Source organism: Chroicocephalus ridibundus, chromosome 1 (assembly GCF_963924245.1).
Source record: "Chroicocephalus ridibundus chromosome 1, bChrRid1.1, whole genome shotgun sequence".
NCBI classification, from domain to species: Eukaryota; Metazoa; Chordata; class Aves; order Charadriiformes; family Laridae; genus Chroicocephalus; species Chroicocephalus ridibundus.
Genome location: NC_086284.1, coordinates 203,785,747 through 204,039,168, shown reverse-complemented (window position 1 = coordinate 204,039,168; position 253,422 = coordinate 203,785,747). Strand labels below are relative to the sequence as shown.

At 41.7% G+C, this 253,422-nt stretch overlaps 3 protein-coding genes across 8 annotated transcripts; all 3 read left to right on the top strand.

Moving 5' to 3' along the window:
* Nucleotides 1-661: 661 nt before the first annotated feature.
* ABCD2 (ATP binding cassette subfamily D member 2) lies at nucleotides 662-48,201 on the top strand. Its single transcript, XM_063323406.1, has 10 exons — nucleotides 662-2,167; nucleotides 3,526-3,706; nucleotides 7,707-7,828; nucleotides 10,767-10,935; nucleotides 13,862-13,956; nucleotides 15,308-15,453; nucleotides 32,971-33,116; nucleotides 40,236-40,320; nucleotides 41,021-41,146; nucleotides 43,763-48,201. The coding sequence occupies exons 1-10, from the start codon at nucleotides 1,235-1,237 to the stop codon at nucleotides 43,971-43,973; spliced, it is 2,214 nt and encodes a 737-aa protein (XP_063179476.1). The 5' UTR covers nucleotides 662-1,234; the 3' UTR covers nucleotides 43,974-48,201.
* Nucleotides 48,202-73,293: 25,092 nt separating this feature from the next.
* KIF21A (kinesin family member 21A) lies at nucleotides 73,294-164,955 on the top strand. Of its 6 annotated transcripts, XM_063323405.1 has the most exons (37): nucleotides 73,294-73,695; nucleotides 102,745-102,967; nucleotides 104,318-104,500; nucleotides 107,906-108,055; nucleotides 108,776-108,910; nucleotides 112,032-112,199; nucleotides 114,059-114,174; nucleotides 118,516-118,711; nucleotides 119,538-119,727; nucleotides 120,453-120,516; nucleotides 121,303-121,506; nucleotides 124,933-124,971; nucleotides 127,405-127,489; nucleotides 127,710-127,827; nucleotides 129,099-129,287; nucleotides 130,187-130,386; nucleotides 130,789-130,896; nucleotides 131,369-131,437; nucleotides 131,548-131,759; nucleotides 132,533-132,686; nucleotides 133,070-133,270; nucleotides 134,596-134,697; nucleotides 136,516-136,681; nucleotides 137,200-137,220; nucleotides 141,230-141,290; nucleotides 141,511-141,565; nucleotides 142,947-143,164; nucleotides 147,155-147,265; nucleotides 147,835-147,963; nucleotides 149,575-149,613; nucleotides 151,630-151,766; nucleotides 153,773-153,953; nucleotides 154,283-154,447; nucleotides 155,524-155,641; nucleotides 158,256-158,426; nucleotides 161,454-161,653; nucleotides 163,673-164,955. In XM_063323405.1, exons 1-37 carry the CDS (start codon nucleotides 73,652-73,654, stop codon nucleotides 163,764-163,766), a joined length of 5,016 nt encoding a protein of 1,671 aa, XP_063179475.1. In that variant the 5' UTR covers nucleotides 73,294-73,651; the 3' UTR covers nucleotides 163,767-164,955. The 6 variants fall into 6 exon arrangements, with proteins under 6 accessions (XP_063179475.1, XP_063179470.1, XP_063179472.1 ...); XM_063323400.1 differs by lacking the exon at nucleotides 147,835-147,963 and having other exon boundaries at nucleotides 73,295-73,695; XM_063323402.1 differs by lacking the exons at nucleotides 124,933-124,971; nucleotides 147,835-147,963 and having other exon boundaries at nucleotides 73,295-73,695.
* LOC134511940 (sucrase-isomaltase, intestinal-like) lies at nucleotides 163,768-226,974 on the top strand. Its single transcript, XM_063326785.1, has 23 exons — nucleotides 163,768-163,837; nucleotides 169,772-170,000; nucleotides 170,470-170,572; nucleotides 170,662-170,807; nucleotides 180,736-180,904; nucleotides 181,586-181,682; nucleotides 182,769-182,881; nucleotides 190,809-190,934; nucleotides 191,977-192,108; nucleotides 198,053-198,163; nucleotides 198,275-198,391; nucleotides 198,475-198,559; nucleotides 202,419-202,536; nucleotides 205,795-205,963; nucleotides 206,487-206,603; nucleotides 209,297-209,445; nucleotides 213,444-213,528; nucleotides 216,217-216,273; nucleotides 217,997-218,127; nucleotides 218,954-219,042; nucleotides 219,432-219,481; nucleotides 223,842-224,000; nucleotides 226,861-226,974. Exons 1-23 carry the CDS (start codon nucleotides 163,768-163,770, stop codon nucleotides 226,918-226,920), a joined length of 2,682 nt encoding a protein of 893 aa, XP_063182855.1. The 3' UTR covers nucleotides 226,921-226,974.
* Nucleotides 226,975-253,422: the final 26,448 nt, after the last annotated feature.

Genomic DNA, 253,422 nt, shown 5'->3' with positions numbered 1-253,422 from the left:
TATGCCGAGTTACAGCGAGGTAGGTGGCCTCCCCTTCCATTTCTAGGGGAAGGCCGTAGATCTGTAATCTGTAAATGCCCAATAACACATTTTTTTCAAATTTGCTTTTACGCACACATCCTAAACTAACGCTTTGCCGTATACCAGCTGATGCGGTGACCTTACTTCATTTTCAAGCGTGAAAGGACCCAAAGTATTTTTTAAGCATTCTGATCCTCCCCCTGCAATTTCAAACACGATACCTTTTGCAAACAAGTGAGGAAGTAGGAATAAGAAATTAGGCAGAGAGAAAAACAAAGCAACAACTGCCTTTGCTGCTAATTCCTCTGTGCGAATTCACCCTGCTTTTGCTGCAGGGACAGTGTGAATCGCTCGGGGTTGTTTTTGTCCCATAACACTGTAACAGCACGACACCGGTTTCCTTTCGACGAGAGGACAGGAAATTAATTACGCCTATTTTGAAAGCTCTGCCCGCGGAGACGCCGCGCCGCCCGGGTGCCCCCTCCTCCGGCCAGGCTTCCCAGCCCGGGCCGCCCCGCAGCCACCGGCCGATCGCTGCCCTCGCCCGCCGCTCGCCCGGCACCAGCTGTCCGCCTCCCCCCCGTCGCCACGTTACCGCGCCGGGGGAGGGCTGAGGCGGGCGCCGGAGCTACCGCACGGCGCGAGGGCGCCCCGCCGCCGTCGCCCCCGCCGCCGTCGTCCCCGCCCTGCTCCCCCCCGCGGCGCCGGCGGGGCCGTGGCCGGAGGCGGTGCCTGCTCCGCAGGGCAGGCGGAAGGAAAGGGCTGGCGGCAGCCTGAGGCACTACCGGGCGGCGCTCCGGGGGCCCGCGGCGCAGGCAGGGCCGAGCTCCGGCGGAATCAACGGTGCGGCCGGGGACGAGCTCCTGGGGGACCCGCTGTCAACCCGGTACCGAGAGGGACAAGCGCCGCCGGGGTGCGGGGGAGCCGTGCGGGAGCCGGGCCGCTGCCGGTGCCGCCCCGCTCCGCGCAGCCAATGGTGGTCGGCGGGGCGGGCTGCGCGGCGCCGGGCTGCGTTGTGCAACGCGCCGGGCTTTGAAGGCGACCATCGCCCCCGGGAGGCCCGGCTCATTCGGCATCTGTCACCGCAGGGCGGCCGGCGGGCAGCCGGGGCCGCCGGCGGGCCGATGAAGACCCGGCGGGGCCGACCTTCCTGCCGGCCATGAGCCGCCCCTGCTAAGGACCGGCGCGACGCGGTGCCTGCGGCCGGGGGAGGATGACCCACATGCTGCATGCGGCGGCCCGGCGGGTGCAATGGAGCCGGGCGAGCGCGGCGAAGAGGGCTGCCTGCCTGCTGGCCGCGGCGTACGGGCTCAAAATCCTCTACCCCATCATCCGCCGGCGCATGAAGCGGGGCTGCAAAGGCGGCTCGCAGGATGCCGGCCGGGATGAGGGGGGCCGGGGGGAGCCGCACCGCCCCGGCAGCCGGGGCAGAGCCTCCCCCGCCGTCAACGCCGAATTTTTCAAGCAGCTGCTGGAACTTCGTAAGCTGTTCTTTCCGAAGCTGGTGAGCGCTGAGCTGGGCTTGCTCTGCCTACACTCCGTCGCTCTGGTTTCCAGGACCTTCCTCTCCATCTATGTGGCCGCCCTCGATGGTAAGATTGTGAAAAGCATTGTGGAAAAAAAGCCCAGGAGCTTTGTCTTCAAATTAATCAAATGGCTGATGATTGCAATCCCGGCCACTTTCGTGAACAGCACCATACGGTACCTGGAGTGCAAGCTGGCCCTCGCCTTCCGCACGCGCCTGGTGTATCACGCCTATGAGACCTACTTTGCCAACCAGACTTACTACAGAGTGATCAGCATGGATGGGCGGCTGGCCAACCCTGACCAGTCCCTCACCGAGGACATCATGATGTTCTCACAGTCCGTGGCGCATCTCTACTCCAACCTCACCAAGCCCATCCTGGATGTCATGCTCACCTCCTACACCCTCATCCGCACGGCGCGGTCCCGAGGGGCTAACCCGATTGGGCCCACGCTCCTGGCCGGGCTCGTCGTCTACGCTACGGCCCGCGTACTCAAAGCCTGCTCGCCCAAGTTCGGCAAGCTGGTGGCTGAGGAGGCGCACAAGAAGGGCTATCTGCGCTTCATGCATTCACGCATCATTGCCAACGTGGAAGAGATCGCCTTTTACCGAGGGCACAAGGTAAGGAGGAGGGAAATCGGAGGGTTGTTGGGGTTGCTCCTGCAGTGCCGGAGCTGACCTGCGCTTCCCCTGCTGCCCTCCCCGAGCACTTTGGGCCCCTCTGACATTTAAACCTGTTTACAGCTAGCACTTCCCGTTTCCTAGGAAAATGCAGTCTCACAGGCGGTATCAGGAGGGAGCGGACCTTAGTTCCCTTGTGCTCTGACAATGTTCCTGTTTTGCAGCTGGATCCTATGCTTTTCTAGAAAGCTAATCTCTGTTTTTCCCCCACCCAGTCCATTCTGCTTAACTTTTCCAGGCTTTTTTTTTTTTTTTTTCCCCTGTTTATGAACTACCAGATGTAATGCTGCAGAAATAGCAACCAGGGCACAGCAGAAAGTCTAGGGGAAAACTCTGTGATAGCACAGAGAGCACTACAACATTTGACACTCTTTTACATAGCTAAGCAAAGATGTAGTCATCAGAGTCTTAAAATAGCTTAAGTACAGTAGTTCAGCAGTCACAGTTACATAAACTAATGTCTTGTTTTAAAGCCACCTTATTAAGGAGCTCTTCATATTTTTATTAGGAGTGGATTTTGGCTGTAACACCTTTCTAACACGGTTTGGAAAAAAAAGTTGTTTTATGTAAGCTGAAAATGAAAGCTGGAAACCAGCCTGAAGTATTACTCGTTCAGTCCAAGCAATGATTATATAATGTAAATGGTTTATTTTGATAGAAGCAATCATTCTCAAAAGCTGCCTATGCTAATGTTTGAAGTGCAGCTAAATTAAACAGTTCTTCAATTCCCACATATATTGGCTTGAACTGAATGCATTGTATCATATATGCAACTGTCAACTTGTTGTACCTCTTGGGATAGTTCTCTCTTTCTCCAGACTGCTTGCAAAACCAAGCAGCATTGCATTTCAAGGATTAGCTCTGCAACTTTAAGTCATTGGAGATAATTGATCCCCAAATGCTTTCCAATACGGGGAGTTTCGTTGCTGTGAAATTCTACAGCTGCAGCTTCATTAAAAGGATGTGCAATCAATCTTATTTTGGTTGTTAGAATCAGCTGTTGTGACTGCCTTGTATGTTGTTCTTGTATATATCAGAGATCTTAAAAAAGCTGAAAACCTGCCAATGTGCTATCGAGAGATGGTGGTGTAAATAAGAACCAGGTCCACTGACTTCCATAAAGCTGTGCACTTTTGCTGTGAGACTGCAGCACTGTGAAAATAAAGTGCCACGCAGCAGATGTGACTCAGAAGTCACAGCTCTGGGTACCTGATTATTTCGCGACTGTACGTGAATGTATCTTGTATGACATGTGCATCTTTGTTGTGTTGTAATAATGTTTTATTTTTTAACTGTAGGTAGAAATGAAACAACTGCAAAAAAGCTACAAGGCTTTGGCAGATCAAATGAATCTCATCTTGTCCAAACGTTTATGGTACATCATGATAGAGCAGTTCCTGATGAAGTATGTCTGGAGTAGCTGTGGTATGATTATGGTCGCTGTGCCCATCATCACCGCAACAGGATTTGCAGATGGCGGTAATACCATTTTTTACTTAATTTCTAAATGTTTCTTTAAAGTTACCTCCTCAAAAACTGTACTTCCCACGGATGCCATTCATATTTATTATTCACAGCCTTTATTACAACATCTGTGTCTTGTGTGTGATTTTGAAGCACAGCACGTCATCTGAGGAAAGAGCAACGCAAAAGATCCAACTTTGAACATAAGCTTGATAAGCAGCATGAATTCAGGACTTAGAGGATTGTTGTGTCACATGAGATTATAATGATAATTACACTCCTTATTTGCTAGCCACCGTTGGGATGGCATGCTGATTTTTGCAGCATCTCCTACTACTTTACAAAATAATACTATTAACTTCCCTATAGTGCTTATCTTCTCCTTCTACGAATCATCGTGTAATTATAGATAATTATTCTCTTATGTGTTGACCTGTTAGGAGCTGCTGTTTTTCCCTGACTCTCTGGGAGAAAAGAAAGTGAAATTCAGATTCCAAGCTTGGATAGTGTAATTTTTGACATCCTATCACAACTTTCCAGGAAGTGAAACGAGACACAAGTAGTGTTGTTATTGCAGATGCAATTAAAAAAAAACAAAACCAAAAAAAAACCAAAAAAAAAGAGCAGAAAGAAAGGTAATTAAGAAAGGATAGTGAAAGGCAAGTGGGGAAGTTTGTCTCAACAGGCTTCCTTAATGCGCAATTAGAACCATAGAATATATTACAAATTCCATAGGATTCTTTAAAGCGCAGATCCTAGAGTGTCTGCAGAAGGATCAGTTCTAACTTGGGGACATTTAATCAGAAATGACTGAACTATTTTCCTTGCAGGTCTTGGTAGTTATATTCCAAACAAGCTTTGTTTGACCTGTAGGATGACTTTGTTGCCCCCACATGGTTTAGTTTCCTTGCAATTGTGTTGGCACATGGCTGGGTGTTCAGCTGTCTGAGCTGCTGCCCATCACAGGGCCCAGGAGGGCACTATATCAGGACCCTGGCTCCTATCCTGGTAACAGCTTCAAAAATATCGTGAGGTCCTATTCCAAACAGAAGAGTTTGTACAAAACCATTTCACCTTGCAATGAAGGCTATCAGCACAACAGACGAAGTAATGAGTCTGCTATGACAGGAATGAGTACAGTCAAGAAACAGTTCATTTAACCACACACTGTAAGTATCTCCGTGTTATTACAGCATGAATATAAAAAAGACTCATATTCATGTTAAACCATATAACATTCCTGTTACTCATGAGTCTTCTTTTGATAAATACTTTTCAAATGTGGGAGAAAAGAAAGATGCAGCAATGGCTCATGTTGAAAAGCAGAAGAATATCTGCCACCAGCAACATAAAAAGTTAAAGCATAAGGCTTATTATGGAGAGCTGAGGCATATCATGATGATGGATCGCAAACAGAATTCTGACAAATCAACACTGTCAAGACCGGTTCAAAGTGTAACAGGTATTCAAAGAATCAAGCAGACCTGAATTTACCGTCAATCTGCTTGGGAAAACTGCTTTGTCCCTCAGCAGGTCAGATGCAAGTGTATTGATATCTGAAGTAAAAGACAGTGGATTTATTACTTTAGGATAAATCACCAGAATCAGGGATATGCAAAAAAACTGGTATCATGACCAGACCCAAGACTAAAGGTGTAAAGCAGTAGATTTTGTACACTTCTTGAGGGACACACACACAAAAAAAAAAATAAAAAAAAAATCCTGCAATAAAAAGGAAAACGCATCTATGACGGTGTTATTTCTGATTGAAATTTGCTAATTCTTTTACATATTTCAGGGAAGAAATTAACTGGCACAGCCAAGATTCACATTTGATAACATTTCTTGTTCTTTTTGTATTAAATGTTTGGTGTTCCAAATGTGATGTCTCTCATCAGCCTGTGGAAAGTGACTATTTTTGGAAGCAAGACTTTGATTTCTCTATGCACAGTGAACACTTATCTTTGTTTATAAACCAAGTATGACTATCAATTACATAAATGAAGATGAAAAGGGAAATGTTAGATTCTGTAGGAAACAGAGACGGCCTGTCTGCCCTGTTACAACGCACCCCTTCTTCAAACTCAGGAGGCCAGCCATATGAAAAACGTTTTGGACAAAAAGTTCAAGAAAAGTAATCTTGGTGGATAAGGCATGTAATAGAAGAGCTGATGTTTTGGAACAGTGAAATTCTCGTAAATTTTATATAATTTTATTTTTTCAAATACTCCTAAAATCGCCAATGCAGTGGTTTGTGGAGCCTTGCTAGATGAGCTAGCTTGGGCGCTGGAAGCAGCCCTCAGTCAATTCTGCATTTACATCCAGGAGGAATGCTGCATTAGTATAGTTAAACCGTACCTGATTCCTAAATGATTTAATTGTGGTGGTCCTACGTAGCACGGGCTGCATGTTTGAACATGTATCTCAAATTTGTACCTGTATCTCAGTTAATGAAAATTGTGAGAAGAAACATCTGAGGCCAGAAAGAGTAACGTATATATATATGCAAAATTATGATGCAAGAATTTAAAAAATTTTTTTCCTAAATTACCCATAGCGTAATTCAGTGATTCAGATGTAATTATGTAGGGATTCCTTTATGGATATGTAAATGAAAACAAAATAACATTTGGATTTAACTAATAAAGACAGACAGATACATGTGTCTTTGGTACTGCATGTAGATTTCTAGAAACCAGAGTTCTAGAATCTGATCTTGTCAGGGAGGTGAGACAGTTACTCACCAAGTTAAAAAAATACTGTTTGCTATACTCTTGCATTGTTTGACTTAGCCCATAACATTTATAGTCACATTAAACCTGCAGGGAATTCCTCCTAGATTTTTCTTGACTATCAGCACTGTGCAAACATCAAGAGGACGTTAATAACAGTTGCTAATACGGGAGTTGCCACGCTGGATACGCCTATTACCGTGCCACACCTGGTGCCTAGCAGCAGCTTAGCTTAAGAAAGAAACTTTAAAAAAACTTTACAAACTTCAGAAAAAAAAATAATATCCAGACCTCATTCTGCAACAGACTTAAGCAATATGTAAATATATATATATAAAGTTATGTGATGCGGAAAACCCTTGAGACCTTTAATTCTAAATCTTGTATGTGAAAAATCTTTGAGTGGTTTACTCCACATTGTTGTCGTCTTTTTTGTGGATGCAACTACTAACGCTGAAACAACGTTCAGTCTTAAAATATTCAGCCACTTCTTTTTAAATCTTGATTCCTTCAAGAAGTAAATGTTGCAAGGTGGCTATGCCATATAAATCTGTACGTCACATGGTAGCAAGAGTATATGTAGATATGTTCAATGTAAACATACTTATTTCTCACATATCTTCCATAATTTCTGCTGCTGTTTTCTCCTTGCCTGTTGCTGCTGACATGTTCTTATGAGCAAGAGTTTTCTTGCTAATTGGATGCAGTGTCATAAACAAAGCATCACAACTTTGTTCTGGGGTTAGATGAAGAGAGAAACTGTGTTGTGAAAGAGGTATCCTACTTAAGCCGTGCCTTTGGTAATAAAAGAGCTTATTGCTTTCTTACAGAAATATAATCATCTTGCCAAATTTCCATCAATATGACTATTTCCTTTTACATGAAGTTAGTGAATAAGTAAAGCTTCAATAATTGCTAAAGTAGTAAAAATGCTATTAAAAATCTGTTTCAGATCATTGCTTAGGTTTCACTTTTTCTTATTTTGAAATAATTAGATTGAATAATGATATATTAAAAGGAAAATTATCTATGTAGACAAATAGTATAAAAGAATACGATGTTTTGCATAAGAAGATGAAATCCATACACTCCCACTTATTCCTTGTTACCAAGCTATCTATGCTAGTTACATTCACCAGTTCTTCTTGAAAGACTGTCTTTGTAGCGTTAACTTTTTCTTAATTTAAAAGCTGCTCTATAATGGCTCACATTCTAATCGTAATTTAATTTGTAGAGATAATTTTCAGAAGAATGTTTTAACAGAAACCTTTTTTTACTTTTAGAATTGGAAGATGGCCAGAAACAGGCAATGGTTAGTGAAAGAACAGAAGCTTTTACTACATCGCGAAACTTGCTGATCTCTGGAGCAGATGCTATTGAAAGGATTATGTCTTCGTACAAAGAGGTACTGTACGTCTGTCATACACAAAACAGAAGAGGAAAAAAAAGTAAAACAGAATTTACATTTACTATAAAATGTTTAAAAAAGTGCATTTTTAAAGGAAAATTCTATTGCAACTAAATCCATGGAGATCTTTGAACTGATAGTTTGGTCTTTAGAGTTAAGTCCGCAGAGTCTAAAGTGCACAGTTGCCAGTATGGTGCAGCATGTAAATGTAATTTTTAATACCTGTGTTCAGGTGCCATCAGAGAGCAATAGAAGCTCCTGGAATGTAAGCGAAAAACGTTCAAATTCCTCCTCTGTTTGGAGTACAAACTTGAATTCAAGCTGGCTGCCTCCAATGTATTGGTACTCTTCTGTTGGAAGTGTCGTGTTTTGCATGAAACACAAAGAGAACTGAATACTTATTTCCTGGCCACCTAAAACTGTAGGGCTATTTTCAGTATCCTGTAAACCTGCTAAATTGTAAGTAATTTTGCAAAGTAGGGAAATTTTAGCAGGAAAAAATCCACCTTGGGATAGCAGATTGTCTAGAGGTGCAGGGTGTTCGTCTGGGAGATCAGAAATGTTGTTTCAGGTCCTTACCCAAGTTCCAGTAAAGTTGGGCTTTCACTTGTGGTTGCTCTTGGGGGTTTCTCTAGGTGCTGGCTGTTAAGTAAAAGAAAAGTGAGGCAACGCTGTTATTCTCCTCAAGGTTTCCTTCTGCATGTTGGTTCTGCATTTGTTTAATTGGTTTTTGCTCGTCCCTTTGTTGAGGACCCCTTTTCCCAGTGCAGTGCTAGGAGGCACGCATTAGCTAGGCAGCTAGTCGAAGACTATGGATTCCTTACTTGGAATTCAGCCATAATAGCTACAGCTTTGTAAACTGCAGGGGGAAGGGTACTTTGGCACCTTCAGATATGGACCCTGACAAAGCCAGAGTCTGTGCTTTTTTCAGAAGGGGTCTTCTAATGGACTGTGATTTTGACCTATGCTCCTTTCGCTGTTCCCCTGCTTAGCCTCTGCTCTAAAGATACTGCCAGAAAACCTGATGTAATTTCTCTTTTATTTTCAGCATTTAAGCCATTTATATAATGTACATGGGGACTTATAAACATTGTGGCTTTATCTTTTGGAAACAAAAATACTCACAAAGTAGTAGGAACAACTGAACAAGCTCACTTTGTTTATGACACGGTAAGATTTTAATCCAGACAGCATGAGATCAAAGACCAGTTCTATAAATTTCCATCTTAATTTTACATTCATACTTCTCTTCAAGAGACACTGTGGTACTTTAACCACAGTGTCATTCCCATTTCGTGATTCAGGCAGTTTCCAAGGGACAATTCACTTCAAGTGGTAGTGAAGTTCCAGTTCTTGCCCACCTGATCCACCAAGGCATCCTCCTTCCAGTCAGTGTAATTCAGAGTGCAGATGAGGTGGGCTCAACTTTTCTTTGCAGGTCAATAGTTTAGATGGTAGCATTTCATGTTTTGACAAAGCAAGTTTGTAGGGTCATGGTTTAAAAACTTACTACAAGTTATGTTTCTTCTGGGGCACAGTTGATACGAGTTCCATTGATCACGTGCAGGATTCTCTCTGTCAGATGCCACTGACGACGCTGTACGGAGCACTCAGTCCTGGCACGAGCTCCCGCTGAAATTGCTAGAAAGACTCCGGTGTGGAGAATGACGTTACAGGTCCCATGTGTTACCTACTGCCTCAAGTGCTGCTAGACCAATACTTTTCACAGCTGTTAATGCAATTACCAGTAGTGCAAAAGAATGTACAGCTGGTGGAGTTGAAACATCGAGTGTTTACTCTTTTTAAATTGAGGTTTTTGGGATGTTGTATACTTGTCAACCTCCAGTGGAGCGATGGCTGTGTGGCCAGAACTAGCACTCACTTCTGAATCTGGCACAAATAGTGAAATTTATAGAGGATTTTGTATTGAAATTATGTACGCCATAGCAGGTGAACTCAGTCATGGGGTGTATGTATTTAGCCACAGTAAGCTAATGATTTTATAATCTCAGACTCATTTTCTTGCTATTCTTGTCTTGCTCTCTGCAATTAGTATAAAAATTCATCCTTTGAAAACCTGCTAATAGTACATTTATAATAAGATGTCTGGGTTTTATTCTTTGCTGCCAGCAGATGAAGGCAGTTCTTTGGGAGCTCTTGGTGATGTTGCTGCCCACGAATAGGAAGTTATCAAGTCCAGAGATCTGTGGTTTCTGTCTTCACCAGGCGGAAATTGTGACAAAAGGACCAAAAAAAAAAGGAGAAAGCCTTTTAAGAGACCTCACTATCTTAAAAAATGCTTGCTTCTAATCCAAGGTCTCAGATTTAGCTCTCTTACTCTAGCATGCAGTTGACAGAAGAGTAATTTCTTTTTTGTAGCTTATTTTAGATTAGGATGCGCTGGTGCTGCCTGTTTGACGCAGAAAAGCACACCTTTCCCACAGGAGGTTTTCGGGAATACAGGGAAGTAAACATAAATAATTACAGATGCCAGTTTTTCTCACTTCTGTGGACCTTTATTTTGCTGGCAAATGCGGAGATTTTGTTTTGCTCTTGTATGATAGGCTCTCTATTTTCAGATATGCTAATAGCTATTCTCTGCTGGTTGAAGGCTACTGATCCACGGAAAGCACGGTCCCTGCAACCTCCTCATTTATTGGAGCTATCGTAGCTTACATTGGCTGAAAGCTGTCCCCCTCCAACCAGTTCTGTCTGCTGGCTGGTAGGAGCTGTGGGTGGCATAAGGGTTAGCACAAAATCTCAAGGAATGAAAATTGATAGGCGTTGAAAGACGCATCATTGATCTTTCCGGAGTAATAATTGAGAAGCACTGTCTCAGAATAACCGGGAATGTTTTTTCGTGAATCTTTGGCCAAACTTTTCATTTATAGAATATGTGAAGTATAACTGAAATGAGGCATTTGTTGTTTCTCAGGTTACTGAGCTAGCAGGCTACACCGCCCGTGTCTACAACATGTTTTCAGTCTTTGACGAGGTGAAGAGAGGCATCTACAAAAGAACTGCTGTTATTCAAGGGTCTGAAAACAACAGCAAGAATGAAGATAAAGCAGAATTACACAACGATGGGCCTTTAGAAATCAAAGGTAATTAATACATATTTGTATGTATTTCCCTGTGTGTGGGACTGGTGCAGTGGGACAGGTGGTGAACAGAGGTTTTGTTTCTACAACAAATCAGCCTCTCAGCCTTGATACCCCGGAGACCATGTTGCCTTCCATTTTAACCTCCTGCTATTTTGTAACTCTGTGCTTATGCAGCGCTTTTCTAATACACAAAATGGCTCAAATGTTTTCTGTGAAAACTTTCAATGAAAAAGGCGTTTCAACTAAACTATTATTGGTGGCGATGGTATTATTCTTATATGGACAGTGCCTGCTTTCCTCTGGCACTTAATTTTTTTCAGAAAACTGAGACTGTAACTTTTTCATCTTCAAACACTACGTTATTTTGTTTGGGGTAGGAGGGAAAGACAGATTGGCTCTGTAGTTTTTGATGAAAATACCACTTTGTTTTCAGTGACTAAAAATCAGGCTGTGCTCATTTGTTCATAATTTAGTGGGAATTTTCAACTGAAAATGGGCTGGCAACTTTACCTTTCCCCTCACCTCCCAGATGGTCTGATCAATATATACCGTATCCCTCCTGTCCTATCCTGTGTCTTTCTGGTGCCACTATCTTTCTGTCTCCACCCTTCCCAAAACATTTTCTGTGTACATCCATTTCTTACCGTGCTCCATTATGCGACACCTCTCTCTTCCTCTGGTGTCCAGCCTCTCTCTGAGGTACTTAAAGGCATCTTTTGCAATGCGCTTTTCCCAATTTTCCCAATAGACCCCTTCTGCTTCTCCCCTCTGTGGTGTTGAAAAGCCTCCTTCCCTCCCTTTGAAAACTTGAACCTCAGTAGAGTTGAAGGCACCACAGTGCTCTTTATGAAATAACTTCTTTCAGCAATTTCAGCAGTGCTGCCCTTTGGCATGGATTTCTTAAAAGTCCTCTGACAAGGTTCTTCATAACGAAGTCTGATGCGGTGTGGTGGATAGCTGTGGAAATAGACGATGTCTTAATCTTGTAGATCTTGGTAATATTTGGCCGATGTTAAAAGAAATGGCATTTTATAATTGTTACATTTTGCCATGTACAAGAGAACAGGTTTGTAGTTCCTGGAGCAACAAAGTAATTTGGGGGCCCTTTGTAGATAACTCTGTTTTAAAACCAAAACCAAATACAGTTCAGGTATGCAAGCACGCTGCTCGTGTTCCCTTTTGGTCTAGTATGCTTGTATCTCGCTCCTTTCTTCTCTGCAGCCTTTTCCCAAGATTTGATTCCACTACAGTCACACATTTCATCCAGCCTGAATTCCTCCTAAGTCGCGATGACTGGGGTTCGCTCCTGAGCGGTTGTAGGGTCTCAGAGGCAGCTAGCCAATACCAAGCATTGTGCACGAGGACTTAAGGAGAATTTAGGCCAGATGAATCTAGGCCACAGGCTCCACACTTTTTATGACAAGTCCCATTGTAATACTGTTTTTCCGTCTTTCTTTTGGTCTTGATACTTCAAAAATCCCTGTGGAGTGGATTTGTATGTGGATAAAAGTACACGTGCTCACATATGTATATGTGTCTGCATTGTTAGAAAAGAAATATCTTAACATTTAGCTTCCCCAAAGGCATTTTCAACACATACTACTTATTTCCTTTTAAGTCATCAAATATAAGTTTAAGTAACTATGGGATGCCTGTGCTGTGCCTTGCATTTACTGTTGTCAATAAGAAAATTGTGAAAATATGAAGAATATTTGAAAATTTTTAACAGATAGTAATATTGTTATCTATGCAGTGTATCTAATAATTCAGAATTTTAAAGTTGAAATATATTTTTATACATCTTGTACAAATACTGTCAAATTATCTTTCTGGTTACACATAAAAAGGCTTTTAAAGCACCCTAAAGTTGCAATCAAACACTGCAAAGTTAGGAAATGAGAATTAAGTTTACTTAATACTTGCTTAGCTTACTATTTTAACTAGAATTTCTCCGGTGTATCCAAGTGCATCAAAAACATGAATGAATTTTGCAGAATTTGCTGAAGATCATGAAGGATGATTTTCTGTGGTGACATTTCTATGTTCAGATTAGTGTAAATTATAAAATAAGCCCTTCTAATACACAGAGAAGTCGCTTTCCCTTGCATCTTCTCTGTAAAGAAAATTTCTGATGTTTGTCCAGAAACCCAGCTGTTAGGGTTGTGTTAGAGAAGCCCATTAACAGGCAACTGAGAAGTTAGGGTTGTTTTCATTTTTTCACTGTTTTCAGAAGAATTTATTTCTAAGTCCTTATGTCACAGAGTATCCAAATGTCCAGTTGAGATTGTATATTTAAATTTGCCAGAAATCCAAATAGTAAGTGTAGCTCCTGAAGTGAAATACATTATATGGGTTTCCACAAATACTTACAAGACACACTTACAGTGTCTATGGCTTCAAAAAGAGATGGAAGCAAGCCATTAAATGTTTTCTGCTTTGCTGTCATTGCTGGAGGAGACTGAAGTGGGCTCAGAGTTTCAGAGCTGGTTGTGAAAGTAGATTCCATTTTCTAATGAAGTCCTCAAGAGAAGGTAAACTGGTCTGCCTGTGGCTAAGGCGGTCCTTGGACTTTTTTACTGGTTGGTATTTAGAACCTATTTAAAACTAAATAAAGTAAATACAGGTAGGATGTGAATAAACATGTCTTTATAGTGTGTTATATATTTATGATGCATATTGGGCATTACATTTATGATCAGATTTGGGATTCATTGCACACTCTTGGCTACTGCTGACAGTGTCTTTCTGACTAAGTAAGATTTATTATCCAGATTTTCCACTAGGGGAACCTGCAGCACATAAAAGAGTTATTTGAAACTCGTCAATTTATATTTCTCAACTGTACACAGACACTGTCACATATCATTGCGTAATGGAAGGTTTCACAAACTCTAATTATTATCTTTCTTTCTTTGTTTGTTTCTAGGGAAAGTTATTGATGTTGATCATGGAATTATTTGTGAAAATGTTCCTATTATTACTCCGAACGGCGATGTGGTGGTTTCCAGACTAAACTTCCAAGTAAGATGATATGCAAGAATCTTCTGATTGTTGCCATCACATTAACATAAACAGCACAGAATTCATGTACCTTATGTTAAGTACTTGGAGGAACATATGGATAAAAGGGGAAGTCCAGAAAGGTAGGCATAGTAGCTCAATAGAGGCAGACATCTGTAGTTTATCCTGCTCAAAGAAAGAGAAGAGAGGATTTCTGGTGCTGTTGCCAGGTGAAAAACCGACCTGAGATTTTCAAAGGTGTATATGGGAGTCTGCATCCATCTTTACGTAATTGCATTGAAATTGGGATGCTTTGCTCACATAGGCTCCTTTAAAAGTCTGAGTTCACAGCAACAGTGAAAAAACTGAGTCTGTAGCTTCGCTTGACCACCACAAAGAGCAGTACTAATAGTTGACAGCATAGTTCACAAGTCCAGCCATGGAGTCTTTACTCCGTAAGAACTTGTATTGTTTTTACCAGATACCACTCGGTACCTGCTCACAATTTTAGTGGAAGACCATTATTGAATTACTGCCATATATATCCTGATCTCATGTTCCAGTGCAGATGTTATTATTTTAAAAAACAGTTGAAGTTATCAGAACACTAACATGAATCATTCCAGCAGGTCCTTTAATTTAGCTAAAGCAGAATGTTCTTCTTGCCACCTCTGTTGGTATAGGAATTAGCAGCTAGGAGGACAGGGACCTAGCTGTGGCAAAACTTGCAACGGCTTCAGTGTAGGAATTTCACATTTGTAAAATTACAACTTTATGGTCAAGGAGACAGTTATATTCATCCATTTGGCTCAAGAGACAAAACCAAAATAAAAAATAGTTAATGTACTTATGTAAAGTGCAAACAATGACATTGTGATTATGCATAAATATACACTCATATATACACAGGGTAATATTCAAATGAATAAAAACAAGTGCATCACAGCCAAAATAATGCTGGTAATTAAGCAGGAAAGGCCAATGTGAAGTAAATTTTCCAAATAATTTGATCAGGCTCACATAGCTTAAATTGATATCACTGGTGGGCATAGCACTTCTCTCTATGCTGTTACCACCTTTGGACCTAATTTGCATGAGAATAATTGATTCTGACTGTGCTATATTGACATTATGATATATTCAGTGTAGTTCATAGAAATAGTCAGACATAGAAATTATTTTCATTATTTCAGTCCACTTAATGTATCCATGCCATTGTTTCCAGAGCAGTTGCATAAATATGTGCAGGTAATTAATGAAACGGCTTGATAATTTGGTATAAATGCTCACCTAACTGCCTGTAGGGGTCTTAGACTGTCTTCTGCCATATATACTGCGTAGTAACATCTTTGCATTTTCATTGCTATTGTAGGTCCAGGAGGGGATGAATCTTTTAATCACTGGACCCAATGGCTGTGGAAAGAGTTCGCTCTTCAGAATTTTAAGTGGTTTGTGGCCCGTGTATGAAGGAGTTCTCTACAAACCCCCTCCGCAGCACATGTTTTATATACCACAAAGGTATGGTTTTTGCTCAAGGTGATACTTTTTTTCTGGTTACATGAATTTTCACCCTGCTCCTCTCATTTTCAATCTGTGATATGTGCAGCCAAGTTAAAAGGTGGTAAGCACAACCTCAGCTGTGTGGAGAGTGCTAAAAAAGAAGATTCCTTCTTGTTGGTGATGCAAATCTTCAGTCATTGGAAAGGGCTCACATGCACTTGTGACGGAGCCTATGCTCCCCCGATGGCTAAAGTCCCGAAGGACTCGGATGATGGGAACAGGCTAGAATCGGAAAGAAATTTGAAATAGACCTAATAGATCTTAATTCTAATTTCACTTTAAAACCAAAGATCAAAACAAGTAAGAGTGTTTTGGTTCCTAAATGTTAAATTGCTCAAAATAATTTTCAAAACTTCAACTTGTACACTACAAAACCAGAATCTAATCCAATATTAACTGCAAATTTCCTTTTTTATAATATGTGCTTATTTCACTAAGGGAAACATGACTCTTCTGTGCTTCATTTGTATTCTGCCTTGCTGTTGGACTCTCAGAACATAATTTAATGCAATTGATTCTAGAATATCTCCTTAGAGACTTCTAACTAGGTTGTTTCGCAAAAGCAAAATCAAACACTGAGAATCTTCGATTGTTTTCTGTAGTTCATTTCTTCCCATGGGCAAAAGTAGTATTCATGGTACAGTTTGTAGTCTTGTTTAAAAAGTAGAAGCTATTAAGCGGAATGGAAAATATTAACTGATGAGTAGATTTTCCTTGCTGCGGGTGCAGGTAATAAGGAACATTTATCTATAATTTTTCAAATATACGTACAATTTATTGCTAGCCACTGTCATTTTTCTGAACCACTTGAGGGTTTAATTCAAGAATTTGGAGCAAAATGCTTTGTTCAATGTTTTTCCAAACGATATTTCAGTATTCACATTGTGCGGGACATTCTTAAAACCATTTTTATTCTTAGGCAGAACAAAAGCTATTCTGAATTTTTTTCTTGCAGAAAATCTTGAGTTTCAGCCACTTCTGTCCTCTGTGTGATCCCAGCCCCTTCTCAAATCAGTATCAGAGGCTGGCTTGCCTACAGCCCTTCCCCTTTACTTACGTCCCCTTTATTCTGTGAAGGCAAACAGATTTACATTGCATTCAGGCAGATTTGCCAAGGTGCTGGTTGAGGGGATTGAATGACATCTGCTGGGTTTTCATTTCTGTAAACATGAATCTTTGTTAGCTGTTTCCCCTAAGTTTTCAGAGCTGGGGGAGCTTGTCCATCAGACCTCTTCTTTGGAACATTTCAGAACTTTTGGTCAGAAACTAATACTCAACCAGCGTCTTTGCAGCCCTCGGTGACCAAAGCCATGTAGGGACTGGCATATCATCTTTGCAGTGTACCCTGAAGGTATCACTCATATGCAGTCCATCCTAGTAGCATCCCCCAGGAGAAAGGGTGCTGCTGTGATGTCTTCAGAACGCCTAAGTGACATTGCCGTGGCTCGGCTCTGTGTGACCTCTGCCCTCCTGGAGGGTTTATTAGGCACAACAGGGGTATTCCCTTCCCAAGGACAGAGCAGTGTCTGGGTAAATGGGGCAACAGTGAGTGACAGAAAGGGCTCTTCTGCAAAAGTGCTACACCTTCATTGTGTCTGAAGATTTTGAAGTTGACTTTGGGGGACAGTTCAGCTGTGTCAGTATGGGTTCTGTAGCCTCAGAATTGTGGCCTCTTGTATTTGGAAAGGGACTGTGAAACTAAGTCTTGTAGGGATTTGTGGGTGAATGTGGCCGAAGGGGTTGGTCTAGGACAGCAATCAATCAGATTTATTTGTTAGGATGTCCTTGAGGATCCTGAGTTGCCTTTTTGCCCAATGTATTCTTTGGCTTACTGAGTCTTAGATGAATATCTGAGAGACTAAGAATGACTTGAAGGATATTCAGTTTTAAATGGAAGTTTGTAAATTTCTGGACCAGACTTGCAACCAATCTGCTGGATTTTTAGGGCTTTTGTCTGGATTGCCTTATGTGGTCCAGGCATTTTTTTTCTGCCTGTATTCCAATTCTGAGTGTTTTAACAGTTCGTTTATTTATGTCCTAAATAAATTACACATTCAGTTCGGGTTTTTTGTCTGTCACTGGATCTAAATACATTTAGAATTTCTGTAGTGGTTTGTAAATTGTTCTGAAGTCCCGAAATTAAAGCAGCTTGTTTTGGAGGGTCCTGCGTGTAAATTGCTGCTTGGTCAGGATTACCTTCTGTTTGTTTATTTTTATTAGACATAATTCTAAAATTGCAGACTGGAAAAGATAGTGCCCTGCCTACATTTGATCATGTATAGATTTCAGCATAACTTTAGGGAAAATTTATGTTCTGAACTAAGAGGATTTGGGAGGTGGTAGGACAGTATCACCTGGATTAAACCTGCCTCAGTCTTTCATTTGGTGGGTGGGTAAAAACTGTGGTGTAGTAGAAGGCTCTTGAATTGTGGATGAATGGTGGATGTCTGTCAGAGCAGTGAATTAGAATGACATCATTGTGTTTAAGTGTATATATTATGTTTCTGGTCTAAGAACATGGGAGATGGTTCTCCAGGAGTGGACATAGTTACCACTGAGCCTGGTAAGAGCTTACTCCTGCATCCCTGTGGCTGAATTTAATTCTGCATGAGCCCTCTGAGTCAAATATAGGAACCTCATCTGCACACCATGGATGGTGGAGAATACATTGACTACTAAGTAACAAAATACTCCACCGTAAATAGAACCTCACTGAAAAGATTATTTTTTCATCTCTGTTTGTAACATTCCAGCATCGTATTCCAGATCTGCGTGGGAAATCATGTGTCTTTGCTGAGTTCAAAAGCTACACACAAAAGTATGATTTATTAAAAAGTGAATTATCTCATTGTATACTCCAAATTTCATCAGCACTGCAAACACTTTGTAGTTAGCTTTACTTAGCAGTATGTAGACTTTAAAGATTCCCTATCTTTTTATCTTTTTAGATTGCTTAGCATCATTATACTGCCTTTTTTATATTTTACCTCTGTGAATCATTGTGAGATATTTTTTTCTCCCCTTATATAGGGCCAGGCCATGCAGAATTTGTCCTTAATCAGTCACAGTTGTGGTGGATGCTGGTGGGACAAACTGCTCTTTTGAGGGGCAGGGAGGGAGAAGCCCGGGGATTTCTGTGAGTGTGGCTCTGCCACAGTCTGTGACAGGCCTGTAAAAGAGGAGGGTGGGCAGAAGAGAGGGAGGCTTTAAGAGGATTTAAGCAGTCCAGCATCATATTGGTGCTTGTTTTCAGAACAGAAAGCAGCTTGTTTTCAAGGATGGATCAGTGCTCAACAAGTTGTCACTTGTCATTGGAGCCTCAGTAACTGGCAGCGTGTGTGCTCTTACCCCTTCTACTTCTCTATCCCTTTTGCAAAGTAAAATTCGTGTTAACCACTTCTTTGCATTCTTCTTTTAATTAACTGGTCAAAAAGGTATCATGAATGGAAAATTAAATGCTTGTGGGTGCTCTACTTGATAAGGAACCATGTTTCAAATCAGAATTCAGAAACATCATTTTAAATACTAAATAATTAACAAGAATATGTAGTGGGTAGCATGAGTACCAGTGCTAAAGATATGACCACAAGATGTATATGTAGCACTTAGGGAATTAAAGAAGCAGTCAATACTTTCATAGCATATCAGCAGCGTATCTGAAGATAGCCTGATTTCTCTGGACTGTGCCCTGTTCCTACTCTGTTGGTCTTAAACGTGGGAGGGGACTCCATCTCTGTGGAATTGGTGAGCTCTAGCATACAATTCATCCTAACATTTACTGCAGCTCTTCTTGCCCTCCAGCTAAAAGTCTCAGCTTTTTCAGTTGTAAGGAAACACAGATTCTGCACGTGTTGGCACTTATTTCCTTAGTTCTCCCTCGTTTGATATAAAGGCCAGTAGAATTGCACACCTTCATACTTGCAGGTTACGTTGACAACACCACAGGAATATTCCTCAATGTCTCCGCACTGTAAAGCTGCAGTAAAGCTGTGATCACCACTGGGCTATTGATAAAAAATATTAGTCATTTTCTGCCAGCTGTGTCTTATTGTCATATTTGTGTGGAGGAATGTCTCATGCAGTCTCTGTTGGTTCCATAACCATCTATCACGACTCTCAAGTCTTCCTAGCACAGCGCATATCTAAAACGTCCATCAGCATTTTCTCTGTCTTTTTTGAGGACTGATTCACATTCGCAGAGTTTGGAGTAATTTTTAATCCACTGTACTTCTTTCTCCTGGTCCATTGTTACTGTTCTTCCTCTCCAGTTTGCTTCTACTGCGATTTGGTTATTTTTGTGAGAGGGGCGTAGCATGCATAGTTTTTCTGTAATTCTGTGTGCCATTCTAGTATAAGGCCAACCCTAACACTTTCTCAGTGGTCACAGTGATGGTCCAGTTCTGTATTCTCTCTCTCTTTCTATTGCTCATTCAAGTAGATCTCTTTTCTTTCCTTCAACACCAGGCTTGTCAGATGCTAAGATGGAGGCAACCAAAGATGCACTAGTGTCAACTTTTGTTTGTTCTTCATCATTTAAGATTTATATACCTATGTCTTGCTGACTTCTCATTAATACTAGGACAGTATGGAACATAACAGTTGAAAGGTTTATCTGGCCCTCCTAAGCTGTTTGTTTTTGCATGTGTCTGCTCTATTTCTGGTATTTTATCTGGGTTTCCTTTACAAGTCGTTTTCTGTCTGGTGTTTTTCCTTCTGTATTCTAAAAATATCCTTGGCTACTAAACAAAACTCTATCAGCTCTGAAGATATATTTCCTCTCCTTAGCTCTAATAAGTAATCCAAATGTCTGATTTGATTTGCCTCAAGTAGTCCAAGGTTATTCATCATGGGGATGAAACCAAGCAAGTTCTAAATGGTGTAAATAATAAAGTGATAAAATGAAAGTAATTTTTATGTTATAAGCACATGACACTTTGGAGATTATGGTGTTATTCAAATGTTATCTTAAGCGTTTGAGGTAGGTAGTAGTGGCCACTGTCATTAAAATGACAATTCTTGATTACCTAAACAATTTAATGTTGCAAAATTGTTGTGTTCACTGTCAGATACCCTATATTACGTATGAAAGTATGTGCTTATGTAGTGTCCATATATACGGCTCTTCTGTATTAGACTACTTTCTCGTTAGCACGTGGTCTGTTAGAGAAGTAGCCCAAGTGAAGTGCTGTGCAAATATGCCTATGCGAGTTCTGTTGCTTCATCTCACTTAGATTGGCTCAGATGTCTCTGTGCTGTGTTGTATTTTGCACATCCTAGTTTCTTGTCGTCTCACACTGCTCTGTCTTTAACTATGATCCCTTTAGTCGGGTCAGCTGTACTCTGACTGCACATGCCGACACCACACTAGCGTTTGTCATTGCCCTTCAGCATATTGCTGGTAGTACACCACCACATTGATTTGTTCCTCCAGCCATCCATTCATGTCATGCTATATAGATATCTACTCCCTTGCATACTGCATCTGTTTGTCGTACTTGCTGTTATCAAGTTCATGGTACTCCTTTTAAATACGTTTATTTCCAAAATTCAGCGTTTATCTGAGAAATGAGAAAAAAGGTCTGTGGTAGATAGCATTGACATGAAACATAGCATACTACAGTTGTGTGTACTATTTTGATGTAGGTTTGCATTAACAAACTGGCTGCTGCTTTGTATCTTCTTTTTTCTTTTTTGACATGAATTCTATGATTCTATGAGTCAATTCAAGACAGGTTAATTGAGTATTCTACTGTTCATTAAAAAGTGTGGCCTTGCATCTGAGGGCACTATTAGGCTATCCCCTCAGCCAGGGCACAGCTTTTCCCATTCCATCTTACTGGGGCTTGTATAGAAATGCTTGCACTTCTCCTTCCTGACTGAAGTCCTGTCTTGTCTCACCTAGAACAGAGAAGTTCTTGTCTTGCTGCCTTGTAAGTTAGCTGAAGCTCTGCCTGCCAGGATCGCTGGGAGACCTCTCTGTTTCCACTGAAGGCTCACTCACAGCTGTAAAGTTTGAAGGTTTTTAATTAGGTCTATGTGCTGACTGATCACAAGTAATAACAGTACCTTTTGGTAGCACATTGTGAACAAGATTTACCTACGCTGATAGTCAGAGGTGGAAAATGGCTTTATGGATTAGCTGCTACTCCCTCTCAAGCCATGCAAGGTGCCTTCCTTACCGGCCAGACACATGAGTCAGCTAATTAAAGCACAGCTTACAAGTCTTTTCTGTTATTAGGCAAAGAGTTGCAGAAATCCCAGACTGAAGGCTTTAGTCATCTTGCTGCATTGAGGTTTAGTTTAGATTTGAAATGTATTTACATAAATCCAACACTGGTCTTAAAGGCTGCAGCTGAACTGATGCTTGTGAAGGACTTCAGCATGCTCTAAGGTTTTGGTCCCTCAGTCCCTTCAGACTGGGGGCCTGTCTGCAGCAAGCTGTGGCTATGGGAGGTACCAAGAGGACTAAATGTGGGTGAGGAATTGAGTTGAGTTGATACATACTCAACTTTTACTACATACGGAGACTAATGCATTTCCTAGTGGGCATTTTTCTGAAGCACAGAAGCCAGTACCACGCAGGATACAAATGAAAACCCTTGTTGTCAATTCTGAATCTCCAGGGAAACCCAGGCTTGATTTGATACTGACATTTCAGTATTGTCTCTTACCTGCTGGTGGACTTTTCGGTTGAAGCACCTTCTATTATTACTGCCTTCTGTATAGGTGAATGCGGAGATTTTATTCTCCAGACTCATGGAGATGGCTCACTTAAAGCACAATGCGGTCACTTAACTCAGTGCAAGCCAAGCCCCTTTTATTTGTGATCCATAAAAGAACTTCAACATTCAGAAGATTAAGGTCCATTCAGTAACTCATTGCATTCCTACCAAGTCACAGATACACAGAGGTATAATGTTAAAGTGCTGTCAGCTGCACGGCTGATTAAATACCATGATACGTATGCAACTAAAAGGTGAAATCGATTCTCGTAATCAAAGCGGCATCCATCCTATTTTGAGTATTGCTTCAGTACTACGCACAGAAATCTTGTTTTGGCTCCTGCATAAAAGTGGGTGTTACTAATATGGAGAACTTCCTCCATTTTCATTCTTTTGAGATGTTTTCCTCAATGTTACAGAAGAGCTAAGTTTTTGTCTGTGAGTATGCCCAGTTGCAGGAATATTTCTACTAAGATCTCTGGCAATCAGTTGCTCTGTGTTTCAGAGTGTATTTTGGACACCATGTTCTTGCCAGCATGAGCTTGCAACGCTTCTGCCCTCCACTTGCTTCTTTTGACAGGATTTTTAATATCAAAAGTCCTCATTCAGCACTGATAAGTATGTGTTGCCTGTACCACCTTTCCAGGCATCCATGTTTGTGCCAGGCTCTTTCTGGAACTTCATTAAAATGCTGGGAAAACTAGGCTTTGAAATTTTAAGTACATTGTCAGATTAAACTTGACAAATATTTTACTAAACAGATTATAAGAACTGAGACGTGGCTGGTATTTATAGGATCCATCCAGAAAAGCAACCAATGATCTATTTAACCTGTGCTAGGTTCATTTTACTCAAAGAGCTCGTTTGCCTTTAAATTTTAGTTTTGACAGCAGTGCCAGGGGAACAGATTCACCTACAGGTTAACTGAGATCGCTGTGTAACTTAGCAGTGGTATGGACAAACTTGCATGTTAGGGAGTAATCTGGTGGTTGCATGGACATGACCTAGTTTCTGCAGAGAAGTCCAATTACTATGTCCAGCTTGAGCAGTTACCTCCAGCTTAATGCCCTGTATTGCGACTGTGCAACAAAGGATCTTTGGCAGATGAGCAGAAGGGCAAATGTTTACTATTTCAATAATATTTTACCTAGGAATGTCAAAAAGCATGCTTCAAATGCCTTATGCGTATCAAATGATGAGAAGCAACTTGACTACGTAACACTGGGAAGCACTGGGAAAAATAAACTACAAAACCTGCCTGGCATAAAAAGCTTGATATGAAAAGACTGAAAGGATGCTGGCTTTTGTGAGGGGAGGATAACTGAAAGCTCTAATAACAACTGTATCATCTTCCCTGGGAAGAAGTCTTTTCTCCTCCTTCTTACTACAGTTTTCAATCAGCAGCTCTCATTACAGTGCCCTATGCTTTTAAATATCCACATAGTAGACATAGCCAAGACCTCCCTCTTGAGGTGAGGGTGGTAGACCTTCCCATGCACTCTGGCTCTGCCTTTTGCCAGCCCCTGTATCCTGGGCTCCAGAATTGTGTCCCAGCTCCACAGTAAATGGGACCTTCTGTCCCTCCTCCAGCTTACTGTGGTTTCCAAGGTAAATGTAAGTTATATTCAGCGTGGTGATTCTCTTCTGCATTTCTTGGAGACAATGCAGTATTCACTAGTAACTACCCACCTTCCAGAGAGAAGACTTTTAGCTATTTTTGTATACAAGTATTCATCCCCACTGTCAACTCATGCACCAAAGGTAGAATTTTTCTATATTCATTTATGCAGCTAAAAGTTAGACATCCTTGTGTGAGCTTTGTGAGTGAACTGTCTGCCTCCGGAGGACCGCTCACTGTTGCACTGCACCAATGAAGGTGTTCGTTGTTGATCTCACTAAGAAAGGTACTTGAACTCTGTAATGCATTAATTAAAATTCCTGTTATTAGAGATAAGGAATGAGCTGATAGCATAGATAGTCACAAACTCACAGAATGGTTGAGGTTGGAAGGGACCTCTGGAGGTCATCTAGTCCAACCCCTGTGCTCAAGCAGGGCCACCTAGAGCTGTTTGCCCTGGACCACGTCCAGAGGGCTTTTGAATATCTCCAAGGACGGAGACTCCACAACCTCTCTGGGCAACTTGTTCCAGTGCTTGATCACCCTCCCAGTGAAAAATTGTTTCTTGAGGCTCAGATGGCATCTCCTGTGTTTCAGTCTGTGCCCATTGGCTCTGATCCTGTCACTGGGTACCACTGAGAAGAGCCTGGCTCCACTGTCTTTGCACCCTCCCTTCAGGTATTTATGTACATTGATGAGATGGCCCTGGGCCTTCTCTTCTCCAAGCCGAACAGTCCCAGCTCTCTCAGCCTTTCCTGACAGGAGAGATTCTCTGGTGTTTGTGGCACTTACATCCCATCAGATGCTAGGAAACCAGCCTTGCGCAGCATCAGATGGACATCAGCATGGCATGCTGCACTGATCCCATCTGTGCTAAGGTTCATTGACATTATGGTCTTTATCACTCTGACAGGATTTTCTTAGAAGTAAACAATTCCATTTATCATTTCTACTGTCACGCAAAAGGATGTTAGCATGAGAACATGCTGCTTCACTTCAAGATAAAGACAAGGACACACAGGTGGCATAATTGCCGATGCCAAGTGGGAGCTGCCTGCAGGCTCCTCCGTTATGATTAGCCAGCAAAGTTTATCCTGCAGCCCAGTCATAAGTGCAGCACAGCACAGGTCTGAAGGCCAATTTATGTGGGCAGCACAGCCTAACATGGTGCAGCAAAGCCCTGTGTCAACTGTTATGTGGATCACTAACTCCTCAATGCGCAATGGCCTTCCAGTTCAGACCACTGCTGCTGTTCATCCCGTGTCTTGGGACAAACATCTAGGACACATGAGACCTACTGGAGGTACCAGTTCACTAGAGGACTCCACTGACTACAAAGAGAGCCTGGGGTGACTAACTGTGACTTGGATAGGTAACTTTTAGGTGAGATAAGTCTCTTCTGGAAATAATGCTGAGTAGCCCCCAGAACACTGGATTTTCAGTTCTTTGGTTTTGAGTCATTAATTATCCCATGGTCTCACGGGAGCATGTAGCAGGTGGGTTTCTTTCTGCAGTTCAGGATGTGTGCACTAGTCTAGCTTAGATGGGAGCATGTTTTTCCCAAGAGGAAAGGCTTTTCCAGACTTGTTTGTCTGCCTAGCATTTGGCATTAATTACACCCTATCAATTTCAGTTTCTGCTAGAGATTACTACAGCTCCCTTGTGGCCACTTCAGGTACCTATAACACTTATAAAATGGCTGTGATAATGTCCCATGTATCTATATTCATGGTGCATCTCTATTCTGCGCTCTCATGTCCTGTCTTGTGTAACGCAAAGTGTTTCACAGAGGATTAGAGAGTGGACTCAATGCAATGTGACTTCCCACATGTTGGCAGGGCGTCTTACTGGTGACACACTATTGCTCCAGTATTATTTGCATATTCATATCGTAGTGCTGCCATGGACAAGTAAGCGTTTTAGAAGCCTAGAGGAAAAGCAGCCTCTGCTCTAGAGGCTTCATTGTCTACACTTCCGCTTCTCTGTGAAGTAAGGTGTCATTTCTCATCTGCAAAAACATGGATAATTTGGGATCTTCCTAAAAGAGGGAAACTGCCTTGCTGACTGTGTTACGTTTCTGCGATAAAAATCAGAAACACCTCTTAGGCTGTGGTATGCCTGGTGGGACTGGCAGACTAGACTATTGTCCAGAACAGCTCATTGTTTTTTCTTCAATTAATTGATCTTCATTATCATCCATCCAAATAATCCTTTTATTGTCAGGACTGCCAGAGGTATGAAAAGACTGGGCCTGCAAAAATTAGATGTTAAGAAAAGAAGAGTATTTTTCCTTCATTTCTCTGGCTGGTTTGATTCATTGCAGGAGATACAATTATTTCAGGTTGCATTAGCTGCTCTTATTTTGGAGAAATTGGGTTTTGTTTTTAATTATACATGTATTCTTGTGTTCTTTCTGTTGTCTCTGCCTATCACTAGATACAAATAGACTGAACTGGATAATTTTGTGAATTGTTCACCTTAAACTTTTATGCCATCTGACCAGTTCTAGTTATATTGTAAGTGATCTTGGTTAAGGTGAATAAGTAAATCATGAGATGAGGTAAAACATGAGATGAGGTGATACCTGAGCATTAATAGCACTTTAAATTAAAGGCTTCTTTCAACTTTGTGGTTATTTTTTTCCAGATTATTTTCTGCATATATGCAGAGACGTGCATAGCTTCTTTGCAAAGAAAGCTTAGTGTGATTAGTGTGATTTTTTTTTCAGCCTTTGATATCAGGTCCTAATTATATGCATTGGGAATTCAGTCTTTCATACTGGGCATTTCATTTCCTGTTAACTATGTTAATGGCTATAAGCTGGTTACATTCCACTCTGGTAACTGATCTATCTGAAATATTTAGAGGATGTTCACGGCTACTTCTGTATGAGTGGAGACGAGAGTTCAGTGTAGGGTATTTTAAAGAGAGATCGATTATTTATATCTTTAGAAGGGCTGCTGAAACTTTAGCTGGTCCTAAAATCCCTTGAACTACATACAATGCAATAAACTGAGCCTGTTGCTTTTTTATCATTTTGCTAAATATTATTTTATTTGAAAGGAATTCATTCACATTCATTCAAGACATATTATTTTCTCAAAGCTGTAGTGATGGTGCCATCATTAGGTTTTTGCTGTTTATTTTATTAATGTCATCAAAGAACTGTTAGGAATCAAGATTGCTTTACTTAGTGGAGGTTGGCATTTCTTGAACATCACTGTTGATCAAGCTTTGCTGCTGTTGAAAACTGTGGAGTTTTTACAATTGACCTAAAAGAGGAGCATGGCAAGAGCTGGAGTTCTGAGATGATTCCAGCTGAGGTATTACAGCACCTAAAAATTAGAATCTTGGCACCAGCAAGGTGATGGAAATTTCTAAATATAGGTGGATTCCCTAGATAGTTGGGCAAAGATTTAGGGCTTTTGGAAAATTATCCAAAAAACTTGTATGGTAGGTAAAGGGAGCCACCTAGAGTTAATCCGTAGGAATCTCTAAATATAAATATGTGTCGGAACTCCGCCCTCTTACTGAAGTTTAGGAGCAAAACTGAGAGCTAAATGTTAACCCCCTTTATCTTTATTAAGCCCTCTCCTGAAAGCAGGCACCTAAATAAGATTAGAACCCCCTTTAACATGTTTTTAAAATGCTACTGAAGGATTAAGATACTTACTGCATTTTATATTAGAGAGCATTAGGAAAAAAAGGAATAACATAAATAATATATGCCACAAGGATGGGTACAAGTCTCTCTCCTTCCAGTTGAGAAATCTGACTGGTATAGTGTATAATTGGGCTCTTTCCAATAACTCTGTCTTCAGACACGTGATTCCTGCCTCTTAGCAGTAGTTTCCTTGCTTCAGTGGGAAGATTAGAAGGTGCCCTCCCTTTGACTCCTCTTTAGTCTGGACTCTAGCCTAGAAAAATGAGAATCTGATGCCCTGCAAGCTGAGAAGAACTTAGTCTGAACCCAGTTCTTGGAAGAGATTTCCTAACCATTAGCCTGTCATACACCTCCTCATCTTGCATCTCTAGTAGCTGTAGTGTTTTGTGCTGGACTTCAAACTCTTGCTTTCATATTCCGTGCTGTACTGGATCTTCTGGGGAATTAGACAGCATTTGGGCACACCTGTAGACATGAGCTGTGCCCTTAGCTTTCTAGCCTGGAGATCTTCCGTGCAAGCACCGACTCCCAAGTTTCCTAGGAAGATACCTCGGTGATTGGAGCTTAGGCTCTGGTATCATCTTATTGAATAGAGGTGCCTAAATTTGGAATACGTTTTATTTTAGATGTTAAAATAAGCACTCTGGATTGCACTTGGAAACCATCCCAATATCTTCTGAAAATTGAAGCTGCAATTTGTCTGAAATGGTGAATCCCAGGTGTCATGTTCCCCTTTCTCTCTCCTGTTTAGGTACATTAGAGAGGCATCTTGTCAGCCAGACACAGAAACTTAAAAGATGGGTCAGTCAAGAGTTTATAGTTGCATTACACATAATTTTCTAGAAGATAAAGCTTTTCCCACATAACTTTGCATATTTGTGAGAATAATAGTGCTGTAATAAGGGCAAACATACTTGGACAGCAAATGGCAAGTCAGGTCCTGATTGCCCAGTCGGGGGCATGCATATGGGTTCCAGAATCACATGCCACATGTTTTTAGACTTCCATGGAGGAAGTGTTAATCATAAGCTGTGCCAAGGAAGGTGAGGTGAGCTTTAGACTGTACCTAGAAGCATTTCCTTGGGCACTTACGTTGGACTAATATCATAGAATCATAGAATTGCTGAGGTTGGAAGGGACCTTTAAGATCATCAAGCCCAACCATTAACCTACCCTGACAAAAACCACTTCTAAACCATGTCCTTTAACTGCTGATGCCAGCCACTTAATTAAGATGTACTTTTGATCCCTTTCGTATTCCAGGGTGCTTATAATTAAGATTCTGACCATTCAGGTTGCTTTATAGAGTCTCAAAGTGCGTATTGATCAGTTGCTATAATTCTTTAAAATAGTATGGGTGTCCGAACAGGTTATCAGTTCTGCCAGCACTTCCATGCCAGTTTACTTTGCATGGAAGATGGAAACTTTGAATACATTTGGGAAGTATTTGTAAACATTTCAAGTGGATATGGCTTGTTCTGATTTTGGAACAGAAATTTCTTGACATCTAAGCAAGTAATCTTGCTTAACTTGCTACACAAAAGACTGAAGCCCTCTGCTCTTCAAGACATCAATGAGTTAATAGATGATAGTACTGCCTGGGTACAGTGTGCAGTTTTAATCTAACATCCCTTTTCATTATACTTCCCTCTTTAAGCCTAACAGCTGCTACAGGTAAGTCCTCTTTTTGGAAAGGCAAGTGACTGGTATGTTCTCCAATATGTTTTGTAGGGCCTGCCCCCCTTCTCCCTCCCCAAAGCTAACAGCAATAAAGAGACCATCTCATCAGCAACACTTGCCCTTCCTCCCCATATGATTTCTCTACTATTTAGCCAACATTGTATACAATGCCATGTGTCAATAGGGCACTGGGGAATTGTCCATACCACAGGCTTCAGGCTGCAGCACATCTTGGTATCATCTTTCTTTAAAGCCTGCACTGCAAGGGGGAAGCTGTAAGCGTTAGGGATGATGGCTGGTTACACCAGAAGGAAGTTACAACTGTGCAAAGTGAAGCACAAAGTGCAGCAAACAGAAATTGGTGGTGCAATAAAACCATCAAACTGACTGAAAAAAGATCAGTTTATGAGAACTGAAAAGTGTCTCTTCCAATAAATGCCTTGAAATTCTAGAAAACCAGGCAAGAATCAGTAAGTTTTCTTAGCTTTCTGGAGGTTTGATACCAAACCTTTAAAAAAAGATTACTGATCTTAAATCCTGTCTCTCAGAAACAGTGTAAGAATCTTTTTTTCAGAGAGCAGAGAAAGAAAGAAAGAAAACAATTGCAGAGCTATTACCATCAAAGACATGACCTCCACATGGCAGAGGAGTTGCTTTTGGAATCCATAATAGTGCTTTCTTTGAGACTGGAACCCAGACACTCTGACTGAAAGGAAAAACTCCATCAGAAATCAATTAAGTCCAGTTAAACTCGAGTATTACTTCAGGATAAAAAGACTGGGTTTTTTTTTTTGAACTTCTAAAAATTTAATGAAAACAGTATTTTAACAAGGAGCTTACTTGCAAAGCCAAAATTTCACTGTTGCTGTATCCAGTTATCCATAATTCTTATTATTTAATGTCTAGCTATCGTACATATGTAACCTCGATTACAGTAACAGGTTTTAGTGTGTTCGGCTTTGTGGCACCCGTGGTATGTAAGGAGGTTATTGTCTTCAAGTTACGGATAGAGAAATCTGGTTTAGCATGAGATTATGAGAGTATAAGTTAGATGAGATCTCATCTAACTTTAGCACTTTAGAAGTTAGTTATCTAAGTTAGTTGTCTGGTCTCTGTCCCCCATTGAGGGAGAAGACACTCCAGGAGACAATCAATCCCCGCCCTAAAATAAATAGGCTAAACCAGCCACGGAGGTGCCTCTTTGTGTTGTCAAGAGTTAGAGCCCCAAACGAGACATGTCATGCCAGTTAAGATGAAGCGTCCCCTCAGGGACATGAGTGGGATGGGGGAAGCAGAATGTGCTCTCCCACCTCCAGGGACAGACCCATAACCATAAACCGTTCTTCCTCTCTGCTAGTTAGTCAGTAATTGATGGGGTTTGCTATTCCACTGCAGGCTCAGCTTTTCCTTAATTTTTACAAACTAGGCGGGGAGAGGCGTGCTTGGTAGTAGTGGTGTGTTTAAATTGGAGGCCACAGTGAAAATCCAGTTGTACCAGGAAGCGGTGCTGGTGACTCAATAAACAGCATGGCAATAAGTGTCCTGGCGCGGTGCTTTTGAGCATTGCCTTCCCAGTTGTGCTGTAGGTTAAATCTCAGAGCTGCTAGTCATTACAGGATCATACTTCACAAGAGCAAAGTACTAAACCTCAGACAAATTATATGACAGGTAACTCTGTCCTCCTTGCCCTTACCTGCAGCTTCACCTAAATTACACAGCCTCATGCACAACCTGATCTCAACTTTTCTGAGCCCAGGTGGAGTTGCTGTCTTCTGTCCCAGAGATAGCTGCAGTCTGGAGCAGGTGAAGGGAGCTAAGTATGCAAGAAGTAAAGCCCTTTGGGATTTTAGATGGAGATGTAATATATCATTATTTCATGAAGTTACATAACTTTTAGAGTTGAGATTTTGCAATATCCCCATTAATGTAAATGGTTCACTGCACTTGACGCTCATGTTCCTGCAGCAGCCCGGAGCAGCACTCTTCCCACAATAAGCACAAAGCAGAACAACAAGCAAAGAGGAGCAGCAATGCTTGTATTTGACTTGCGGTTCTGGTTTTGCTTCATCTGGGTGCCTGCCCACAGCAGGGAGATGACCAAATATTTGTGAGCAGTTCAGATCCCCTGCCCTTCCCACCCTCACCCAGCTGGTGGTGAAAGTAGTTTAACTATGGGCAAGTACAGGCCGTTCACCATGGATGTCTGCAGCGCTAAAACCAGTGCAGCTTATGCCAGCTTAAATGTGACTTTCAGTTCACGTTGCTGCTTTACATCTGTAATTCTACATTTGTTGCATTATGAATCCTTTCAAATTACTCTGTGGTGTATTTTAGGGACTCAGAATAACAATGGGTAGATCCACCCCTTCTGCAGAGACACAGCCAAGGGAAGGGAAGAAATCTAAGGTATTACACACCTCTGTCAGGGAAAGCCTCAAATGCATGGCTGAGACCTCCTCACCATGCAGGTCCAGAGCTCTTCAGGGAAGAAAACTGACCCCTCGTCAATGTGCTGTGAAGCTGTTGGAAGCAGTTCTCCGTGGCAAGAGCAAGCTGCCTGGAAACCTCCTCATTGCTGGCCCAATTTTAACTGCTCCTCTCTGTCATCATCCCCTGGCACCACAGCTTTAATAAGACTAGTATTGTTTTGGCAGATGAACCCAGAGGGAGTTAGTGTAACTCTTGGCACAGAAAGCTGACTGTTCTTCAGCTCTGTCCTTTCCCTCCAAACTCATAATCTCACAGATCATTCCCGGGGTGTTTCCAGCTTCCAAGGGCTATCAGCAGTGTCTGTGGGACAGGATGGATATTTGTTCTTCACAAGAAATCCTTGGAACAAGAGCAGCAAAAGAGATGGTCAAATACATGTGTCTTAGATTGCCTTGGCTATCCCAGCCTGAGTGGCCTGGTATCTTTTAGGGAGCTGTAAAACCGTCCTTTGAGCTGAGTTTGTTTAGAGACTAGGAGGATTTTTGAGGCCTGTGCTGTACCAAAGGCTGGGCGCAGCATATGACATTGTGGAAACTGTCCATAGCCATTCCAGGGACAGGGCCATGATTGAGGACTCTGGCTCCAAAGCAGAGACAGCTTGTTTTAGTAAGACAGATGGTATTACCTGGTCTGGGAACATGGTGATTCAGAAGCTGCTTCACATACAGCTCAGCCTTGTGTTTGGCAGAGGTAGGCTGATGCTGGGAGGTTTAAGCTGATCAACTTCTCTAATGTATGCCTTTTTGCAATTCAGAGTCTTACACTGGCTTCTAGAGCCAGCTCAGTGACGCCCTGGCCCGGTTGTGCAGTTCAGAATAGCTCTGTGCAAAGGAGGCTTTCCATGCTCCCCTGCCTGACCTGGGTGTCTCCTGCTGCACCATGGAAGTCTTTCACAGTTTGAGCAACAACGTTTTTGTTACAATTCTCTTTTAACATGTGTCTGTTTAATTCAATTTCTACATCTGTAAGCGTACCAGACCTTGAATATGGCGTAGAGTTTCCCTGATTCCAAGTGAAAGCATTCAGAGTGGGCTATGAAGTGGATGTTTATTCTGCCTGATCTGTCATTTTGTTTTCATGCTAATACTACCCCTGTTGCTATGCTGTAATCAGCTGTTATGGAAACAATACATTGTCCCTAGGGTAAGTTTAGAAAAGCATTCACCCACAACGCACCCACAGATAAATCCAATTTTAGCAACATGGTGTTTAGAGCATTATACTATGCTCATGGAGCATCAGCAAGATGCGCTCGCTTGCAGCCAGCTCCAGATTACCAGTTTCTCTGTATTGTTTCTCAGGCCCTACATGTCCATTGGAACTCTACGCGATCAAGTCATCTATCCAGACTCAGTGGAGGACATGCACGAGAAAGGCTACCAAGATCAGGATTTGGAGTGTATCCTGCATATGGTTCATCTGTACCACATAGTTCAAAGAGAAGGAGGTAAATTGCACATTTTTGGAAAAAGCTTTACAAAATCCATTCCTCGTTTATGTGTCTTAGTGTGACTGAACTTTACTTACTGAACTGGCAAAACTGGATCCAGACTTTTTGTGGTTGTGGGAGCTGCACAACCACATGGTTGTCGCTCCTGATGCTAATGGAGGGAGAAGAGCTAAGTGCTCCTCTCCTCCCCAGTGAATCCATGCCCAAGCTGAACATCCTTGTTCTCTTGTAATGGCCAGTCTTTTCATGGTATTGTGAGATCAGTGACCTTCTTTCATTTTCTTAGAAAATGTGACCTGATTTAAAACCTTGTAATATCACTAACTACAAAAACTCAAAAGCATGCGAGTGAAAGGAGAGTCAGGTCTGCTTTTACCTCCCTGGTTTGTGTGATCAGCAGGACTATGGGCCATAGGAAAGAGTGTCTGATAGTACAGCACCAGGGTGAACAAGTTAAAAATAACCAAACGACACTGGCTGGCAGTAGGGTGTTGCCATCTACCACTTACTGTTTAAGTTGCCATGTGTTCTCAGCGTTGTTTGTCCTAAGAGTAGGGGACAGTGTAAATACGCTGGCATAATAAATGTCAAGATGTTAAGGGCTTCTTTTGTGTCTTAAGGAACTGGAGCATTTCATGGCTTTTTTTTTTTTTGGCATAGCAATAATTTTCATCCTTTCATTCCCACCAGCCAGTAATCTCTGGTTTGAATTTCCTCCCCATCATTATGCTTTTAAAACAGACATAGGACAAAGTTGGTAACATTTAGAGAGAACAAGTTGGATCTTCAAACCCCTCTAAGGAGCTGATGTCGGGAGTGCTGGATGTACCCTGCCTCTTTCTGCCAGCTGTCAGTGCTCCTTTTTGAGAGGGTACTTGGAGTCCATTAACTTGTAATGGGCGCGCTTGATGTTTCTCCGGATCATTCTGACAATAAAGAGTAGTTCTTCAGTCATTGGGAATCCCAAGGCAACGTCTCAGTTCCCATTCCTGGATGGCAGCCTGTTGCTCTGTTCAAAAGGCAGAAAGTGTGTCAGTATGCATGGACACTCATCTGGTGTCTTCTCCGCACATTTTAGCCTGGGGAGTTGTAATCATGTACAGCAGCAATTGTATACCTACAGATTCATAATATTATTCAGATCTGATATTATGACACAAGGATTGAAAAAGTGGGCAGAGCGCTAAACTCAGTGATCGAAATAATTGCAGACTCCTCTACTCCCTACACTGATATTATAACTATTCCTGTTAGTATTCCTGAGTCACTTCACTGGGTGCCCAGATTGCAGAAGACTACGCAGATGTGTTGGAATGGGGAGCTGGAAAAGGAGGAGCAGTTAAACTGTCAGTGGCAAGAAGCCACTGTGGAGTGTGCATTCGTGGCGTGCTGGTACTTGTAGATGTACTGAGCAACACATGACCCTCAACACATGGCCAAAACCATATCCCCAGCAGCCCCTGAATGCACGTTGTTGTGGTTTATAACCCTGCAGCTGGAGCATGATGATGGAGCAGTTACTGCGCTCCACGCACGAGGTGCCGTTGGCTTGGGTCAGTGTTCTGTATTGCCAAACTGAAAACCCAGGTTTGGATCTGTCTCGCTCTACTTTCTGTGCCAAAGGACAGTAGTCCCTTTTTACTGCCGACCCCATTCTTGCTCTTCTGCCTGTCAGTCTGTGCGTGTGAGACACACACAATCTATAAAAAAGCATAGAGGATGCTGTTAACGTTCACTGCTGCACTATTGAAACTCCACTCAGGATAAGGGCACACTGTGCAAAAGTCCGCACAAACGTTTTAAAAAAAGTGTCCTAGGTACTTTGCAATCTAAAATGACAGAATTGGGCAAAGCCGGAAAATGGGGAGAGATTACCACATACCAGGAAGTTTTTAGGACCATAATACACTTACTTGTTCCCTTTTCTCCTTGAGCATTTGCAGGAAACAAGTACCAAGGTAGGAGCAAAGAGGAAATCCGTGACATGTGATTTGACGCGTTACATGGATTTCATATACTTACATATTCTTTAGAGCTCCCTCAGTCTAGGACAAAGACTCATATTCTGGTTTTTGAACCAGAAAGCCAGAGAAATATGTCTTGAAAGTGAACAATTGAATTTTTTGTTTATGCATAGCTGAATGAGTTTTTTTATTCCAATTTTTATTTTATTCTTTTACTTAAAATCTGATGTTTAAACTAAAATGCTTTCTATTAAAAATAGAACTTTTTTTCTTTGCAAAGTAACAAAAAATCCCGTATAAAGCTTGTAGAACGAGGGATTTGTCCCAAACTGTCTTTTTCCTTTTTGCAAACTGCTTTGATGGTTGACAAACACTGGCATTTTCCAATAGAAAAAAGTTTTCCTGAAGAATTCCTATTAAGTTTCTAATTACATATTATATGCACTTTTTGAAAATGTACTACATCTGAAAAAAAATCAATGAAACCATGTTTAGTTATTCAGATTCTTGTGGATATACGGGACATGTCCATGCTATTTTGAACCGTCCATTCTAAGAATGTAGCTAACTATCTGTCCATCATCAAGTTATAGAAATCTCATATAATTCTTCAATATTTTTTTCTGTAGATCCTCTTCTCCTTCAGAGCCTTACCTCTCTTCTCCTTTCACCTATCCCCTGCAGTATTAAGCCTCTGCCAGACAGCAGGCTCCTTAGGGCATGACCCTGTTGTGCTTTAATTGACCATGAATGTCACACGTGTATAATATGATGCTTTGCAGTTTTGTGTTCTGCTCCCTGTGGGCAGTTATGAAAGAGGCAGATGGAGCCAGGAGTGTGCAACTCTGACTCAATTTATTTGTCCTGGTGTACCTTTATTGTCTTTAGATGAATTACTTCCACATTGCATCAATACGTGGGTCACCAGATTCCCAGTGTAAAGTAGCCAACAAGAGCCTGGAATTGTTCTTGTTGCTGTCAATGGCAGAAATTCCTCTCTTTTTCTAGGAATAAGGTTTGGTCCAGTTAGAAGTAAATAGAATGGTTACAAGAATAAGTAGCCCAGTTTGGCATTTAGCATCTGTGTTACCCTCATGAAACTTTTTTCAGTCGGTAGAACCAGAATACATCAAACCCACCAAAATCACCAAAATAACATCTCCCTCCCTCCCCACCACCACCATTCCAGATGTCCCTGAGCCCAAGCCCTGGAAGAACCCATTGCAATGGCTGTTGACCGTAGCCCCCTTGCTGCTAGGGACAGAATTTCCTTCCCACTGAGGCCCACACAGATGTTTTTCTCACCTGCTGGATATTAGAGGGATGCCATTTTATTACTTGCCTTTATATTATCAATAAGGTGCCCCCATCAACACCTGCAAAGTTGCTAGCTGTACCAAAACAATAATTTCATACAAAATGAGGATAGCAAAGAAGGTTGCATGCAGCATGGGTGGTGAAAAGGCATGTCCAGAAATCATGGGTAATCGCGTGGACATGTGCAGTGGATATAGATAAAGTGGTTCCTTTTTGACCTGCTTTGAAGATCTGCGTATATTTAGCAAGTGCCAGTGGTGACATGGCCTTAGGCTGCCAATAGCCTGTCACATGAGGGGAGCCGTGAGTACGTGTAGCAGCACGCTGGATGCGTGACCGGGCCTGTCAGGTTGGGGCTGGTGACATTACTGAACAAGTTCAACCTGTTTAGGGTTTCTCAGCACCCCAGATTATAATTATTCTTCATTATTTTGCACGTTTGTCAGATCTTTGGGTCTTGTCCAGGGAACCTTTGTGCTAGGCCATGTATAAACACAGAGACAAAAACATTTCCTCTTTCCGAGATTTTTTCATCTGATCATTTTAGCTCTGGATTTGCTTTTGTTGCTGGTACCAGCAGGAACTCTGGAGTGCTCTGGCGGCTTTTCCAGTGGCTCTGAAATCCAGAGACACAAATCCCTGCAGTGTCACGCTGAGCTGGGGCTCACACCATCAAAGAGGTGGTCTCTTTGTTCTTTCCCCAGCTAAGGCTTGCTCTTGCATATTCATCCTGCACAGCGCCCGGGCTCTCTTCCATTTTGACAACCGCCTGGGGACATACGCTGTGCAGGAGGCCTCCATGTTCAAAAACTCATCGGGGTGGATGCTCTGGCTGTAGTTTGCTGCAGCAGCCTTTCACACTTCGCAGTAACTGTAACGCTCCAGTCCATGTCTGATGAGGTGCATTGGAATGTAGATCTGGAAAAGGAATTTTTAAATGTACATTTTTATGGCAGCTGGGTGCTTTGTCTTGCATGTAAATCTGAGGATTCACAGGGATGAAGGATACACGGCACTACAGACCCCAGATATAACACTTTTTTGTTGCCAAATTTAGATTGCTTTTTCCTTCAGAAAATTGAGGTAAAAAGGAATTATAAAAGAAGCCGTGCGAGAAAATGAAATGCTGCTAGCGTAAGGCTATCACTAGTTTCTGCTGACAGCTCTGTGTATTTCTACCGCTGTTGCTCTGCCCCAGCACATTACACATGCTCTTTGTCTTACTGGTTGCAAAAGGCGTTTCTGTGCCATCCTGTGTTCATCACATTTGTATCACACCGTGTGCAATCAAAGGCTACATGTAACAAGAAGCTGGGCAAGGAATATGGACTCTGAAACCCAGGATTATGTTTGTACGTACTGTTTCATGGACAAGCATTTTCATTTCTTCATCTGTAAAGTGGATGTAGCTGCGGGTGACGTAAGCCACTGACTTGGCTGATATTTTCAGAACAATAATGACCTTCAGTGACCTGCGTCGTGTCAGCAGGAAGAAAAGAGAAACAAGTAGGTGCATTATTCTTAATGCGCAGCAGGGAGTCAGTTTATTGTGAGTTACAGTGCCTAAGTGTTCAGGGGAAATTGTTCAGACATTAGAAAATAGTTTTTAAAAGGGGTAATATTAAAATGGATCCTTCCTTATCTGTTGTTTGAGACATTCCAAGTGGCAAACAGGAGAGTTCAGGGAGGGAGCTAGGCAGGAGAAGACAAGACACACTTCTAATATTCAGTTAGAATGTAGGCTGAAGTGACCACAGAGATGACTACTGTATCCTGGTAAATGGAGGCTGTATCTTATACCTTTAAGGAAAATAATAGAATGATTTTGCTGACAAGATGATGCTTCTTCTTGAACTTCCTTCCTTGTCTTTTAATAAGTGTTTATAAACCAGCTCATCTGGAAGCAACTGTATGAACACAGGCACTGCTTCTGCAGGCACACGTGCACACACAAACCCACACACCCCCCAGCTCAGATCTAGATCCCGGGAGCTTGTCTATATTCTCAGCTTAAAAATAATAGAATATAAGCAGTAGCCTGAACATTGTCTTCAGAAGCATAGTTGTTTCTGTGGCTTTCATGAAGGACTATTCCCATCCCTTGCACCTGGAACCCTTTGCCAAAAAGGAGCGCTCCAGGCATTTTTACAGTCTTTTTTGGAAGCTGAAGGTGTTGGTGGAACAGCACTCCAGCTCTTTGGGTGGTCCCAGCACTGGGACTGCTCAGCAGCAGCAGCCTCTGTGTGTGTACTCCCTTTACCAGAGTTCATTCAAAGGATGATGATTCCGTTAATCATTACACAACTCTGTCTTTGCTAGGAGCCCGCTGATAGAAAGCACTGTGTGTGCCCCTGGGGAGGTGGTGTGTGCCCATTGTGATCCTTAAACAAGAATGGAAGGAAACAAAGGAAAAACGATAGGATCACTAAAGGTGATATATTTCTGGTGCGTGCATGCCTGGTTTTTCAATCTAGCCATATACACATATATTAAAAAAACATTATATTACATTTTACAATTTTACAGAGAGAAAATTCTTGGAATTCACTCACTAGCGTTATCAAATGACTGTTTTCAGTCACACAACCTCTCACCAGATGCTTCACTGAGGTTTTTTTCAGACCTAGCGAGCCCTGGTGTGGCACCAAGTACGGGCAGAGCACTCCCCAGCCTCCTGCACTGCCAGAAGCCCCACTTATCTCACCTTTGGTCAGGTATCGGAAATGACACAGCCCACCCTCCTTGCTTGACCATGTTTATAGTCTTTCTGGCACATGTTTGTTTGCAGTTGGGCAGTGGTAGAAAAGGGGTTTTGGTTGTGTTTTTAATTTTTTTATTTACGTTGCTGGGGCTGATTTGGAAAAATGTTCTCTTCCTCACTGGGCCCCGCTCCAGCCGCCTGTCTCATGAATAGATGATCTAGTGAGACAAATGTCTTAACAGATTTTCTCTGCATCCACACTCTCCCTTTTCAAAACTCATCTATTTTCCTGTTCTATGCCTCTGGATTGTTTGATTGAAAACTTATTTTCAGCAGGGTAATTTGGTATTTGAAGTTTTTCATCAGTGGGAATGAATCATGCCAGAGTACTCACAGAAACACCAGTCCGCCGAGAGCGCAGATAAAATGCATCATGCTCCTATTGCCTGTACTTGAAAGTGATGAAGAAAGAAATCAGTTAGAGGCCATGCAGAATATTAAAGAAAGAAACGCAGTGTTATAACAGTTCTGGGTCATTTCTAAATACAAGGGTAGAGAGAGGTTTGTAGAGAAAACCCTCCTGTCTGTATGCAGTTTTGTATGATGTCAGCTGCTTGTCTGAGTCCACAGAACGCATCCCTGCGTCTGCATCAGTGTTTCTCTTGAGTTTGCTGGCAGTTGTTCTTTGCCTACAGTAGTGAGTGGAGTCCAGCACTGCTCTTTATGTTTTTTACACTTCATTTCTTTGAATTTGTTTTTAAATTTCCACTCACGCCTTTCAAGAAGGAGTAGCAAGTTGTTCTGTAAAACAAACATGACAGAAAAAAATGATTAGTTACAGAGGTAAAAGAGTTTTTTCCAAAGATATGGTAAGTGAAGTTTTTTGACAAGACCTACATGACCAAGAAGGTTAAATTCCACTTTCAAAATAGACATTGGGGCATTTTTCCAACTGGGTACCAGTGGAAAGACATTGAGGTATTTCAGAAGATGTGATCCAGAACCCTGAGCTGTCTCTTCTGCAATGGAAATACTCTTTATGATTTTGGTTGCAGATTGCAGAGAAGAGTGAAGATGCATTTTCTTCATAAGTTTACATTGTCCTGACATGTTTTGTTTGCATTTTTTAAAAAGGCTGGGATGCCGTCATGGATTGGAAAGATGTCTTATCAGGAGGAGAAAAACAAAGGATGGGCATGGCTCGGATGTTTTACCATAAGTAAGCATTTTTATTTGTTCTCTAAGTAGCATCTGAAAATGAGGAAGAGTTTTGGAGGCTTGCTGTAATAGTTTGAGCAGTAGTAGACTATAATCTCCATGCAATATGCAATACTGCTAGAGGGTTGCATAGGACCGCAGACCTTGTCATTTATTCATACAAGCTCTGCTTCTTACTTAAGCTTTGCATTTGGCAACATAGCATTACATTTTCCAGATGTTCCTTTCTTTAACATCTCAGGCACAAGCATGTTCCCTGCATCTGTCCTACAAATTTTGCTGTTGCAAGAGGCTGTTGCAGAGGCTATGGGAGTTTAAAAGCCAAGCTCCAAAACTTCTTGGGTTTGGAGACTGCAAGCGCTGCAAAGGCAGCCCTGTCCACGCACAGCAGTGGATAAAAGTTTCTGAGTTGGCTGTGACTATCGCATGACTTGATGACAGGACAGAATAAAACTAGGGCAAACTAGAACGTAGATGTTAGATCACCGTGTACTCAGATGGACCAGGAAATAAACCCCATTTTTCCTGGAAGCTTGGTCTGCACCTGAATAATGCATGGAAACTTGATGTTGTTGCTAGCCAGCTTCCAGCTGTAGATGAGAAATTGCACTCTCCTTTCTGTTGTTCTTTCAATTAAACGTTGTACATGGGAATACTGTCCAAAACATAGAAGAGTAATGTTCTTTATCTGCTTTTGAAAGGCCAAAATATGCATTGCTGGATGAATGCACAAGTGCTGTAAGCATTGATGTTGAAGGAAAGATATTCCAAGCTGCAAAAGCTGCTGGGATATCCCTGCTTTCTATAACACACCGACCTTCTCTTTGGTAAGTATGTTCAAGGGTTTGTAATGGTGCTTGCTTTTAGCTTTCTGACAGGCAGTGGATTGGCCTTTGTTCTTTGTACTAGGGCAGTTGTTTAATCAATATCTACTGCACTTTCTAAGATAACTTGTCTACAATAATAGCAGTGTAAATGCATTTAGCATTGATTTTCTTTCATTCTTTGACACGTATTTATTCCTCCCTCTTATTTTTTTAAATGTGTTTCAGTTATTAACTATTAATAGCAACATGCAGGTATCTAAGAGGCAATTAATTAGCCCACCACACCACAGCCACAACAGATATCACCAGATTATTGTGTAAAGGTGACAAGATACAAGACCTGTCCTGGGGAAGTTTACCAGTGCTTGAGAGAAGATGGGAAATATGGCAAGTCGTTAAACTAGTCTTTGTTCTTCCATAGGAATAATACATCTGCTGTTTTAACTCCAGTTGTGCCCTCTGTCTGCAGGGTTCACAGGCTTTCAAAATTTAATAGTCTATTAAAAAAAGAAATATTGTAATTCTGAGAAACATCATTTGAATGAGGGATCACTAAGTATGGAAAAGTCCCTCAAAGGAAGCAAATGTAGTTGCTGAATACATAAAACAATGAAATACTTTAAAGGGCAAAAGGAGATCAAGAAGATGTAAGCTGACATTAGCAGAGAGCGTTTGTTCTGAACTCCTTGATCTCTAATGTCAGATTGTTTGCTTTTTTTAAACTGATGACAAAAAATCCATTAGCGGTCTGTGGCCTCAAATGAAATAAATTGTATTGGTGTCTGCTTCTCTGAAAGTGAACGGCTTCCCCAGCATTCCTCCTTCCTCTGTGGAGACCATGACAGTGGAAATGGCTGTCGTTGGATCAGGACCTAAATATTACGAAAACACATGCGTTCTGTTAGGAAAAAAATGTCACATAGACATTTGGTTTTAAAATAATTTAAATTACACTTAAAAAGAAAAGTAGTATTTAAATTTTTCAAAGTTTGGCATCATTTTGAAACCATTGCTCAAGAAAACAAGTATTTGAGAGCATCTTGCCTATAAATAATGGTGATACAGAGGGAAGTTCTGCAAAATAACTTGTGAGAAAGATCTTGTGAGTTCAGACTCCTATAGACATTTCTTGTTTCCTAGTACTAGTGCTATTCAGGAGGGTTTGGGATTGTTCTTGTAACCTCCACATTATTACTGAAATTATCAGAAGTCTGGTGATTTTGGGGGTTCTGGAGAAGTAAACAGAAGTGCTGAGTATTCAGAAATAAGCATCAAATGCCATTAACTTAAGGACGCTTCTGCAGGAACTGCACTGCCTAGACAAAAACCGGGTTCACATGCTGCTTTCTCCTCCTGAAGATTATACCAGGGAATATTTGCTCTTTTAATCAAAATATTGGCTACTTTCCTAGACCATAAACATTGGACATCTCAGTCAGCTATCTTAGCTTCCTGATTTTTTTCAGCTTTTGGTGGGGGGAAAATAGAGGGATAGGTTAAGCATTTGGTGTCACAAAGAATAATAGCAAGTGGTGAATGTAAGCCTGGAGCTGAATCTCTTTTGAGTCCCATGTCATAAGCTATTGAGTTGACTAAACTGTCACATTCCCTGGATGGGATTTATAATCACTGTTTAATGATGTGTCTCATCTTCTATAATTTATAGTGATAAATTACACAGTCATACCAGCAGCTCTGAGGGAACTCTCTGCTCTTCCTCTTGCACCTCCTGATAAATGTCTTGTCAGGTCTTGACAAACTCCGCATGTACACCTTTGAATATTTTTGGTGCACACACCCTGAAACTCACTGAAAGATCTGTGACTCCGACACAAACTTTTTTATTTTGACCCCTTGCAAACTGAACCGTGTTTTAGGACTGGAGGTTTCTTTAGATGGAGGGGAACATCCCCTCATTAGATGGAGGGGAACAAACTGAGACGTAACTCAAACAACCTAGAGCTCTATCGGTAGCATTAGGTGCACCGTGCTTGCCTGAATGTATTTTCTGCTAGGGAGGTAAAACATCTCTCGGAAAGTGAGGTAAATAAAATAAACCGGGATGACCATTCCTGGGGGAGAAGGGAGCCTTGCCTGCAGCTGCTCTTCAAGCTCCTGGAGAAAAAGGAGTCTGCTGGAGTTGCAGTGAAGGCAGCTGCAGCCACAGACAATGTTTCTAAGAGGGAGACCACCACCTTGGCCAGGGACAGCAGATGATGAGGGGACCCTCCACAGCCCTGCTGCCTGCTCCTGCCAGCATCAACACGGGTGAAGGCCACGGTGAGCCTGGCTGTGTGGGCTGCTCGAGGCAATGACTGCCCCAGGTGAGGAGCCCACATGGGTGCTGCTAGCTTACAGCTGGCACCTCGCGGCTGAGTTCCACTGGATGGCCTAGGGAGGTCCTGGTGACAGGCTTTGAAATACCCAAATCCCATACAAAAGAGTGTCCTGGGATTATGGGTCACTGAAAAAAAGTCTTACCTGGTGATCCAAAACTGGACAACTCTCAACTTCCTGAAAGGCACCGTTGAAAAGAGACACACACATCCAAATTCGTGTGCAAAAATGAACCATCTGTTCCCTGAGCCATTACTAATGTTTTAATTTCTGCTGCAGGAAGTACCACAGTCACTTGCTGCAGTTTGACGGACAAGGTGGCTGGCGTTTCGAGCAGTTGGACACCGCTACCCGTTTATCGCTGAGTGAGGAAAAACAGAGACTGGAATCCCAACTTGCAGGAATTCCTAAAATGCAACAGAGACTGAATGAACTGTGTAAAATTTTGGGAGAAGACTCAGTGCTTAAAACAATGGACAAAGAGGAATAAATAATTTATGTTTTATGTTTTTAAAAGTATTTTTTTAGTTAAAAGCATTACGAATTCAGCCATTATCCTTTGCATGCATTGTGATAGAGGCTTAGAGCATAGAGAAACACAGCCAGCAGAAAATAATGCTCTGAATGCTATGTAAGACTTTAGCGTTTTAGTATTAAGGAAGAAAGTGGTTGAACTGTGAAGAAAATAAGCAAGTGCACAGAGTGTAAGATTAGTCGTTGCAGCTTATGTTAATTCCTAGTGAAAGCCCGATTCACTGCAAAAAACTACCAACACACTTAGGTTTTGTAGGTGAATTTTTGCCTGAGACTTGGCCTGCAGAATGCGTTCTTGTACCAGGTCACTGGGTGCGTATGATATGCCTGCTACGCAGAGCAAACCTGGCATGAAACTCAGGCATGGAGCACGGCAGAGGCAGCATCTGGGTGAGTATGCAGATGCATGCAAAACTCTCATTTGGGTATAAGAAACATTCTTTCAGCCCGTGTAAAACCTGTTCTACTACTGAATCGCGTATGCACCTTTACCTGCACTTCCGTAGGAAATAACGTAACAGGCTGACCAGAAGGCAGCTGTCTGAGCAACCCACTGCCCTCGTGACAGAGAAGCAGGGATAGAGCTAAATATGTAATATACTTGTGCTGTGCTTTATGCCATTATACATAGCTTCAGAGGCTCTTTGCCCTTCATGATACATTGGTTCCTTTGGGAGATTATTTTCGTCCCCTATTTAGTAACCTCTGGTGGCGGGGGATGGAGCACTGGGCCTGGCATCGAGTGATTTAGTTTTCACTTGACTGAGTCGTTCATCTGCTCCATAGGTCTGATGCGGCCGGCGTCCTTCTCTAACCCAGTTCCTCTGCTGCTAAAATCACAATATAGACACTTGTTTGTTCCATGAGACACTTTGTGACGGGAGGGACTGTAGGAGAGGAAAATGTCAGTTTCTAACAGTACACTGAATTCTCAGGCATGGCTGTCCTGCCAATTAAAATGCTCAGCACTTACTAAGGTCTGTGAAAAGTTAAGAGCATTCTGTAACCACTAATTAATATGCCTGCCATACTTCTGTAGAGTGGCTGAACACTGCCCTCCCTGTGAGCAAACGCACCAGTTAACAGCTTTGCTTTCAGATGCGCTCACTGGTTGTCCCGTCTCCTTTTCAGTTCAGTAGGAACCTGGTCCCCAGTCAGTCAGAAGATGCTTTGAACAGAAACCCCTGCAACAGTGCTGGCCTGAGTGCCTTGCTGGAGGCAAACCCCAGTGAATTAAAAATAAAGATGGGAATGAACTTAAGAGCTCCTGATCTGCTCTCTCTGACTGCAAGCGCATGGCAAATGGGCAGCTCGGGAGTGAAGATCAGGATGGGTAAGAGGTTTTGCAGATGGGTAAATGAGCCTTAGCCGAGATGTAGCAATCCTGAAGTTTTATGGTTCTTTTTTTTCCAAGAAGAAGTGTGATTCCTTAGAAGATTTCTGTCTGGTGTGCTTAGTCTGAGAGCGGCAATGCATAAGCTGCTAAGAACTGTTAAGAGAGGAGAAATATTTTGGGGGTATTTGCCGAGCTGAGAATGTTTGAGCACCCTGAAGTTAATATAAACCGTTTCCTTTTTCTGATCGCTTCGAGAACAAGGGGAACGTGAATTAACTCCGTCTGCCAAATCCCAGTCCAGCACACTAACCATTGGCCCATCTTCCTTCTCACTGTGTGCTCCTCCTGCTGCCCAGTGTGGCACTTGCACCAGAAAATGGAATAAGTCTGCTCCCGGTCCTGCTCCTCCAGTGTCTGTGGCTTGAATGTAACCCTGTAACTTGTCCTGGTGACAACATTTTGTTCCTCTCATTAGTTTTCTCTGCAGAGTCCCCTGGGACATCTCACTGACACAGAAAGGAACGCTCTTAGGAGCCTTTGAAAGGCATGAGAAATTAAGGTTCAAGATAATAAGATGTTTTGTTGTAAAGTGCAGACGGGGGGTCACTGCTGTGGTGGATGACATGTGTGTGCATTTTAATTTGCAAGTGTCTGTGCTTGTCCCTCTCCCTGAAGGCTAGCTTTCCTTCTTCTCATCTTCAAAGAAAAAATCAGAACAGCTAAGGAAAAAAAGAAGTCAGCCAAGAATCTGTTCTCGGTGAGCGTAAATGAGATGACTGATGATTTAAAAGCCTTGCACATTTCTGAGTTATGTTTCTCTAAGATGGTGATGAATCAGGCACGCACCATATGCGTGCTCTTGTCCCAGCTGCAACGTATCCTTCTCCTAGCGCAAAGCAGCCACAAAGACACCTTTCCACCTTTCCCGAGGCAGGAGCTGAGGTGGAGGAAGCAGCGCTATGGTTCTCCACCCCTCCGTTAAGCACTTTACCATGTGGCCGGGAGCTAAACCAGGGTTGTCCAGTCCCTGAGCAAGGAGGACACTGCAAAGTGCTGAACAATTGGCCCAATTCAGCAGAGCTCCAGGGATGGCCCTGCATGCTCCCAGCCTCCCACCGGAGCTCTCCCATGGTGCTTGGCTTGCTGGGAGCCATTATGGGCAAGTGCAGCGCCTGCAATCTGCTGTACGGCCTCGCAGCGATCCAAGCTGGGCATCCCTCACGGCACAACAGAAACACGTCTTCTAAGGAAACCATGTTTAGAAGAAGAACATTTGTTTACTGTTTTTTTTAAATGAGATTATGCATAAAACATACAAAAGATATGTAAATTACTGATGAAATTTTAATGAAAACGGAAGTCACACCAGGATCAATGCAACAGTATTTTCCTTGAAGTTTGATATGTATTTCTTGGATCCAGTAATAGATTTAACCATTCCCATTCAGTAATGTAGCGTAAAATATCCTAACATCTCACTCAGCTATTTATGTTCTTGTAGGCATGACAAGAACGTTAGAGGCTGGTTTAATAAGAAACCCTTCTCTAAATAGGAACTTTCTGAGTAATACTGAGCCATTTTTAGAAGGATTTTTTCTACCAGTGGCTTATTATTTTTAAAGTTGGTTTTGCGGCTGGAAGAGAAGCTGCCCTGGAGATTTTCTTTCTGAGTTGTTCCAAGGGCTAACTGAGATGGGAATCTTTGGTTTGTTGCAGGAGAGTTTTACCTCTGGTGTAATACAGGGCATAAGCCAGCTCATTTTGTGCTGCTTCAGATCCAGACGGGAAAGCCAGAGCAGAGGCGCACGCTCCCTGCTCAGGGAATAGTTCAGGGAGACGCTGTTCTGGAGCCGAGGTGTGGGGAGCACGTGGCCCTTGCAGTGCGAGAGGGTCAGAGCGGGGCAGGATGCCGTGGTGGAATCCTTTTTCGTGGTGCAATGAGAGCCGCTCATCGATGTTCATTCCCTTTTTGGCGTTCAGGAGCTGTGGCTCACCCGGGAGGTGAGGAGGTGGCTTTTCGGCCTTCCTTCTGCCGGTGGTATCTAGCTGGAGATGGCCAGAGCCAGCTCGTTGTGTCACAGCATCTGTGCGTTCGGGGCTGGATGCGGCAAAGCCTCCTGTGAGCACCCTCTCCCTCCCCCAGGGCTCAGGGCAGGCTGGACTTGCCTGCGGCTGCGTCCTGGAGTACAGATCCTGAGCAGAATTCATACCAGTCTCAGGCATGGTGTAACTGGGCAGTAAAAATGTGAAGTATCCACATCAGTCCATTCAGATAATGCTGGGATTTTTTGCGAGTCTTCAGAATGGGAGGGAACATTTTTTGCGCATGGGATTTCAGTATTTTAACCTAGGAGGAGTTTGTTTTTCACTTAGTTTTGGGACCAGACTCATTCCTGTCTTAGACTTGGAAGCCCTCCTTCTGCAGGGGTAGAAGCCCCCCCGTATCTTGTAAAGGAGTTTTTTGAAGCCAGTGGGATTTGTATTTGAGTGAGGAATGAAGGCCTGGGTATTCAATGGCATATTTTAGGCAAAATTGCAATAAAAATTATATCCTAAAGCAAATGAACACATCTACAATCCCCTCAACATGTCTGAATGACGATAATGCATGTCAAAGTCAAGTTTACGAGCCTGCGATCAGAGATTTCAATCGTATATAGAATGAAATCCCCCTACTGAGCTGGTCATGAAGCTTGAGAGAACTGAACTGCTAATTGAATGTGTCTTTGTTTTGTTTATGTTTGATATTAATGCCTTTTAAGAGCAGACAATTTATAAAGCAATAAATTATGCTTTACAGTTGTAATTTATTCCAACCTCAAATAAAACATGTTGCATTTACTTTGAATTTCCAGTGTTCCTTATGAATCATTCACAAAGCAGTCGGGACCTGCCTGCGTGTGCGCTGGGAGCCCCTTCCCATCCCTTGTTTCTGGGATGGGGTAGGAAAGCTTGGGGTGGATGTTGCGTCTTTGTGAGTTAAAACAAGTGTCTCATTCCTAGATCGGGCTGGCGTCAAAGGCTGCCGGGAGGTTTCTCGTGTCTCGCGCCCATCCACTTCAGCAGGGACCTGATTCGTGACAGGAAGGTGACAAAAGCTGCCACCACTCGCGGGGGGAGCTCTGCAGGGAGGCTGGCACCGAGCTGTGCGCCAGCGGACCGTGTCAGGAGCGCAAGATCAGGTGGCCTCAGCAGCGTCACTCCCAGAGGTTGTTGTTATGGTCGTCGTAAGATAATGTTATGCATAAAGCATCAATGTCTCAAATGTTGGCCTGGAAAAGGAGAGGGTTATTTTCTTAGGGATTAAGATAAAAGCTACAGTCTCTTTATCTCTTCAGACTACCAAGCTATGAGGACATAGGTTGACTCCTCAGCACCCAGAGCTCGCTTGTGTCTAGCACCTTCCCAGCTGCGTGACAGGGGACAGTGAGGTACCTTGTGGTGGTACAGGACCTGGATGATGCAGTTGAGGAGCCCATGGTGGTGGTGGTCACTTGAGAACTGGGTCCTTATGGGTGACTGAAGGCCTGTCCTTCATGCCACCCTTCCAGCTACTCAGAGGGAGAGCACTGACAGAGAGCAAAGTCCAGGATATGAGTCATGAGGAATGCATTTCTGGGGGTCTCTGGACCACATCGGGGCTTGTGCATCCAAGCAGGAGGAGACAGGGTGTTTTGTAGTGGGGGGGTGAGCCGAGAGCTGCAAAGTTCAAAGTTGCGCTTGAGTGTCACTTTTTTCGGTAAGACATGCTTTAGTGTCTGCTCTTTGGAGAGCATTCCTGCTTTCTGATCAGGCCACCGGAAGACTGGCGCCATGTGTTTGCTGTGAAGTGCTGGAGCCATGAGCCTCTGCCCAAGGGTTAAATGTTCCCAGAAGAGATGGGACAGCAAGGTTCGTATCACAGGAGCAAAATGCACTCCGGAAATATTCAGAGCAGAGGTGTTCAAAGGTTTCCCACAGCTGAAATTTTCTGGTAAGTGGGGAATATCTGGAAGAACACCTCACGCTGTCTCTCTATGGCTTTATTTCTGATTCTGGTTCATTCTGCAGCACCTGCTTTGTATTTTTTAAATTAGCATCTTTAACCTCATGTAAATGAGGCCATCTACAAGAGGGTAACAGTGGCATATTAAAAATAATGCATCCATCCAGTGCAAGTTTGATGTGTACGAACAATCTGTTTTTAAACAGATAATTAAAAAAGGGAGGAAGAGGTCGCGGTGGTGGCTGATGCAGGGCTGAGGAGCCAGCTGGGTCCTGGGGCTGAGCCCCCAGTGAGAAACCAGGCTGGGATGGGGGGGTGGGAAAAACCACTCCAAGAGAGCCCATAGGAGAAGCTGTGTGTTGGAAAAAGGGAATAATGAAACCTGTCTTGGATGTAAAATAATTATGCAATAGCACATTACTTTTCTTCTGTTGTCATCAAACATATAGAGACAAGCTGGCCCTGACACAGCATATGTAGGATGACACAAACAACAGAAGAAACAAAAATGTTCATTTATTGATTAATTTTAGCATGAAAATTGTCAAACACATTATTTAGATTGAAAAGTCTTTGACACTGAGTTTGTGTTTTTTGTGCTTCAGAGACACATTTCAAATAGATCAGATTCATGATGCTTTTCATAAAGACTTGGGCCTTTGGGAAGCAGAAATTATTTTCGCCATGAACGATAAGCAAGTTATTGAAGCAAATCCAACCTACTTAATACTGAAAACAAACAAAAAAAATGCACTGATTCTCTAATAGTCTTGTCCTCTGTATCTCAGTTCAAATGGTTTTCTCCTCAGTTATAGCACACTGTGCTACAAATACATGAAGTTTATTAGAGATTTCTCTCTCAGTTGGTGTTTCCTGTGCCGGTGTGTTTGGAGAGCATTATCATTACTAGACGGGTTGCACCAAGTCTTCCTTCCCACCCTTCTAGCCGGCTTTCTGTCCCCGCTGGGGTTGGTGCAGGGCTGAGACATGGGTGCTGTTCCCTCCTCCCTGGGAAATGTACGGCACAAACGTGCGTGTGAGCAGGAGAAGTCCCCGAGCATCCCAGGGCCAAACCCTGCGAATGGTTTTTTTGTAGGCAGTCAGCAAACACCTTTAGGAAAAGTCTTAAGAAATAATATCCACACAACTAAAATGACCAGTAGCTAACAAGGCTCTAATGAAGTGTGCTGCAGTGCAACAGCCAGTAGTGATAAAGCTGGGCTTTGCGAGGTGGGTGCTCACAGTAACCACGCATTCTTGCACCGAGCAGACATGTCCCAGTACCGGTTTATACCTGCAATGCCAGGGTGGTTTAAAAATTATACAGCTCAGACTTATGAAAGCCCAATAATCCTCTTTTAACCCTAGCGAGTGGTCATCGGAAGCACACAATTGCTTTTCATAACGTCCCTTGGAGTATTTCTAGGTAACCCATAAATATAATAAATTCTTAAATAATGACACGCCGTGCTGAGCTCTGCTATTCAACCAAAGATCCCTTTATATCCAGCGTGAAATGGCAGCCACAGAAGTAAAATTATGAGAATGCCCATTTCCTTCCTAGTGCAAAAAGAGCATACAAGGAGGTGCGGGCTCTTGCTAGCCTATTTTTATACTGTAATCACGTTACGGGGAATTCAACCCCCGTCTAATCGCTAATCTTCACTTATGTCTGTGCCATATGGCTCGTTGCTGAGCATCAGAGGATGAGGGCTCTGTTTGTTAGGCTCTTCTTGGTTACATTATTATGGGTGAAAAGAAAAGAGCGATTAATGCATTTCATGCCAAGATGAAAGCAGAGGCAAAGTATGCCGGCCCGGGAGAACGACTGCGCTTCTTTTGTACGGACTTACTTCCAGGGACGTCTGAAGGGAGGTTCAGTTCCACTTTCAAGTCATGGGCTGCAAACGGCTTGTCTGAGAGAGGTTTTAATTAACAACCAGGAAAACAACCACACCAGTGGCATCATCAGTTTTAAAGGTATTAAAAAATGTCTGCTAGGTGTTCCCTTAATCAATCTGATCTGGCTTTGTCAATCTCCCGTGACCCGCTCGCCCCGCTCCAACGCTGGGCTGCTCCATGAGGATGAAGCCGTGCTGGTGAGGGCTGTGTTCCGGAGCGCCTGCTCCTTCACCCCGCCGGGTGCCTCTGGGAAACCCGAGGCTATTGCACCAGCATGGGCTTTCCAAACCCCTTCCCCTCCAACCAAAGGTTATTTCCCAAAAACCAATCTATCTTCTCACTCCCCTGGCTTTAACTCCTGTCCTGCCCGTCAGTTTCCAGCGGGGGCTGGAGTTCTCAGGGGCTCCTTAAAGACACACCGGATCAGATGGGCCAAAGCCTGCTCTTACCTAGGATATAGTTCAGGGGTGTGTCAGCAAATACCTGCCTGGCCTGCCATGAAGTGTAAGGCCGTGTTCAAAGCGTTTTGGTTTGGTTTGTTAAAGCCATACTTGAAGATGTGTGTTTACTTTGCTAATTCAGAGCCTTAAGCTGCTGCAAAAGACATCAATGAGATGCAGGAGCTGGAAGTAGACAAATTCAGGCTTGAACGAAGCCAGGACAGGTTTTGCTTCTGATGGGTGCTGGGTGCTCCACCAGAAAGTGCCTGTGTGGCACAGGGCGTTGGTCGATGGCATCTATGGCTTGTGTTAGGCGGTGCCAAAACAGCCCCTCCTGGCCGACGGGTAATTATGAAACGGGAACTCCAGTGCTGCTGGAGTCCACAGGGCTGCAGCACCCTGCGCTTCCACGTGCAGCTCCGCCGGCGTGCTGAGAAAAACTACCTGCGAGTTTCGGAGGAAAGGACTGAAGACCTGGAGCCAGGAAGGACGAGTCTCTCCAGCGCTTTTCCTGCATTTGTAGGTGGGCAATGTCAGGCAGACCCAAGCTGCCCTGCCCTGGCTCTTGTGAAAGCACGTTTAGCCAGCATTGCCCGCCTCGAAAAGGCACTTCTTTGTGGAGAAGCTGCCCGGCATTATCCAGTGCCGGGCTGAACACCACACTGGGCTGCCTCCGGAGAGAGAGAGCAGGGTCCTGCCGTGCCAGCCTGGAGCATGGGCAGAAGACCTCTGCTGTCTGCATCCACCTGCCCAAACAGGTCTTAAACTGGCCATAATCTGTGTTTGTGCTCTAATCCCGTCTGACTGTCGTGATCTTTTCAAGTGTTTTGGATTTCTTGTGGGTGGAGGCGGAAGAGGCACGGCCGCACGCTCTCCCGAAGAATGAGGCATGTGTGAACAGAAACTATTTGCTTTGTTGCACTTGAAGCTGTGTCCTCATCCACAGTGAGCTCAGGTAGGGGTGAGAACACAGCTCTGCCACGTGCCATGGAGACCTTACAGTCTTAGAGGTTCACATCTACAAATGCACTTCATCAGCATGCAGGAATACTGAGAGCTGGGAGAGCTCTTCATCACCTATGTCTCGCTTCATTTTCCTCAATCAGTTTCTCCCGCCGTTGGCTGAGCACCAGATTCAGGCACAAATACACGAGGTTTTTTGCAGTTTTTACAGACTCAGATTTCCTGTTCCACATGTAATGCTAAGCCTCGGGAATCCCCTTTGGAAAGTGCTGCTAACCCTGCGGTCTGGTGGGCTTCTGACAGGAAAGGAAGGTGACGCCGAGTTGAACACCACGTTGAGTAGTGCGGCTGCATTTATTGGCAGCGAAACGCAGGGCATGTCAGGGAATCTAAACAAAACAAATGTTTGGTCCGTGAAGCTTAGAGTCACCAGGCTGCTCTAGCTGTTCTTAAAAGGTTTCCTTAATGACACTGATTAGATTATTAGAGAGGAACTTGCAAGAACCCACATTGCTGCTGAGTTTGCAGACTCATATCAGCGTAGCATTGCCAAGGTTTGCTCCCTTCGCAGGACAGCTGGGGTAATTTTACTGGCAAGCATCTCCTGTAAAGATTATTGACAGTGCGTGTGTTCTCACGATGGCATGTGCAACTCCTTTTGCTATTGGCAGGCTAAGAAATTGCCATTACTTTCAGGCACAGCACATGAAATAGTGACTGCATTCATGACCCTTAACGTTATGAAGGCACTTAAGGGTTTATTTTGCATGAATATAATTTTAAGGTGCTCAGCAGCTCTTGGAAATGACTGACTATGCAATACACCGTGGAATATATCATCGGTGAGAGCTGAAATAAAAATTACACGCAGATCCTAAATTCCTTCCCAAATTCTTTTCCCCATTGTTTGCATGCTGCGTTACTTAATTACAGGAGATCTGCATCCTGATCAGCGCTGCTTTGGGCAGGGCTCAGTAACCACGGCATTTCCCAAGACTTTCATGACTTTATCTCTGCCAGGCTGACGTTCTACTAGCCAAATGCTCGTCTGCCACACTTAAGAAGCCTTCAGTGAAGGTGATGTAAGCTTTGCAGGTGTAGATGAAAGCTGAATTGAATTTGGCCTTTAGTTACGCCTTGCTATATAGGACTGACGTGACTGATAAGCTGAGGGGGAAAAATATTGGGGAAAAAAATGAAACACAACTAAATTTCCTTCTAGTTAATTCCAGCGTTCTAACTGGTGCTGTCTGCCTTCACAGAAACCAGCTGCGGAAGGCTGGGAAGCGCTCTCACGTTGCCTGGGGCATAGCTTTGATCAAACAACCTCAGCTTGCCTCTCACAAAGCTTCCCTCACGCACCTGATATGGGATCCTGCCTGAGATAATGAATCATGGAGCATTTAAAAGAAATTAAAGGATTCACGTCAAACTCTGCCTCTAATCCGCACTAGCACCTTGATCACTCCTGCCGAGCGCAGCGCGTCAGGGCAGCAGCAGCAGCAGCGCCGGGCACTCGCTGGTGGGACGAGCACCCGCAGGTGCAGGTCACTGCCCTCTGAGAGGCAGAATGGGTATTTCAGGGTGCACTGCTCCCTCTGGCTCGTGAGATCATTTGAAGGGGTAGGAAGAGAGCTAAAATGAATTTTTAAACAGCCTGACTGGAGGGCAAAAATCATCTTAATTAAATCTCATTTTACTCTTCCTCTGATCCAGCAGGCAGGTGGTGCTTCCCTCCTGCACTTTGAGGAGGTGAGCCCAGAGAGGCTTCCAGGAAAAGCAGACCTGAGATGGTCAGAACTCACTTTCAGACAGGTTTCCACTGCAGGGATCACTGACACTGCCTGTCTGTCCATGGGCCGGAGAATTTGAAGACAGACAGGATTTTGTCACTGTTAGGTTGATGATTGGACCCAATGATCTGAAAGGTCCCTTCCAACCTAGGCAATTCTATAATTCTATGATTAGAGGGACACGCTCCCAACCCTATCCTTCTGTGGTGAAATAAGGGGGTCAGAACTTTTGGAAAATTTTAGTTTTTTTTCCCCTTGTGCTTGTGCTTCTATTTATCCACGAGTTTTGAGCACAATTGCTTACATGCTAGGTTGGCTTTCTTGAGAGAAGGTGCTGGGCCAAGTCCCCGGGACAGGGGGCTGCCACACAACGCTGGCAGAACCTGGCTGGCAAACACACCCACAGCACCGCTTTGCTTTTGGCTTTGCCTCCGGTTCATATTTTCAGGCTTTACGCTCTGGCCGTGAAGTTAGAAACAGGTTGCTTTTATATATTCCATTTTTCTAAAAAGGTTGTGGCCTTCTCCTCTTTATTTAGCTCCACAGAACTGGAATTCCAGGGGGGTCGGGGAGCGGGGGTGGAATCTAACTGTTAGGAGATTTGCAATAAAAAAAAGGGAGAACTGGCTTTGCTGAGAAAACAGCTTAGTCCCTGTGGCCCCTTTCAGCTTAAATGTTTGTTCTGTATTGCAAACACAGCTGCCAGCCTGCCTTCCCCAGAGGCCACGTCCTCCTGGCCCCAGCAGAGGCCAGCAGCAATAGAGGGGTGTCCTTCTGCAGGGCTTCTGGGCGAGGAAACCTTGCCAATGCACCCTGCCATGGCGGAAACGGCTGGGAAAGGAGGAATACATTCGTCCCTGCCTCACACTGATGAGGTGAGGTCAAAGGCTCGGGGGCTGAAAGGGCAGCTGCACATCAGAGGAGGGAAAAGCGAGTGATGGGACAGAGGAAAGGGAAAGCCGGGGCGGAGGGAAGCCAGGGAATGCTTCCCCTCTGGGGGCAGCAGCAACTTTCTTTTGAAGACCAAAAGCAGCGCATCTTTGAAGTTTGTTTCAAGCTGCGTACGTAAGAGCTCTGGGGGTGTTCCCATGACAGAGATGCCTGGCAGTAGTGCCAAGGATTGTGCAAGGGCTGCCATGAAGTCAACCAAGAACGAGAGCAAGGAGCCGCTCCCCAGCTAGAGCAGAGGGGTGGGACTGCCAGCCAGGGACCCACTCCCTAACCCACCGCAAGGGTGAGGAGGAGCAGCTGGAAAACCACTCCTCCCACTGCGGAGAGACCTCATTCCGACCCCGAGAGAACCTGCCCACAGCCAGGGGAGTTGCTGGAGGGACCTCATTCCCACCCCAAGAGAGCCTGCCCACAGCCAGGGGAGTTGCTGCCCATCTCTAGCAAATCGTTAGAGCCAGGCTGACTTCAAGCCCCTGGACCACAGGATGTTAGCCGGCATTGTTAGGGGCCAAAGATAGTTTAAAAGCTGCTTTTTTAACCCAATTGTAGAACATTTTTAAACCCCTGGTCCTTATGGGACACCAGCTGCTTTCAGGAACCTCTGTCCACTTGCACCCATGACCACAGGAATGCCCTTCTGGCATGCTATGGTTTCTCTACCCGGACACCAACACTTCCAGCATCCTCCTGTCATGCTAGAAGACACTCATCCCAGGCCACCCACCTCGGTCCAGTGATGCGTGATGAGCATGTAGGGCACAGGAACAGACTGCAAGGGCCACCTAATGCTTTGCGTGGGACATATGCTGACAGGAGTACCCACTGCAGCCAGCTCCCCATCGCCCTGAGGAGGGGACTCTGTCCCCAGAGTAGGAGAATAGCCAGACTGTGTGGCTGTTGTGTGGGTGAGACACAAAACTGTGTGAAGGCTGTTGGTGGATCCCCAACCCGCTCTCGTGGATGTGAAATTACTCTTTATTTCCACCGTAATCAAGATTTTTGAGATTTATTGTTATGCCTCATGCAGATGCAACACCATTCAATGTTGCCAGCACTGAGTTACACCCACGTACATCTTTAGGTATGTATGTCCCCTGGGGATTATCAAACGTGTGTCCTGAATGAGATGGCAAGACTGGAATGTTCCTAAACTGCTGCTTGCTGCAGCCTGGGAAATAGGTGGGTAAAGTTCTATGGTGTTTATGCCTTTTTGGCACAGTCTTCCCTCTGCCAGGGACAGTAGACACTGCCTTGACATGGCTGTCAAGGCACGACACATATATTGCGTAAATAAACATGGAAAACATGTTTTCTGAGGAGCACTGCTGCACGTGCCGTAGCCAGACGGACCTAGGAGTTACAGAACGTGACAAAATGTTTCCTTGCCTGTTCTTACTGAGGGATATTTCAGGACCGTTTCCCTGGCGATTCAAAACCTGTTTCTTCACGCTTCAAAACTAGGTGCTACTTGCTGGGGACGACTTGCACAATCCGTTTCCAATGACAGAGTTCAAACATTTCTGATACTGACATGAAGAAGAACGAAGCAAGGTTTCACGTTTGCTAACGCCACACCTCAAGCAGCTTTGCTTAAAAATAGTGATATTTTTGCAAAACAGCAAATATTGGATTGCTATCTTAGTGTTTCTGGTTGCTGAGCCTTTAGGATGTGGCTAATCTAAATTTTCCTATTTTCTTTGCAAATATGACTGCTGGATACTTTCTTGTTAATCCGGAAAGATTTTACTCTTGCATAATTATTGGTGTGCAGGAGCTCGGGCTTTATGGAAAGCATCAAATCTTTTAAATTCTTGATAAAATTACAGGAACTGGCAAAAATGATGTTTTATAAAACAAACAAATCTTTTGCCTTTATCTATGTCATCTAACAAAACAAAACTTTTTTTTTTTCTTCTGTGTGTTTACTTTTGAACTGAGTCAAGCCTGGAAAATTTCAATCCTCCCAGAAAAGATTTCACAAGATTTTATTAGTAACTAAAAAGGGGTTTGTATAGTACACAAATCATAGTATTTGCCACCCAAAAATCAATTTATAAAACATGCTGGGTAACAGAAGATAGCTCAGCATGTGGCCAATGACAGTACCACAGGTTAAAGTTCAGATTAATTTGAAATAACAAGATCCACAGGTTAAAAGAAATACTGTTAGTAATAGATCAGTTAGAAAATATACAGGAAGGCCTGTATAATTAAGGACAATTGATTGAGCATTCTAGAGAAATATATGTAGTTATGCTGAAGACTGAACAGCGAATTAGATGGTGGTGGATACTAGTGTGTATTAGTATGTAGCTGGATTCTGGGTCTACAGACCTCAGGCACAATTAATTTATTACTCTTGTTGCCTCCCAACTCTGGGGTTAGAGGGAAAAGGCAGCACAAAGGCTTTTGATGCAAATCCTGTCTTTCTAATGAAATGACTGCCCACGTAGGCTGCCTGGGCCAGGCGAGGCAGGAATTGCTTCTGAAGTTAAAAGCAGTATTATGTCAATTCCTTTGGTTTCTATTCAACTTCAGACCAGACTTTCCATGGATCTCAAGAGGGTTTGCTGGGTGAATGAGCTGCTGCACTGAATTTAATCTGTGTCTGAGTGGTTTAGATTTAATTTCAAAGGCAGTTTGGAAGCTGAATGGTCAGGTGGACAATCAAGTAAAAATTTGCCTATAGGAGAAGTTTCCTATAATCCTGGTCTTCACTACGTGGCTTGGAGTTTGCTATGTGAAGGGTTTATTTATCATTGTTAATTATCACTTTTCATTGCAAAGTACAGGCCAGTAGCACCACTCAGATGCTTGTACGACTGAGGAGCACCTTGCACAAGGACACAGAAAGATCTTGGTCTCTTCTGAATGTCACTGGGGGTTTTGGTCTGACGGTACCTCGTGGCAGGGAGTTTCACAGTTCAGTTGGAACTACATGCACATCATGCACTTCAGCTTGAACAAAAAGGAAACAGAGGAAAGACTTTGTCCCACAGTTCATCAAGCAGTAAAATGTGGTCACTGTTTCACCAGGTAAATAGGCTAATGCAGAGCATAAAAAAATAACTTAAGGTCTTCAATCTGGAAACCTCAACTCGAGTAGTGAAAGGTATTGGGGTTGAAATGAGTCTGGAAATCCTCTGTATACAGCCCCGGGCCTTCTGCATGTCCTGCCCCCACCTACCGCCCGAGCTAGCCGCTGCATAGGTCGCAGGCTGCGTTTACTGCATTTTGCTTTGTCAGCGAGGAGCACAAATAGTAACGGTCACAAGTTCTCAGACAAATTTCCAAACCACTGCTGTATCAATCTAACTGGGAAATTAGAGTGAGCGTCTGTGCAGAAATAAGTAAATAGGAAGACTAAGTATCAGCATATATTCCCTATATATTTTGGTCCTGTGCCTATAATGATAACGAGTTACCTCTTACTTTGGCATGAGCAGCAGCACTGATTTCCAGTCAGGTGAGCTCACTCTACCAGCATGATTAGCTCTTTGCTTTAGTTTTTGATAGCATCATCATTTAAAAATCACCTTGCATGTTGTAGCCTTAAGGATGCCTTCATGAAAGACTTCTGTAAGAGAATAATACAAGGGCTAAACTGAAATACGGTGATGGCTCAAAATCTGCAAGATGGGTACTTTTCCCTGCCCAAACATGAAAAGAATAATTTATTAGATGTTTGCTAAAAATGATTGACAGTGAATATCTGTGCCTGCATTAATAATAATTCTAACTTGTGAGCCTTAATGTTTCTATGTTTGCTGTAAAGAGGGGCTATGGTTAGTTAATCCAAGGGCTATGGAGGGCACTATCAAATGTTGCAGGAGGTGCAATATGTGACTTTTTAAAGTTTTAAACCAAAACAGTTTTCCGCACAGGCCTCCCACACCATGGGTTTGGAAGCTGTGCTTGGGAAACAGCACCTTGCAAGCCATTGCTCAAGCCAATGAGAACCAGCTTGTTCAAGGTGTGCCTCATACACACCCTGTTCTGCTATATAATTCATGGTAATTATATGCTCACTGAAAACACAGAACAAAACCATAACTAGGAAAAAATAGACAGTCTGGGGAAAAAAATCTTTGGTCTGTAATAGTTTTTAAATAGAGCATTTGTTTGCTCCTGCAAAAACTATGGTTAAAGCACAGCTGGACTCCTGTTTCTTGCCTGCAACTAGCCTTATCCTTGCTCAGCTTTCCCAAGAGTGGGCACAGTGTCAAGGTGTGGGAGAAGAAAAAGGTCTCCCAGGGAAACCTAACCCTCCCAAACTGGCACTAACACAGCTGGATTTTTGAATAGGTGGGGGGTGGCTTCCCTAGACCCTGGCAACGTCTCTGGTTTGACGCGTGGAACAAGCAGGTGAAGGAGGCTTGAACAGCTGCCAGGCAGAGCGGAGCGGGGCTCACTCTCTCCTGGCACTGGTGTGAAGGGAGACCAGCACCATTCTGTTTGAAGGGTAGGGTTGGTGACTCCTGCTTCCTTTTAAAACAAGAAGCCAAGGTGCCAGATTGGGGAGGGCAGAGCAGCGGGGCCTTAGTGCCAGCAGGAATCTTACCTGCTGCTGGGTGCCATCAACGTGTGGCTGCACACTCTCCTCCTTGCATGAGGCCATAAACCTGACCTTTATGTAGTTGCCAGAGCCTCTTATTGCTCATAGATTAGTCACAGCAAAGTTTAAATTTGCTTTGAATTGCTGGGTTTGGTTTTGGTTCTCAGGAGTTTGTTTGTTTCCTAAGGAGAAAAAGCATGGACTCATAACTCTCCCAGTTAGAAGTACACAGGCTATTTAATTTAATGTAGTTGCAATACCGTATTTTTAACAATTAGTCCCTACTAATTAGTTAATTACACTGTCACTAGTGTAGCTATGAATAGATGTTAAATTCTATTGCTCCGTGCGGTGACAGAATTAAACCCACGTGCAATGAGATAACACTCCCTACAGACTCTCCCACATTCCCCACAGTTGCTACTACAGAAAAGATGCAAAAACAAAGCCAGCCTTTTCCAAAGTATTTTATCTCATGACATCATTTTGAAATTATACCCTTAAAAGAGCCCAAATGACACCCACTGGTGACCCACGGTAATCAGTGCAGCCTCAGCCACTGAGGTGGGTGTTTCTTGGGCACTCTGGGGCTGGGTTGTACCTTCAGCAGTGCCCCAGCCCAGCTGGGGATGCTCAGCTCTGCACAGCTCCTGGATCCCTGCACTATCAGCTCTTGGGAACCCCTTTGCATATCTTGTGTGTGCCTGTGGAGGGAGTGGGGCGTCCTTGGGAATATGGTACATCATACCAGGCTGGTGGTTCCCATGAACCAGAAACCGATGCACACAGCTGCAGGCATCAGGCCTATGTATGGATGCTCAGTTGAACATGTATCCATGTGCTATTATGTTTTTATTGCAGAGCTGTGGAGTCTTGATATAACGAGTGCGTCCTTCATATGATAGTACACATATATCTTCAAGAGCCTGGGAGGGTAAAGCCCCTTAGAATCACAGAATCATAGAATGTGTTGGGTTGGAAGCGACACTAAAAGGTGATCTAGTCCAACCCCCCTGCAGTAAGCAGGGACATCTTCAACTAGATCAGATTGCTCAGAGCCTCATCAAGCAATTTGATGTAGTTCACCTGCTGAGGTCCGTAGATGGTGCAGATGAGACTTTAATCCCAAGATCCAGAGAACAGAAGCTGTACGGTGGTTTTACTTCTCCACCACAAAGCGACTGAGACCTGCCCAGTAGGATGGGGAACCAACATGGTTACAGACGTCCTGAATCAGGCTTTTTTGTCAGCCCCCATGTTGGTGTCCCATGGAGCCCTAGCAGGAGGTGGGCATGGCCCTGCCATGTCTCTGGCAGAGATGAGCACCAGCAGCGCCCCGACCGCAGCCTCGGCAGCTACACTGATAACGGTCTGCACCCCTGTAGCTTTTAGGGGGAATTAGAGCCCTGCAGCCACGTGGCCTTCGAAATGTTAATGCACACCAACCACATATCGCACACAGGCACCGTGGTTATTTTGTAAGTACCCAGACTTTCTACCACTGTTATTCAGTGACTTGTGCGTATATTCACACATATATATATATATACTCATACACAAGTTCTGCTGTCTTTTCTTGATAAAGGCCATATATCTGCAAGAATAAATCAAGATCTCACTTGCTAAAAAAACCCACAACCAACCAAACCCAAATAACAAAACATCCCTATAAAGAAAAACATCCAAAACAAGTCACCTGACAATATTCCAACTAAGAAATGGTCATAAGAGGGTGGCAATATTTGCAACAGTGAAGCTACAGATACAGTATGGCAGAAACAGCTGCAGGTAACCCAGAACATTTCAGTTGAAGAACATTCTTTGTGAAGACTGCCTGACAGGGTAAAAATGTAGGAGGATTATAAAGGACAGAAATAAGAAGTTCTATGGACTAAACTACATTTTGCAAATCAGAGGATGTGGAAGGAATTTGAATAGCTGAGTTTCATCGTCTCCCAGTTCAAATGAGTGGTGCAATACTGAATAATTTCAAGGGGAGAAGAAATAATTCTATTATAAGTGAAATTTAATCTAGCCATGGTAGCATGGTGTCACTGAAGATCACTCAGGAAACTCACAAATCTGAATGGAGTAAGATATTCAAATGACATTTTACTATAGACATTTTTATGTAAATTAACCCACATGACCAATGCTACATGTATCTTCAAGTCTGGAGCTATTTAAATAATACATACAGATAGCTGATGCAGAATCATTCTAAGTTGATTTACCTGTTTCTTCCCTTCTTTTGAAATGTTAATTACATTGTGACAGAAATCTTGATGCTGTGAGACAAAGTGGAAGGTTTTCAAGACCAAAAATATGAACAATAAAATTATGTGGATTAATGATCAAAAGAAAACAAAGCCAACAGTAGTGGATTTTAACCGTAAATGCTGAAAAATAATTAAGGTTGCATGTGATCTATCTTTATGATAATGAAGGCAACTCTTATGGAAAGCAATGTTTTCTTTGAAGACCTCCCTCCTTAAAAAAAAAACCAAACAACGAACAAACCAAACCAAACCAAATCCCAAAACTACAGGCAAACAAACAAAATAGCGTACAGGTTTGGCATTTGTAAGAAAGGCTTGAAAATTTGTTGTGAGTGTAGAATCAAAAGGGAGAAGCAATGAATCCCCCTGTTTTTAAAAGTGCAAGTATTTGGAGTTTGGTCTTCTGGTTTCTTAAGCCTGTCCTGTAAGTGTTCATTAATTTTCACTCCAGTGGAAGCAGTGAGGCTTATCTGTGAAGCACATAACTCCACTGGGTGAGCAAGGAGAGTAGAATCTGGCCCGAATGAATCAGACAAATAACCATAATTATGTTAACTAGGTGCCTAAGGCATTCCCTTAGCGTGCACAAAACTCAGAGAGATGCTGAGCTCTCAATGAACCAGCTACTCTTATCGGGAGCTGGGATGCTCCTTCCTGCTAAGGATTAATTCCTCCGTGGCTGGATAAACGGTGGGAAAACACTAAAATCAAGACATGCAGAAGACAGAGCATATGGAGACACCTCAGCATCAACAAATAGCGCTCAGCACTAGGTGGTGCTCTTTTCTCTACTAAATGACTATTCAACAGTTGTGAGAAGGATGGGCTTTTTTCCCCACACTGTGCCCCATTTGCTACAGTAGGACTTCACTCAAAGAACAGAAAACCCATACGCAAAAATGTAAAGCAAACCAGAATGCTCTCCTGTGTTGATTAGTCATCACCTGAAAGCCCAGAGATATATATTGGGTCATGCAGTCCATTTCTGTGCATGCTCACTGCCATTGCTCCTCGTCCTTTTTTTCCCAGTGTCCCAGTGGTGAGGGATTTCTTAGTTCCCCGGAGAGATTCTCTTGGATCCGTATATAGGACACTGTAATGAAATTTATTCCTGGGACCCTCTATGCTCCCTTTACTTTTGTATTGTGTTCCACCCTAAGTCATTCTTTGTTCATTCCCTCCATACATTTCTGTTCTTTGATTTTGTGCTCTGTGGCTATTATTTAGTCAGGAATACATATATATATATACACACACATATATATGTAAAATAAGTTATTTTAAGTCTTTTCTCTTTTATATCAGCCTGTCAGTCATTACAGGTCTTCCTCGTTCCTGTTATTTTCCTATAAACAGCCTAAAATTCATCAACGCTTTTAGTAGCAGAGCTTCATAAGAATTTTTGCTGAGATCTATGTTTTCCATGAAAAGCCAGGCAATGGGATAATAACTTTAATAATTATGAAAAGATCTAGGAGAATCTCCTGATACAGAATGACTCAATGATAACAAGTGGTAACTGAAATTCAGAGCAGAAAGACAGAGGAGAAAATGGTCTTTCATTTCATGGAGGATAAAAAAAAATGAAATTTCATTATTACCGTCCAGGAAGAAGATGTTAGACAGTGGATAACAAATGGCAGCTCAGTGCCTGTCAAGCAGACAAACACAGTTTCAGGACTTACTTGGAAAAGAGCTAGGAAAAACAGAGAACATCCTTGTGCTGGGTTAAGAATCCATGGTGCAGCCTAATCTTGAGTGCAGCTCACAGTCCGCTGCCTGATCTCAGATAAGTTGTACAGAGCTGGAAGAGGTCCAGAGAAGGCAGAAGTGCTCAGAAATGGTTTGAGGAAAAATCAAATTGAGTTAGAGCCTTCAGTTGGAAAAAGAGACAGCTGCAAAGTCGTGTCTAGTTTGATGCCCACTCTCCCTTTCCATGTCACCACTGAAAGTAAAGACTATCTGTTTTCGTGCACTTTTTAGAGAGTGAGCCCTTTTGGTGCTATGCCAAACAATTATCAGACTCATACTGTATTAACAGAATCTTCAGTCTTCTTCCATCTATATTTTTCTGTGCCTCAGTGAATGGTTTGTAAAAGCCAGTTCCTTTTTGCTCTTTATAACTCCCTTCCCAGTCCACCATGCTCATTTCTGGCCCCTTTGGTGAAAGCAGCATCACTTAGGACTTCACCCGTCAGAACAGAAGAAACTCCCTGCTGGGTCAGACCAACAGTCGCAAACGCTATGGCTGCCCAACGCTGGTGATGGCACTGGTGTGGGTGCTGGCCGTGTGCCCTGATCAAGCCACAAGTTTTGAAGACCCCAGCAGACCTTGCAAGGAACCCCAGGCTCCAAGCACAACCTTACCTGAGACAGGGCAGGCAAATCCAGAGAGCAAAGCCTAAAGAGTGACAATGTCGGAGATGCTGTTTGGGCACAGCACGTGTACCCGGCCTCTTCCTCTGGTCCAGTCTCCTAAGATCACAGTCATTGGAACTGCTTGTTCCTTTCATTATCTGTTAATAGAGGCATTGTTCACAAATCTTGTCTAATCCTTTTTTATGCCTGCTAATAGCTTGCTTTCCCAACCTCCTGTGGCAATGAATTCTGGAAGTTCATTACCCGCTGTGCATAGAAGTGCTCTTTCATTTCAGGAGCAAACTATATCTACACTCCCCATCCCTAAATCCAAATTTACATAAGATTCAGCCTGTCAGTGTTCTGAGTATTATCCTTTGGCTTAAGTATTCCCAAGCAATACATACACAATGAGTGGTATGAAAACAGCTTCAAGTAAATACTCAGGAAAACAACGCTCATTTTGTTGCATTTTTCTGGGGGAAGGTGAGGAATGGTCGTTTAGCCATGGCTGCTACCCAGACAAGTGAACGCCTCTTCTCCGCCTACGTGTAGCCCAGCACAGACCTGGAAGCACGTGTTTTCTCGTGGGAAGGGGAGGCAAGGCTTGCAGCCCGCCACAGAGCTTGGCCCAGCGGCCCTGGCTGCTGCTGCCATGGTACAGCACATGGTACAGTAGTGGTCCTGCTGCAAGCCCTGTTTGGGAACTCCTGCTTCTCACATCTCCTGCCTCCTTATATCACCGTTCCTACTACACTTTTTATTTCATGAGTCCCTGCGACGGTGCCAAGCCAGGCTGCACACACATAGACAGTAAAGCAACTCGCGCCATGCTTAATCTACAGCTGTCATCCCTTAATTTATAAATTCCATGATGCTATCAAAATAAAGACTCTCAGTTTTTTTTCTTGCAAGACCTATTCTTTATCCGCCCAACCCTCTGTTGTGTTGTGAGGTGACTCTCCACCCACTCGCTCTTCCCCAAGCTCCCGTGCTGCCTGTGGCTTGTGGTCCCAGTATTGTTTAGGTAATTAGTCATGTCTTCACCCACCTTCCATCCTTGTTTTTTTTGTTATTACTATTTATTGTTTTTATTGCGGTAATGCCTAAGGACACCAATTAGGAAATAGGACTTCATCGTAAAAAACTGTACAACAAGCTCTAACCCAAAGAACTCACAATCTGGGGCTTAGGTACACTGTGGCTAGGGAGTACGTACACAAGTGGGAGGAAGCCTGGGAGAATAACACAGGAGGACAAGGTGTTTACACAATCATGAAACTGGTCACTGACAATCTCTACTAATAGTCATTAGCGGGCTCTGCAGGGAAACAGAAAATTTCCTGGCCTCATTGGAACTGATTTCATCTGTGTATTTTACCAGAGATGGAGAACTTAAATTTCATTTCATCTGGAATGTGCTTGGGTTTTGATGCTTGTTGTTTAAATACGTAAACTCATTTGCTTCTATCTTATCTAGGGCAGATTGGCAAGGCTGCTCAGAGGAGGCTGCCCTGCGACTGCTAATGCTGTGCTCACCGTACAAACACAGGACTCCTATCATTCAGTATCTTCCACAAGGCTGAACCAAAAATTGAAAGGATGGTGCTGATAGGGGAAGGGTGAAGGACAGAGGAAGGATGAGGATACTATTGGGAGGGACATTATGAAAAAACCCATCATGTTGGGTAACTGTATCCTTAAGGCAAAATTTGTGTTGTGCAACTGCGACACGTTCAAGTCTGAACAGCTGGTTCTGGTGAGAGGCAGCAGAAATGGATTTCCCGTGCAGCTTTTGTATTAATAATTCATCTCATTAAGGTGTGGTCTAATAGTGTTTGCACAGGCACAGGAGTCAGGCCTAATACTGGTTCTGACAACCATTTCTTCTACGGGCATCTGCAATTCTCATGTCCTCCTTGCCTCAATTTCCCCATACGAGAAAGGGGAGGAGCCATACTTGCTTTGGTTCAGATCTGTAAAACAGTTGGCCTACTACTCTGTTCCTTTGGAGATATTTTGTAGTCTTTTGCAACAGCATGAAGAAAGCATAGCGTTCAGTCATCCTGATCTAGTAGCATTTTGGGTTTATTTCGAGGTGTTAGTGGATCAGGCCCAAGGATCCTGTTTAGAAGCTCAAGTTTCTGACCCACAGGATGCAGTCCCTTGCAAAAGACTGCAGGACCTGTCTACACCTCCGGAGACATTTAATAACCTAAAGCCACTATAAGGTCTCATCCTGCTAAGACTTGAGTTATTTTCTTCTTCATACTGTGCTAGATTTGAATAGTGTTATCATAAATGATTAAACTAAGTTACATTATTGTAAAGACTACTTTCTGATCCCTTTTCCCCCTCATCTCCATTATTTATACTCTTCCTGTAATACCTGAAGGGACTTCCAGTTGCCAGGGTGAATTTGGAAGATTTTACTGCAAAACAGCTGATTGCAACTTTCAGTTTACCGACAAATTCTTAAAACATGGTGACTTAAAAGGCATGTTCATCCTTAGTGTATAACCGCTGAGTTGAGTCACGAGTCTCTGAAGATGCTGCAGGGGAGGTTTTCCCCCGAGATGTACTTTACCCTGTTCTCTTTCTTGTGTTTTCTTCTAGTCTAGCAGCGTCGGTTTAGTGGGGATCTGATGTATGTGTCTTGCATGGGATATAATACAACATGCATATTTATATCAAAAAATTTATCCTGATATAATCATCTTAGTGTAGACAGCAGTTATAGTAGTACAAATTACAGCAGTGCTCAGGCCCAGAAGAAAGATAAATAAGTGTACGGGTATAAGCACATTTTTGCCATGTAACACAAACACTCTGAGCTGCCAGGAGCAGAGGAAAACTGTACTGCTTTGTTGACAGTGATATAGTTCACACAGTACAATTTTTGTGTGTAAAAAGCAGTAATACATAAAGAAATTCTTTCTTTCTTCACCAAGTGTAGTGTTGGAGCTAGCAGCTCTATTCCCATTGAATCGTCTACTCAGCTCTAGATACGATCCCTTAATGATGTGTTTCCTTCCATTATATTTTCTCCTTTCGTTCATCTTTTTGGAAGATGGATAGAAAAAACCCATGTTCTTTCTTCTTGCTTCGGAGGTGCCTGATGCTGCTTTTCCTCTTGTGCTGACTGGCTCCAGAAACAGCCCTGCAGAGCCGCTGCTTGTATCTGCCTCCAGAGATCCCTCTTCCTCCTCTACCCTGATGTTTCTGGTTTCTCTACCATCTTCTTTCAGTCATCTGTTTCCTTGTCTTATCTTGTGTTATTCTGATTATATAAACGTCAACTTGCACTCCTTTCTTCCTTCTCAACTTTGAAATTACCTTCCCCCATCCTGTCACGACCCAAGTGATAATTTCCTTCAGCAGCCTGCTTTCTTTTCCACTGTTATTGGAAGCAAAGGCTCCCCTGTTGTACATTTTAGCTTGCCAGTTTAGAGTGGCTTAACACTTTTCTTTCCTCATTGTTATTTAATCAAAAGTCTCAGGGAGTGATGGGAAGAAAATGGAAAGCATTTGAAATGTCTTTTATGAGCCTGACTGCTTTCCAAGACCCTGCAGTTCGAAGTGAGAAGCCAGTCAGAGAAGAAAAAAACTACTTCTAGAAAGTCCTTGAAAACCAAGATGTAACAGTTTTTAAGTTTAGTTTAGTTTGTAGCAAAGATCTTTCAAAAAATTACTATGGAAAAGCCTAAGGTTCCTGTAAGCCCAAGAAAATGCAAACAGAAGTTTCACTTTGCCAAGTAGGAATCTGGAAGCACTGTGTGTGTTAATGTTGAAGAGTTTAGTGTTTATTAGATAAAATGGAGTGATTATTGCTGATGAATGAATGTTGCTGACTTCATTTCCAGCAGCAACAGCTCATGAAACCTAGTTCCATAGGAGTCCAGTTCCTGTGTCAGAAGATACTGGAATACAAGCAGTTATTGGGTCACGCAGACCATGGAATTATGACAGACCGGACAAGGAGAAAACTAGAGAGAAAAATCTGTGATCACTTATATGAGACAAAATCTCTACATTTTTCAAACTACCATATGAATGAAAAAGATAAAAATTTTGCTCATTAGAATGTATATATTATATCATATTTGCATATACTTTTAGTCTTCATGGTGCGTCGTTCCAAAATCACTGAATAAATTGTGGCTTGAATGTGGCCAAAAAGAATTTACTTAACGTATACGTTCAAGAAACAATAGTCATTAATGAGATGATATACTAGCTGTTTATTTGGTGCGTGTGAATTTGATAAAACAGCATGAATTATGCAGATGATGAGATTTAATGACCTTCAGAAGAAGGCATCAACACAGCTCTTCCATAGAGCTTGAACATTTCGTGTTCCGCTGTCTGTATCTGAAAGAATATCTGCCTTCCAAAATAAACACTTTGTCAAGTGTTTAACTTGACAAAACCTACTAATTTTGCTTGAAGCCTTCTACCAGTCATGGTGCAATTGGTCTAATTGATACAGATTAATCAGAAATTAGTGATTACATATATTATTGCATGTCTCAATAAAACAGTGTCACTTCAACTACTCAGCAGAAAAAGCACTAGAGAACGTCACGACTGTATAATGAATGTCAGGCTGTTACCTGATAAGGTTATGTACAGTGAAATCTTAAATAAAAGACTGTTATCAAACCGTTATGCAATAGACCCTCATGGTTAGGAATTGTCTCAGTGTCAGTATCTTCTAACACTGTTCTGTAATTTCCATCAATAGAATCTCTTCTCTGGACTAAATGATATTTTCAGCAGGTCAAAGAAATAGGCAACCTTAGCATGGCCCTAACTAACAAGTTGAACCTTTGATTAAATTGGCTTATTTAGCACTGGTAAATTATCACTGTTAAAAAATTTGAAGTAGTCCATTTTAATTAACATTTCAAAATCAATTGGTACAGCATCCGTGTGGCCTAAACAACCTGTCTGCAAACATACGTAGGTCAAAATGCAGGGCTCAGAGTCTCCTCCTGAGTGGACTCAGCATGGCTCATTCAGGCTGTGTATAGCTCAGTGATTTTAAGCAGCTTCTGATGCTAAAAGGAACTCTGCAGGCAGCTTCACCATCTGTGCAGGGTGTGCATGTGTGTGTGCGTGTGTGTCAGTCACCCTTCCAAACGCAGGTCTTTGTTTGGTTGCCCCCGTGGATGAAGCTCATGGTGCTGAGTCATATGGCAGGAGAATGGAGCAGGTGAAAGCAGGACAGCCATCACCCGGGACGGCTGCCAGGGAGGGATGTTCCTAGCGGTCCTCCTCTAAGCACCCAGCAGGGACTAGAGCTGGGAACTCCTTTCCTGCTCCCAAGCCTTGCAGTTTGTCCCCGCTCTGGGAACCTCTGACATTGGTCAGGGGTGACCAGAGGTGGCCGGTAGCTGTGGTGTTGGAACCACAGGAAAGAGGGTGTGCTCTACTGCAGGTCCTACCTGTAGGCACACTGACTGTGGAGCATGAGGAGGGGGGGCCTTCTGGGAAACCTCATTCATTAGCTGTGAGATTGGACAAATCTGTAAATGTTACAATACAGCTTTATTAAAGATAAACAAGACATTGGCAATATGGTTAAGTACTTAGACAATGGAAGAAAGGGAGTGATTGTGCCCTCATTTATTCAAGTTAATCCTTCAATGAGATGAATAGGATGCTGGAGAGCAGAGGTCAACCACATTATATGAAATGAAAAGCAGAAGAATTGATTTAAGTTTCCTGGGGCAGCCAAGTTAATAGTATAGCAGACTGCTTGTTTACATTGGATGAGTTGGGAAAAACCCAAATAAAATGGTTTATTTTAACAAAAGGATTGTATGGTTTCTGGAAATGGGGAACACAGAGAATAATCTGCCATTAAAGAAACAGGACCTGCGTCTTTTTCCTGTTTTACATCTGAATGGTCACAAATCAGCCAATTTGCATGAAACATGGCAAGAAGCTACATGTAACTTGCTATATCAATTTCAGAGGAGTCTGGCACTGGAGTGAAATATTTAAGGTAGAAAATACATGTGTAATACTGTAGGATTGAAATACCCATAAATTAGAAGATAATAGTTTTGTTATACACCAAAATTTATGACTTCCTGTTTAATCCCAATATGGATAACAAATCTTTGTCATTAAGGTCCCAAAGCGGTAAATACCAACCCATCCATATACTTAACGTTAAGCTCAGGAGGACTGAGTCTGCCAGAGTTTTTAATCTGCTACCTTCGTTTTCAATGTGGGAGAGAGAGGACTGGATGTGGTCAGGCTGAGGCAAATGTCACAGGGCACACGAGGGGGACTAGAAAAGAAATGGCTCTGGCAAGATCTAGGGTACGGTACTGGGTCTGAGCAGCTGGGACTGAGAAAGTCACAGGCAGCTCCTGCGGCTGCTGCTCCCCGCTGGGTTTTCAACACGGCAGTGAACCGGAGGCACTGACTTGGCAGGATTTTATACGCATGCTCGGGGTGATGTGGATGAGCTTTGCTGCACTGAGGCCTTCCCAGCAAAAGATGCTGCACGAAAACAAACCCAGGCGGATATTGGCAAGCTACAAACAGGGCTTGAGTGCGCTTGTTACATTAACCTTGTAGCTGTGTCAGCTGAAAAAATGCATTGAATACTTTTGGATAAGAAAGTATCAAAGTTACTAAAGCTATTACAGAGGAAACATAGTGACCTTCCCTTTTCCCTATTTGCTTAAGCTTTTTTGTTACCTTGATTTGGAAATCTAGTGTAAATAACTTCTGCTGACCTAATTATGCTGTAGGATTCCACTCATTGTGCATAGGCTGCAGGTATTTTTAAATAGCTCAGTACGATACAGACAGATGTACAACACAGTCATGAGTGTTCAGTCTCCACTAATGGGAAACACCCTAACCATGAGCCTTCTATCCCTTTCATTTTGAGGCTCTTTTGTATGAATGCCAACACAGTTCACCTGCAGGAGGGATTTTTTTGTTTTGTTTTTTGTTTGGTTTTTTTTTTTTTTTTTTTTTTTTAAGTCTGCTATCTTGCCCATTCTATAATATATTGGGAAAAAAAAGGAGAAGCAAAGCATCTGGCCTATGGCATTAAATAGAGAATCATGAACCTGGAAGCCCAGGGAAGCGTAGGCTTTGTTTTGTTTGCACCAGATTCCCTTGGTGGCTTCAGACTGAACTATCTGTGTCTCCATTTTTCTGCCTTTCAGATAAATATTGTCTCAGTATACCTCAGTGATATGCTAGGTAGCTTAAGTCCCCCATACTTTCAAATGCTGTCGGAGATTCGTATGGTGGTGCTGTGTAATTCAGAAGAAAGCAGAAGACCATCACTCTGTATAGCAACTTCCATGTGGGCCATTTTCCAGAAACAATCCAATTTCTAAATGTATAGAGACAAACAGAAAAGATAGAAAAAATAACTATGAGGAACACGCAGAGCAACAATAATACAGCTGATTTCTTCTGAGAAGGAGGGACTTGCCTTTTGAGAGAGCCAGGACATGGCTAGAGCCCCATCCCACCGGCAGACCTCACCTGCCCGTCTCTGACAGAGGTTGGAGCCTGGGCATAAACAGCCTTCACTATCAGAAGCAAAACAACTTGAACTGCGAGGTTTTTAGCATATCATTACAAATTCAAACCCGGGCTTATTCTGATGGAAAATTTTCCTTAGGAATGTGAATTGTTTTGGGAAAAATAACCGGGCTTGTTTCCTGGCAGGGATGCTATTTGCATCAAAAATTAATGTCATCCACCCACTCAGTTTCCAACCTAAAACCAGGCATTTCATTAGTGAAGTGAGAACAGCGATGCCTGGCTGGAGCAGCTAGGGCAAGCAAACCTGCCGAGCACAGGCAGAAACATGGGAGAGCGGCGTGCTCCCGCAGGCAGGAGGGTCGTGAGGACTACACAGCGCCCGGTGAGGAATGAGGAGGAAGGAGGACATCGCATTCCTGCTTGGAAGAGGGAAGCAGGTGGAAAAAAACCATCCCTGAGAGGGGATTAGGCTCCTCTTTCCCAGCAGGGAGGCCTCGAGAGCTGTGTCCAGAGCCCTCGTGTGAGGCCGTGCACGTGCGTGTGCAAGAGGCACCATGCGTGTTGATAGCGTGAGTGGAGAGCTGTGGGGGGACAAGCGGTGCCTGCGGGCATGCAAGTGTCCTGCTCGCGTGCTTCTGGGGACGAGACACCTGTGAGCCATGGGCCATGAGTCTGTGCCCATGGCTGTGCGGGGCTGTGCATGAGGGAAGAGCTGTGCGTGGAGGGCGAGTGCCACACGCGTGTGTGGAAAGGCGTGTGCCAGGAGAGTGTGCAAGAGGTGTGGGGGGAGAGGGGGATGTATGTGTGGAGAGGAGAATGTGGAGGGGGGTGTGTGTGTGTGGAGAGGGGCTTGTGTGTGAGGAGAGGTGTGCGGTTGTGCGAGGAGAGAGGTGTGCGAGGGGTTTGTGTGTGTGGAGACAAGCGTATTGGACAGGGGGGGCGTGTGCAGTGCCCTGCGTGCAGGGCCGTGTGTGTGTGTGGAGCCGAGTGTGCAGGGCCGTGTGTGTGTGCAGAGCCCGGTGTTCAGGGCCGGGTGTGTGCAGGGCCCGGTGTGCAGGGCCGTGCCGGTGTCCGTGTGCCCGCTGTGAGGGGAGCGCCGTGAGGCGCCCTCCCCGCCTCTCGCCGTGCCCGCGCCGCCGCCGGCGGCCGCCCGGGGCGGGGTCTGCTGACGCATTGCGGCTGGAGCGGGCCGGGGCGGGCCGGAGCCGGACCCCGGCGGGGCGCGGGGCTGGTGCCCGGGGCCCGTCTCTCCGCCCGCCGGCGGGCTGACTGACAGCGCTCCCCGCCCAGAGACTGGGAGGGCCGGAGCGGGGCGGGGGGTAGGAGGAGGAGCGGCGCGAACCGCCCTGCGCTGCCGCAGCTCCTACCTATTCATTCAGGCACCTAAAATGGCTGGAGAGAGGAGGCGGCGGAGCAGGAGGAGGAGGTGAGGGGAGAGCCGCCGCAAGTGCCCTCACCTCCTCACCGGCCGGCCCCTCCTCGGCCCGGCGGCGCCCCCCGCTCCCGGCGAGGCCGGCGGCCGCCCCTCGCCTGCCCCCCGGCACCATGTCGGCCGGCCAGGACGAGAGCTCGGTGCGGGTGGCGGTCAGGTAAGCGGCGGCGCCGCCTCTCCTGGGGGGGCCGGGGAGCGGGCGGCGGGGGGGAGCGCTCCCGGCGGGCCCTCAGCACACGGGTGACCGCGGCCGTGCCCGCGGGGACGCCAGCCCCCCACCCGCGGGGACAGGGGCAGGAGCGAGGGACATCTTCCCCGCAGGATGAGTGTGTCGCCTCGGCTCCTGCCGAGCCTCTTTTTCCTTGCAGCAGTTGGAAATAGCCAAAGGAGTGTGTGTGTGGGGGGAACACAAAACACCACACCAAACCCTTTCTGAGGTCTTTTTCAGTCATTTCTCTCTAATTTTCAGCAATGACTCTAAAAATATTCCGACTAATTATAGCCCGGTGCTGCAAGTGCTTACTCATGGCAGCAGAGCAGTCCCTTGACGGTGGCGATGCCGTCCGCATCACGGAGCTGTGCGAGAGTGGACCCTGGCAGACTGATATTTTTAGAAGGGTAAAGGCTTTTATCCCGTGGAGGCTGTGTCTGACCTTACACACCGGCAGCGATGGGCTTCCATGAGGCTGCTCACAGTGAATTAGACGAGGTATCTGTAAAAGTCATAATGGGAGTGGAGCCTGTATCATTTTAAAACATCAGCTAATTCAAATTACTTTTTTTTAATCAGAGATAAAAATCTCTTGTTCATCAGTGAACTCTTGGCGCTTCATGGTATTCTATGTGAAGATACTATTTTATTGTTTGAAGAACTTCCAGATTAGCCCACGGATGCCTTAATTTTCAAGATGTCTTTATGTGATTCAAACATGAGGAGAAAAAAAAAATACATATATATACACGTACGTGTATGCGTATATATATGCATGTATATATGTACATACATGTCAGTATTTGAGTTTTGGTTGTGATACTGAATGACGATTTATTTCTTTCCTTTATAGTAAGAATTATATTATATGCTGATGCACTTAGAGCATTATGCCACAAGAAATCAGACTTTAGGGGAAGGTCTGTACCTACCAATGAATCCTTGGAACCACTACATACATCTCACCTTGCTATATAATTCAAAGGTTGTGCAGGAAAACAAAGAAGGTGAATCGTTTTTTCTCTGAAGGGTGTAGGAATAAGTGATGTTACTGCATGCTCTTGTTGGTATGTGCGTGTGGGGGGAACGGTTCAATAACATTTTCAGTAAACAGAGAAACACCGCCCCTGCATGATAACATGGGGTGTATGCTGCAGTTGTTCATCAAAGTCTGCTTGCCGATTGCAGTAGCATTTTCTATAGGGAGAGATGCTTTTGTGAGTGTTGTTATCTGTCAAAGCATTTCTCACATAAAGTACAGGGAGGTATTATTCCAAAGCATAATTAGGCTGTATTTTAAAAAAGGAAAATATGAGATAGGTGTGATCCTAAAAATAGGGCGTGTTACAGGTTTACAGACTGCTCTGTCATTTGAAGAAAATATTAAATATGTTCTGAGCCAAAAAAAATAGTGATGTAGAAGTTCATTTACAAATACAGAGGTTTGTCGCAGCTAGGAATTAAATAAAACCTACTGGTGCAAATATGTTTATAGTTGTAGGTGTGTGATAAATAGATTAGAGATAATACATGGCAAAGGGTTTGTAAAAGTGAATTAAAATCACGCAGCTGTGGCTCTTGAAAACAAATCCCTAATGTTACGAGGCATATTTCTGCAATATAATTGTCTAACTAACATCTTATGTCTGACTGCAGTTCACTAGTAATGAAGAATTGTATATTTTCAGTTCACTAGTAATGAAGAATTGCATCTTTTCTCCTGTCTTTTTCCTTTTGGCAGACTAACTATTCATGTACAAGATTTCTCCCTCTCTGCTTAGCAATCATGAACAAAATCATGCACAACTATTTTTTTTTTTTCCACCAGTAGTTCTTTGTAGATGGTTTTCTATTATTTCTGGTTATGTATTTTGCACAGTCCTATAATTCAACTGGTCTTGCAACTCGCTGTGTATCAGCGCCATGCTGTACTGTGCATTATGAATATTATGTTCTGTTTCCTTGTTGATTTTGTTTTTCAGTTCGTTTGGGTAACTAGAGCTTAGCTCAACGATGATCTCCAACAACTAATTCATCACAGCAGTGTTTTTGTCTGTATGTTTCCCGACTAAAGCTTGCTCTACAGCAGGACCAGCTTTTAGTTTGCAACCCCAGTGGTAGTAACTGAAGTAAGATACTACAAAGGCATATTGCAACTGAACTTACTGCAAAACTGAATGTGCTTAGACTTTAAACATAGTTTCTAGGATAGACATCACTGAAATTGTTTAGCAAATTATTTTTTTCAGAACCTGGTTATCTCACCTAATTGTATACAACAGGATTCAAAAATACTTCATTCTTTCCAATTAGCACCACCTTTAAGCTATCATCTTGTATGCTAATTGCTCCCCATTTTCTTTAGTGTAATAATGGGTTTGTGAGCAATGAGCTAAATACTCTGGTTTAGTGAAGCATGAAAGCTGAAAATAGTTTGGCAGATAATCCAGTTGCTAATGTTAAATTCCCCAATTAAGAAAAAAATTCTCTGTTGTCAGCCACCACTGAAAAAAGACTTGTGGACTTAGAATTTTGATGATGGTGTGCAACTTCAACAAAGAGGTTTGCTCTCTGTGTGACTTTGTATAGTGTCTGTTTTCAGATGAATCCAGATGGCCCCCATGATAGTTATTTAATCAAATGGATGGTTTTTCTTTTATTTGTGGAAAAACTACATTTTTTTTTTTTGTAAATCTGAAATTGCCGTCTTGCTTTTGTAAACATCTTTTCAGCATATGAAAACTAGCTTTTCCTGAGGAGTCTGTGGAACGATATAGACTTCATAGTTCATGTTTCTGGAACAAAGACCACAAAAAGGATATAGATTATAGTTCCTAATTCTTGTGTTTCTTGCTGCTTTAGTGGTGTCTACAGCCAAAATACAACGTGTAGGCTTCCTGCATGCTGGGTAGATGAAATTCTTGCCTAAGATTGAGATACTGACACAGTGTTAGTATTGTGTTTGAGAGTCATTGTATGAGCTACCCAGGGCCTGGATAGGGTCACTGCACTAAGTGCCCATAACCGTTAGGTCAGAGCTACGCTTACTTTTACCAACCAGACCTGAGCTGTATCACAGGAACTGAAATAGCTCCAACTGGAGAGGTAACAGTTAGTGCCTGTCCTCCCTTTGTATGGATTGGAGCTGTGGTGTTAGGACATCCTAGCAGTGATGATCTAATATGACCAGAAAGTTTAACTTACGTCCTTTCTGTTTTTTTTTTTTTTTTGATATGTGCTAAACCAGGTAACTCTTAGAGACCAATAATGTTTGGATAGAGCTCACCAGAAAGCTTTGCATGGAGGACTACTATCTGATAAAGCATGGGAGGATGTCTGTTATTTGGATCCTGTTATGGAGAAGACATAACAAAGTAGAATGCTGAAGTAAATATCTACGTTCTAGTCCTCCAAAGGAGGAAGGTGGATATTGCTACCTTCCTCCTCACATGCATAGAGGCTGTGGGATCCAGCCACCCAGCTCTTCCCTGAATCATCTAAAAAGTTTCCTTCTTGTACTTACCCTGGATGTCTGCAATACATTGTGACACTGCTTTACAAAGGTGAAATGTTGATGTTTGGCAAGAATGGAAATTATGTGTGCAAAATGTAATGGATCTACCAGGATCCATTTCTAATAACAGTGGGAGTAGTAAGTGGAGATGATGAATTAAAACATCCCAGCTTCTGTTTCTGGTATTCCAAAAGGGAGATAAAGTACTCTAGAAGAACGGATTGATTACTAAATCAATTTAGGAACAGAGATTTTAGCAACTAATCAAGCTGCTTGTGGCATGAAATCAGAATACAGTGTTAACTTTTGATAATGCAAAGGGGATATGTCCATCCCTTGTAACGTTAGCCTTCTACTGCAAAGGTTCGTTGTGGGAACACTGGGTTTCTTCTTTTTGTACTGCCAGTTCTTGAGCTATGTGACCAGTTGTATGTCTTCTGCATTATTTTTTTCCTTTGCTAGCTTCTATGTGTTTTTTCTCACCACACAGAATTTGCTGTTTGTTTGTTGTTGTTGTGCCTCTGTCTACCCTTTCATCTTTTGCATTCCTTTTTTTCAGCCTTTTTTTTTTTTCCTCTAATAGCTTTTACACTGAAGTTGTTCTTCTCTGTGCTAGATCCAGCTACTGTAAAATGCATTAGGAAAGAAGCATCTGAGTGGAAGGAACCTGTTCTTGATAGGTGTGTTTTGAAGCACTTTGGTGGCTGTTGAAATCTATTTTCTTTCTTGGGCTGCTGTTCTACAAACACTTACAGCTGTGTTTTAGGCTTCCTACCATGAATAGATCCTCAAATGTCAGATGAATGGCCATGTATGCTGTGGTATATATCATAAGCTCTGGAGGGCAGAGGTGCTCATTTCGTGCTTCCCATACAGTGCTAAGCATTCTCATAAATCATTCTGTAACTAGATAAGCAACAGCAATAGATTACAGTACTACCCACTGGCTCCTTAAAACAAACTAAAGTTTTCCTTTTACTAGACAATAGTTATTACCTACCTGTAATCTTATGAAGCTGTGAAAATTTTTTGGGGAAAATGTCTCAAAGTAACTGTATTCATGAAGTTCAGCAGTCTACCAGTAGCAAGTATGCCCCAACAAAGATGAAAAAAATTGTTCAACGGTACTATGTAGTAATTTTTGGGGATCATTTTAGGTGTTGGAAAATACCTCTTTTGGAGAGAGAGCCTGTTAGTGGAAAGCTACCAAAGAGATCTTGTTTTTGGAAAGCTTATGTTACATATCTTTTGTTGGTTTTGATGTTTCTTTTTGCTCCCCGATTTAAACATTCCTTTGTCCTTCCCTGAAACTTTACTCTACCCCATTCACATGTTTTGCATTTTAGCTGGAAAAAAAAAGACACGACACCATCTGCTGCTGAATTAATTCAGGTTTCATCATATCTGACTTGATCATCCGTAACTGATATTGCTTGGGGCAGGCTGAAAGCTCTGATCTTGCTTTCTAGGAAATAAACTTCCCTTTCCACCACTCATGCGATGTAAACGCAAACTCATTCTTTGAGGGAGGGGAAAGAAATCCTAGTCGGTCGTTTCCCTTGATGTCATGTATTCCTTGCCAAAAGATGGATATGTCTTGAATTTAAGAAGAAAAAGCAATGAGTGTTGCGATAAGTGGTCTGTTCATGCTTGTGCATGAATTATATTTCTAACCTGGTATTTCCCAAAGTTTGTGGAAGACTTGTGAATTTACTTTACTTTGAAAATCCATTGAGTTAGTTGCCAATTTCCATTTAATAATGTTTTCTCTACTACTCATGCTCAGTGGAGAGTTAGGTTTTATATTGTTGGCCTAGATATTCCTTTATTACTGAACTCAAGGCTTCACATTTCCAGTTTTTCTGTGTGACTTCTGTAAGTTCTTCTATAGTATCTGAATGGCGCTTGAGATCAAGGGAATCTTGCTCCCTCCCTCTGTTTTCCCTTTATTTGCTTTAAGCGTTTTATAGATCGCCCTTGCTGCCCACTCAGAGATGGCTGCTGGAATTCTTACTTTCATGTTCTGTTGCCTGATTACTGCTGGGGAAATAAAGACATTTTAGGTGTGTGGGGTTTTTTTTTTTTTTTTTCTGCTGGAGCAGAGAATTTTTTGTTGTGCTATTATTATTCCTGTGTAAAACACTTGCAAGAAGTTAAAAGTATCAGTTGTGCTGGTGAACAAGAAAGTTTAATTAGAAATCAAACCAGATCTGAACAAGTTCAACAAGAGTAACTACATGAGCTGTGCCTTTTTCTTGTGCCCTCTTTCTCTTCTCCTCTATAATTATTTTAAGGTTTTGTTCATTTTCTTCCCATCCTGCCTCCCTTTTTGTAACTCTCCATGTTTTTTTCCACTCTTCCCTGATGAAACTTTTCTGGAATAAATGTGTCTGCTCCAGTGTGACTAAAGAGAGAAATGCAGCCTGATTTTTTTTTTTCAAACATGTTTTCTTGTTTGATGTCTTTACCATAGCAACAAGATGCAAATGGAGAACAGTGAAAGGATTTTGAGGTCAGAGTCACAGTGAGCTTGATGCATAGAAAAGTTCTATTCAATATGTATTTTAAAATGTGAAAAACTGCTGATTCAGAGCTAACAACTGATGAGCATAAAACTTTTCCTGGATAGACTCTGTATGTAAATAAGGAGTGAGGAGGGTGTACCATCTGGTCCTTTATTTTTGTTAGTATCCTCAACAGATCTGGTAAAGTTGGCCACTGCTGGAATAATTAATTTTTGTTTAAAGAAACTTTTTTTTTTTTTTAATCAGCTGACAACTGCTGGGCTTGCTGTTTAGGACAATGGTCCCTTTAAGTGTCTTTAGGTCTCTAAGTCTACCTAACAAAAATGAGTGACACATCCCTTGAGCCCGTTTACTGTGGAGTTTCAACCCAGAAAGCTGAGAGCAACAAAACCTTAGTAAAGGGTTATGATATTATTGCTCTACTATACACAGCAATTCACGTGAATTCAAGTTGAATAGTGCATTTCCATTGTTGGATTTAAAAATGGATTAAAGGATTTGTTGTCTCGCTAATTTTTGGTGAATCGCTGGTGGTTCTTGCATTCGTGCTGTCACAGGAACTCTGCATACATCAGTTGGTTAGCAAATACCTAACTTTTTGCAGGATGTTTTAGATTTAATGTAGTTTCTCCATGCTCGCTCTTAAGTACTCAAGGTTCCTTGAAATGCTTTCTCTTGTACACTGTAGCTGTGAATGATGTTTATTTATGTTCAACATAATTGATCCTTTAAATATATGACTAAAACATGATTCTCAAGGTGGATAAGAGTTAAAGGACTGTAGCATGCTATAGCATGGCGGTTCAGCTACTACAGCTGAACACATGGAAGGTGCGGTAGGCTAATAGCACTGGACAGAAAATGTTTCTCTTCTGTGAAATGTCTCATATGGAAGAGTTTGATCAGTCTTCTCTGCTTACCTGGTTTAATCTCATTAGGGGATCTTGAATAACGGTCTTTCCACATCTTAGGTCAATGCTCCAACCACTTGTTTATTGTCTTTGTTTAAGCCTGTGTATTTTTTCATTATTTTCATTAACTATTTTTTTCTTCCTGTTTCTAACCATGGTAGTTGTCTTTTGCGTAATACTACTAAAACAAAGTTAAGGGAGCATCTTAAGCTGAAAAGCTATATATCTGTGGAGTATTAATATCGGTCAAGAGATTATATTGAAGTATGTGACTTTCTAGCAATGTTGATCAAAAGGTTATGCAAGTCATCAGTAATAGTTTAAAACATAAGAGTATCCTCTAGAAATACATTGCAAATAGTGAAATATAGTCTCACCTAATTCTGGGGTCACTAGCAAGCCTGATAAGAAATGCCCCATGTACAGTATAACCCTTAGTATCGTATAGAATGTAGGAACCCAGATAAGCCACTTTCTTTGAAGCATTTGGTACCACATTGCCTGTGAGACTGCATCTTCTTGGAATATAGTGATAGGAAGGTAGGCAGAATTAAATAAGATGCCTGTTTATATAACTTATTCAAAATATTGAAAATGAAGATGTTACTTAAATTAACTTTGTTTTTCAAAGCCGGTGGTAACTCTTAGCACACAGGTTGTTGGACATTTCTTCCCTTTAGCGTGGGAATAATTGGGAGATGAGTCCTGAGACCTTTTGTGTCACTCTGAGTAGCTCATTGTCCCAAAATCTGCGAGTTGCTAATCTCTCACTCAGTAGTATTGATTAAATATATTTACCAACTGCAGCAGTGCTTCTATCTTAGTTTGTGCATGATTCTGTCATAGGACAGAATCTCCATGTCCCCATCTCCACCCTTATGAGGATATGAGAGGGCTATGAGTGTAGGTAGTGAATCTTTTGTCTTTTTTTAATATTGTTTTCCTGTTCTTCCCTCCCCATGTTCCACTGGCACTTTGTGTATTACCATCTCAGAATTATGTCATAAGCTCCTCAGGCCAAAGATGTAGCTTCAAAGTTCAATAAACGCTTCTGGTGTGATATAGACAATACATGACATAGTATCATGAAAAAAGCAACTGCTACTAAAACACCTGAGTTTTTGTAGTTTACCTTCTATGAAAAATATTACAATTACAAATTCTGTTTTGCTAAAGCATGTGTATGCCTTTGTTTCTCCCTTCCCTCACCATTTGTTTCTGTGTGAGGAGAAAAAAAATGATGCCTGTACCAGACACTTTGATCTGTAGGATATAGCTGAGTACTCATTATTTTATTTTTTTTACCTGCTAAGCAAACCATACATTGCTTCAGTTTTCACTCTACATAAATTGTCCAGGTAAGGTTTGTTTCGTTCCCTGGTCTCAAATGCATTCCTTTTGAATTCTGGTCTTTAATTTTATGAAATCATTATACTTAGGCTCTGGCTCTGTAATGTGATGACTTAGAATTTTTATTTTTTATGTTTTTAGGACATCTTATCTATACACATTACTCTGCAGACTAGGGATATTGATACCATCTAAATATCTCCTGTATCTTCTTTTCTAAGTTAAAATTATATTGTGTGTATGAATAACTGGTATATTTGGGAAAGGTTGATTTGTTTTGTGAGCAAACTATTTGAAACATTAAAGACTAGAAAAATATTTTTATATTGGGTTAAGGGGGAGTAAATAGCTGAATATATATTTTCTAGACATGATAGAAAAGAGAAGGATTCCACTTTTAACAGCATTTGAAGAGGTAGTAGGTCAGAGAAAAGGCCACCTGTTCAATCTATACCACTTAGAGCACGGCTTACGCTTCTGTCTAATCTAATCAGTCAGCCTATCACTCAGAAACAATAAAACTGCCATTTTGATCTTCGCTAGCAGAACTTTTGAGTTCAGCAAAAGTGGATTGGTGTTTAGTGAGCTCTAAAAATGAGATCTGAGATAGGGCTGAACTGGTATTGACAGGCAAATTATTCGACAATTAAACATCAGTATAATTAAATGTCACTTTTTTTCTTTTGTACTCCCAAAAGCTTCAAACTTCTGGGTTTTGTTTGGGTGGGTGGTGGTGGTTGTTGTTGTTTTATGGGTGGGGTGTTTTTTTGTTGTTTTCTTTCTTTCTTTTTCTTCCCCACACACTCCCCAAGTGATATACGTTGGCTAGTCACCTAGTTAACCCACAGTCTTGACTCCGCATTTTAAAGTGTAGCGGTAGATATATTTCATTATCGTTGTTAGCAAAGCTTTTGAGGAACAGATGGACTTTTCATTGTTCTCTAAATGTCAACAAGTAAAGCCCTGGTAGGCCCTAAAGAGGAAGAACCATTGCACAGCTTGAGGGCTTCAGATGGAAGTGCTTTGTTCTGTGCTTGCAGCCCTGAAAGCAGGGCTGGCCTGTGCCAGGCCAATGCTTCTGTTGATTTTTTTTTTTAACACTCATGACTGCTGGATGCTGAGATCTTTCTTTGGGAAGAGAGGGCTTACATAAAATGGTGTTGGCCTACATCTTGGATGATACTTGACTGAACATCGGGGCCAGTGTGCTCTCTGCTGTTACTGTAGGGAAGAATTCAAGTGATTAGGAATAATGCGTAAAAATTAAGCATGAATCAGTAGCGTTGTATTGTGGCAGAAGAAGAAAATTAGTGTATATAGAAATTGGAGGTTTTATGTAAGGTGCAAAGTAATCCGTACCCTTTGTTCAATACTGCTGGTGTATTGGCTCATGTCTAGTGTTAGGGTCTGGGTGCTGCATTTCAAGAAAAATGTGGACTAACTGTGGCGAATTGAAAAGAGAAGGGAAATGACTCTTTGTCTAGAAAACATGACCAGTTCCATGGTGTGAGGTATCAGGAATGAAGATTGCCAAGAGACATGTCTTGAAATGCTTAGAGTCAAATACAAATACAAAAGTAGAAGGGAGTAAATTGTTCTTCATGTTCAAGGTGAAGTGGATAAATTACACTTTCATGTAGTTAGTGGCTTAAATTACAGTAAGAAAAGTAAAAGATAGGAAGAAAATATTTTTCTGTTGTAAGGATGGATGGCCTGGAACAATTTGTCTGTGGAGGCGTGGAATTGCCCATATAGGAGACTCTTATAAACAATTCAAGCTGATAACTGCCAGGTACTTCTTGGACGTAGTTGGTATTACCTTGTTCCAGAAGAGTGGGTGAATAAACTCTACTATCTTTCCAACTCTCTTTCATCCCATTTGCCTGTAATTCTGTGAAGCTGCATGTTGAGTGCCAGGACCTGAATTCAGCACAGTTGAATGATCCCATTCAGATGTCAGAATATGTTTACAGGAGTGTGAAAATGCCCATATGGACAGTAAAGCCTTACAGATTTGGAAGGGTAAGCTTAGACTAATTCAAGTTTGAAGAGATCTCAGGAGGTCATCTGATCCAACCTCCCACTCAAAGTAGGGTCAAAACTAAATTCAGGCAAGGTTGCTCTAGCAAGTTAGATCTTGGAAAAACCCTGGAGGGTGGAGAGTCCTCAATCTCTCTGGACAACCAATACTTGACTGTCTTAATGGGCAAAACTTTTTCCTTATGCCAAGTTGGGAAGTCTCTTGCTTGCAGTGGTTTGTGACTACTGCCTCTTGTCCTCCTGATTTAAGCCTCAGTAAGGAGTCTGGGTCTGCTGTCTTGGTAATCTTTTGTATTGGAAGAGAGCAGGCAGGGCCTAAAAGCCAGGAAGATGTTGAAGAGGTCTGTGCCTATGATCTGTTGGGAAGAGTGAGGTATGGCGGACAGCTTCAGCAAAGGGGGTGCAGCCTCTTCTCCTGATGAGTTCTGAATATGAAAGAGCGGGTTCTTGGTGGACTGACAGCTATCCAGTGGTGCTGGTGATATGGCTGGTATTAGGAGGCAATGCACTGTAAGCATGTAGTACTGGAAGCTTTTGTTTGTTTGCATGGTTTCTATATTCTTTCTGTTCTAAAGTCTATTCTTCCCCCTCATCCAACCCTTCCCTACCTGTCTTGAAGACTATTTCATAGTACACGCGATATTGCTGCTGTGAAGGCATTTGGAGTGCGATTCAGTCTGCTTTCCTCTTCTCCCAGCAGGAATGTCTGGAGGTCAACTTCTGCCTGCATTTTCTCTGCCACAGTTTAAGCTCACTTACTGCTTTGGCCAAGCTGACTAGTGAGAATAATTAACCTCCAGCACTGTTTAATGTTTCTGTGCTTTTCAGATATTCATGCTCTCCTCAGCTACCTCATAGAATAGTCGTGTCTGTTTCCCTGTTCCCCCTGGACAGTTCATGTTTCAGTCTTTCAGTTCTTTTGGCTTGTTCAAACAATACCTTCTGTAAGTCCGAAAGAAATGCAGACAAGTGTCAGTGGTTTATCACATGAAGCACATGATAATCTTGTGAATACAACCCAAAGCACCAGTTACTTACCTTGGAACAGTTTCTTATGACTTCTTAGAAATGAATTATTATTTGTATTATTAGTTTTTGTCTTGTCTATTGAAAAATGGATTTAAAAGTTGTATTTTCTTTCTTTGGGTTTGTGCGTACATATAATGTGTGTGGAGCACTGGGCAAAGTTAACATTCAGCTTGGTTTGTATTGTTGGACGTCTGCCTAGTATCCATGTAAGAGTTTTCTGGTTGAAGTTCAATCTGTTTAAAACGTAGGAATTTATTGGTAGACTGAGGAAAGTACTTTTGATTTCTCAGATTGCAGCTAGGAAATGCTACTGACTTCCAAGTTTTATCAGAAATGCCAAGGAAATTTGACTAATTGTAGTCTAGCCGAACAACTGGCTGCTTTTTTATAAGTGTATTCTGTTGTTTATGCATGCATTTTTCATCTTAAGATTGAACTTCTTTAGGGCAAGGCTACATGTCTAATCAAGGAATATCCAGTGGGGCAGAACACTTGCAATGTACTGCGCTGTTTTAGAGAAAACTGTTCTTCTATTTTGTTGTCGTCTTGGTATAGAGGGGGATGGTCACTCCAGCACAGCAATGTGTGTGAGAGGTCCTCTCCTTTGCTCAGAAGTTACATGAATTGGCATTGTGTTATTTTTCCATTCTGAAAATAAAAAAAATAAATGTTAGGATCCTGACTGTTAACCCTCTTTCTCTTCACAGTAACAACAGTGCTACAATTTTAATTTAGTGTATTAATGCATTAAATGTTGTAGTGATAGTAACTGTATTTCAAATACTAAATTTATAAACTTGTTTTTCTTGAGTCATATGCTGGTTTTTGTGGGGTGTAGTGTTTTTGGTTTGGTTCTTCCTTGTCAGCTAATAATGCTTTGGCCATGTAGTCGTCTTGCATCTTTGCAAGATCTGGCTCCAGCTTCTGAATGTCAGGTGCCTCAGAATGGCTCTGGAGGGGGCATTCAAATACTCAAACCCAGTCTGTTTAATGCATGATTTTAAGTTATGTTGTAACCCAGGATTTCAGGTATTAATGCATTCAACACGTTGTAAGACCTTTTCCCTCTGAGTCATTTTACTTTTAAAGTGCAATATATAAATTTAGATTATTGAGGTTTATTTTTCTTATCTCTTTGTCCTTTGAGGCTGAAAGCTCCATCTCTGGAGATCTTAAACATAGATGGGGGAAACATCAGAAGGAAAACTGCTAGGCTAAAACCAAAGACATGGATCTACTAATGTGTGAGCACTAGTGTTGGTTGACGTAAAGTGATACTGGATGGATAATTTATAAGGTACCGCTGGGAGAGATAGTTGAAAGAGACCCTTGTATTTAAGGGGCTGCAGCCATTACCAGTTCTGGGAGTTCTCTGGGTATGCTACTACCTGTTGAGATGGGCGATGCCATATACCCTATGTACACCAGTGTCCCCACTTCCGTATGCCAGCATGAGCAAATCTCTGGCTAGGAGATGCTGGCCATCTCGCTTCTGAAGTTGGAAATACTTAAATAATCTGTGTGGCTTGTTTTAGGTTTTTTTTCTTCACCACAGGGCAAAGCTACAAAATCTTGGACATCTGCTGCTGTTTATAGCATCAGCTCTGGTATTGGAGTATTAATGATCCCCTCTTCTGAGTATTTGTTCAGTATTTAATGTGCTGGGGATACTCCTATTGCTTATTGTTCTAGATGTGATTGGAGCACGAAGGTAGGGGATATCTTTAGTTGCTTTGCAAATAGCTGAAAAGTTTTGTTCCCAAAGGAAATGGACTTCCAAAGCTCTCCCTTTCTTCCCGACAGCCAGGTAGGAACGGCAAGAGGGTGTAGAGCCAGGGACTTTTCAGTTTTTCAGTGAAGTTTGAAAGGTTCAAGGACAGCTAGAGATCTTTTACTTTCTTCTAATCCCCAAATCTTTCTGGATGTCCTTATTATGTGCTACTATGTACTGGAGTTGTGCAGCTCAGTGTGCTTGTGACTGATGCAAAAATCTCAGGAGAGCTACAGATCCCACGAGGGCTTCTCTTATGTGGGGGGTAGGCTTTTGTTTTTTAAAAAGGAAAACCAATTTTTTTTACATTTTCTTTTGGTCAGGTTTGTCTGAGTCCTGGTCTATTTTGTTTCCTTTAAATTGTTAGCTAAGGTAGGTGACAAAGGACTTAAAATATCTTTTTTTTTTTTTTTTTTAAAAAAACAAACAAACCCCAAACATTGTTCCAGGAAGAATTGCTAGAGGTACCAATGCTGGCATTCCTGCTGTGACAGCAGGTTTTAGGTGGAGCGTCACTGCTGTACTATTTTGTAACTGCTGAGTCTTTGTGTTGCTCCATTTTCGCTGCCTTTGCAAGACCCCCCGGCCAGCACTGCTGCTGTAGATTAGAGGTCAACAATCTAAATGTGCTGCTTTGCAATGGCTGCCTGGGAAGACAGGGTTGAAGTCCTTTCACTCTGAACTGAAAACTGTTTGTGATACCTCCAGATTAGGATGATGATGGGTTGTATAGAAAAGACACAAGCAGTTGTGTACATTTTTGATCCATTTTGATGCTGATAATCTTAACTGACATATAGTGCAACACCAGTCCAATGGATTTGATTGAGAATCCAATTATGTGTTTAGTTAAAACCATGATTGTAAGTGAAGTGCAACCAGTCCTGACCTCAAACTGCAAGAGGCAGGGAAATCCTCTCCTTTCATTCGTTCCAGGTAATCCTGCTCCCTGAACTGAATCTGTCGCCCACTTATGGTTTGAATTAGTCCTGTTCCCATTCTTCAGCCACTGGTTCATATTCGAGTGGTCTAGAAATGGTTAACTCTGGTAAGTATGGTTGGGAAATAAGCTATTTGTAGTTTCCTATGGGCCCTACTAATTATTCATGTGATGAGGCTTACATAAGGGCTGCATTGCAGTTGCACTTCATTTGATGACAGAGTTCTGTATTTCTGTGTAAACAAAAGTCAAGTGATAAGGCATGGGCAAGCAAAGTCTATAGTTGAAACCAGGGGGAAAACAATCTTTTCTGGGAGGATCTTAAGGTGGCACTATCTGCTTAACTGTCATGTTTCTTTTAAAAAAGAAAAAACCCTGACAGTATTTTAGTCAAAAAAGTAAACTTCTCTTTTTTTCAGAACTGAAAGAGCCTTCATTGCTAACATTGTTCCTTGCTTTAGCATTTCTTCACATTCAGTGGTGAAAATCAGTTAAATAGTACAATTAAAATTTTGTGTACCATGAGTTATGAAAATGTTAAAATTTAAAATGGTGCAGAATTTTTTTCTCTTTAGCTTTGATACTGAAATTGTAAAAGGAGACTGTCATGGAAGAATTAGATGTACCTGCTTTAGAGAAAACTGGAAATTCTAGAAAACATAAATAGTATTGATCTACTAACACCCTTATAAGACCTTCCTTAATACTTCTGGGCAATTTGTGTATAACACCAGTTAACCTAAGAAGTTTTGTGTAAATATTCAACTTTTCTTTCTACATCCCTGTCACCTTAGCTGGAATATACAGCCTTCTACCTCTTCTCCCCACCCCCCAAATGTTGTTTGTAGTGTTAAAGGAAATTATTTCAGGTGGAAACAAGGTTGGCCAAAACACTAGAGCTTTGTTATTGTTTATTGCTGTATGATTTTTTTTCTTTTTTGGCTTTTTTTTTTTCTTTGTGGTTTAGTGTGAAAGCAGTGGTAGTATGTGGTTGAAGCTGAGTGCAGCAATGGAGTGAAAGTCATACATAGGTGTGGGAGCAGCTGCCTGATTCATAGCAGTTGGCGATGTGAAGTTTGTAGCTTGTGTCTTCTGACTTTTTGGTGCTGGTGAGGAAACAGTCTGAAACAGCTTTAAAGTTTTAGATTTATTAAAAGCTACAGACAGATGTATCTATGTATTAATGTATGACCCTTTATGAAAGCTTTATATGAGCCTTAGCATAAGACCCTCCTTGGCCTTTAGGCTCTACCCATATGCCATTACTGCATTATTTTGTGTGAACTCATAGTTTTCCATTTCCTGGCAAAGTTTTTTGTTAGCTTAGGTGTTGATCCTGGAAAACCTTGTGTACGCCTCCCTTCATGCACTGTCCTGTTAGGTCTCATTTAAGCCAAAGGAACTCTTACCTTGTCTGATGTTAAGTGCTCACAGGAATTAGGTATTTGATCACAAGTCTTGTGGCAGGGACTGTAGCCATCTCGGTTGGTTTTACTGTAGTCCTGATATGTAAACAGCTACTGTAAGCTTAAATTCTGAGGCAATTTGAAACAGTTTATTTTATGTAAGAATACTTGTTTTGAAAGCATCTGTGCTACCTCCAGTGCACAAGGGACTATGAACTCTTATGCAGGCAAACCACAAGTGGTTTGCATTGATGATTTCCGAGAGCAGCTGCAAAATGCCCGATAGAAAAGCGTTACGTGCCAAGAAGAGCTGATTTAATTCAGTCAAGACAAAGAAATGAGTTTTGACCCTGAAGAGGCTTGTCAGGACAAACTTTTCTTTCTGTCCCCAAGGAGCTGCAGCCAAGCGTTCAGCAGACAGAGATGGTCCCAGGATCAGGTGTTGCTGCTTTGTGTGCACTGGAGCCGCGGGAGGCTGGCAGAGCAGTGCCCAGCAGCTGCACGCAGAAGAGGATTGTTCCAGAAATGGAGGAAGAGCCTCCCATGCATCTAACGTAAAATTGAGAGAACGGCTTTTAATCTGTGTGAAGTACCTTGTGGCATCATTTATCTTTTTTTTTTTTTTTATGAAGTGACTTTGCTTTAATAGTTTTGGAGTTCTGGTTGGACTTGTAATCTAATCAGGGAACCTGAGCCCTAATGAAAAATTAAGCCTACAGCCAGAATGGGAAGCAGAAAGTACTTAGCCTCGATGTTACAATGGCATAAATGTTAGTTGTTTAAAGCAGATACAAATAGCAAGGAAGTAGCCAGTTCTTGCTAGATTTTATTCACAGTGTGTATGTCATGAGTTAACTATGCAGTTGAGTTGTGGACCTGTCAGTTTATATTGTGGTGCATTACCAGAGTACACTCCTTTCATGGACGTGCTCTGTCCTGGAGCTAAAATTTTGCTGTAATGGTGTTGCCAGTATTATTTTTATTAGTGGTAATTCCAAACTGTATGCTTGCTAGTGGGCTGAGGTCTGTATGCTAGTAGCAATTAAAACAGGAGAATGATTGTATTTCCACAATGATTTCCGCACTGAATTTGCTCAGCGTAGGCTACGAGGACTTTCTACCTGCCTGGAGTGGAAGTTCAACTGTTAGACAATCAGACAGTCTTTTCTATTTTATATGTTATCAAAGGTCAAGAATATGAAATTAGCCCATGCTTTCCTGATCAGGTAGCAGGAACAGCACTTTCTGTTAGATTAAAATATCCAGTGATATGTTGGATGTTATAGTCAATAAGTTATTTGTATAGTTTTAACTGTTAATGGAGAACTAGTAGAAGTAATATTGAAGAACCATATCTTAAACTTTAGTCAGGTGATAAGCCTCAGTCAACATAGAGGATGTTCTTTTCTACTGGCAATGGGGAAATTTAATACCCTAGGCAATGGGGAAGAAGCAAGAGTGGCTGCAGCTTTTTGCCCAATATAATTATCTTTGCCCAAATCAAACAAGAAGTTAAAGTATTCCAAGTATTCATGTATTTACTAAAATATGAAAATATTTAGTAAGTTTCTGGTTTATCATCCAGAAATTTATTTTCCATGCAGTATCCACATTTAGACACAGCTCTTCATTTTAATCAAATTCTCAACTTTCTGCCAGAACTGTTTTATTAAAAAAGCTTTTGATCTTGATGGTTTCTTGTCTGTCTTCAGGGTAATACATCTGAGTGTGTGCTACAAGTGTTTTCTTCTGTGAGAACTTAAGGTACATAAATGTAGAGAATTGGATTTGTCTGAGGAGCTACTACCCTGCACTTCTGTAATCCCATGTATCCATTGTCTTGTAACTTCTTCTGCATTACTTACTTCCCTCAGACTGGAGAAAAGGCTGAGGATGTGAAGTGGTGGCAGCTTGGCCCTTGGTGCAGGTGTCACTGCAGTGCAGAGCTCTCTTCCTGCTAGCCTTGGGATGTGAGGTTGTGTGTGGAAACTGGCTTTCCTGTGAAGTTCCAGATTCCAGTGGATTTTTTGCAGAGACGGTGTTGAGCAAGGCCCTGATAGTCTTCACAGCTGTACCAACTGCACTAGTCAGCTGTGACCAGTCCCTTTCTTTTCACTTCTTTTGTTATTTAAGCTCCAATTATTTCAGCTTTCCACTGGTATTTACATGTAAATGCTAAATATTCTTGCATTAACAGAAACATTTCCTTTTTTTTTTTTTATTCCTGTCCTATCTCCACCACACCTGAAAACTGGATTGCAGTTAGCAGAAGAAAAGATTATGGCTGGTAGATAACCCAAGCTTTGCACCTGGTTGAAACCTCATGGAGACTGTTGTTTGAATTAGTACCAAGAGACTTGCAACCATCTCAACTGTTGGGGGGCTTGGAGAATGGAGGGGGGGAGTTTGAGGACTGTCAGTTTATATTTGCCTAATGCCTGCTTGCAACAAAAGAGCATCCAGCATAGTACCGAGCAATCAATTTGGAGTATGACTCAGTGTGGGGAAAAATGCTACCTACTGAATTTCTAGCATAGTTTCCTGAATTGCCCTGACTTTTAACTAACTTTTTGGAGGCCTTCTTTTAAAGCACTATCTGAAGCCAACAAAGAGCAGCGAGGTGATCAGGTCTTCATAGGGCAGCTGAATACAGTGTCACTGCATAGGAACAGAAGGATGGAAAAACTGATCTTTAATTTTTAATGCTGTTGCTGCTATTGTGGGTGTCTTTGCAACCTTACAAATAGGATGAAGAGACATGAAGGAAAGAATTACACTTGGGGATTGACATTCAGACTTATAAAAATGTGTAGCTGAACCAGAAGGACTGAAGAAGGTAGATAATGTTGTTCCTTTCTGGTTTGCAAGTCTTAAAACAGATAGTACTAAATAAAGCAAGTGGGTGATTTCCCTTACTGCACAGCTAGGATTTACCAGCTCAGAGCTTTCAGTCACTGCCTGAACAGTCTACCTTCTGTTTTGAAACAGAGCAATGTCTGTTCAGTAGAAACAGTCAACAATAAATACGAAGAAATTTTCTGTAGTTTGCTTTGGAACTTTGTGGATCGGGTGTTATGGATACAACACTTTTTTTCCTTTTCTTTTATTTTTTTTTTTTTTACAAGGAGTGGCAGAAAAGTCATACAGTGGTTTTTGTTCCAAGAATGTTGCACTGAAGATTAACAGTGAAGGCACTATTCAGAGCAGATTACTGAACGGTTGTTTTTAGCTGTCTTGTCCCATTGTGAAGCGTCTAGTTGTTATTTTAGTAGTGTTAGCTAAACAGTCATTTCAGTAATGATTAATGACAACTTGTAATTTTCTCTTAACTGACCTGATCCTCCTTTTATTTTGTGTGTTATTTAACTGTAGTTACTTGGGAAATGGCTTGTAGCTTTAGCTATAAAAAGTATGTCAGTAACTTTGTGTTTTAGTTAAATGAAGTTGGTGAAATGTAATTCTTGGACCCGTGGCTCATAAGTGTAAAGTAACCAACTGCCCTAGACTTAAGAATATAGAACTGGAAAGATAAATTCTGCGTATGGAGGGGAAACAAATGAAAACAAATTTCAGAGCTACAGTAGTCTTGGCATGAATGTGTAGTGATTTCAGGATTGTATCTCCAAGGGCTTGGAGAATAAGTGTATGTGTGTGGGTAGGTGGATGTGTGAGTGTTTGTGAAAGGAAGGGGAAGTCTGGGTAAGGGAGGCAATAATTAAGAGTTCTTCTTTGCTGCAAACATAGGAAACCCTTTTAAATTTATTTAAAAATAACAGAGTACATCTTAAAAATTAGGCTGTTCTGAAGAAGTGGTGAACTTCTAGAATAGGCATATATTTAACTGTTAAGAGGAAGAAATTGGATGAAACCTAGTGTTGCCATGACTGAAAGGTTTTTGGTCATCTGGATAATCTTGCATTACATCAGTTTTTCTCTCCTATTCAAAAAATTGTTTTCCTGTAGTGAATAAACATCATTTTGTTTGCTTGTTTCTGAATAGACTTGTGGTACTTATTCTTGATTTCCCTAAAGGTACTGGTAACTTGGAATGTGAGGAAGTTCTGGAATGTATGTACTTATTCTTAAAATATTTCACTTAAAAGAAAAATATTTCATACAATTAAAGTTATTCCTTTGACTTTACAGGTAAAGCATATTCTTTCGTGGGGGTATGCAGAAATACTGTCATTGCTCTGCAAGTAGAAGTGTTCAGCTTTTGAAAGAGAAAGCCACTGTCAATTCTGTGCCTTTAATTGAAAATACTACGTGGGCATCATTCGTTGGTGTACTGTGATGCCGTTGGCAATGTTTCTGAAACCAGCTGTCTCACAAAACTGGGTTTTTTTTTTTAGTAGAGTTTGACTCTTGTAACTATATAGTAGTTACAAACGCGCTTTTTATGAAGAGTTGACACCACCTGCGTTTTTGTTGAGTGGCATACTTCTTACATCTTGGTGTGTTTGGATGTCTTAAGCTGATTGCACCCTGGTTTACAAAAGGTATCCAGATTACCCCCAAATCCCTGAACTCTAAATGTGACTGAGTTTAGGCTTGCAGGTGCCCAGATTGTTTTGTGGGTATTTTTTTTTCTTTGGTGTGTTGTGTTTTTTTTTTTTTTAAATTCCTTACCATTTTCCCCTTTACACCTAAATAAATGTTATTCTGTAACTTGGTAAAGCAGCAGTGACTGCAGTATTTTGAGGGGTTGGAGAGCTCATGTTCACCACATTACTTTTGACGGTACTGTTCTATCTCAGCTGAATTCTTGCACTCTAAAATTTCTGGAAACAAAAGGTCTCTAAAATACTGGCAGCACTTGTCATCATGACTCATTACTGGGATGCTGAGCTGTGCACTCTTCAACAAGCTTTCCTTGAATTCTCTTTTGATTAGGTTTTTTTCATCTTAAGTTACGTATAATGACATTTGTTTAGTAGATTTAATCTCTGTTAAGCGTTCAGTCATATAGCAGAAAGATGCTACAGAAAGTGTATTCCTTTTCCTGATACTGCCCTAATCGCATAATTAATACCAGGGGCTGGTAAGCTTTACCAGTGGCATGACTCAGCCACTCCTTACAGCTACAAGCTCCAGAGCAGGAATGATGAGAGCTGTTAATTTAGGTGTTAAAACTACATTTTGGAGGAAAAAACACCATAATTTGCAAAGGAAGTATAGGGTGCCATGCTCTTTCTTTTGTATATCGAATTGCTTTCTTTATGAATCCTTATCCACAGATAAGCTCGATTGCCCAGTTGTCCTCCTTGTATCCATCACGAATGCAGTAGTTGTAGTCACTAGTTTGGGGATGCAGCAAAAGACCTTTCTTTCCTCTGGAATTTGTCACCTCTCTGTTCTTTTAAGCACTTGTTCATGCTCCCTAATAAGGAAAGACAGCCTCTCCAGGCTAATTAGCTACACGGAGATCAGGTGTCTGTAGTCCCTTTCAGCACTGGAGCATGCTTGATCCATGATTGCTGGGACCAAGGTCTCTATTCTGCAACTTTATTGCATGATACAGATGTGCTCGCATTCCCGCATGGTATGAAATTAATTTTGAGCTTTAGTTTTATGAAGGCCTAACTCCTTGTTTCATTTCTTGTTAATACACTGTAAATACTTCAAGTCTTAATAAATTAATCTTTGCTGCATTTGCTTAGATCTCATTTTCTCTGAGATACCGTGTTATTATTTCTCTTCTGGCTTTCTGACAATGGTGAGACGTAACACTAAATGTTCACAAAAAAACCCAAGGCAAGTAGCACAATTTAAAAAAAAATCTGTTTGCCTTAGAAAATGTTGTTTCCAATATCAGTTTAGTTCTAATCAAATTGCACTTGAATTTGGAGGGGTGCCAGTTCTGTGCTTGGCAGGCACGTGGAAGCTTGTGGTAGTGCTGCTTTTCTATTGCAGCTGACCTTGTCTTGAACTAGAAATAATCAAGGCCTGTACAAATCCTGCAACACAGTCCCCCTTCTCTCTCTCTGTCTCTCTCAAGAGTCAAATTGTTCTCGAAAGCTGTGGATTTCTTCACTCACTAGAGAGTAAATTAGTCCAGGAGAAATCACAAGAAGGAGGTTTGGATGAAAGCATTCATTCACGTTATAAGGAAAGATGTTGGAGGTTTACTAGATGTACTGGAGGGTGTGTTAGCTCTTCTCCGGGAGGGGGGGACGGGGAAGGGAGCCTGCGGGGCGGTAGGTCTGCGTGAGGGCAGGCTTGGGCCTTTCCCCTCCCCGTGTTTTCTTTTCTTGGCAAAAGCACAGGACTGTGCGTGTCAGTGTGAGGGTGCCATCTGCGCTGCACAGCCTGCTAGGCTGTTACAGAATTGCACAAGAATTAGTCTGGAATCATACTGCTAAACTGTTTTCTGGCTAGCTGTGGTGGCTGCCCGGAGACGCAGCTATTGTACGGTGCGTCAGGGAGCGAGTGGAGGCCGCAGCCTGCGAAACCGCCTCGGCCTGGCACTGCGGATGTAATCCCCAGCAGGAACGGCTAATGGGTAGATGAGCTGATCAGACTCAAGCTGCTGAAAAGGGTAATTGTTTTATGAAATTAAATTAGTGTTTAAAAATAATAATAATAATATTTTAAAAAGTAGCTGTAGAGATTGCGTGTAGAGGAGGAGAACGGGACAAATCTAGTTACAGCAGTGATATATTTCCTCAGCCTTAATTTAATTCCAGTTTTTTGTTTGCTGCCTACTTGTTATGTGCAAACTGGAAGTGACAGTCTGCAGCACTGAAACAAAGTATTCTGCACGTGTATTTTTGAATAGGATTTTTTTGTTTGCTTGCAGTAAAATAAGTTAGCTACTGCAAATGTAACATCTTGGAGCCATTTGGTAACTTAGTGGCTGATTTTGCTGGGTGTTTTAAGCTAAGGGCTTAGTGGTCACGTTTAATAGCTAGACATGAATTGAAGTGGAGCTGATACCTTTTTATCAGTGTCTTAATAGGACTTTGGAGTAAAATCTGGACCACATAGATGCCGCTCTAGCGTCTGCCACAGTCTTTAATACACTTTTAAGTCCAAGAGCTATCCAGGAAGTTTTATTTCTGTTTTTTTTTTTTTGCCAGACTTGCATCGAGATATCTACTTGAAGTGCCTGAAAGTTTCCTGGTGTCTCAAGGCAAGCATTGATACACGTTCAAAACACCTGCCTCACTTGTACTTGCCTGGGGAGCTGGGGCGAGTTAAGGGCGAGTAACTCCTGGACTCTGCCTGGTTTCTGTGGGCTCCGGGCACACACAGCACCTGCTGGCAGCGCTGAGCTCAGTCTAGACCGTGGCAGCTATGGCAACTTTGGAGAAACATTGATGGGAGCGGTGCCCAAGTCTTGCATAAGAGTGATTGAGTTACAGTGGCAGGGAGCTGGTGCTTGTGTCCCTGGCTGGGTGACTGGCATGCCCCCCTGCCTCTCACAGGTGAAGCAGGTTCTCGGTGTGGGAGCTGAGCCATGGCGGGAGGAAAGGCTCGGCAATGGGCTGGGTGGCCAATTGCCACAGCTCGGCTGCTGAGCCGTGTCTCATATAATTGCTATAACTTACTATCTGCAATTGCTAGTCCTTTTTATGTCTTAATACCAGTATGTATAATTGTAGTCATTGATATCACTAATATGAAATTGTATCATTAACTGATATCACCGAATACTAATGATTCAAGCATCCATAAACAGAGTTAGTCTTTCTGCAGAAGTGGCATTGTCACAAAGGTACTCTGGATTTGTCCTGCACTTCATTTGCTTTTATTTTTAAGGATGTCTTTTATTCCATTATTTTTTCAGTCGTTGAGGTATTTTATGAAGGCTTCTTCCTTCTGCCGTTGAAGGCCATCAAGGGCTACTGATAGTATGGTATATTTATGGCTTGTTCAGAGACAACTGCCTAGCTGGCACTTAAACAGAAAAGCAGGAGACAAATCATCTGGACTTTACCTGTGTTTTACTGTAACAGTGTAGGGGGTTGTTTTGATGCTAACGTTGTGGAGAGATCGCTATGCGGTATAACTTGTAGGCATTGGGTTTGAATTTAATCTGTAAATGGGTTCACTCTGAAGTGGAGTTAAAAAAAAAATCATTGTGATGTTTCTTCAGAAGGAGTTGCGTTGGAAGGTGAGTTATTGACTTTTATGCTTTTTGTTATGAGAAGTTGGGTTGTGTGTGTTTCTAGAGTTACAAAGGCAGGGTAAAAGCATACTAAAACAATTCTCAGACTTTTCATACTTGTTTCTCTGGCCACCAAAAACAGCACTGGAAATGCTGAGAAGGACATTACAGAACACATCTACACTAAAGGTTACTGAATGATAACCCAACAAATATAAGCATTTTTTTACCTGTAGGCGTTATTTAGCACCACAGACTATGTTGCCACAGGCAGCAGAGGTGCAGGGGCCATTGTGCCGAGACGTGCCAGCACCAGAACAGAAACTCTTAATGACTGATGGTTGCTGGCATGAGCAGAAAGACTTGTTCCTGTGTCCTTATTGCTGTGTTAAAAAGAGGTAGACCTGGCATTTGTCATATATGAGCCTTTTTTGTATTCTTAAACCTCACTGAGAGGTAGAGAGTTAATATACCGATCAGCTATTTCAGATGAATGCATTCAGATGCTACATTTGTGGTCTCCTTTGGACGTGCTGATAACCAAGCATGCTTCCAATGTGTGCTAGCAAAAAGACTGAAAGGTTTATGCAAGCAGAAGTACTCATTGTCTGTTGGATGAAATCTGTTCAGCTTTCTTTACTCCCTCCTTGTTGTGAAGGAGTATGCGTAATGGAAGTGGTTTGAGGAGTGTAAATGTAATGGAATAGAAAGGAGAGGGAATCATGATGCCAAAGTAATGGCAGGAAGTTTTATTCTGGTTTTGGAGAGCTTTTGTTTGTTTGTTTCACAGTTTATATTGCCTGCTACAACTCATTAAATGTTTTATTAGGTGCTCTTGGATTTAATGTTTTGTATACCCACATGTGAAACTTAATTGTGTGAAATTTAATAGGCTTAGTGTAGTGAGAGGAGTATTGGATAGTCTTGGGTTTACAGGTCAACTTGTTTCCTGCTCAGCACTGCATGTGGTTTGAGTGATGTTTGAATTTATGCTTTTCTGAGCAAGGTGAACGCAGTCCTTTTCCCACAGCAGAGTTTAATGAAAAAGAACTTTACATGGGGCTTCATTGTCATGTTTTCTTCTTTTCAATGCTCAGCTTCTGGCTAGTTACTGCTAATCTGTTTTGTTTCATTTTTTTCCATAAAACAAGAATAATTTGATGCTTTCTGCTTTCTAGGTTGCTCTTAGAAGTTCTTGTTTGCTTATTGCTATTCTGTGCGGGTGCTGAGAAGGTACATGGTAAATGTCCTGATTACTCTTTTTTAGAGTAATATTTGCAATACTTCACATGCAAAACAAAAAAATCACTGGTCTCATTTTGTTTAGTATATGAAATGAGATTAAGGGATGGCTTGATCATAGATGTGTGGAGACTCTGAGGGAAAATTAGATAAAGTGGAGGTTCTTAATGAATGGAGAGAGATAAAATTATTCAGTAGCTGAAAGGGGATGTGTGTGTGTATGTATATCTATCTATACCCTTATATATCTATATATATCTAGATAATATATATTTAAATCGCTGGGACAGTTTTCCATCCCTAGAAATAAAGTAAGATAGGATGTTTTTTGAGGGGATATTATGATATGATCTAGTTTAAACAGGCATCAGTTCTGGGAAGTCTAATGTCTTGCATAACACAAGGTATTGACCCCATGACTGCTATAGTCCCTGAACTGTATTATCTGAGCTTGTTCCAGCCAACAATATTTTTAGCAGAGGCATTGTGCACTTATTCTACTGAGAGATTAGTTCCAGTACAATACAGTGCATTACTGTGCCACCACTAGCTATTTTAGCCCTCCCTAATTAGACAGCTTGTCCCGGTGTGCTGAGGCAGAATAGATTTAGGGGATTAAGTTTCATGTGTGTGGCCTGGAGGTTCTGCAAAGTACATGTAAACAAGGGTTGGGTGTGTTCATGCTTTGGAGAGCAGGAGAGGGAAGGATGCAAGGCAAAATGTTGTTTGGAAAGTTGCTGCATCTAAGATGATGTGATTGGAAATATGTAGAAAACACCTGATTGTATATAATTAAGAGAGTAGCCTGAAAAACAGGTGAGATGGGGCCATGTAGAAGACAAAATGGGTGAAGTCAAATTGGTCCTGGAGAAAAATCCCAGTGGCAGACTGCCAGGCTAGGAACTGGGCAAGGAGAGTTGACCAAAATGAACTCTTTCACATTTTAAAGCATGGGTGCTGCCTGCTTTGCTGACAGAAGTGACCACATTAAGACAAGGAAAAATTTGACTGTAAGCAGAAGGAAAAATCACTTTCCTGAGTGATGTGTGGGGTGGTGGAGGAGGAAGTGTTCCTGTAATCAGTGCTGGAGCAGAATCTGACTTGCATGAGGACTATTACTTGCTGGACCACCCATTCAGTGCGAATAGTAAGACTTTGGGAGCCATGAGGTTCAGGCATCCACTCACATCGTAAGTGGCCAGAAGTCAGGTTGAAGGTGAGCCATTTGTTGCTTACTATTAAGGTCATCATGTTAGCTTGGCGCCGAACTGATCAAGAGAGCTATATAGACTTCAGAGCATGAAGTAGCCCTCGATCAGACCTCAGGCTGGGTGTCGAAGACCTCTTGTCTGCACATCTTTTTTGGGGAAGATGTCTTTCAAACCTGATGCAGCTGTGATCTCTCTCTGGTTGCTACCTCCCAACTCTGTGGCAGGGTGGGACGTTGTGTGAGAGTAATTACAAAATAAGAAGGGAAGTCTCTTTGGGGTGAAGATTTCCTGATGTGGTGAGACTTGCTTTGTTTTTCCTTTGTGTTGCATATGTGCCGGTGAAATACTACTTTCTCTCAGTGGTGCCTTCAAATTTAGTGATAAGGTGGGGAGGAAGGGCACCATCATCGCTGCTTTGTCTCTGGATGTTATGTTACAACCCAAGAAAAGTGATTGAGCCGGTAACAAGCTGCTAGTAGTCACACAGATTCCCATCAGCTCAGCTGGTCTCTGGAATGGTATCTTGCTGTGGCCTAATTATGGTCATACATAATGCACTTGAAGCTTGCTGTTGTCCTGGGTTTTATAGCAGCAGAGCACTCGGAGGTGCTGCCTGGCTGCAAGGCAGGGAGCTAGCTGGGAGGATTCTCATGGGAAGTCTCCGAAGGCTGACATCGAAACTGTTTGACAGTCCTGTCATCACTGTAATAATTATCATGCAAATTATTGATATTTTAGGCATGCTGTTTCTCTTTGTGGTCACTCTGAGCCTTTACTTAGTATAAAGGAGAAAATTATTCAGCACCTGTCATAATTGCATCAATTCCTCAGTGTAGAAAATTAATTTTGACCTTTTTTTTTAAAAAAAAGACAGAATTAAAATATATGGAGAAAACTTTTTTTTTTAGTTGTCAACCTTCATTCTACAAGTCAGTGCTAAAAGCCTTTCAGAACTGGGGAAGAAGTTGGGGTTTTGGGAAAGTTAGGTTTTTGGGATGCACAAAAGTTTACTTAATTTTGAAAAGTTTCCATCTTGATTTTTTTAGAAAAGGCCTTTCTAGGATTTCTTGTGCTAGAAAACAATGGGAGGAGTACCTCTGGAACTTTAGAAGCCCAGTTTAGAAGCATTCATGCTTGTAAGAACAATTGATTGCCTTTGTGCTGTCTGCACTGGATTAGTGAAAGAATAAGAGTGATTAGTCTTAAAAAGAAGCTTGCCCTCTGACTGACTTCACGGTATTAAAATAAGGCAGTGGAATAACCCACCAAGTTGCATTTTCTAAATATTAAGTGTTACAGGCAGCATGCTGCAAAGAGTTATGGGCAGAATGGTCAACTTTTCCAGTTGTGTGGAGTGCTTTTAGGAAAGGCATATGATTGATTTCTTTTTGAAGGCTTTCTCTCCCTACCTAGAAATAAAAGCTATTTTATTAGAAAATCTTCATTAGCCTAGAAGAAAGTAAGTTTATTACAAGCTTCAGTATGTGTTTCTCAGATTTTGTGTTTAGTGGACATAGGTTCTAGTGGATCCAGTTGTTAGTGAAAGAGCTGTGTAACTCCTGAATTATTTTTAGTGTTCTTATTTCATTTAAGGGGAAAAAACCCTTATGATAATTATTGTGATGTTAAAGAGAAAATCTGTGACCTATATTACACACTATGTCGTTAAATGCAAATACTGTTTGTAGAATATTTGTGCCTATTTTACACATCATATAATCGTTGCTTTTAATGATACTCTTCAAAGGTTTGTTTAATTTCCACTCCATACTAGAAGGTATGCTGAACAGGGGAGGTACCTCCTGATCATTAATGAATTTTCCGTAAAGGAATTAGTGTGCAGAAAACCTTACAAATAAGTTATGGTTATTCTCTAGTGTCACACAGTGGGATAGAATGAAAACTTTAGAACAAAAATTCTGAAAAATACTCCTGACAGCGATGCACACCCCTGAGTGAAAAATTTGTAATCTGCAATAAAAAGAACATACACTGTACTCTGTGTGATTTTCTTACAGGATATTTCTCACTTGAACTAAAGTATATGTGTGCTGATGTAATTTGAATTAGTCTGCAGTCCACTCAGAGCTGTTGGAGACTAGCGCGCTCTGCATCAGCAAGCATTGGCACCGTTGTGGTAGATCAGTAGGTAGCTTTGGGCCCTTATGTTACCATTAATTTTTGGAACAAGTCTCATGTGTTTGGACTGGAGCATTTTGGCTTCGTTTCCTCTAAAAGGGGTATAATTTGTGCACACCGGAACTGGTCAGTGATCCAAACCAATGTGTGGTAAGTGAAGACGTTGGGGGACTTTCCTTCAAGACAGCACAGCTATTCCAAACCAAACACTGATGTTGATATGGCCCTTAGAGTATCAAATATGAAATGAATAAATGCCTTTAAAGTATACTCTGCGTATACAGATGTTCAACTTTGACATTGTGTAACTGAAAGAAGTCACTCCGAGGTAAATATAGGTACTTGAAGTTTGACACAAATGGAGAATCTATATTAAATGTTCCATGACTTTTTTTGTATGTAGCTGTACTGCTGGTGTTTTATCACCCTTATATTTGTCCCCTGTTTTTTAAGCTGCACACGTTTGATTTTTTTTTTTAATTTGGTGCCACTTTGAGAATTTGGAAACACTTTTTTTTAAATAAAAGGTAGTTATTAAAACAAATTATTAGCTAATTACAGCTAGAGTGATATGTTATGTTGGCCAGAGTTTTTCTTCCCAATAGTTAACCATTAAACCAATTGAATCACAAACTGACACGATATTCTTTAATTGTGGAGCTAGTACATTAATTCAATTTTGACAAGACTGCAAGAGTATTTTAGTCAGTAAGGAATTCTTTTCAGATCTCTTACTTACATTGTTTGTAAGCTTCTCTTTCTGATGATGAGAATTTCTAATGGTTCTTTTTGTCTCTTCCAAAACAGAATTAGACCACAGCTAGCCAAAGAGAAGATTGAAGGATGCCATATTTGTACATCTGTCACACCTGGTGAACCTCAAGTGTTCTTGGGAAAAGATAAGGCCTTCACTTTTGATTATGTCTTTAACATCGACTCACAGCAAGAAGAGATCTATATTCAGTGTATAGAAAAACTGATTGAAGGTTGCTTTGAAGGCTATAATGCCACAGTCTTTGCTTATGGCCAAGTAAGCTTTACAGTTTTATTCTAAAGTCTTTATTTTTGAATAAACAGTTTTTTGTAACTGATCTTTCTCTTAAATTTTGGAATGGATTAACCTCTTCTTTAATGTCTTAGTTTTATTTTAAATGAGATCCTGTAGGAGACTGTTTAGGAGTCTATATAGATTCTGTGTAGAATGGCAGTTGAAACACAGAAGATATGTATATATGTGTGTGTATATATATATGTATGTATGGAGTAGGTCTGAATTAATAGTAATACTGAAAATAGCATGGGTCCATATAATTCCTGAATTTACCACAATGCAGCAATACAAATTAGTGACTTAATCAGTTGATGTATAGACAGAAGTTGTACCGAGATTCTTTTCTGAGCAATTTCCCATCCCTCTGCATTTTCAGACACTTTTGGGAAGAGGAGCTTTTTTAAAAATAGTCCTAGGGAACTTCAGGCCACACTGTTTGTTTGTGGGCAAAATGTAGAGATCAGATTCCAATGTCAGAGAGCTTTTCATAGAGAACACACCCTCTCAGTACACTGGGCACACATCTTGCTTTTCAAAGCTGAAATATTATTGAGTACAGTGAAGAGAACGCGTTATTGTCTTCTGATTATTCCTTTAGGAATTGATTGCATAAAATTTGGTCTTGGATGCTGAATTTCACCACTGTTAAATGTCATATCTCAAGTTCGCTAAGTGAAGTCTAGTCCTAGTGAAACAAAGCAGTTTGCAGAGCCAGTTTAGTAGATTACGTTGTGATACTATCTTTGTCTTAGACTTGACCCACTAATTAAGTGAAAACACAACACTACCTTGTCTTCTAGAGGACTTCACTTTCAATTAAGCTACTTTCCTAGTGAAGGTACAGCTTGTGTTCTTCAGTGCTGTCTATAAATTGAGAACAATGGTAATATTCTCCCTGAGATATTCAGACATCATAATTAGTGAGCCATTTGATCTACTTTGGTAAGGAAATGCAAATGCTGCTTCTACCTTCAAAATATATGCTTTAATTAACAGTCTTGGTTGAAAACATTAACTATTCTTTTGACCTCAGAGATGATAGCTCAAGGCTGATGTAAGCAGCTTAGAGGAAGCTTGTAGGAGAAAGGTTATACAAGAATGCAGGAACCAGTTCAATTTTTTGTGTGATCTGTGGATAAACAGTATAGTTTGTCCAACTTCTGCTGTTTACCCTTTTTTCAAATGGACTGTTATTGTGCATGTTAGTATTGTAAAGACGACAAACTGACGTAGTGGTCACTGTCTACCACTAGTGTTCACAAACTGTGTTTCTCTCTGATGATTTGGTGCTATTCACATGCTCTCGTGACTACTCCTTTTTCAATTTAGACAGGCGCTGGCAAAACATACACCATGGGCACTGGATTTGATGTCAACATAACAGAAGAGGAACAAGGGATTATATCTCGTGCTGTTAAGCATCTTTTCAGGTGTATTGAAGAAAAAAAACAAGCTGCTATTAAACAAGGACTTCCACCTCCAGATTTTAAAGTGAATGCACAGTTCTTAGAGGTAAATATGATCTGTGTTTGTGTAAATAACTTCATGTATTTTTTTAGAAAGTCAAGTAAAGATTTTTTTCTGGTTGCTACTTTTGCATTCATTTCCCACGAGGTGTTTTGAATTCATCTTCAAGATTTCAAAAGGAAATCTTGTGGAGTTTGCTTCAGCTCTTCAATTTATGAAAAAGAGCCTTTTTATCTTATTCCAATTATTTTATTAGCTTCCTTTACAGCATTATTTTGAAGTGTAGAAATAGCTATATTAGACATCATTTGTCCCTTTCTGCAACACACATGTTTGTGAGGCCTGTTGCTCTTGCCTGTTTGTAATTCTTTACAAAACCTTAAAGCAAGAAACTATACAAAAATACCCCTACAAACAAACTCAAAAAAAAAAAAACCAAAACAAAACAAAAAAAAGCCAAAAAAATCAATTGTACTTTATGCCTTTGTATAGTGACTGTGCTTTGCCTGCTTTTGTCACTTTGCCACAGATTTCTTGAGCTTTCAAAATCTGTTCAGGAGACTTCTTATATAAAGAAGAAACCTAGCATAAAAATACTTCTTTCTGTGATCCCCAATGGTTTAGAATTGGGCTTCTGTGTCACTGTTCCCGCTTTCATTAGACCCAGAGAAAACCTGAGTCAGTATGTGGAAAAACTGTTCCCTTTGTGTGTTCTTGTAGACACAGCTACCGGTAAGAGAGGCCATAAGACCCGTGATCTTTCCGGCCTGCAGCAGCTGTTGGCTTAAGTCTTGCAACTTTTATGCTGTGTCTCCTGCACCTGCAACTATTTTTTAAATTGATTGATTTGGGCGTAACATATTTACATTCCCTACCAAGCTGCAAAATCTGATACTTCAAGCACATGGAGACGAAGAATCAATTTAAGGAAGAGCAGGTGTAAATGTGTATTTCTTATTTCAGTAACTGCAACTTTACTTTATCTACTCTGGGGGGGGGGAAAGCCCATTTCTGTATTACTGAAGAGAAAGCTATTGGTTTTATTACTGATGAAGTAAACTAGATCCTTTAGTCACACGTTTCTATAATTGTTTTAAAGATTAACAAGCTGGCATTAGTTTTGCACTGGTATAGGTTTGTCATTGCTAACCTTAAGCAGAGCTTTCTGTTGCTCTGGCTAATGTTTGCCTAGCGAGAGTCTAGGCTTTAGCACGGGCCATGGGAATGCTGTACTCTTCTGTTCTCTGTTTGAACATTGGGGATCTGCAGCTTCATTGCTGCTCAGGCAGCTGCAAGAGTAGTAGTTTAAGGAGGAGTAACCAGTGTAGTTTCTGAATTCCTTGTGTGTTTTGACATGACATTACCAATGTGACTGAGAGTCCCAAAGTAAAGAGCAGTAATTGAATATTACGGTGATAATGGTATGTGGAATTGCAGCCATTACAACATATTTCAGACGAAATGTGCATAATAAACCCTGTCTTATTTATCTAATCTAGAGAAAGTTTAAATGATGTATATAATAGTTTCTCCTTTAACAAAATGCCACTGCTTCTAGTAAATCTTTTTTTATCATACTGAGGCTAAAATGGAGTTTCCTAGAAAGAGCTTTTTCTCATTAGTTACATATCGTACACTAATCTTATATTAGAAAGTATCCTCTTCCTTCCATCCTACATACCATTAGGGCTGGATTACATAAACAATAATTTAGTCATTGAACAAGTTGAAGCAACATTTTATTTTGGAATAACTTTTAAGTCTGACAGCTGGATAACTATTGGGAACAATGACTTCTGTTCGCTACTTGCTTGCTTTTCTTTTTAGTTTGCTGCACTCTGCCTGTCTTAACTCCTTGCTTTCCTGCTAACTTTTCCAAAAGATAGGCATATGCAGTCCCATGCAGTTATGGGTGCATTATCAGAATCCTCTAAATTGTGGCACCAATTTGTTTGCACTTAGCAAGGTAAAATGTTGGTAAGAAGGCTCCTATTTAGAATATTTATGTCTAATAATTAAATATAATTCCTTTTTACTATGTAAAGAATTAAAAGCATCATGCAGCCTTTTCTTCTCCAATGGATTTTCACTGTGAGAGGACAAAGCCTCTTGCTTTCAGTGTATGAGAAAGTACATTGGGTGAATACAGATCTATTGCAGTGGTTCTTCAGCTTTTACCTGGGGATGTTGATCAGGGATTTAATCAGTTTGGCTTATGGTCTGCTGAAGTGAATTGGTATAACCAAATTGAAGGCTCTGGAACTGTTCCAGTGTATATCAGCAGAGACCTAAGCCATGAGATTCCCAGTGAGATGCTGCTTTTTCTGTTGCATTGGGTTTGGTTTTTTTTTTTGATGGTTGCCTTCAATTGGATTTAAACCCCTTTCCTAAACCCCAGAACATTCCCATGAAACAATAATCCATCTCTTCTAATATTGATAAATGCATAGTAACTTCTCATGTCTTTGCCCGTTCTCACATCATTTACTGCCCCTAAAAGTCTGATGTCTTTAATGATTCTGAGTTGAAAACCACTAAATGTACATGTACTTACCTTCAGGAGGCCCAGTGAAACAGGCAGTAAACATTAAGCTGCCTAAAACATGTGGTAAATAGTTGCTGTTGCTCATATGATTGTGCTTGAAAGTTGTATCTAAATCTGGAACACCGAAGTGTAGGCATTGTACAGAGGGAAGTACAAAAGCCCTGCTCAAGAAACCACGGCATAGTATTTTTGGCCTGCTGGTTGGTGTCTATAATAAGCAGCCAGCACAAAAACTATTATACGTTAAATTTGTTCCAGGGCAGGAACAGCTCATCTGCATGAGAGACACAAAATTATTAACGTGTGAGAGTGGAGATGAGAAAAGGTGCGATAGCAGGGAGAGCAAGTGGAGTGAGTTTGAAGTGTTTGGAGGAGGGTGCAGCCAACTGAATCAACAAAACAAAAGCCAAGCCCAAGGTCAAACCTGAAGACAGCATGTGCCTGCCACAGAAACCACTGCTGCAGTTGTTCTGCTGGCACCAAGTGCCTCCCCTTCCCTGGTCCCACCAAAGAATTTTCTCTCAGATCTGACGAAGTGGAGGAAGTTACCACTGCTTCTGCTCAAGGCCAGGCTGGATGGGGCTTTGGGTAACCTGGTCTAGTGGAAGGTGTCCTTGCCCATGGCAGGGGGTTGGAACTAGATGATCTTTAAGGTCCCTTCCAACCCAAAACCATTCTGTGATTCTTTGGGTGGCATAATAATAAGGCAGGCAGATGACTTAATTTGCAGCTGCTCTGTCTATCATCCTATTGTCCTTGTAAGCTTGGATGCTTCACAGCATCCTTTTTGAGAGCCTTGGCATTTGGACTTTTAGAACCTTCCGTATGTGCCATGCGCAGATTTGTCAGTCTTTGGAGGAATTCCTAAAGTAATATACATTTTTTTTCTTTTCTTTTCTCTTCAGCTTTACAATGAAGAAATTCTCGATCTCTTTGATACCACACGTGATATTGATGCAAAGAATAAAAAATCAAATATTAAAATACATGAAGATTCAGCGGGAGGAATTTATACAGTGGGTGTTACAACCCGAACTGTGAATGGAGAATCGGAGGTGATCATTGAAAATAAATTTCTCTGTAACATATCAAGTGCTTTCTACGAATGTTGTCTGTTTTGATAAGCAGTTAAAAAAAGGTTATGTTTGCTAACATCTACATCTCAGGCAATTTAAAGTTTTTAGAGTTTAGCTGAAACTCTTATTTTCTTTATTTTCTGTAGGCTTAAGTCTGACAAATGTCTGATATTAAGTGCATACTGCTTTCACTTAATGCTAGAAACAGACTTTTGTTCATAGTATAGTTTTGCTGGGAGACAAAATTTTGGCATGTGTGTAATTCTAATCTCCTAAATCTTAAGTTTGTTGTTTTTCCTGTGACGGGAAAGCTTTTCATGATGACTGGTGTGATGTAAATTGCCATTCATAAGTGTCTGTGCATTGTAAATCTAAATACAAGTGTTATTGTACTATACATTTTTAACAAAAAGTACAAAAGTTGTCAATTTTTGCCACAGGTGAATGGAAGGAGGATTGCTATGTTACTACCAGGAGACAGTAAAAAGAGGGGTATAAACATTTAAGTATTTTCTTTCAGAAACCACAAAAAAACCCCTTTTAGTTTGCTTATTTAAGAATCTTTGTGCTTTTTGGCATATAGGAACTGAAATCATAGCAAAGAGAAAAAGCTTATTTATATGTAAAACAATAAGCATTATAGCAAAAATTTTTATTTAAACTGCAATTGATGCAATGTACTTCTTGTGTGTTTTCTAGATGATGCAGTGCTTGAAGCTGGGGGCTTTGTCTCGAACCACTGCCAGCACTCAGATGAATGTTCAGAGCTCACGATCACATGCTATCTTTACTATACACTTATGTCAAACCCGAGTCTGTCCTGCATTTAACACTGTACGTATCTTTGCTGTTACTAAACTTCACTTTAGCGACCATTTTTCAAAATGCGAATATGGTTTTGGCAGCCACTGCTTTTTGAATTGCACTTAGTAAAGATGCTACAGTCATCATCATGCTCAATGAGTTTGCTAAGCATTATAATAATTTGATTTAATCTGTGCATATGTAACCATTCTCTAGCCAGAGGGAACAATAAACTGCAGTCTCTTACATGAACCTGCCCATTCTCCTCTAGCGTTTTCTTCAGTATTTCATTGCAACATACACAAGTAAGAAAGTTAAAATGTAATTTGTCTTTAATTGGGAAAGCGTTTTTAAGTGTCTTAGTAGTTATTTGGTTTAAGCTTGCAGTCATCTAACTGAAAATGCCTGAATATTCCAGATTAAGCGTTGATATCCAACAAGGGACAAGTAGAAAAGTATTTGATTCTGAAGCTTAGTATATGTATTTCAAACGAATATGTATTTGGGGTTCAGATGTGTTGTTAAGTCTATGCACTTAACCTGAAATTCAAACTATGAATGTACACAGAGGTGTTCTGTAGAAGATTTTTTTTTATGTGAACGTTCAGTTGTTAGTTGCTGTTGGTATATCTTGTAAAGAGCAGACTTATGAATAAATCCATACTACTGAAAACTGTAGTAGTTTCAGGGGGACTTAATTTGATTATTCTAAAAGTATCACGTTTTAAATATTTTGGTGAACTCCTAAGTGCCTGGCTAGTATTTTACACATGGATACCACATTTTTAAGCATGTGGAACAGTGAACTGGATTTGTAATGCTTTCTTGGGGCAGGGAGGGTTCTTTTTTTTTTATTTATTTTATTTTGACACTACAAATAATCATTTGCAGGCAAAATGAGGGTCACTCCCTGGTCCTTTGTGGTATGTAGACCTGCTTTATACCTGTTAAAAACACTTTTTCACGCTTTCGACGCTGAAACTGTGGACCTGGTGGTGTGGGCAGCTGTCTGTCCTCTCACTCAGGAGGGGCTGGCAGCATGCTCGGATCCCTGACGGGGCACCTTGGTCACTGCGTAGTGACACTGTATGCTTGGAGGTTTTATTGAAAACCATCTGTGTAGCTGGAGAGTGAGAGAACAACTCGTTTCCTGTGGGCTGTCAGCACAACAATCCGCTGGTGCACTTGCAGCCTTCCCCACCAGCTGAGCCACCCGCAGGACTCTGGCCTAGCCCTGTCTCTTTTTTTAGGGGAACAGGTGGCCACCTTCCACCTTGTGTCAAAACGTGTTTTGCTCCTTCTTTTTTAGGAGGTATGAGCAAGATAATTTGACTGTCTAGAGCAGGACACTGCTAGATCCTGAATCCGAAGACAGCACCCTCTTCTTTCCCTGTAGTATTTAGGAGAGTAGAGATTAGACCTGACACTGGCCTCTGAATGCTCCCAGAATACAAATTAATGTAAGCCCTTATTGGATGGCCAAGAGAGATGCCGCTCAAGTTTCTGTTGTTGCTGCTGCCTGTAGACAAGAGTTTTGGGAGACCTTCATTACTAGGGCAATGCAATTCCAGGGATGACGGTGTGGGCTCTGTGCCTGTCTCTCTGTGCATGGTCCTGGTGTCTGGGGTGGGCAGGCAGCCAGGGCTGCAGTCCACAGCCATGCTGCTCCTCGCCCTGTGTTCACGCCGTCCTGGCCGTGCTTCTCAGAAGTTTCTGGATGTACATTTGACTTGCTAAATAAGCGAGAGAGAAAGGATGGGTTAATCGTCGCTTTGAGGGCTGGGAAAGAGAGAGTGGTCCACCAGCAGCGTAAATGTCAAAATAGTTGAAAAGTTGTAATAGTCCAGTCTCCTGGAAGTGGCACAATTCCTGATCTCTTCTGAAACTGGTACAAAAGGAGATCGTTTGAGAAGCGTGAAGTGTTTAATTACTGTGAGAACAGTTTGGTCTGCAGCCACACATAACCCCTTGCAATAGCAGACGGAGCTGTGGGCTAGCAGAGTAAGGACACAAAGATCATTGCCACAGAATACCCAAGGCTTTTTTTTTTTTTAAAGAAAAAACCAAAACAATCCATGCTTACTGTGGTAGAACATTCCTAATAAAGCCTGTAGATTGGGCTGTGTGAATATAAGTCAAGTATACACTTGATACATGCCTATTACATGCTGCCATGGCAAGTAGGTAGAAATTGCCCTGCAATGGGTATCTTAGCAGGAAGGTCAGGAACTGAGTGATTTAAAGAAATTTTTTCTCATTCAGTGTTGCTTTCATGGCAACAGGTCAAACTACACTTAGAGTAAAATAAATCTCCACAGTACCTGGTACAGATACACTAATTGACAGAAAAAACCCCTTGGGATTATCTGATGAAAGAGGCTAATTTTACTGCTGTACTTTGGGATGTGAAGTGGAAAGAGGCTGAGGGTTTGGTACCTGCCCATAGTGCAGTGTGTTCCTGGGCAGACTCCCTGCACTGATGGTGCCAGTCATTTCAACTTACTTGGGTGGGTGGAAAAGACAAGAACCTCTTCTTTCTCCCTTGTTCCCCTGTCATGTATTTCCTGGTCAAGTCAGAAGTGCTGGTGGAATACTGGCTGCTGGGAAAACAGACTTAAAAAAAAAATTCCTAAAATAAAGCTGAAGAATCACGCCACAGGGAAGCTGATGATGGGGTTTAGAGAGGTGTAAAATCAAAAGTTATTTGGCAGGCTTATGAACTGCTAATTTAAGATGGTAATATTATTGTTACTTTTCTAAAAATCTGTTTCCTTTGAGAATTTGTTTAAGATTTGCATTCCAGGAGAGGTACACCTTTCGTTGCCCAACTTGTTGATGAGTTTTGTATTTTTTAATATGCGTATTCTCCTCTGCCCTGAAACAATTGTAGCCCATACTTAGAAGTAATTGGTATATTGGTATTCATGTGAATCTAGAGCTGGGTCTTCAAAAATGATACATTACTGGATATGACTAAAATAGAGACAGGCTTTGAGAGATATTGATGTTGTTATAAGAGAATGAATAAATAAGGAAGGAGGTGGACATGACAAATAGGTAGTCTGGTAAGTAATTGTTGATTGAACTTTGCAGTAGACAAATGTTAATGTGAAAGATCTTACCAAGCTGTATGGATTCTTCTTTATTTCAGGATAATGCCACCGATAACAGGATAATATCTGAATCTTCTGAGATGAATGAATTTGAAACTCTTACTGCCAAGTTCCATTTTGTTGATCTAGCGGGATCTGAAAGGTTAAAGCGAACAGGAGCTACAGGGGAAAGGGCAAAAGAAGGCATTTCTATCAACTGTGGACTAGTAAGACTATACAATTTGTTGCCATAGGCTGTTGGTACTCTTTTCTTCCTTCTTGTGGTGCTTGTTTTTTAGTAATCCCTAAAGTAGAAATGCATCATGTGCAGAACAAGGACTGTAGCGTGAGACGTAACAGCATATATTGATTCTTAATGGGTTCTGGCTTGCTAATGTTTTCTCAGTTACACTAGACTCTAACAAGCAAATTATAGTACTTCTAACTGTGGTGAAATACAATTAGTTACTCTAACTTTTAAAATACATTGTAGAGATATTCCTTTAACTTTTTTATTTTTATTTTTTTTCTGACAAGACCCAAACAATTGAAGAACATTACAAGCAGTTTGCAAGGAGTACAGGCATGTAAAATGTGGACAGTGAATAAGCTTCATTGATCAATAAATGCTGGTTTTCTTGTTATAATTATGAAACGTAATGTAAAACCAACCCTAGGCAAAACACTTCTAAGTAGAAATACAATTTTTAACTTATAGCATCTCTTCATATTTTTTTGGTTTGTGTACTGGCATTTTTTAATGAAACGTATTAAGTGTTTTATCTAATTATGACTACACTGAAAAATAGAACTAATTATTATCAGTGAGGATTGTAGTTTCATGCCTTTGTTTTGAGCTGCTTGGCTGTGTGGAGGCTCTTGTGAATTCTCTTGTGCAATTCTTGTGTGCAGTTCTCTTTAAGACTTAAAAATACCTATTTATTTTATATGTGAAGACATGCCTTTTTTTCTTGTCTAGTGGTAGTACCAGAGAAGTATTCTGTAACTAGAACTTTCTTAGTGATTCTCTCTCCATCACAGCAGTGTTTATTTCCTCTAGTTATTCTGGCGATATTGTATGGAAGAGAAAGGGAATTCAGTTCAATTTCATCATTGATTTAAGCCCAGAGCCAAAAGAAATTTGGGGGTTTCAATGAATAGAAGTATCCTTAACAAATAGGATACAAAATGCATGAAGGTGAAAATCAGTGTGATAAAAGTAATATTCTATACGATCACAAAACTTTCATTTACCGTGAATTCTAGCCCTCAGCTTTGGGAAACAGATTGAAAGTGATTTAAACACTTCAAATAAGTTGCAGAATGTGGTGTGTATGCAGTTCTTCAACTGCTGGATGCATTAAGACCATTTTCAAGACTATGAACTGGTTGTACAGGGTGCCATCTAGAGGAATATTCTTTAATTTGGCATATGAATAATCTGATTGAAGTACATGCAGTTGCACATCAAAAATAATTTTACAGCCAAATGTTAGGTTGTTTGTAAACATGAATTAGACTCTTTCTTAGCAATGAAATATGATAGCCATGGACTAGGTAATTTCAAGTCCTAAATGCTTAAATCTTCATCAGACGTTCCTTATTTCATATCTGTAGAGGTAGTAAATTCTGATTTTTTTTTTAATATTAATTCCCCATATCTTATTCTAAATCTAGCATAAAACAGATTTGATAAAATTAATTTTAAAAAGAATATAGCTACTGCTAGAAGTAGAGATCAGCTTTAATAATCATAAAAAGTAAATGCTTGTTACATGAAGTAGTTCTAACTTCAGCGTGTATCTGACATATCAATAGACAGTGGACACAAATTGTGCTAAGCGCTTGCAGATACTGGACTGCAAGTCATCTGATTCACTGTTGATAGCGTGAAACAGTGATACAGTAGACAGCTGTCTACTGTAAAATGTAAAAATCTTCAGAATTTTTTTTATTATGTTAACTTCCATAAGCATATCCATTTCTTCACAATATGTAGATCTTAGAATCAGTTCCCAAGTAGTTTTATTTTTTTTAAAAAAAGCCATAAACTAACTTGTGCGTTATATGATTTGGTGTGTTATAGCTGGCACTTGGCAATGTAATAAGTGCGCTGGGAGATAAAAGTAAGAAGGCAACTCATGTACCATACAGAGATTCAAAGCTTACCAGGCTACTTCAAGACTCTCTTGGGGGAAACAGGTATGAAAACTAGAACTCTTTATGTATTTCATTGTGAATGAACATGAATGAGTATGTAATCTTCAGAAAGTACATAAACATTAACAATGATAAAAATAGCCACTCTTTTTGTTGGGGAGAGGTTCCGAAGGTAAATTACTGTCATCACAGAAAACGCTGGCCATGCAGGGAAAGAGTTTAAAGAGGCTTTTTGCATCCTTCTTTTCAATGCTGTTATAGCTTTACTAGACATGATGCTTCAAGTTACTTAGAAGCTACCATTTCCAGGACAAGTCCTTTCCATGAAGACACCTTTAGATTATAGACAGCATAAATGGTAAACTTTGTTATTGTGTTAGATTCTTAGTAATTACAGCACAGTTAAAACCTGTGATGAGTTTCTCCTTCAGGAATTATTTTTTGTTACTTTTTTTTTTTTTAAATGGTGCTTAATTGCTTGCTCTGATCACCATCGCAGGACCTTGGAGTCAGTTTACCACAGACACTGGCATGTTTTGTAGAGGTTGTATATCTCAGGGTATGGTGTGTATGTCCAGTTATCTGATGTTGGTTTAGAGACTAATAAAAACAAACTACTGTATCATTAGAATTGTTTGTATGAACCTGTTCTGCATACCTACTGCACAGGCAAGGAAGAGAGGCTTTGGCCTCTGGAAGCTTTGTCTAAGCAAACATTAATAAATTTGTTAAAACAATACAAATTTTATATTTGTAACACTAACAAATACAAAAGGGGGTGTAGTTGAGTATACTTCAGCAAGTTAGTACTCTTATTCCTCTATTTAATCCAATATCATTGACTGCTATTTTTAGGAGGGCAGGAAGTTTTCTGGATAATTCACAAAGGAATAAGGAAAAGTGGAAGAGTTCTTACATCGTTGCTCTGCTCCTCAGAGAGATAGCTTCAACAACACCCTGCAGCACTGCAGTGAGAGGAAAAGCAAAGAGCCAGACAAAAGAAGTAAAATAAAGGCTAGAATTTTCAGAAGTGCTTAAGGGGAGGAAGAAACTTGAGAATTATGAAAAAAAAATAATCAGCAGAAATGAAGAGCATAGTTCTTCTAAGCTCTTTCTGGAAACAACTACAAATAGCATTGCTAGAATAAATTTTATATGTACACTAGCTAATGAGCATTTTTTCAGAACACTTCTAAAATTGCACTTTTATTGAAATACTATTTTGACTCCACAATGTTTTCCCATTTTACAGCTCCACTTCTCCCCCTGCTGTTCTTTAGAAGAAATTGCAAAGTTTAGTGTACAGTGTATAGGTAGCAAATGCTGCCCTAGAGCATTTAAAAGGATATTCAGATATATTCTTTCTGTCTGTTTCTGTCTGATGTTAAATTTGTGGACACCTCCTGCCACCACCACCTCTTTTTATTTATGTGATCACAGAATCATTTGAGTTGGAAGGGACCTTTTAAAGGTCACGTAGTCTAACCCCCTGCAATGATCAGGGACATCTTCAACTACATCAGGTTGCTCAGAGCCCCGTCCAATCTGAACCTGAATGTTTCCAGGGATGGGGCACCTACCACCTCTCTGGGCAGCCTGTTCCAGGGTTTCACCACCCTCTCTGTAAAAGATTTCTTCCTTAAATCTAATCTAAATCTACCCTCATTTAGTTTAATGTGATTTCCCCTTGTCGTATCGCAACAGGCCCTGCTAAGTAGTCTGTCCCCATCTCTCCTGTAGGCCCCCTTTAAGTACTGAAAGGCTGCAGTAAGGTTGCCCCAGAGCCCTCTCTTCTCCAGGCTGAACAACCCCAACTGTCTCAGCCTGTCCTCATAGCACAGGTGCTCCAGCCCTCTGATCGTCTTTGCGGCCCTCCTCTGGACCTGCTCCAACAAGTCTGTTTTTCTTGTGCTGAGAGCTCCAGAGTTGGATGCAGGACTCCAGGTGGGGTCTCATGAGAATGGAGTAGAGGGAGAGAATCACCTCCTTCGACCTGCTGGCCACGCTTCCTTTGATGCAGCCTAGGATGTGGTTGGCTTTCTGGGCTGTGAGTGCACATTGTTGGCTCATGTCCAGCTTTTCATCCACCTTTTCATCAAGTCCTTCTCAGCAGGGCTGCTCTCAATCCCTTCTCCCCCCAGCCTGTATTGATAGCAGGGATGGCCCTGACCCCGGTGCAGGATCCTGCACTTGGCCTTGTTTAACTTCATGACGTCCACATGGGCCCACTTCTTGAGCTTGTCCAGGTGAAATACATGCTGAGACATGTCAAATTAGCAGTTTGCTGTTAATGAAGTTATATGCATTAACATAATATGAAAAATTTCTTATCCATGCTTTGGCAACCAAAAAGCTTGGGAAAGCTAAATGTTAATAAATATGCAGGTTTTTCTTCTGAGAAATCATATTATTAGATTTCTGTTAGCCTGTTTCTGTAGTACTCCAAATTTCACCCTAGATACTACAGTCCACATTGTTTCTTTTTTGCAAACACTTAAAGATTTATTGGTAGTGATTCAGGCTAGATTGCAGTGAGTTCTGAGTTAACAATGATGAAAACATTGTATCACTGTACTATTCTTGCCATAACGGTGAGTTTAGATATAATGCTGTAACGGTTCTGAAGCAGCATTTATGTTTCTTGAATTATTCAAATAAGAAAATGGAGTATTGGTGTTTTTGGAAAGGATTTTTATAGCATATGATATGAAAAATGAAAACTTTCATAACTTCTGGGGGGAGCAGTTTAAAGAAGTGGTAAAATAAAGAGAGTAAACCACGTTTGTGTTTTGTTTTGTGTTTTTATTTTTTAAAAAAAACCCACCCTGGTCTATAATACAGTTCAGATAGGAAAGTGGAATTCAAGTTGTTCAGTTTTCTAGACAGACACCTAGCAGAACCAGTCTTTTAAGGTTTGGAAAGGTAATTCCATTCTCAACTGAAAGCACAAGTAGTCCTGATGTCCGAATTAAAAATTTGTTCTTAATCTCACATATTCTTACCTTGAGGACTAAACTCCAACAGTTTGGAGAATTGACACACGTGTACGCAGGAGGTCTGAGGAAGAATTGTTGAAACTGCATCTTCCTTGTATCCTCAAGCTAGTTACTCTTTCCAGTTTAGTTTCCCAGTATCTATGGTGAAGGTAGTTGTTTGCCTCACAAAGGGTTGAAGGGATTAATTTGTTTGTCTTGGTCTGAACTTATAGAAAATGAAGATCAGAATCTGGTCTGCCTAATGCAAAGATTACTCCATTGCCCTGGAGACAGTGCACTCTTCCTAATGCAACCACCTAAGCTTTAATATACAATAGAGAAGCAAATCCCTCCAAACCTGGAGGGGAGGACTCAGTCCATTGAATATAGGTGTTTCCCCCATTTGTTCCATTTAGGCCATGTAGGCACCTTCAGAGTATGATCTACAGCTGAAACTCTGGTTCTGACCCCTCTAGGCTGTTCTCCTCTGATGTGAAATGAGAATGTGCTCCAGGGAGAGAGGGAAGGGACCCCGGTTCCTCCATCTGCCTGTTGAATGATGAAACCACTTGGTTGGAGCGAAGAATTTTTTGCCTTTTTCTTTCGTCCCACTGATTCTTGCTGGTCTGTCTGCCCAATCTTTCCTTTGGGAGTTACGTTCCCACCCTGCGTACCCCATGATGGGATGGCTAGACAGTGTTGTAGGAACCTGAAAGGAAGGTGGTTGGTTGTAGCCCTCTTAGGCCTAGGGCTCAGGTCCTGCTGCTTTTTGTGGAAATGCTCTAAGCAGTGGTGATATGAAACATGTAATAAATAGTTATAGCCAGATGTACTAAGGGTGAGTACTGGCTTTTGGGCTTCTTTTGGACAGCAGGAGATAATTTGCAGTGGAAAATTTAGGCAGTTTGCATCTTGGAGAACCCAAGGTAAACAGTAAGTACCTTAGGCGGTTGTGTGTGCATGCATGGACAGCTAAGATGAGCCTTCAGGCAACTTTCAGATTAAGTAGGTAGGAACCTCAGGAATTAATGAGTGAGGTTGACTACTGCATGATTCAAATCACTGTGTAGGACTTCAGGTTGATCTTAAGGACTTAAATCTCAGTTTACATATGGTTAGAGAAATGGGATATAATTTGAAAAACATTTCTAGGAACCAATTAATTGCTCTTATAACTTTACATGTAGAACAATTAATGATCTGTCATCTCCTGTGCTATGCTGGGGTGATACGAGATGTAACAGCACTGAACTTTGTAGCCGACAGTCTTCTAATGTGAGTTAGAGGAATATTTTCCCAGGTGTTATGAAGTCACTATTCTTGTTTCACCTTCTACCTCTGAAGACTTGTTAGCTTCTCTCTACCCTTTTTGTTCTTGATGTGTAATGCTGACCTATGTAATTTGCAGTCAAACACTCATGATAGCGTGTGTGAGCCCTTCAGATCGAGACTTCATGGAAACCTTGAACACGTTAAAGTATGCCAACCGGGCGCGGAACATCAAGAACAAGGTGATGGTTAATCAGGATAGGGCTAGTCAACAAATAAATGCTTTACGCAGTGAGATTACACGGCTACAGATGGAACTTATGGAATACAAAACAGTAAGTTTATCCTCTTAATACTTCTGCTTTAAAATGCTTATAGTTCTACAGCTTGTTTTTCTCTTGGCTACTTCTACTTTATACGCTAAAAAATTTGAATAGCAACCCTAGCTTAAAAAACACTTCTAATTCCAGTGGTTACCAAATGTTTTTAGAAAGCTTAGATTGCATCCCCAGAGAGAAGATACATCAATGAATGCCAATGACACCAACAGATGCTGCATGCTATTTGCTTTTTGAAAGGCAAAAATGGACCTTGTCATGCTCAGCAATGAGAAATAGTCACTTCTGAAGCAAAAATGACCAGAATTAAGTTTGGGACATAAAAGAATGTGGACAGTTATTGTGTGCTGCTCTTAAAAACTTAGCAGACAGTTAAAACAACTCATGTTTTTAAAAATACATTTTAAATTGTGTGAGCCGAATACTCATGCTACGCAATGTCCATTTCTTTCTGAATTTTTTAAGAAATAATGTTTTAAGCAATAAATATGGTTGCCAAACAGCGCCCTCGTCCATTGTTATCCTTGATAGTATCCTGATTTGATAAAGAATTATCTTCTCATTTTTTAACCTCTTCAAGAGCTTGTATTTCAGACTAAGATGGAATTACACAGCATGCAAATGCTAAGGTGTTGGCCAGACATCAATGTTTTGAAAACTATCTATTTATTCATTGTTTTACATTTTTTGAGAGAAGATTATCTTTTGCTACGAGTGTCTTATTGGGAATTTCAAGTAATCTGTGGATTGTTTTGCCAAGTTAAATTTTTTTCATGTATAGGTCAACCTTTTACTAGTAATAAAATGTATTTACTTTCTTAAGGGTAAAAGGATTATAGATGAAGAAGGTGTTGAAAGCATCAATGACATGTTTCATGAAAATGCAATGCTGCAAACAGAAAACAACAACCTGCGTGTTAGAATTAAAGCAATGCAAGAGACCATTGATGCACTGAGAGCCAGAATAACACAACTTATGAGCGATCAGGCTAATCAAGTGCTAGCCAGAGCAGGTATGCTGTGGGTGCGTTGTGCGTGTGTGCTTAATAAGTTCACGAACTTCAGTCAGTTATTTGGTTTTGCTTCACAGGTCCCTTGGAATGAAGTTATGCCTTTGTAACTGCAATGTAGACCTGCTTTGGCAGGGATAGGCCCCCATCTAATTCTTGCCTCTCTTTCTGGAGACTTCTAATAATAGAAATAGTTTGATACCCTGATTTGACAGTTCATTTAGGACTACGAGCAACATGAAATGTGAAATAATACCCTTGGATAGGAATTACTTGTATGCTTAGCTTTACATGGACTGAAATATTTTGCTTTGGATGAGGACCTGGACACGGATGGGTGAATGTTGTCTTGCTTTTCGTCTCATACAATAATTACCCAATTGGCTTACCATGACTGCACTGTTCTTTTTGTGCACTGTTTGTCTGGTTACTTTTGATTTATAGCACATGCATTGTTAAAAGATGCTAATATGGAAAACAAATGAGAAAGATAGAAAAAGTTACTTGTAATAATCCTGATCATATGACACAGGAACGAAAAACTTAATGCACCTTAAGGAGGAAATGTATTTTACAAATCAGATAAGATCTATATGCGTATCCCATATGACCGTTTCTCTGTCCTGGTACCTTGTACCTAGTAGCTGTATTTGGATATTTATACTGTTACCATCCTTTCTCAATTTCTCTCTTTCCCCCACTTCCCCCTTTCTCTCTGTTCTTCAAAGGAGAAGGAAATGAAGAAATTAGCAACATGATTCATAATTATATCAAGGAAATTGAAGATCTCAGGTAGTAATATATATTTGAACAACTTTTTTTAATAAAAATTAAAAATAACAAAAGTGTTAATAAGTAAATACTTCCGCTGTTTTCCTGTGTGGGGATAACTTTAGGACGGTGGTCCTTCAGCTTTTAAGACCATCTGGTGTTGCTCGTGGCCACAAAAAATTAAAATGTTAAAGACGAAGCTGACAGTAGAAATAAAAGTAAGATGTTACCTAAATAATGATGATAACTTGATATTGTTGCACAAAGGACAGCAAAGCTTGCAACGATTGTTTTATAACTTCATAGCTTCGTATATAAATGATAGTACTGATAAATTACTTGTTACAATTTAGCGTTTTAAAAAAAAAGCATCTGCTGCCTTTTTAAATTAAAAAAAGTTTTAAATATTCCAGATATTTTTTCTCAATTTTTTTTTTCATGGTACACCTCCAAGAAATAATCTGGCCTATACCCACTTAGTGTTAGAGCTCTTTTGTAGCTTTAGTGTGATGTGTATAAGTAGGCAGATGTGTATCTGTATCTATAGCTGTGTGTATGTTGAGACAGACATTTATATACATTCTGTCTACAGTATATGATATATGTACAATATACATAACTGTTGTGTAAAACTGTCTCATGAAGGGATTTACTACACCTGTATTTTGTGAGACTTCACTTTGGTTTATAGTTTCTTTTTAGACTGAAGGTAATGCATTACAGTTATGGATGCTAACAAGTATACATCTCATGCAATAGCAATACGTATGATTAGTGATCTACAATTCTGCCTTTTTTTTTTTTAAGAGCAAAATTACTGGAAAGTGAAGCAGTGAATGAAAATCTTCGACGCAACTTGTCAAGAGCTTCAACAAGATCCACGTACTTTGGTGGACCATCAGCATTTTCTGCTTCTATGCTTTCTTCAGAGAAAGAGACAATGGAAATTCTAGATATAGCCAAGAAAGATCTAGAAAAGCTGAAAAAAAAAGAAAGAAAAAAGAAAAAGAGGTGGTGTATAAATTATAACACTATTTGTTTTCTCTTTATTAGTAAAGAGGTGTATTTTTTTTAACCACTGAGACTTTAAAATTCATTTGTTGTTGCTGTGTGGGTTTGGATCCAACACTACTGTTCCTTTAAACCCTTTTGCACATTGAAGTTACAGGCATTTTTCTTTTGCATCTTTTCTTCCAGTGAAGTACGCAGTATTGGTAGAATGAGTGTTTCTGTTGTAATGAATTTTTCTGCACGGTTATGCACAATGGTAAAAGCGCAGGTGCTCTCCATAAATTTTGATATTTAAGGTTTTTTTTCTGAAATGCATCTGAAACCCAACAGAAGTTTTCAAAAACAAAAATAATAAACTGTTTTCTACCATATGTCAAAACTGAAACAGCTTTCTGAAGAAAAGATATTCTGAATAACTGGGAATTCTTTGGTAGCTCTTGGAATGGCTTCTTTTGCTTTATCTTCTGCTTTTATGAATGTTTCTAATTTGAGGTTTCCTAATTCTCTGCAACATCATGCTTTGCTGGTTTTTGCTGTCCAACTTCTCATCTACTAAAATGCTCATAGTCATTGATATAAATGCCTGTTCAGACAGCAGTTAGTACAGCAAGGGTCTGTTTGTGTACTCCAGGACTTTGATTCCGTTAGAGATCTTTCCCTTTTCCTTGAAATTGTCCACACTTCTAACCTATTGCTCTTTCTACTAATAGTCCTTCAGACTTCTTCTACGAGTTAGAGTAAAATGAAAACTGTATAAGCCTGAAATGTAGTCGAAGTATCGAGTAGATTTGAATTCCTGTATCTATAAATCCATTCACCACAAAAATGTCTGATACTTGTAGAGAATACTTATTTTAATAACTAACTTCTTCCTTTGCATATCATTTTTCAGGATACTCATACTTTTGATTTTGTTAGGTTTTGTCTCCTGTTTGTAAGAACTTGAGGGGAGGATAGAAGTATTAAATGAGATCAGCAGAATGTTCTGTCCTCTCTTCAGCCAAACACTTAACCATGTTCTTTAACCATAAATGCAAGAACAAAGAGATTTGATATTGTGTATTTCAATACATTTTAAAATCAAGTATGCATTTAAATACATGCTTAGCTAGAGCCCTAATTGTTAGGCTGGGGGCTCAGCATTAGGTAGCACGCAGGTTTGTGTCCAAACAATGGATAAAGGTTACTACCTATATTGAGTAACATCTGTTATTGTAGGAGAGGATCACTTTAAAAAAACATTTGGAAGTTTTACCCTACATACAGTAGTAAGTAAAACACATGGCTGTCCATTTTGGTTGTGTGGTTTTGGGTTTTCTTCTTTTTTTTTTTTTTTTTTTTTCTTCTCTGAAGGAAGCTTCTGCATCCAGTCATATTTGCTTACACTAGGACAATAATCTTGTGAACGGGATAGCCAAGTGGTCTGATCCAGAAGTAGGGACTAGTTACCATAAACTATTTCTGAGATTTTTTTTTTTTATCCTAGCATTATAGAATTAGACAACCACAGAAAAATTTAAGTTGGGAGAGACCTTTTGATGGTCCAGCCTCTATCTTAATGTGGGTCTTACGTTCTATAGGATGGCATCATGCTTTTCAAAGCGCTGGCAAGGTTTGAATCTATCTCCTGGTCCATCTGCAGACCACTTTGTAATAAATTTTATAAATTTCTGAGGTGCATATGTTAGGAGAGAAATTCCTTAGAAGCTAAGAAATGTTAGAATTTGAGGGATTATGCATAAAGCCATACTTCTTACCTATGGAGTGCTTCTGCCTCATTAATGAAATGCAAAGTCTGTGTTCAGAATATGTCACTGTGAGTTTTTATTCGATTGAAATGTCAGGAATTGGCAATGGGTATACTAATGTATAGCAAAGGGACAATTTGCCCTGCAGTTTGATAGGATTCTTTGCTCTACTTCTGTCTTCTACAGGCATTTAGCTGCTTTTACTGTACTATTTCTTTTTAGGGTTGCTGTTCTTTTAAAGTTGTCTGACTAGCATATTCAAATGGGATCGGTAAGCCTAGTTACTAGTTCCGCCCCATCTGCTACCTTTCCTGATCTGCTTGTTTCCTGGTTACGGGTCAGCATTATGAAAGGTGTGTCATTTTAAGCACATGCAACTTACCTAAATTGTTGTGAGCTAGCCTGAAGATCTAAGAGCCAGTTTCTGAATGAGCAGCAGGTATGTACTGCTATACATCTGTAGCCTTTAATAAGCATCTGTCATAAAGTTTATTAGAACCAGTTTACACAGCAGCAATGTTTTGGCTACTGAAATACTGACATGCTCGACTGGGGTGTCCCACAGTGCGACCTATTCGCCAGAAGCTCCAGAACAAACCTCCCATGTCCCTTTCAATTGTTATTCAGCCTTAGGGTACCTGGTAACCTTTTTTTGGCTGCTGTCTGTTGACTTCCCTAACCTTTATTAAACTAAATTAGTGATAAAATTACATGGGGTTCAGCATGTTAGCTGCTGGCTGATACTGAAGGAAGATGACAGGCAGTATAAGGTGAAAAGGCAGCAAAACAAAACCTCTTGCTCAAAACTTTCTTATAATGGGAACATGAGGAATACCAGTAGTTGTTGAAATTTAAGCCATCTCTGCACTTATATATGTCATGCAGACATTTCTTTACTGATACATCCATGTTTCTTCAAGAGGAAAAAGTACGAGTAAAAATACTAACATTCTGTCCATCTCATTGCTTCTGATGCATATGTTTTGTTAATTTATTAAAAAATAACAAGCAATCATTGGCATGTACTTTTTGAATCCCATAAAACTAAACTGCAGTTTTCTGCTTTTTATTTAAACTACACCCCCCCCAAAAAAATGCAGTTTGAAGATTTTATATTCAGAATATATAATTTAGAATATCAGTACTAAATTTTTTTCATTACTATTTTATATTAAAATATGTTATCAGCATATATAGAACTAGTGCATTGGTTTTTTTCCTGACGTATTCCTGAGATTATATAACTTTGGTTCAATGTGGCAGTACTTCTTGCAATTTTTTGTATTTTACCTGCCAATTTTAAATGGCAAAAGAGGAGAAAGCTTTTTCAAGAACTAAGTGATTTTTTTGAATGCGTATTAGAAATAATTCTCAAAGTGAAATACATTGTCTATATCTAAAACTTCTTTCTTAGTGTAACTTGAATTTACAATTGTTGACAGTGACAGATTAGTTAACCTACAAATGCTTCTTCTTTGTTTTCTGTTTACTTTCCAACTGTGCAAAATGTATTGCCTTTTTACTACTTGTTGTCTCTTGATGGTATCTTTTAAAATTTCATTTTGAACTCCACAAGCTCATATATCATTTTTTTACCTTCTTATCACTTTTGCTTTTCACTGTCTGGTTTGTCCTTCATTGGCTTGGCCTTCCAATACTGTACCTCGTGCTTTTGAAGGCTACAGAAACTTGAGGAAAGCAGTCAAGAAGAAAGAAGGTTGGAATATTTCCCAGGTTTTTAATTACCTGTCATTTCAATTAACTGGTTGTCATACATGAAAATAAGTTGGGCAGATTCATAAATACTTCAAGAGTAGTTCATTTGGCTTTTCAGAATTATTTCCTGTGTTTTCACTTTCAATAAGTGTTTTAACTCGGAAGAAACCCCTGTTGTGGAATTGAGGTTGGCTCTGGGATTGCAGAGTGTTGAGCTAGTGTTTGTGGGGAGGTGGTACCTTTGGGAATTGCGATAGAATTAAGTAGATTTTGTTCTTGCATGGCCTGTACGGAATGAAAGGCAGGAGGAAGGTGCAGTAGCTCACATGGTATGACACATATAGCAGGCAGTATACGACAACAATAATTTTGGCATGTGAGATCAAGAAAGTCTTAGACCTTCACACCTCAGTCTGCTTCTTTTATTTTTGAAAGCATGTGACTGAATCCTTGACCGTTCCTTCCATTCAGTTTCAGCCAAAGTAGTACGTAACGTAGTTAGTCACAGAGAGCAGTTGAGGGGTCTAAAAAGAGAAATATACTGTCATTAAAAATGAAAGTAAAGGAGCTTTTATGTTTCAGCTGTCTACTTTGATCCCCCAAGCCTCCACTTAATTCCTGGGGATGTTGTGAATCCACAGATGAGTAGCCTGCAAATGAAGCAGTTCAGTTCTGCCTGGGAGAGCTGCTGGCTCTCCTTCCTCCTGGCTCTCCCCTTTACTAGGCAGAAGACAAATACCTTGTAGTGGTGCGCTCTGTGCTGCGTGCGGGCAGAAGGGAAACTAGGGATTTGCCTCAGTCTGCATTGCAGCTAGGATCTTTTATCACTTAGGCTTATTAACCAACATAAAACAGAACATACTGTGGGCTGAGTGAGCTGAGAATCTGTGGAAATGAGATTGCATGTCTTAGTGTTCCCTGTTTGGCATATTTTTCTGTACAAATCTGGTTAGACGTTTTACTTCCAGCCTCCCTGGCTGCTGCGTGGATTCATACAGTCTAAGCAAAATCTTTCTGTCTTGCTCATGGTCAGCTGTAGCTGGATTTGGTTTCGCTGGTGATAAGTGGGGCAGAAGGAACCCGTTATCACTGAACAGGTTAAAAAATAGTATAACAAAAATCATGTGTGCGCAGGAGCACTTTGTTACTTAACTGGCTCTCTTCAGAGTAGATATCTGTTTTAAAGGTGGCTTTTAGGTGTCACTTGCCAAATTATAGCGTTTCGAATCTACTGACATTTCTTGTCACTTCACTGAGAATTGGATTTGTCTAAGAGTTAGATCTCGAGCCTGGGCTGCTTCTGGTGTCAGTGCAGAAAAACGTGCATTTCTAGTTACCCTTCCTGATCAGTGACAGTACATAATTTGCCAAACTTTTATGTAGCTGAAGTTAGGTGAGGTGGATTCCACTTTAGGCAATTCTAACCACGTTTTTTTGTTATTACCCCCTATGGTGTCTATCCCAGTTCTGTCATGATTTCCCATCTATTGGGGATGGTTTGGATTTTGCACATGTAGTGCTAGAGGGAACTGACATTTGATCCATGACAATTTGCAGAATGCGATTGGTTTTTGAATTTTACATTTGCATGTGACATCTCAAATATGCACTTAAAAATGTTAAAACTTGTCCTAATGGCTAATACACCAAAGCTTTAAAACAAAACCAAAAAACCCCTGCCGTAATTTGCATAAGCCATCACTACAGTTCAGGTTGCCAAGATAGGAAAGAATATAGAGATACTTGGCTTTTAAATAAGTTTTGAACCATAGTCTGAAAAACAAAAGCATGGAAATATACTAAAAAGTGATCTTAATAGTTGGGAAAGGTTTCTTTTCCAGCTGGACAGTCCTATTGGAAAACTTCAGTATTTTTCAACTCTTTTGGGTTTTGTATCAATGCCTATTTTGAGCATTCCCTTGATGTCAAAGTAGATAACTGATCGAGAGTAGTTATAGTATGATAAGTTAGGATATTGTTTAAGACTTATGCATAAATTTTCAGATGATTGCAAGCCCAGTAGGCTCTGTTACACCTTGAGAGTGTAGTAATACTTGTATGTTGTACCTGCACACAATGTTCACTTTGTTTTGTGAAAGCTGTTCTGGGTACACTGCAACTTCCATGCAAAATGAGTACTGCTGTAGTATATGAAGATGTGTATTCTGATTGTCCTAGCTGTGCAATATGCCCTAAAACAATGTGCTAATCATTAATATTATTTTGCAAGTTAAGATTAGGAGTAACTAAGCTTTATTTTATTATCTGCGGGAGATTGGAAGTTGTGTTTTACCCATGCCCAACACCTGTACATTTGTCTAACTTCACTTTGGCTTTCATCTGTATTTGGAATTACAACTGTATTGGTTTGGGGGATGGGAAGAACATGTCATTTCAGTTTGTGAATATCTTGTTTCTGTGCCTCTTCTGCTAGTGTTAAAGAAGATAACACAGATAACGAGCAGGAGAAAAGAGATGAAAAAGGCACTTCAGAGAGAGAGAATAATGAATTGGAAGCAGTAAGTATTTAGAAGTGTTTGGTTTATTTGTTCATTGTATGTTTAAGGATTTACATATCTGTTTAAAGATTTACATTTACAAGGGCATTCTGTGATTCTGTGTGAAATTAGGAATGGGTTAGGTGAATACCGTGGCTTCACAGTGATAGTCACCAAGTGACTGGGAGATGGAAAAGTGTAGGGTGTACTTCAACATCTTTCTATTTTGTACGTTTTACAGGAAGAGATTCAAGAAGTAAGCGATCATGAGGATGAAGAAGAGGAAGATGATGAGGATGAAGATGACATGGAAGTAGTCGAAAGCTCAGATGAATCGGATTCTGACTCTGATGAAAAAGGTGATGTCAGTGCAATAGTTTGTAGAATTTTACAAAATCTGTCATTCCTTGGGTTGTGGTAGGCAAGAGTGTGTGCTTTCAACCCACTGTCCATAATTCTCTGTGGATTGTATGTCCAGTGAATTCTTTCCTGGTTATGGTACTAAAACATGTAATATACATCTGATCAAGTGCCTCAGTACTGGCTTTAGAATTGACCAGAGGCCATAAGATGTTTGGTAACACATTTCTTCCTTAGTTAGACTATCCAAAGCATAAGGTTTAAGTACTGGTTTATTTTTATGTCTCGGAACTAATCACCAAGGTGATAGCTCTCATTCACCTAATTTAGAAATGAGTAGAATTTAATTTTGAGAGGCTGGGAGTCCCATCAGCCTTCTTCATTTTCAGAGGCTGTGACTTTTCGTAAAAATGTTAAGCACTGGCTTATGTGTGGTATACAAATTAGGACTGCTGTAGTCAGAGAGAGCATCAACAGCAATTCTCTCATGTGAGTTGGGCTAAATGGGCAAACCAAGTCTGTTGGTTCCTTCTTGTTTTAGAGTCACAGAGACCATTAGCAGGAGTTGCAGTACCTGGAAAAAAAACCCACCAAACCCTCTTCAACTGACATCTTTATTCTGGAGCACATAATCTTAAACCAAAAAAAGGACATAATTGACTACAGAAATTAATTAAACTTTTATAAATTAGCATGTGCATTAGTCCTTTTTCCTTACTTTTTCCTCCTCCTTTTCTCATTCCCTTCACTGTTCCACTTCCATGATTGAGGCGGCTCCTCGCTTCTCAGAATTTTGACTGTATTTTTCTAAGAGCTAGAGAAAGGAAAGCCTCCCCTTAGAGTCTGCCAGCAATCAAATTTTCCTTTTATAATCTGCTGGGTTTATGAATGGCAATTATTCTCCAGCCCTGAGATGTGACCGAAGTCTCACAGCTTGTGCAACTTTTGTAGGAGGAAGGACAGATTGCTGATGTTAAGATTTAAAGGTGAGGACTTACAACACACGGGCTACTGTGATCCAATGAGAGGTATCTTTCCCTGCCACTTTCCCAGTTCTAGAACGGGGAGAGCATTCAAGGAGGAGACTTTACCATGAACTGCATATAATACTTTCACTTTCTGCATTGTGCTTTGTGTAGAATTCCCCTGTGCACAACTTACATGTTGGGAAATAAACCTGATGTTGCAGGGGGTATCTAAACTTATGTGATCCTCGGTGTTACTTGAACAGAAGTCTTAATTTTTCATTACTCAAAACTTTTTATTTCAGAAAATTATCAAGCTGACTTGGCAAATATCACCTGTGAAATAGCCATTAAGCAGAAACTGATAGATGAGCTAGAGAACAGCCAGCGAAGGTTGCAAACACTGAAAAAACAATATGAAGAGAAACTAATGATGCTGCAACATAAGATTCGAGACACGCAGCTTGAAAGAGATCAGGTTCTTCAGAACTTGGGTAAGAAGTACAAAATCACTTAAATCTAGATGTTGTGTAAGATATTCAAATTGAATTGTTTACTACTTCCCTCAATTTTTCAAATGTGATAAGAAATTGCAGAAAACAGAAGTAGGTTTGTACCCATAGAGCCAATGAATCATACTTTACTCATTCTAATTTCTACCAGACTTGAGAGGGATTTTTATTTTTTACAAAGGTCCGGCTACTAACTGGTATTTGATTTGGTTGAATAAGCATTTTCAGTTTTCTACGAGTTCTCATTTTTAACATAGTTCCTGAATTAAAAGTACTCTTTCTTTTGATTTGCATAAAAATAAGAACTAGGATCGGCAGCCTTGCAGAGATGTTTTACTGACCAAACTTTTTTCAATATGTAATCGTGTGGAAGTGAAAAACTAACTCTGGCTCAGGAAATTGTAAGCCACAAGTAGGTGAACTTGGGGAGAGTACTGGGGGAAGTATTTTGTTTGTTGCTTTCTTTTTAAAAATATACTATATACGCTTTATACTTTACATGCTTTTGCTGTTCCCTTACTGTTCCTTATACCTTCCTGTTTGTTCAGTGCCAGAAAAGGAATACTAGGCTTGATGGCTCTTGGGGCTGTTGTTATGACCGTGTGCACATATGTGTGAACAAGCACCTGTGTGTCTGTGTCTTCATGTACTCACATATTTGTTGTCTAGTGCAAAACAAAATCAGAAGGAAAGTGCTAATACTCGATCTCTTATCCAAGAACACAGATAAGGTGAAAGGTTCGAAGCAGTGGAGGTGATAGGAGCTAGAGACAAAATTTTTGGAAGATAATGCTAAAAGCAGAGGAAGCAGTCATCTGCTGTGGCTGGCAAAGTGAAAATATCCTAAACAAAAGCAGATTAAGAACTCCTTTTTGCTCTAGGTTCTGTAGAGACCTATTCAGAAGAAAAGGCAAAAAAAATCAAGTCAGAATATGAAAAGAAACTCCAAGCCATGAATAAAGAACTACAGAGGCTTCAAACAGCGCAAAAGGAACATGCACGATTGCTTAAAAATCAGTCTCAATATGAAAAGCAACTGAAGAAATTGCAGCAGGAGGTGACAGAGATGAAGAAAACCAAGGTATATTTCAGTATATTGAAGTGTTGTACAATGAGTGTTTCACTGAAAAATGGGTTGAAATCTCCTGTGCATTTACCTATCAGATAACTCTGTTCTTGCTGTCAGCTGCTCAGAAGTCTGAAAACAGAAAAGATACAAAGACCAGGCTATTCCTGGGGGAGAGGGGTGGCTTTTCGGCTTAATGAACAGAAATTACAGTATCAAACATGAAGACGCTCGCACTGCTTGTTGGCTGTTACTCAGCACAGAGTGAAGAAGACACGTTAGATGGAGGAGGTGTAAACTGCTAAAAGCATGTAATGTGCTGGAAGATGGCAATTTGAAGAAGAAATTCTATATGAGTGGTGGCAGGGAGCAGCACTTGAGTGTAAACGGCTTTTCTAAGTGATGACCTCTTTACAGGTTCGCTTGATGAAACAAATGAAAGAAGAGCAGGAGAAAGCTAGAATGACTGAATCTAGAAGAAACAGAGAGATTGCACAGCTTAAAAAGGAGCAACGCAAGCGAGAGGTAATTTGACAGATAAAGAACTTTAGTTTGGAATAAGCATCTATCATTATGAAGTGCATCTGCTTGCAGGCACACAGCATGTGTATATGCATTCACCGAGGCGGGCATGAACCTCTATATTTTCACCAGTCAAAAGGCACATAATGTGTTTTGACTTCTATGATAACTCAGTTCCTAGTTTCTGTCTGAAGTGCAGCAGAAAATAGAAGGCTTATTGAATATGTATATTGGTATTATTTTATTTAGTGAATCTTCACAAAACTGGTTAACTACCACCTTGCCTGCATGGAAGTATTCTTTTTGATAGAGAATTGATACACTAGGAAGAGTAAGAAACAATTGTGACTTGACCACTTCATGTCACAACAGTTTTGCAAACTTGTATTAATGTGTAAAGGTCTTTTTTTATACAACACAGTCCTGGTGGCAGATAATGGAAAAAATATCATGTGCTGCTTGTATTTTTTCACAGCATCAGCTCAAGCTTCTGGAAGCTCAGAAAAGAAATCAAGAAGTTATCTTGCGTCGCAAAACTGAAGAGGTATTGTGGTAAAACAGTAATGCATCTTTAAAAACAGAATTATATTGTATTGCTGTAACTTCAAATGCAGTTTTGGGGAGAGGTAATCGTATCTCTGCACTCTGTTTCAGGTTACAGCCCTTCGTCGGCAAGTAAGGCCTCTGTCTGATAAAGTGGCAGGAAAAGTCAGTCGGAAGCTGAGCCTGCCTGAGCATCCTATACAGGAAGCAAGTTCTAGTTCATCAGTTGAGCACGATGGCTCAAGAACAGCAGCACAGCAGAAAATGAGAATTCCTGTTGCAAGGGTTCAAGCGTTATCTGTAACTGCAACAAATGGAACAGCGTAAGGATTAAAAATGTTTCATAATCTCTTGAGAGAACTGAGTATTGCATGGACTTTCTAGCAGATAATCTTGTGACGATACATATTGTAGTAGTTGTTTTTCAAACTGCTGTCATGTAATGCTCATAAAATGGGCATTTTACCATTATCAAATGTAATTTGAGTTGTGTATTTAAGGCAGTGTGGAATAATATAAAATGGCATTAAAGAACAAGTCACATTAAGAAACCCTAAAATTTCAAAATCCAGTTAATCTGCTCTTAAAGAGAAATGCCCTTAGTGGTACAATGCCTGCAGTATTCCTAAGTGTTAAAAAAACAACCAAAAAACCCAACCAACAACAACAAAAAAAACCAAAACCCAAAAAACCCAAACACCACCCCCCCCCCCCCACCCCCTCCCCCCCCCAAACAAAGGAAAAACTTGTTGCAAAACACAATTACACAATTTAATGTATTGGATTTATTGGTGATCTTACACTGTGATTTGAAACAGATCCTCTTGTTAAATAGAGACCCGCTCTTAGGTGGCATTCGATTTCGATGGTGCATCATACAAGACGCCACAGTGTTTGATAGCTGTTTGTCAAATGCAATATTTTAGAGCGCAGTAGAGTTCAGGGCTGGGTGCAGGTAGCTGTCTGGTGCAATGAAAAACTGCAAGAAATTTTTAAGTTGTCCACGAAAAATATTCTGGCCTGGTCATTTCCGCATTCAAATGTGTGATTGGACTACTTCACACTTAGCTGTATGTTTCTCTTGAATTTATCACAGCAAGAAATATCAGCGGAAAACGGTGACAAGCAGAGTTTACTCCTCGAAGGCAGCCAGGATGAAGTGGCAATTACTTGAACGCAGAGTGACTGATATCATTATGCAGAGGATGACCATTTCCAATATGGAGGCAGATATGAACAGGTTACTTACGGTGGGTGATTTGCTACACGCTGTTGGTGGTATCATCATATTAAATAGAGAGAGAGCAGTGCGTTTATGTTTGCTGTAAATTAATTGCTGTGATGGTGGCGTAGGCAAAGTTATTGTAATCTATTGCAGCCATTGATGATCTAAACAACTCCAGTAAGCATTTGGACCATGGGATTGCTGTGCTTAGTACGAAATAAAAAGCACAGTAATCATGGGCAAATATACTAAGGTATATTTACCTGTATATATAACTTCTTCCTGTAGAAATCATGATATGTTAGTTAAAGTATAACAAGGAAAGGAAAATAAAACAAAAAGGTGCTTAAATGCCTTAAGCGTTTACTAATTCCTTTTTATGCAATATTATGTCTTTGGGGAAAATAGCAACGTGAAGAACTTACAAAAAGAAGAGAAAAGCTTTCAAAGAAAAGGGAGAAGCTCATCAAGGATGGGGGTGGCAGTGAAGCAGATAGAAATGTCCAAAACATAAATGAAGAGATGGAATCACTAACTGCGAATATAGACTACATTAACGACAGCATTTCTGACTGCCAAGCAAACATTATGCAAATGGAAGAAGCAAAGGTAGGTCAAGTATTATGCAAAAATAGTAAAATGAAGAAAAGAAAAAGCAACTGTTTTAGCCTTGAAAAATTCTCTCATTTAGAACGGAATTTTGTTTTGTCTGTATAATTATTGAACCAGGAAGTGAAAATTGGTGAAAACTTGGGTGAAGTCTGAAATGAAGAGTGTTTATATAACTGAACTTTCAGATTTGAATTTTAGTGTCAATAGTGTAATGCAAGTTAAGATTGCAAAGCATTTAAATGTCAAAGTTGATGCTTTCTATTCTGCTGGCATTAAATTAATATAATTCTTGAGACTGAAGGCTAAAAGCTTGTATCGTCTTCCTGCAGCTGTTGATATGCTTCCACTCCCTTGTATTGTTTTTGTATGCTTTAAATATATTTAAGTATTTTTGTATGTAAGAATTTATATACGTTCTTTATATTGCATTTAAGTATATTTTCAATTATGGAACAGTGGCTTTTTATAACTAACGAGCCTTTTCAGGCCAAGTTTCTTGTTCAGGGTTGACTTTTCAGATAATAATTGTCTATTATGACTGATGTAGAAATTTGAATATTACCAAAAGCAGAAATCCAATATGAAAACCCTTACAATGTGCATCATATCTTACATGATCTAGCAGGAAGAATCCACCACGTACAATCTCCTAGACCTCTTGGCACAGGTAACATGAGGTCTGAACTGTAATACTTACCAGTATTTTTATATGGCAGTGCTCGAGTTCTTCCTCTCCCACCATGGGCTAATCTGTGTTTTACATCTGTTTACGATCTGTTACATCCCCAGCAGCTTTTACTATTTTACGCACATCAGGGTTTCTTGAATTTTGGACAACATGGTACAAGGTTACAGGACTTTACCAGTAAAGAAGTAGTGAACACAAAAGGTTTAATAATTCTTAAAGGTACCAGAGTGCTTAATACTGACCGAGAATAATCTGAAGAAAAATGAGCAATAGGCTAGGGGAAGAACTCTTCAAATGTGTGAAGGCTGCAGACAGTGAAGTAATGCACTCACTTCTGCATCCATTGTGAATGCATTACCTTGCAGAAAGAAGGAATCTGAGTTGGAGGCTGATAAGTGCTTTCTAATACGAATGGAACTGAAACACTGGAAGGACTGGGAAGGCTGCAGAGTCTGTTCTGTGGGGTGTTTTGGGATAGTTTGGAAAAAAGTCTGTCAGACATGGTTAGGGGTACCAAGAGGATGAACTGGATGATATTGCAGCTTCTTCACAGTTTCTATTTTCTGTGATCACTGTAATGAATTAAAATAAAGCATTTTTCTGCATCTGCCTGTTCTTTTTGTTGCACACATAGGAAGAAGGAGAGACCTTGGATGTAACAGCAGTGATTAATGCTTGCACTTTGACAGAAGCTCGATATTTGCTTGATCACTTCCTCACAATGGGTATCAATAAGGTAATGCATTAAGCAAAATATGCGTATGCCAGGACCTATGCCATGTACCAGGAGCAGACTTGTGCTGTCATAAAGACTAACTAGCGTGAATTCATACCTGTGAAAAGTAAGCTGGTCAATGCTACAGAGCCGTGCTGATTCTCAGTGTGAAGGCCCTTGAGATCCATTGTCCCCTTCAATCTATTCCCTGTTTTTTCAACCCCCAGTAGAGCCTGCTTCACTAATTACCTCATGTTGTTCTTATAAGAGCACTAGCTCTTTGTAATCAAATAAATAATGGGCTTCTATGTTTTTCAACAAGCTCCAGAACGCTCAGGATCTTTTTAAGAGTGGCTTAAAAATGAGCCTTTAAAGTATATTGATGTATGGCATATTTTAGTCAGACTTCTACTTTTGAGTAGAGCAATGTGGGCTTTTTCTGAAAGCTTTGGGAAGTAATATTTTCAAAATGAGATTTGGCAGTTTATAACCCTGTGCACACATGTATCATATGCTCTCGCTGCTGCTTTTCTTTCTGTTTGGAGGCCAAACTCAGTGTCATTGAATCAAATGAAAGACTTCAAGGCTATTGAAATGGACTTTGTGTTAGTCCCACTGACCAATTACCCGTTCTTTTTTTTTTTTTTTGCATTCTTGATTCATCATTATGCAGGTAATCAAAAAAGTTCATACTGTTTTTCTTAAAAAAAAAAAAAAAAAAGGAAAAGAAAAATCACACAATCACATTGGCTTCTGCAAATTTCAGAATTTCAATCTTTTGATTTTTTTTCAGCCCTTGGGTGGGCTGAATGGGTATCTGATTTCTTGCAGCAGAGTTAATATGAGAGAATTGCCTCTGACTTACTCGGTTAACAATTTCTGCTTATCATGATAAAAAGCTCCATTATGTGAAGGTGTTTCTCCTCTTTGTCATAAGTAATTATCGTGTAGAAAAACTGAAGGTACATTTTCATGTAAAATTGGTCATGCCTGCTGTCTCTTCTGTCGTTTGTTTCCACATGCAAAATATGTCTATTGATATTTTATTTTAGTTCATGATAAAATCAGAATTTAATGTGTAAGTCTATAGTACTGCGCTTCTTTCTCAAGTGCTGGCACTCAAAGTCCTCTGTTATCCTGCAAGTCTTTGAGAAGATGTGTTGTACCTTCATTTTCCCCTGCTGCTGCTTCTATTTGGAAACTATTCCTTGTAAATTTCCCTGGCTACGTTTTCTGCAACTAAAAAATGCCTACTAATCCATGTGCCCAGGGGAACTTTCCTTAGAATGGATTCTCTCTTAAGTTGGGCCTTGAGATCTTTCAGCAGAAGTTGAAAGTTCACTGGGCGATTCTGTAGAAAAGACTACTGTTCTGGTGTTGGGTGTGTTTTGTTTTGTGGGTTTTTTTTGTTTTGTTGGTTTTTCTGCTGTTTGTTATAGAGTAACATTAATGTGAGTAACACCATAGGTAATCATTAAAAACAAGTACTTTGTGAAACACAGAGGTGTTGATTTCTCAGATGCTTGCTGCTCTTAAATAAATATAAAGAATCTATGAATTGTCCTTGGGAGTCACATCCAACTTAGTCACTACATACATATTTGCAAAGCAGAGTCCGAGGAACACAAGTTAAATGGAAAAAGGAAAAAAAAAAAAAAAAAAGAAAATAGTCCATTGGTTGACACGTGATCGGTTGACATCTGATCTTTAGGATGTGAGAGGAAGGTTGCAATGTTGGTTGTGTTTGTAGTTTTTAAAAAGTTTTGGCAATTCTCATTTTGTAAACAAAAGATTTGTGATAAAGCATGTGTCATCTTTTTCTTTTTTTCTCTTTCCTAGGGTCTCCAAGCAGCTCAGAAAGAAGCTCAGATTAAAGTTCTTGAGGGACGCCTTAAGCAGATAGAAATTACTAGTGCTACTCAAAACCAGCTGCTGTTTCATATGCTAAAAGAAAAAGCTGAGTTAAATCCTGAACTTGATGCTTTGCTGGGTCACGCTTTGCAAGGTAATTTTGTCATCTTGTATTCTGAATAGTCAGCTGCACGTCACATTTGCCTTTCATGCATGCTGTACTGGGCATTCTAGACTATTTCTTTTCTGAATAGATGCTGTATTTTAACATCTTAAACTCTATTTCACAATTGATGTGCATGTATGTAATTTTTAAACATATCCCCTTGGCAGTGAAATGTAGGAAACAAGTTGGTTTTTTTTATTATCAGGACTTTTAAAATTCAAATAATTTCCTTGTTATTTTTACAAAAGACCTATGCATTTACAATTTGGTATGACTTTAACTTCTGAGTGTGAAATTCTAAGTATGCAATCCTGTTCAATCATCATATGTTAGTGATTTTGAGAGTGGCATCATATGTCTGTTACGGCATCTATTCTACTTCTCATGAGATGATATTAAGAGAAATTTAGAGTACATTTGGGTATTTTTGTTTTATTTCTTTTTATAAATGGATATGTTTTGATTGGAGTGTTGCTTTTGTTTCCTTGTTGCTGTTATTTACACAGACCTAGATAGCATACCGTTGGGTAAGTATATTTAGCTTTCTGTGTACTGTACAGCTGCATGAGTTACTAATTCATTCATGTTCACTAACTGGTGCATCTTAGAATTTGTGAGTTTGTGAAGTTTGCATGAATTATTCTGTAAATGTACTCATTATCATGAGCTTACAGAGCATTTCTTCCCTTCTGAAGTCACCCGTAGCCCTCATGCTAGTTAGATTTGTCAGATAAGAAGTGAACACAGTAAGCAGAGCTGTATTTTGAATTTATGACTTACTGCTTACGAACCTATAGTATGTTCAGACTACATAAAGCAATTTCATTATATACTGCTGCTGTAGTTGTGACAAATTCTGCTCATCTTTTTAGGTCTGAAAAAAGGTAATTCTTAACGTGCAGGCCATTTTTCACGTTTTGCTGACAGCTTATTTTGTAATGTAAATATTTTACACAATGCAGATTATATCTCACTTTTTCAATTGGGGTTTAGTTACTGACTTCACTGATTTTGAGGAGATGAGTCTTTTGTTGTTGTTGCTTTGAAATGATTCCAAATAAATTATGCTTTTCTCCCCTCCCTTGCTCCTAGACATAAAATTGGCTATGTTTGAAATGTGAAAAAAAATATTCATGATGTCAGTAACAATTCCTTTTGTATTGTCTTGTTATTACTTCTAATCCCATTATGCTGTCCTGTGCTAATTTGCATAGGCATCTGAAACATTTCAAAAGCACAAGACTGCCTGAAAGTGTATACATCAACATCTGGTGTAAACTGGCGAGAACTTTGCCAGATTCCTCACAGGTGACACCTGAAGATCTGTGTCAGGGCATCTTGCTGCATGAGGCCATTATTTATTCAGGAACCTCTATGGTTATTAGTATCACAGTGTATCTAAAATAGACCCTTAATGTGTGTGCGTGTGTGTGTGTTCAGTGCTGTTGGAGGGAGAACGATGCTTCTCCATCCAGGAAGTTAGCATTGCATTTTCCTTAGATCTGGACAGGCTTTTACTTATTAACAGCATCTGGAGCAGTGGAAAGACACTTGTTAAATGCATTGAAACAGTACCTCTATCATGACAATTTTAGTAGACTATATCTCATTAAAGAAGCTTTTTAACATTTTGCACGCATGAACTGAACCTTTCAAAACACCGAAGCCACTCAGGACTGTGTTAACGCTTTATAGGAAGAAAACTACACTGTGGGTGTTTCTTGGCTGAATACGCCACACTAACCTCAGTCCACACTGAAATCCAAACTGCTGACCGTCTTGTGTCTTGTAGATCACTAGTGGCTAAATCTTGTGAGCTGCAAGTTCAGACACCATTATAGTGGGGCTTCAAGGCTGGGACTGCCAGCTGGTCAGCAGGGACTCTGTTGGTGCAGGGGCTCCCTGGTAACCTGGCACGCTTCCCAGGGGTGGAAGTGTGGGTGGCAGCAGGTCCAGAGACCAATTTCTCCAGGCTGCCTGACAGCTCAGGGGCGGTACCCAGTCAACCTCATCCCAAGCAGAGGGGTTGCGCCTCCCGCGTGCTTGTCATGAGCTGCTTGTTAGCCACTCCCTTGATGCCTTCTTTCAGCTCTGATATATTCAGAAGTTCTTAGCCATTTGGACATGCTTGGCTTGAAGTTTGGGCATCCCCCAAGTTTGGGCATTCCCCCACAACAATACAGTTGTGCACCTGTATTCAAGTGTAGACTTAAGAAAAGGGTTCAGTCTGCAGCAAAGCGCATCACAGGCTCAGGTTTTGACCCTCAGAATGGATTTTGAATGCACACCTACCTTGTGTGGGGATAAACTAGCTGCCATTCACTATCCCATCTGCTCTTGTGCAGAATTAACATGACCACAAACTTGAGTCCTGAAGCGTTGCTGGAGTGTTGTGGGAGCTGCTTTTTCTTCCCACCTGTGACATCTAGACGTTCATGGATGTGACTCACAGCCACATACATACAGATCTTGTGAGGGCTGGTCAAACATCACTTTTTCTGGATGAACTGTGCCGGTGTACTGCATTGTACTGGTTACTGTCCAGTTGCCTCTGCATAAGGATGAAGACCAGTCATCACAAATGCTCTCCACTGTTCTTCGGTCATTGGTCTATCAGCAGTCATCTCTGCTGCTCCTCGCAAGCAGTACTAACTTTATTGCTCCTTTTAATCTCTGCTCGCTCAGGACTTCTTACAGAATCTTTCTCTTCTGTCTCTTCTCATTTTCTTTTGTTGATTACGTGTGCTGCGTTCTATCTGGGGGCTTCCTGCAGTCTTTCTGTGCTGAATTGCAGACAAACTGAAGAAAAATATCAGTACATATCAGGTCCCGTGAGTGTGAACCTACAAATAAAATCCCATCTTTTGTAGCCATCTCACTCTTTCTACTTTGTTACATGTAAAAGCTGATCGCAAATTCTTTGAGAAGGGGGTGAAGTAACATCACCCTGATATGAATCATATATTTAAAAAAAAAAAACAACATATTTTATTGATGCTGCTTTTGTGCCTTGCTAGAAGGAGCAGTACTCTAGATCCCCTCTTTTGCGGAATACATAGAATAATGATGTGTATAGAAAAGATTTAATGTGGGCTCAAATCCAGAACGGAACAAAAAAAGAAAGTTCAGAGTGCTATTTCTGTGACCCCGCTTTCTTTATAATACTGTTGTATTTCTGATAGTTAAGGTTACATTGTTAAAACTAATACAGCAGTTAAGTACCTCTGAAGTGCATTGTTGGTGTTGGTGCTAGATTGATGTATGGTTTTGATTTATTTCAGGAAACGTTCTTAGATGTAGCATACACAAGAAGGCAGCATTTTCCTTCCTTCCTTCCTTCCTTCCTTCCTTCCTTCCTTCCTTCTTCAGAATTCAGCTGGACACTGTATCTTTCCTCCCTTTCTCTAAAGCATGAACTTGCACTTAAAACGTATAGATGGACAAACCTATTTTACTATGGGTGCCAAATATATTGGTTCTATGCATTACAAATTGTATCTGCTTTCTGGCAGAAATTAAGTAAATAAAGTGTCTTTAATAATAAAGAAGAGATGTAATGGAAATTCATGAGTATGTTCAAAAATAAGGGGCTTTACTTGCAGGAATGTATTACCTATGTCTTTAATCTATGCTTAAAATATATTGTTAGAATAATATGCAAGTTAGGGGATTTGGTTTCCCAAAAGTTTGGAATTGATTTTACATATGCCCTGAACTGGTTGTCTCAGCTTAATGTTTTGCACAGTTTGCATGCAGACATGTTGATCTGATGTTTGACAGTGTTAGTGTGTGACGTGCATGCTGGTTTTGTCTTTTGTGGACAGGTTTGTGTACATGTGTTACTTCAAGAGCATTTCTACTGAAATGCTTCATTTTACAATTAACTTCAATACAATTAATGTCTTTTTAGGAAGCAGTTCTAAAGTAATAAATGGTGGCATCATCCTTTGAAATCTAAATGCTTACATACTAATAAAGTGCTTGCTTCTTGTCAGTCCAAATGGTGCCATTTTATATAAGCTGAGGCTGAGCCTCAGCTCACTAGCTAGTTAAAAATACAGTTGTTTGGGTTTTTTTTTTTATTATAACCAGCCTGATTCTCTCTTAGAGTAAGAAGATTAAAAAAAAAAAAAAAAAGAGGGAGAGACATCCTTACTGATCATTGATTTACATCCTGTCTTGCAGTTAATTTCTTCTGCTTTATCTTCTTTCTTCCAGATTTCCTTCTAGAATTTATTTGTGGTTTTCTGTCACCCCTGCCGCTCTGCTGCAATAAATAAAAAAAAGAGGACCATATTTGGCACAGTGTGCCTAGGCGTATGATTTATTTAGATTGTATGAAAAAAAACTTAAGTGATGCCAGGAAAACTCAATGGGAACTGGCTAGCAAATAGTTGAGATATTTTGAAAATCCCTGCCTTTCATATGCTGTTCATCTACATTCAACATTGTCTGAGCTGTTTTGTATAGCACTTAAAACTTGCACATCCTGTTGTAGATGGACAGACTAACATTATTCTTTTGGAAATTTTGTAGAAAATTTGGAAGATAGTACTGATGAGGATGCTCCATTGCATAGTCCTGGGACAGAAGGAAGGTGAGCAAACTTTCTTAACCAGTAACTGGATCTGGTTCTAGAAAAAACACTGTCATTTACTCTTAGTATAATGCATCATGTATACATTATTAGAAGATATCTCTGATATTGTTTCGTTCCACTTTGCCCAGCATTTCAGTAGAAAGACTCAAATAACAATACATATTTGGCAAAAATATGAGCTTTTTTTTTTTTTAACTGTGATGCAATTTTCTTTTAGTTCATTGTCTTCGGATCTTTTGAAGCTTTGTGGTGAAGTCAAACCGAAAAGCAAGGTAGGCTGTACAACGATAATAACAATAATTCATACTTTAATGGCATCTTCTGGGGAATGCTCTTGCTTTACTCTGGAGACATTAATGAACAAAGACGTGCAAAAGGTGAAATGACATACTAGGATTTGTATGTAATATTCTTTTGTCTTATACTTCTCTCTGAGAAGCAATGATAAAAATGCACTTTTTCAATATCTTGTGGCTGAATTTTTGCAGTTCCAGAAAGAGATACATTCTTCCAATTACTAGCACTCCAAACTGGAGTAGATTTGCAATTTAGCATTAGTTAGGCTGCAGTTTAATGTTAATGCCAGTGGGAACTGTGAACATGCTTATTGTTTGTGATTTGCCTCTGTGATCATAGAAAAGTAAAGGAAGTTTATAAAATAAATAGAAATTTGACCTCCAGGCTCTTAATTACAGTTGGTGTTGGAGGACTATATCTAGGCTGTCTGCAGTTTAATATTAATGGCAGTGGGAATTGGAAACATGTGCATTGATTGCCATTTTGCTTCTGTGCTCACAGGAGCATAAACCAAGTTTGCAAAGTAAATAAAAGCTTAACCTCCACTCTCCTAACTGTAGTTGGCTTTGGAGGGATATACCCTGGTTGGCTGTCGCATTATTAGTAGTGTGCATTGGTGTGCAGCTCTTTGGGCAGGTAAAGTGAGCGAGTTTTTGAAAATGTTGGCATAAAACAAACATGTCGGTTCTGTAATGGTTCTGTTCAGACTGGACCTTCATCTTCTCCAGTAGCCTTTCTTTCCCTGAGGAATAGATCTTAATTTCACAACATCATCACACGTAACACGTATAAAAACCTAACAGGTTTTTAAGAATGACTGTGTTACACAAAACTTGGCTCCTTTGTGAGGTTTTCCGTTGTTTTCAAATTGTTGAAATGCTGAGCAAATCTTAATTCATGTTGGCTTAAACTGTTTTTGAAGTGACATAAACTAAGTAAGAAGCAGGGTTTTTTATATCAGAAGAAGCATCAATGTAAGAAGCCATGCCAATATAATTGTAGCTATATAAATTCACACTTTGCTTTATTTCTCTCTGCTTTATAACATTTCATTTGGATAAACCTTAGGAGAACAATATTATACTCCTGTAGTAATGACAGGTACTTGTAGCTGGTTGAAAGGATATCCTTGGAAACCAGTTGTCAAATCAGTGTTTCATGCTGTTGAATTTGACTTGCCTCCTCTGAAATTGCTGCCAAAGAGTAGAGGTGAGGTCCTTGATTTAGTTTCCAAAGGTAGTTGCTAAGTGAATTGAGGGGGATGCTAATTACCAGCTAACAATAAGCTTAAATGTAGCACTTTTGACACATACCATGAAATGCTTAAGTCACAACTTGGTTTTTATTTGTCTCCAGGCCCGCCGGAGGACCACTACCCAGATGGAATTGCTATATGCAGACAGCAGTGATTTAGTCTCTGATGCTAGTGCCGCAGACTCTACTTCAGCTGGCCCTCTCGCATCAGTCGCAGAAACCCAAGACAGTGGGATGGCTGCTGACACAAATGATACCTCTGCTAGGGACAGAGAGTTTATTCCCCCACCATCTGGCTTACCTTCTAAGATAGGCAGCATGTAAGTTTCACCATGCTGTACTAATTATCCTTTGCTTATAAAAAATGCATGTTGCCAACTTCTTGTAATCTATTAGTTTAATTTTACAAAGGAGATTGATATACTTTAAGCTTACTAAATAATACTGACAAAGCTCCTCCTTCTTTTCTACCATCACTACTCTAGAAAGTATAAATGCACTGTTGTAAGTGACGTGTTTTGTACTGAAGATATAAGTTCTGTTAAGTTGCTTTATCATAGTACAATTATTGTAGCCTTGTTCCTAGGTAGGGGGAAAATCCCACCTAGTACCTTGGATACTTGGCTTTATTAGTGCTATGGGAAATGCGCATTCTAGGGAGGTAGTGAGAATCTGCTTAGAACAGCAGAGAGATTAAAAAAAAAAAAACCCAAAGACTTTATATGATGTAGTAACAGTATCTGTATATGGTCCTAAGTATTACGTAAAATCTTTCTGTGGGTCATCTTGTGTGGACCATGCTTAAAACGAAGACATCTATACAATAGTAGAGTATGCAAGTATAAAGTTGAAAGAAACGTGTTGGATTTTACGAATCCTCAAAAATCCTTTCTATTTGCAGGTTGCACTTCCCTGCAGAACAGTTTTACTAATTGAAAGTATTACTTGATGCCAAATAGAATTAAAAATACTATTTTTTGTCTTTTTTACACTGGGGCCAGCAGGTCTCTCTCATGCAGTCTCTTTTTTGTTTGTTTGGTTTTTTTCACTTGCTCTTGCTGTTCCTTTTATATCTACCAATATCACTGTTGGTTATTAGCCATTCACTGCTAGAGACCCTTTTCTTGGCTTTTTAGGTACTAGCTCCTATAATTGCACAAACTCATGCGTAAACTGAATGTTCTTGCCACATTCAGTGATATGGAAAAACTGTGTCCCATAGCTATCTTTGTGTTACAGATTCTGGAATTATGCATCTTTTGCTATCCATCTCTCCTATTTGCATAATATTTTTACAGCAGTCTCTACCTAATGTACATTTGCAATGAGTATTATTTTTACTACGTATTTCTAGCATGTGCTTGAGGTGGCAATCATGAATAGTAAAACACTGCTGACAGCAATTATTAACCCATGCTGATGGCTTCAGTGCATTTTACAAGTAGAATCTGCTTGGAAAGAATGCTCTTGGGGATGAGGATAGGTGGAGAAACCCACTTGTTTCAGCAGTTAGTGTGAGATCACTAGAGACTCTTGAAGCTTCAGGATTTAAAACGTCAAGTGTTATGACCTGGCATCCAGGACTCAGGTAATACCAGCTTTTGTCTCACTCCATCTTCTAAAATGTATCCATCTATGAAAGTGAGCCAGCAACAAGGCAAACCAAGATTTTCCTGAAACTTTGTTCTGTGAGCGTTAGAGTTATGCACTGTCAGTAACTCAATTCAATCAGCAGCAGGCCTCACGCGTATTTCGTTTTGTTATTGATCATGTTTTAGCAGATAAGTGATCAAAAGTTCCCACAATCAGTCTGCAGTGACTTCCTCACTGTAATTGAGATGCTTTTTCCAAAACTAGAACTCAGCAGTATACTTTATGCACTGTTGCTGGTTTTGCTGGTCACTGTTGAAGAAAGGTTGTCTTTGAGCCATCAGGCCTTCCTATATGGGCTTGTAGTGCCATCATATCTCTTGTAATAAATTCTCCTGGAGCAGAGCATGGTCTTATCTGCAATGAACATTATCTCCCTTGTGCCACTTAGGTGGCATTCGGGGATGTAGAAGCAGTAACAGTGATCCAAAATATGCATTCTCTGGAAGAGACAGAAATGAATTTTATGCTTAGGTGCAAATGTAGGTGTCTGCATATGTACAAACTGCTCCACGCAGTTTTTTCCACCCGCCATTTTCTCAGATCTGTGGTGATTCAGAGAAGCACATAAATGCACATGGGCAACAGTTAGTTTAGTTGGAATTCGGTTTACAAAGATGGCTAGTGCCATTGTCCTTTGATATGCTTGGAGTAGAGTAGTCTCCTGTAGGTCTTATGTCAGCTCTGTTCAGATGTCTGATATCCAGGGAAATCTAAAAGAGCACTGGAAACTGTAATTAGGTGTGTGTCTTGCTCCTTTTTATTCAGGTCACTGACATCATGCACCTGCGTTTTACATCTATGCTTAGGAAGTTCATTCCAGTGCGACTGCTGCATTTTTATAATACCTGCATTTCCAGGCTTACAAAAAGAATTCATAATATAATCATGCTCTTTACATCTGATGATGTGCCACTGTGGAGTCAAAGATGGAAGGCTCAAGGGGGAGACAGAGAGAGAGTGAGAGTTAGCTGGTTCCATTTCTGAGTATGTGGGACGCTGGTGTGAGGCAGAGGAGCTTGGATTCCAGTTTCTGCTGTGGTTTATTTAATGTAGTAGCTGCACAGTAGACACATAGGCGACCACGGCAGTGGAAACCGTAACCCAAGTTTGTCATCCCTGCTGAAAGATCTAGCTATCAGGCTGATCATAGGATTTGCCTTGTGACCCCAGCACTTCTGCATTCCTAAATGCATACTGGTCCATCATAAAGTGAGGGAAGGTGTGCGTCCTGTTCCACCTCTTCTTATGTTCTTTGCAGAGTATGCCTAGAGGTAAGGGAAGCCTGCAGAGAAATGGGTGCTCTGGCTTTGAGGAGAGAATTGAATCCACCTTCCCCTTCTCTTTGTGTGCTTTAACTGCTAGACTTTTGTGCAAAACCAGACTTGTCCTCCTTTCCCCCTGGCTTCTCCCCCCGCTCCCCCCCAAATCCTTTGAAGAGCCTGGGGGGAATCCAGGGCTGTCACACAACTCCTGGCACTAGGTCCTACAGGTAGGACCTTCACCTTCCAATTAGGGCTTGTGTTCAGTGTGCATGTGATCTCTTGAGATGGTCTCGGCTACTTGGGTCAATAGCTGTTCTTGGTTGTGCTTTCCTTCGTAAACCATGTTATTCTGCGTGCCAGTCCCCAGATGGATTTTATAGAGCACAGACTCCTTCTCAAGGGAAACTGGTACAGCTTTTCTCACGCAGAGAAGTTGCAGCTATGTAAATCCAGAGCCTGCAGAGCTCTGAGACCAGATGCTAGTAACTGTGTCAAGCAGGTGGCCTGCCAAGTGAACTTTTGTCTGCTTAATAAAATTGTGTGGCACAAAAGCACTTTCAGAATCTGCTTTCTCTTTTAGCAAGTGTTTCTGGTCCTTATTTTAGTAGAAACAACTTCTAAACACAAGAAAAAGAGGATAAATCAAAGCAGATGTTGCTTTTCTGATTGCCCAGCTAGTAGGAAATGAGAGTTCAGGAGAGTGGAGACCATCCAGATTCCCTTCTTTTTTTTTTATCTGAGTGTGGTGAAATGACGACATTGGGATGTCAGCATTAATGTTGCACTCTGGAATTATTTCAGAGAAAGAACTAGAGAGACAAAGGAGGGATGGAAAGCAAGGAAGAAGGGAAGGGGGGGATGAAGAGAAGCAATATTATAACAGTCAGGCTGTCAATGGGAAATACTTTTTCTCATTTCCTAGTTTTGAATTTGATATTGAAGCATGAATATGTTAATGCAAAGTTTGATTAATATGTAAGAGTCATCGTGATTTCTCTGTTCTTCATGTCTGGAAGTGGTCTATTGTAGATGAAAGTTGTGGAATCTGAAATTTTAGACCTTAGTCAGACCTTCCATCTTTTCCATGGTCTTAATTTGAGATGCATACTCTGCTGTATTTCTTTTTGTCAGTCCCTTTTATTATTGAATTAGTCGATCTCCATTGCATATTCAATATCTGGCTCTTTATATGTTGATGAACTATGAAAGGTAATAAACTTGGTGTATTTTTATATTAAAATGTGAGAACACATGTAGAGCCATAGATTCAAGAGAGACAATAGTAGATTAAGCACGTTCTGAAACCTGCAATCTGAGTGGGAGAATGACAGCTAATGTAAGAAAAGCAGGTTTGCAAAGGGCCTTAAAGTAAGATAATGATTCCTCTTGCTTTAGTTCTAGGCAGCCATCTCTGTCAGAGAAGAAGATACCTGAGCCTTCACCTCTAGCAAAGAGAAAAGCCTATGAGAAAACAGTGGAAAAGACAAAGGCAAAAGAACAGAAACTGTAAGATTCTTTTAAATTTCTTTTCCTCTGAAATAATTTAAACCATGGGTGTATTTTCTTGAAAAATAATTTTTTCTCTTTCTTTAATTCTAGGACAGTTTTTATAGTTAGCAGTGAAATTATTCACTGTTGGACTTCTGTGTGTGGTTTTTTTTTTTTTTGCCAGAATATTTTTCTGTATTTCTGTACAAAATAACTTGGGAGCAGAGCCCCAAGGAAATGTCCTTTGGAGCATTTGCAAATTACTTTTTCTTTTTTTTTTTTTTTAACAGAAGTCATCAATTTATGTAAAAAACCTGGAGTTTTATAAGAATTTCTTCATTTTACATATGTGTGTTCTGGCCGGAGCTTTCACTGTTAGCACATAAACTTTGAACATTGTGCCACCTTGCACTCTGCAGCAGTTTGTAGTCTTAAGCTTTTTACCTTTTCTGGGAAACATCTGCAGCTGGCATTAATAATTTTATTTATTTGCTTAAGAAAAGAGCATCTAACATTTGAGGCATGTTGAATTTAACTTCTCTAACCATTCATAACCTGTTAAAGAAGATGTTCTTTTTTTCTTGTAGCTCAGATTCTGGAGCCCCAGAGGCTAGTCTGTCACCTCCTACTTCCCCACCAAGCCGGCCCCGTAATGAAATGAATGTTTTTAGTCGTCTTACTGTTTCTCAGGGAAACACATCAGTTCAGCAGGATAAGTAAGTCACAGAGGGAAGCCTCAGCCCCCAACCAGGGAATTGCAAAGTGCACTCAGTGTAGTATCTGTTAGATATTTTCCCTTCCCCTGCAAGACAGGAGGAGACGTTTCTTGTGTTTTCATGTAGTTTTCAAAGAAAATATTTTAAACTTCCATGGAATCATTGTAAAAATTCAAGAAAAGCAATTTCCTGCTGAACCTTGTTTCCTGTTTTCTAGGCTATGTCTGGTATTTGTAGTTTTAAACCCAAAATAGACAAGAATGGTAGAATTCTTAGATGTACGTGTATTTGTGTGTGTGTTTACACTTGGAAGTAGGATTTAGCTGACAATTTAGGAAATAGCGCTTTTGACAGTTATTCAGTTATTCCAGTGCTGCTCTGAGTGCTGTCACAACAGCACCCTAGAGGATGGGATGTTGAAATGGCTGGAACGCGGTTGTTCAGAGATTATCCATATTATTGAACAGACTGACTTCAGGAGGTGATCTGGAGGAGGAGGTGATATTCATACCTCATTTAGAAGTAGAGCTCGGTTTCCTGGCATGTTAGGCATCTGTTCCTGTAGGAGCCTTACTCCAAATTACAGTGGACTTGACTTGAGCAGAATCTTTACTGCAGGTTTCACTACAGATACTAGTGCCATGGGGTGCTTATGAACCACACCTCAAACTTATATAAACCTTTAGCTCTGACTGTAGCAAGACGAGAAATTGCTCTTGTCTGTTTATGCTATTGTTTTTTTTTTTATAAAACTGTGGGCTTTTTTCAGTGGTCTACAGAGTAACCAAGCAGTAGCTTGCAAGGCTTCCAGTAGTTTAACTGCGCTTGTAACTTCTTTATCTTAGCTATGTTACCTTTATCTTACTGCTAACTCCCAGCTAACCCTTTTCATTTTCTCTGGACTAACTTCGAAGTCAAATCGAACCTGCTGAATCTGTTTGATTTGAATTGAAAATGAAGGACATCTTAAGATGTACTGCAAATGTTCATGTCTCTGGCATGGGGGGGGGGGGGAGGGATTTTTTCCTTGTTGTGTGTTTTCTCATTTGTATTTTTAAACATTTTTGAAAATGAAAGATGAAGGATTTTAAACTTAGGATTGTCTGCAAATTACTGTTCCTATTTCAGTGGGCTATCATTACATTTAATATTTGTATTTTTTATGATTAACACTTTACATGTTTCTTCTACACTTAACAGGCATTGATGTTCAGAAATCTTTTATCTTTTTTCCTTTTGATATCTTCAACAAGCACTATGTTACAGAGGTTAAATTATGCATCCATCTTCTCCTTTTACTTTGTTGCCTTCGCTTCTGTAAAAAAAATTGTTTGGGAAATAAGAAATGGCTCAGCTGGTGTTACTCAGCTTTTTGGGCTGAGAGAGTCTACCAGTGTAGCTTACTACTGAGAGTGCTATCTTAAGATTATTGTTCTCCCCCTCCATTATCAGGAGTTTAGAGGATACCCTGAGCAATGCTGTGTACTGTATGTGGATTTGCATTGCTTTTCTGAACTGGACATGCTGTTGTTTGTTCTTCTTATAATGGAGGCTTTACTTTGCTGATACCTATATTCTTTCTCCTCACAATTCCACCACTGTTGATTGTAGGTCTGATGAAAGTGATTCCTCTCTGTCGGAGGTACACAGGTACTCTCTCTTTCTCTTTTCTGTTGGCATCTCTCACTGAAGTTATTCCAGTTCTTAGAAAATCTCATTTTGCTGCATGAATTTTCCTCATACTTGTGTACTGTATCTCTTTTGCTTTTGATGGAAGTTTTAAAACCTGAAATTTTGGTCAAGCATGTCTCCCCCTTTCCTTTTTTAGGATGTTCTTGTTGTTGAGCCTGTCAGATTTTTCCTTTTTAAATGAAATATGATATAAACCTTTCCTTAGGGATATTCTTTCTCTCTTTTCTTTAAAGAAAGAGGAGCAGACATTTTCTTAGGTTTTACGTGCTTCTCTTTTTGTTCAGTTGTATGCTTTGGTCAGTAAAAATTAAATCCTCGTGCAAATAAAAATTAGTAGGTTGTTTATTTTGTCTTTCTGACAGAACCCACAGTGGCTTAAGAGATGAAGGAAATGTCACCACTCATGTTGGATTTTGGTACTAAGTGAAAATTAATTTATCAAGAGAAGGGCCATCAAAGGGCTAATAATAATGTGATGGTGGCTTTGTCTGGTCATTGTAGCCATTGTAGCATTATTTGTCTGTAGATTGCAGGGTACTGCACAGAGGTAGATAAATAACTCTGGGACATGTATTTTACATGGCTTGTCAAGGGAATTGAGTGGGTGAGAACAGCAGTAGGAATAACTCAGTCTAGAGACAGCATGATCCACTGGGGAATACTACAGAGAAAACTATATTAGGTTTGTCTGGTGTTAGAAAACTAAAGCATAGAGACCTAAATTAATAATAATAATAATAATAAAGTAAATTGTTCCTGTATTGCTGAAAACGTAAAAAGGTGCAGATTGAAAGGTGAATGCTTTTCCAAAATGAGGAAGTTAATGTCAAACAATTTAAGGCAATATTAATATTAGTAAAATCTGTAAAAGGGTTGTGGGTTAATGAATTATATGAATGAAGACGTCCTGAGACATCTAACTTGTAAGACTATACTAGATAAACCAGCTAATTGTCACAAAGTTAGATAGTATCAGGAAGGACTTTTTCCGTTCTGTAGCAAGCCGCTGGGCAATAAGGAGTTTTTACATTTTCTTAAAGTATCTGACACTTTTTTTTTCTTTTTTTTTTGTGTGAGATAGGGCTATGGCTTAGTTCCTTTTTCTCACAGTCATATGTGTAATCCCCAGAAGAACAGGACAGTCAGTCTTAGCTGCAAGCTGGTTGGGTCACAGCGTTGTGTTGCATGTTTGTGGGCATCACCTTGAGGCTTTTCTACACTTCACAGAAGTCAGCGGGGGTCTGTGTCTGTGCAGTTGTGTGTGTGGTATTTTAGACCTCTAATAACTTTTGTTTGGTGATGAGTTGTTGGCTGGTGGGGGTTTTTTGTGTGTTTTTTTTGTTTGGTTGGTTTCTTTTGAGGCTGAGTTACAGTCTTATGGCATCCCCACAGAACTAGCTACAAATCCCCAGGAAGATTCCTCTGGGGTATCTGTACTCCAACCGTACTTCCTTTTAGCCGTTTGAGTACAAGTGTGGTGTTGGGTACAGGGTGCAGTAGGAACCTTACTTTGGCAACCAAGTTCGCAGCAGTTCTCCAAGCCTGCCTGTAGAAGGCAGCTGATACAAAATGCCTGCTGTTTGGAATTGGCAGTGCACACTACATTTGCTCCATTTTTCAGATGTGCTATTTAGACTAACTAGACTTTATGCAGTTTGCAGTCTTAAGGTTGGTCCTAAGAATCCAGGAATTTTAAGCATTCCAGTCCTTTTAGCATTACGCAGTCTTTCCCATATACCAAATACCCAGCATCTTGTCTTTTTCATTTGTTTGTTTTCGCATGTGATTTCCTTTAACTGATAGTCCAGAGTTGACGCTTGTTGACGCTAAACAGTAAAAAATCTTACATAGTTTATGAAAGGCATTCAGCTGTTCTGCTCATGTAAGAAAACTAGATTAATTTTTTCCCTAAAGTAAATTATTTTGATGTGTGTCTATTACTATGCCCAACTCACACTCTTTTTTTTCCTTTAGGGGGATAATTAACCCATACCCTGCTTCAAAATGCATCAGATCATCTCCGCTTCAGTGTATCTATACAGCTGAAGGACATACCAAGGCTGTGCTTTGTGTGGATGCAACTGATGATCTTCTCTTTACTGGATCTAAAGGTTAGGCAAGCTTCATTCATCTGTGCTGCCTTTAGAGGCTGCTTTGACAACTTGCAGTATTGTGAAAGTCTCAGTTTGTGCTTGGTGCTGTAAACACGCTGGAAAAGTGCGAGGATATATTTTGCAACATAAGCTGGAGAAGGATTTACAGTAATTATCTACAAGTTTTTCATTCCAATGGGTAGTATCTGTTTGTAGTGGAAAAAAGTAACTCTCAAGAATAACATTAACGTTTGTTGAGTGATACGGTGGAACCAATCATGGAAACATGTGCACACATGGTATGCAATGCAAAGTAATAGCCTCAGGGTAGGGGTAGAGGTGGAAATTAGCAAATCTCTGGCGGCGCTACCTACAGACTTACCTACAGAACAGATGCTTCCTGCCATAGTTGATATTTGAGCAGAGCTAGGGCCATTTTCTGCTTCCCCCATGCACCTCGTCCTGTCCCTTGTGAGTGTAAGTGTTGAATGGCTGTTGTGAGAGGGGGTAGATCTAGTAGTGACTGAGTTCCCTGATGGATGCTGCAGCCACTCTATGAACTTTTCAAGCTGGTGGAAATAGTGCTTTGGAAGAAAGGTATGCTTTCTGGGGCTATTCTACTACCTGGCTGTTAAACATACCAAGACACGTTCTTACAGTGGATTCGCAAACTTTTGGTCTAATAATTTTTAAGCCAATGTTCTAGCATTGGTGCAAGTGGACACAAATACAAAAAAAAGGACGTAGTTTTAGCTTCTGTAAATGTTGCTTGGTTAATTTGTATTGATATTTCAAATATAGTGGCTATGTGGGGGGGGGAAAGACTTTCAAATTTATTTTTTTATTTTACGTCTATGTTTGTGTTCTAAAGGTTTTGTTTGCTTTTAACATAGGGGTGTTTGCAGATGTTGTCAATATTTGCTCTTTCTTGTCATATGCTAGCTTCCCATATTTATGGAAGAATTTTTGCTGTATATATTTTTGGAGGGGAAAACTTTACAGAGTATACTTGTACTCAAGAGGACAAGAGCATAGACAACAGTTTAATTAAAGTTAAATCTTTTGGAAATTGTTGCTGAAGCAGAAAGCCTCAGCTCACTGACAGCCATTACACCACCAGATACTGCCAATCCAGGAATGCCAATAAGCTTTCAGGTGCATGGCGGATATTGGGCTCTGGTCTTGATAGATGGGATTTTTAAAGTGGTTGATGAGTTCCTAGTGTATTTGCTTTCTTTGTGCTCCTATAAACACTGTCTACACATTTTCTTCATCCTCCCAGTATTTATTCCAGGAAAAAAGTACTTCTAAAGTACAAGGATTGATACAAACATGGTGCAACAAAGAGAGCTTTCTGTGTGGGCTCCATTTGTGTTGCAAAAGTCTTGAGAACATCTAGGCATCTGAGCCTTCAGTACACAAAAGGTTGCAGTATTTAAATTCCTCTGCTACTGAATGAAAAGTGTGACTAAAGCACTTACAATGGGATTTTCAAAGGCTTTTAAAAGCACTAAATAGTTTGGATCACTTCTTGCCTCCGTAATTTTGTTGTAGCTGTCAGCCTCCTGTCACGCTGAGGCTCTAAGTGTCTCATGAACTATGTTCTTGATGAAGGATCCTTGAATGAAAAATTGAGTAGTTCTCTTGATCACTCATCATCTAAACTTTACAGTCTCCAAACTGTTTGTTTGACAGTTTAGGCTTGACATGGGATTTTATCCTTTTAAAATGCCGTGGGACCTAATATGCACATCTTCTACACTACATCTAATCTTCTACATCTAATGATTAATCTTGCTTAGTTTTGATGATAGTAGACGATGCCCATGTGTACTCAAAAAATGGATTAATTAATTAGGTCTTTAAAAGTGCCTACCAAAAGGGAGGGTTATGTATGAGTGCAAATGAATGTATGGACTTTTTAAAATTAATTGATTTTTGGAAAGACATGTTTTCTTTGGTGTTTGTTTGTTTAATTTTTTTATTTTTAATTTTTTTTACTCTTTTTGCTTGTCTTTATTTAGATCGTACCTGTAAAGTCTGGAATCTGGTAACTGGACAAGAGATTATGTCTCTGGGCGGTCATCCAAATAATGTTGTTTCTATAAAATATTGCAATTACACTAGCCTGGTCTTCACAGTCTCAACCTCCTATATCAAGGTGTGGGACATCAGAGATTCTGCTAAGTGTATTCGGACTTTGACGTAAGTATGCTAAACCACAAATGCAAAGAGTATAAATGAATCTTACTGTCACAGATTTAAAAAAAAAAAAAAAAAAAAGGATTTAATTCTATAGTGTAGCACTATAATTTAAGTACGCTGTTTGGGACCAGAGGCTTTCTTTACATGTTCAGGCTAAGTCACTCTAGGTCATTGGTAATATATGGAAACACAAACCAATTTGCATTCACGCCTATAGTGTTTTTATCAAATGTTTAGTATTCATAATTGGCTCATTATGAATGCATAATAAAGGGAGTTTTTCTTTGTTTTCTTTTTTTTTTTCCCTCCTCCTTCCTCACCATATTTAGGTCTTCGGGCCAGGCGATGCCTGGTGATGTGTGTTCAGGAAGTACTAACAGAACAGTCACTATCCCAGCTGGAGAGAACCAGATCAATCAGATTGCACTAAATCCAACTGGCACATTCCTCTATGCAGCTGCTGGAAACTCAGTGAGGATGTGGGACCTGAAAAGGTACAGAACCCCAGCAGAAGAGAATGTTCTCTAGGTGGTTACATGTGGATACCAAGTCAATTAAGTGTTTCCTGTTTATGGTAATGTCCATAACCTGGGCAAAATATGGTCAAGATATGGATCAACTAATCCACGCTGTGGTGGTTACTGAGATAATGAAGGTGCTCATGATCTCCTCGTGTATTAAAGTTATGGCGAATAGTTTCAGTAAAAATGATTGGAAAAATCACAGAACCACAGAATAGTTTGGTTTGGAAAGAACCTTTAAGGGTCATCTAGTCCAACAACCCCCTGCAATGAGCAGGGACATCTTCAATTAGACCAGGTTGCTCAGAGCCCCGTCCAATCTGAACTTGAACGTTTCCAGGGATGGGGCATCTACCACCTCTCTGGGCAACCTGTTCCAGTGTTTCACTATACTCATTGTAAAAGATTTCTTCCTGATATCTAGTCTAAATCTTCCCTCTTTTGGTTTAGAACTGTTACCCCTTGTCCTATCACAACAGGCCCTACTAAAAAGTCTGTCCCCACCTTTCTTAAAAACACTCTTTAAGTATTGAAAGGACAAACACAGGAAAGGAAAAAGGACAAAATGCATTGAAAAGAAAAATACAAGGTTTTGTTTAAGATAGGCTCTATAAAACATACTCTTGTAAGGTGACAGATGCATGAATCCTGGCTAGTAATTGTTGATGAGATGATGAAAACCAGCTGATGTAAAGGAATATAATACAGGGCTATGATAGCCACACTATAATAGCAGTTTTCCAAACAACCCGCACCCAAAGAGTGTGTTCAAATTAGAGAATACTTTGAGGGGTTTGATTTGTCTTTACTTAATTTTTTTAATTCTTATTTTACATAAATAGATGCTTTTGTTTACATTTAACATAGATTTAACATTTACACATGGGCATGCATGCGCAATAGAGTATACGTAACCGTGGGATGAATAGTGAAGACATGGGGAAAATGAAAAGATCTATTCTGTCAAACTGTGCTATAGGTTGTGTGTATATATATAACAAATACATATACAAAATAACAAATCCTCATTTCTTCTCTTATTCCTGAAGGTTTCAATCTACAGGAAAGTTAACTGGTCACCAGGGTCCCGTTATGTGCCTTACTGTAGATCGAATTTCCAATGGACAAGATCTTATTGTCACTGGTTCAAAGGATCATTATATAAAGGTAAACCCTTAGAATTTGCTTATTTATTTTGACTCTTCACATCAGCCTGGCATGCAGGCTTCAGCAGAAGTGACTCACATCTCCACATCTGAAACGTGATAGCCAAGGTGGAAATTCTTTCATCATTTATAGACTATGAATAATGTTCAGTCTTAATAAACTCTTAATAATCTCTTAATCTTAATAATCACTTCATTGCTATTTTTATGTGGATGGTTGCCTGTAGTTAAACTTTTTCTTAATCCTCGGTAAGGTGGACATCAGGTGTGTGAAGTCTTGGAGAAGTATCCATAACACCTACTTTTAAGAAACATTTAGCTCTTGAAAGTATCTTAAGTCAGTGCCTCTGTTTTGGAGTACAGACCTAACTGCCTCAGCAAGAGACACTGTGTGCTCCCCACAGAAAAGAGTGGGGTCTACCCAAGCTCTTGCTTAAGTGTTATCAGAGTTCTGGAGTGGGGAAGGAGAGAGAGTTCAGCACATCCCAGCCAACGTGCCCAGTCTACTTGGTGTATTCAGTAGCATGCAAGTTGCTCTGAATTGCCAGTGGTGTTACGATACTTTCCTGCTTCTGGGCATTGGAATTAATTCACTCAAGAATGGGAAATCTGGTTGGGATTTTTTTTTGGGGGGTGGGGTGGGTGTGTCTGGTATTTTGTGGGATTTTTTTCTCCTTTTTTTTTTCTTTTTGGGCCCACTTCAGCCAGGTGGTATTTGAACCCACAAGCTCTTGTTTCTGAGGAGTATGCCCAAAGCAGCAGACTGTGGGAACTGTACATCATCTTGCCCACAAAGCTGACACTCACGTTGCAAAGTGTGTAATTCATGAGGCCAAAGAGAGAATGAGCAAGACACTCTAGCCTGTTGTGATGGGGCACCCTTCGGTCTCGGCTTTATACTTCTTGCACCCTGGAAAAAGTGTATAAACACACCTGGGAGTGGAGCAGAAGCCAGAACCTGAGTAAGCTTTCTCAGGGAGCTGGCCTTTCTCTTTTTGATGTTATCCTGCAATTCTTGGGTGCTTGGCTGTGCTGTGGGCCAGCCTCAGAAGATTGCCTGGGAGGGGGGTGCATAGCTTGACGGTTTGGGCCATGGGTTTGAATCCTCTCAGCAGTCTCTATGGTTAGAGGCCAGAGGATTCTTGGGCAGTAGGGTGGCAGAGAGGCACTCTAATAATTACTTCTCTGCACAGCTCAGAATATTGAGTCAGTTAAGGGCTACCATCCTGGCACAGTAGGACCTCAGTGGGGACAAGAGGATGCGATCATGTAATGCAAGTTTGTCGTGCTACCAACTCATGTGACGAGCAAGGAGGTAAAAAGGCTTTTGGAAAAGAGAGCTGTCAACAGTCAGAGAAGTTTATCTGCTATTCTTGTGTGCTCCCTTGCTGTGGGCAGGCTACATAAATCCTTATGAGGCCACCTGATTCTTGAGTTAGACCTAGAATACTAGGGATATTTGGCCATGTGTATGTGCTGCGGAGTAGTGGGTGTTCGGCAAGGTGAGTGCGACCATAAATTGTCACGCTGCTTTGGATAGTAGAAATGATCTGTGTGTGCATGGTCAGCACAACAGGTTGGGAATTCTCAATGCTTCTCCACATGGGTAGGCTACCACTGCGGGTAATAAGTCTGGTCACAGATACTGCCTTCCCCTGCCACAGGAAACTACTGTTTTCTCTACTAAGCCAGCAATATTAGTCACCTCTAAGTGCCTCATTTTTCTGGTGTATCGTTGAACTTTTTTGTTACAATTGGAACCGATGCATGTTAATGGAATACTGTAACTGAATATACCTTTAACTCACTCAAGGCATTCTTTTACTCTACCATTCAGTCCCTTTTTTACTGCCAAGCTTATTCATTTTAAAAGGTCAATGAAGAGCAAATAATGGGGGATGAAGTCTGACATTTGCTTGTGAAACAGTGGTAGTGGTTTAAAAAGTTATGGCTCCTCTGTTCCTCCTCAGCTCAGTCTCACTGGGTGAGTTCTGGATCATTACGATGCGTAACAAAACAGGGTTGCTTACATTGCTTCTCTGGGGACAAAGAGCTGATGGGGTCGATTATGCCTTAAATTCCTAAAATGCCCTCGCTTAAAGAGTCTGTTTTAAGCCCCCATTCTTAGAGCACAGGCAAGGAGAGATGTGAGTCTTGTCCATGGAAAGCATCAGCATGTAATGGTATTGCCCTTGCTAAAACACCTTATTCAGAAAAATATATTAATGCATCATCCTGCAGCTGCTTGTACAATTCTCCCAGTGTGAATCGTGTTTTCCATACTCACTCGTGAGCTTTGTTTCTCTAGCCCACCACACGGTACCTACATAGACTCTTTCTTGTGAAGATACTGTGTATTTCATACCCACGTAGTAGCACTTCTTCCCAGAATGGTCTTCTCTGAAGTCAGTGAAGCATTCCTGCTTCAGGCAAGAGGTAGAAGAGGACAAAAGACTTGTTCTGGTAGATAAATTCTGTCAAATATACATCATGGTACAGTGGCCTGTAATAAGACTTCCTAATGTTTCCCCTGAAGTTTTTCACTGCAATGTCTTCCAAGCTGGTTAGATGGCAGATAATTTTGCTTAACGTATTTGATCTTTTATTTATTTTAGATGTTTGATGTGACTGAAGGGGCTCTTGGAAGCGTAAGCCCTACACACAATTTTGAACCTCCTCATTATGATGGCATTGAAGCACTTGCTATTATGGGAGACAACCTCTTTAGTGGATCCAGAGATAATGGAATTAAGAAATGGGATTTGACTCAAAAAGACCTTCTTCAGGTAATGGAAAAAATCACGTGGCTAATGTGACAGTCATGCTGTAGAACTGTTTTCAGGCTGTGTAAATGTTCAGGCTCATTCAATGACTCTTCACTTAGATACTGATGTTTTTAATAGGGAAGGCATAGAGCACTGACTAAGACAGAAATCGATAATGTATTTGATCCTTTACACTAGGAAGGCAGTTGCTTTTCTTTTCAGTGTGTGTAGCACCAGGAAGTTCTGATGAAGTGGTTAGCCCTCTATTTTTGCTCCGAGTAGGTGGATTTTGGCTTTTTTGCTTCAGAATGAAGGCAGCACCTGCCTCCTCTATGATTGGAATCATGGGGTATCATCCTTGTCATTGTCAAGTTGGTAAATTTTGGACTGGGAACCCATTAATGGCAAACAATGCTTTAGATCAGGCTGCAGAATATTTTCTTGCGAAGAGGGTTTACAACCTACCTTGCTCCACCCAGCCTTATTAATAAAAAGCTTAGTCCTTAGATCTCCATTCATCTTGTTCTACAATGCATATGTTAGGTAGTGTATACAATACACATGTAATAATCTGTTTGCTGCTAGAACATATTTGCTGTAAGTTTTTTATCATTAAAAAAAAATACCAACAAGGGGAGGGTATGAGGGGAGCAAAACCAGACTCCAAATCCACGGAAACTTGGAAGTTCATTGTAATTTGTCTGACATGGAGAACTTTGATTTTTCTGCTACTTGCTATAAGCAATTCTGTTCTTCGAGGTCTTATGAGAGGTGGTTGAGGTAGAAATACAATTAAGTTGAGACGGTGTGAGATACAGAAGGCAGAAAAACAAATGCCAGAAGATACTGCTGTTCTTGCAAAGGTTTGCTTAGATACCAGTCACTTAATAATTTTTGGAGGAAGGAGGAGCGTGTCTTTATATGTATTTAATGTGCAGACTAATGTGCAAGGAAACAAATAGAATATTAAAGTTTTGGAACATGAGATAATAAAGGATTGGTCACTTTGAGAAGCAAATTTCTATATGGGCATATTTAGTATTCCACAAATATACAATCTTCTGTGATGTTCTTTGAAAATTGTCCAACTGGGTGCCAGTTCCTTTTCAGAATACTACTAAGATTTCACAGCTAATATAGGGATTCAGAAATTCAGCTTCTTACAGAAAATCTTCAATTGGCCATATTGGGGCACCTGCCCTTATATCTGTCTGTCTAGGGATAGGTACTAAACAGCTTGTTAGCAACATCAGGAGGACCACAGGAACAGGAAAGATTTTGATTTCAGGATGACTTCATTAAAGTTGTAAAAAACATCTTCACTCTTGCATTTTGGGCTCATTAAAATATTATGCAATGTGCATTTTTACCGTTGTAATTCATTTAACAACAGAAAAAAGACAGGGGCAGGGGTGAAGTAGTATGTAACAGTGGACTAGTTGTATTCCTTTTCTTATTTTCCTTTTTGTGTATGGGAGTTTCATGTTTTCTATACTTCATGTTCCCTTATTTGTTGGATTTCAAAGTATACTTTAATAAAAATTATCTTGCATTCTTTTTCTTATTTCTATAAAATGTCGTGTGTTTTTCAAGGCAGTGACAATAAAGCATTTGACAAAACAATTTACATAATTTTTATTCACTGCCTTTTTAGGGAATGAAGAAGAGTGCTGTTACTTTTGCTAAGCATGGGGTAGTTCAGAGGGAACAGGCCACTGGAGGCCACACAGGGCAAAGCTGACCTGCTGATCCAAGCAAGGCCAACTTTGTGATTAGGTTTGGTTACTCAAGGCCTTGACCAGTTTTCAAGGTCTCTGAGGTCACAGATTGCACACCTGCTCTGGGTGACCCACTGGAAGCCTTAAACTACTCTTGTATGAATTTTCCCCACTCCCCCATATCCAGTCAGAATTTCTATTGTTGCAACTTTCTTTTGGTGTGTACACTTGACTGTTGTAGGTGAAGGGGAAAAAAATCCCTACCCTGAAAATGAGCTGGGCTGCTTTAAAGTATAGCACTTCAACAGAGGCCCTAGTTTGGCACACCTGTGTTAAACAGGGTTGGTCCTCTAAAATTCATGAAAACCCCTTAACAAACATGCTATTCAAAAGAATTTAGACCTCATCTTCTTCATTTGGTGCTATACAACCCAAGCCACAAAACGCTTCTATGACTAAATTAACATTTGTAAGAACAACATCTCCCCACCCCCCTGCCAGTTTCAATAAGTTCTGCAGGACTAGACCACCAGTGTTGTGATAGCAGCGGATATTATAGATAAAATACCAAGATGATCCTAGAAAGCTGAATGTACTCCGTGATATGAGAGAGGCAGCAAACCAAAGCAGTTCCTACCAAACTGAGCTGCAGAAGAGCCACTCTTGGGTCCCCTGAAAAGAGAGTGAACTTGGGCTACTATTTCCCCAGTGTTGGTACCAAATGGATGTTGTTCTCAGCTGCTCTGTGCAGCATTTTGCTTTCTGAATTAGCTGTAAAATGCTAGTGTCCTTCCTCAATAAAGAATGGATGTATTTTTAAGTGCAACATCACAAAATCAATTTATAATGTGTAATGGGAAAAGAAGAAAGGAGAAAATCAGATATAGAAACAGTTTCTGTCTCCCTGGTGAATTTTTTGAGCAGTATTTTGGGTTTTCTTTTTAAGTGTTTTATAACTGTCTTACAGACAGACTTCAAACATATATGGAGACCATATGTTCAAATATGGATTCAAATATGCATTTGAACATATGCAGATTTAGTGTTAGCCTAAATTAACTTCTGTTCCAAGTCAGGTCAGTTGTGCATATTGAATTTCCTTGTTTTGCAGTACTATTTCACAAAGAGAAACAAACTTGCGGTATAGAAGTAGCCCCCTCCTTGCCCTAAAGGAGGAGAAGCCACGGGGCTAGGATATACTCAGTGTCATGTAGCAAATCTACCGCAAGACAGGAATCGAGCTTAGAACTTGGAACTTTTTCCATTTCTGCGCTTGTTCCTTTAAAAGATTTCACAGCCCTTGTGACACTTCTCTGTTTCTCTTTTTCAGCAAGTTCCTAACGCTCATAAAGACTGGGTGTGTGCTCTTGGCCTGGTACCTGGCGCTCCGGTTCTGCTCAGCGGCTGCCGAGGAGGCACCCTCAAACTCTGGAACGTGGATACCTTCGCACCCATTGGGGAGATGAAGGGACACGACAGCCCTATAAATGCAATCTGCACCAACTCCAGCCAGATTTTCACAGCAGCGGAGTGAGTTTTTCTTCTCCCTGAATCTTTCTTTTCCATAGCTCCTGCTAGATTTCTGTCCATGCAAATGCATTTAGGAGAGCTTCAGTTGTGTAACTCACTTCATAACATGCATGGGAAGAGCTGGTCCATGCCCCTAAATGCTCATAATCTACTGCAGTGAACTCCAAGCGGGGTGCGTGCCCCCCAGAGGATGCACAACATGATCTATGGGGCTGCAGGAAGAAAATCTTAGATAGAGCTTCAGTAGTACATGTATATAATTTATAAATAAATAAATACACATGGAGGCGTGTGCTCAAAAAATTTTTAGTGGTAGGGGTGCACGATCAAAAAAGTTTAGAGACAACTGTGTGGCAGGGAAAATTTGGCAGTAGTTGAGAACTTTACTAGCTAGTCTTTACAGTTGGGCTATGTACTGCTAGGACTGATTCCTGACCTGTGGGAATTTTTCTAAATGCCATGGTATGTAGTTCTTTGTTTTTTTGTTTGTTTGTTTTTTAAGTGCTGGCGTATAGTGAAGGCTTTGCAAGCCATCCCACTGTCCTTTAAACACCTTGATTTGAACGTTTGCTTCATCAGTAAAAGTGAGCAAATTGAGTACCTGAAATCTCAGGGGGCTTGACCAAGAAAAAGATCTCATTCTGGAAAACATGCGGGAGACGGCCCACTTAGTGGTGTAGCCTGAGCACAGGAGCTGTGAACGCTGTCCTGTTATCTTCTAGTGCCAATCACAGAAGCTTCCGGCCTTTTGAATTGAAAGCAAGTCTTTCTGAATCGAAGCAGGATTTCGAAGTTGCCAAGTTTCCACAGTTGGTGGCCAATTTTTATGTTTAATCATTAATAGATAGGAGTAGAGATGTCAAAGCTTATGTCTCTGCCTAAAGATTATTAATAATTTTAGTACGTGCACTCACCTGAAATCTATTCTTTATTACTAGTGAAAGAAAATCCCAGCCTTTTGGCACTTGTGGTGAAGGTCTACAGAACTTATGGTGCTCCTGACAATTTACAGTGAAGTGAAGGCTCAAGTCACAAAACCTCTGTGCTGTGATAAAGTCTGTCCTGCCTCCTGGCTTTTTTGAGGGTGTTATAAGGAATACATGAGTCAATGTTTGCTAGTCACATAATTCAATGTTTGAGGAGTTCATAACTTCTGCTTCTCTTGCACAGGATAAATTGCTATTTAATAAGACTAGTTCTTTATTTTACTTTGTAATTATGATAATAGAGTTTTGTAACACATTCCATGTGATACTTTACTTACGCATATTTTAAAATATGTGTAAAAGTGATCGTTGCCGAAAGTACAGAATTATAGTTTGCCTCTCCTGGGCTTCTGAACACCAGCTCACCGGTATTCACTTTCTGGCACCTGGCAAAGGGGTTTTTTTGAGGGGAGAGCGGTTAAGAATTTCTGTTGCCTTGTGGTTCTGTGCTTTTGTTTTGGGTTTTTTTTGTGTTTTTTTTTTTTTCTACCTTTTCCTATTAAAGACTGAGAGCTCTTGTGCAAATGAGGCACGTTTCAGGTCCTGTTTGATTTAACCTCTTATAACTTTGCACACTTTTTTAACGGCGGGAAGCAGTCTTGTCCTATTGAGTCTGTCTCTCATTCTGGAGTACACTGGCTGTTTACTCGTAGTCTGCTGAGTTGCAAATAGTTACATGGTGGAAGCTCTTCTCTGATGCCGGTCTACTGAAGCCTATTACCATTAGCTGTATTTTAAAAAATTAAGTAATGTTGGAGTAGGGTTTTACTTTTCCTTAGGCATAATCTTTATACTTGCCGAGATGGTTAAAGGTAGCAGCCAGTGCTGTGACGATAAGGTTAGAGAATTTTAAATGTGGTACATCTTAGATTACAAAGCCTCCTTGAGGTGGAACGACCCTTGCACATCCATTAAGGAAATCTTATTTTGCCAACAATGCCTTTCTGAGTAAGGCAGCTGAGTTTTTAAGAAAGCTCCCCCACATCCCCAATTTAATTACCTACCTCTAATACTGCTGCATTATGTTTTTCAGTGACCGGACTGTGAGGATCTGGAAAGCTCGAAATGTAATAGATGGACAGATCTCAGATACAGGAGATGCGAGTGAAGATCTTGCCAGTAACTGAAATGACGGGGATAAAGGAATATATTGATGAACTGGAGGTGCACTCTATGCAGTTTGCTGCATGCTTGTTAGGTAAACACTGATGACTGGAATGAACTGACAAATAAGATTGAACTCCTCTACTAGACCTGCTGTCTTTAAAATACGTACTGTATTTAAGAAAAAAAATAACCTCTTGGTAACATGCTTGTGTCTCAATGGTCACGTGTATATGTCTATATATTATGGCTGAATTTGTGTGCATAAGTAACACTTGCAGTTTAAATTAACTGGAAATCAGTCTTCTCTAATGGCCATCTCAAAATTATAACCTGGAACATATAACAGAAGTGCTCTGCTGTATTTCACTCACAAGTCTGATCAGCTGTTTTGCATTTTAGGGTAGCAGGGGAATGATGATGTCCCAGTAATAAGCCTTTGATTATGACAAGCAGTTTCAAGGCTCTAAAGGTCACTTACACTGTTGTTAGGAAAGTGGAGTGAATAAAAGGTGGGAAGAAGCTGTTAATGACACATCTATCTGTCATGGCTGCATTCCGCTGACAGCGAATGCCATATGATTTGTGTTAATGTTAGCATATAATCCTGGTTGACCAAAGCTGTGCAGCTATGTATACTCTGTGCTCAGGACTAGAACTCAAATGCTCATAAATTGGTATGTTTGATTAGTGTTTTGCCTATATTCTGTAATGACTAGGTGTTCTTAATGTCATGACAGAAATAGATCTTAATCTATTTTTCTTACGGATTTGTTTCTATCATCTCACGTTTTCTTTTTTAAAGCAAAATGTCTTTCCTTTTTATCTAATTTTATATGCTGCTAAATGTATTTTAAATACACTGTTTTGCAAACCTTGGCAGTTACTTTGAGAACTGAACCACGTGTATTGGAAAAAGCTTTGTAAATAGGTGGTTGTACAAAGAAAATATCTTATCTTGTGCCTGTATGACTTTTAAAGCTCTTAGAGTGTGGATATTGAGGGAGGATGTATGATTTACCCAACTGCTCTGATTATTAATTTGTAAATTCTGCAAATTTTAAAAAATTGTGTAGATTCAGATACAGTGTTTGGATATTGAGGTTTTTTTTGATTTTGTTTTGTTGTTTTTTTTTCTTCCCTGAAAGTATCAGTCTGTAAATTATAGCTTATGTAGGTAACACTTAAATAAAGATGTGAATGTGAACTATTTCTCTTTGCCGCCTTCATCGTACTTCCTTATAAAAAAAAAAATCACTTCCCTTGCAAAGGCTCCAAATATAAAAAGCACAATTTTATACAATGCAGGAGCACAGCTTGCTGATTAATGGAGCCCATAGCTTGTACTGGTATCCCACGTCTGCCTTCTCGTCGGCCATTATTTGTGTTTTGATAGTACTTAGGAACCCTAGTAGGATTCCCTCACGCTAAGTAGAGTACGGGCTTAAGATGAAGCAGATGGCTCCTGTTCCTGAGAGATGGCAGTTCTTACCTTATTACACATGGTCTGTCAAACAAAGAAAAGTTCTGATGCCTCTCACTGGTCTTAGAGGAATTATTTCCTTCTCAGCCCAGCTTGAAAGGAGATGAAAATGCATACTGCTTGTGGTACGAGGCTACTGATTTATCCCAGTTTTTGGCAGAAATGAGTAATGATACATATTGTTAAGAAAAAACGTAGAGGTTAGTTAAAGTAAACAGCAGCGCTACCAATGACTGCTTATCTACCATGCTTTCTGACTACGCAAGGGGCGCACACGTGTAAGATCTAGGACCACATCACAACTTTGTGCAAACCTCCCCGTGGAGAGTGGATTTATGTGCAAGGCTCTCGGGAGAGGCTTTATGTGCCCGGTGCAGGGTCCCTGTTCCGCCTGGCCACCCGCTGTCCCGAGCTACACCAATGGTGCCAACAGCTTGGTGACCCCTGGTTTTGGATGGCTGCCATCTGGGATCCCTGGGTAGTTGTGGTTTTTTAGTGTGTGTGTGTGTAAGATTCATGTGAATATTGGGTTCTGCAACTGCAGGACAAAAGTCCTTCCAAACCTAGGAAATGACAACCTGCTGTCAGGCTGCTCCGCTTTGATGGACCCTATGGTGAAGGGCTGTGGTGGCAGCAGTCCAAACTGCAGATGCTTCTCTCTGGTGATGCTTGTCAGCACAGACGTTCTGTCTTACAAACCCATCTCCTGATAGGCACCGATATAACTTCGATAATGTGTGTATAGAGAGACTCTTCCCCCCCCGCCCCCCCTCCAGGAAGACATTCCACCTAAACCAGATCTTACCACAGAACACAGCTTTATTCTGAAAGTTTTTGCCATCAAGTAATTGGAATAAAATTGTCATTTTGTAAAAGTCACAGTATCAGGGTCTTGTTTCAATGGAGAATTCTTCAGCTGGCTATTTTTCTCCGAACTTTTCATTTGCACTATAAGACTACACACGTAACAAAAGATAATATGAAATCAGGAAAAGGTAGGCGCTGGACTCGGATTGTCTGAAGATGTTTGTTTAAAAAAAAAAAATAAAATGGAGGCGATCTCTGAGAACTGAATTTTCTGAGAAATTAATTTTCTAAGAAGTCCTGGGAAAAGCATGTTTTTTCTCAAAGTTAGAATTCGAAAGTTGATCGAAATTGGTGGACAAATAAATAACTACATCTCATCTTATCTGCTTAGACATGTTCTTAAATACACACAAGGTCATGTGTTACAATTAATCTCGTGTAAGATACGGATGCTGAGAAAATATTTGCAATGTTTCTTGTTGCGTATCAGAACAAGTGCTTATCGTGCCCCTGCCTTGTATAAAAGGCTCCGTGCTGCCCGCAGAGATCAGCGTTCGACCACGGAGAGGATGAGGATCCTGTGTTTCCTGGCTGTTGTGCTAGCAGGTAAACGCGTGGCTTTTGTATATTGGCATAGGCTTCAGAGCAAGATCCGCACGTGGTAACAGAAGAGCTATTAGAAGAGGAGATCTTCTTTTTACATAGAAAAGGAGAGAATGGGCATGGCTTTAACTCCTCCTGAGGTGACTCTGGAGAAGACAGCAGGGCTTGTACAGAAGTATATCCCAGGCAGCTCTTGGACACCAGCAGAGACACACTGGTGTCAATGGGACCGTTCAGTTGCTGAAAGTTATTGTTTGCTGTGATTTTTATCCCAGTATAACAGAGGTTAATTTGGCCCAGAGTCTAATAAAGGGAGAATACGTCTCATGTTGCTAGATAAAGAGGGAACCTCTGCAGCAAATGCCTCTGAAACGTGGATGATCCCAAAATGTAGAGACTAATATTATTAAATTAAAAGGTGTGTGGCGATACTTTAATTCCATGCTTATGCTTTACTGCAGCATTTTCTAATCTAATTTCACAAAATCGAAGTCGAGGTTTTAAAAAAATAAATGGGGATAGTTTTTCACGTATATATCTTTCAAACTACCTTGCTTTAGCTTCTGTTCCCATGGAAATTATCGTGGAAAAGCAGCAAGTAGCCACAGCTGTTGCTATATTCAACCGCTCATTTGCATTTCATGTTCTGTGTATGTTTACAGACATGGGCCATAAATGCAGTGATAATGATGCAGAGCTTTTAAAATCAAAACGTTTTTAAAAAGTAGGCGAGGAAAATTGCATCTTCCCACTTGCTACTGTCCCATTTGTACTCTAATAGAAGCCAATCTGGAACCAAGGGATGAAGGAGGTTGCAGCCTTGTTCAGCTGCTCATACCTGCAAGCGCTTCTTTTCCAAATTTGCTGGAAAATTTATCTTCACATTGATGCGGGGGGAGGAATTTAAAGAAACGTCTTGGCTTCTGCTGCAGCAAGTTTTTTTTTTGCCTTGAACTAGCTTTTTCATTCACATTATCCTTCTTATGAAGTATTTTGAAAGGATTTTATTATACAAATGAGTTGTGTCCTGTGAACCTATGCAATGTAAAATGACGCCTTGTTAATATTCTGCTGTAGTGCGTTCAGTCATTTTCTTTGATTTCAGCAATGAACACACTGATGCTGCCTTTGCGTCCCATCAGGAAAAAAAAAAACCAACCCCAAACTAAATGAAATGTGATGGGTTCGCTCTATTTTGTGCGTTGTCTGCCAAGGTGTTAACTCGAATGTGCAAGGCATGGCAGGGCAAAGCTGCTGGACGCAGAACCGTGCGCTGACTGCAGAGGTGGTGCTCCGTACGGCGTTTTTTTTAGCCTCATCGGTTGCACAGGTTTAAGGACCTCGGGACCCAGAGGGCTGCAGGAAGCCTTTGAAATCCTTCCACCTCCCTCCATAAGCAGAGCATTCAGTGCGTAGTGGTAGTTATTTCCATGGGACTTGCAATCTGTCTGTCTTTTCCACGTCCGCAGCAGGGACGCGGTACAAAAAGACGAGGCTTTACCCACCCAGCCCCGAGTCTTCAGTGTTTCATCAGACCATTGATGAATCCTCTCTGATTTGTGCTCCAAAATGAAATAATTTAGGGATTGCGGAGGGATGTTCCTATTCCTATTATGCTTTGGGTGAAAAAGAGGATCAGAATTGAGGTCTTTCCCACGTGACGGGTCACAAGGGGTGGATGCTGGACAGAAAGCAGCCAGCCTGTGGGGCATGACTGTCCGCCCTAGAAAAGAAAGGTGGAAGCCCAGCCTGCCTCTCTGGCAGCGGGCGAAGGTTAACAGGATTTCGCCTGTTAATTCCCGCTTCTTGAAGGTGACACAGGCGTCATGGCAGCGAGGAGCCAGCTCTGCCGCGCGTCCTGGGAGCATCAGACCCAAGTGTCAGATGCTGCTACATCAAAGGGAGGGTGAGGGTTCTCTCAAAAGACAAATGTAGATGGCACCCAGCTCCTGCTTTTCCTGCATTCCCATCCCCTGCTTGCAAATCAACTTTGGCATGGCAGCATGATGGCATTTTCTAGTGAAGCTGCAGTTTTATTCTGTAAGTTTCCCTGGTATATAGAATTATTGTTTGTGCACATATGCTTGTAAAGTTCTTCATATGGAGAAGCCCAGCCTGCATCAGCAATCACATTTTAAGCTTTCAAGCACACAACAGTCCACATAAAAAAAGTTTAAAGCAGAGGTATTAGTCATTTTATGGAAAAGAGCAATTATCGTTCAAGTAGATTTAATCTTTGAATATTGCCGTAATGACTGAAATGACATAAGTTAACTTCAAAATAAGTATTCTGCCTGCAGTACGCCTGCTCTCTTTAAGAATATTTGGTAACAGAGCATTTTGTCAGCACAGCAGGGACCCGGTCCCGTGGTCCCCCCCGTCTCGGGCGGCTCGCTCCGTACGGGGGAACCACAGGGCTCAACCTGCAGCTGCACGAAGGGAAAAGATTTAGTACGTTACTAAGGTTTTTGTCAGGATGATTCTGCAAGTGACTCATTTGTGCCTTTTCTTTTACTGCTGGCATCTTCCCTTTACTCATCACCATACCTGTATTAACACAAACTACTAATACCACAGATATGTTGTAGTCATGCAATATAGAAGTGAAACCCAACACAAACATATATATATATAAAATTGGTATTTTTATATTTATATATTGTACAGGTGCATGTTGATTTCACATATTTATTTCTCTACAGATACAGGGATAATTTCTGTGTATAACATGAGAGAGAGTAACTATACAGAAAAAGTAGCCTTTTAAGATCAATACCAGTTTTATTCCTTACTGAAGTACGCCTGCAGGGCCGCTCTCACGCATCACCGGCAAGTTCACTAGCCTGCTATTTAACTTCCTATATGTATTTGAAGCAAGTCGTGCTTCAGCTGAGCACCAGCAGCTCTGAGCACTGAACGCTTCAGCCCCTCTGCTTTGCCTTGTAAATGAAACCGGTTGCTCTCGTCTCGGTGGGGAGCAGGCTGCTCTGCCGCCATCTCGGTTAAGAATCATGCGTATTAATCCCAAAAGTGGGAAAAAAACACAACCAAAAATAAGAGGAACTGAAGAACTGCATTGTGGGAGGGGGTTTAACGTGGTTTTCTGCGTCTCTGATGGCTTTTCCCCGTGTCTAGCCCTGGGGGGCTGCCTGGGCGCAGGCCAGGACGGGCAGTGCTCCGGGGCGGTGGCGAAGCGCATCGACTGTCACCCCCAGCCGGGCGCCAGCCAGGAGGTCTGCGAGGCGCGGGGCTGCAGCTGGTGCCCCACCGACGTGGCCAACGCTCCCTGGTGCTTCTTCCCCGAGGACACTCCTTATGGCTACTCCCTGAGCGGGAACACCGAGGAGACAGCCAAAGGCTGGAGGTAAGTGTGGGTGGCTCCTGCGGTGCTGCAGTCCGGCACGGCACGGCGACCGCCGCTGCCGCCCTGGGGGCAGCTTGATGGAGACCTTCCCCAAGCTGCTTCGCTAACACGTGCTCAGCTTGTGACAAGGAGGATAATAGGCATATTTTCCTGTGTATAAAGCCACGCAGAGTTGGTGTTTCCTCACCACTCCAGGCTGATGGTGAGGAAACCATGCTCCGTCACGGGGTGGTCCTTCCCACTCTGGAAGCCACGTCCCAGGAGGCCTCCTTGCTTCAGCAGCACCCGTCCTATCCATTAACAGCAAGGAGAGCCTAAGCTAACCTCAGAGAGTATTTCTCTCGATAAGTCAATGACTTATGTTTAAAGAGCTGAGGTAGAACAGCTGAGGTGCTCCCCCCAGCCCATGCCAGGCTGGTCGCAGGCAGCCAGCGGTTGTGGTGGGCACCAGCGCCTGTTTCTGCCGCAGGGTAACGCTGAACAAGCGCCAGGCCTTGTCCCTCTTCGGAGACGACATTTCCCCGGTCGTCTTGGAAGTGGAGTTCCAGACAAAGGACAGACTGCGGTTCCGGGTGAGTATTTTGTGTGCGGGGCAATGATTTAACCAGAGCAACGCACGCTAACGAATGGGCTAACCTGCCTCCTCCTTGCCGTGCTGTAGCTCTACGACCCCAACAAAGAGCGGTTTGAAGTCCCGCTCAAGATCGACTCCCCCGGGGTTACCGCCGATGAGGCCAACTACGAGGTGGAGTTTGCAGATGACTCCTCACACTTCAAGATCAAGAGGAAAAGCACCGGCACTGTGCTGTGAGTACCAGATGACGTTCATGTCATTTTGTGCCGAAATTAAGCCTGACGGGGCGAGCACTGTTTCCTCACACCCTATTGCTCGTGTCTGCGCGACACAGGCTCGAGCACGAACTGGATGTGGCGTAAATACAGATTTATGCCTTGTCCCTGGAAAACACTCATTATTAATAGAAGTATGTGCCTGCACAACAGACAATTATCTGCGTGCATATATATGAAAGGTTATTCAGCAAGTCAAATAACTTCTGAGGCTACAATGTCCCAGCTTGGGACGCTGGTAGACTCAACTCGTGAAAGCGCTGAACTAAGATTTCTGAAATGTGGGGTGTTTTAATATGTCAGAAATTGAGCACCAAATCTCCTGGCGCTCTCCAAGAGGTAGGCCTAGGAAACCAAATCTCAAAGCCACAGAGGCCATAAGCCTCTAACTTCCACTGGTTTCAGTCAATGGCATTTGTGGGTCTAGTTTGTCACTCTGCAAGCTGGTACTGTAAGTTTAACCTCAGCAAAAGCTGCCCTCACCAACAAATGTCACCAGGTGTCATAATTTCCCATTTTCTTGGCTTCCACCAACACGTCTCTAGTGTGTAATGCTACTTAGCAAGAGAGTCGTGATTCAGGTGCGCTCCTGCCACTGCATTTGGGGATGCTACTGCACGGTGTTAGCAGCCATCTCTGGCTGTCTGTGGTGACAAATGACAGTGTCACAGACCGCTCTGGGTTATCGCCGCTTGACTCAGGCGGGCGAAGGAGATGCACAGAATATAGAAACATGGGTACCGTTCGCATCAGGCTGCGGTTGTGTCCATATTAGCATTTTAATTCAGACCAGTGGCGTGTTTGAAGTGAATCTCATGATCATACCCACTTCTTGAGCGTTGGCTGACCTTGCACCGGTCCCGAGGAACATGGATCAGGTCCCTTCCACGCAACGTTACTGGGAGGTGTCTTCTCACACGCAATGCGACCCAGCCGCTAACGGGCTGCTTCTGAGCAAGCTCCTGACACGTGTGCGGCCGCTGGGTTCCCAGCACCAGCTCTGCCCATCTTGCACCCCGTCACTAGTGCAAGCACGTTCCCAGAAGGTCATCGGGACCCAAGTGGATTTCACACATTAGAAAATCTAACCCCCAGTCAAGAACTTAAAAAATCAGCTCAGATTTGCCCCTTGCAAGAAACTCTTTGTTAAACAGACTCAAAATACAAGCGTTACCTTTGAGAGCAATGTAAGGATGGCTTAACATGTGTGATGCAAATAAGACAATACAGCCTCTAGAATGGTTCGAGTCTGCAGATGGAACTGCTGCACTTGGTTTTTAATTAGCTGCCCATCCTTTTAAATTACAGTCTTGTGGCACCTCTTTTCATACACGTCATGGCCAATTCTGTAAAGTTTTCTTTTTGCAGGCTATTGTAAATGAATAAATTATGCATTGCTCTGATAACAAAAATAATTTAATTCCTTGTTAGACTTAACAGCTTTGTGAAAACAGTGGGCTTACTTTAAAGGCCCAATTTTCCTCTCTTTGTAATGAGAGATTTTTGTAAAGACTCATTAATTGGAATGGTGATGTAAGAGGTGAATGCACAATGAGACATGGTGAGCGGCTAGCTCATGGCCCGTTCCCATTCAGTCCTCCCCACCCTCAGCCAGACCCCAAGGGTTTAGGCTTGGTTAGTCAGGGCATGGTCAAATATGGGACGTCCCGGTTAAAGGAAGGGGCTTTGAAGCAGATGAAGGGTTTGATCAGCTGAGCTGCCAAAGGCGCAGCGCCAGCGAGAGGCAGAGGAGCACGGCTTGGTTCCTTCTGAGCAGGTTTCCAGGAGGACACATTTGCCGGCCCAGGGAAGCCTCCTCCATGCTCCTGGCAGGGGGCCACCCCGTGTCCCCCAAAATCTCTGCTCAGCAGCGGCGCAGCCGTGGGGTGCAGCAGCGATGTGCTGCAGAGGATGGGGAGGTAGAGGGCAGCCTTGGTTAGCAGCACCGGCGCAGCACTGGGCTGCGATGCTCTCGCTGCCGAGCATCACAGCTGGAAAAGTGTACGCTGCCTCCGGGGCGGGTCAAGGAGTTCTCCTGAAACCCAACCGACCCCAAAAAGAGGAAACTGCAGGTGAATGTAACGTGCAGTTAATAGGGTTTTGTCGTGCAAACAAGGGCAGGGCTGCTGCCGAAAGATTCTCATCAGCAGAGACACAGGATTTTGCATATAGAAAGGGGAATTATATGTTCCTGGGAATTTTTGTTTCATGTGAAATGGCACAGCCGGTACTTATAGACTGAAGGATCACATCCCGGCAGGGAGCCATTCCTCTCACAGCTGAATCATATTTGGAGTTAAATTCCCTGTGTGAGGAGCAAAAAGTTCTTCCCTTTCATTTGCTCACCTGTGTGTTCCATCAGTGTGAGTGAATGCAGATGCTCAGGGATACCTGCACAGCCTGACTTAGAGGGATTTGCAACCTCCTTAGCCACCAGCAGAGCTATGCAGATGGAAATCTTTCAAAACAGGAGAGCATGTTATATATCCTGACCTAAAAGCTGTGGGAGGCTGCATTTGCTCGACTGGGGAGGATGAACCCTCATCAAGCAGTGTTACAGGAGCATCCCCACCAGTGACTGCACCGGCTGGCTGGGTCGGGGGAGCGCTGGTGGCATCTGGCTTCTTAAGTAGATTTTCATGTTAGTTCAACCTGCCCAAAAGCAGGTTTGGACACGTGGGAGGTGGGTCTGAGCGTGCTCCACAGCTGCAGCAAGGGCTCAGCAGGAACCGCTGCAGAGCATCTTCGTCACTGTCCTGTCCTGTGTGCCTTTCCCAGGTGCAGTCTGCAGAGAAAGTGCTAAAGGCCAAATCTTTTCTTCTGGGCTCCCTGCAGAGGTGGGAGCTGCTGCTCTCCAGGCCACCCATCGCTCCTGGAGCTGCAGAGCCTCCGCGGCTACGCCAGGCCAGGGCAGGCTGTGTAGGCAAGGGTCCCTGAGAAACAGGCAAGCACGTAACACCTGGGGGGACTTCAGACTCCTATTTTAAGAGGTGAAGAGCCGTGGCCTTGTTGTCTCAATGAACAGCTGAATCAATTGATAATCTTCACACACGCACAAATACTGCTCAGAACAGTTGATGTGTGCAAATAAAACCTCTTCCACAGGTTGCACTCCCCAGATGTGAGTGGAAAATAACTAGTATCTGCACCAAACCGGGTCCAGGTGCTCTGCTGGACCTTTCTAATATCTCTGAGGAAAGCTTTGCCATTGTAAAGCGATCCCAGCTGCTCAGAAATCTGTTTTACATGGTGCTCCTTAAGCAGCTTCATACTGTTGGATGACTCACCCCCCCAAAATGTCTAAAATCCCTCATGATCCCCAGCGTGCTGTGGCATGGCTGACCCAGCCCACGTGGGGAGGGAGCAGCCGGGCCCGAGCGGAGACATGGTATGGGTTTGGGTTGTTCTTTGAAAGTCTGTGCTGGTATTTCTCTTCTCTCCCTTCCGCGGTGCAGCCTGTCCCGCCGTCGGTGTGTCTGCGCCGCAGACTTTGCCATGGGGCGGGGGGGGTGGCTGACAGCAGGCTCCCCACCTGTCTGCGTGATATAAAACCCCATCCCTGCTCTGCCACTCGTACACACAAAGCTTCCTCCTGGTAAGGCGGGATTTAATACCGTGTTGGAAATGTTGCAGGGGAGAGGCAGCGCAGACTTTGAGACGTTCCTGAATGTGCTTTACTGGTGTTTCTCCCGCTCGCTGGGTGCAGGGAGCCTTTGCCGTAGCCGAGCTGCCAAAGCAGCAGCTCAGGGAGGGCAGGACAAACTCAGGGCCCCGTGTAATCACAATAACAGGGGAGAGGAATGAATTATGTGAGGGGAGAGCCATTAACAGCTGATTGCAAACCTCACGCGGAGCCAGGAGCAAGAATAAAAGGCCAAGTAAGTCCCGCTACATTTTCAGCTTGCTCCAAGGTAATCAGGCGACAGCTGCTGCTTCGCCTGCATGGGGCAAAAATTAGACAGGTTCATGCAGGGAATGATCCAGGCGCTGCGGGGGACTCTGGGACCAGGAGCTCTTGGGCTGCCTCCCTTTCTCCTCCTGGTAATGCCTCTTGGCTTCCTCCCTCTTAGCTCTCTCCTGCTCCACTGCTGTCCTTCTCCCCGTGCCCTCCAGTCCTGCCTGCTCTTCTTCACCCTCTCCTGTGTTCCTGCTGCTTCACTGGCAGCTGGGGAAGGTCCACCCATGGGGTGAAGAGGTGCTACCTCTATGTGATCACTGGTGAAGTGCCAAGGAGGTCAGATGACAGCAGGGGAAGGCAGACCCACTGCTCCTATTCAGATGTTTTCCATTTTACCAGGGATGTAACCCAAACCTCCAGCTGATTTAAGGCTCCAAGCCTTAGATCTGAACCACCAGGGACTGGGGTCTGGGTCTTGGTCTGGGTCTGGGTCTCGGTCTCGGTCTCTCACCACGGAGGTGAAGCGCCCAAACTACCAGCCTTGTGGGACTGTTGAGGCTGTGGGGAACCTCTCCCTGCTCCCGTGGTGCTGGGAAAAATATCTCTTTTGGCAAATCGGCGTGACCAATGGCAAAATGTGTTGTCAAGAAATTTGCAATTGGCTTTAGTTTAATAAATCCTCACTCACACTATCCTAGCTGATCTTGCAGCTCTGCTGGGAAGCTGGCCCATCGTTGGCCAGGGCCCTACAGTAATAAAAACAGGAGAGAAAATATTGGGTTGTAATAACGCAGGCGAGGGAGCAAAATGGAGCCTCTGCATTATTTAGTGGCCCACGCTCTCAGGTTGAGTCCTGTTCTCCCTTCTGCGCTGCCACTAACAGCAGCAACCATGGGAGGAGGTAGTATCAAGTGTGAAGGCTTCAAGAAAGCATAGATTTCCTCAAGAAAGCATAGATTTCCTCAAGAACAGAGAGTAAAAGGCCAGGAACGGTTTGCTTTAAGGCAGCAATAAATAACAGAGACATCCTCATTTTGCAGCGTGTGAGTGCTCTGTGGGACTCGTTGCCCCAGGGCAGTACTGACACGGGAGGCTTAGCAGGATACACGTTCACACATCATAAAAAAATCATCTGTAGAAAAAAAAAAAGCAACACCCAACTATTTTTGTCTCCATGTTTCTCAACATAAGCTAATTCTATGAAAACAGCCAGAAACTTCCTGCATAAACAGATTATTGCAAGACTGGCTCTGAGTGACATCTTATGCCTTCCTCTGCGATATCTGGCCTGGGCCATTGCTGGAGACAGGCTGCAGAGGGCTGGACTATTGATTTGATTCTCCACTTTAATATCCGTTCTCCAACTGACTTTTCTTTCATGATGTCATACGAATAATGGAAGGCAGAACATTTTTCCCGAGCCAGATAAGTGCTTCTCTCTCTCTATTAAGAGTTTGGAATACCTCGTTTGGTATCACACTTGGGAAGATACGGCACAAATAACTGAAATCTAATCAAGATTTTCCCTAATTTCCAAAAAGGCTGCTGCAGAGTTCAGCTGCCTCTTTTATTGATTGTGGTAGTAAGCACAGGCGCCACTCACCATGAAGACGTTTTTACGTAGGCAAGGCTATTAGAATGATTTATAATGCTATTGTCTTAAACTGCAATTTTGCTGAAAGCAACAGGAGCAAATCGTGTGCATCATGGGTAGCTTAGGTTTGCTCCTGGTTTGTAAGAACCATTATTTTAGTCTTCTAATCATTAAGATTTATGTTATGTAGGCGAGAATTATTGCAGGTATATCACTTATCCAAGCATTTTTCAGAACAAAAATGAAGCACTATATATCCAGCCATTTATAGGAGATGCCCTGGTAACATGACGATGAATACAGTAGAACAGAAGTGTCAATAACTGTAAATATACCCTGCAATTCTTTCTTTTAAAATGTCATGTTTGTGGAAAAGCTGTTGGTCGCTGGTGCTGACTTTCTCCTCCTATTTGCTAAATCACCTTAGAAATAAGATAAGCATTTAAAAATTCCTTCTTGGTGTGCATTCTGCAGGCCAGTGGTGCCTGGGCTTGCCCCAAGACTTATAGAAAATAAGGAACGTGGCTGTTGTGAGATGTTGGAAGTATTTTTCAGCAATCTGAGAGCAACGGAAAATCATGGAGACCTGGGATCCTGATGTTCCCCAGCAGCTCAAGTGGGTGACTCAGGGGCCATGAGTTTCTTCTGAAAATAGGGCCTGTAGTTCCCAGTCCCTGAGGTGCTTTACTGCTTTATAGGCATCCTGCACGTACAGCGATAGCCCGTGCCCTCTGAAAAGGTATGCCAAAGCTCTGCCAGCAGCCTTAGACCCACTTTTCTGATAGGCATGTGAAGCGTTCGCCTTAATTTGCACACAGATAATATATACGGTGTGCTTGCTTTCACAAGGCTACATTTCCAAAGGGTCTGGAGGCCAAGAAAAGCAGATGTTAGAGAGGACATTTTCTCCAGGCAACTGAGTGGGACAGGTGTTCACACCTGAAAGTAATGAGCTCATTTCTCTTGGACTCATTGCAACAAGAGGAAAATAACCCCTTTCCCAATCTAAAATGATTTTTGAATGTCCAGATAATGCATGATGCATATCTTAATGATGTATCATGTGTGTCCCAAGTCTCCTCGTTCTGGAGGTTTTATAAGACCACCTTTACAAGTGTCACCAGCTGCTTGCTCAGGGCAGGTGAGTCAGTGCTCCAGGCCGCTGCACACACTGCAGTTATTGGTCTCCAAAAAACTTCAACAGAGAGAAATCATTCAGCCAGATAAATCGGCATGTCCAGTTGGTATTACAAAGGACTGATGACTGCACTTCTGAAAACCATTTTATATTGCCTTTTAGTCATCCCCCTCGAATGTTGTGACAACGTTAGTCATAAACTACACCTTCAACATGAACAAGACGTTTTATCTATCTGCCTACCCCCCTTCCTTTAATACTGCTTCCCTGCTCCGCTGTGGTTATGTTTCGCCCTGGTGGCCTGAGGGCTGACTGCTGGATGTGAGACCAGTTCACCTGCTGGCCAGAAATGTTAATTTTCACATGGATCTTTTCAATCCTGAATCATTTTTTTTTTTTTTTCCTGATGTGAGCTTAAAAAATTGAGAGGTTTACTCTTGAGTGTAGTGCACGGTGTTTGGAAGAAAACACGAGCTTTTACCAGTCAGACCTCCCGGAGAGGCAGCAGGCAACTGTCAGCAGGGGATGGGCCAGGCAGACGTGTGGGGACCCCAGTTTGTATTTCCACAGGCGGAACTGTTCCCACCACAAAGGTTAGGACTTCCAGCAGTGAACCTGAGTGCAGCCGTTACCTCTTGTGCGAAGAAAAGGATTCTCATCTTCGCAGGCTTTGCCATGTCTAACTGCGGGTAGGGGTTGAGTTTTTGGCAGTGAACAACTGCTCAGCTGTATTTTTAGATTTTTAGATCCCTTCTGTCGTCCATCACAGCACTGTTATGTTTTGTAGGACTGTCGGACGAGAATCACGCAAATTCCTGCGCGCATGGAGTCATTTTATGCTCCCTCCTGTTTTGTTCCTTCTATCTGCTTTAAACCAGCAGGGAGGGAGGTGGGAGAAATATAACATTTTCTTTTATTGTCTCCAAGCATTTAAGGAAAGACAGACTTTTCTTTTTTTTTTTTTCATTGAAGTGATTGCTCTTTGCCAACACAACACAAGCAAACACATAAAGTAACACAACAGCTTCCCACAGCGCGCTGCAGAGCACGAGGGCAGCTGCTTGGGAGTGGAGGCAGAGAGAGGTGCCAAGGGAAAACCTGTCCGTGCTTCCCCCTCAGGTGGAGAAGACATAATGGTGCCTGGAAAAAAAGAGAGAGTCACTACCAGTCTTTTAATGTCATAGTTAGTGCTATATTTAGCGCATGGCGGCTCTGGCAAGCGGCGGTCTAACAAAAGCCGAGGCTGATGGAGAGTGGTGGCTGGCAGCGCGGCGCGGGGAGCCGAGTGATGGAGGGCTGCAGAGAGGGGCGCTGCTTGGCGATGCCGTGCAGGAGTTGAGTGCTTGACAGTGTCCCGAGGGAAATACATGAGGTATAAAGCAGTTTCTTCGTGCCGTGCGAAAGCATGGTGGGGCAGAGGGGCTGTTCCTAGGACCGCGGTTCGTACCACCCCAGTGACCCTCCTGGGCAGGGAGAGGACTTGCTGAGTGGAAGGAGCACTTTCAATGCCATGGTAACACTAATTGCTCTCACGGTGGGAAACGTCAGTGCCGCAATGTGGGTACCATGAACGTACAAAGCCTCATGTCCTCTGAACAGATATTACGGAGACTGCTCAATGAGTTAGGACAGATATTTAAGCTCTTCCCAAAGCATTTCCCCTCTGGCATCCTTTGTTTTTTGCATAAGCCCGTGGTCTGCTCAGAGCAGTGACCGTGCCTGCCTTGGCACACAGCAGAGCTACGTGACGGCACTCCTTGGGACAGGAATATAGCTCCAGAGCCCATCCCTGTTCCTACACAGCAGCAGCCTCTTGAAGAAAGGCCTCTGTTTGCCAAGGGCTGGATCAGGGATATTTTGCGTGCATTAACCTTCCTATAAGAAAATAGCCTCATTCAGTGCTGCGTGTGGGTGGAGGAGATGATGGAAAGGAGGGGAGGGTGGCTGCTGTCAAACAACAACATCAAGACTTAAAAACAAATTCTTAATTTTCCTGCTTGTGGAAAGGTCAAATAGACTTTTTCAGAAATACATAGACCCTTCAGTACACGTGGTCGATTTAAGACTTGTCTAGGACACTTTAGGGGTAGATTGTGCCTGCTTTTTGCATGGAGAGGTAGGAGGGTACCTTGGATCCACCTCCAGGCATCTCTGTGAGTGGTTGTCCTTGCTTCCCTGTGGGGAGAGCAGAGCTGGCGCGGTGGGAGCGGTGGTGCCCTCCCAGTTCTCCCAGCAGCGGGGACTTGTCCCCAAGCAGCGGTGCCAGTGGCGTGGGTGGCAGCCAGGGCTCATCAGAGAGCGTTGTCCTCGCAGGGGTAGCGCTGGTCCCCAACGACACAGCCTGTCTTCTGCTTCTCTGATTTACCGGTCAATTTGATCAACCATTTAATTTTGTCAAAATCATTGACAAAAGACCATTAAAAGGAGAGTTATGCCACTTCTACACTCTATGGCTTTGGCTCATTTATTTTAATTAGCTGTAACAAATTCATGGTTAAACAAGGCTCGAGAGGGTGCTATCTAAATGTGATACTCATGGCATACACAATACCATTAACGAAACACTTCTCCACAGCTTGACTATGTTCTCCCCCATCTAGCTTGCAGCTCATTATAGCACTAGAGATAGGAAACAGAATGTAACACCTAATTAAAATGTGAGCCCATGTCCACAGATGAGTCAATAGAAATAAAGGCATTAAGCTGGCGAGAGAAGCAGGGGAGAGTCATCACAATATAAACATCTCATTCAAGCAAAGTCTGGAGGAAGTTATCGCTCTGTTTTAGGTGCCTGCACAAAGTCAGGGGTAACAAGAGTATTCGGGTCCTGATCCAGCAAAGCATTAAAAAGTAAAAACTGATAACAACTAAATGTCTGTTGTTCTCATTAAAGATTCTGAACCCCACTGCGTAATAACAATTTTTAGCCTTCCCTGTTGGTTGTCATAGAAATAGCACAAGCAACCACTTATTTTGGTAATAGGGTTATAGATAGCGTATTCTGTTATTTTGGTTGTTCTTTTCAAAACGATACCGATGAATTTTATAGTATAAGTAGGTGAGATGTCTATAGCCATTGCAAGATTAATTTAATGTGTGTTAGGTGAAGCACGTTAGGGGCATGCATAGAATTTAACATTTTTAAAATATTGTTACTCTCCAAAGTACAGAAAAAATATAAATAGCCAGACATGAACTTAAAATGATGCATACCAAAGATAAGCAAACTAATCATGTCTCCCTCTAATTGTCGCAGGTGGGACAGCCCCCTGGTTGATCTGTTTTTCTCCAACCAGTATCTTCAGATCACGACTGCTGTGCCATCCACTTCGGTGTACGGGTTTGGCGAACAGGAGCACCTGTCCTTCAAACACAACATGGACTTTGTTACCTATGGCATGTTCAGCAGGGATCAGGCACCAACGGTAATTCACTTTGTGCCGCACTTTGTCCTAACTTGTAGCACCAAAAGGAGGTGGCGAGGTACAGCTTTGCTGAGGGAGCACCTCTCTCTGGATGGTAGCACTGCTGATGTGAGTCAGTGGCAAATAGGGGATGTCACAGGTTTTGCAGGTGTCGTAAGTTTTAATTAACTGACAAAACCATGGGGCATTTTAAGGGGACTTTGAAACCTTTCATCTGAAGCTTTCTCATGGTGCGGTTAGAGTTCAGAAAAAGGTATTTTGGGTGCCAAGATCCTGGTGCAGGAAAGCATTTCATTTCATTTCATTTCATTTCATGCTTGGATCAATCCCTGTTCATCCAAACAGGCTGGACTTCAGCAGGACTCATTAGATGTTTGGCTAAACTGGGGTCAGTGGTTGGTCAGTTGTGTTTTTTACCCATGCTGTTTTGGAGGGTTTGGCAGAATATGGAAGGTTTAACTGAGAGAGGCTAAAAAGTACCATTGTGATGAGACAGAAAAACAACTCTTTTCTATCAACTTGACTTCACATCACTTTAGACGAAAAAATGCCCAACCTTTCAAAACAAGTGTCTAATTCTGAATAAATTTGTTTCCTTGTGTTTGCATATGTACCTAGCTGGCAAAATCTATGGGAAAAAAGCAAAGTCAAGCCATACCTAATGTGCTGTTTATGTTTCAGCCATTTGCCAACCTCTATGGAGTTCACCCTTTCTATATGTGTGTAGAAGCTGACTCCAATGCCCACGGTGTTCTCCTTCTGAACTCCAATGCACAAGGTAAAAAGATATATGGGTTCTCTACATGGACTGCATATAGAAAGAAGGTAAATTAGTAAGTATAAAAAACTGTTTTACTGATTGCTTTTTCAAGTACAATGAGTACAAATATGAGTGACTGTTCCAGAACTGAGGTTCCAGGAATTACTATAAAGTTTTCAAAGGGATTTTATCAGAATGACCGTTTAAGAAGGTAAGGTATTTTTAGTAAAAATACATGATTAATATTTTTTTGAAAATAAATGCACATACAGGGAAAGGAGAAGGTGGAAAAAATTTCCTCTGGGATCGGCATAACTGAATCAAATCAATTTAAGTTAGTCCTATATTCTGTCTGTGGAGCATAGTTTTGTGCGTTGCCATGGTCACCTTACTGTATTAATCCAGTGGTATAATTTCAGAAAAGGGGAATCTTCACTCAGTCTATAAAATCAGTTTCCCTTGGCAGGCAATGACTTCCAATAAGAAGATTAAAATAGCATAGAGGAACCCTAAACACAAGCTTGTGGTTCCTTTTTATATAAATGAAACTGAGAAAATGGATCTGTACAATCTACTCTGTGTGGGTTTCTGTGATTTATTGCTGCACAATGCCAATATGAAAGCAGAGATTACAGAAACACTGGGCAACTGCTAGCCTACGTACAGGTCCTGTTTGCTCATCCAATCGTATCCCGAGGTGCCGGGTTGTGACTTGAATGTGTAGCCACCTCTGCCTGGGGATACATTTGTGCACGGAAGAGCCCAGGGTGCATACACCTGGGATGGGACAGGGTGGAATAGAATAGAATAATTTCAGTTGGAAGGGACCTCTAACGAACATCTAGTCCAAATGCCTGACCACTTCAGGGCTGACTGAAAGTTAAAGTGTATTATTAATGGCATTTTCCAAATGCCTCTTAAACACTGACAGGCCTGGGGCATCGACCACCTCTCTAGGAAGCCACTTCCAGTGTTTGACCAGCCTCTCAGTAAAGAAACACCTAATGTCTAGTCTAAACCTCCCCTGGAGCAGCTTTGAACCATTCCCATGCCTAGTGCAGAGTTGGTTTGTACTGAGAAGCTGTTTTTTTTTTTTCTTTTCAGATGTTTCTCTGAGTCCAAACCCAGCCTTAACCTTCCGCACTATTGGAGGGATCCTGGACTTCTATGTCTTCCTTGGACCCACTCCCGAAAACGTAGTTCAGCAATACACAGAGGTTAGTAGAAAGGCCCATACGGCACATGGGGCAGTATCTTTTAATGAACAGTATTGAGAGCAGAAAGTGCATTAAAGGGATGCAATGATTAGAAAGAAATTTGTCCAAGCTTACCCATAACTGTGTTTTGACACTGTGGATAGAGAAAACAAACTAGGTGGAGAACAGATGGGGATGTTTGGGAACTTTACGTCTGCTGGACTTTCAGAGATTTTGAATGAACTTCAAAGGCTTCAAGCCTTTATTTGCCAGTGGAATTGCCTGTCAATTTTGGAGCCGTCAGCCTGTTTTTTTACTAATGAAAACCCATGTAATTGCACTGGAGAGCATAAATGTGAAAAAAACGTATTTACTGCAGTCTCACTTGCCCAGTCTTTTCCAAAGAACTGAGGGTAGACACGCAAATAGCTGTTTTGGGAGCATGCATACAATTCTTCTCCAGTGAGGGCTGCCTGGAAAAAAGTGGCAGGTAACATGTTCTTCCTGGTCACTAAATGCCAGGTGATGTGTTAACCGAGCACTTGCACAGAAAATTGCCACCTCAGCAGCAAGCTCTGCGCACAAAGAAACCAGCACAAAGCCTAAAGAGCCTGGAGCAAAGCTGAGAAGGGGCATGTCACTGTGAGAAGGGGGACTCACAGGCGCAGACCCTGAGCATTAAGCTGTAGCCGGAGGTGCCAGCAGCCTGTGGTAGGGTGTCCTGGAGCCGGGCAGCCGCAGCTCACGGTGACACGTGCACACTCTCTGCCTTCCTCTCCGCCACCCCGTCGAAGGGTCTGAGCTCTTATTCTCAGCAAATAGTTTGTCTTGCCTGGCTTTTTAAAGCCTCTATATCCTTTGTTTGCTGATGTATAAGATGCCTGAAATAGGAACAGAAATATCGTGGGTTAGACTGAGGGGGAAAAAGAGGATTTAGCCCAGAAGGAAAGTAGTGCTGGGTTCTGTTTTGGTGATGGAAGGGAGAAGCCTCACGTTGGGAGGCTGTCATTTTGGGAAGGCTGGGCTCTGCCTTTTCCAAGCAGAGGTTCAGGTGGTGCCTCCCAGAGAGGTGGGAGGCTGCTGGTGCCCCTCAGCGTCCCCGAGCAGGGGCGACTGCTCTGCCACTCGGAGGTTTCCAGCTCCCTCTGAGTGTCCTGCCCACCAGCCGCCTCTGACCCCAGAGCCACAAACCAACCAGCAAACAGGGTTTTGACCTTAGACAATAGTCAATCAAACAAAAAAAACCAAAAACCACAAAGTAAGAAAGGAAAAGTAGAGCAACCCTCCCCCTAGACGCAGCCGGGATCCCTGCGATGAAAGCACCTATTTCAAGGGAGTTGCTGCGGTGGTGTGATGGAGATTAGAGCCATCCCCTTTTCTTTACAAAGTCTTTTACTGGTGTTTGAAGGCAGCATTTCTGTGGCTTAGCAGGTGGCCAACAGCTGAAAATAAAATGAGAGAGTTCTCACTCCCCAGCTGATGGGTATTGGCAGCTCCCTTTCCACCCCTGCCTCCCTGGAAATGGAGCTGGGGTGAAGAAAATAAGGTAAAGGGGAGCCGGTGGGCGTCTCCTAACTAGACATGTCACATGCCAGGACAAAAAAATCCTCTGTTTCTGTATTCTTCGAGCTTGCGCTCGGCTCTCTAGGGAATCTTAAAGAATGCATGGGGGCAATTTCACAGTGAAATAATAACGTCTTCAGTAAACATCCTGAAATTCCCAGATCGCAAATGTTACAATTACCATATTATTAGTCTCTAGGGTAATGATTTGGCTTTTATGTACAAGATATGTGGGAAGGTGAAGGAGACAGAAAAGACTTTATTTTTCAATTGTATTTTCTGTCACACCGAGAAGACTCTCCCGCGCGTTCACTGTCATGCCCCAGGGAAGAAGCAACGTGACCCATGTCTGCAAGGCACCACTCAGCACCATCCCTCAGCTCTCCTGGCTGTTTGCATGGGTCTCCTTTGGGAATTGGTGTTTTGGGAGCTCCTGGCTGCAGGAGGCCCTGGTCGGGCCAGGCTGCCCTGCTGCAATGAGCAAGTTGGGGGAATGGCACCCACCTCCCACCTGTGCAAGCATCTGCCCAAAATCACTGAGTGGGGCTTGCTGCAGGGACCATGTCTCCAGGGTGGCCCTAGTGGCATGGCAGTGTTGGCCAGGTGCCAGCCAGTGCATGGCCATTGGGAGCAAGGGAGCTGTGTCCAGAGCAAAGTGCTCCACAGCTTTCTCAAACATCTTGTGCTGTTGCCTTCAGTGCCACTTCAAGACCTGGGCCACCCCACTGGCCCTTGTCGTGCTTGTTGCTGTGAAAGATTTAGGAGCTTAGCTCTGCTCAGTGCTATTATGCAGCCCCCTCCAAAACAGTGAGTTAGGACAGCTTTGTAACGAAGATCTTTACTGGGTCTCTGGAGTATGTAAGCTTTCCCTGTGCACCTCTCCAGGTTTCTGCCAATACCCAGAGGTGGCCCATGGGCTCTTGCCCAGAGCTGGTGCTGTGTGGCCATTGGGGGCAGCTGGGCTGTGCCAGGAGCAGGGCTCCCTGCATGGTGATCAGGGATGATTGCGGCTGCCCTTCCAGAGCCAACAGCCTCTCCGTGCATCCTAGAGGCCAGGATGGGTGTCAGCAGAAAGATGTGGTGGCCCTGGCTACTAGCCTGGCCCAGGCCAGTCTGCTTTAACTGGGCTCCGGGGGCGATGCAGGGAGTGGGAAGGGAGCAGAGGGTTGAATGTCAGTGCCGCTGTCCCCCCTGCTGTGTCTTGCATGGAGCAGAGGTGGGCTATAGGATGCATCCTGCCAGTGGCACCACAGTGCCACAGCTGTGACGGCAGTGACCGGACATGTACTGGGCATCATGCAATGGGAAGGAGAATTCTCCATCCCGATTCTTCTGCTCCCTCCTGTCCCTGGGCCCAGCTGTGAGGAGTGCTGCTCCTAGAACATGAGAGACGGTCCTGCCACAGCTATATGTGTATATTTGACAGTAATCACAATTTTCTCCCACTACAGAAGAGGTCCGGTGTGCAGAACAGTTATATAACACAAATCTCACTTTTTATGGCAAATGCCTTGTTTTGCAGGAGGATGGGGAAAAGCAACAACAAGCTAAAGAGCTCAGCCATTGAGCTGAGCCTAGCTGAGTCTCTACAGACAGACCTAATACCAGACCACCATTGCCAAGTCCACTGGTGGCCTTTCAGGACAGAGTAACAGTGCTCAGCAGTGGGATATGAGCTCCATAACAGGACACTCAGGAAAGTTATAGTTCAACAAATGGACATTAACAGTGTCTGGGTGGAGTGAAGGCCATGACTGTTATTTTAGCACAGATTATCCAATGATAAGCTTTAAGAGGGCATACTGCGTGTCTCCTAATTCTGTTTTGAGAGCAAATTACTGGTTTACTTCCTCCTTATAGAACCATAGGATAGTTCTGGGTAGAAGGGACCTCAGGAGGTCTCTAGTCCAGCCTCCTCTTTGGGAGGTAACATGGGGAACTTGCTTGAACCTACAGTTTATCACAGATGATTCAGTGAGAGTCTCATAGTTGAATTCATGGATCCCCCAAGAAAGACCAAGCAGCTGATAAGTGTTTGTGCAGCAAAGAACAAGGTTTGAAGACCTTGGCATTGAAAGTCCTTAAACTTTTTAGACTCCTGAGGTTGTGAGCATCTTCTTAGTGGTTCAGCTGTTGCAGTACCTTTCTTCTTCCTCTCCTAAAACAAAGTTCAGCTTCTGTGCATAGACTTTGAGTGAAGGTTACCCCCTGCCTGACTGAGTGCCCACCGCACTCGCCTGCCTGCCTCAACCATAGGGGGTGAGCTGGATACATGTATCTGGGCCATAGCAGCCCTGGTGAAATTTAGCCATTGTGTGACTATCCACACTATTTCTGTGTCTGAATCCAGAGCATTAGCCCACTTGGATGTTTACAGTTTCCTCCTACAGCTCTTCCTTAAAGAAAGGAAGGTGAAGCAAATATCAAGCTTCAAGAGTCATTTCGTATGGCTAATCAGGGTGCAACATTAGCACTCTTTCATGTTGAGCCCCTGTACGTGCATTGCTGGAGATCTCAGCTCCTTTGTGAGCATGGGAAAGAGTATCTCTCTCTGTGGTCTCTGTGATATATAGGGCATAACTCTCCAGCTGACTCTTGCGTGAAAGTCTTTGGTCATAGTGTTAATAGAATAGGATCCTCATTTACTATGTAGCATTTATATAGTTGATGTCCTTGATGCTCACAGTAATAAAGATACTTGTGCAATAACCCAACACATGGGAAGTGGATACAGATCACTTGCTCCCTGGGCACAGATTTTAGCTGTTAGGTACACGTTTTCTCTGCACTTTGGTCTTACTGCAAAATGCTTCCAGGGTACCTCCTAGATTCATCAGCTCTCGGGTGTATTTGAAAAAAGTGGGAAAAAAGTTATGTAATGCCAAGTTATGTAAACTTGGAAAAACTAGCAGTGAATTTATTAAACAACACCAGGAGTTATTTAAGAACCAAGTGCAGGAGGAATTGTGGAACAGAAAATAGGACCTTTTTTTTTTTCTGCTTCTGCACTACCATATCTTCCTTTTTTTTTCTCAGTTTGGATACTCCATATGTTTGCTGTTTCTGCATTTCTCATGTTTTCCTCCCTCAGTTCCCCTGCTATACCTCATTTACCTTTTCTGATTCTATGGGAGTCAGTTTTGCCAAGCAGGCTTTCTCTGCCTACTGCATTTTATGATCATTTGTATGCAGAATGCAATCTATACGAATTAACTAGATCCTAAATATATATCAAATCCAACATGAGTTTTCAGGTTTGCAAAATTACATCCCTGCCTCTGCTGATCCATCTGCGAGTAGGTACCATATGTCAGTTACTTTATCAGGAAGCTTCAGGGGGATCCATTAGAGAGAGTCCGCAGCATAATTAGAAAAAAGAACATTTGTTTTCCCAGCTGCCCTGTTTTCATCCTTCCTCTTCAAATGTTCTGCTGATTTCAATTAAGCTCACCATAGATGCGCCAGCCTGGTGAACCTGGGGAACTAATTGCTTTAAAACTTAATACCTTGCTTGCAAGGTGCATTTTCTTCAGTTGGTTCAGCTGTAATCCCAAACTTCTCAAGGGATGCTGTCACGAAGTACTGCCTTGCCACGGGGCAGCTCTGTAGTCCACAGGAAGACAGCGCCAACCTCATCAAACACCAGTGCTGAGGATGCGCTGTTTGGGAAGGACCCTGGCTGACACGCTGGTGGCCACAGCTCCACCTCCAGCCCCGCTGGTGTCCACCTGGGTGCTTGATAGGACGTGGGGGCAGAAGCAAATCCCCATCCAGCTCTTGAACCACATTGTATTGGTGATGTCCCAGGCTGACTGTCTTCCCCAGCCAGGAGCGATCCCAGGGTATTGCAGGACTTGGAGCTGCCCAGCGGTTCCTGCTGTCTCTGACCAGGCTGGTCACCCCTGTGGTGGTTCCAGTTTCCCAGCCCACTTGGGAGAGGCAGCGGACCCCACGCAGACATTCTGCCAGGGCACGGGGCTCTGTGTTTGACCACAGGGTGAATATTTATCAGCTGGTTTTCCTTCTTCCTCTTGTCCAAGGGTAGAAGCCTGTGCACAAAACATTTTATTTCATTAGGGCGTTCTTTTGTTTTGGTCTGTCTTTTTAACCTTGTTTGTAGAGGTCACTCTCTGTTTACAGTAGAGAAAGCGAGGGCAAAATGCGCATCTGCTTTAGGAGCACAAAGTGGTGGGGTTCACAGAGCCCATCTTGCAGCCTTGGCTGGTCTAAAACAAGCTCTGCTGCCTCCTCAGATGAATTTATCCTTAATATGGCGAATGCAGTTCTGATGGAGAAGCAGACTTCCTGCCCTGAGGCTTGCTGTGCTCTGCTGGACACCTCAATGGCGGCTCACTGGGTGTGTAGGAGATCATCCTGAGCCATCGTGCCCCATTCAGGTCTCCACAGAAAACCCTAGCAGAGCTTGAAAGATGGTCTGAGGGATCCGGTGTGTCCACACAAGCTGGAAATAACTAATGACACATGTAACCAGACGAGACTGCACTGTGGTGGCAACGGCGTGTCTCTGCCCACCAGCCTCACCCTGCATGGTAGGGGGCCATCTTCATCTGCTCTTGCTTCCTCTGAAGGGCTTAGTCTCCAGCTAAGTTGGAGGTGAAGTAGGTGTTGAGGAGGGTGAAGAGGGTTAAGTCTGGTGGAATGGGATGAATAGCAGGAGTATGGGGCAGCTGTGCTGCTCAGCTGGAGCATCCCTCCTGGAGGGACTCAAACCACTAACCTCACCGGTTGTTCTGGTCTCCTCCTGCTTTTTCTTAGGTGAGATAGCAGCATCCCAAAAAGCAAAAGCACACTGTGTAGCCGGATTTGTAATGCTTAGTGCTTAAAGTTCACCTGTCTGTCCACAAGCCATTCTCATTTGGAAGCAATTTACCCTGCGTGTTCCCCCAGCTCGGGTGCATTAGAACATCCTCTGTTTTTCCCTGCTTCTCTCCTGCATCAGTTTTTCTGTCTGGTGCAGTTTGCGCATCCCACCAGCTCTAGCATCCATGACGTGTTTTAGAGCAATTTCAAGTTCAGCATTGCTCTCCCAGGTTAGACCCTTACTGGAGAAAATCCCACGGGAAGATGTGCCTTTACGCATTGCAATCTCCAGAGAGCTTAGCAATGCAATAGATACAGAGTGCCGGGAGTGCCTTGTTTTATTTGATTAAAGTATGTGGGGTTCAGCTGCCGATATGCAAGTTTTGTTCTTTTTAACTTCCTAGCCTAATTACCTAACTATGGAGGACCATAAGGAAATAAGGGAGGAACAGTTATTTAGCCAAAGGGAGTAAATAGCTGCAACTGATTAAATAAGTCATGGTGCTTACTAGCTACCTGATTTCCATGTATTGCCTGCAAGGATGGTACAAATACTGAACAAAGGTTAATTTCATGGGATCTAACTGTCTAAAACTGGAGAAAGGATTTCAAGAGATGTCCCCCAGAAAACACCAGTGTGTAGTAATGAAGCAAGGCCAGATTTCAGCTTATTTCTAGAACAGACACATCGTGATTGCTCGCTGCTTGTCCCAGGTTGCCAGAGCGTCTCTCACCGGGGGAAGCAGAGCAGGATGCCTCGCTCCCCTGTGCTCTCAATCGAGTTTCCTCATGCAATTTACAGCTGGATTATGTGGAGCCGGTGGAAATCAAATATTTATAAAATCATATTTAACTCATTACCTCATGTTTCAGTAGAGAATTTCAGGACCAAACAGTAACTCTGACTTTGAAGAGGCTTGTCAATGCCTGGCAACACAATGATGTGGGCGAGCAATAAGAGCAGTCAGTCATAAGTAACTGAATTTCATCAGGGTAGTGTGTAAATATAATTAAAACTTCAGAGAGCTCAAATAAACATCAGACTCTTGATGAGTTAGTTCAGCTGGATGCAGCAAGAGAAGTTAGGAAAGCTGAAGTTGCTGTGTAGCGTTGGAGCTTTGCCTGCTGTTGACCAAAGGGTTTGTGGACTTGGCACAGGGCAGGCTGTGCGAGGCTCCACGCCGGGTTTCTGCCGGCATGTGTCATGTGAGTGAAGGCACATGCTACTGACTGAAGGCTGAAACCTCAGTGAGACCCTCATTTGACATTAGCCTGGATTTTATACACTGTGTCTTCCACTGGGGTGTTCTTAAAAGCAACGCTCAGTGTGAGTGTCACTCGGAGCCTCTGCTAAGGTCAAGGGTCCACCAGGAGAAGTGCTTTTTTGAAGCCAAACATACAGTACAGTGAGCCATTCTGAGAAAGGAAAGGGTATTTCATGGGTGGGTGATACCTGTGCCCTGATCTTTGTGGCTTAAATGAGCTGGGTGCCTCTCCTGGTGTTTCAGAATAACTTCTCTTCATCTCACCTTTTGCATTTCTGTATTCCTCATTCCTGCTGTAGGCCATTGGACGCCCACACATGCCTGCATACTGGTCTCTTGGATTTCATCTCTCCCGGTGGGGTTATGGCAGCATTGAGGCTTTAAAGAAGACTGTCGATCGCATGCACTACTATGATATCCCATACGTAAGTATGAATTTTTCACTGTGTATGCTAATTTTACAATCCAAAGTGAGATGAATAAAATTATAATAGAGGAAAAGTGACTATCCTACAAAGAGAATTGTAGAATACAAGGATGTTCATAATCTTACGTAGTCGTTTTGCATGTAATATCTTCATAATGCCTAAAAGAACATTTAAAGTGGGCTTTGAACGTAAGGTTTAAGTGCTGCTCTTGGCTGCATAGCAGGCAATTTTGGTGTGGATTTACTGTTGTGCAGTATGAGATGCTAGGTTTTTAAAACTAAATTATGGTACTTCTGATGCATATCACTGCCAAACAGTTGCTAAACTAGGACTTCTATGTTTCCGTTTTGTCCATTGCTACCATGTAAGTTTATAGGAGATGAATTTGGCCTGACGATTATTTACAGTTATTATAGCCAATCTCTTAGGTTTCGTTTCACACATTAGCTACCTTTTAGAAATACAGTTGCATACATTCTGATTTTCCCTATCAAATACTTCAATCATAGAATCGTTTTGATTGGAAGGGACCTTTAAAGGTCATCCAACTCCCCTGCCATAAGCAGGGACATCCAACTAGATCAGGTTGCTCAGAGCCCCATCCAACCTGACCTTGAATTTTTCAAGGGACGGGGCATCTACCACCTCTCTGGGAAACCTGTTCCAGCGTTTCACCACCCTCATCATAAAAAAAATTCTTCCTTATATCTAGGCTGAATCTACCCTCTTTCAGTTTAAAACCATTTCCCCTTGTCCTATCGCAAGAGGCCCTGCCAAAAACTCTGTCCCCATCTTTCTTATAAGCCCCCTATGAGTACTGGAAGGCCACAATAAGGTCTCCCCAGAGCCTTCTCTTCTCCAGGCTGAACAACCTCAGCTATCTCAGCCTGTCCTCATCAGAGAGGTGTTCTCTCTGATCCCTCTGATCATTTTTGTGGTCCTCCTCTGGACCCACTCCAACAGACCCATGTCTTTCCTGTACTGAGGACCCCAGAACTGGATGAAGTACTTACGTAATGTTTACTTTAAAAATGTTTAGGATGTCCAACATCTTGATATCGACTACATGGAACGTCGCATGGACTTTACCTATGATAAAGTGAATTATGCAGGTCTGCCAGAGTACCTCAAACAGCTGAAGAAGGAAGGAATGCATAATGTCGTGATTCTGGTAAATTAACAATATTGCTAATTATTTCTCCATTTATATGAACTATTTGCAGCATAGTGTTTATAGCAGTATCTAGGTGCTAACGCACACATGCTATTGTAGCAGATTTTCCGTTTTTGTCATTTGTTGAGAAAAGCTGAAGAACAATTTGTTCATATTTCAGATTCATATTTAAATTTGTTGCATTTATCGGGTATCTGTGTACCAGCACCATCTCTATACCCTAGCATTAATTCTCTTTTACTTTTTCCCACTCAGTTATGAGAAATTTTGCCTCTGTTCGGGGCTGAGTTGAGATATGATTGCTTTAATGCAATTCTTTTCCTGAAAAAAACCCAAATGAGTTTAATACACACATAAAAATTGTAGAATAGTGGGAAAAATCCACTCATAAATACTCTGGAGAGCTAGTAGCAACAGTTCATGTTACCTTATATTTTTAATCTAAATTAATGTAAGAGAAGTTTGTTTGCATGAAAACTGGTGGAAAATGTATCTTGAACCTGTAACCACAATTGATGTATGACCCAATGAATGAATTTGGTCAGAAGTGAAAACTGAAGATTTCCATCTTCTCCCGTCAATTTTTCCAGCAAAGATTGCTGCTTTTCTCCAGCAAGTTCCCATATGTGTTCTTGCACTGGAGTTACTTTTTTCCACAACAGCTGAGTGAGTGACAATGGTGGCAAGGAAATTGATAGCCAGAAATTAAAGAAAAGTCCTTGATAGATGTGTAAGGCCTGTCCTAGCACTGCCTGGGGCAGTCACACCAGTCACACCACCTGGGAAGGATCGGGGTGGGAAGGCTCAGGAGTGCGGGACCTGGAGCAGCTCAAGTGGGTGTGAAACATCACCACAGAGAAGAGAGGTGTAATTTGTTCTCCATAACCATTAAGGACAGGATAAGAAGAAAAGTGCTTTAAAATTGTGGCAGAAAAGATTTAAGGTAGACATTAGGACAAAGCTGCCTGTCTGCAGGGTGAACAGAGCAGGGAGCTGGTGGCCTGGGGTCCCTCCCCGAGCTGGCGTGAACATGTCCAGCAGATGCATCAGGGATGGGTCAAGCTGCACTGACCCACAGGGGAAAGAGGAGGATACAGTCCCACAGAGTCCCTCTCAGGACTTTTTTTTGCTGTAATTGCAGCCTAAATGGTCAGCTTACACCTTTCATTTGGGTGCTATTATTCTTATTTACCTCAAACTGCCAGTCTCTTGTCCTACTTTCTTTCTTGATATACTTATTCAAACAAGCGTGTTCTCCCTCAGCCTTTTTTGCTAGGCTAAACAAACTGAAGTATTTTATTCTCTTTTCGTTGGGGGAGGTTCTTCAGATCTCATTGTAGTATCTCTCCCCGCTGCGTGTGCCCCAGTTTGAATGCATTTGCCTGTGGAGCAGATATAACTGGATTTCACAGCGCTCCAGATGATGCCCCCACAGTGTTTGGAGAATGGCAGAAATATTTCCTTCTTTCTGCTAAAAATTGTCTTGTATGACAAAACCCTGCATCGTATTTACCTATGTTATATTGATGGCTCATACTCCTAAAGAGACCAATAAATCCAGCTGAATCATAATGGACAAGCCACTAATGTCAACAGTCTCTAAGTTGATCCAGCCTCTTTAAAATAAGGGCCACGTTCCTCATCTTGTCATGGGGGTCCTGTCAAAGGCTTGTGGGAAGAGAGACTGAATAGCAGAGTCTGAAATTGTGGGACAATTCCTCTTTCACTTGTGGTGGTGTATCGGATGCTTACTGGAGTCAAGACAACCGAGAGTTACTGCAGTTTCCTGACTTAAAATCACATTACCTTGTCAAATAGATAGATTAACTCAGAAGTGCCTCCCTGGCCTTATTTTTTCCTCCACAATTTGTTGTAAAGTTTGGCATACGACTAGTCAGCAACACAGGTACCCATATTAGTGTTTTCTTTTTAAAATACAGTTAGAAGGTTTGCTGTTCTTCAGTCTGCTGGGGTTTTTTTGGTAGTTTCATTAAAAATACCTGCTCTGTATTTATTACTGGCCTAATCTTCACTTTGTTGTACTATAATTGCATTTGCTGCTGGGAATCTGAAACAAAACCACACAGCCCAGGTGATCAATTACATATTGATAATGGAAATAGCAGCCTATACAGTGAGTGCTATTTGCATATTCGTTCCCATGAAGGTCCTGGTTCTTCTACAGCTGTATATCATGAGAAGCTCCAGGGTGCAGCAGTGAAAAGAGTTTCTGTCACTGGAGGTCCAAGGCACAGAGTTTAAACAGTAACAGATTACTAAATCACTCTAATGGAGAGCAACTTCAAGACAAAAATAGTCCAAAATTAACCGGATACATCATTGTAAATAACTAACCAAGTGGTAGATGAGCACATGTGCTGTCAGGGCTGAGTGCTCTTTCCAGCTATTAGGCATTTTAGGCTCCCTATATCCTCAATACCGCTCTAAAAATGATCTGATCTCTTAGAGCTGTAACATTAAATACCACCCGCCTATTTATTGGTTTATCTCAAAAAAGTTTGCGAGACATGAATATACCAGCTAAATACCATGAGTCTGGTGTAGCTCTTCCTATACACACCCTTCCCCTTCAGTAAATACATGGTAGTCACCTCTCTTTCATCAAAGTTAGGATGCCTCCGGTTATTTTGCACTTGCTGCTGGTTAAGAAGCTGCAGGCAAGCAGTCACGGTTTAGTGGGTGACCTATGTTACCCTCTTACTTGTGAGTTTAACTTCAACCACATTTTTAAAGCCCTTTCAGTTCTTCAGATGGTGCATGCTAACGCAGTGCAAGGAGCTGCTGCTATATAAATCTAAATTCAGCTGTTAGGCCGATGCAAGGAATATAACAACAATTCTTAATTTGTGCAATGAGCAAATGGACATCCGGATAGCAAGCCCTTCTTTCCTCTTTCTGCTAACCTCTAACTGAGGACTGTCTTCTGTTCTAGTTCTTTAGGTAAGCTTGTGAAAAAGAACAAAAGCTGATGCAGTTTGTCCTTAACTTTTTAAAAGATAATGGGAAATACAGGTTGCACTGGTAGCGAAGTTTTCTATTTTCACTTTATTACAGTTGCCAATATTTCTGTCAAACTCTGACTCCGTTAGCATTCTTTAGTGATGTAAAGCATTCCCATAAGTTGAGTCAGGAGCTGGAAGAGTATGAAGGGTTTCATTCCCAAGTGGCAGCAAAGCCATGCTAACTGCAATCAAGGCAAGTGTAATGCAGTTTGATACTGCAAGAACAACTTTCTATTTAGATTCCCTTTGGATAGTGACAGCGATGAGTGAGTTCCCCAAGTGTAGCAGATTGTTGCCTCCCTCATGAAGAGTTCAGGAAATGGGCTCTGATTGCAGCCACTTAGCGTCATGTAAAACCTCTAGTAAATGGATCTGGGGGAGGCGGGTTCAGTCCTCCTCATCTTGGGCCGCTATGGTCACAAGCAAAGTGCAGATCCTAACAGCCAGCAGTATTAACACCGGCAAGCTGCCTGAGGACAGGACCCTGCACTCGGTTGTGCCACCACCGCTGGGGCACCTGGTGCCTCGCCACCACTAAGTCCAGTCCCCACGCTTGCATCCAAAGCTGAGCGCCCGCCGTGCCTGTGGCCACCTTGATAGTAGCATGGCCCCATTATCAGAGTCTCTAAATGCAGCCCTTCAGCACTTCTCTCTCCTGATCTCTTCCAGAGGCCACCTCCATTTAAGGGAAATTTTGTCTAAGAGTGCCAGTACTTGGTCATCATTATTGCGCTGAATAATGTGCATGCTTCAGCTGAGTCAGAACAAATATATTCTTTAGAAACGAAGAAAGAAGTTCTAAAAGTAACAATGACTACAATGTAAAATTATAAACATCATTACTGAAGAGCAGCTTTAATGAAAGACCTTGCATACCTTCCATTAAATCACACTAAAAATAAAAACAGCTAGGAATGACAGGAGTGACAAATTACGTGCAAGTCAATAGCAACATGCTCATGATTCAAAATAATGCTTGATAGCTTTAACATTTTAAAGTCCAGCTCTATGAGCTGTAGAGGCTAAAATTTCCGGAGATGAGTTTTTATGGATGTGCATCAAAATCTATGTTCGGGGCCATAGGTGCATCGGTCTGGATAAGTGCTGGGTGCCCCAGGTCTCTGGGCACCTAACTCAGCTGGAGTTAAGGATGCTCAGCTCCTCCTCTCCAAGAGCTGCTAAAAAGATGAGTTAGGGAAGATTTAACAGACATGAACTTCCTCCCCCACAAACAACCCATGAATGCATGGGAGGGTTTTGTTCTCTTTAGGACGATACTAAACTTGCATAATATATTAGATTTATGCACTGGAATAACCTTTCAGCTGAAGGAAACCAGAAGTTTGGATTAGGAGTAGCTAATTAAGCTGACTTCTTACAGCCTTCAAGTCCCTTGAGAGACATCTTTTCTGCAATTATAAGCTAATTATCGCAGATGGACAGTTTTCTCTTTTCCAAAGCTGAACCATTAAACAAGTTAAAAAGGTAATGGACACTTATACTCTTTATGGAGGTGACACTTGAGCTAGATAGTTAAAATTGAAGAGAATTTTGCACTTAAGGTAGGGATTTAGCAGGGGCTTTTATTTTTGAGGCAAGGAAGAATATACTTTCCTCACCAGGGCTATAGCTATCAGAGGGCTTACAAGTAAATCAGGCAATTAATTTAGGTATTAAAATGAGCTTTAAAACATGCCTTTAAAGAAATTTACCATTTGGGATGGGATTTTTTTTTGTTGTTCTTGAGAAGCTTATTAGTTAGACTTCTATCACATGTGAATTAAAGTTCACTTAAATTATTGCACAAGCTATGAGTGAACGGAAGAATTGTTCCAGTGGTGTTTTTCTCCATTGTGTTTCATAACTGAAAGGTTTTGCCTTAAGCAGAACCTGAGGGAATAACATTTTCTAAGAGAAAGGTGAAGAATTCCCTTCTTGTAAAATGGCTGCAATCTTCCTCTGTTGTAAATAACACTAAGCAGATAGCTGCTCCCAATTAGGGACATATTGCGAAGCGCGCTGATCTCCTTTTAGTCCCAGTTGACTACTGAGCAGAATTGAATAGTATCTCTTCATTCACTGGCATCTCAAAGTATTCCTGACTTTACTACTTACTGACATGGGGGGCCACCATCTTCCCCAGGAGCAGATTAGGCTCCTTTTCGATGAGCTTGGTGGTTACGGACGGCCATCCTGAGGCAGAGAAGCTGGTGGTGTCAATGTCACTGTCAGCAATGGGAGGTGGTGACAACCCAAGCAGTGAAATGGGTGGCAAGGATGAGCTATGGGGGTGTGAAATGCTGTTGTTGTCATGCCAGGGGGGAACAGAGACATATGGCCCTGCAGGCGTGTAGGGTGGGTTGGGTTACTCTGCACCAGCCTGGCCTAAAACATCCTTGTCTGACATTGGATCTGAAGGGAGGGTTAGCGAGGTCCTTTTGAGGTTGGATGTGTCCCAGCTTCAAGCCCCTTGAGAAGTTTGAGTTATTCCAGCACTGAGCTGCTGAGGCAGCTGGAATGAGGGTTGCCTTGGAGGGAAATCCAGAGGTGTCCAAGTGTGGGAAAGCCCAGCGTGGCACCCTGCTCTGCCAAGCAGAGACCTCGGCAGGGGGAAAAGTAAAATCTAGTGCCTCTCTAAAACCATTTTAACATAGAATGTCTCATAAAAATAAACATGAGGTTATTTAATAATTTCACATTACTTTTGCCTTATACAAGAAATACTCACGACACATCTTTAATGACTTTTCCTAAATTATTATGTGCTCTCAACTCTTATTAAATTTTAATGCTGTTTTCTTTCAATATTATTGCAATCTGCATTAAGAACATCATCCAAATTTTTCTAAAATATACAAATAGAAAAGTAATTGTTACCTTTGGGATTTCAATAATGGAAATGCAATCTCTGTTTTCAGGACCCTTTCATAACTAAAGATGAAGAACCGGGCACTTACAGGCCTTATGATCTCGGAGAGGAAATGGGAGTCTGGGTGAACAACTCCAATGGCACTCCTGCTGTTGGAAAGGTTATTTTATTAAATTCTCTCATGCATTTGGTCTAGTGCTGCTTCAAAGTGATAAAGCAGCTGTGTAACAGAAATGAGAAGATAACTGGTTGTTTTACCTGTGAACTCCAGGCCTGGCCACCCGGAGACTCGGTGTTTCCTGACTACACCAACCCCAGCACAGTCGAGTGGTGGACCCAGCTGTGTCTGGAGCTTAAGGATGTCCTTGACTACGATGGGATCTGGATTGTACGTCTCGTTATATTTGCCCTCCCTTCTTTTAAAAAAAGAAAATGAGGCTTTTGACATGTGTCTCACTCTCTTTATTAAAGGATATGAATGAACCATCCAATTTCTTGAAAGGCCAGTTTCCTGGATGTGCTGCTAATAATATCAATAACCCTCCTTTCATTCCGAGTAAGTAAAGTTTCCTTGATAATATTTTTTTTTTTTTAATCACAGATAGGTTATTTCTTAGAAAAAAAATCCATCCTCTCATTTTTCATCTTTCTCTGCCTGTCCTATGCGTTCAGTTACATATTTGTTCAGGACTTCATTGGCTCAGCTTTACTCTGTCTAAGGGACTTTTCTCTCTCATGGGGGCTGCCTCGTAGCAGGACTAGAAAAACGGCCATCCCTGCCATTCTCTGAGCAACCGGTTTGCATCAGAGAAAGGGCAAGGTACCTATATACTGTAACTCAGCAACCCTTCTGCCTTACCATCACCACTGCTAGTCCCAGGGATGGGCAGTCTCTGCCTTTTCCACAAACCATGTCAAGGAAGACATATCTCCCTGATGCCTTAATTCAATATCTCTTCTTTCTCTTAGGAAAGGAATTTTCATTGCCTTCCTAGAAACGGGCTAAAAATAAGTTAAAAAATGTCCAAGCTTATGGGAGACTGATAGGAATGGGAACACCTTTTCCAGTAGCCGTGTTAATGACATGCTCATTCTTCCCCAGGAAGCCATGAGTACTTACAATTAGTGCCAGTGGTCCTGGCAATTAATCCAGCCAACATTTCCCCAGGAAAGCCCGGCTGCCTGAGCAATGCTAATATGCAGCAGGAAGTTGATACATAAATGAGTTATTGACAGTGAAGTATTGGAAATGTCCCCTTTTTCCCTTCAGGCTGTTGTACTGTCATGTGAATTCTTCATTTTATTTATTAAGTCTCATTCCTTTTCACTCCGGATGCAACAGAAACATAAACGTAACAAAAACATGACAAAATATTCTAAAAAGATTGTAAATTATTGAAACCAGAAGCAGAGCTTTTAATTATGATTTTGGTGTTTGCTCTCTTTGCGGAGAAACCGCTGATTGTGACTGTTGTATACTGGCCCTGTGGGTCTCGTCATTGACGAAAGCCCAGGAACTGATGAAACATTTCCACCTTTGCCTTACATTACCTCCATTTTTGTCAGCATTCAGAGCTGAAAAAAAAAAGGTGTGCGACTTTGGGGAAGATGGCCAAAAGGGCAGGGCTCCCTTTACCGTCACAAATAAAGGACTGAGGGATGGACCTATAAAGAGGCTTCTGGGCCATGAAGCTGAGCTTTGCAACAACTAGTGTTGAAGTCTGAGCCATTACACAGGAGTCAGAGACCTAGACGCCTACACGACATGTAAGGACAATGAGTGATGCTGAAGGCAGGTGTGTTTTGAGCCCAGTTTCTCCCCTGACTTGCTCCTTCTTGTGCACGTATGCACCTACTTCTGCTTGCGACTCACAGTGTTGGTCTCCCTTCTGCAGACAGGAGCCTAAGGCATTTTTTACAAGGTGTAGGAGATCTGTTTTCAACCAGTGTTTAAGGGCTTTCTTTTATATTCCACTTTATGCCAGCACTGTGCATGCCCTTGGCTGTCCAAGCCCTTGACTGGTGTAGGTGTGAGGTGGGACCCAAGTTGCTTAGTCCAATAAGACATTAGGACCTTCCTGGAGTTGGCAGGGGTTTAGGGGTTCACTGTTGTCTTAGGTGACTGAACCTGCGCAAGTCCCAGGTTCAGTGCCTCTGGCTTTTTGTCCATGTGGCGTTCAGCCTCCTTATCTAAATTATAACCACGATTACACGTAACCATGGTTTGAACTTCTAAAGGCAGATTTCCTTCAAATCAATTTTCTATAAAACATTTTATACTGAAGATTAATGTGCAATTGTAAAATAATCAGTATTACTGAGGCAGAATACAAACTAGACTAAGAATGAAGCGTGAAAATTTCACTCATGTGGAAGCATTTTCTTTCATATCCCATCTTAATTTTATGGGGCTAATAATTAAGTGCCACTGGGACATTAAGTGTGACTTTCCCCAGAACCTTAGTGTCTTCTTCGGAGCCATATCAGTCAAAGTTACTTGGAAATTGCCCATAAATTTATTTGTGATGCAGATCAGCCATACTGGAGTCCTTGTGTCTAAAAATCCAAACACGGGGATTCCAGCTGTGGTGGCACAGCAGAGCAGAGAGGCTAATGGGGTTTCAGGTACAGAGAAATGCACTTTGTAGTAATGAACTGCAAACATACAGTAACGTGCAATCAGGCAGTGAGATTGCTTGCTCATGGGGAAATATTTACAACAGTGCATGCACCTAATTAAGCATGCAAAAGAAGAATATTTAAGAATCTACTTTCTTTCTTTTTTTGAGAGGATTTTATAACATTTTCAACTTCGTCTCTAAAAATAAATACATTGTATAAATGAAACATCTGACCTGCCCACTTCCTGCTGAACTTCACGTGGCATTTTCATGGAGGTTAGCTGCAGAGGATGAGAGTCACATTTTTCTGTACCAAATGGGCTTTGCCAGCGCCTCCTTAATATGGGATCAAAGACCAGGCAGCGTCTGTGCAGCCAATTTGTGCCTCATATTGCTCCCCCTTGGCTCAGCTAAATGGGTGCTGTGCCAGTGATGTCAGGTCTACCCCGACTATTACTGAGGGAAAAAAGCTGCTACTGAAGGAAAAAAGCCTTCACTGCCTGTGACGTGCTGATAGAAAGTTACTGGATAATTCACCTGCATGTGAATATACCCATTATAACTTACCCTTGCTCTCTTCTGTGCAGTGTATTGGGCCATAGCAGGTGACACCCAATGGACTGTGTCCAGTTCTGGGCTCCCCAGTTCAAGGGAACTGCTGGAGAGGGTGCAGCAAAGGGCTACCAAGATGATTAGGGGACTCGAACACCTCTCTTATGAAGAAAGGCTGAGGGATTTGGGTCTTTTTAGTCTGGAAAAAAGATGACTGAGGGAGGATCTTATCAACACTTATAAATACTTAAAGGGTGGGTGTCAGGAGGATGGGGCCAGGATCTTTTCAGTGGAGCCCAGTGACAGGACCAGAGGTAATGGGCACAAACTTGAGCAGAGGAAGTTCCACCTAAACATGAGGAGGAACTTCTTTGAGGGTGGCAGAGCCCTGGCACAGGCTGCCCAGAGAGGTGGTGGAGTCTCCATCTCTGGAGACATTCAAAACCCACCTGGACGCGTTCCTGTGCAACCTGCTCTAGGTGACCCTGCTCTGGCAGGGGTTTGGACTAGATGATCTCCAGAGGTCCCTTCCAACCCCTACAATTCTGTGGTTCTGTGACTGCCGCACCTCATGCTTTTTACTCCCCTGCACACCCCTGGCACCCCCCACTCATCACTCCCAAAGCTACCTGGGGCCGTGCCATCAGTCCTGCTGTCCTTCAGTCCTAGATGCCTCAAGGGAAGGGAGGGGCCAGAGTTGAGCTTAGGTGTTGCTAGGAGTTGAGCTAGGGCAGAATTGTGCTGCCTACCTACCTCTGCAGCTGAGTGATAGGCACACCGAGGTCTCATCATTTCACACAACCATCTAAGTTCCCTGGATGTCTGAATTTCTGATTTTGTTTTGTTTTTTTTTCTTGCGACATCTTTGCTTTTAAGTAAACTTTGTCACTATGTAAAAGAACACGTAGATGTATTTTTAATTCAGCAATGCAGAAATTTTCTTTCTGGCTATTACTTACTGAATACATGGTATCTGTAGAGGTGTTTTGAATTATTGGACATAAAACTTGAACTAAATTAGCAGTGTTTTCTCAGTCCTCTCACCCACCTGAGCACACGTGTGCCTGTCTGCAAGCAGGTATTCATGGCTACGTGCTAACCTCGAATCAGTGCAGGCCTGGCAATTCTTCAGCTGTTCCTCTTAACAAAATCCTTTGTTTTTTTCACCCCTAACTGAGTAGAAATATGAAGAAAGTTGAATTGCGATGTGTATAATTTTACAATGTTTTCTATCATTCTCAGCCATTACTGATCGTTCCCTGGCACAAAAGACATTGTGTCCCGACTCCAAGACTTACCTTGGAGAGCATTATGACACACACTCTCTCTTCGGCTGGTCACAGACAGAACCAACCTTCAAGTAAGTTTTCCAAGTATTTCTAAGCAGATTTCAGGTGGTTGAAATACATTTTAAAAGCCACTGATTTTACCTGGGAAATTGGTAATAGTATCTAATAAGAAAGAGCCCCATGCTTCATTTTACCATTTGGCATTTAGTAAGAAGTTTTGACAAGTATCTTGGAAGAAGAAACAGAATCTTTTACAATTTTACTTTTCTTAGCTAAAATCTGGATCTGCTTGTAGGACCCGACTCTTCAGCTACTGCTTTTGCATAACTAGAGCAAGATGTTCCTGTGCTCCGCTAAAGCTGCTCACGTGCAGCTGCTGCAGACACAGCCTTGTGTGGCATCAGGGGAATTTTTCCATCCCTTTGTTCCCGTGGCCCAAGCAGAGGAATTTCTATCACTGCCAGTGCAGGATCTGAACCATGCATCTCCCCCGGCTTCTTCTGGAGCTGCCTCTTGCTCCCGGCAGGGCAGCGTTTTGCATTTTAGCTTGGGGCTGAGTCAGTCCGGGAGGGCAGAGTTGCTGTCGGCTAATGTAAAACTAATTTTGCAGCTGGGAAGCACTCAAGGCTAGCTTACACAGGCAGACCGTTGCTGTGAAGCTGGAGTCACAGTGGAAAGCTAGCTGTTGGATTAAATCAAATGGGCAAATCATGCCTTTTCTGGCAGAGGTTGAGCTAAAACATGGATAAGTTTAATACCTTAATGTAAGTGCCAAAGCAGGGATCCCTGTGCTGGCTTGTTTTGGTATTTAGCACTCATTTTCAGCAATTGTATTGTGATAGCATCCAGGGGACATGGCTAAGTGAGCCTACTTATGGTGTTGATGCACTTGTATTTTACACGCCAAGCCTGGGGGAAGGGAAGCACCGGGTAAAAGCTGGAAGCAGTTTCCCAGCTCTTGTGGGCCTGGCTGAAGAGCAGTCCAGCTGTTGAGAGAAGGAGCAGAAACCCTCAAACCCTTGACCTTGCTGGCCACCCAGCCCAGCTAGGACTCATGGGACTTAGCATGGTTTTTTGGCCCCTATACGCCAATCTCAGCAAAGATCCTCCCATCTCTGGTCTCTCCATCAGGATTTGTCCTCTGCACACTTGGGCCTGTGTAACCATACACTGTCTTGGTAACACTTTTTGAATAGAGACTTTGGATTTGCCTATCTTCTTGAGCTGTTTTCTTAGTTTTATTCAGGCTCTGTGCCAGCAAAGCCAATTGCCTGAGACAAACCCTGTGAATTTATCAGGAAAAACTCCGTGTGCCGGCACATCTGCCCCAGCCCCTTCGGTGTTCACACTGTCCTGGCCATGCTCACCCAGACCAATGATGCTGGGACCATTACTGCTGCATGGCTCCTTGCAGCCTCCCCCAAGGCTGTGAACCTTCCCCATTCCTGCAGCACTTGCTTCCAGGGCTCCTTCCAAAGAAACACCTGTTTTGCTTAGCCTAATGTAGAGTCTTTCAAGGCTGGAGAACCACCCTAAAAGCATCGGCAGAGGTTGGGTTCGCTGCAAAGTTGGGAAACTTTGGTGAAGAATTTTTCGTGCATATTCATGTGGGTCTCTCAAACTCATTTCTTTTCAAGGCTGGCTGTATACCCTTTCTGCATTCGCTCTTCACAAATAATATACTAAATTAAATTACTGTCAGGAATATTTAGCAAACCAGCATCAATTGCAGGATATTGGCTGAAAACAAGTGACAAGTTCATAATCGTATAAAAGACAATTCTAAGAATTATTCTAATGTAGCCAGAGAATAGGAAATGTGTCACCTGACCCATGTCAAATGGCTTGAATTTGGATACATGAAGTAGCAGCAATCAGCTTGTGCATAGCTTAATGCCAGGAGTTATTCGCACATGATATTCTGTAAATAATTTCAATCAACAAATACATTTGACAACATTAGGACCTGTTCGGCAATGGTTTGCAGCAGACTGAAATGTGTTCAATGAATTAATTGTTGCAAATTGTTTATGCAGCTCTGGGTCATAGTTGAGTTGATGCGATGTTGCCCTCATTAGCACCTGCATTTGCAAATGGAGCCTAAAAATTGTGCTGCACAACCAGAGGAGAGGACTTATGCTCAGGACATCCACGAAATGGCTCCAAAATGCCACTTATACAAACCACATGGGGTCTTGTGCCATTATTGGGCCCAGCAGAGCACCTACAACCCACAACCAGCAGGTCTCGCATGGTTCAAGAATTGCCCCTCTTGCTGCATATGGCCCATAAGGTTAATATATTTAGGCTTGCATGAAAGCTGTTGGGTTTTTTGCTTCAGAAACAAATGATGAAGCATTTTAAAGGCTCTGTGCTGTGACAGAGCCAATACCAAATATTGGCCAACCTGAATACGGATGAAAGAGCTCTTGATCAAATCTCATTAAGGAACGGGAGAAGGAGGTGGATGGTGAACAACATGATTAATATTTCACTCTAGGATTTCCCAGAGAATCTAAGTTGCGTTACCCAAATCATGTTAAAGCAGAGCTGAATTTGAGTTCCTGCAATATATAATAGCGCAATATATAATCAGGTACAGAGATTATCCTATGTTGAGGAATTTTGTAACAGGTTTGTTAATAAGGCATATTGCACTTCCTTGATTTTTCTGGTGATGCAGCAAAAGTATTTTCAAAAGGCAAGGAAAAATTCATTACACCATTAATTCTGTAATGAAACCTCATATATCAAACAGTGACAGGAAACCAGAGGAAATACTACAAGGATGGGGTGACATTTTGAATTATTACATTTTTGCTTTCTTTATTGATTATTTCTTTTTTTAAGATGTTCAGATATTGTTTTGATTTTTTTTTAAACTTTTAATTACAGGGTATTAGAACTTTATTTACCAATACAAATCTCTAAATAAATCCTATATTGAAAAAAGTACATATTATACCGTTTTTTAGGAACGTGTAGGATACTAAATTAAAAGTTCTAATATAGAAAGGAAATTGTGTTTCAGTTTTTCAGTTTGAGACGCTGTTGAGAATAAATTAAACACAAATTAAACACTAAAAAAACCTGAAACAGATTGTTTTGTGGATCAGATAGATCTTAGTTTTTTATTTTGGGCCATTGAGTAAAACTTCCCATTATTTGCAGTTTTGCAGCCACATTTTCACATGACTCAGGACCACAATAATTATCGTTTCACGAATAACACCCCTTCAGATAAAACTGTGCCTGAAAGCTCGGGTTGATCGTATGACCCTTTTGGTTACCATTCTTATTTTTAATGATTTTGTTGCATTTTTTTGCAGTGTTGTCCAGCAGGCAACTGGAAAGAGAGCGTTTGTCTTGAGTCGGTCTACATTTGTTGGCAGTGGGAAGCATGGGGGCCACTGGCTGGGTGACAACTTCTCTCAGTGGAGGGACATGCACTTGTCAATCATTGGAGTCCTGGAATTCAACCTCTTTGGCATCCCCTATGTAAGTCCAGTGTCCTTCAGGCAGTTGCTGGCTCAACTTTAAATTAACTCAAATGTTTTCTCAAATAAGCTGCTTGAGACGGCCAGCAGGAACGGCCTCCACAGCATAAGGAACTGCAGATTAAAAAAAGCTAAATGTCATCAATCTTGGATGGCTGAAGAGAAACAAAAATAGCACTGCGAGATTCATATTAAATCACTGCATGCCATCCAAAACCGATCTCTTTATATTATGTATTCTACCATTGAGGTCCCTCCATATATTTCTGGTTTTGCAAGCGGGGCTGAAGAATCTGTAGAATTATTGAAATACTCAGATCTTCCACAGTGACATTAATGCTCTAGGAACCAGTACAATCTCAATTGTGGAAAAATTCATATCACTATGGAGCATTCTCATAAAATCATCAGAAATAGGTATCTTTTCTGAAAATTATTTTTATTAACAAACTTCTGTCGTTTCTCATTTTTGGACCTCGGCCACAATCACAAGCACTTATCCAATGATCTTATTTTTTCTGTAGATCGGTGCCGATATCTGTGGGTTTAACTATAACACTACCTATGAACTCTGCTTGCGCTGGATGCAGCTTGGCTCTTTCTATCCATTTTCCAGAAACCACAATGCAGAGGGAAATATGGTAAGTAAACAAAGGTACACAAAGCTGTAGTCTATGATTACAGTAACAACAATGGTGATTTGTATTTTGTCAGAAATTAACCTGCCGTTCTCGGGTAATCTGGAGCGACGGGTGAAAAGGTGCTACACGGAGACCAGGAATTACACACTGAAGCGTAAATTTTTCCCATCCATAGCATAAAGGTGACTTAGAAACATTGAAAAATACGTAGTATGTAACATCCGAAAGCCATGCAGAAATGTGTGCTGTGTACTTTGAATGGCAGAAAATGGTCTTCCCATGCTGTTGGCAAGATTCATCTCCTCCATCATTTACCTACTGAAGCCCAGGTTTTATTTAAGAGCCAGTGAGTGTCAGCACATCTTCCTATTCCCTTGTTTACTTCAATTTTTGTTTCTGTAACTATAATAGGTATTGCAGGAAGGGGAGAGAGGGCGTTATACACCATCTTTGTCATGTAAAAGCAAGTTTCAGACAAATGTCACATTTACAAACTTCAGACAAACATGTGAGAACTCCAAGGAGAGCCAGTGATAGCCACAGCAATTATCAGCCAAGAAGCAACAAAGACTGAAAAAGGCCAATGAGTCCATGAGAAGGATGAAAAAGTGCAGTCTCAGTCCAGACCCATGCCCTGGCTTTGTCTTATCATAAAGTCATTTCAAGACTTGTCACAGATAGAAAGAAGTATCAGGTAGTTTCTAACTATGACCAGTTTGAAGGTCTTGCAGCCTTTGTCAGTACACTGTGTTTATCAGCAACCACGATGAAACAGTTCTGCTAGTTCAATAAATGCCTTTTTTTTTTTTTTAATGTAAACTGAGCTGTGCAACGCTGGAGCTCAGGTTGTTAGCTAAACTCCAGTTTTCTTTGAAGTTGCATCATCAAAATGTTGCAACATTTACATCCTCAAAAAGACCTTTGTTTCTGCAGGAAATTCAGCAGCTGGGCAAATGTGGGACTAATAAACTATAGTGCTGTCATTAAGAGGGCCAGGCATGGTAATCCCTGAGATATGCTGAGATATTTCTCTCTAGGAGAACAAATGTCTGCAAGGTGTTAGCTGCTGCTGTTGATAAATATTTTCTATTTACCTCTCCACTAAAATCAGAGGTAGCTTATCTGTATATTTTTGCTCTGCCCTTTAGGTATGCAAATGGGGACTGGTCTGGGTGAGTGGGTATTAATCACATATGAAAAATTCAATAAGCAGAGAAAGCGCAATGGGTCTCCTTGACAGGAGCTGCAACCGAGTGTTGAGTGAATGACAGAAGTGACAGAAGATACATTTGGTTTTATTGGATTACTTAAATCTATTTAAAACATTGTGTTCACTGAAAGAAATGAACAAGGCATTTTGGGTGACTCAGCATCACCTAAGGAGTGTGACTGTTTTTTTGTGAACTTTGGCAATATTTGTACAGTGTCAGAATACCGGTAAAAATATTGTGCAATTTTTGAAATAATAGGTGGATGCTCTGGAGCTCAGAGCCAGCAGGGAATATTATCAGTGACTAACTCTTATGTAAACATAGTAATGGAGAAATTTAACTTAAATATTGAGTTTAATTAATATTAAGTTAGTGTTAAAATAAAATCTTAAATATCCACTTTGCCTAATCCATTGGGGATTTGAAATGGTTTAATTAATACATTTCTTGTCTGAAAAGCACTAGATAATATAAAAAAGCTTTGTTACTTCTGTTCCTTTTATGTTTCATTATCCTTGGAATTCATCATGCATTCTTCAATTTTAATGAGAAAACTGAGTATTATGGGAAAATTTTGTGAAGGAGGAAGAGAGCTGTGTGACTTGTTAGCTGACTCAGTTTAGAGCTGGAGAAGGTCGGACAGGAGGAATTAAAGGAGATGTAGCTCTTTCCCGTATCAGCACTGCCCTGGGCTGTGTGCTACATTGCAGGGGAGACATGAGATTGCCTTGAAGTAGACCTGAAGCAGCCAACGAGTGTAGACAGATGGCTTAAACCTGCCCTCCTGATGGTGGGACCCAGCATGGGTGCCCTCTCTCCCAGGAGAGCATTGCTGGCAGTGAGGAAGCGAGGGCACTGCTGATGTGTGGGCGTCCCTTTGGTCAGAACATCCTAAAACAGTGGGCACAGGAGGAGAAATCAAGTTTCTTTGCACAGATGAAATGTTTTCCCCACCGCACAGTGACTTCAGCCACTCCTGTTGGCTTCAGCAGGGCCATGAACTTATTCTTACTCTTAAATAGATTTGCCTTTATGTTCCTGGCCAACATAATTATGCTTTTGCCTTTGCTTTGCAGCTTATCAGTCTTCCCTTTTTCCTGTGTTTCACCTTCTCAGTCCCAGAGGACTTGCATCTCCAGGATAAATTAGTTTCTAGAGACAGGGTGGCTGTTCCCAAGCCCAGACGTGAAACGCCAGGTCCGCTCCCATCACGAGGTTAGGGGTGGCTGCAGATGGCTCACATAGACCACAGTGGGGCGTGATCTCTCTGAACTCACTGGAATTTTTCATGTTGAAAAATTTTATGCAAATATTAGTTTGGTGATAATGGATGTTTTACTTAATACATCTTCCAGTTCACAAATCAGTGCTACTTCTTATTTAAACATTTACTTCCGTAGCATTCTGTCAGCCACAGCTCTCCTTAGGTTGCACACAGGTTCTCTGTTGAATTCAGTACAAATCAAAGCTTTTCTTTAACAGGAACAAGACCCGGCAGTGTTCGGAAAGGAGTTTGCCAAGATAGCTCGTGCTACGCTTCGGATCAGATACTCGCTGCTGCCATACTTATACACCTTGTTCTACGAGTCTCACGTTCATGGAAACACGGTGGCACGGTCACTGATGCACGAGTGAGTTTGGACTCTTTTTTATCATATTTTACTCACAAAAGTGGTTGAGCTACGTATAAATTAGTTGATATCTGTTTGAGAATAGTCACAGTAATATTACTGCATGCTCTCCCTTAAAAAGAACAGTTTTACAATGAAATCTAATCAAACTATACGCACAAAAATAACTTCTAATATACGCAATGGATTTTCATTAAAATATACCCTCTGTTTGTTTCCAGTGCAGGGAAAAAAAAAACCTAAGTAAGGAGAATTCTGAAAATTTCTGATCTTAGGCAAATACGCAGTTCTCTTTTATTTTAAAAATAAGAATCACATACCTGTATTTCCTATATTTGAATTAAATATATGAAATCTGTATTCTGGTCCAGAATGTCAAGAAGGCCTCATACAGAGAACTCTCCGTTTTCCAATCATCCACAGCATTTGCATTTTCCAATTTAGCACTCGCATCTGTATGCTATGTATGAAACCTACATCTGTGTCCACAAAACGCACAGAGAAAACAGAGATAGAGATGTCTGAGTGTAGAAGCAGGTGCAAACCCGAGATTAATAAATACAGACTGAAAAACCCCTCGGAAAACGAGACCACAGATTTTTGGAACAACTCGTTTTTTCAATTTAGAAGAAGCAGGAATCAAAGTGAGGTTTAGTTTCCCCTCTCAGCATCTCTTAATTAGCTTTTAACCTGCTTTTGGTAAATTTTCTACTTCAGAATGCTTTATGCAAAGACTTGAGCCAAAGAAGTGCAAATAGTACATATGAAAGGCTACTGCCCGAAGCTCTGACACAATTTAGTCTCATAGGTGCAGGCTACGTCCAGGACTGTTTAATGTTCTTTTTCCCTTTAGGTTAAAAACATTTTGGTTAAAGGGTAAGGCATTTTTTGCAAATTAAACTGAGATTACAGTAAAGTGCAGACCGTTGAGGTATGGAAAGGATGTGCACAAAACCTGCTTTGCCTACGCAGTGTAATGGCTGACTGATAAGTTTTAAAAGCAGTATCCTTCCCCCTTCTACTCTGCTACCTTACTTAACTGGGCTACATTAAGGAGAAGTGTTATAGGTACTCATGTCTTACAAGGGGCTATATGCTATTTCAAGTATTTATTTTAGCTCTATTTTCGCTTAATGAGATTTGTGTTAATATTGGAAATGTCTGAGTTCATTTTGGCATTAATATTAGCTAATGTCTGCTACTACAGAATTACTTCAGTGGTGTTAAAGCTGCCTTTCTGCCTGTTCCCGGCATACTTGGGCTCTATTTGGGCCACATCTACATTTAGCAAATTTCCAAATTCGCTTTGATTTGAATTGTGGAGCAGTCTCAGATGCACCAGTGAGACTTCTGTCGGATGAAACTGAGCTGAAAGGTGGGCTCCAGCCATCGATGGGAGTTTAGTCAGTGTGACCAGGCTGGGATTACTAGGAAATAAAACCTCTCAAATGCATGTAGGGAGTGTAAGCATCGGGAGATCAGCACAAACTGTTTCACTACCCAGGTCCCATCCTAGTGGCCACATCACTTGCTAATGTTGCCATAGCTAGATCCTAAAATGGCTTAAAAGCATTTCTTACTATTATTAGTTAATTCTGTTTATTATTGTTACTTAACGAGTATTTCTTACTATTTCTAAATTAGTGTTCATTGGTTTAGTGGGTCTGTTCAAGAAGAGAAAGTGACCCAGATGCTGACAGGAGGAGAAATGTGGGGTTTAGAGAAAGAGAGAACTGAAACAGAATTTTCGATGTGTGGATGATGGAATTTTACATCAAACCTTTCCCTTGTAACAAATACAAAGGAGAGCTAAAAAAATTGCACTCGTTTTTCAGGTGGAGCTGTTATGAGTTCACAAGGCTCACCGTGAGAACGGCTCTGCCTGGGCAGGGAGTCTCCAAGCAATAGCTATTTCATGTGGTCATTCCAGATTTTTCATTTCATTTCAAATATTTTAGGTGCTCATTTCAAATCACAAAGAACAACAACATGCCAGTAGATTCCTATAAGCATTTTAGGGGCCTCTGAGGCTTTCACTCGGTGAAACAGAAGCGCCAGTAGCTCAGCTGTCCAAAAAGACCGGGAGGTGGTAGTCCATTACTGGAAGGGAAAGCTCTGCTTCATGGCTGAACAGGGGAAAAATAAGCCAGAAGAGAGGCCAGCATCTAACCATAGGAAGCACGTAGGTGATATTAAGCACCTTTCATAGATCACAGGTATGGCTTAATGGCTTCTGTTTTCAAAATAGGAAAGTTCCTTTGTTTGCTGAATTTGGGCCCGTGGTTGCTATAATTGCAAGAGAAAACAATGCTGAGTTAGATGGTGAGATCCTGGTCTCCACATGAAAATAAGATCGACTTCTCTTTCGTCATAATTTCTTGATCAGGTTTTTCTCCTGAAATCTCCCACAACAAAGTATATTGAATCAGTATTATATCTTTATGATAGCAAAATTAAAAATACAGAGAAGCTATTAAGATGGCAAGAAAAAAGTAATGTTTTAAATTTCAAAATCTTTAGGGCAAGGTAATTCATCAAAAACCACACCCCACTTTAAATATTTACAACGTATTATGTCAAAATGCAGTCATGACCAAGATTACTCGTCCAAAAGAGCTGGTGTTTTTGACAGGAAAATAAACTCTGAATATATTGAGGTTTCTTTCAGGCAGAGCCCGAGGCATGCCTTCAAGAATATTTTTTTCCCGAGTTCCATGTACTCCCCTAAACTTCCAATATTTTAGAAATCTAAACACGGAATAGATGTCTTTTTATTGCAAGGTGGTTTTGTCATTTTGGGTTAATTTCTCTGAGTCCTGGCTGGCTGCAGTGTATGCCCATGCCCTGAGCGGGCAGGGGGGCAGAGCGGGACACCGACACCGACCCGCTCTGCTCCGGCCAGCGTGCAACAGAAACCTGTCTTTAGATGGGGGCAGCCACAAAGTCAGTTAAACAGATACAGTAAATACATTTTTTTTAAAATAAATAATTCGTACAACCTGAGTGAGTAATACGCTAATGTGCAACAGCCGGTGCGAACTTGTCAAAAACGAATGATGGTAAACCAGCCCGGTTGCCATCTTTGACAAGGCAGCAGGAACGTTGGATGGGAAAGGGGGCAGAGGAGCAGGAGAAAGCAGGAGGTACAAGACACCTTGATTTTAGAAAGGCTCCACGTGACATTCTTATAAGGAACGAGGATCCATTATGAATTTCCTCAGAGATAAGCTTACAAATGATTGAAAGCCTATTTAAATTCTCGAGGATTTTATGCCAGATGAGTGGCGGTTCCTGAGATGGGGAGGATCTCTCCTGTTTGCCAGGTGCTATTCAATATTTTCCTTAGCTGATGCATGGTGGAATAGAGATCTCTTCCCAAGCTGGCAGATGATGCCAGGCGAAAGGGACTGTAAGCACTCCGGGGAACGTGATCAGAATCCAAAATGATTTTAATGCACTGAATAAAATGGACTGAATTCCATACGTTTTCATCCATCTGGGAAAGGCAGCTAAAAAGCGCAATATGAATGAATGTTGCTTCGTGTTTGTCCTGCAAAAGATTTCTAATGTAAATCTGTGAAAGATGCGGGAAGCCGAATCCAAGGAATTTCACAAATGCTTTAGGTCCTAGAGCACAGTGGTATTCCTCTGTGCTCCCTCCCCTGGCCCTGGCCCCTGTCCTGCTCTCTGGCTCCCTCTATGAAATCTCAACCCACTGGACAGAAATTAAGTTAGCTGTTTTCCCACTGCTGCTATTCTGAAAAGAAATCACCCCCAGCGTTTTGTGGGGATTCTGTTCTGCTCCAGTATGGTAGGTGCTACTGTAATTTCTGGATCTCTGTCCACCTTTTGGCATTCCCTCAGCCAGGAAAAATATTTGGAGGTGTTGAAGGATGTCGCGAGGAAGCAGATTTCTCGTCGCAGCGAGTAATACCAAAATATTCTGCAAGTTCTATAGAAATGTGAATTAACATTGTGCATCTCACTTTCAACACTAGATTTACCACTGATCAGCAGACTCATGGAATAGACACTGCCTTCCTTTGGGGACCTGCTTTTATGATTGCTCCTGTTCTTGAAGAGGCAAGTACTGTAATTAAAAAATGCCATCATATTGGAATAAAAGAAATGAACTGCGCTTAGGGCATTGGATGACATTCAGGGCATGTTTGCTCATATCCACCCATTTCTTCCCTCCACTGTCAAAGCTTGCAGAATGCATTTCTGAGCAGCACAGACAGTGCAGAGATGCCCAGTGCTTGAAATGGGAGGATGAAAGGGAGGGCACAGCATTTCCCTGCTACTCCAAGTGCTGAAGGGATGTAAACAGGCTGGGTGCTGCCCCTTGTGCGCTCCTGCTATTGTGCTGGCAGCTCCCTCCAAGGACACACACAGAGCAGTAATTGTCGAAGCCAGGAAGAGACACGCGGATATTAAAGCAGACTGGTTTCCACATTACCACTCACCCATGGCGTTTTGGAACTGCAGCATCTCGAGGGCTGTGATAGGAGTTTCCCAGCATCACAGGCAAACACAGCCATTACGGAAATGGTAATGACAATGTTGGCTGCTAGTATGACAGGTTTTAAAAAGCAGCATTATCCTCTGGCTGTGCTGGGCACGGCGCTGGGGTCAGGGCTCTCACTGCTTGGCCAGAGCAGGGGTGGGTTTCTCTCCTTGCCCCACCACTGACTGCTGACAGCACCAGCAAGGTATGTCTGAGCAGAGCTAAATATTTGCATGTGGCATATTCGAGAGCTGTTTGCGATCAGCATGCTGCCAGAATACCTGATATATTTTCTAGACATTGCTGATGATCAAACATATAAACAGGCCACTGTTAGTCACTTTATTTTAACCGGCCCTTGTGCCTCTGTGGGTTTAAAATGAAATTCTTATTCCTGCATCTAAAACCGTTCTTACTCCATTGAGGCACTTCATTTGCCAGTCCTTCATCTTCAGATTCACCCGGGTTTCTAATAGCTGATGACTAACAAAGAGATTCCACAGGGTCTCAGACCAGCAAGAGGATGAACGATGTGAGAGAAACATTCCCAGGAAGAGCGGGTGACAAGCCCCCTGCAAAGAAGTGAATGAAAGGAAACATTATACAGCTAGATAAAATGATAGGGGGTCTAGGAAATGGGTTCCTAATGTTTTTTGGGGAACTGCAGCACAGAAGTAACACTGGGAACCTGGGGCCTGATGGGGGAAGCAGAGCTTTGGAGGCAACACTTATCTGGGTCTTGCAGTGGGAGAGAGGTGGCAGCCAGGGCTTGTGCCAGCTAGCAGGGCAGGGGGCAGAGTTGAGCTGTAAGCCCCTCACCGTGGCATCGCAGGCCAGCAGTGACTGTGTCAAACTGCAGCATGGCGCTGGCTTGTCTAGAGAAGGTGGGTCACGGACAGCTTTACCTTTGGGTCAGAGACATCTTTCCCTTCACTCCTTGGGTCCTAGGGTATGAGCAAGTGAGACCGCCACCAAAATTAAAATGGGAAACTTCCTTATGCACTGGCTTGTTTTTTAGGGAGCCGTGAAGGCAAGGCTCACCACGATTCAGATGGTGGTTATACACTTCTCTGCAGACCAGAATATCCAGGGTTGTCATAATAATGCAGAGAAAATACGGAGAGAGGAGCATCTTGACTTTACAGGTTTTTTTCCTTCAAGTTTTCAAGGCGCCTTACAGATTGAGCCTACCTCTCTTTGTTAAGCAGCTAGTAAGGTCTAAACAGACAGAGCAAACTACCCCAACCTTCCTTTCCGCAGCACCAGGACACTTCGCCTGGAACCTCTAGCACCGTCCAATGTGGCAGACAGGCTGCAGGACAAGACAAATTTCCAGCTTAGCAAGCAACTCTTGTATTCCAATGTGAGCTTTGCATACTTTCATAAATCAGCTATTTCTTACTCCTTCTATTGGTTTTTATATATATCTATATCTATGTATCTATGTATAAAATCCCTAAAGTGGTAACTTTGCCTTAATTCGTTTCTTCCACCTTTACTTTTCATGCTCCACCTGCTCCCTGGAGTAGACCTTGGGGGTAAAGCATAATTCTGCAAAGGGGCAGACATCTATGTTGAGAATCAAAATTAATCTGTTTGTGAGAAAAAACAATTTGAGACAAAAGAGGAAGGATTCCAACTTTTCCCGGAGTTACTAATTCAAAGTGCCTTTAGCGTGGTTTCATCCCTGCAGCAATATGATACAATGCATGCTGCAAAACGAAGTACGGCAATTGTGCAATTAGCAGCACATTATTTATTATTATTTATCTGCAACTTTAAATTGTTGCCAAGAAGACAAGTAGCTGTGTAACCTCCTTGCCAGACCCTACTCTCTGCCTGTTTCTGCCACAGGAACGGTGCAAGAGGCACCGAGCAGTGGTGTCCCCACACTCCATCATCAGATGTGAAGTCCTGTCTTGCAAAGGCTGCCGTAGACCTCGCTGGGATTGCCCAGACGTTAGAGGAGTTCACCCAGGCCCATTACTTTTGCAAGACATAGAGCTATGTGCTAGTCCGAAATAATCATATAACATTGACTCATCCCACGGAATGGCAGTAAAAAACCCCAGATAGGTCTGTTTAGTGTTATAGGTTAGCCAGCACTAGTCCACTGCTATTGTAATAACTCAGCCATAATATCCAAGATTTGACGTTATTAGAATATTCAGCATACATCTCTCCATGCGCAAATATAATAAAGCTAATGTAATATCAGAAATGCAAAAAGAAAAAAGAATTTAATCACTTTATAACAATTACAGGGAGCAAGATCTGTGGATGTATACTTCCCTGAAGCACGTTGGTATGACTACTACACGGTATGTATTTTTAAGATTTCGTTTCTTACATTTTTCACATAATTCGTAATGGCGCAATTCCAGCAAAATAACTTTTAGCTATGTTCAGCAGTATTTTTACCTCAGCATCTGTGTTTAAGAAAACTAGAGCACAAAAAGTCTACTCCAGCCTAGCTGGGAGAGTAAATTACACAGCTTTCAGTAGCATTTTATTTTCTATTTTTGGTTTGTAGAGCTCTAAGACACAGAGAACTGAATTTTCAAGAGCAGCCCAGAAATTAATGAAACTGTCAAGATTTCTTTCTTCCCCTCCTCACTCCCCTTATTGCATGATTTAAATCTTTTACCGATACACTGCTCTGCACAGAAACGGAGACAGAAACCTGAGTCGTACTCCCGAGAACGTGCTGCACACTATTTTGTGCGTGCAGTTTCACGCATGCCTCACTTTTGACAGGAGGCATATTTAGAGAGCAGGGTGAGGCAACCCTCTGAAAGATGCTTCCAAGAGATGCAGAACAATTTGCACCCTGGAAAATGCCGGCCTCTTCTAGTTTCAGGGACTACAAGCGTTGACCTTTCAAACACCATCCCCAGCACTGCATTCCCAAAAGCTCCGTTTCAACCTAACCGCGCTCTGCTGCAATCTGCAGGATGAGGCCAGCGTTGGCTTCAGGAGGAGTAGTTAGGCTGATGCTGAGAGCTATCAGAAATGGGAGCTCAGGAGCATCAGGCTGTTGTTAACTACCCTGAGCGAGGCTGGCGGAGGAGCGGGTAGGACAGAAATGCTCTCAGAGGAAATTCAGACTTATTTGTGAAGAAGTTCGGTCATTTTCAGCATTTGGATGGTGTCCTCAGATGGATGTTCATCCAACCCTTTCCCCTTTCTATTTTCATAAGGCTGTGGTGCTGCGGAGTAGAGCATTTTGTTCGGCTCTCCTTGTTGTGGTTCGCCCTGGGCCCCCCCAGCCGGGCTGGTCACGGGGACGGCCACACCGGTGTCCTTTGCTCTGCCTATGGGGCACGTCTCCGGCATTAGCTAAGCTCAGCTCCCAGCATTTGGCACGCATTTGCCATACAGATGGCGCTTATCCAAAACCAAGGTTGGGTACTTACCATAACTTAAAATTACTGTTTACAGAGGGCAAGAGCAAAGCCTTGCTGTTATCTATATGTAAGCCTTGCCTACACCTGGTTTTGAGGCATTAAACCAGAAAGGAGCGATGGAGAGAACTTAATGCTGGTTGTCTACACGTATATGAATTTCACTCACTGAATGCTGTAATTACCTTTTGAAAGGGGAATGCTTGTCCTTAAAAGAGAAGAAAATCTACAGTTTACGTTCCCAAACGATTATGAATCACTTACCTTAAACTGAAATGTGACAGGCTCCATATGCATAAAAAGAGGAAGCAAAAGTTTCTCTTTCTTTTTGCTTAGAGTCCTGATGAGGATTTTTTTTTTTCCCACAGCATATGGAATAATGATACCATTTTTAAAGACGATTCGCTGTCTTTCATTCATGATCCTTCTATCTCATGCATATGCATAACTGCAGGGGCTAGATCCTCTTTCATGTTAAAAAAGGAACTGGAATAATACCCCTGAAATCTGCTTTTTTGTTTGGATCCTCACTGATGTGATTGAGATGAAAATGTACCCCTTGGTCTCTTTCAGAGGTATATTGGCACAATGTATAGTGTCCGGATTTGTGGTTTTTTAACAGCATTAATTTTTGCAATAGGGTCATAGAGTGCCAAGCACCTGGACCAAGAAATATGCTACCGTGGCCGCCCCACTGAGCAAGATCCCTCTGTTCATCCGTGGAGGCTACATCCTGCCAGAACAGGCACCAGCCACGACCACAACTAAGAGGTAATGTCATCTGTGTTTGTCACCAACCAGCCAAGGTGTGGGTCAGACCCACAGACGGCCAAAAAAGCAATCAAAAGAAAGTGAAGAGAGGCTACCTGCAGCTCCCAGCTGCCAACCCAGGCGATAAGCACAGTATTTTTATCCTACTATTCGCTCCATTGCATTAGGGGAAGTCACCCCAGAGATGACCCACGTCATCATTTGCGCAGCTGAAACCTACTCCTGGCTCCGTGGTTATGCTCAGAAAAGGTTTTTGCACCTCTTGCTGCCGCGCTGACCTGCAGTCAGTCATTCAAAGTAAACATATGCAAAGGGAAAACGCAAAACTTCTCCTTGGATGAATTTATCAAATGCAGTGGGCAAGGTGGAAAAGCTCAGATCTCTTTTGAGGAAAATTATTTCCCTGTGCCAATAGGTAATACACTGGTCTCAAGCCTGAACCCTGCTCAGAAGCTAATGTGAGTAGGGAAGGAAGGGAAAAGCACTGTGCAGCAACCAATCTAAACCATAGCAAGGTAGCAGTGGTGACCAGTTGTCTCTCAGACTGCCCAGTTACCCTACATTAAGGCCACTAAAGAGGGGGAAACTTGTCCACACGAGCGCTCAAAAGGTGGGAATTTTACACATCAGTGGGACAAGGCAAGGCAAAGCTTTTGTCATCATTTCAGGAGCCCTTTTGGTAAGCATGGTGGTCATTCTTCTCTTGCGGCCTTTTTTGTAACCTTAAAATTAGAGATAATTTTGTTCAGAAGTTGTTGTTAAATAACTTGGAAGGGACAGTGCCCACAGGTTTGTACTGACGCTTCTCAACATGTTTTTTCAACAGCCGTCTGAACCCATTTGGGCTCATTATTGCCCTGGATGAACAAGGAGAAGCTTCTGGGTCTCTCTTCTGGGATGATGGTGATTCAATCGGTAAGCCTGGTCCCCTGCTGTGACGTGGTATCTGTATACAGGGCTCTCCTCAGGCCACCTTTTCAGTGGTATAATGGCACTGACTCCTGCTAGAAATAGCTGCAGAACTGACCCGAAGTTGAATGTTAGAGATGTGAAAAGCAGATTGCTCTTGAAGTCAGCGTTTTGATATGAGAAAGGTGTGACACTGTGAACAGCTGGTCTGCTAGAGAGGGCAATCACTCATGCCGTGTTCCCCTGAGGCCACCCTAAGAAGACTAGAGGAAAAGATTAAATAGCCTACAAATCATCTTAGTCCGATGTTAGCCACTCGCTACAATTAACGTGAACTGCTTATGGATTTTGCTCCTTGTTTTGATACCAATCTTCCTTGCTCTGTGTTTTGACAGATACTATTGAAAAGGAGAACTACTTCTTGGCTAAATACACATTCAGCAAAGTAAGTAGCAACGTACAAGGTACCTACCTACATACATATTTTAGTGTAGCCATTGTAAGGTGCTGATGTCTAACTTTTCTCTAGAAAGCTTTTTTCTAATAGCTCGGCCTTTAAACCTGGTAAACTATTTAATGTTTTAATTTACAGACAGCTACAAAATAATCCAGCTATGATGCTGCAATTCTGTTTGCTTCATTGAGTATCATAGTGACACGTCATTAATGTCCCTGTTGTACTGTGAATCTGAAAATCCACTTTTTCAGCTCAGATTTTTTTTTCCCCCGAGTCACAGCTTCTGGGGATGAGGGACCTTTCCCTTGTTTTCCTCCGGGGAACATTTTCAGTCTGATGGGTGGGAGAAGGCTATGTTCCTCTCTTCAGGATATCCCCGCAACTTTTTGACTTTGATCACTCGAAGTTTTTATTTCGCGGACCAGAGAATTACGTAGTCTCACTTCTTTAGCTGTCATTTCCTTGTCTGACAGCACAGAGATTGCTCCCATGGTCGATCTCACACGGAGTGATTCAGCACGCTACCGGCAACCCACCGTGCTGATCAGATGCTCCACGCAGCGCAGGAATAGATTAGTTTGGGGTCAGTGCACTAATGCCTTTCACACAGCGCTCACTTCTGTGCAGACATGTCCTGAGAAAGATCAATAGAAAAAAACAACAGAGAAAAATACTATAAAATAAATCTACTAGAAGCTCATTAAGTATATGATAGTAAGTTGCTGGAGTTATTGTAAAAAACCTTAACCTACTTCAATAATCTATGCAGATCATATTTTGTCTACAGTCTAGCATTTGATAAGAAATAGGATGTTGTATGTAGACAGTTGCATGGTTTTAGTCAACAGCCGGCTGAATACGAGCCAGCAGCGTGCCCAGGTGGCCAAGAAGGCCAGTGGCATCCTGGCCTGTATCAGAAATTGTGTGGCCAGGGAAGTGATTGTCCCCCTGTACTCTGCACTGGTGAGGCCTCACCTTGAGTCCTGTGTTCAGTTTTGGGCCCCTCACTACAAGAAAAACATTGAGGTGCTGGAGTGTGTCCAGAGAAGGGCAACGAAGCTGGTGAAGGCTCTGGAGAACAAGTCTTATGAGGAGCGGCTGAGGGAGCTGGGGGTGTTTAGCCTGGAGAAAAGGTAGCTGAGGGGAGACCTTATCGCTCTCTACAACGCCCTGAAAGGAGTTGTAGAGAGATGGGGGTTGGTCTATTTTCCCAAGTTAGAAGGGATAGGATGAGACGAAATGGCCTCAGGTTGTGCCAGCGGAGGTTTAAATTGGATACTAGGAAAAATTTCTTCACCGAAAGGGTTGTCAAGCATTGGAACAGACTGCCCAGGGAAGTGGTGGAGTGACCATCCCTGGAGGTATTTAAAAGACATGCAGATGTGGCACTAAGGGACATGGTTTAGTGGTGGACTTGGCTGTGCTAGGTTTATAGTTGGGCTTGATGATGTTAAAGGTCTTTTCCAACCAATATGATTATATGATTTTCATGCCATGTATTCCTAAAAGCCCCACAGTAGTCTACAGAAAATATTCAAAAGAATGACATTGTGTTAACTCCTATTGTGATATTGCTCTTAGAATGTGTATCTTCTAGGAGCAAGCGCAAGCCAGGGTAAGCCAATGGGTTTTATTATGTAGTCTTGTGTATTTGTAAGATATTTTCCTGGAAATAATAACACATGTCTAGACTTTAAATTTAATTTTTTATATTTTTGTTTCTTGATTTACCAAGAAAAAGAAATTCTTCTTCAAAAAAAGGGTATTTCAACAGCAAAAAGGAAGAAAAATCACTCTGACTTTCTGTATTCTCTATATAGTAATTTATTGCAGGAAGGCTACAGAAAAACAATATCCAGCTTTATATTAAATTCTGATCTGTGCAAATTAGATTGTTGATTCACTGGCACTTTTATTTCTCATTGCTCATATTTGACTTCTGCCTGTAAATCCATGACTGAAGTCCCTATCTGCATTCCAATAATCTCTAATGTAGATTTTTTATTATGTGTTTATAAAGGAAACAATCCATCTCAAATAGCAAATTGTAGAGGTATGAGAAATGTATGAAAGCCTTGGTATTTGTTGCATATTTCTATATTCTTAAAAAATCGTGGATGAATAATTTAATCACACCTAGTTTTAGGAGAACACACAAGTTTTGTTCCCTAGATGATTTACTGGTAAGGTCTGACATCACAGCATTTACCCTGAACCCAGCACAGAGTGTTGCGCAAGTAACAGCTAGAGGATTAGACCCTCTCACTTATATTTTTATTTAAAGAACCCAGAAGTACAAAGAAGAATTCAAGACTAGTGCAGGCACTTAAGTCTCAGAGAATGATTCAGGCTGCTTGCTCTCTGGTACTGTCTCACTGCGGTTGGTATTTTAATCCACTTGACACCTCCATTTTGACAAATATAATGGCTAAGTGACCTAAGTCAAAGTGCCCCAAGTCAAAGTGCCCCATATATTAAGCCTACCAGTCTCGAAAAATAGATAAGCCGGATATATAAGATCTGCTGTACCTCAGGTATGAGCAGAGAGTGCCATAAACTCTGCCTCCATCCCCAGAGGTGGCAGACAAGGCAGAGGGAGAGGGGTTCAGACTGTACCGAGTCCAGACTACACTAAAGGGATAGTGACGGGAAGGTTTGCCCAAGGAAACGGGAGCTTCTGAAAGGATATGCTAGCCACTAGGTAACTGAATAGTCTGAAAGCAAGTTCCTCCTAAAACTGGTACAATTTTCAGGGGGAAAATGTAGGGAGAAAAAAAAGGTGAAGTTCATAGGACCAGAGCAAGACAGTAAAAAAGAAAAATCATGACTCTGCTGCTCAGAAGTGCAGGAGGAAGTCCTGGCTTCTGGTCTCTGACCTTCTTTTAGCTTTGCATTTATGGGGCTTTGAGTGATATCCATAAGTTCCCTCCCTCTGACGAGAACTCAGGGCTTTCCTGTGCAATTGCATTAACCACTAGATGCTTGGGGAGGAAAGGGTCATTCATTCCATGGACTGTCACCTCCCTGTCTCTCCAAGACCTTCAGTTCTAGACCTTGGTCAGAGGCACAATGATGTGTGCTGCAGAGTCCCGTCTCAGAGCCTCAGAGCTTGATTGCAACCTTATTTATTAATACAGCTGCAATCACTGAGCTCAGCATCACACTGAGCTTACTTGGGTCTATGTGGCCGCCTCGAGCTAGCTCTCCTGCTCAGCCACACCTGAGACAGCAATAAATGACCGTAGGGAGGTGGTCTCCCCACGCTGAACCTCCCCCTATGCTGGAGCTCTGCCAATAGCAAGACACCACATGTATGTACCCTAACAAATTCTCCAGAGGCTTTTAGAGGCCTCTCCCCGTTTGCTCCATAATAGCCAACGTTCCTTATTTTAGGCAGTTTAAATCAGTGTGCTGAGGATTAGCACTTATTTTTAGTGCGGATGCCTGAAATAAAAAGTCTAAGCACAACCCTAACTTACAAATACTGTGATCTAGCTTCTGCTCCCCTCCTACCATGCACCATTGAAATAGCATAAGCTAATCTATGCAAAAGTTTCCATCATGGGTTTCTCCTTGGCGTATTTTTAAAAAGTCATGATTGCATAGCGATTCATCATTTCCCGAGCAGTGTAATTCATCTTTATTTCCTTAACAACTTTGATCACATAACAAATGCAATGATTCCTCTTCATTGCTTGTATGGGAAATTACTGTCACTGGTGATCCAAATGAATTTGCTTAATGACTTTGTATGTCCTCTTGGTACATCCCCAAATACAGAATATACAGTAAATAAGAAGTACAACTAAGAAAGCTCTGTGAACATGTGGTGTTCCTTCAGTGTCCTTAAAGCTGGGACATATATAACAGAGATTTCTAGCAAGAGCTGTGGAGATGTGGAACCTAAAATAGGGGCAAAATATCTAGCAGCTGATGTTTGTGGAAGATGCTAATGGTTTAAAGCAGTTAGTTTTGGATGTTAATTAAATCTGCCTTAAGGTCACTAATTGAATCTCCGAATCTGGATTTTGGCTTTGCATATGCCACTGTACCCTGTAAATAGGTACAAGAACCAAATTTGCATTGATTACAAGTAGAAAAAACATGCCCAAGAGGATTCCAAATGAATGCTGTGTCTGTGTTAGTTTATAATCATACATGAAACCTTTCTTATGTGAAAATTAATGTGACTGTTGTTTTTCCTTTATGATCTCAGACTTTAATGTCTACATTGGAAGACATTCTGTATGTTCACTGACAAAGATGAGACCATAACAGTAACAGTATGCAGTATGTCACCTCTAAAGAGTTGTCGTGGTCCTAAAATTTTTTCTGTGGCTTTTTCCAGGGAAACCTGAAGACAGAAATTCTTAAAAATGGCTACCGAGGAGCTGACACCCTGAAGTACAACAAAATTACGGTTCTTGGCCTGAGTCTGAGACCTCATGCTGTTGCTCTGAATGGAAGAGCCATCCGTGGAGATGCTTTCTCTTATGAGCTGAACGGGGTAAGAGCTGCACTGAGCAGCTATGAAAAACCTTAGGAAAAGGGGATAGTCAATGAAGAGTTTCTCATCCACATCCGTTTACGTTTCCAAGTATAACCAGACACCAATTATTAATACAACAGACTGAGTTTTACAGGGGGGAAAAAAAAAAAAACAAAAGCAAGAGCTTTTTTAGGAAACTTTAATCTTTGCTATTACACATACGCTGTCTTTTACTTAACGTCTGCCAGTTATACAAGTTTTTAAACTAATGAAATAATGAAAAGAAGATAGAGCTCCACAAACTGGGAGAAAAGTTAGCAGTTTTACAGGCATTATTATCACTCTGCTAAAATGAGAAAACTTGTCAAAGTTATTTATCAGCTGCTGAAAAGAAGTGGTGGAGATCTTTTCTCACAATTACTTAGTGGCCACAAATGATTACAGTATAGCTGGCTCTAATGAGCGTCTCCCTGACTTCAGACGAGGGCAGGGCAAATCTCTGCTCTACTATTGTGTTCCTAAGGAAACTATCACTACAGTGAGACAACAGCTACAGTTGCAGCATCTTAAAGTGTCCAGCCTCAGTGTCGCAGATCAAAATGCATGACTCGATTGTGCAGTGCTCCTCTAGCACCAACAAGGAGATGCCCCAGAGGGGACAGACGTCCTTAATAAACAGCTGCAACAGCCTCTGTGGTCCCAATATCCTTTTCCGCAGGAGAACAGACAAAAGGAGCAACACTGAGTAAAATTCCTTTGCTCTGGTCACTTGTCCCATATCTGTCACCAGCCACCAGGCTGAAGTGGGTCTTGCACACTTTGTATGAGATGCGGTACTCGCGTCTCAGCACTGGTTTGCATCTAGGGAACTCCCAGTGCTAACACTATAAGATGCCACTAACTCATCGTTCAATCAAAGGTAGCTGAGGCAACAAGCAATTGGTGTCACATCTCATGTTACTCTACCCACTTGGCTAAATGATTTAAGTTTATTTGTAAGCAAAGTGTGATCCCCATTATACGCACCTGGTTCTAACATTTATTTTATTGACAGAATCTGTAAAGGAAGAAAATTGCTGAGAATAAATTTCTGCCTTGGAGAATCGTAAAAAACTCACTTTCAGAGATGATGTCGTAAATAAGTGTAATCAGTATTGCCTCAAGGGAAGAAATTGTTTAACAGCCTCTAAGCAAGCTGAAAGCAACATAAATGTGGCAGGGTAAAGAAAACACTCCATTGAGATGTGCTTGAAGGCACCAATCACAGAAATCCAAGAGATAACTGCTTACTACCAGCATCACATAAAAAGATGATTAAGACAGACTTAAAAGCTTGTCACAAAAGTATCATTTAAAATTTCATTTAAGTGCAAAAGGTGATCTCAGTGAATTAAGAACTACTTCAAATAACGGAGGAAAAAACATGAAGCTGCCATAGTAGGGAAGGTACAAAACGGCACAAAAATTATATTATTTAAACCAGCTAAATATATTCCTCTCACAATTCTAAGAGATTCAGTCCAACCGCTCCCACCATCCCAATACAGATGTTGTAATGCCATTACCTAGAATCCTCTCATGTTTGACTCTCTATCAAAAAAAAAAAAAAAGTACTAGCAGCTTGGGTTTAGAACTTGAAAGTCTACAATCCATGTAATTAAAAAATAACAAAATCCAAAGGGCAAATTTGCCACTTTCTCACAGGCTTAATGAGATTACATACTGTACAATAGTTTAACAAGCACACAGACTGTACTGTTTGAAGGGACGTAGCAGAAAGTAACTTCTACCATATCGCTTTTGCTTTACAGAAGGCAAATTTGCCTAAAAGCAGTGCTTAAGTGCATAATTGAGCCATAGTTATTTGTATATAAATAGAAGCAGTTTGCTTAGTAATAAGCCACTTTTTTTCCCCTCTGATTCATGCAGCGGTGCCCTAATCTGACATTTGTAATATCGCAGAATCTTCCTATTATTAGGAGTCTCTCATCTATTTTTTTGCCCCGGAGTATCGTAGCCTAAGAGCCACAGGGACTGTATTGAAACTGCAGTGCGGATGCTGGACGAGCGCTTCTGTTGACCAGGCAACAAAATGACCTGGGCGTAGGAAGGTTCTCCTTTTTCCTCCACTTGCATCCTCTGCTGGGAAGTGCGGGGAGGTTCCCAGTGTCCTTACTTCCCAATGTCCGTACAGTAGTGCAGTCTGGAGCAGCCCTTCTGGTTGCCTGGCGCTTTTGGGTTTGTGTTTGGATGGGGCTGTAGTATTTTTGTCTGGATCTGGCCCTGTATTTGAATAAAAGGCAAATTCTTCAAGAAGTGGAATGCCTGTTTACCAAGTAGTGGCAGGGAACTGTTTCTGATGAAAGACGAAAACATTACATACTTTGAAAAAGTGATCTAAGCATAGGCTGTTAGAGTGATGTTAACATGAATTTGTGGGTGGGCAAAGAAATAGCTAAGAGGTGTGAATGGGTATTACGCATTTTAAGAGATTATTAATTCTGAAACCTAAAGATAAAACTGGTGAAGTACTGAAAATGGAAATTATGCAAGCAGCATAAAATACATCAAATTTAACATTGAACAGAGACAGAGCAGGACATGTATTGTATTTATAATTTCATATTTAATTCATGTTCTTAATTAGTTTTAAACTGTTCCTGAATTTCTAAAAGGGATGTCAAATTGGATACAGCGGTAGAAAGATGCATGCTGCCACCAAGTCAGTCCTGCCTACCAGATGAGGTTAAGGGAATCATGAAGGTCTAAGCTCAAGTTTCCCTTCTTGTTCTCTGTTTTGAGCTGGTCTTTCTTAAGTTAACATAAAGTTAATTAATGTGGTTCATTAATGTTTTGTCTTTTTTTTTTTTTTCCACAGAAACTCACTTTATGGATTTCTGCCCCACTTACTCAGGAACTCAACATTAAGATTTACTAGAATGGTCAGAAAACACTGACATAATTTAGGACCCTTGGCTCTCAGATATTGATCTTACTTTGATTTTAAGGTAGAAAAAGCATTTAGCCATTAAAACATTGCTTATGTACGTGATGACTGTTCATTTCCTATGCGGTATTTGTAACTCAGTATTCTTCAAATAAAATTTTCAATAGTAGTTAATGAGTATTACCATAAACTGGTGTGTGTTCAAAATAGCATGGAAGAAATCTTCCTGTAAGCTCTCTCTCACCTCAGATGGAGATAGTGTTTGGAATTGTTCTTGCTGGGACCATATTCTGGACAGCATACACTGGGTTTTTTTTTTCAAACCTATGGTGGCAAAAAAAAAAGAAAAAGGAACAGCCGGACCATCAGCTTAACTTACATAGCCCTGACCTGTGGGAGGGATTGTCATTTGTCAAGAGAATGCTTGGGTAACCCAGCTAATCAAAGGTTGGAGATACCTAGATCATTGTACTTCAGCTATCTCTAGCCGCAGAATGATCTCCCAAGACTGTAAGAAGCTCCAGCTTATGGAAATGGCTCTAAGGAGCAACTTTTATTTTAATAATATAATACGTAATCAGCCATCAATACAATATGTAGTACATATCATATACAATATAATAAATATTAATACAGTACTATATGGAATATTATATGACCAGCTGGTATAAATCAGCCAATAGACCCAGACTACAAAATCTGCAACTGCAGCGACCACTTGCTTTTTCCTGTGTTCATGCACTGTAATTAGCACAGCCCAGGTATGTCTTGGGATCCAGTGATCATAGAGGGGATTTGTTGAAAACTTGGGGGATTTCTTTCAAGAATTTGTTTCTCTCTGGAGAATGTTCCCAGTGTTAAGCAGCCCTTACTGCGGTGAATGGTTGGTGCCCCTAAATGTACACCATGACTTCTGACATGTGGTGGGGACCGACATCACGGCAGGGGCAGAGCTTCACAAACTCAGCTGTTCACAAACTTTTAACTCCAAGCTAGACAGCTCTTTTTACTTTTGCTGATGTATACTCATGAGAAACTTGAGTCACTGTTCGCAACCATAAGAGCTTCAATAGTGAACAGATACTCCAGCAAGGAGGCTGGGAAGGGACTGTGGTCCGGTTTAGGCTGCTAGTACCTGCTCTCCCTTCTCCAGCAGTGAAGCTCGCCCCAGAACGTTGCAGGCAGTGTTAAGCTTCATCTCAAGCTCCTCAAGGTGTTTGTGACTCTTCCTGTTCCTGTCTCCCACCACGTACACGTCTCCCACAAAAATGTACAGAAAATCTTTCTCATGGCAGAAATGCCGTGTCAGTTCCCAGCAGATGAATTCTGCTTCCTAAACTCTGCAGGGAAAGGTCTCAGCTGCAGACTACTCTTGCAAAAAGATCCCCAACACTACTTCTCCTTGAGAAACTGCTGCTGACATACAGACACGAGTGCAAGTGCTGCACGTTTTAACAAGAATGTCTGGTTTTCACAACGATCGGTTCTAGGCCACCCAAGGACTCGGAGTTCATCCAGGTGTTTTCACGTGATCGCATTTCTTCTGAATTAGCCAGGACACACAAGGCAGCAGTATAAACACCTCCAGTTTATGTCAGCTGCACGAAGACCAATGCAGTTCTGTCTGGCTGCTAAAAGCTGCTTTCTCAAAGCAAGCTGAGTCTTGTGGAGAAACATTAAGGCCTGGGTCTCTCCAGAGCCTTTGCTGGCTGCAGCAAGGTCTGCTGTGAAACATGTCTGCTCTGCACAGTGCAGGGAAAGCAACTTGCTCACCTGCTCTTCTGTGGGAAGAAGCTAGAGAAGTTACGACAAAAATCTGAAGAAGGTGAGAAAGGGCTGAGGAAGAGCAGAATATGGGCAGTGGGGCAAAAGCCGATCTAAGGTGACGGGTGAGACAACCATATTGCTTGCTTAAGAATACAGCCCATAACTAGACTCCTTGATGAAATAAACACCTAAAAGTGTGCCCCTCTGAGTCTGTGGACTGGGCAGAGTAAGGGCCTTGTGTAAAGGAAGGGTGCCAGCACGGTTTGTGGGAGCTGTGTGTGTTTCAGAGAGAGGAAAGCAGGCGAACCTCTGTCAGAGCAGACACCAGAGGCAGGCAGCCAGAAAGAGCGGCACTTGCTGCATAAATCTGAGGAAGAACAGAGACCTAGAGGACGTGCCTGTAGTGTGTGTCACAGCTCTGCACCAGAGAGCTCAGAGTGGGGCCAAACAAGCTGGAATAATAGCATAGAATCATAGAATTGTATAGGTTGGAAGTGACCTTTCAGATCATCAAATCCAACCACCAATCTCCTTTTCTCCAGACTAAACAATCCCAGCTCCCTCAGCTGCTCCTCATAAGACTTGTTCTCTAGACCCCTCACCAGCTTTCTTGCCTTTCTCTGGAGGCTCCAGCTGGCACAGGAGATGCTGTCCCTGCTGCCACTGGTTTCTCACACGTTGTCTTGGGGCTCAGCCACCCTGCCAGTCATCCTCTCGTGCTCCCTGTGTGGGCCTTGTGGCTGCTCACCCCCTGCATGTTGCAGATATAACCAGAGAAACCTCTTGGCTTGACAACGTGGGACGGGTGAGGACAACTAAAGCAGAGCAGTCTTGTGCAGAATCCAACCTCTCCCACGTGGTCTTTGCAGAGATGGCATCAAAGAGGTACCTGCTCTCAGAGTTCCCCCAAGAGTGAGGATGTTAGCTCCTCATCATGGCAAAAGAGCAAAGAGAGAGGGAAATCTGAGCACTGGGTCAGAGAAAACAAATTTGTGAACATCCTGGCTGGGAGCGGGGGGACGTGATGTTTTGGTTTGTTTTGGGGGGAGGGCTGGATTTTTTCAGTGCAGAGGGTTTGTCTCTGATCTGCCTTACAGGGTGGGTAAAAGTGGGAGTGGGAGATGAGAGGGGAGGTGGTAAATTTGATGACAAATGCTGAAAGAGGAGACTGGTGTGGAAGTTGGAGCATGGATATGGCTGGAGAGCAGGGGGGATGTCACCTCCATCAAGAGCCCTTGGCTCGGATAACCACGTGGACCCAGCCAGTGCTCACTGCTTTTCTGTGAAATCAGTGACTAACCTAGCAATTTCATATATATTTAAATAAAAGAAGTGCAGAAAAATACACTCCTACCGGCATCAATATGCTGTTCAGGCTTGTATTACAACCTGGATTTTATTCCTTTCTTGTTATCTTGCTCCTTGTAGCTTCAGTGAACACAATAGGAAATCACTAGTCAGTAATACATCTGCCTTGGGCTCTGATTTCACATGTTTATTTCGTAAAAGTAAGCACAGCAGCTCTTGGACATCATTTGTATTAGGGACATCAAAGAAAAATGGAGTTTGTGTGCGCGCGCGTGTGTATCTGGCTATTTATCCTCTCTGAGTATGGAGCTGCAGGTGTAATTTTAGATCTTTTACACTTTTTTGAAGTTCTCGTTACACTGCTTGTTCTTTCCCATCCCAACAATTTCTTTCTTTTTTTGTTTTTGAGAAATGGATAAAGACTTCAGTGAAAAATACGGAACACGTGTTACAAGTGATATGAGCTGGCTCCAAGAATCCACAGCCAAATATTTTACTGTCTTTTAAGATTAGATTAGATTAGATTAAACATGAAATTTCCCAAATGTTGGAGTGGATTAAATTTATTACAGATACAGATCTTCAGTGGAGAGAGAACTTCTCAGGCTGGGATTTAAAAGCGTCCGTAGTTAGCTGCTGGCTGCAGCCTGCTTTTGTTAGCCATAAAACTCACCAGCTGAGTCCTACAGAACCTGAAGGAGTTGAAATGTAAAGAGAAAAATCTTACTTTGCATTTCAAAACCCTGTTAATTCTAGGCTCCTGCCTTACAAAGCCATAAAGGGAACACAGAAAATCACCAGCCAATGCCCACTGACCACTAAGAATATGCCATTAAGCTTCACTTCTGCAGAGAAAGAAAAAGTGAACATTCTCCATGCTACTCCGTGTACACTTCGATTTTTTTTCACCTCAAATGGGTGATTTTAGGTTTAATCTCAAAGGATCCTGCTGCCCATTCTTGCGAAAGTTTCATGCTGATTTTGTGTAACATGAAAAGACGGTGGTAGCCCAAATTAGTTACACCGAGAGAAGTAGCACAAATTAAATGAAGGGAACATACACAGAGGGCTCTGCTGTGCTCAGTAAGGTGGACACAAAACCCGATATTTTGATATGGCCAGATGCCTTACTGTATGTCTTGGAACAAAGAATGGACAAAAGAAGATGGGCCACTGCTAGAGCAAAGAGACACTGGAGGAAATTTGGGGTCTTGTTGGATGACCGCCTGAGAATGAGTTCCCAACGAAAGGTTCAGTCAAAAAGGAGGTAGAGCAACTTCTGATATACAGACAAGTAAAGGCAGAGGTGTTATAATTCAGCTGTGTTATACTGCTACCATCTTGCTGGAACACTCTGGTGTCAGAAATTTGTGGAATATACTGAAAAAATAAGCTTGCTACAAAGAAAAGCCACAAAAATGTCTGAAGAACTAGTAAAATGCATCTTCCAGTGAGAGCACCAAGGAGCTCAACCTGTGCCTAATGGCCAAGAGAAGGCTCAGTGCCATGAGAGTCCCAGTGTAACTATAGGAGCAGAAATACGGTGGCAGAAGCTCTTTAAACTTGCAAAGGTAAGATTCAGTGGCTGTTAATGAAACTAGACAAATGCAAAGGCTGATATTTTAACTGTAGGAGCAGCTTGTCAAGAGCTGTGGTGAATTCTCCTGTAGTGGAAATTTTTAAATGAGAAGTGAATCTTTTTTGAAAGAAATGCTCTTGCTCAATAATTCAGGAATTTTTTGGAACTGTATCCTTAGCCTGTGTCATACCAACTGATCACAGCGGTCTCTCTTGGGTTTGCAATTATGAATAATGAAAGGGGTGTTTTGTAGGTTTCTTGCAAAACAGATTCCTGTGACAAGTCAGTGCTTTTGAAGGTCTCCTCATAATTACTAAGATCATAAAATGTCATTGATATAATCGTCTTTTTGGTAACCTTTGATATGTAATATATTTTGGATGTTTAACTTTTTGTGAAGGTTCTGGCAATTACTTTTTCCTGCCACCAGGTGTAACTGGAGTCTCCTTGAAAGTTAAAGCAAGTTGTTGCCATTCTCATGCAGGCCCTATTTGCCGCTCAGGTTGCCAACGTGTCTAGAACAAAGAAGAAAAATATCACTGTGTCCATGACGAACATGAAGTAGAGGACGAGACAGCCCCACGGCAGAGTTGCTGCCTGGCTGTGCGGAGCAGTGACCCCATTCCTGGCCCTCACCCCTTGCCCAGGGACAGGTTTGCAAAAACCCCTCGGCCGCTGCTATGACACAGAAAGGTGAGGTGATACCCGGGCACGTCTGTTACCCCTGGGTTTGGGGTAAGGTGACCGGGGGTGGATGTAGGAACAGTCAGACGTCAATGCTCAGCACCACGATGCAAGTGAGAATGCAACCTCCCTGGGATGCCCCCGAGCACAGGGTTCCACCAGGATCCCTGCCCTGGGCTGTGAAGTGGCTCCTGGGCTTCCCTGCTCCCAGATCCGTGGGTGCAGGTGGCTGGAGCCCCAGCAACGGCATGTAGAATCATAGAATCACAGAATGGTTTGGGTTGGAAGGGACCTTAAAGATCACCTAGTTCCAACCCCCTGCCCTGGGCAGGGACACCTCCCACTAGACCAGGTTACCCAAAGCCCCATCCAGCCTGGCCTTGAACACTTCCAGGGATGGGGCATCCACAGCTTCTCTGGGCAACCTGTTCCAGTGTCTCACCACCCTCACAGTAAAGAATTTCTTCCTGATATCCAATCTAAATCTACGCTTTTTCAGTTTAAAACCGTTACTCCTCATCCTATCACTACACTCCCTGACAAAGAGTCCCTCCCCATCTTTCCTGTAGGCCCCCTTCAGGTACTGGAAGGCAGCTATAAGGTCTCCCCGGAGCCTTCTCTTCTCCAGGCTGAACAACCCCAACTCTCTCAGCCTGTCCTTATAGCAGAGGTGCTCCAGCCCTCTGATCATCTTTGTGTCCTTCTGCTGGGAGACCTGTCACTGTGCTCACTGCAAATGCATAAAATGCTGCCATGGAGGATTATGAAATGAAGGCAAGATGGGCTCAGAGAGAAGGAGACTCCCGGGGCTTTCTCTTGCAGGGAGCATTTCCGTCACAAGGGGGAAATGGAGATGCCAGAGGATGTGCTGACAAAATTGGGGTCCCTCTTTAGGGACTAACAAACTACTGGGATTAAAACGTGCACAGATGCAGAATGCTGCCTATCTAATGCTGCCCTAGCAACGCTCCCAGGTCATGCCCCAGCTCTGGCAGCCGCTGCCCCATGTCCACTGAGGAGCCGCCCTATAAGCATCTCAAAGAAAAGAAATGTGTAGCAGAGTATTCTGGTGTCCTCTCCTGTTTGCAGTCACTCAATAGACTGAGCAAGTCCCACGAATTTTAGAGAGACACCACAGTTCCAAATAGCAAGGCTGGAGGTCCCCAGACGCTCCGGTGCACTGTCCTGGCTGCTGCATTCAGGGCACGGTGAAAGTCACAAAGGAGGGGAGGAAAGTGCTCTTCCCTGAGCGCAACACAGTCAGCTGGAGAAGTCCTGAGAGGGAGGGAGGGAGAGAGGGAGGGAGAGGGACACGGCTAGCAGGAGCAAAGCCCGGGAGCTATTCTGAGCAGTTCCAGGCCTGAGACAGATGGGGAGGCTTTTCCTAGTGACCCAGAAGGGATTATGTAGACCTTGTAGCAACTAGACGATCTCTGAAGCTTGTTGGAGAGTTACACCACAGAGAAAGACACAAGTGGAAACGATCCTAAAGTAATGAGAGTTGTGGGTGAGTCTTCTCTGTTCGTTGAACTTTGTTCAGGAGATTGTTGCAGTTGTAGCTCGTGCTCAAACATAACGGACCTTCAAGGGTTTACCAAAACTGTTTTGGGGTGCTGTTTTTAAAGAAAAGGTATTGTAGATCCATTGGCTCAGAGCAACCCAGTTTCCTGCTGAGGAAGTTTTTCTGCTCTCTCCACTCTTGGTTCACGCTGCTTCACCTGTGCTTCCTGAGCACTCACTAACAGCCCTACCTCCATTTCTGGTATGTGACCAGAGCCTAGCACTTGTGGGATGCAATAAAATGTTCTCATGACCTTGCTCAGGAGGACTACTCTGCTTCCTCACTCCTTTTCCCTCTCTCTCCCCCATATAAACACACATATATGTAGGGGGGATAATGAGGATGCGCAGAAATTAAACGTGCTGCTGACCTTCTACAAACTCCTGCAGACCCAGGGATTATTTGATGCATGAAGGACCTCACTCTTAGATGGAAAAGTGCTGTGAAATACAACCTACTTCTCATTTATGTTATACCTAGTGATCAAACAAGGATTGCAAAGACTGCAGAGCTGGGTGTTCTGGGATACTGCTGAAACTCACACCTGTGAGGTTGCTCACATCAGGAAGGCTGCTCAGTATTTTACCCCTTCTCTTCTTTGGCCCTACTTTTACTCCTGGTGTGCCTCCAGATAGAGGTCCTAGTTGACCTTTAATCTTCAGGAGTGACTAGACTACGTTGCGTCTGCCAAGCGGGACATCTGTGATCTCTGAATAACCAATACCAAAACTGTCATGAGAAATGTCCTTTCAGTTGCTAGCTGCCTTCTCCAGATCCTGTCTTCATCCATAGGTGATGGTGGATAAGGAAGTTCCTCAGTCCTGCCATGGTTTCCTGCTCTAGGGCCATCTGAGCCTCTTCCTTTAAATGTTGGTCCTGCTGCCTTCTCCAAGCAGTAATAACACCATTTTGGGGTATTTTCCCTCTATATCAAGAGTCCAGATCACAGATTTGTAATACTTGTTTGGTAGACTGTGTTATCACAATAGTGTCCCAACCATCCATAAAATGTCTCTAAACTTCTGGTTTAATAATTTTTAAACCCAGATAAAATATAGACATTTCAATAGAAATTCAGAGGAAGCAAAAAGGAAAGCAACACTGTTCTCCGCGCTTTGAAAAGCTGTTGATCATTTTTTTTTCACCACCTGATTATGCTTTCTGGAGAATAAATCTGTGAAAGCTGAGATAAAAAGCATGGCAATTTCTGGATCTATATATATGCTTATGTACACTTATATAAAACTTTACACAATAATTTTGAAGATACAAGCAATGTTCCTCTCTTTTTCATTCCATGGGCAAAATCTGAAGGAAAAACTGTTACAAGCCATTGCCAAGTTGTCAAAGACAAAAGAACACTTCCTTAATACTGATGTGGTTTTAGATCAAGCAGCTGGTGGTAATGTACTTTATGGCACAGAAGAAACACTTTTTTTTAGTAATACATAAAAGAAAATAATATAGTGCAAAAACTACACAGCATTTCATTATTTCCTAGTCTGTTTCATGTGATCATAGAGGTTTAGAGGTTAGAAAAGGAGAAGGCGTTTGAGAAACTCCAAATTACAATGTCTGGAATGAACACGTAGCTAAAAAGCGATGGAAGTAAAAACATCTTGGGAGATGCCAAGAGTCTGGTTGCCTATCTGAAAAAGATGCTTCCTGGTTTTCAGCATCTCAGGGGAGTTTCAAACCATGAAGCAACTATTTGAAGATGTCTCTTATGTCTTCAAGAGCTTTTCTGTGTGTGGATGAACCTTCTTTTGTGTACACTTACCAGACAGCTCCATTTTTATATTATAACTTTCTTATATACTTCTTTGTGTATTATGTACTTCTTTTTTTCTTAGTGAATCACCTGCAGCTACACATTAGAGCCCTGTTTTGAAAAAGTAGCTATTTATATATGCATAAAATATACTTGCACATTAAATGTTCATGTCAAGCTGGCAATAAAAATAGAGTAACAGGATGTTTTATTTAGGATTTAAAAGGAGATTATGAAACCACTGTTATGTAAAATATTTGCATGCATCCTTAATTTCAAATTGTCTGAGGGGTAAATTTAATATTTTGGGTGATGCACAGAATTCCTACTGACTTTTCTGCAGGTGATGTATACGACAAAGGTGCCCCTATATTGGCATTTTAGTTCGGATGAGGAGCAAGCTGTTGAAGTGAACCTCCTGACTGCCTCCATTTGCCGCACCTGAGTCTGGGAACATGTGAAGTGAATTTCTTACACATGAGCTAAACGAGAATAGGTTCTCCAGGACAGCATGCAACGCACTCCAACCATCAAGGAGCACTCAGGCTATATGGAAGTAAATCATCCATGTATGGGGTAAGTGTTGGCTCTTCAGCACTTAGCCTTTCACTCTGCAGTTTTCTCCTCTTGCACTTTCTAAAGTAGATATTGGCTTCAAGGACAAATTTAGGCCAGTAGTTGGGCTAAATAGCCTGAAAATTGTTTGAAGTTTCCCCCAAAGATTAACAGAACTGGTAGGGGGACAGAAAGAAATCAGACAAAATATTTATGGAAAAGTTTGGGCTTTTTATTTTGTTGTTACACACCAGAGAGGAGCTGTAGGATGAATGTGCTGTGCCTTTTTCCCCTCTGAAACCTCATCTGTAACAGAAACGTGAAAAACTTTCAGACTAATTGCTGGAGTCATGGTGTGAACCCAGCACTCCCATCAGGCTGTTAAAATACTCCTAGCGCTCCTCTTTCTGCTTTATTAGTTTCACCTGCTACTGCTGATTTTTCTGGGACAGTGAATCAACCGTCATGATTCCTAATGTTACATCTATAATGCTGCTACGATATTTTGTTTTGAAGTGCAGAGGTCAAAATAGCAATTACTGAAATACTGCTCTAGGAAGCTCATCCTTTTAAACATGACTTCAATTTTTGCTTTAATGATACTCAGAGGTTTGGCAAATACACTCTACTATAGGCATTACAGGTACTGGCAACAGTAATTTTATTAACTTACTTCAGATATTCTTTAATAGCCTTTTGTTTTGCTCTGTTCAGTTTCCAAGCAGAGCAGTTTATCTCTCACTTTTGTCTTCTTTTCTGTTCTTCCTTTTACTGCTCCAGATCACACCCTTTAATTGTAAATCTTGTGAGGCAGGACAACTGTTGATTATTTGGCTCTGTGTTCTTAATAGAGGCATTATTAAGTGTAATAAGTATATCTCCTGCTGAACTTTAAAAAGCAATAATTATCTTATTATAAGTAGATCTTAAAATCCACCCCTTCAAGTGCAAATGCTTTCTTCATGCTTTCTTCTTTTCCACTTCTAGAAAACAGAAGATGCTAATTTAGAGACAGTATGAAATTAATCTTCCCCGTAGTTACTATCACTGACACAATGAGTTTTATGTGTTAGTTCCTATGCAACCAATGCTTGCACATGTTTTACAAGTCAAACCTATTACAGTTCCTTTTCTTAATTCTATTTGTTTTGTCTCATTTAGGACTAGAAATTGCTATGGGCTTATTGGTATGTGCTATGCTGCTTCTGGTCTTACTGAACACAGGGCATTAAAAAAATTATGGAGTGAAATTCCTCCTGTTTAAATGTAGGTACCTGCAGCCCAGACCTGGAGATGAGTGGGGTGCCCCTCGCCGCCAGTGCAGGCAGTGGCACCTCCACAGTGTCTCACCCCACGCTGAGGCAGGATCCTGCTTCTGGCTGTGTGAATCCCACCCTGAATCCCATCTCTAGCATTCACTAGGTCTCACTGATCACAACAGGAGCCTTGACACCTAGCCCCACATACACACCTACTCTGTAGACGTCTAACAGTAGGCGAGAGGATTTCCATCCAAGGAGTTTCAACTGCTTCAAAATTGCAGTCATTCAGATCATCAGGGACTAGTTTAGAACCGGATCGCCGATCCCACTGTGATGTTTTTTTTCCCTAGATGAATTCCCAGCAGGGTGTAGGAGGGAGGGCTCCTTCTTGAGATGGTCCTTTGCTTCCCAGGAAGTGATACCTAGAAGTTCCCAGGCACTGATCCTTAAAACTTCCCAGGCAAGCCAGCTTTGCACAGCTGCTAAGTCTTACATATGTTGTCTTTCATAATGAAATGCATAGTGCTGCAGAAAAATAATCTTAATTAAAACACTGAAAAAGCAATCACAAAGATAAAGTAGATTATGGTGCTCATACTGTAAAGTTTTTGTCAACAACAACAGGGAGGCAATGACTGTGAGGGGGTGAGGGTGGGTTATAGGACAGGAAAAGGGGCTATGGTTTTCCTGTTAGTACTGTTGTAGTAGTAGTTTTATAGTAGTAGTAGTTTTATAGTTTTTCTTCCCTTCCGCATTCAACCTGTAGTTCTGCTTCAAACCTTGCCTGGCTTGGAGAACCTAGCACGTAACCATTACGCTAGTTTTAGGCTCATCTCTCTTTTCTTACGTTCCGTCCCTGGAAGTGTCCAAGGCCAGGCTGGATGGGGCTTTGAGCAACCTGGTCCAGCGCGAGGCGTCCCTGCCCATGGCAGGTGGGTGGGAACTAGATGATCTTTAAGGTCCCTTCCAACCCAAACCATTCCATGATTCTAAGGGAAGAGCAAGGCTAATAGTTTAAGCATCAAATTTGGGAGATATTTGCATTTTGTACGTATGACAGCAGTGACCGTCTAACTTATTTGGTTCAGCTTAGTCATCTGTAAGACCACTGCAGGGTACCGACTAACGGTCAGCCGTAATGTTCTGTAGGATAACCGGTTCCTTAATCTAACTCTGACAACCAGCCAAAAATAGGCAAATGATTGGTCTTACTGATGTTGCCTAATCAGTTTGCTCTTTCCCCGTTGCTTCAGTACTGCAGAGAATCCTACAAATAGGAAAACTTGGGATGTTTTAACTATTTAATTGAAGCTGTAGGAAAACCAAGGAAGTAGGACTGTTCCTTGCAGATATACACTCCACATGAATAAAACCACCACAATCCGAATCGTTATTTTACAAGGATATTTTTGCTGTTTGTTGTGTTGAATACAAGTACAGGGACACATTATCTGCTGGGCTTTTTTTCTGCTCAGGTAAGCCTGAGCTCTGGAGAGACTAGTGGACCTTCCTTGGGAGCAGCAGGCTGTGGTGTAGGACGCACCCCCACTCTGGGCACCTGCAGGACAGTGGGAGCTGCTGACACAACAGACAACGCGACAGGCCTTCGCAGATTTAAATTTCAAAGGTATTTTGCAATACTGACAGCATTTCTGTTAAAATCGGCAAAGGGATAAGGAGGTGACAAGCTTGGGCAATCCTACAAATTTATGGTAAATAATTGCTGAAGCAGGAATAGTTGGTGAAGAAACCCCAAGGAGAGAGTGACTGAAGGGAGTTTTAAGAGATGGTATTTGGGGACTCTCTGCATCCGTGACTTTACTGCATCCCTATGCATCACCGAACCTTCCCGAAGAGCTGCAGCATCCCAGGCCCTGCTGCGTGCAATAACCCAGCACAACACGCCAGCGGCCTGCGGCTGAGGGAGCCGAGCGGCTGCTCCGCCTGCTCGTGGCACCGCAGAGCAGCTTGCCGATGGCAAACGCAGCTGATGGGGACAACTGGCAGAGAGCACAGCTGGCAGCAGCAGCTACGAGCCAGTCCAGCGGCGAGGGGGTGGCGAGCAGCCAAGTGGAGTTGCGAAGTTCAGCTTAGACCATGGGGGTCCTTTCTGGCTTCTCCGTACCGAAGCAGAGCGGTGACACGTTAAGCTGATACAGCACCAGCCAAGCTCTGTCTCTTGGGACAACAGCTCGACCCCCGATCAGGTGGATTATGCGATGAGAAGTGGGGGATGATTAAGGGAGGAGGGTCGTGGCCGATATTTCCTTTGCTCTCCGGGTCAGGGCTGCAGCTGGTATTTTCTAAGGAAGGGTAGTTTTGTTTGCCGTAAATTGTTTCTCACTCAATCCGTTAAAAGTTTCTCTTATTTAAACTCATGTGTGCAAAATATTTTTTGTCAACGGGGAAAAATTTCCCTGTCTTAGGTGCATTAATTTAATTCCCCTGAGTTTCAGGCTGACACTCAGACTCCTGTTCCGTATTTCCGAAGGCCCCTTGGAAACATCATCTGCTGCTTGTGGTCAGCCCAGGCTTGGGCAAAGGGCTACAACTTGCCTTCTCCTGTTCTACGGTGCTGTGAACTCTTTACAGCTGATATCCATCTTGTCTCCAATTCGGTGTTGGACATGATGCTCTCTAAAAGAGAGCTCTGTATACTGTGTGTACGATCTATATCTTTGCATCTTATAGGCATGCGTTTGCATTGAGCTACGCTGCACCATTATTCCAGGGAACCCAGTTTACCATGAAATTCCAATCACTTGATAGAACTACTTTTTTTCCTTATTAATGGTCTCCATTATGTTTTATCTGTGAAGTTTCCCAGTAAATGATAAATACATTGAATAGAACTGATCCTGCAACACGCCATTGTAAATGCTCTCTAGAATTACTTTCTGAGTCATAATCCTTTTAGCATGTGCTGCATTCATTTTGTATAGTGCTAATTTTTAATCAACACATCATTCGGTGAGAAATTATATCAAATCTTTTGGTAAAATCTAGATGTATTACATTGCATTGTCTCCATTCACTGATTTTATCAATAGAAGTAATTATCTGGCACTATTTGTTTTCTATGTGCTCTCTGTTGCCCATCCTCTGCAGTTATCTTTAAAATCCACATGTTGAACCTTAGCCTAATTTAATCTCTTTGAGGGAGGAACAATTCCAGTGCTAAGACAGTGCAGAGCACAAAGGGAATTCAGAGAACTACTAATAATAACCGTATGCGGACTGTTCTTCGGCGCTCTGCTGTGATCTAGTTGTTTCACATTTATTGCATTACTTTAGTCAGGAAAGAATTTGAAGTCCAGAAGACGGCTTTGGTACCTACAAGTTACATCTTGGAGTGTCCGTATTATAGGATTCTTCCTCCAAGAAGAATTTTAAAGCCTATGTTAGAAGACTACACTTCTTAAATGGAGCATATATACATATAGACACCTGGAAAAGACAGCTATTTAGAATTAGCCTCTAAGAAACACTGACAACAAGGCTGTGTTTGAGATCCCACCACTCTCCATGACTGACAAATTCTGCTGCATGTCAGTTCACTATCCCAGAATACTTATTCTTTCAGAAACAGAATAAGATTCACTCTTTTCCTATAAACCATGAAGAGCAGCACCCCTCTCTCCTGTCTCCTGCGTACAGGTGCGGTGGTTTGAACACTGGGACAGACTCCTTTTATTCCCGAGTCTGGAGTCCCGAGTTTGGAAAAGGAACATAAGATTCTCAGAGATGAAGGGGTCTTGCAGACCGTCAGGTCAGGTCCCCAGGTGGAAGTGTTACCTTGAAAAATAATGGCCAAGATATGGATATGAAAGAAGGATCTCATGTAGCCCCACAGCCCTGTACTGCTACTGCTGGGGACAGGCCCTGGGTTTCAAACCAACCGTGCAAGGGCTCACAACTTGTCAGGTTTCTGACAAAAGCTAAACTTGCCTTTGCCTCCATGGAGCTTTGTTTGGGTTCACTTAGCTGCAACAGCAGTTTTTCTAATGACCAGGTGTCTACCACCTAGTGTCAAACCACAATTTTTCTATAGACAGTAGCAGCAAGTAGTTGTTCTGTGTGGAATATTTGTGACCCTCACAGAAGGGTGCAGTGCAGAGGAGCGTCAGCGTGGTGTGACAGCAGGGGCCTTGCAAGTGGGGACACAGGATGGAGGGTGGAGGAGCAGAGGCTGAAGAGAGGGGGCTGGGGATGCCACCGGGGACCCCAGCGCTGTGAAGAGGTCACCAGTGGTTGGTAAAGAGCTGTGGGCTGGGAGCGGGGCAAAACTGGTTTTTGGGATAACAAAAAGATGAAAGAGCAAGTCTCAAGCTGATGTAGTACACACCATATACAGTAAATTTGGACATAAAATGTAGTTGGAGACCAATGAGGGAAGACCAAGAATATCTCCTTCTCTGGAGATATTCAAAACCCGCCTGGACGCATTCCTGTCCAGGCTGCTCTAGGTGAACCTGTGGCAGGGGGGTCAGGCTAGATGATCTCTGAAGGTCCTTTCCAACCCCTAGAATTCTGTGATTCTGTGATTTTTTAACTGTGTGTTGGAAAAATAGCCCCAGGTGGGGATCCTTAGAGTGGGGAGAAAGAAGCCAGCAACACCATATTCCTCCTCCCTGCAAAGAAGTGGAAGAAACTCCATCATGAACGTCACAGTTCTCCTGGCAGAGGGCATGGGACGCTGTTGGCTTGCTGCAACCCCCGTCTTCTTCTCTAGCAATCCTGATGCCATCAAATACAGGACCAAAAACGGAAGCCTAAAAGTCAGCCCAACAGCAGAGGTAGATACCGGGTAGGTTTTTGTACAACAATTTTAACTCTTTTATTAATGTCATTCTGTATTAATCAGATAATTTGTAGTGTGGCAGGTAGTATTATTGTGACTAGACTAATCTTAAGACTAATTCCAACACAATAGACAGTTATTAAGATTTTCATTAGACTGACAATAAATTCTTGGCCTCCCATATAAAGCGCATTTTCTTTTCTATCCGTAACAAGTTTTTGGGTGCAACGCTTGTCTTAGAACTCACTTTCATTCAGTGACCACAGCAAGGAGCAGTGGCAACATAAACAATCACCACATCATAGTTTAATTCTATTAATTTTTTAACTTTATTTTTGTCTGAGCAAATAATTAATAAAAGCTCTGGTTTTTCCCCTGCAGTTATAGTTCCACATATTTAGCTAAATAACTTCTGCAGTCCTAAACTCTGCAGTAAAAATGATTTTTCTAAAATAGAAGCTGTCCCTTTTTATTGCAGTGCCTTTTTTACATATCTAATCTATTCCTCAATATGACAAACAGTTCATGAAAGTATTACTTTCAGTGTCGTTGTAAATAAAGTATATGCATTCCATTGACATCAAGAAAGAAAAGGGATTAAAGCAATAGGACACAATTAGTTAAAATCTGAAAAAATCTGCAGCTCTAAAATGAGATATTTGTGTTTGAAAGGTCTCTTTCCTCAAAGGGGAAAGGATATTTAGAAATGTTTTAAACACCAAAAAATGAGAGTTAAAGAAACCTATATATCTTAATTTGTTTAGTAGAGCTACTTCTGCTATTCTTCATTTGCATTCCGGATGCAATTTCCCAGAAAGCATACTGGGAAAAAAAGCCTCTGATGGATATGCGATATGTGTTAGTATTCACATTTCTCACCCTGTCTGTCTTCCTTTACTACAAAAGAAGAATCAACTTAATTAATTAGATTTAGATAGCAAATGTCTGTAAGAAGCTTATTTTGGAAAGCAACTATAAAAAGAATAGCATATTTGAAGAAAGCTTTTCAAAGATAAACTACAAGGGTAATATTAGAAATTCAGTTTCAGACAATACAAAGAATAGGGTAAACGCAAAGTGCAAAGATTCACTGCACAGTGAAATATATATGTAAGTTTTGAAGAGTAATTCAAAGAGACTCTTGGGCTGTATTTACTTTATAGGAAGTCCAAGGGCCATGGGGCAGACATCAGGCAGTGGCGCAGAAGGTGGTTATGGCTTCTGCCACCTGAGAAACTCTTCCAGGATATTAAGTTCACAGACTGGTTGGGAAGCTGTACCAATACTGATATTAAGACCAGTGCTACATTCTGCTTATGGTTTGGACTTCTTCTGAATGAAATAAAAATTAAAGGTTTAGTTAAAAAGAACAAATTGAGCTACTTTTTGTACCATGACCAATGTTTATTTCTTTACCGTACTATGTTGTGTGGTGAAAAGCTACTATCGAAAACAAAAAAATACAATCATTTTGAGAGGATAATTAGTAAAGACTTTTATCACATTGATGCGCTGTGTTGAGAGAGGCTCCGGTGCCACAGCTAGGGCTAGGGTGAGGGCTTCGGCATCCACGGCGCTGACCTGCTCCGCAGCCTGGAGGACCAGGCCAACAGGAGCCTCACGGGTGTCAACGCAGACAAACGCAAAGCCCTGCACTTGGGATGGACAAACCAGGCATGGGGACAGGATGCAGCCGGATTGCAGCTCTGCAGCAAAGCTCTTGGCAGACAACAAGCTGAACATGAGTGAGCAGGGCACCCTGGCAGCCGTGAAGGTTAACAACACCCTGGTGTGCGAGCCATAGCAGAGCCAGCAGGCAACGGCACTGATTTTTTCCCCCAGGTCACATCTGAGTACAGCATTGGGACCCCTGCTATAAGGCAGTCAAGCTGCAGAGACGCCAGCGCAAGATCATTCAGATGGTTAGGGAGATGATGATTAGAACATAATAAGCAAGAAGAGCAGAGGGAGCTCTCCTTGTGTATCCTGGAGATGAGAAGGATGAGGAGGAGTCTAACTCCTGTCTTCCACTACCTGAGTGGAGCTGCCTGATAGCGTGAGGGTTGCCTCTGAGGTGCACAACAAAAAGGACAAGAGGCAACAGTCTCAAGCTGCAGCAAGGGAAATCCTAATTGGATACAGGACAACGTTTTACAAGTGGTTAAACATTGGAAAGGGTCACCCGGTGAAGCTCTACGATCCCTGCCTTGAAGAGTTTTGAACCCCAGCTGAACAAGGCCCTGAGCAACTTGACCCAGCTTTGAAGTTGGCCACGGTCAGAGCAGGAGGGCTAGGTGAAACATAGAGGTCGCTTCTAACCTCAATGATCCTACCATTCTTTGATTAAAAACAGCAGGTTTCCACGTTTTGGACAATGTGAAATAGTGCTTTCCCTGCTAAGTCAGCCACCATGCTGAGACGGCCTCGTGATGCAAAGCTGTATTTAAGGTTTGCGTTAGATTTATAGTTAGACATCTACAGCAATAAGTAAAATTAAAGTTACTGAGTTTAAAAAGTTGGATTACACTAAGGTTTATATAATAATGAAGAATAACTAATTTGCATCATTACGATTCTCTACCTGGAAGGACTCCTAACACAAGGCTAAATATAGATGTTAAAATGTTAGAATCATAGAATAACCAGGCAAAACATGTTTTTAATTTGAAAAGGGATGATAAAGCAGGTTTTGAAGCAGGGCTCCTAAAATTTCCTTGAGTTCCTATAAAGATGAATTTGGCCTAGGTTGTTTAATTTTCTACAATGATTTGGATATCTAATATGTTTAAGAATCATTCTTTTTCTAATTTTTCTTAGTCATGCAAAGTAAGATTAATTTACCATTTTTAAAGCTACTGAACTAGCAAATTTATTTTTTTTGTGTCTATAGTTATATTCTAAATCAAATATATAAATATGAAATGGGGAACCACTATTCAAATAATTTTTATTTTTTTAATTTATTACAGGGAGCTCTTAGGAAAATTCAGAATGCAATCCATGTGAGTATTTTAAAATCTGCCATTTACTTTTGCTTTACATTTATTTTAGGATCTTCTGTGCTTTGTTTTTTGTTTTGATTTATTTTTCACCAAAAAAAAATAAAAATGAAGTGTTCATGAAGTTACTTTCTCAGCTTTGACAAATGCTGGTTGCGCTGGCAGCTAGCCAGCATCTTTTTTGCAGAATAACTTTAACACAACTGTGCTATGGTTACCTAAATAGTAGGATAATTTTCATAGAATTCTTGCTACTGTGACTCTGGAATGTATGCTGCTGGTATCTGGCAGTTGCTCCAAACTAATTAGTTCTTTATTTTTGAGGATGAATGTTTATTCCACAGTTGGATAAATAATGTATATGAAGTCACTTTAGGAAAAAAAAAAAAACAAACCAAACCATTTTTACTAGGATGCAAGACCTTTCTGAAAAGAAGAGGAAACAAAAGGTTCTCATTTATCAGAGGTACAGAATTAGAAGTCCTGACAGCCATCAGCACAGTTCAGTCTACGGTACTGATGCAGTTTAATCTTTCATATTCTATTAAGCAACAGAATCTAATTTACCTCCCATTTGAGAAATATTGTGCCATTCTAAGTGGTATTTTAAAACTGAAAATAAGTAATGGATCAGGTCTCATTTGAATAATTTGTGAATATGAATAAGTACATTGAGACAGTAGAATGCGACATGTGAGAAAATGGAAATGTGGTACTTGTACTTTCCACACAGGCGAAGAAATAGTACAATAAATCCTCCAAACTCATGAAATGTTAAGTGTGTGCTTACACCTCACTTAAGTCGGGCAGACTGCTGCTGCCCAACAACACAGTTATGAATTCAAGCATATGGTTAAATGCGTTCCTGCGTTACTGCCACAGTTGTTCTGGAAGATAGTCGACCTCATTACATTATTTGGGCTACAAATTTTCAGCCTCATTAAAGCCCTAATTGTTTGAATGTTGCCATGAAATGAGGAAAATCTGACGGACAGCGTTCCCGAAAGACAATCCACATGTTGTCAACTGTTTGTTTAAGGTATTCTAATGTCACGGAAAATAATATAAAATCAAAATTCATGAACAATGGAATAAATAATGACGGGAAAGGAAGAAATATTTTTAAAAATTCACTTTGCCCATCCGAGGTCCTTTTTCTGTTTCTACAAAAGGAAGAGAAACAATTCTCTGAAGTTCTCACTTATTTCTTCTCTAGATATTTTAGTGAGTTGCTAAATGTCATTACTGTAAGTCACACTGCCTTTTTGATAGTTCATTAATAACGCAAAATCAACCTATATCATAAATTAATGTTTGGTAACTGGGGCTATAACTGTCATTATAAAATGCAATCAAAATAAATGCCGTAAAGTAGGAAAATTTAGTTCATACATATAAATGAGTCACGAGTGATTAAAATCAGCATCTCAGAGAGTCAGTGTATTCACTTTGGAGCTTGCCCATTTGGTAAATGGGCAGAAAAAGAAGCCTTTGCCCCACAATAACTGTCGTTCTCCATAACATCTGGTGTACAAGGACTTCCCCCACTTCTGCCTCTGCGATAGCCCACCCTCCACCCCACACCAAGCGGCAGAGCAACCCACACCACTGCCCATCTCCCTCCCTGCCCACAAACCTGGTGTCCGCATGCTGGGAGAAAACTCCGGGCTCTGTAGAACCCGTCCATGCCAAGCAGCTCAGAAAACTACTTTCACTCTAAAATGATAAACTTACTTTGAGTATCTAAACAAAAAGACTGTACTGCTGGAGGCCTTTTCTGGAGGTGAAAGCCGAAGTGATTTAACGGATTAAAGTCTGCTTTGCCAGACTGAGCATCTGACCTTAAAGCTCCTAGCAAGGAATAATGATTGATAATTGTGGAAGTGGAGGTTTTTAATAGTATTCCTAGTATTTCAGTTACTGTTGCTCGAGTCTTTTGTAGGTTGAGACATAAAATCAATTGCAGAAGCGAAATCAACATCATAGATGGTACTGATAGGGTTTGTGATCCACTCAGAAAGCCTTTCTGCTGGAAAACAGAGGATGTTTTATTTTATATCCTCTCACGATTTCACAAATCTTTCCAGACACAATTCCTTCTCTTTCCAGAATCCAGACGATAGGACCCCATCGTGTGGGAAAGGCTTGTGCTTCCTGGTTCCATATCTCACCCTGGGTTATCAGATACAACCGAGAGCCTTAAGGAGCCATGAAGTTTTTCCTCTATGAAAGTATAGTCACCTTCTCTTTATGCCCAAAGGGCATTTGTTGGTTTCTTCCACACACACACAAAAAAAAAGTGTAATCTTGGGGGAAAAAAAGAATCAAAAAGTGAATGAACTAATTAACATAAAAATCAAACACAGCTTTCAAAATGAATTTGGGACAGAGCTTCCCTGTAAGCCTGACTGCATGGAAATAGTACATGTGGGGGGACACCTGGCAACATGCTGGGATTTCATTTATCTTTGAAGGAATGCAAAAACGCCCACTACTTTCTTTCAGAATGATGAAGCAATAGACATAGCATGGGCACATACGGTGACAGGTTTTTTAAAATTCCACTGTCTTGGCTTGTATTGAGAAATACGTGAAAGAATGTTAAAAAAAATTTGACAGAAAAATTTGGGTTTGCTTCTTGCTGGTTATTTAGAATGTACAGTGTTACCCTGACTCCGCTGGGATCCTTCTGGGAAGCTGAAACGATACGTGAACCCGATATATCATCCAGATTATATATTTATGTGAGTTAGAGTGTGTGACTATTGACAGGCAGTGGGTCTAACACTTACCCAGATTAATCCAGTTTATCACCCTCACCATGTACACGTTTGCCTGAATATTTACAGGTAGGTAATAGATCAGCAGTCGGTGCTCCCTGATTGAATCTGTGGTGAAATTTACACTCAAAGATTAAATCTGTGACTATTTTGGCAGAGATACCAATTTCTTCCATGCTCTAAACAGTGTGGGCTGAAGTCTCCTCTACGGTATTAGGAAATGAAACCATGTGCATAAGTAAGGAGAGACGCAACTGGACTGATGGAGAAGGATGGTTCAAACGTAGCAGTTTGGGTATTTTTGCTGCCTTTGGGTTCAGAATTGCTGTAATTAATATTTTTTTTTGCTGAAAGAACTGAGTTTGACTTTAGTTGCAATGAAGAAAATAACTGGAAAACACACCTATTCACTGTAGAGGCTGAGCGTGCTAATTTCTTCTGAATTAGCTAATTCCCAAAGCAAGTTTTACATGTGAAACCTTTGCCTTCAAAGATGTGTTGCTGACAGTGGCAGTGCTTTTATGAACACCCTGGAAGCAGGCTGAAGGAAAAGATGTGGGTAGAGATTAGGCAGAGAAAGAAGCTGTGAAGTATATTATTCCTAAGAGATTTGTAATACTCACGTATTTTCTGCAAATCAGCTGATATTTCTTAGAAAAATGAAAGGTTTAGAGGTGAGTGGGCATGGCAGGGAAGGCTAGAAAAAATTAATCTCCAGTCTTCAAGGGTAGTCCAAGAACATGGGAAGTGACTGAAGAGGAAGAAGTAGATTTCCCCTTCTGAAATTAAGGTACTTTCCTTAAGTGCTGGACTGATCTTGTGATGAACATGTTGAGGTTTCATTTTGGGGCTGTCTGACGTTATGTTCATTGGAAGGAAAACCCTCGGTTGTTATTTAGACTTCTCAAGACAAATAGTATGCAGACAATCTTTTTGTTACCATCCTTGCTGCCAAAACAAACCCCCTTACTATTAGCAGCACCTGAAATTGCTGCCATGAGTTAGTCATGAGTTGTCTTTCTAGAAAAATGGTTTTAAATGCATCCTTTCATTTTTCTGGCAACCTGACCAGAAATAAAATCAGTCTGGCCTATGGCAGAGTCGCAGGTGTATGAATAATATTTCTTTCATTCAAAAAGACCTAATCAGTTTGATTCCTTGTCCTTTAAAATGAAATCTGAACCGTAATCTGACTTTGTTGACTGTTAAAAACTAGTACTAAAAATACTCCCAAATCACGTTTAGAACTTGAGATCCATGCTACATGCTTCCCTCTGAGTTGAGAGCCAGAAAAAGTGTTGAGTAAATCTAAAATTCCTCTGTCCGTAGATGTAGAGACCTAACTACACAGTACTAAGTGTAAGATGTGAAATGGATCCCATGACACCCCCTGGATGACTCTGAGAGTGCTTTGGAGGTGTTTGGCATTTTGAAGAGCTCTTGAACAAACTGACAACTCTGACAGGAATTGATGCTACCACTACTTAACCTGGAACAGCTGTGCTGATCCTATGGAAGAATGCTTTCCTCTGGATGTGGAAGGAAGGAGCCTTACGGTTGCGCTGCTGATGACCTGCCTCTTCTGGCCTGGATCAAACTGGAAGAAAGCTTGAAATAATCCAGGAAACTATTTAGTGCTACAGATGCTTTGACAGATAACATAGCCACTTCCACTATAGACAATACAGTGAGACGTGAATATTTGTTGGATAGCTATCCTTTGTCTCTTTGCAGAGGGGAACTGATATTTATACCTCGTGATTTTATTCTGCATGGAATCGGTAGAGAGGTATACAAACAAACGCATTACTAACTTTGTCATGGTAGAGAAATGGTGAAATCATTAGCCGTTTCTGCACTGATGACTCACTAACTTCCTCATGCTTATGCCATGGTGACAAGGTGCTCTTTTCTCCTGAAGACAGCAGGGATATGTTTCAAAGGCTTTGAAACATAGGCCTAGATACTTTTTACTGAAGAATGTATTCTCCTTGACACCTGCGAGACTGCAGACATAAGCCTTTGAAAAACTAGCATTTAAAGTGAAAACCTTGAAGGAGTGGAGATTTCTTCTTTATGTCTAACCTCTGAGTCAGACACCTCCTTTAGACTTTACTATCTCAAAACCAGCTTCATCAGTATTTGTGTGTTTTGAAAGCGGATTACAAAGTCGCAGAGTTGTAGGAGATAATTCACACTGGAAGAATAAAGGCACTAAACATATCCATCAGCATGGTATATCACAGGTGGTTTTTGAAGCCTGTGGTCTGGATTCAGCCACGGTCCTTGCTGATGGTTCCAGTAACGATGGTGGCGCCGATGGTTCCACCTGCCCTAGCAAATGCCTTGTCTTTGGTCAATGGATTAAAACAATCAGCAGTAGCAAAGAAAGAGGAAGCTAAGTCTAGTAATCAAAGGCGGGAAAGAAAGATGTAACAATTCTCAAACTGCGGTGTGTAATGGGATACTGGCATTGTTTTGGCGCTGTGTTCAGCTATCAGAAAGGACCGACCAAGTTACGGCTAAATTAATTCTTCAGGTTCTGGAAAGAAACAGTTTCACAGCAGCCAGGATAAAAAGATGGAATTTACAAGATGTTAATTAAGATAATTACTGAGCAAATACTTGAGGAAGAACCAGGGAATATGGTGTGTTCATCACAAATCCAGACTTAGTAAGCAATATTTTAGTTGTCATGAAAATGGTATTGTGCTATAGTCGCAGTTGTTTTGTTTCAATAACACTGAAGCTCACTTCTAAGCTCACTCCTATACTCATCCACGTATTCTTTCACATCTACAGAAGAACAGATGCCATTTCCAGTTCCTTAACGTCCTACAGAATAGTTTGTGTTGATTTTGTGTGTGTTTTTTTTTTTTTTAGGAGCACAAAGATTGAATCATAAGACTTCTTTTCTTGAGATGTCTAATTAATGATCTACAAAGGCAGAAAGCTGAGGGGGTGGCGGGGAGTAATCAGTGTTTGCATCCTGTGGCATTTGGGTTCAATTATACTCCTGAAACCTGGAAGCAGTGATGTTGTGAAGCAATCACTCTGTTGCACACTACAGCTATTCTGGAATCTGTAGTTTGTTCATAGTTTACGCTGTAATTACTGCAAGTATATCCCTCATTCCTTAAATTAGGTTGCACACATTGAAACTAGTTATGTAGATATCCGATAATTAGCAACAGCTGACAATAATAAAGTAACAATCACAAAAGAAAGCGAGGAGAATATGTCCTGCTTTCCACGGCAAGATTTTCACAGAGTCAATGCTCACATTCAGATGTCAGCGTAGCACATACAACAACACAGCCCTGATGTTTCTTTCGCACTGTAATCTGATAGCTATTTTGTACGTAAATTCCAGGTACTGTCCTAATACTCAGGCATTGTTCCAGCCCCCACGCCTCAGTGCCGTTTAAGAATGAGCAAACACAAGGTGCCTCTCCGGAATTATAATAAAGTATATTTAGCCCCATTGGTGCATATCTTTTAACTATCCCTCATTTTAGTTTTTATTTTATCTCTTTCCCATATAAATCACTCTCAGTGCTTGACAACTATGTACCTACTCTAAGACGAAACACTAGAAGACAAAATAACTGTGCCGTTATAAACATGATGAGAGAAGGTGAATATCTCCACAGCAACACTGAAAACTTGAAGTTCCTTAACTCCTCCATTATTTTCATAGGATGCTCCATTTATGGGATCACCAATAACCAACTATTTCCATTTTTCTAGCAAAATAAATTATTCAGAGCAGAAAATACAAAAATTATCAAACAAAACCCCCACCGAACCCAAAGCAGTGATCTAAAGCGGATTAGTAGGGAAGGGTATCACACTTACATGACATACTTTTAAGTCACCCATGCCTATAGTTATTACAATAGTTATATAATATATAGTAATATATTATAGTTACGATAATAACTATTCATGCCTTTTAAGTTATTCATGCCATGCCCTGTGGGATCCACTGATTATGTTTAGATTTTTACAGTAGACTATAAAAGAGGGAGGAACCGTATTATAATCCTGAGAAAAGAATTTTATTTTTTTTCTTAAAGGCTGCTCTTTAGGTTTTAGTCATCCAGTGCCCTATTTGTACTCAGCATTAGCCTCTCAAGACACCAGTGGTCCCTCACCCATCCCTTCACGCAACTGTATGGACAAAGATAGTAGTGAACTAAATTTGCCTTTGGTTTTTTCTTTTTTTAGCAGTTTCAGCTGTAGGCTTACTGGTTTGGCCGCCTGCAGACACACCTAGAATACTTGTGAAGGTATGTGGTTTCTCTGCTGTATCGAAAACTTCACACCAGCTGGTTTAAGAGGAAATACTTTGGAGATACCTGGTGAGAAATTGCTTTGTGTTCGACAACCGGACAAGAGAAGGAAAAGAAAGAAAAGAAAATTTGGGTGATACCTTCCTGAAGAGAGGCAGATTAGAAGTAGGGTGTGACGTTAGAAGGTTATGAATAAAAATATCAGTGATATCTTCCTTGAGTTTCTGCTACTGAAGTTATGTTTCAGATGTGTGCTGCCCACAGGGAGTATATGTCCTGTAAATAAGACCATGTTACTCTCTTCTCTTCTGTATTCCCACTGCTTAATCCGTTGGTTAGGAGCTAACTAGGTGTCCATATTCAAGTTCTCTGTCCATCATTATTTTGATGTACTACCCAAGATCATGCACTGAACTTGAATTACACCAACAAGGATTTAGAAATGAAACTGTGGCTTTAGAGTCACATTTGTCTTTTATAAACACATTAAACTCTGTTTTTTTGTGTGTGTAGAACCATAGACAGAGTAGTAGAGGATTTCTGTATTGGGTTTGGGGTGATAGCCTATGATGTTTGACCTGCCCTACTTGTTATGTGACTATAGACATGGCGTTTAATTGCCTGTGCCTTATCTTCCCATCTGTGACATGGGGATGGTAGCACTTCCATATCTGATCAAACAGCTATGATGAGAAATGAAGACTGGGGGCTTGACTAGGGGCTCCCTGGATGCCATCATAATGGATACAAATTAAATACATGAGAAAAAAGATGATGGAACTGTTACGATTATTGTGAATTATTATGAACAGAGTCATATGAAATTTAACAAGAGCAAGTGCTGGATTCTCCACCTGGGACAGGGTAATCCTGGTTATATGCACAAACTGGGGGACGAGAGGCTGGAGAGGAGCCTTGTGGAAAGGGGAAAGAGATCTGGGGGTTTGGGTTGATGGTAAGTTGAATATGAGGCAACGTTGTGCCCTGGCAGCCAAAAGGGCCAGCCGTGTCCTGGGGTGCTTCAAGCACAGCATAGCTAGCCAGTCGAGGGAGATGACTGTCCCACTCGACACTGCACTGGTGCGGTCTCACCTCCAGTACTGTGGGTGGCTTCGGGTACCTCAGTATAAG

Bases quoted from the DNA above. Each gene is read 5' to 3' on its own strand.
- ABCD2 (XM_063323406.1), top strand. From the start codon at position 1,235: ATGACCCACATGCTGCATGCGGCGGCCCGGCGGGTGCAATGGAGCCGG. The intron at 2,168-3,525 runs GTAAGGAGGAGG...TTTTAACTGTAG, and splicing joins CCTTTTACCGAGGGCACAAG to GTAGAAATGAAACAACTGCA. The intron at 33,117-40,235 runs GTAAATTGCACA...TTTTTTAAAAAG, and splicing joins CATAGTTCAAAGAGAAGGAG to GCTGGGATGCCGTCATGGAT.
- KIF21A (XM_063323405.1), top strand. From the start codon at position 73,652: ATGTCGGCCGGCCAGGACGAGAGCTCGGTGCGGGTGGCGGTCAG. The intron at 112,200-114,058 runs GTAAGACTATAC...GGTGTGTTATAG, and splicing joins TTTCTATCAACTGTGGACTA to CTGGCACTTGGCAATGTAAT. The intron at 151,767-153,772 runs GTTAGGCAAGCT...GTCTTTATTTAG, and splicing joins TCTCTTTACTGGATCTAAAG to ATCGTACCTGTAAAGTCTGG.
- LOC134511940 (XM_063326785.1), top strand. From the start codon at position 163,768: ATGACGGGGATAAAGGAATATATTGATGAACTGGAGGTGCACTCTATG. The intron at 180,905-181,585 runs GTAATTCACTTT...TTTATGTTTCAG, and splicing joins GCAGGGATCAGGCACCAACG to CCATTTGCCAACCTCTATGG. The intron at 198,164-198,274 runs GTTATTTTATTA...TGTGAACTCCAG, and splicing joins GCACTCCTGCTGTTGGAAAG to GCCTGGCCACCCGGAGACTC.